Here is a 288,358-nt window from a genome sequence, read left to right as displayed (position 1 = left end):
AAAGATACATGGACCAAATGGACCAGGAGCTGATGAGCACTAATGTGGGACAAAGCTTTACTCAGAAGGTAAGACTGTGTTTGTGAATATACCCTCTTCATATCAGAGAGAAGAATATATTGATAGCCCCCTGCTTCTGCTCAGCCTCACTCTCAATATCTTCCACTTTGAATGACTTGACTTTGAATAAAAAAAGAAAAAGGATGCTCTAAACTCAAATGAAATAACACGTCATGCATATGTATCACAATGTATCAGCTTGTGAAATTCATCCGTATCTGTTGATATTCCCATTCCTTTCAGCAGAAGTGTGACAAGGAAGGCCTAACCAACGGCTCCCCTCATCCCGCTGGTCTTCCAAGAGAAGGAGGGGTGGAAGAGGCAGAGGAGGAGATCCAGCCCCTGGATGTGGATCTGAACCTGGTCACCAACCTGCTGGAGTCCCTCAGCTCGCAGGCCGGACTGGCCGGACCAGCCTCCAACCTGCTGCAGAGCCTGGGCCTCCACCTGCCGCCCAACACCGATCCCTCCTAAGGAACAAGATTGGGGAAATGACTTGGCTAATGAGCCAGTATTTACCAGGCCTCTCTTCTTTCTTAAAGGTGATAAAGGACACCCGGACAGGGCCAGCACCCACATTTCCTGAAGCTTCTCTCAAAGCTATCATCAGAATCAGAATGGCTTTGTTAGCATGACTAACAATTAAATAGTAAATATTAAATGTACACAAGTAACAGCAAGTTTATACATGTATACAATACAGATCTACTTTAACAGAATAAGGTTAATCAAACAGTTACACACACAAAAAAAACAACCTTTCAGGGTTTACAGGATGTTTATTTTTCAAAGGTATTCTTCTGTTTGACTGGTCAATATTCATCTTTGTTATTCTGCAAATTTTTGCATAAATATACAAAATTGGCAGCAATATCAATTGTTTGGCTCTCCTCACCTAACACAATTTTCGTCTTTTCTCTATCTGTTAGGGCTTGGAATCCCTTGATTCTATCAGAAAAACAAGTGAAATACACATGACGGCCTTTTTCCAGCTTCTCAGTACAGGAGACTAGGTGTACTGATGTAAGATACCAGACCAGATCCCATTTACCATCTTGTTTCATGACCTAAAAGGTATACACTGAGTGTAAGAAAAATACTGTGATGCTTTAATGCTACGACAGAATGAGGCGGGACTGACTTAAGTTTGGCCAAATGTGGCCTGAACATAGCACAGCACAACTGGTCTGGTTTGAAATCATAATGAAAGTGAAAGAATCAAAAGCGATTCTAGAAACACAATTTCTGTCAGGTGTACATCAAATGTTTGAATTTATGCTGTTTTGTGTAGTATCAGGAGGGAAGTAAATTTGTACTGATAGTGTTTTTTGACAGCACTTGAAATAACCTTGGTTGTTGGAAATAAAATAAGTTGATTTTTGGAAATAAAGTGGTATTTTATATATGAATGTTGTGAAGCTTGACTGTTGGTTTTCTGTAGTTTGAGAGCCATTTGAGTCATTTTGCTGGGTAAAAAAATCTGTCCTGTTGCGCAATCAACAGGTGGTTCAACATTAGCCACCTGCTTTTTCCAAGCATGTGAAATGGTAAAACGTTCACTTTTATTACTAAATGTTACACTTAAGGAACACACTTTGAGGTAGCTGCATAGCCATGATAGCTGACTGTTACATCATATAGTTTATGTACATAGGTTATATAGCTTCTCACACCAAGTGTATAAGCATGTGGAGTTCATTGACATAATTTAGCTTCTGATAACAGCTGTATGGTAGACTCCTTCCATGCAGCAGCCTCTTGACACATCACTTTACAGAGCTTAAAGACCTCCGGCCAGGTGCCGGATTTCCGGCATATGGACGTTTTAGATTCACAAACTATTTTCGACAATGAAAAAAAAAAAAAAAAACTCACTCCACGTGGGTTGTACCAGGTGACCCCTGGGGGGGCTCCACAGTTATCCTTATTGCAGTAGGTTTATAGATTAATAATGCTGTGTGTTGAATATTCATTCCTTCAGCACAGAAATGTGTCAATTGTTTTCGTTGTTCTTGTTATTGGACTAGTTTTATAGAGAAATAGAGAAATAAATGGTGTGATGCAGACTGCCCCCCCCCCCCCCAAATCAGTCAGGAACAGAATGTTTTTTTGCTTTAAGCCCTGACTTTATACAGCCCATTAACTTGGTGTCACATAATGATTGTTTAACCCTATTGAAGAGTCTTCCCTTATCATTTTCCCCTTCTCATCTGAAAAAGTTTAGTCAGAGTCATTCAGGGGCGACTTCCACAAAGCTCTGGTTAGAAATTAATCCACTGTCCCATGAAATCTCTTGAACACTGTAGACAGGACACATCAACTAATATTGATGAGTAACTAATTTTTCAACAGGATATGATGATACATAATCCAAGGTGAGTAGTCATACAGAGGCTTGATTCAGAGTTCAACAGAATAATATACTACAGGGCAAATGAGTAACATAGCAAACATCAGGCTGTACCGTCATAAATCTACAGGATCTTTAGGTGGCAACATTCATCAGCCTACTCTAGCTTCAGGGTGAGTGCGTGTAGGCAAGGGGTTATCAAGTAGCAACCTTCCTTCACCGGTGTTTTGTTGAATTAGGCAAATGACACCTCAAGAAGGTTCAACAGCGTCCTAGAAACACCCTAGTTTTTGAAGAGAGCAGAGTCCGCAAAATCCACATTGTATCTGCTTAGGCTAAGCTAAGTCTGACTGGCAGCTTCATCTGGATGCCATGGCCCACTCAGCTGTCCAGCCACACTCACCTTCGTAACATCCTTGCAATTATTCATTCAAGTAATGCAAAGTTACTTCCCTGTGCTGACATATTTTAGCCTAGTTGACCATATTATGCATTTCCTGCTATCTGATGTAAGCCAACATGCCTCATATAGGCATAAGTCATATGACTGTGAAAGGAACTCTAATAAAAGTGATGTAACTCATATACTCTCCACAGAAAATAAAATGTGCAGTGTATCCTTGTTATAACTGCTTATGATTAAGTTATGCTAATATGCTTCTTTTAAAAGTGAATTTGCCCAACACTGATACAGTACAGTACAGCTGTCGATAAAATGTCTCAGTCCTTAAGAGTGAAACAACAGCAGCTGGAAAAACGGCTGCATCAGCTCCCGTGCCGAGTGGAGCAGTGCGGCAGCAAGCAGCGAGAAACGCAGAGCCGTTATGCCAACCAGGAAGTTCAGCACCATCCCCAGCAGGAGGATGGCCAGCAGGTAACCGTGGAACAGCAGGGTGCACCAGCTGCCCCGACTCAGCACCCGCCAGGGGCCGTCTGGCTGGAGCAGGCACAGGAGGCCCAGCACCCAGCTCTGGTTGACCAGCTGGGTGTAGTACATGTCAAAAACGGAGGCTTGGGCATCAGGGGAGTGGCGGCGCTCGACCTCCGATACTTTGGCCAGCCAGGTGAGGGAGAGACTGTGGAGGATTAAAGCCAGCGGCGCGTACATGTACTCCAGAGGCTCTACACCTGACAGACCCTGGGAGGCTGCGGGGAGAGAGTGGAGGTGCATTAGAGATTGAGGGGTTAAATTGTTCCAAGGTGAAGATCCACTAGAGGGATGACTTTTCATCAACGTCACCTCCCCACAACTTGTGGAAAGGCCAATTTGCCTTGTCTTCTCACAGTAATCCCTTAAAATAACCTTATATTTACATTAATTCACCCCGTAACTCATGCAAAATCCCTTTCAAATTAATTAATGGAGGAGACCCCATCAAAACCACCTTAATCACCCCTTAATTTTTGATTCCTTACTTTCTAAATTAATGTAAAATTCAGGGAGACTGGAACTTTCCATTAATAACTCATTAATAACCCTGTAAACCATGCATAAAAGGCATGAGAAATCCCTTAAGTGTCTCCACGAATCAACCCATGAATAAATCCCTTAAAAACCCATGATACTAACCTTACTTTTTTAAAGCTATGTTATGTTTAATGGATATTTAATGTTTATGTAATGGAGAAATTAAGGACATTTCAGGGATAAGATCGAGGGGTTTGGTTTCTTAGTACGGGTTTACCTGTGATGACGATAGATGCACCACTCAGGGTGGCGATCAGAACAGTCATGTGGAAGGACGGAGGCACTGCCAGCTTCAGGCCGTGGCTCCAGCCCACAGTCAGCAGGGGCAGCAGACGCACAGTGAGGGGGAAGAGGCCGGTGTGGGAGCTGCTGGCCTTGGCCCACATGGCCAGCACAGCCTGGGTGCTGTCACAGATCGCAGGCACCAGCAGCCTCTCGCCCAGGGACTTGGAGTAACGCTTCAGAGGCACCAGATCCAGGACATGGAGGAGATTTAAGACTAACAGAGAGACCAGAACCTGGGAAATAGACATTGTTGACATTAGGAGATACTTGCACGTGCAAGTGTCCGACAAAGCAGTAGAGACTGATGAATCAAAAGAAAATCCCCACTAGTCAAAGACAATATCTGGTTTTGTTGTGGTAAATAATATTTGTGGTAAAAATAAAAGATACAGGATGTACATTGGATATAAAGTAGAATATACCCATTCAACTCCTGTGATTCACTCACATCACTGCAAGCACTAAACCAGTGGTTCTCAACGTGGGGTCCAGGGACCATCAGGGGTCCTTGAGGGGTTTCCAGGGGGAACCACTTCACCATTATTTCATTTACAAGACGTTAACACAATTAGAGAATTAGAGAATGTGGAAGAATGACTATTTTGATCATATTTCACTGTTATCTCTCTACCTACAATACAGATAGTCATGGAATTCTGGACAAAATCATATCTAACAATAAAAATATTCTCAGTTTTGGGTCTGAGAGACAAAATCTCATCAAATGGGGGTCTGCGGTGCTAATGTGTCCTAAATTAGGGGTCCTTGATTGAGAATGGTTGAGAAAGGTTGAGAATCACTGCACTAGACCATGCAGATAAAAGCAACATTTACCTCTGGACTAATCATTCATCATTCTTCTTGCCAGCCCATCCCAGTTTTTCTGGTTCAGAACAAGACAAATTGAACCATAAATGCTGTATGTGTTGCACAGTTCAGAAAGATAACATACTTTATCTGAATGTTGTGTTTACCACAGTGTCAAATGTCAAAACTTGGTCCGTAACTATGACAGAAAGTGACAGAAATTCTTTCCAAACTTAACACCCACAATAAATGCGTGAACAATCAAGGTTGACCTTTTACCGACATGAATGTCATTAGCAAAGCTCAATCATTCATACTTCTTAGTTTCAACCTTGGGACAGGGCCATATCTACCCCACGGCCCTTCAGCTGGTCAGGCGTTTGGTTAAACATCCATCACGCTCAAGTATTTATTAACACTCAACAACTCCCCTATTCTTCAAGCTACACACACATACAAACACACACACACACACACCAGTCCCAAAAACTGATTATGATATGAAATAGCCAATGCTCAAGTGCACAGCTATGAAATTAACTCCAATATAACCTTACATCATTTTAATAATGATTAACAACAATGTAATAAAACATAACATTAATTTTTTTAATTAAATAAATACTAACGTGCTTATTCGTTTTACAGTGATACATTAAATACACCATTCAGATGCATACATTAAAGCATATAAACAATAAAGATGATTTCGTCTTAAATTTCTGAGTTATGAGCAATTATGAGAGAGCGTAGCGGAACTAGACAGAAATGATAACGCATGCAGATATACAGTATATATTGAGATTCATTTTATGTTCATATTAGTAGGTATATTAGTTTGATAATATTCATGGGATATATTTAGGCCTATATGTTTTGCTAATGGATAAAATTGCTATGGTTCATTATATTTGGAATATAGTCAGTATAGTCAGTAGATCTATACCACATGTCAGTATAGGCAGAGATATTATATTGTCACACTTAACTGCCACACAAGCAGTAGATGAAAAGTTGTTGTGACCTGCTGTCACTTTCTCACCATACTATCCAGAAAGTAGAAATAGCATAAGATATGAATAAAATGCTCAGTTGAATATGTAACCAGGAAAGCAGAGAACAGTTCCTTTTTGGTCGATTTAGTTTGATTTGGCAGTGTGAATTGCCCAAAGAAACAAGCCAGGCAGCAGGCACCAACCTGGGCAAAGCAGAGAGCCACTGCATATGGATAGTGGTACTGAGGGATGAAGATGCCTGCCACAAAGTTGCGGAGCCTGTCAGCCTGGCCATATATCACCACAGCCACCAAACAGAGCGGGGGGACCAGGGGCTTCCATGTGTGACTGGAGGAAAGACTCTTCAGAGTTGGGGTACACCATCCCCACCTCCTTCCTGAGCTGCAGAGAGGCATACAATCAAAATGGTCTGATCACCGAATTAGAATTAAATTTATGTGTCACTTCTATGAGTTTCCAGATTGACAGTTGCAGTACATATATATTTTACACTAAGTAAATATGCAGACACAAGATTAAGAACAAGCCAATTTTACCATCCGAGGAAAGCAAATTGAGACAAGAAGTGAATTTGTTCCAAAGAAAAATTCAGAGGGAACTTGTTCTTTGTTGAAGGCTTGACCGCATTTTTCCAAACCCAATTTTTGTACAATGCTCACCAAAGGAAGGTTGTTGTGTTTTGTTAATAAGTAACCACAAGGTAGCACTCTGTATTGACTATTCATGTTTGTTATTATAAATCCAATGTCAGTAATGTATGACTGCAAATGATATTTGTTAAGGTCATTAAGTGGAACTGAAAGGTTGATCATACATATAGTTGACTTACTCTTTACACTGGGACATGAAGTAAAAAAGAAACAAAGAAAAAACAATAAACCAAAGCCAGTAGGAATAGCTTTTACAGAAATGGCATGCTGAATGTATTACCTGGCTGTTCTATCATTTGGTAATATAATCATGAGTAATCCAGGGCATGGATGTGTATCTTCACGACTTGATCCAGAAGAGCTGTTGATAGTTAGACCCCAAACCCTTCTCCCCCACACCAAGTCAGATAATGAGAACAGATCGCTGGGACAGCCATCTCACAGAATGATAGCCATTCGCTTTTCCTTCAAAGAGCAACAGGCTTAACCATTAGCTGACACAACATTTTTACTGTCACTTTTATGTTACAGTATGTACAAGTGACAGCTACAAAGGTTTCAAGTGTTTCAATATTCCATATAACTGTGCTAAGTTAGGAGTATGAATCTGGAAAACTAGAATTTTGCTCCATCAGTAATAATTTCAATTGAATACTAAGATACTGAAAAGTTGTACTGCAAGCTATTATGTTGGTCTTTAAGCAGAATTAATGAAGTAGAATTAATGTTGACGCCTTTCATTTATAAAAGAAACAACTTACTGGTAGAAATACAAAAATAACCAATAAAAGGAAGAATATTTAAATGTTAATGTATATGAATAAATCTCCACACACACAGAAAAATAATGGTTCTTAACTGGTTCTTTAAAAGGCTGTGTGGTTCCACGAAGAACCATCACCTACTAAAGAATCATTTTATGTAGCAGATGGTTCTACATGTTTGTCATATGGTTCTTTGGGATATTAAAGGGTTCTTAATTCTTGTTTGAGTTATTGGATGGTGGGGGATGGTATAAATTTGCAAAATAACCATACCTCTCTGATCTGGGGGTGGGTAGTTAGCTGCTAGCCGATATATATATTGTACAATTGCAAATGAGCCTATATAATTAGAAATTGATAATTGTCTACTGGCATGACCGATATTGCAGTTAATGATAAAATAATAATAATAATAATAATAATAAAAAAAAAAAATAATAAACATAAAAAATAATAAAAAACAATTGTCTACTTTATCACATACAGGCCTAATATAGCCTATAACTGAAGTCTGTGCTGAAACCTACACTACAAACATCTAAATATCCCTGCAAACATGAATTGGCAGATTACAAACAACCTCAGAACACAAACAAAAAAATGACTAGAAACAATTAGAAAACATTGAGTAGAAAATAACTCACTCATTCACTCACTCATTCATTGGTCAAATTGATTTAATCCTCCAGCCTTGCATTGTTAACTATTCAAATATTTGACCTCCATTCAGACAGCTGGGGCACATTCAAAGCTTGTACCGTTTTGTTACGGTGTACAACGTTTTCTGGTTGAATGATATGTTTGCTCCCAAAAGTGTGTAACAATCAGTGCACTACCGTTTCCTTTTAAATGTCCTGTTTGCCATGTGACACACACACACACACACACACACACCTACACACACACACACACACACACACACACATTGCAACATCTGGGTAATGTGGTTGGACCAGTCAATTATGATTGGCTCACAATAGGCAAGGTAAACAAAAAATTAAAACCAAATAAAAAATACTAATAAAAAAATAGCTTCTTCCCATATTAATTGCTGTGGTTTCTAGAAAATTCCAGGGGGAAAAAGCTAAACATAAAACATGAATCACGATCATGAAATATGATCACAAGCACAGCACAGCATCTGTTGTTAAGTTTGATATGCTGAATTGAACAGAACATACATTAAGGTCTACAGATTTAAAAAAAAAAAAAAAAATTGTCAACAAACTGGGTTGGCACTTAGAAATAGCAGTGAGACAGTAGCTTCCAGCAATCTTTTTAGCTTAATGTTTTATATTTTTTAATCTCAGATGTCTGATTCTTTTCTGATGATGTGCCCTACATTTTGTTGACTTTTTCATGTGCATATCGCAAATTAGGGATGTCACAATAACTGGTGTAATCGCATAGATTATATTTTAAACTAAGGTTATGTCACTGCCTTTCATTTATTTGTTTTATTACTGCCACTACTGTGATTACCGACAATTTAATCTTAAAGAACAGTGTTGCTATCATTAGTTGTTCCTTTCTTGCCTCTTGAATCTCTTTGTTCCTGTCATGAGGCCAGTCTACCTCTTAGTGCACTCAGTAGCAACAGAGTAATGTTTTCAGCAAGTTGTTATGTGCATAAATGTGAAAATCCATGTGTTTTTTATATTCTGAAGTCATAGTGTAATAGTGACACCCTCCTCTAATGAGCATACTCCTTTTAGTCTTAAGCCTTTTAGGCTTAAAATGATTTGCAGCAGGGTTCAGAGATATAATTTCAGGTTAGCATAGCATTTAGCATTTCAGATAGTCTATATCCTGTAACTCTGGTTAACCTAGTATTTTTAAAGACTGCAGTAGTCTGTTGACTCTTGCTCTCTCTGGAATTGGCTTTTTCTTGATTAAAAATGTTTAATATTCTTGGTGAAATCAATGCAGCATTTTTAGTACCATTTCAAGATAAACATATTTTAATCATCGCTGTGATAATCTAGCCTACACGTTGGCACGTCCCTAGCACACATTCCTTTCAGTTCAGCTGTCAGTTCATTCTATATTGAAACCTTTTGCTAATGCTGCAAAAAATGGTGCCAGTACCACTTGCTCCAGGCTTAACTAACGTCATGCCATCAAAAAACGCTGCCATTTTGTGGTTGCTGGCAAGCTACACAAAGTAGCTTCATTGTATGTATGTATGTGTTCTTCTTAACAGGAAATGGCACATCTATGGACAGTTGGCAAAGTCTCCCTTTGGCTAGAACAGAATGACCTTAAGGAATACCAGCAGGCCTTCTTAGGTGAGCCTTTCAATGGAGGCATCCTACCAGTGTCCACGATGCACCACTAGAAAACCAACATATGACAAAACTAGAGAACTGTCCAAGAGAGTACTCCTCCGTGAAGTCTTTGCAAAACCATTTGAGGAAAAAACATAAGCATCAAGTACAGGAATTGGAGTTGATCCCAGACTCTGACCCCTCTATCTGTGGAACAGTTGAATCTCCTGAATCCTCTGAAGCAACCAGTTCTCAATTCACGTTTGACATTATAGAGAACTTTACAGAGACTGTGAAAAAACAACTGGCCCTATTTTCTTTGAAGCTGCAGGAGAAAAATGTTGTACAAAGAAAAGTGCAAACATTTGTTGTTACTGAAGTAGAGTCACTTTTCAAGTATTTCATTGAAAACTATAGGCAAATTTTTTCTAAATGTTTGCAGATTTTGAATGTTGATATTTCAAGTCCTCAACTTTCATTTATCCAAGATGATCATTTGCTTGAATACTGCTTCAGTGCAGTGAACAGCACATATCAACTAGAGAGATACTGTGTTGAGAAATTGAACTTCATTGAACCTGTTGAATATATCTTGGGTGTAGACTCTTCTACTGGGAAAAACGTCACTTTTCAGTATATCCCATTGCTAAGAGTATTGGGTTTAGTCTGCAACGACCAAAGTACACTGAAACATATTTTTAGACCAGATACTGCTGCCACTGATAGCTTAACAGATTTCGATGATGGTAAAATCTACCAAGAAAATCAATTTTTTAACACTAGTGAACCATGTTTGAGGATTCAGTTGTACAGTGATGAGTTTGAAGTTGCTAATCCCTTAGGATCCAAGAGACTTCTACATAAAATATCTGCTTTTTATTTTACTGTTGGAAATCCTCCACCAAAACACAGATCTGCTTTAAGGCATATTCACCTGTTGATACTTGTCAAACACAGGCTGATAAAAACCTATGGATTTGAAATTTTTTTAGAACCACTTATTTGTGATCTACAGAGGTTGCAAACAGATGGTTTACAACTAATTTTTGAGGAAAGGAAATATAGCATTAAAGGCGGCCTATTGTAGGGAATTGTAGTTTTAAAAATATTAGTGTTTTTCCTAGAATTGGAAGTTGTAAATATTGAATTGAGAGTACACTGAGGAGTTTAAGGGGATGGTAAACACATTTGTGTAATCAGATTTTAAATATCTAATTGTTAAATGGGTGATAATTTTAACCATATTTTACCCATATTTGACAGCGCCCCCAGTTGTTGACTATACTCACATGATAGCTGAGGTCAAGAGCTCTCTATAACAGTTCCCATGTCTGTAACCCCTTTTGTTGCTGAATTATAAGTCACTTCAAACATGCACCGAGGTCAAGGTTCAAAGGTCAGTATTTCAAAGCAGGAGCCATGTAGAATCTTCATACTGACATATGTTACTCTCCAGGTCGAGACCTTTCCAACGATGTATTTGGTTTAGCTCTACAACAAAGTTTTAATTTTCTCATTTCAGGGACACAAGCCATCCCAGGCCTAGTTTCAGAGAGCACTTTGAAGGCCCAGTATATAAAATGAAGCTTTTTGTTTGTTTGTTTGTTTGTTTTTTTCTTTTTTAGGGGAAATAGTGACCAAAATGAGTCACCTTCAGAGATTACAATACTGCTGACAATCTAGGGCATTACTACAGGCTTGGAGGAAGGCCTGAAGTGCTTGGGTTAGGGTTAGGGTTAGGGCTGAAAAGACCATAGGCTACTATTTACACAACCCTGGAGATTTTTTGTATCTTTATGATTCTTGGTTTTGGGATTTTATGTCAGCATGACATAGCCCATTCAATCAGAATCTGTTTTATTAGCCAATGCAAGCATACAAAGAATGTGTCTTGGCGTTTGCTCCCACAAAAACGCAACACAGAAGAATAAAAATAGACAAAAGTAAGGTAATAAAAATAATAATGAAATAAACAAAGTAATATTAAAATAAAATTGAAATTTTAAAATCTATTTACAGAATGGAATAGTAATAGTTTTGAAATGGGATATAAAACTTGAAATGAAATATTGACTGTACAAAGGAAATGGACTGTGCTATGGACAAATAAATGAAGTGTATGAAATATACAAAGGTGAAAAGAACAAAAAATAAATGTGACGTGCATAAATAATTAAATTATGTAACAGTGGAGGTTGAATGCAATGCACGATCTAAAGTCCAGTTTGATTAAATATATGATTTGACACACACACACACACACACACAACGTTGGAGTGCTTTATTGGATGATGTAGCTCAATATTAATTGAGGAAGACTATGTTTTAAGAAAGTTGATTTCATATTAAATATCCTCAGCCACATATTCTTGGAAATATAAAATTAATAATTAATAAATCACTGCAGTGATAACTGATAACAATCAGAAAAGCCATGAGTATAACAAATAAGTACTAGTGCATAACATAGTGGCAAAGCCAATAGCATACAAATATTAAAGCAGCTTGCTGTTCCATTGAGAAAATGCGGTGGTTTAACAGTAGTTTTAATATATGGAAAAATGTGAATATATTAAGTTCTGCACCTGGTCTCTGAGATAGAAGGGAAAGGTAAACATGAAAAAAGCAAGAGAGAAAAGTAAATGTGTACTCACCATCCAGTCTTCTTCATAAAGTCATGTTTGATCCTCTGAAATTGCATACCACAATCTCCATAATCTCTTCTACAGCAAGCCCTGAGAAAATGTTGTAATAATAATAATAACAATACTGATAAATTACCTCTTCTTAACAGCCTCTTTTTCTATCATTCCGATGAAATAAAAATGTGCCTCTCTCTTAGTTCGTCACCTAGCCTTCTGAGCTGAGGCCATTCAACTCATTTGTTTCCCCGCTGATGTCCAGATGGACTTTGGCCTTGGTTTGTTTGTCTTCCCATAGTTAGAAGAAGCAATCTAGTGGACAGTAATGTGTCCCTCCTCAAGGCTGAATAATCAGAGGAACAGAGCTGGCAAAGACCCTGGCTCCATTATGATGAGCTGTAATCTTAGTGTGATTGGTGGTACATGTTTATTACACAGTATGTGTAATGTTATCACTAGATCACAAGAGCCTTTACTATAATAAATTGTAAGAGGTTGACAAGCTACCAAGCTGTAAAACGTATCATTAGACAAACAACCCAAAAACGAGTTTAGTTTTACAGTTGAATTTGTTTACATATGATTACTAATGTATTTATTACTGGGGGTGGAGGTGGGGTGGGGGGTTAACGCCCTGGCTCCCTTTCTGTCAAGCTCTGACATCTATTTGTGACATTCCTGACAGTCGTTCCCCAGATTTTCCAACCGTTCCCCACCCCCCCACCCACCCCCCCACCCCCCCCCCACCCCCCTCTCTCTCTGGGTCTCTTTCTGCCCCTCTTTCTAGCTGCTTTCATAGCCCATCATAGCACTATGGTGTCCGTCAGCCATGTGGTTGCATGAGTGAGGCTGTTTAAGTAAACAGACTGAGGGGATGGGGGTCTTTGCGCTCTGGAGCCTGGAGCTCAAACAAACACAGTAGCAGCGTAAGGGCCTCGTTCAATGATCCAGCTAGCCAGGGTACTATGGCAACGAGCCGGTAACCTGCAAAGAGCTTTCTTTCATGGTCCTGCCCTTGATGTAATGCTGTGATTGAGGCTGACTAACGATTAACCCAAAATAAATAAATAAATAAACAAACAAATAAACAAGAAATCAATTTACAGATAGAATTAACTCTATAATCTTGGAAATACTGTATGTATGTATGTATGTATGCATAATTCACTGATCTATTACTAGGTCAGATCATTATAGGATCACTCAGGAGCACAACAGGGGGCAGTCATGCTCTGTTTTGTTGTGGGCAGCCACGTAGCCTTTGCCTCCCATCATGCTTTGGACACACATGTACGTATATTGATAAGAATTACAAGTCTCAAGAAAGAAAAGAAAAGATAATGTGTCTTTTGGAATCCGTCGTTTTCCAACATCCCCTCCCTACTCACACACACACACACACACACACACACACTCCCTATAAATGATCATGTGCAGCAAGTTGAGGACAGGCGATGGACAGGGCATGAGGTGACAGAGGAATGACAGTGGATTATGAGGAGGGCAGGGGGCAAAAGGTGGAGAAGCTGTGATTAAGGGAGAAGAAAGTGAGGAAGGGGTGATGGGTAGCTATAGAGGACAGGTGATGACTTGGCTGGGAGTGAGCACAAAGAGACACAGAATAAAAGATTCAAAACTTCCATGATATTTTAATTAATGCAAAGGTGTGAGAGGATACAAGTGACAGTGGGTAAGAGAAGATGTAGCATGGTGAAGAGCCAGAATCCAATGATGAATGTGTCTACATCTGGATTGATAAGGCTCCACGCTGACCTAGTTCTTATGAAATCACGGCTCTTGCCAGCAACTTCTTTTATATGCGTGCTGCATTCCTCTTTTTCATTCCTGTTATCTCAGCACTGCCCTACTCTATATGGGCTATAAGTGTAATTTGAAACCGAAATAGATTCTAGTCTACGTTGCAAGTCTTGGGAGTTAGCGTGGGTGAGGTAGGACTCCCTCACCTGTCACAGCCAGCTACCATGCGGCCCTCTAGAGCACTTAACCATCACAGTGTTTCCAAGACCACCAGCTAAAATAAGGGCCAGGCTGAAAAGAGGCTGAGTAAGCAAAGCTAAAGCCGTGCATAGCGTTTTTTTTTCCCTCTCCTTTTATCTCAGTACTTTTTGCAAAGCATTTCTCAATTTTTTCACATTATCTCACTGTTCCTTGGTATGGCATGTTCTTCTGATGAAGGATTGGTGGGAAAAGCTGATGCATCTGCCAAATGTCTTAAGCAAGATGGGTGCAGTACTGTCCAGGTAAAGTGGACTTTGCTGTTGTTCTTTTCCTTGTCAACATCTAAAACTGTGCAATGGTGTTTGCTTGATTGTCTTCTAGATTATTTCTGTATCACTGCCTTGTAATTGCACATGTCTCTGTGTGTGTGTGTGTGTGTCAGAGTGAGTAACAGTTGTAGAGGGGCGTCCAGAGAGCCTGTCAGCACATGCCAAACAGTGAGCAGCATCTCTGACAGGGAGGTCAACAGCACAGACAGTGACCACTCCTTCATTATACCTGTCCAGACCAAAGGTAAGGGGTGTATCTCTATACACACATCCGTCTCTGTCTCTTACACACACAAACACATACTGACAGATACTGATACTGACAGCTCTACTTGAATAATTTCTGTTTTTACTACGTTTTGAACTAACTGCTTTTAAGTTTTAAACGAACTCTTAGGTTTTTAAATTAACTACTCTTAAGTTGACAATACACTTTGCCCACTGTGTTTTTGCACTCAGTTTTTATTTATTTTAATTAATTTACTTGTTTATTATTGTTTCGTTTGTTATGCATCAAACTCCGGGAGCTGCGAACACAATTTTGTTGTACTTGTACAATGACAATAAAATAAAGGAAATCTTACTCTTCATATTTCTGTGCATGGATGTGAGCTTTGACTTGTACCCCCCCAGCAGTGTGCGAGTCAGAGGAGGTGTTGGTTCCTGCTCTTCCGGTGACGGCCTATGTAGAGCGAGGGTACGTCACTCCCCAGCAGGTGTACAACCTGCTGAATACAGAAGCAGGCCAGCCCGCCCTGCACGACCCTTACTACATTCTCATCCTGGACTGCCGCAGTGCAGAGAGGTGGGTGGTCCAGGGTTCTCCAGGTGTGGGATATACAGTATATCCCAGAGGCATATATATCTTGTTAGACGGTGGTGTTTGTTTGGATGTTGTATGTACAGACAGTCCCACTTTTAACAGCATATTTTGCTGCTCAAAACTTCTAATTTTGTTTTCTTTTCAGCCATCAGATGACCCAAGAAAGGCGCAGGTTTTGTGTTAATATACCAATTTAGACAGGAGAAAGAATTGTCTACAGTTGCAGTACTAATGCAGGATCTGTCTGTGTGTGCATATGGATGTGTGTGAATGTGTGTGTGTCAGGTACAAGGAGAACCACCTGGTGACAGCGCGGGCCTGTGTGACAGTGGAGGAGGAGGACTCAGAGGAGGGATGCAGCCCAGGTCAGCCATCCACACTCAGCCTTCAGGACGCACAGGAATACACACATTTATACTCACACGGCGTTTATTAGAACAGGAATTATCAACTAACCCAGCATAACCATGTGAATCTGCCAGGCTGTTGTATTGATTTGTCTTTGTTGTGTGTGTGTATCTCAGTGGGCAGTGTGGCAGCCAGGGCCGACTCCCCTGACCTTCAGCGCTGTTTCTTCCAGCTGAGGGTTTTGGGAATGGACCCGGTCATCCTGCAGGGTGGATTCTCGGCCTTCCACGCCCTTACCCTTTCCTCTGCACCCCGCACATGGTCCTGCTGGAGCCCGAGCACCGCGTCCTCACCATCTACCCCTCAGAGATCTTGACACCCTGCGCTGGCTGAAGGAGAGGAGGGCGTGCACGGCGCCCAACGTGAACTTCCTGCGCCAGCTGCTGACCTTTGAGGAGCAGCTGTTTGGGAACAGACTCACCTCCCTGGACGACAGCCGCCTGTGACTGAGTGAGGATGGGGATGGAAAGGGTGGCATCCTGTGTTTTTTCTACAGTTAACATTGAAAAGTGTAAAATAAGATGAGACTAAACAAATGGAGGTTGGATGTCCAAGGAAAGCTTTGTCAAAGACTGGATAGGAGGATGCTTTGCCAACGTGTTTGACATTTATCAGTGATTTAATCTTGTTTCACCATCCAAACCCCTAGTGTTTCCTGGGCTATACTTCAAATAAGGACAGTAATCATACAGATGTATGATTTTCTGACTTCTGTATGACTTTTTATAATCTTACAGCTGAGACTGATCATTATTTTGCTTGGCTATAGACATATATAGAATAGAAAACGTACATTAATAAAGTGTATTTAAGTTTTATAACATAAAAGATTTGCTGCTTCATTTTTATTCCATGAGACCATGATATTCTGATCCATGTATCATGTTTAACAGTATTTATGTAGAAGAGTATTTCCAAACTGCATGGAGGCTTGCATGTATCCAGTGTTTACACAGGACATGCCACTATAGCTGGCTCAGATTTACAACAGGCAACTGTTTAAGAATCACTGCAATCCTCTAAACAGTTTGGTACTTCTACTTTTGTGTCTGACACACACACACACACACACACACACACACACACAAGCTCCACCCTGTTCAACTCACCAGCATGCAGCAGGAATTCCCTCCCTCCAGTCACTTTTTGGTTGGGAGGCGGAGGGAAGTTTCTGGAATGTGGAGGGATAAGATGATGACAGGAGGTGAAAGTGAGGTTGTTTGGCCAAGTTAGACCTTTCAAAACTACACATCAAATAGTCTTATATTGGGATAGCCTATATTTAACCTATGTGCCCGGCCACTGCTTTATTAAAAGAAAAAAGAAAAATAAAGAAGTGATTTCAGCCCAGAGATTTCAATCCAACCCAGAAAAAAAAGGAGCACATTTACAATACGTGGCACTGAACTGTAACGTTAGGTACAAGCAATAAAAGAGCCAAATCCCAACTTTAAAACCAAAAATAAGCATGCATGGCTGACTCAACACGGGTCACTAGACACCTCCCCTTGCAATTTACGAGCGCCAGCCCCAAAAAGTATCTAGCAGCGGATGTGTGGATGTGTGAGACTCTGCACGTAGCATTCAGACCCTGGATTTTAGAAAACCAGCCCAAACCACCAGATGGCGAGCAGTACACCGAAGCACCGGGGACAGGACGAGAGGGACACCGCGTTTTAGTCGGTACCGAGTCAGTTTAGGACCGAGAGTTTAGAAGCGACTGAGACCCGACCGGCGGGGATAGGCTGTACATTTCGGCATCAAGATGCTCTCGTTTCGGTAAATATTGAATCCTGAATCCTGATAAAAGCATGTCGACTTTCCTACTGGTTATCATGTTATTCTGAGAAGTTCTGTCTTTCTCGTCTTACTTTCTCGTCTTCATTTGATGTTTCGGCAACAGCCATTCAATATTGCAAAACTTGTCTCGCACACTGCAAGTTTCAGTCAAGCTCTACTAGTGGCTGTATTAGTTTAGATGGAACTTGAATGATCTCCGTGAAGAAAGTGGGTCGTTGCAGCAGCCGCAGAATGGGATAGATATTGGAATAAGACAAATAGGGAGTCTACTGAAGATAATGCAACGAGTAAAAGTGGAAAACACCGAGATTAACACAACTAATAAGAAACTAAAGACAGCCTGCAGCGTTTTAGGTTTCCCACGTTAAACTGTGACATTCCAGTGCAGCGTGGGATGCTGCTCGTCTCTCATAATAATAGCTTCTCTATTGGCTTTGCTTGGACATTGCATTCATTCATTTTACGGCATATAAGAGTAGGCCTATTGTTATTTGATAATAGTTTGTAATAGTCCAAATTGATAGTCAAATAGCCTATTAGACTCTCTAGTGAGCCTCTACTGTTATTTGAGGTGCCGATATTCATTGTAGACTATTTTTAAAGTGATTGCTGTTGCAGTAATTACTACGAGGCTCACTCTAAACAAGCTGGTAGAAAGTGAGTAACACGGGCTGCCGTCCAGAAATGAAAAGCCCCCCTGCTGCCAGTGTAATTCCAGGGGTTAGTGCCGGGTCGGCTGCAGGTAAAGCCATTCAGACTCCATGAACTGCTGCAGTCTTCCCATGAGTTTCCCCGGCGGGGAGGGGCGAAGACGTGGCAGTCTTATCCATCCACATCCTCTGCCTGACTCTGGAACTTTCACTCTCAGTCACTTGGAAGAGATATTTTTTAAGAAAGGCTATCACAGTTAAAATGTACGGCAAAAGACTAGGGAGAGCTGTCTTACTTTTGTTCATCAAAGTTTAGAGGCTATTTGCAGTAAAGCTGTCAGAATTAATTCACTAATAAGTAGCCTAGTTGGTCTTCCCTAATAAAAAATCACTATAATATTCCTATAGGGATTTATAGTGTGTGCGTGGTACTCAGTAGTGAGTTGGTTTAGAGTGACCTTTTCATACATAATAGTAATAATATTCCCATTGGAACTTTTGCTGTGAAATTTGTATGGATATCCTTCTAAAATATATGATTATTATAGCTTAATTAATTAATAGTAATTAATAGTAATAGTAGTTAATGCTTGTTTGCCACCTGATGACATTAAATTTGACTCCCCTTTTTATTTACCACTGCATCACTGGGCAAATCAAACCATAATGAATTAGACTTTTAGTCAATGACCAGCTAAACTGCTTATCAAAGACTATGGAGAACAGTCAGACTTGTTAATGAAAGTTAATCAATAGCAGTTAGGATGTAAAAAATAATTATATATGCACGATTGTATGTCACATGGCCAAGTTTGTTAAAAAAAAAAAAAATGCAATTATGAAATGATGAAAACAATTTGCTGTATTTCAGTGATAATGATTTTCCCCACGGGCTCTTGAATGGGTTTCCTATACAACATTTCAGTGTCAGTTCCTAAGCCATGCAGTGATTGCTATCTGTGGTCATCAAATACTAGTAAACATTAGTAAACATTGCATCACTGTTTAGGAGAGTTCTCAACATATAAAATCTTGGAAGATTAGTCTCTCTTAAAATAGATTGAGGATCCTTGTGGGTGGCAGATTTAGGGTTACGGCAGGACTCAGTGGTGCTGCAGACTAAACCCCAAACCTCTGCTACATTACAAGCTCCCATGTATTTGATGACAGAGTACGAGTGGTGCAGAGAGTTGAACAGGTTCTTTCCAAAATGCTATAGTAGCTACATCCATTTTTGAAAAAAACGATGCCCCCTTAAATTCATCAGTCAATATTTAAAAGCTACAGATGGTTCTATCTTCAAAATAGAACTATTTTGTAAAGAAATGTGTTATGGTGACTCCTAACTTTCATAATACCATAAATCATAATGCAAGTTACTTTCATACCAGCAATCATTTTGTAAAATAGGCATCAATTTTCCTTTAAAGGAAAAATCCACACTAAAAAAAACACAGAGCTTGACAATGTGACCCATTTTGTCGTTTTGTGGTGCAGTTTTACTGTATTAGTGTGTTATTGTGGATAACTGGCCAAATGTAGACGAGGCAATGCCACCTCAAGATTTTTACAGTGCAGCTACAATGGAGTTTGATGGCAGAAATTGTTTTCAACTATCTAAAACATCAATGGTAAATGTCAGATTTTGGTGGCAGTCCCTCAGAATCTAAGAGCGAGGACTTCATTTATGACTCGCCATTTTGCACCAGCGTTCATCAACCATTCAGGGAGAAATTCATCGTAGAAGAGGCAGAGAGACCAATTTCTCCACCGACGGTAGCCAGCCGCAATAGACCAGAATGCAATGCAGCCACAAGTACATGTTGCATTTTGAGTAAGGGGCACGAATCTCGCCTTTTCTCACCTGGAAAAACTCTTGCTCTGCTATTTCAATAGCGACAGAACGCTAGTGCTCTCTCCATCTACATAAAACCCCAAGTTGAGGGGTGGGTGCACCAACAAGTAAATTATAACACTTGATCACAGAATAACTCCTGGAATACATTGAACATCACAAACTGATGATATCTACCAGCGTAAGAGTATCTGGGGATGGATTTTTCCTTCAATTGTGGATATCTGCTTTTAGAATAAAACTCACTTAACATTCATTGACTTAAAGTCGTCTCTTGGTGGTTAAAGCAACACCGGTGATATGGCTGTGTTCTCAAGATGACAGCTGCTAATGGGAGCACTGTGTCAAATTAACACAAGACTATGAGGTAAAAAGACATTGGAAGAGTCTCTCTGTCTACATGCCCAAACAGATCGCAGCCCAATTGTCTCAGAACTGGAAAAGGTCAGGGAAAAGAAGTTTTAGGCAAATTTTGTAGAACATTTTCTATAACTAGTCTAAACAAAGTGTCAGTGTGAGTGTCTGGCAGGTTAAATATGTTTTAAGGGCAATCAGGGGGTGTTATGGAGTGTTTATATATCACATGCAACTATGCAAGTATGTGTGTGCACACACCCTCACTCACTTTTATGAGTGTGATACATACATCTCATTGGTAACTCCCAAACATATGGCTCTAATCTTGACATTAAACTGCCATAATGACACTGTAGCTGTCACCCTGTCATGACAGTAATTATATGTTACAATGCAATTATAATGCCAATCCAAGTGTCAATATCATATATATGGCATTTTGGACTGAATGGCATTACAGATTATGGAAAGAGCTAAAACTAATAGGCATAATAGTCTTGCACTGTAATGTGACTGCCATTTCTCAAAATATATTTCAGTTTGAATTGAATATAATTGAATTCAGTTTAATGTGAACAGAACGGTTGTGTTCTGACAGCACTTCTTCTTCTCACGTCTTCCCTGCTGGTGACCCAAATAGAAATCCCATGTGAAGTTATTTCTTTTATTTTCATTAAAAGTTTGGCCTCGTGGCAAAGTGAGGACCTGCCTGAGCCTGTAGACTGCGTGCAGCAAGAGGCAGTAAGACGAATGTGCCAGTGGCTGCTTAGACACACATTCATGCATGACCTTTGCATTGCCACTAGGTTTGTGTGTGTGTGTGTGTGTGTATGCCTGCGTGCATGTGGGTACCTGTGGGTGTGCATGCATGCATGTAATAGGCCTTTACAATGATACTGTTATTAGTCATACTTAATACCTGGCACCACTAGTGTTTATTCACTCCCCTGTCTGTATTTTATACCTCAAGTTAAATCAGATATCACACTACCACATACCATATTCCGTTATGATACAGTCTAGAAAGATTGCAGAGATTAAATCTGTATTTGTGTCCTCAGAGTACTCTCTTCTCTCTATCAAAGTCTGTGCTTTAGAGAAATGGTTCATTCAGTATTTTTGAACATGAGCAGCTCATTTCAAAAGCTAGAAACCACAGAACCAAGGCGTGATGTCATCACGAGACAAAACCTGGAGGTGCTTTGCTTGCCACTAAATTAGAGGCTGGCATTACGGATTCCCAGAATGTTTATTTGAACTTTTACCGCCAAATGAGCTTTATGTCACTGCAGTGCTAACAGTTACAAACCAGAAAATCTATCTTTATTTCCTTAAAATCACCCTTGGTGCTGTCACTCTGTCCACAAATTTGGTGTCTGATTCAAAGTCGCTGGAGCAGCTTGATGATTTGTCTGTTAATGACATCATCAAGAGCATCTTGCCTGTCTTGTCTTTAGCTTTGGGAGAGTCTTGCTCATGTTCACAAATCTTAGACAGATTACAGTAATAACACATGCAAATTCTATGCTAGAGTAGATTTTCAGTTTGAGGTCTACTTACCCTTGCTGCAATTTGCCACCTACTCTGTCTGTCTTTACCTAAACCAACCACACAGTTCATGAAGTTGATAGTAGTGAAATCGGCAGGTCCACGTTCACTATGATGCATTTGTAACTTTGCACTAAGCTCAGCTGTTTGCTGTGTAGCCTGTTTGCTGAGTTCATATTCGTACATTTTGAATAACTCTGATGCTGTTTGCTGATAAGACAGCTTTCCGGCTGGTTGCTCACCGCTCGGTACGCTGCAACTCTTGACTAGACTGGGGTTGTGTGATAAAAAGGGTTAGGCAGAGTTTTCAAGAAACAGGGAGAACATCCATTCCTTGCTCATTATCTTGCTAGTGTTGTATACATAATATCCAAAATATAACATCCAATGGTCATAGATAGCTCATCTCCACTGCATTTTTAACACACCTGGTATGTCCAAATGCTGCTTCCAGGAGAGAGCTTTTCTTCCAAGGTCAGTACACTGCTTCAGACCTGTGTTGTTTAATTTGGAAAATTCTGACACTGCTAGAATCAATTTTTCCTCCACCTTCCTCCAAGGATACTTCCTTTGTTGTTTCTATTGGAAGCGCATGGGTTTCATCACAATGCGTGGCACAAAAGTTCAACTATTTTCTTAAGCCTCAGCTGTTGGCAAAATACAGGGGAAAGTCATGTGGTACAATATATCGTCACACTGTAAAATAGTGCTGCTGCAGTTGTAATTGAGTTAAACTTTGGCTTACTGCGGATACATAAGCGTTTGTGATGAAGCGTGACTAGTATCTAATCATCATTTTCAAGTTTCTCGACTAATAGGGCTGTGTATTTGGGGTGCAAAGGTAATTTATATCCGTTAATGAACCTTCTTCTGCCCCAACCCTCCCATTTCCTGGCCTCTATGTTCCCTTTTCTACCCCTCATCAATTCCAAATCCTCATCCTTTCTTCCCTGGGGCAACGAAAGCAGCTGTGTTTGTCCGCACAAGTCCCCTGCTACTGCCCAAATACACACGCATACATATCCTGTACATGTGTACACAAACATGGGCACTTTGCCATGTGCATAAATTTGCATATCTCTTCCTGTCAGTTTGTCTCTTTCTCTCTTCATCTCTCTCTCTGTATGGGTAGAGAAGAAGATCACAGTGGCACTCCTCAGAGGCCAGACGCCTTGCAGCAATGATGCTGTGCCAGCTCCAGACGCAGACCGGACACAGTGGCAGCAGCCACAGAGTTATATTTGGCCTTGTGTGGTGGGTGGGAGGTTGTGGTTCTAAAAGGATTACGGAGATCCTCCAAGTTAGGCCATTTTTCCCAGTTGTAGGCCACTATTACCTACTCTAATTTTTGCTTTTTCTGAATCTGAATCAATCTCTGACACTGTTTCATACTTAAAATGATCTTCAGTTGTCTCTTATGACAGTCCATCTCTCTCTCTCTCTCTCTCTCTCTCTCTCTCTCTCTCTTTCTCTCTCTCTCACTCTGTTTCTCTGTGTCTGTTTCTCATACACACATGTATACACACCTTTTTGGTCTTTTGCTGCCTTACAGTGGCTTTACATTTCCATTTTAGGCTTTTAGCTGGCGCTCTTATGCCGAGTGAATTACATTGGGTACATTGATAGAATAAGCTTCAATTCCTAAATAAACCAAAATTGCACGCAACCAAAATTAAGTGCAAATGTCAGGGCCTTAGTGTCCTTAGTGTCCATTCCTGTGACTATTGAACATGTAAGAGTGAGTGCTAGGAAAAGAAATAGAACAATTAGCAAATCACTTCACAGTGTTGTACGCAAGCATTGAATACGAGCAGCCACTGGAGGCAGAGTTGGAAGGGAACAACATGGGAGAATTTGGCGAGGTTAAGGACGAGGCGGGCTGTGGCATTCTGGGTGAGTTGGAGGGGCTGGAGTGTTTTGTGAGGCCGGCTAGAAAGGAGCAGCAGTTGTCCAGACAGGAGATGACTAAAGCTTGAACAATGATCTTGGCTTAGTCCCTGGTGAGGAAAGGTCAGATTCGGCGGATGTTTAAGAGCGCAAATCTGCAGGACCAAGTTGTGGCTACAATGTGAGCCTCAGTCAGTTGTCTAGAGTTACACACACTGTGGGTAAGAGTCACCGTGGTCTTGTCAACATTGAGTTTGATGTGGGGGACTGACATCCAGCTGGAGATGTAAGTGAGGCAGGCAGAGATGCGTGCCTCAATCTGGATATCAGAAAAAACTACAGTTGAGTGTCACTGGCGTAGCAGTGATAGGAGAAGTTGAGAAGATGTGATGCTCGGGCCAAGTTTTCTAGTGTGGAGAGAGAAGAGGAGGGACTCAGCACTAAGTGAAGAGAGTGCACCGTGAAGATAAGACTTCATTTCCACAGTAACTGATAAGCGCGGTCCGACGGGTGGGAAGAAAACCATGAGAAGTCTGGTGCTGGAACGTGTCAAAGGCAGCAAGGTGTAGGAGGATGATGATTGAAAAGAAAGAAGTGACTCTAGCAGTGGAGTGCTTCAGTGACAGCAAGGAGCACCGTCTCAGTAGAATGGGCCATCTTTAAGCCTTTAAGCACCACTAAATCACTGTATATTTCAACTTGCCTTGAACTGACCAAAGCAGCAAGGAGAGAGACATCTCTCCTCAGCTTAACAGATTGGCAGACTGAGAAGTACATATTGACTGACTGGCCTTTCCCATTTCCAGTGAGGGACAGAGGCAACAGTAAAACAGCATAGTTGTATTGTGAATGCAGGTTTCATGAACTGAATTCTGAGATTAACAGAAACACTTTGATGACATTATGTGTTATGTGTTCAGTATTCAAGTCTGTTGTGATGCATCAGGGAGTGTGCACCAACAACTAACTCTCTCTTTTTTTTTCTTCAGGATGGAGCTACAGTGTTGGTGTTTCCTGTTGCTGAGCTGCCTCCTGCAGTCTCTGTCAGCCCACAACGACTTCTTCACTTCCATAGGTAAGACCATCTAGAAACGTAGTTTGCTCATGCAATAAATTATCTGGTTTATGTTGACCCCATTTATTCTTCTTTTTCCTATTTTTCAATTTTTACCACACCTACGGAAGCTCAGGTCCTATTATATAAGGCTCAAGTCCTGTACGATTGCAGTACCAATAATGTATTGTTTCTCAGGCCAGATGACAGATCTACTGTACACAGAAAAGGACCTAGTCACCTCTTTAAAGGACTACATCAGAGCAGAGGAGAGCAAGCTGGAGCAGGTCAAACAGTGAGTGTCTGGACACAAAGTCACACAGACACACAAATACATGTACACAAGCATACACTACACACAGACACTACTCACAATTTCCTCTATTCCCTTAGCTATATCTACTGATTGCTCATGGATTCACTGTAACTGAGCACTGTAACTAACTCTGTATCCCCTCCCTTGTGTTAGGTGGGCTGATAAGATGGACTCGCTGACAGCCACAGCCACGCAGGACCCCGAGGGCTTCCTGGGGCATCCTGTCAATGCCTTCAAGCTGATGAAGAGGCTAAACACAGAGTGGGGGGACCTGGAGAGCCTCGTGCTCAGGGACACCACTGACGGTAAGGATCCAGTCCAAAGCAGACCTGGGGCAAATAGCAGTTCTTAGCATTTGGTTCAATAGGCTGGGAGGATCACATGGGTTGGGTTTGCCACATAGGACACTACAGTTAGTGCCACACAGTTTAGACATTCACATGAAAGTAGTCAATTTAGTAAACATTTCTGTGACTGACAACTTGCCTGACACTATCAGAATTGTCCGGATGATTTTGTACTCTAAGGAGATGAAATCAAACACAAAGAGGATTCTCCAATACTGTTTGACTCAGGTCTGGTCCAAAACGTCCTTTCATGGGACTGATTGATCTTAGAACTGATTCATCAGTGGAACAGACGGACACTATTGTGTGCAAGCCATGCCAATTTTGCACTTACAATTTGGCAGGCTGCAGCAAATGCTTAATGCAATAGAAAAGATGTCACTTTTTTTAAACTTTACTCATCCAGGGAAAGTTATCTGAGTACGCATGCTCTTTTCAAGTAATGCTCTGCTGCACATTCATATCATTCTACATATTCCCACCTGGGAGCTGCCTGGTACAACCACAGTCTTCTACTGTTTGCCGCTGAGCAGCTCCACTGCTGCAGTTAAGGATGAAACCCTAACTGCGGCGGAGCTGCTCAAGGACACACACCTCCATAGTAGTTGTTGAGGGAGGAGAGAGCATTACTCATTTTCCCCACACATATTTTCTCAGCCGGTCCTGCGAACCTGCAACATTACAGTCACAAGTCCGCTTCTCTAACATCTAGGCTAGTGTCCCCCCCTAATTAGTCATATAATAATTCACCCATGTGTGCAATAGTCCAGTTATGTCCTTGGCTCTTTATAGTTTCCTCACTCAAGATTGAAGTCACTCCAAGCAGTCTCATTGACCGCTAAGAGTAGATAGTATTGACTGCCTACTAGTCTTGCTGTTATGTATCCCATATTAATCATTCTCAGTCATCCTCTACCACGTCTTTATCTGTCCTGTCCTGCCTGTCTCTCTCTCAGGATTCATTTCCAACCTGACCATCCAGAGACAGCACTTCCCCACAGATGAGGACCAGACGGGGGCAGCCAAGGCTCTCCTCCGGTTACAGGATACTTATAGACTGGATGCCAACACCATCTCCACCGGAGACCTGCCAGGTGAGGACCTGAAATCACTGCATATCACCTCTGCATGATAGAAAATTAATATCTCCAAAAAGTATTTTTTTCAGGAAGCAAGACAATAACAGACTAAATTTTACATTGACAGCCTTTGAAATGAAACACTGCTTCTTGGACATGTTTAATGGGATTCACTGCCATGAAAGTCGCTCGTTGCATAGTTGACCATGTGTGCTTTCAGTTACATATAAATAATTGAAAAACTAAAATTGGAATTGCAAGGTTTTTCGTGAGATAGCAGCAGTATGTCTGTTATTTACATTACAAAGGGAATATTTTTGACAACAGAAAAATTTCAGGACTGAAGGGAGGAGACAGTGCACATCTGTGCAGCGGCACCCCTAACTTCATTGCATTGAGTTTCAGATTCTTTGACACACAACTTAGATTAGAATTTCTCTGCTGGTTAATAGATTTTTCTGTTCTGTTCTGTTCTGTTCTGTTCTATTCTGTTCTGTTCTGTTCTGTTCTGTTCTGTTCTGTTCTGTTCTGTTCTATTCTGTTCTGTTCTGTTCTGTTCTGTTCTGTTCTGTTCTGTTCTATTCTCCTGTATCCTCTGCATACTAGGAGTGACATTCAAGAGCCCCATGACCGTGGAGGACTGTTACGAGCTGGGGAAGATAGCGTACTCGGAGGTGGACTACTACCACACAGAGCTGTGGATGGCCCAGGCGCTGAGGCAGCTGGATCAGGGAGAAGAGTCCTCCATAGATAAGGTGACGGTGCTGGACTACCTCAGCTACGCCATCTACCAGCAGGGGGAGATAGATCGAGCGCTGGAGTTCACCAAGAAGCTGCTTGCACTGGGTGAGCCCCTCCACACTACAAGGACCTGAGCAAAGAAGGAATTTGAATTATGTTTCCAATATTTAAGAATACAGGGAGGCTTATTTTTCTGTTCAAGTGTCTTCAAGTGCACCTTAAGTAGTTTAGAAATGGGAAGACCTTTCAAATCAATTTTTTTTCCAGTTCATATACAATACATTAGAACCAAAAATATAAAATGTATAAACTATAAACTTTAGAATTAAACTATAAACTATAAAACTACAAACTAACTATAAAACTTTACAAACTAACTATAAAACTTTACAAACTATAAACTTTAACTATAAACTTTCTTGGAGTTTAATTAGATAAGACTGTTAAACACCGAAATAGCGAAAACACACATGCAAAAGATAAAATGAAGACATAACCAAGATAAAAAAAAAAAATGTTTGGATTTCAGGAGTGTGGGATAGTTGGATTTCATATGGGAAGTAGAAAGCAACAGGAGACAAGTTTGAATTGAATACTAAACAGAGGTGAAACAGAGGCCAACTTTTCCCAGCCAGATAGACATAATATAAACCATGTAAGGACAGTTACCATGGCAGCAACATCCATACCTCTACTAGTGAGTATACACACACTTTTTAGAGCAGGTGACATCAATGTTTCTGTTCAATCCTAAACCCTCGACTTACCTCTACTACACCTGCAATGAACATATTAATACAACACATAGTGGGTTCAGAAGTGGGACATTCATAGTTTGCCTTGCTTTTCTATGTGAACTATGAGAACCAAGATTTTTTTAATTTTAAATTATTATAGTGGACGTGGTTGACATTCAAAGAGAGACCACTTGGTGGGAATTCAAGTGAAGTAAACTGACAAATTAAAACTAAATTTGAAAAACATAAATCTTTTATGTGAACATGAAGTGGACTTTAACCCTTCATTCATAGGTTCTTTGTTTTGCTTGAAAACTCTAAGTGGGACAGTGTTTTTCAGTTGTAGTGTGACACTATAAATATACAGTATATATATATATATATACTGTATATATACACTATATATATACTCACCTGCAGACAAATACCAGGCTTGTACCATTTCACAAAAACATAATTGGTGTGAGTGAATGTCATAATAGGTTCATTTCAGTTCAATCAATTTTATAATTTTATAATCAATCTTAAAATAAGGCCAAAATAGATCTATATTTTCTAAGGAGCCATGTTACAGGGAGCTGAACCTCTGTCACATATACACTGGCATGATTTAAATCAGATTGCAATTGGTTATTTGTGGATGTGGCGTAGGGCAGAGCAGGTTCACCTTCACAGGGCATTGCATGGATCTGAGTAGAACTTGGTCTAAGAAAGGGCCTATTAGAAACAAGTTTCTAGAGATCTGGCATATGATGTAGTGGACAGCATGGCAGCGTGCTTCCCTTTTGGCATTACAGGGATCTGGGAAGGAGATACAATTGTAGAGGGTGTAGCAGAGAGAATATAAGAATTATAGTAAGAAGCCATGAGACAGAAGAAGGTATTGTAAGGAATGTGTTTAATACCACAGGTGGACTTTTGTAGGTTATAAAGACAATTATTGATTTAATGCTAATCAGAAGGGAATCCATCCATGTGAGCAATTCGCTAGACAGCTGAATATCAGCCAACATCCTGCCAGTCGTGGAACTCTCCGACCCATATCTGACTCCAAAAACATCTTAGTGTTGTGATCTGGATAAGGGGTGATGTGATAGACGCTTTAGCATTATCTCTTCTTGGGTGATGTGATATCCTGAGGTCAGATTGCTGTAATCACCATTTGTAATCACCACTATTATTTCTGGTGTTCTCACTCCCTCCCATTTCAGACCCAGAGCACCAGCGCGCCAAGGGCAACCTGAAGTACTTTGAGTTCCAGCTGGAGAAGCAGAAGAAGGCAGAAGAGGCTGAGCCTCAAGAAGAGAAGGAGCGAGGGAAAAGAGAAACAAGTGAAAAGAAGCCTAAAACGAAGAGCTTCAAGGAGCCCGTCCCAGAGAGGAAGAAGTACGAGATGCTTTGTCGAGGGGAAGGCATCAAAATGGTAAGGAACACATTCAGATACACGGAAACACAACTGCACACTCGCACAAGATACCTCACTTTGAGCGCCTTCCCTCTCTGTATTTCTTTTTCTTTCCTCTCGATCCGTGCAGACTCCACGCAGGCAGAGCCGGCTGTTCTGCCGTTACTTTGACAACAATCACCACCCCAAGTACCTGTTGGCTCCGGTCAAACAGGAGGACGAGTGGGACCGGCCCTACATTGTCCGCTACATTGACATCATCTCCCACAGTGAAATCGAGAAGGTCAAGCAGCTGGCCAAGCCTAGAGTAAGTCATTCTGTGTTTGTTGTGTGTGTGTTAATCTTGGTGCTGCATCCAAGAAGAAAAGAGACAATTTACACTCCTCCCATGAAGCTATATGACAGAGCTGGGGACTCAAGTCACATGACGTGGACTCAGTTCAGACTCAAGTCACAATTGTAATTGCTTGAGACTTGACTTGATGCATGAAGAGAAGACTTGAGACTTGACTTGACTTGGGTTCTGGTGACTTGGAACTTGACTTTGACTTGTACTTTGATGACTTGAAAAGGTTTCTAAAGTCTTGAGAAAAGATCTTGTGTTTGTGTAAATTGACTTGGACTTGACTTGGTGTTCTACATTTAGACTTGAGACTTGACTTGAGACTTGTGCCTCAAGACACTGACTTGGGACTCGAGCAAAGTTGACTTGGTCACACCTCTGCTCTATGACATATACTGTATATATAAAGCTACGAAGGGAATACTGACCTATGATTACTAGACAGGTCACATGGCAATATAAATTTTACTGTCACTTAGGAGGAAAATTGGTCAAATTCAATTTTGAGATAAGTTATGAATGAGGCTATAAATAATAATAATCTTTCCTGCTTTTTCACTTTTTCCCATTATGTGGTATTATTTGTTGAGTGTATCGAGGGGGGTGGGAGGTCAGAGTTGTAAGGCTGGTTGAGGTGATGCTGCTGGTTAGGCTGAGTGAGTGGGTGAGCCACACACACACATACACACATCTATGTGTGTTTGTGTGTGTGTGTGAGAGGGTGTAAAACATGTCCCTGGCTTCACAGCTGCGCAGGGCCACCATCTCCAACCCCATCACTGGTGTGCTGGAGACCGCCTCATACCGGATCAGCAAGAGGTAAGGCACAGCCAGGAGCCACCGTGGAAAGAGGAGAGGGGAGACGGAGGAGAGGAGAGGAGAGGAAGAGAGTGGGACTCTCTTCTCCTTTTTTCCCTCAGTCTCACCCCATTCCTCCTCTGTATTCCTGTCCATCCCTCCCTCTGCTTCTCCCTCCTTGCCATAGCTTAAAGACTCCTGAGCAGAAACACAAAATCAAAATTATTATGATCTATTCTTTATATAATACAGTTATTTGTTTGTACTTTTGTGGCATTTTTGCAGCTGAAGTTAGAAGAATGCAATCTTCGATCAAATTGAGATTTAGTGCTTGGGAGCACAAGAAATCAAAGTTTTCCAGCATTGCACTGCTGTTGTGTGAGGATTTTGATCAAGCTGAAGGGGAACTTAATCAGCACATCTGTTTATGGATAAGTTTTGGCTCAGGAGTCGCTACTCTGCTGCAGAAAGGTAACACAAGAAGAGAGACGAGGGAGAAAAGGTGTTACTTTTTCTACTAGTTGATATTAACATAGTTGCTTTTGGCCAACCAGGGGTGTATCAGAGTCTTCAATTCCTTAGAGGTGAATGGTTAAGAAGACAAAAATGTTGTGCTCATATTTTAATATGGAACTTTGGTTTCGTTCATTGCCTCGGCTCTCCCTTGGCCCTCCTTGAGAATAACATTGACCACTAGTGACCAGATCTGCCTTTCTTTTCTCTCCCTCTTTCCTCCTCTCTGACTTTACTTCCACCGTTTTTTCCACTCGTCCTCTTGTTGTGTGTTTCACGTTCCGTCCTCCTTCTTTCCTTCTGTTTTTTGTCTTCCTTCCCTCCATCTCTGTGTCCTTGTGCTCCGGGGAGCTAGTTAAGGCGAGCCACGGTGCATGACCCCCTAACTGGGAAACTTACCACGGCCATGTACAGAGTCTCCAAGAGGTAAGGGGTCACAGGTCACTGGGGGGGCTGCAACGCCTTCCCCTCTCCTCCTCCATCCATCTCTCCATCCTCACCTCTGTGCCTTGGCTGAAACACGAGCACCTGTACATTCAGCCCTGCACCCGGCAAACACCATGGAAAAAAATGAAAATGCCACACCTGGAAAACAAACATTAGAGGATGTTTTAATTTGGTTAAAACCAATACTTTTTATTATTGTACAGTATAAGCCTCCATTAGATTTCTGCCAGAACACAGAATAGAGCCAAAACATGTAGTTTAAACCAAGGCAAAACATCCTCTGTTGTTGTTTTTTTGTGTGTGGCTGAACATTTCTTTTATTCTTCCAGTTTAAACCAATGTTTCAGGCATTTTGATGGAACTGCACGGTTGTGACAGACTCTGTTTTCTTCCCTTCAAACGGCCTTCCCAGGTTTTTTGAGAGTCAGAGCTTGGGGTCTCTATCTGGCCCATTGCTCTTTTCTGGAATGAATCTGTATCTCTCTCATCATTAGTTGTGTCTGAGCTGCTCTGGTTCTACCCTATGCTTCTTCAACTTCCATATCAGCAGAAATTAAGAATCTTAAATATCCTAGAACTTAAATATCCCACTCTAAATATAGCAGCACAGCAGTACCTCAAGTTTCTTTGGTTTTACTGTCCTTAGTTATTAATCTGTTTGTGTGCTACATGTGTGTGAGGGTGTGGTGCTCTGTCTGTGTTTGTGTGTGTGTGTGTACGTGCCAGCTTGCATGCATCTGAAAATCCTGTGTACGATACGTGAACATGTAGTGACAAAGTGTTGCAGGTTAAATGAACTCAAAAGGGCTTGAACTCTCTTTGAACTGGCTACACGGTCAGGCCATTATCGCATGAGGGAGAAAATGAGAGAAGAACTGTTGGCGCGCATTCAGTCCTGAATCCCTTCAAAAATATAATTCATTGCTAACACTCCCCCAACAGAAACACAGAATAAATCGTGTTAACTCATCTCTCTCTGTCCCTCTCCCTCAAAGTAGTTGCACAGAAATTCTCAGAAAATACTCCCATGAGGCAATGGGAGATGGGAGTCATCCCATTGGCTGAGTGATGTCTAAAAAGTCAAGAATGTAGCCACTAAATTGGATAGTGTGTTGGGAGCAGATGCTTGGAATTGATCCTGTAGCAATAAAATTGAACTTCACTTGAGCCACAACTGCTGTCTTTGTCTCTCACTTCATACGGGAAACGCCATGTAGCCCAGATACTGTCTGCCATTTTATTCTGTGTGGTTTGACAGTTTTTTATATGGATGCTGTGCTTTATAGTGCTCAGCCCAGAAAAAAATAGCCGCTTAAATTGTATGATGTGGCCTGCAGAACTAGTCGTGCCATGTTTTAATAGATTACATGAAAGAGTTCATTGCCATGCATGGTCGAGCTCATTTTATCAGACCCGCCCTCTTGGCCGTGGGTGTGGCAGCGAGTGTGAGCTTGATGAAAGGCAGGTAGTGTCAGGAGAGCTAAATCTATGAAAACACTTTTTTGTGGGGTTCCTCCTGTAGTCGTCAACCAGACTCTTGTGACTTCGCCAACTCCCTATGCAACTTCCACAGACGCAAGTGCACACTCAGTTTGAAAGCCAGAACAACTATAACAATGCTACTTCAATGCTTAAGTTGACAATCTCTGTACCCTGAGCTGATTGGAGATTCTGAATCTTGGGCCATTTTCCTAGTTTTTCCTTTCCTTAACCCTCATTTTTCTTTCTCTACACTTTATCATCTGATCTTAACACATAAATGCACTTTTGAGCTTTTCATTAAGTTTTCAGCATGATATCGCCCTCCGTCGTCCGTTTCAGAAGACATCTTTACTACCATCTAGTGGACAAATATTCACATCACGCTGACATATATTCCTCTCTTCCCCTGCATTCCAGCGCTTGGCTTACTGAGTATGAAGATCCATTGATTGAAACGATCAACCAGAGAATTGAGGATCTCACCGGACTGGAGATGGACACTGCAGAAGAGCTGCAGGTAAACATTGTGTTTGTGTTCATGGGTTGAGAGTTGTGGCGTTGAACCCATATAAGTTTAATTATAGCATGCACCAAACATGTCTATTTCATCTTCTTTGTTTTCTGTCACTTATTGAATCAAGATTGTGTCCTTACATAAATGTATTTTGTTAGTGCATGTGTATATGCTCACATTTGTGCATGGCTTTGGGCGAGAGAGTGATATTTCTATGTGGTATGTGGTTTTTATTTCTATTTGTACAATTCTGAGATTTACAGTGTATTCAATCTTTTTGCTTCCTGTAGGTTGCAAATTACGGTGTCGGAGGTCAATATGAACCTCATTTTGACTTCGGAAGGGTAGGACCTCTGTAATTCACAACCTACAAGTTACTTTTTATAGCAGGTTGTTGTGTTAATAGGGCAGGACATTAAACCTGTTATTGCCTTTCTCTCCACAGAAAGATGAGCCAGATGCCTTTAAAGAGCTGGGCACTGGGAACCGGATAGCAACATGGCTCTTCTATGTGAGTCTTCGTTGTGCTCCCTCCCATTACGCTTTCTAATTACACTTAAAGACCCATGTTGGTTACTTTAAATCCAGTTTGATCTGTTGGCAAATCACCTTTAAAGTGCAATAAATTCACTAAAAACATTTTTGCCTTCATTTTCACCAAAACAATACTGGTTTCATGGACCCACATTTTTATTACATCTAGCACCTGCCTTGATACAGTAACTCTGGGTGTATCATTTAAATTCATAACAGCTTTGATTGACAAGTTGATGGCCAATCGCACACTGGTTGACCATGCATGTAAACTGTAAACAATGTTAGATGTGAGATGAGAGAGGGGATACAGCCATTATTAGTATGAAAGATAACATTATCTAGCGGTGACTTCTTGCAGCTTGTTGCTTATTTGAGTTGACTGAAGGAACGGCATCAGCTGTCAACTTAGCAAACTTGAGTGTCAAATTCAGAAAGCTGTCCCTGTGGAAATGCCCACTCCATAAGAATGTAAACTGAGCAGTCCCACACTTGCCAGTGAAATAGCCAAGCTCACCATAAATTTTCCTCTTGGGCTTTGTGCAGGTTGACACCCTGGTATGATACAGCGATGACTATCTGTCATGTTTGATTACCGGTTTTTACAGTGTGCAAAATCATTACCTTCTCAAAAGTATCTAGCTTGCAGTCACAACAGACTGGTTACACTCTCACAGAGAAAAGGAGGGTGGTGCGTTTGCTGGGACTAGGAAAGGTGGACAAAAATGCAGCCAATGAAATTTGCTGTAAATTTCACCCAATTGTAAGCCGATTATGAATCCATGAAGACCAAGCGTAGGTTTTGGTCATGCAAAGTTTATTTAAAATATCACAACCCCCTACTTTCAGTATTCTTTTTTGCCAATTTACAACCCAAATGCCTTCAAACCTCACAGCAAGCTGGAAAGTGTTTTTCAGTGTAATGGGCCCTTAAGCAACCATTTTAATCATTTATCGGTCATGCCTCCTGTGCTTCACACACTTTTGCTTGGTAGGACTACCTCTATGATAATAAAGAATTTGATGGTAATGATGAACACCCTAGATGTTATGTAAATGTTGATCTCTCTGTACCTCTCTATGTGTTGCAGATGAGTGATGTAGCAGCAGGTGGAGCCACAGTATTCCCAGATGTTGGGGCAGCAGTATGGCCCAAAAAGGTACCTGCTCATTTACTCATTAAAACTGACTCAGTGATATTACATTCTGGGCCTGAGACCTCAGTGAGTGTGGGCCAAGCCTGTTTTATAATGACAGGTGAGAGCAATTGTTCCCACTAATCCCTGCTGCCTGTTGTGTGTGTATTCCAGGGTACTGCGGTGTTCTGGTACAATCTGTTTCCCAGCGGGGAGGGAGACTACAGCACGCGACATGCAGCTTGCCCAGTGTTGGTGGGCAACAAGTGGGGTGAGTTCCTCTTTGTCTGGTTCCCCATGAAAATGTCTTAAAGGACCTGACTAAATCTCTCTGAAGGGTAAAACTGCCTTTAGCCACCTTTTTTAGAAGCACCTTTGTGGCCCAACAATCTTTTGCTGCTCAGCAGAGGTGGAAAGTAGCCTAACTAAGAACATTTACTCAAGAACTGTACTTAAGTACAATTTTGAGGTACTGGCACTTTGAGTGGCACTTGTGTATTACCATTTTGTCAGACTTTCTACTTTTACTCCACTATATTTCAGAGGGAAATATTGCACTTTTTACTCCACTACATTTATCTGACAGCTGTAGTTACTAGTTACTTTGCAGAATAAGGTTTTACAATATACAAAACAATAAGCTCATAAAATATGTTGCATTGTTAGAGTTTAAACTCGCTAACAGTATATGGACATTAAAATAGCTCTTACAGGTTAATGCATCAATAATTTAACACTCTGAAAGGGACCATTCTTCAGACTGAGTACTATTACTTTTGATACTTAAGTACACTTTACTGCTAATAATTATATACTCAGAACATTTACTTTTAATTAAGTATTTTTCCATTATGGTATTGCTACTTTTACTGACTTAAGTAAAGGATTTGAGTACTTTTTCCACCACTGCTGCTCAGACACTGCTGGGAGACTCTCGAAAACATCTTAGTAATTTTATGGAGTGGCATAAGTGTTTCATAACCAAGTATAAGACCTGGCCTTGGGTTTATGTGACAAGTAGGATGAACGTTTGTTCTGTATTTGACAAAAGTAACTAAAGGACTAGATTAGAATTCTGATAATCATCTTTTTCTGTTTCTTTCTCTGCTTTTAGTATCAAACAAATGGATCCATGAAAGAGGCCAGGAGTGGCGGCGACCTTGTGGCCTGAATGAATCTGACTGATGAAAAGGGAAAGCCTCCTCCTGTTCATGCCCCCCCCTCTCCCATTCCTTGTGAACCACCCAGGACCAAAGAACACTGCTACAGATGACAGATCATATATATGTGGTCCAAATGTCTTGCTCCCCCCCTTCAGTCACTCTGTTCCTTCCCTAAGCTGTTGTGCTCTGAGCCCAGAGATTGTTTGGGTTAATGTCAAGTCCCTGGACAGTATTAGCTTTGCTGTGACAGATAGTATGTTCTTCAGGATGTTGGATGGATGGCTTTGAAAGACCATCGTTCCCTGTTCACCTCCCCGTGTGTCTTTCTTTGCACTCTGTGTGAACTCTAGCTCTGTGGTGAAGTTGCCCTCCAGTAGTGAGTAGGGACCAGTTTCCTCACTGTCAGTTGAACCTTAAAGGGACAGTTCAAGTTTTTAAGAAGCCCGTCAGATTCATCATATCCCTTTCAGTCCATCCAGAAAGCATTTTAAAACAGTTTCCTCAGTTTCACAACACAGTTTACTATTCAGAAGGACTTGCTGCATGTATGACTTTCCAAAGAATGGGCTTCAGTTCATTGATTTCCACAGTTATTGCTCAGAAATGTTAGCAACCTCTGCTTCTAATAACTCAACATTAAAACACCAAAGTAAGTGCTATTTGAATGGACTGAAAGGACTCCCAGCCCATGATGAAATGTACAGACTTCTTCAAAAATAGAAAAAAACTGGCACACAAGTCCAGATTCATGTCTTGGGGGAAATTCACTTTATTCTGCATAAATTGTGTAACTCATCGTTGTCAGAAATTTCTAACAGATAAAAGTTGGATGGGTGTTCAGCTAAGTCTAGATCTATGCAATACATTATTACATATCACACATCTTTTAGTCTGCGTCAAAGCCATAGTCTCTCTCTGTAACTCCTCTGACTGCTCACACTATGACATAATTTGTTAGATTTGTCATACATGCACATACCAGCATGTACAGATGCATGCTGCAGTGTATGGGCACACACCTACACATGAACACAAATACACACAGGAACACAAGTCCTCCCATATGCTGCATAGAAACTCTCATATTTTATATTTACACATTTTTATTTGTCCCGTGTTGTCTAAGGACCTAAGTGGCCATTTGCTTTCATTTAACCAGCAAAATAAATTAAGGAACAATAGAAAATGAAAGAGTGGATTGGATATTCTACATTGTATCATAACAAGTGTAAGTAAGTTTTATGGAGAGTGATCATGGGTTTACCAAAGAAACTCCTGGTAGGTTTGTGAAAGTCCCTATGATCCATATGTATGATGACCAATGTGTTTCTGTGTGAGACTATATGGGTTTTCCAAGGAAGAAGCGTTTTATTTATATTTCACAAGCCCATTTTGTGTTGGTTTTTGTCTTATATGAAAGTCTGAAATTGTTGTTTTCTACAATAAAGTATGTTTCAGTGATGCCAAGTTAACAAGACTGCCCCGCTGTAACTGTGGGTGTGGGTGTGTGTGGGTGGGGGTATGATGGTGTCACGTGACTGGCCAGTACTAATTGATACAGTCGCTCGTTGCGCTGTGGCAACCGGGGCCAGACGTCTCTCAGGTCGGGAGGACAAGGGCAAGCGTGAGAGAGAGAGTGAGAGAGAAAAGAAGCAGATCTTCAGAGGAAGCTATCACGTCCATAACATTACAGTTAACCCAGCTGTCCGTCCAGCATAAAAAAAAGAGTCCTGAAGGATAATATACAGTTGAGTTTCGGGGGAATTAAAAAGTGTGGCACAATGATGATGACCCAGGTGGAGACCACGGTGCACTATGACAACGGCTACGAGGATGAGTACATGATGCAGGAGGACGAGTGGGACAGGGACATGCTGCTGGACCCGGCCTGGGAGAAACAGCAAAGGAAAGTAAGTAAAGAAAAGCTAAAAACTGCTGAATAAATTTACTTTACGCACCAGACATAAAGGAGGATTTGTGGTAGTGCATTTAGGCTATTTGTCCGAATTTTCTAGAAATACATTAATTGGATTAGGCGTTATTCCTGTTGAACTCATATAAATATTATAAACTGTCAGTGAGCTTCTTTAGTTTCTGGTATGTGGCTTCAGCCAGCTCTCTTGGGACCAGTGTCAAGCCAACCAGAATAATAAAATAGAACTTCTGGTAACGATTTTCAGAATAAAACCCTTATTGACAAACATATTTTTTTAAACGCGTTTGAGTAGCCTAATACAAATTGAAAATAAAGAATACATCTAAAAAAAATAATCTGTAAATAGAAATACATTCTGCTTCTTTTTTCATCAAGTAACACATTTTGCGCTTTTATTTTGAAAGCAAAATCGCCTAACTTCCGGTATTATTCTGGCTGCGTGTGGCTGACTTGACGCAGCCAAGGAGGCTGTCCTGGCTCGCGCTTGACGGACGGATGCGGTGGGTACCAGCTAACAATAGCTCCGCGCGCGGCTCTCCAGACTGTTGCCATTCCACTGATACGCCCGGAATGCGATCTGTCAACAGATGCTCCTAACACATGATGACGCTCTTGGGATTAGAATGGATGCTATATCTAATTTTAACCTCGGGACCAAAAGGCATTATAGTAGGGTTAATCCAGTGTCCTTGGTGCGGAATTCTTTTGTTTATAGAAACCGCGCAAAAATATTGTACCAGCACCAGCGGCAGCCGTCTGAATATAGTCCTGCCACTCTGTCGGTTGGTTTTAGGGCTTTAAAGTCGGCCTGCGCCTTAACTGCAGCTCTTTTCACAACTGGAGCTCCATGGCCTATAGGGACAGCTCAGCTCATGACAAAACTGTATTTTTGGTAACACACAGCAGCAAAATGCCAGCCAAGTGCCTAGTCCATTTTCCAGTGTTAATAAGTGTTGATTTTTCCAGTGATAATTATTTGGAGTTGACAAGAGTTGACTGGAGAGTTGTTTGTTTGCTCATAGAGCTGATAATACCCTGGGTCAGCTGTTCAAAACTATCTAAAAGTGTTAAATGACCTCTGATGGGTGTGGTCCTATATAAACACTGGCACAGTGTTGGTTTTTACACTCTCAAAGTTCAATCAACACTGATTATTTTGCTGATTCTTACCTGGCCCAAATGAAATAGATTTTGACTGCCTTGAGCATGTTATATGCTGTTTAGTCCCGATTCATCCTTGGCATACACAATTCCCCTGTTGTAGCAGGAGAGCAGTAATGTTGGCAGAAGGCATTTGTTGGCACTATAAAGGACACTCCATCAGGTGCCACAGCAGCGTCTTAAGGAAAGAGGCCTTAATTAGCTTTTCCTAATCATTTCCCTCCCATAGCCTTAATCCCCTCCAGTTAGAGCCACGGTGCAGAAGGGATGGAATTGGGCTGCGCTTATTTTAAGTCTTGTTGGCAACTGCGGTAGTTTTCGTCGCTTCTTAATGTGCCAAAGCTTATGATCACACCTGATCTGTGACCAGATCAGGTGTGCTATTACCTGACAGGTTTATCAAGGGGATTGCTAGAAGCTAAGCCTTCACTGCTGATTTGTGTAACTGAGAGAAATAATTGTAATGGATGACTCAGGAGAGTTTGGCCTAGTCTGCACTGCCAGGCTACTACTCGATTAATGATGAAGTAAAAAGTGTGACATTGGATATGTATTGCATTAAGGCAAGGCAAGGCAAGTTTATTTATAAAGCACATTTCATACACAAAGGCAATTCAAAGTGCTTTACACAAGGTATAGAAGACATTAGATAAGAAATACAGGATAAGATAAATAAAACAAATAAATAAAAAGAGATAATAAAGTGTATAAGAAGAGAGAATAAATTAAGAATTAAGGGTGAATAATTATTACATGTAAGGTAAATGGAAGATGGAATGAATAGAAAATGAGAAAACACTATGATCCGTTTATAAGAGCCTGTCTTTTCGGATGTCAGGGCTCTCCTCTGACTCCACTATCTCGCCCTCATATATCATAACAGTGGAATTGCAGTCCAACACTCAGTAGTCATTTATTTTCCATCCCCTGGACGCCTTATACAGCCAGGCTCTGACCTAGTGCGGCCTCAAAGGCATCAGCCAGCTCAGTGACAGGGGTGGTCCTCTCTGGATGTGATTCATAAATATTTTTAGCTGTAATCGTCAGTGGTCAGTAGTGCTGGTAAAGGGGGGGTGGGGGTGGTGGAAAGTGGGCGGCAGGGCTCTGTGACTGCAGCAGGGTCAGATATGAAGAGCCGGCTAGCCAGCCAGCCAAATTTTTTTTAAGGAGGGCAGCGGTTCAATGTCACATACACCCGGGGGTCTCTCTCAGGCTGGAATGTGATGGCCTTTATTACAAAGCCTCTAATATTCCCTTTCTTGCACAGGACCTCCAAAGGGGAAGCCTGTGTGGGCAGCTGGGTGGGCGTTAGGCACCCATATACAGTACGGCCCTCCTGGGTGCAAGGCTGTGTAAGAACTGTGTAAAGGTCTTAACCCCTTGAATTCACCTTGAATTTCCCCTTAACTAGCTTCAAAGTTAGAAAAAAACGTTTTTGTGTCACGTACATCTTCTGTATCTGCTCGCTTCAACGCTTCATTGAATCTATATCACGCATATTGAGTGAAATATTCCAACTCAAGATGACATTTTTTATCACTGCACCATTTCATCAAATAGAAAAAAATCTAGATGACTTTTGCATCATTTTATTCATATTTCCATGTAATTCAACATAACATATTTGGTATCTTTGGAAACCTCGAGATCTTGACTAGAAAGCTCGTACAAAGCTTGGCCACGCAGCATGCGTTTGTAATGATGGTGCTCTCTCAGTCAGACCCATCAGTCTGTGTGAAGGTGGGTGGTAAAAGAGCAAAATGTCATCAAAGCACAAGTGTCCACTTAGCTTATATTACAGTATGATCAATGTGTTTTACATTGTTTTGTGGTCTGCTGTATGTGTTGATTAGCTCACTGCTTTGGGCACCTAGAAGCACAGAGGTCACATTTCTGGTTGATAATAGCAATCTAGTTACACGGCTCTGTAGGAGATATGGTTAACATTTTCGACAATGTTAAATATCTATTTATACACCTATGTGGCATATCCTTGAAATTACCTATTTATTTGAATTTTGGATTATATTCCCATCCTTTATCCATGCCTGCCTTTGTTCATACTGTACACAGTAATGAGTGTAACCTGGAAGAACACCATACAAGTATTGTGATAAAGCTATCTCCTTGCAGCTGATCATATTTTGAGTGCCAAAATAGTGACAGAAAGTGGTGTGAGGGCAGAACATGCTTCCATATCCACGTGACGTTTTCACTCATCTTGACACGGCGAGACATTTTGACGTTTTCCTCCCCGTCTCTTATCATGAGGCACACCAGACCGGTCTAAATTTAACACCTTATATCAGTCGGAATGCGCTCTGTGGTCTGCTGGCAGCTTTCGTCGGTACAGTGCTGATCGCCCGTGAACCCTGCTGCTGGCTATTGAAAGACTTACATGTAAAAATAGGAGGAGAAAGACAATGATCCTGTCTAAACTCGTCTTACATTATTTCAGTACAACACGTGGACCGCATATTACAGCACATTTGCTCTGATAATTGTTCGCCGTCTGCTTTGGAAAGACTGGCGTTTTAAAACAGGATGTATGCCACTGTAGGAAAAAGTTGAAATCAAACACCAAGGGGTCAGCAGACCCTCAACACATAGGTTAATCTCAAAATGTGGCACTGGTCAGAGAGGCTAATAGTTGATATGATATATGGTGTTTTAGCAAAGACTTGCTAAGCTGTTAGCTGCTTCAGCTTGTTTACATCCACTGCAGAGAGGAATATAATGCTTATCAAGTAACCCATGTACTGTTAGGAAGATGTTCAGTTGAAAAAGAACAAAAGCCCAACTTGCTTTTAGGAGTTTGCTTTTCAAAATGTTTTTTATACATTCATAACAACTTAGTGGTGAAATTATATCACTCCATGTTTGAATGAATAACTGTTTTTTCTGCTCTCTGTTCTGTGCCATTCATTCTCATATCTGTGTTTTACAGAAGTTACAGGTTGCAACTTAACAGAAGTTAGCAAAACTTCACAGGAATTGCAGAATATGTTTAATCACAGACTATTATACATTGGCATGGTGACATTTAAAGTTGTCAAATCCACATTTGATTGACCTGAGTCTCCCTTCCCTGGTAGACCTTCACAGCCTGGTGTAACTCCCACCTGAGGAAAGCAGGGACACAAATTGAAAATATTGAGGAGGACTTCAGGAATGGACTCAAACTCATGTTGCTGCTGGAAGTTATCTCAGGTCAGATAGCATGTGGCTCAACCTGCTAAAAGAGACATTTCTATCATAACTCAAGTTTTCTTAGTTGATATATAATTTATCCTTGATCACTTGTGATGCTACACCAGTAGGATAATGTTCACCTTTTTAATTCACTTGGTACCAGTGAATTAAAAAGGTGCACATTATCCTACCCTCTCATCACTGTAGTCTTCACTGCTGTAGTTTATTTTGTTTATATTGTAATGAGCACATGAAATTACTTATTTGGCTCTGCCACATTATGGTCCATCTGCAGGAGAGAGGTTACCCAAGCCAGATAGAGGGAAGATGCGTTTTCATAAGATTGCCAACGTCAACAAAGCACTGGACTTCATCACAAGCAAAGGAGTAAAACTGGTCTCCATTGGAGCTGAAGGTAACCTGAACCCTTCCTGCACATATGAACGTATTACAGGTAGTTGGCTGTCCAATATGGACCCACATACATAGAATAATATCTATGAATGCAGTTGGCCGAGTGTGAACGTTAAGTTAATATTTTATTTTACCCTTCAGTGATATCTGATGGTAACAGATTGTTCCTTTTTCAGAGATTGTGGACGGGAATGTAAAGATGACTCTCGGAATGATCTGGACCATCATCCTCCGCTTCGCCATTCAGGACATTTCTGTGGAAGGTGACATTATAAGATTCAAATCTAGTGAGACAGGTGTCACTAATAGGTTTTCTATAGATGCTGTGGCCACAGAATGTGGAAACATGTGGGAATTACAATAGATAAATGGCAACATGTGATAATTGTTCAATATACATTTGGGTCTCATGCAACCTGTGATCACCTGAGCAAAGACAAGTCTTGGAATATATCAAAACAGAGAATTGTAGGATACTGTATAGGAACAAATCACAGACCACACTTCTTTACATTTCTGGCAATCCACTCTTTCCTCAGAAACATCTGCCAAGGAAGGCCTTCTCTTGTGGTGCCAGAGAAAGACTGCCCCCTACAGGAATGTCAATGTCCAAAACTTCCATGTCAGGTGAGTGTTAAATGCTGATTGATTACAGTGACATGATACATGATTGATAGCAGATTCAGGTTCTCATCTCATTATATACATGTCATGGCATATTCCAAGTAAATTAATGATTAGTGTAAAGGCCGACTCAATAAACAAATAGAGAAAAAGGCCTTTGTACTCAGGATTGATAACATAAATAGTACTTAGATGCCTTAGAGACAGTGATATGAATATTTAGTTTTGAGCAGTCAGAAATGCCAAGTAAAATGATTACTTTTCTTGCCAGACACTTTGAGGGAAAAATGATTTGCACAGATTGTGCTAATATAATCAAATGACACCCTCCCATGGTGTGAATCTAATTGAATGGCATCCTCACATGATGTCCCATCAAATTTTGCAAAATAGCAGATAGATTAGCATAATTTCAGCATTATCAGATAGGATTGTGCCAGTACTCATTTCTTCATGAAGCTGACCTTCACCAGCACAAAGTATGAGGACTTGAGCCTGGTATCAGCAAAATACCTGTTACTGTTGCACCTTTACCCCAAATAGTTAATGCAGGAACTGAATACACGGAAGTTCTTCACTCAGGGGCAACTTCACCTGAGTCTAGCAGATTGCCTCTTTGAACTCTGAAGTCTGACATGTTGGTTCTCTCTGCTCATTGGCTGGTGAAGCTGGAAGGACGGCCTGGCCTTCTGCGCCCTGATTCACAGACACAGACCCGACCTCATCGACTACTCTAAGCTCAACAAGGTGTCCAGTGTGGCCCCACTTGTAACCAGGATGCTGTGTATCAACCCCAATCACTAACAGATTAATGTCCACAAAATTAACATTTCTGTCTCTTTCACAGTGTGAATTAACGGAAATGAACACAAACTGAAATCAGAATAATGACTCTTCTGGTTGCTGTAGATTAAATGTTGTCTTACCTGCATTGTGAAACACTGAAGAAAATTGTAGGACTAGAGTTGTATGCCATCTTTGACTCACGTCCTCTCTCCACCGCACACGTTTTATTTTGTAATGCTCATCTGATTGTCTGTTTTGGGCTCTCTAAGCTGGAAGGATGGGCTGGCGTTCTGTGCCTTGATCCAGAAACACAGACTGGATCAAGTACCATAGGTACTGTAGGAGAAGGTACTGTAGGAACAGTGCAGCATAGTGTTTGGTCCAGAGATTGTAGACAGTAGTTCAAGTGTGAAGTAAATGACCTTAGGTGATGTCAGCCTTCCATTTTATGGGAAGTGAAGTCCAGGCAGTCGCACGCAGTATGTAGTGTGCAGTAGTTTACTGTGTAGTGTGGATTGCTGTAGATTAATAGCATTTCATTTGGATGGTGGCTACATTCTTAATTTACTCTATGGATATTATGTAATGTATGTCTACTTCACAGTAGGATGTTGTTTATCCTAATCGTTGCATTCAATTAGTCTAACTTCATCCCTCATTACTTTTAAATGTAGTGTATCCTTTCAGCATAATAAGCCTGAGTCAGACCTTTACTTAAGTTAGTTTTTATATTTACTGTGGCAGTTACCACGCTTAATTTACTCACTTGGAAACATGGCCTCCTGCAAGATGCAAGCTTGAAGTGATGAATATGTAAATTGTGTCTACCTTCCCATTATGATATATGGATTTAGATTTTTGACTTAAGTCCATTCGTGTGTGCCTTCCGTTATGCATCTAAAACCCTGCAATATGTCTAGCTCTCCCATCAGATAATGATCTAATATTTGCATACTACTAAATGCAAAATACATCAAATGATGTAAATTGCTCAGTCACAAAAACGTGGAGGAAATTAATTAGACTGTGCAACACTTTTGATTGGTCTCTGAATACTTGGAATGGTGTTTAAAGTAGACTACCACTGGGCTGGAGTGTGCCAAATCATTTAAATGTGCTGGGTTTAACAGATACCCAGGGTGCCCAAGTGCCTCGATCATTGAGCTGTGCGGCTGATTTGCAGAGCCAGATAGCACAGCTGACAGCCCTCACATGTTTCTTCAGGTACCATGCGCTCTCTCCATCCTGGTGACAGGTGCTGTGTCATGGGATGTTGTAGGAATATTTCAAGTCTCTGTCTTCTATTTCCCTGCATAGTTCTTAATGACAATGAGCATATATAGCCCAATATATTGGCCAGACACTGATGTGCAAGGACAGAATCCATCATGTTGCTTTCCCAACATCATAGATGCCTTCAACTGTACACATGTGACCATCAGGGTGCAGAAACAAGCTTATATATATCTATTTAAAATAGGAAGAGACGACATTCCATGAACATTCAATCAGCATGTGTGATGCAGACGTGACCATAACAAGTGATCAATGCAATTGGAGAGTGGCTTGTCCGTATGTTGAGTAGGAAGCACTTGTCATAAAGAAAGTCCTTTTCATATAAAACTTATCTTTGAAGTATCAGATTATTTCAATAATTTCATACACGCAAAAACTCACAATAGACTAGATTTCAGATTTTATAAAGGATATTTATTATGTTTTTATCCAATTAATGTCCCAAAAGCAAGTTGCCAGTGAATCTTTGTGTGCCATTGTCCTAACCAAAACTAAATTAAAAGCACATGGCATTTAAAAGCAATGTCCCAGCAGAAAGACATGAAAAATGAGAAAAGGTCATGGCCTGATTTTTCACCATACCAATGGGAAAGATATAGAAACGTCTGACTAGTGGGCTTGTTAAACTCAAATGTGCAAATCTCAGTTGTTTGGATCTCAATCTCAGTTGACAACTTTACGCAGTCCAGATGGGGCCCAATATGCATATAATATGTAAACACTTTAGCTGATAACGAGGAGTGACAGTTTTGGAAACAGAGTAACTCTCTGAGTCCTTTGTACTTTTCCCCATCCGACTCACTGACCTGACTTGGTCTTGACCCTGAATAGACACAGAAACCTGAGCCTAGTCCCTGCAGAGCCCGGGCTTAGCTTTACCTCTGCTGTCACATACTGTACCGCTCCTGATTGAGAATAATGGGAATAGACATGACAAGCCTACAAAATGGCAACTGTGATATTTAGCGGTCATTGTCACGTGTTGGGCTCTAATCTAAGGTGTCATTCTGTAAGGTTTCTATGTAGTAGGAGTAGGAATGGACATTTATATAGACTGTAATGGAAGCATTAGATGCCAAGCATTAGTTAGGGAGCCTACACTCACTCACAGTCTCTTTCTCTCTCTCAACTACTCTTTCTCACTCTTTCTATCTCTTTCGCACACACACACACACACACACACTCAGTCACACCTCGACTTTCCAATGCTGCTTAAACTGCCAGGAGATAGTTGCATCGTGCGCCAGTCAGCTGTTGAGTCTGGCTCCAGGTGAGCGTGTTCGTTAAGCTCAGAGTGTTATAGCCTGCTGAAACGGCACTGGGCAGGGAGGGACCAGCACACAAACACACACACACACACACACACACACACACACATACAACACACAGGCCTTGGGGTATCCTTCTATCCATCCATCCCTCCATCCTGCCATCAATCTATCACTCCATCCATCCGTCTATCTGCCCTGCACTGGATCTGTGAGCAGCTGGCCTTGTCATGTAGTGTGTCACCCCTCCCCACCCCAGTGGAGACAGAGATAAGGACAATAGCAGCAGCATGATAGCATGATCCCTGTATCCCCATGCACACTAAGCACTCTCACTGACTCACTCTGCCCCATTAGCAGGGGAGGGTTTACTGTCAGCTGTTGGCCTAATGCACCCCTCCCAGTGTTTCCAAACGCTGGGCATTTCTCCTGTCAGATTAACTTGTGTGAGAAAAGCAAATGTGTTTGATTAAAGTTCTATAATTTCAAAAAGCCTTTCAGATTAAAGTCTGATATCTACAAAATAAAATTTTCTGGAATTGAGAAACTTGAGACCCAATGCATTTTTCAAAAATATGCATACAGGTTTTAATTTGGTTTCATGGATCCTAGAGTGATGATATATAATCAGCATGTGAAGGACCTAATAAACATGTGACAACAGTTCATGTGAAAAAAATAGCACTATCAAATAGAAATTTGAAATTTGTAATATCAAAATAAAAGTGCATTTAGGTGGTCAGGGTGTATAATGTGTCCACCATAGCGTAGAGGTCAGCACAGAGGCATTTTAAGTCCGCCATTGCTGTGCAGTGATGTAGCATTGTGTTTCTTTATTTAGGATGATCCTCTGGGGAACCTGAACCTGGCTTTTGACATTGCAGAGAAACACCTGGACATTCCCAAAATGCTGGACGCAGAAGGTAATGTTTTATGGAATAGCAAGACCTAACATGGATGAATGGATTCAAGATTTTAACTTTCTCACATAGTTTTCTGTGAGATATGTGTTTGTCCAACTGCTACAACATGAACTTCACTGTGTGTATTATTGGAGGGCTTTTTTTTGCACTGGTCTCCCTCACACAGATGTAGCCAGTAAATTCAAACAACTATTTTGACTTATGTGTCCAGCTTTCACAGAGTTTCAGGGTTACAGAAGGTGAGAACAATTTTAAGTCGTCATATTGCAAAGACTCTCACTGTTCCTGCTTTGATGACTGCATCAGATTCACTCCAGTTGGTTTGAACATGAAATGATGCACAAAATAATGCCCACAAATGTCTCAGTGTTGATAATTCAAGTTAAGGATGCTCCATTTAATCCTGCCAGAAGGTTTGCTTTTCCCTCATTTAACACCAACTGAATGCTACCTCAGTCAGTCAGCCATGCAAACCCTGAAATCAAAACAAACCATATTCCCAAAAGCAGCTTAGAATAGGAGCAGACTCCAAATGGATGTGTTGTTTCTGTTTTCCTCCAGAAAACTTCTGTTGTCCCCTTGTTCTTTTCCCCTTTCTCTTCCTCTCTTCCACCTTTGCCTTTTCCTCCCTCTCCATGCTACAGATATCATCAACACCCCCAAGCCTGATGAGAGAGCTATCATGACCTATGTGTCCTGCTTTTACCATGCTTTTGCTGGAGCTGAGCAGGTATAACATTACCGATTTGTATTTTTAAATGAGGTAGCTATATGTCTCTCTCATGTCCATACAGGTTATAAGAACAGTTTTAGCTGCAGAATTCTATTGTCAATGTAATTTTTGACATGGTTATTTGAGCAATAAATATTGTATTGTGAGGATCATGTTAGAAATAAATGATTGATGAGCATGGCACATTGTTTTACTTTACTTTACTATAACTAGATCATTCCTTTGCCCTGCTGCCATGTCTTCCCTCTCCCTCCACTTTCAGGCGGAGACGGCTGCAAACAGGATCTGTAAAGTGCTGGGTGTGAACCAGGAGAATGAGAAACTGATGGAGGAGTACGAGAGACTGGCCAGTGAGGTAAAGCAACATTTGAAGAGTATCATTAAAAAAAAAAAAAAGATTTGAAAATAACACCTCCTCCCATAAGATGATGACACTCTGTGTAATGAAACCTTTGATTTTTGAAAGAGAGATTAAACTGTAGAACCTTTGTAGTAGTGGTATAAATATTACACTAGAGTCAGTACTCTGCTTCACACATGAAGTTAGTTTGAAGTAGTTAATGACTCTGTTTACATCACATATTTCAAAGCCACAGTCCAATACAAGTACAACTGAGTTCAATTTGAAAAAGTACTTTAACTCCAAAAACTTTTTCAATCCCCTGCTCATGTATCCCATTGCTGCTTATACCTTAGACCCATTTCTTGAATAAATGAATAATTCATCACAGTCTTTCGGTCACATTGTTATCTTAACATGGAACTGTCTTGCCTCCTCACTTATTACCAAGTTGCCCTTGTGTCCCCCAGCTGCTGGAGTGGATCCGCCGCACCACTCCCTGGCTGGAGAACCGGACCCCAGAGAAGACCATGACGGAGATGCAGAGGAAGCTGGAGGACTTCAGGGACTACAGGCGCATGCACAAGCCCCCTAAGGTGCAGGAGAAGTGCCAGCTGGAGATCAACTTCAACACCCTGCAGACCAAGCTGCGCATCAGCAATCGTCCTGCCTTCATGCCCTCTGAGGGGAAAATGGTGTCTGTAAGTCGCTCCAAATTCTTCCTACTGTCTTTATCATTTTGAGTATAACTTTTGGCTCAGCTCATAATTCAGCGATCAAAGGAGTATTCATGTTTGTTATCGAATGTATAATTGTTTATGTCTCATCTGTCAAATCTTATATATGACACTAACAGGCTCTAGCTGTCTTCAAATAGAGTGGAGATGTTTTACACTGCTCTAAATAAAAGGAACAGGAACAGAAAAGCTGCGATATTAGTGAAATAATTTTTCTGCTTCTAAAAGTGTCTTGTGACAAAAAGTGATCGTTATTTATCAATTTTTCTTAAGGTCAAAACATGTTTAATGATTGAAACGTGAATGCCAAATGTTTTTTAAAGACTCACCACCATGTAATTTGCAGCAAATATATTTCACTGTTGTCGCTGTGTGTGTACAGGACATAGCCAGTGCATGGCAGGGCCTGGAGCAGGCAGAGAAGGGCTACGAGGAGTGGCTCCTCACAGAGATCCGTAGGCTGGAGAGACTGGACCACCTGGCTGAAAAGTTCCGCCAAAAAGCCACCAATCATGAGAGCTGGGCCAGCGGTCAGTCCTACATGCATCTGGCTGTTTATCTGTCTGTGTGCTTGTTTTTCTATTTGCCTACTATCTCTCTCTGTTTTATCTAAAGGTCTGCACGTCTGTCAGTTTTCTGTTTATCTGCGCTTATCTGTCAGCTCTGTTTCTGTTCTGTGTTTCCTTTAGCCGTGTGGTTTGTGCAGATGTGTCCCTTATGAGATGGGATATAATGTTATTTAATCCTTCCAATAACATTAGCCTGTAGTGAACTAATGCAGGTCAGTTTCTCCATCTGCTACGCCCAAAGAAAGGCTGTGTTTAGTACTAGCTTAACTCACTAATAATCTCTGTTCCTTTCTCTTACCTCCTCTTCCTTCTCTGTGTGTGTGTGTGCGTGTGTGTGTGTGTGTGTCTGTGTGTGATATTCAGGTAAAGAACTGATCCTCTCCCAGAAGGACTATGAAACGGCCACCCTGACAGAAATACGTGCATTGCTTCGGAAACACGAGGCTTTTGAGAGTGACCTGGCAGCCCATCAGGACAGAGTGGAGCAGATTGCCGCCATTGCACAGGAGCTAAAGTACGCACACTCCCTATAGCAGAGGTTTTCAGTCATGTGTCATGGAGGCCTAAGAGTATGCAGAAGTTCACACCAGAGATGGGGGAACTAACTAGTAAAATTGCAGTGAAGTTTTCTGTTTCTTTCTTGTAAAGATTATTTTTATGGCATTTCTGCTTTATACTAAATTTATACAGTGTACAGCATACAGTGGGGATTGACTGCATAGAGTCAACAAAGGACATGTAGCAGATTCAAACCCACACCACTGCTCCTATATAATATGCGCCTTAGGCTAATGATCCACAAAAACATTTGTTCTCTTTTTTTTTCACACTTGGGATGGTGGAAGAAGAAAAAAACAAGTGGGAGGCATAGCAGTGCAAAAAAGACTTTAGAATGAGAGTGGTTGTCTGGTGGATTTTCAATGTCTGTAAAGTGTGATTTGCATGTGGGAGTGTTACCTTCATACCATGTTTTGAACCACTCTAAACCATTGCTGATAGACAGAGCAGTTTACTGTCTTTTGCCAAAGTATGCATGATAATGATTTGTAAAATAAGCGTACTGAAAACTTTGCCTTTACAGCTGAGTGCATTTCATTCAATATTTGAAGTGAACAACAATGGAGAGCATAGTTCACAGGCTTAATGACATTTCCAATCAGTAATCAATGACTTCCACCTGTCCATCGTTACCTTCTCAGTCTGGGATTGGCCACAGACTGCTTCCTGTTTCATATTTAACCAAAGCTCTGAAGCACAGAGATAGCATTTCAGCACACTGGCATAATGGCTGCTTCGTTTCTTGCAAGGTATGTGCTGTTAAATGATTGTCCTGTTTATTTTCTTCTGTGGTTCTTCTTACTCATTTTTTTTTTGAGTCAAGCATTTGACTAAACTATATTCTTTCCTTACAGTGGATTGCTGCTTATTGCACTACTAAACTGGGATGTCCATTGCTTTCCTCTTAAAGGTAAGAGAATCATCTTATCTGAATTTCTTCAACTCTTGCTGACTTCACTGGCTGAACATTTTAAATTTAACACTTTTTATTTTTTTTTTTCCCCTAGGTGGGAGCCAGCATGGACCTGCGTATGAGGGCAGCTTCACTAATGCTAAGAAGTCTCCCAGCCCCCATTATGGCTCATCCCCAAGTGCCTTTGTTCAGCCTGCTGATCAGAGCCTACATGGTGGTTTAACTCATTCTACTTTCTCGGGCCCATATGTACCAATGGAGGAAGTGTATTCTGGTCCTGCTAACACTGAGGCTTACCCAGCAAGCTACAACCCTGCTCACCATCCGTCAAGTGTGGCTTCTGGCTCAGGTCCTGAGGGGGGAACTGCTGCTACCAGCCACTTTGTGTCTCAGCCCAGACCCATGATGCCCTTTCCTCCTCCTCCCCCTCCACGGCCTGAGTTCCATGCAGGTGAGCTGGATCACTACGAAGAAAGCTTTGAGCATGGAGACTCAGAAAGTGAAACAGCAGAACTAAGTGTGCCGCCACCCTTCCCAGGATCTGGTAATCCACAAGGCTTCAAGTCTGGTGAGTTGACCAACTACGCAGCCATCTACGAGCATGGAGACTCTGAGAGTGAAACGGAGGATGTATATCCCCTTCACCAGCCGGTTCCTCAGCAGGGAGGCCCACCGAGCATGAAGCCTGCCGCTCTAGTCAAGCCAGCTAACCTGGAGCAGCCAATCGCACAAATGCTAATACCATTTCCAGGAAACCAATACTACCTCTTCCTGACTGGTCAGCTTCCTCCTGGCACAATCACTCACTACAATTCTGACTATGAGCAGGGTGGAGACCACTGGGAAGATGTCCACTATGAGAGGTACCACTTCCCCACCAACCCACCTCTAGTCCCCAGTCAGAACCAGGATGCCCCCAGTGACTTTGGCTCTAGCCAGATGCCCCATCAGCCTGGTCAACCAATGGCTTATGTTGCCCAAAGCTCTCAGCCAATCTCCAGTCCTGATGTCTACTTTGCAGCTAATGTGTACAGAGGGGGTAAAGGTGGCTCTGAATAGGCCTTGGATTGTGTGCTGAGATGTTGCTGTCACCTTGTGTACTGAAATTTAAATAAAATGGGAAAAAAAGTACTCTACTGTCTTATCCTCTGTTCCTCCAAATGTGCAATTGACCTTAATTTTAAGGGGGGGGGGTTAACTATATCTGACTCTAAAAGTTCAACCAGCAAGGTAGGTGCTCTCTAATGAGCAAGGTCACCTTGCCTTCACAACAGCTTGTCTAAAGTAAACTATAGGACAGACTAGGAGAAATATGTGCTTGCACTCTGTGCTCCAGAACTTTTAATAAGGTTCATTTGATGAGGCTAGGGAAGCATTTACTTAATCCTGGTGCAAACACCATGGCTCAGGAATGTATATGGTGTCTGCTATAAAATGGCCTTGGCTGTTAACACAACATGCAGAGCCATCATTGGTTCAAATGACCATGTCTCACAGTTAGCAACAATACTATGGGTGGAAGGCATCATTTAGCTTTCTCTAAATGTAAACTGAGATCTAGGATAAATTCAGTAACTTTGTGGCATCAAAGTTTTTGATTTGTGCCTGCTGTCCATGTTTTGCTGATGCAGTTTGGAATATGTTGGCCTGATTTTCAAGACAAAATGCCTCATTAAATCTTAAATTTGTGACCGATGCACCTGCAATTCTTGTGCCGCCTATTTAATTGCCTCCACGTTGGTTTGAAAACTTGATTTTCAGATCTCTCTTAAAGCTGATACATACTGCCAAATGCTAAGCATTCAACTTAATATAACCCACCAGAGTAGCTGCATTTTTGATTTTATTACTCCAGAACTTGAAGTCCTTTTTCACATGATTTTCTATTTGTCCACTCCTATACTTGGCACCAGGGGCGGTAAACAGTGAGCATGTCATTTTATTTCAGTTCCATTTTAGGGGTTTCTCTCTAGTCCTACTTTAACTTAACTTTACATTAACTGACCTTTGTAGTTAAAGGTTACAATGTTGAGTCAAACATTTGCCACTTTTCTCTGGCTCAGAGATTGGCTTTGTGGTCCACCACAAATGCCTAGACAGAGGGTAGGCACTTTAAAATGCATAGAAATTGGTGCTTGAAAGAAAAATAGCGTTGCACTCTTTACTACAGTTGAAACAAATTGCAGTCTGTGCCTTGTTTTTCCAGTGAGCTGGACTACCATGATGTGGCTGCTGTGAACCAGCGCTGCCAGAGCATCTGCGACTTGTGGGACCGTCTGGGAACCCTGACCCAGAAGAGGAGAGAGGCACTGGAGGTGAGGGCAACAGTCAAGGTTGTTCACAAAGATCAGAAGAAAATGGGGCTATTGTCAGTGAACTGGTTAAGATGGAAAGCATTCAAGTTCACTTGCCCTCAAATCTTCCATACCAGCATAGGCTGCTCTGCATTAAAGTAATTGGATATTCAATTTGAGAGTTTATTTTCCTGAATATGCTATGTTAGTAAATTCCCACAAGAGTGCGCTAAAGTTCCATAGTGACTAGTAGATGCAGAATGAAGTCGCCTCCAAAATCAACTGAATCAAAATTTTAATGTAAACATGTTTGGATGTCTGTGGATGACATCTGAGCAGTGGAGACACAACTGATTTATGAGGGGAGATAATTGGATCCCCTGTAAGATCCCTGACCCAGATAACAGGGTAAAATGGAGGAGTGGAGGGGATAAAGGGGAAATAGATGTAAGAGGCCTGTGCTGGATGTGTCTGGCAGAAAGCCCACTAGCCACTTCCTCTGATCTGCGCCGGGCGTTCCGGACCTGCAAATGTGTGAGGGCCCGGGAAAAGGGCCAGGGATTAGTCTGAATGACAGGGACAGGGGTCTGCTTTCTGTCCATCTCACCCTCCTTCCCACTCCCCACTGCTCCATCCTGAGGGGAGGGGTCCCTAATCCAGCTGGGACCACCGTGCCAAACTTTGGGGTTATCAAGGCCATAACAATGTGATGCATCCTGGGATTAGTCATCCAAACAGGTGGCGGGATGTTTGTTTTGGGGTTTGTCTGTGAGATATGAAGATGATGATTCTTTTGTAGGTCAGTGTGAGTAGAGCAAAGCACTGAACTTTGGGTTTGGAGGTCTGGGTGCAATTCTCAGTAAGCTGTGTGTGTTCTTGCAGTATTTAAAATCCAGCATGGATAAGAAAAACAGCACAAATCATACACACATAACATCGAATAATAAACAGTCATGTCATAAGCAATAAACACTATGAATCAACAGAGTGAACTATTAAGCAAAGTCTAATTGATGTAATTCCATTGTGCTTGGTCCTCCCAGCGGACAGAGAAGCTGCTGGAAACCATCGATCAGTTGTTCCTGGAGTTTGCCAAGAGGTCGGCCCCTTTCAACAACTGGATGGAAGGAGCCATGGAGGACCTGCAGGATATGTTTATAGTGCATACCATCGAAGAAGTCCAGGTAGGCTCGCTCATACTAGGTTCACACGCTCACTGCTGATTCTGAGATTCTAGTTTTACTTTTCACAGTATTGTTGTCACACTGTGGAAAAAGTCCAGGTAAGATTAACCTGCTCACATTTTTACCATGATGGTAATTCAGCATTGTTGTAAAGGCTTTATACTGTTGCCTTACATTATAAATATCAAATGTAATGGTGTGTAATAACACCAATATGACCATGATGGTAATTCAGCATTGTTGTAAAGGCTTTATACTGTTGCCTTACATTATAAATATCAAATGTAATGGTGTGTAATAACACCAATATGTAAAAGTTAATAATCCATCAATAGGTTTGTCACACCCGAACCCCCCCCCCCCCCCCCCCCCCCCCCCCCCCCCACACACACACACACACACACACACAATTTAATCATCTTTCATTACAATATTTTAGGAATCGATGTACTGTAGCTCCCGCACTTTCTGAATGAAGTGTCAGGATTTCTTTTCACGCCAATCCCCCCCTTTCACCCTCACCTTCCCTTCCAGAGTCTAATCGCAGCTCATGAGCAGTTCAAAGCTACTCTCCCCGAGGCGGATGGAGAGAGACAGGCCATCATGGGAATCCACAATGAGGTGCAGAAAATTTCCCAGAGCTACGGGATCAAGGCCAACATCACCAACCCCTACAGCACCATCACTATTGAAGAACTTCTCAACAAGTGGGATAAGGTAGCAACAGCTTTAAATCTGATATACACACTTACACACACCAAGGGAATAAAGTCTTAGATAAGAGTTTGGCATTTCTGGCCATATAATAGTATTTACCACAAAAAAAGAACTAGGAGAGAGTTTTTTTTTATTGTATTGAAAAAGTAAAAACGGATGCTGCTCCGGAGGAGCAGGAATTGGAGGATTCAGCACCCAGTTGGGATCTAAGAGGTATAATTCAAAATAATAAGAGTATACTAGCACATTTCTTTTTGATGTAAATGGCTCTCTCCAGGAGGAGCCAGCCTCTCTGAATACTAACTAGGCCCACTCTGTATGTGTGTGTTTTCTAGGTGAAGAAGCTGGTTCCTCAGAGAGATGGCTCCCTCCAGGAGGAAATGGCGCGCCAGCATGCCCATGAAAGGCTGAGACGGCAGTTTGCTGCCCAGGCCAATCTCATTGGACCCTGGATACAGGCCAGGATGGAGGTTAGACATACAGGCTTCATGAGCAATTAGACAAACGATTCTCTCCATCTAAACCAAAAATGACCTAAAAATACAAATTCATTGTACGTAATGGTGCCAAAAGGACGGCAGTTATTCTAATGATAATAGAAGTAAAATTAATGTATATTGTAATACACATACAATTTTTCTCCATGAAATGCTACAATTCTTAACAGAAGTTATTCTTATGCACAGATCATTGATCACCCCCCCCACACACACACACACACACACACTCGTACTTGTTGCCATCAGTAAGCAAAACAACTGATCCTTAGACCAACATGTTCTATGATCAAATGTACTGGTCCAAAACCAAGTTGGCTGTCCTTGGTGTGCTGTCCTGCAGGAGATTGGACGCTGCGCCCTGGAGCTAGGAGGGACGCTGGAGGACCAGATGACCCAGCTGAAGCAGTGCGAGCACGTCATCGTCGCCTACAAGCCCAACATCGACAAGTTGGAGGGAGACCACCAGCTAATCCAAGAGTCACTGGTGTTTGATAACAAACACACCAACTACACCATGGAGGTACAGCACATGGGCAAATGGCAGACAGTCTTGCAAATATGCATACATGCTCAGACATGCATTTGAACAAACACATGTAAAATATGTACAAACGTGCAGTACAGACTCAAAAACACAGACACTGTGCTTACATTAGCTATTCATTACAGCTGTGCAATGGATACTCACTCTCACACATGCAAATATGTATGTAAATATGCAGTTAGATATACAATGTTCACTTAATATTTCAATATACAATATTCATAAAACTGTGTAAGGTGTGTCTTTTTTAATGTGTTAACATGCTTGCCCTGTCATCACATCAACAGCACATCCGTGTAGGCTGGGAGCTGCTTCTCACAACCATCGCCCGCACCATCAATGAGATTGAGACCCAGATCCTGACCCGGGACGCCAAGGGCATCAGCCAGCAGCAGATGAATGAGTTCAGATCCTCTTTCAACCACTTTGACCGGGTACAGTGATCCACTCACACAGATCCGTGCACTCCTTCATGATCCATTTGAGATAACCCAGCTGAAGTGGTGCGAGCACGTCATCAGCAGAGTAGCAGGGGGTAGCCTGGTATTTAGAGATGATCCTGTAGCTAACTGTAAGGTCCCAGGTTAGATCCCCCATGATCTCAAATGTCCACCCTGCAGTGGTTATCAAGACACTGAATCCTTACCAGCTCCAGGGGCGCTGCTCTGCAACTGAACCTGCATTTGACCCCAAGTGACTCCTGGTGGAGGGGGCAGATGAAAATTAAAATTTCTCTCCTTGGGCATCACTAGAATACCACAAAAAACTATTATAGGCAGCAGCTATTATCGTACTATGGGATGGCAAGCCATATCTAGTTATACTTTGAGCATTTTTTGAGTCAGTCTTATAGCTTTGATAAAGATGCAATTATACTTTGCTATTCCATAAAGCTACGTCCTTATGAATTCCTTAGATTTACAGTGAACCACAAGTACATTTATACACGTGTCCTAAAATTTTTCCTCTTTCCCTCTTTTCCCCTAATATCCTCCTGTTCCTACCTTATGTCTTGTATGGTGAATGCATCTGACCTTTGGCCTCCACCTGTAGAAGAAGAATGGGGCGATGGACACTGACGACTTTAGAGCCTGTCTCATCTCCATGGGTTATGACTTGGTAGGATGTTTCAAGCGCTGTAAATGGATGGATGGGCTACTTTATCAATTGCAAAGATTTATGGAAATAATTCTTCAATAATGTTTGCTTTTATTTTCTAAACCCACACATACTGTCCCTTCTCTGTCTACGACTGCCCATTCCTTTCTCAGGGAGAGGTGGAGTTTGCCCGTATAATGCTGCTGGTGGACCCCAGTGCCACTGGAATGGTCTCCTTCCAGTCTTTCATCGACTTCATGACCAGAGAGACCGCTGATACGGACACCGCAGAGCAGGTTGTGGCATCCTTCCGGATCCTGGCAGCTGACAAGGTATGTGTGTGTGTGTTTGTGTTAGTCTGTTAGACTGGCACATGGACCCATATTCTTAGTGTCTAATATAGTCTAGTCTAGCCATTATTTTCAGCTCATCTTATTTCCAAGAAGTATCTGCCACGCTATGATGATTTATGATCTATAACTTTGTACATCAACTTAAATTGGAAAAAAGGGGATTTTAGCACAAAGCTTTTCATAAACCCAGCCCAGCACTTTTCAGTCCAACAAAGTTTACTTCTGCACTGCGATGTGTCCCCTGTTGGATTCCCTCAACACAGCTCTACATTTGAAATAATAGAGCTAGTAGACTCAGATCCATTCAGCATTCTGAATCACATTTTCTATTCCCTGTCATCGCAGCCCTACATCCTGGTGGAGGAGCTGAGGAGAGAGCTTCCCCCTGACCAGGCAGAATACTGCATCATGAGGATGCCTCCCCACACCGGCCATGGAGCGCCACCGGGGGCGCTAGACTACACTGCCTTCTCCACCGCCCTCTACGGAGAGAGCGACCTTTAACCCCCAAGATGACCCTTCACCTGTTGACCCTTTACCCAACCACAAGTGTATCCCCCACTCCTCCATCTTTGGATGAATTTAAGGAATCTATAAAGAGGGGAGGATCAGATATGTTGAATAAAATATGCTTGCGGTCATAGCCATTAGATTTCTATAGATTTGTCTCCCGATGCATTAGTACGTCCACAATCATGTTGTGCATTGTGATGTGTCTTGGTCCTCTCCTCGTAGCCTTCTTGGATGAAACATGCCCCCTAAAACAAATACACACTGCTATAGTAACGAGAAGTTTGCCATGTTCGATCCGTATTTTGAGATAGCCTTCAGTGCATTGTGGTACAATAGTCACACCTAAGGTAGTGTTCTGTGATTCAAGTGAAACTAGATGAGAATTTTACACCATCAAAAATACAGATCACTTAGAAGTACTGGTATATCAACAGAAGAGTTTGGGTAGTTTTTTTGTTTATCTGTCGCAGCGATTAGATGTCCGATTGAGTCCAGCACTGTCATGTTTTGTTTTCATGTTTCCTTTCGATGCCTATGTTGTGGGAATGCGAGCTATAAGGGATTTTGAGAAGCTGAAAGTGGATTACAATTGGCAAAAACACATTGCTAGAAATACACATTGACATTGTTAATGTATACCTTTTTTTTTTTTTTAGCATGAAATGAAAAATGGCATTCGAGGCATTTCCACATTGTACAATGTCCCAATGACCCTTGTGGAATATTTAAAAGTAGTGACAATAATGTAACAAAAATGTACTGGAGATATACAGTATGTACTCAGCACTTGGTGCTAACTCTATGCAAATGATTTTCTGCTAAAACTATATATCTTTATGTAACGCTAAATATTAAGTAACTGTAAGGAAATGAATAATGGATCAAATATGTTTTGAATTCTCTTTTTCACATCCAATGCCAATATGTAAATCATGCAAGAAAGATAGAATGTCGTTGAAGTTGCCAAAGCAATGAAAGTTTCTTTTGACTGCACCAAAAGAACTGGCTAGGTTTTTCTATTCTGTTAATCACATTAGCAATGTTGCCTTAGATACTGATCCCTTTTCCTCCAAGAGAGTTTCCCATTTCAGTGGAGACTTTGGCTATGTTGTATTTTGGTGGGCAGAGGAAGATATTCAGTCAGTCAGTATATACCTTGCTTTACATGTTTAAAGAAACTTGCTGGCTCTTATTGGTGAATTCAATGAGGTGAACTTTGTACTTGAAGGTAATGAATTCATTCAATAAAGTATTCATGATTAATTGAAATTGAAGTTTTTCAACCTGATAAGTCATTACATATGTCTTTAAATTGCAATTTTCACCATATGCACTAGAAATTATTTAACAGATGCCAAATAAAATATTGTATGACTGGGAGAAGATATTGGTGAAATGAGTTGTATTTGTTGTATTAATGGATTGTATAAGCAGTATTCGGGAAGCTAATTTGAAAGCGCAGCTTCACAAGCTACCAGTTACTTCAAATTGACAAAAGAAGAAGTTGAACAACTGCGCAAAGCCAAATAAAGAGAAATATACAGTAGCTTTGTCAACTTTGTGTAACTTTGTGAACTAGTTGTTAAAACTAAAACTAAATGATCATATCTACATCTGCAATGTCATATAATACAAATTCACTTGACCACAAAAATATCACTGATTAGGATATTAACAAAAAAATTATTTTATTTGAAATACAGTAGGCTACAAGGATTTTTCACTGTTTATAATGCCCACTCCGCTGTCAGCTGCCTGCCAGAAACAAGTCTGGTCTAGCAAATATTCTAATCTGGGTTTGCCACAGGAAGAAGAGGAATGTTCTTTCTTTTTCTATGTATTGTCCATCACTTCTTCATTTTCACTCAGTCTGGACCTTAACCCAAACTAAACAAACCAATCTGGGTTCTTCACAGAAAAAAAGAGGAAGGAATGTCAACTTTCTGCTGTATGTAAACCTAAAATAAATAAAAAGGGTCTTTGTAACATCTGACTTGTGCAACCTAGACAATTAAAGGAGTAATTTAAAAAACTGAAACTCAAAACCTTTTCAGACCTTTTAACTGCAAGGCCATTACAATAGTCTGAAGAGTCAACTGAATTTGTCAAGCAGAATGTCTTACGTACATGACACAGGATCAAGACATGTGAGGCAGGGAAAATAAATAAATACATTATACATAAGGACAAAATTATTCCCTTTCTTTTAGAGCCAAACAGTTGGCAGTTGCAGTGGTTAACTGGCCTCAAAATGATAAAAAAAGTAACAAACTAGGCTACTAAAACCCACTATCCAGATTTGAATTTAGTTGCACTGCCACCAAGCCACTGCAAAATTAAGTTAAACTATAATACTAATACCGGTAAAAATACTAATATGAATACTAATACTAATACTAGTAGGCCTATATTTAAATATATAGCACTTATCTAAAAGCAGTTTACAAAGTGCTTTACAGAAATAGTAAAACACAATGCAGAAATAAAAAATAGGAAACACCAGAGAAAACAGATTAAAAGAGGAAAGAAATAAATCTGTAAAATGAAATGAGATTAAAAAAAACAATTGCATCAAATTAAATCCACAGAAGTGCCTTTCAAGAAGTAATTTAAAAGATGATGACTCAATTAGCTTCAGTTCTTCAGGCAGTTCCACTGTTAATTACATGTAGTGAAAAACACTCCCCCAACACACTGTGTATTAGTATCCACATAACCTTCTCAATGAGCACAGCATTCCATTCTATTCTATTCTATTCTATTCTATTCTATTCTAGTGTGGTTTAGTGTTTTTAAACTCATCATTGATACAAATATCTTGAGTAAATTTTGTAAAAAAAAAAACAAAAAAAAAGTTCTAGGGTTTAGGCTCCGCCCACCACGGCAGACCTGAAGCGTCAGTTATGTCGGAGCTCCAGTCCTCTCCGCCTCCTACCGTCGCCACACCGTCTGTCCCAACCTCACTTTGTTAGCTTGGTTGAAAGAAATGACCGACACTTCCGAGGGCGAAGATGAAATCCAGTTTCTGCGAACGGTGAGTCAGTCAGTTACCAAACTGAATACAACTAGGCCCCCATTAACCTAAACTATAGTCAGTTCAAAATCAATTTAGCTCAGGAGTTGTCACCTGTTGGATGTTAACTGGGTAACGTGCCTTCCCTGCTAGTGATGGTGCTCACCTGTTTGAAGCGAGTCAGTGAGTTATCATGTCATATCTTTAAAAGTTCTTTAAAATTTGTATTGATTAAAGTGATGTTTTAAACATAATATTTTGGATAACACTTTGTTTGGATAGTCTAATGTTGACTCAACTAGCTAGGCTATCAGGTGGCAAAAAGTAGATGTTCAACAAAGTGTCCCTTGCCTAACGTATTTGCTGCATCTTTATAGACTGTCATAGTCACTATGCAACCTGACCCCATTTTTAAACCTAAACCAAACCTTAACCCTAGCCCAGACATTGAATATTTACTACTTTTCACACTATTGTGTCACCTGAAACTCAGTAGACATTTTAGTGACACATTATAACGTTAGTCACTTAATAGTAAGTTGAGTATCAGCATAAAATGTGACCTTATGTTGCAGGCCCAAGTCTGTCAGTTAAAAGTTGTTGATTATCTAAAAACATTTTCCTAATTTCTGATTTGTGGCACACAGTTCATCCTTAAGCAGATAACAACGGCATCATTTTCTCTATCTCAGTCAAAACCTTGCTATGTTTGAAATTATTTTGTTTAATCACTGCCAGACAGCCAGGTACAGTAAAGGAAGCCCACTGATGGCTTTTATTTTTAACTTTTATCATCTTTGCTGCAAGATCATGGAGGTTCTTATCTTTGTTCCCTAGTTGTGAGTCCTCCTCTCACAGCTTGTTATCTTTGCCCTCTGATAAGGGAGAGTGCTGGATGAGGATGTAAGACACACACACACACACACACACACACACACACACACACACACACACACACACAGAGTAACAAAAAATACAAGTGGTGATGGAGACTGATCAATCCACACTTGCCAAGCAGAGATGGCATCCAGTTTGTGCCAGTATCGGTGCAAACACGTTTTGCACGATTGAGATATCTCCTCATAGTTACATTAACTTTCCAGATTGACATGTATCATAAATAGGCCAATGTCAGTTTCAAATCCTAATGAAGCCATGTGAAAGTCTTGAGTGAGCTGAATGAATATTTGCATTTCCAGCACCCAGGGCTCCCAACATTTGGATAATGAATTGTGAGTTAGTGCACATTCACTGCCCAAATGTACCTTGAAGAAGAGCCGTGTCCTCCAGCCCTCTGAATTTCCCATACTGCCTCAGCGTTGGGAAGTGTGTGACTGACTGATTCCAGAGTACTGCTGATATGGAGAGTGGGCAGGAGGGTGAATCTGGGGTCAGACATTGCAGTATCACCCCAACATGGTGGCATGCAGCCTGGGTACAGAGAGGTGTTAGTAGTCCTGGTTGGACAGTGGAGACCAGTCGTCTGTTCTCCCTCTCCACGCCGTCCTTAAATAGACCGTGGAAATTGTAATTCCTTTGACCTGGTTCATTCGGCATTTGAGATAAAGATAAGAATGAATTTGAGTTGTGCGTGATAGCAGGTGTGTGTGTCCATGCTTGTGTGTGTTTGCTTGCATTTGTGCTTTTATGCATAGTGTTTGTGTAGCTCTACATGCATTTACAGCAGAGTCATACCAATTTGCTTATATATCACGCCGATATTGGCTTTTTATTAAATGTCAGATATCGGTCAGTCAATTCTGACCACAGCAACACAAAATCAATGTGTAAAACCTGCAATGAAATTTAATTTTCTCTGCACGTTTTATTTATTTATTTAATTGTTCAATTGTGTTTTTTGTAAATTAGTTCTTCACTTAAACGCCTAATTTATCGCAGAGTATCCCAGAGGTCACCCTGCCTGTAAGAGCTGCTAACCCACCTAAAAGAATTGTATTAGTGTTGTAGTGTCCCTATGGTCTAAATGCTGTTTCAGAGGCTTTTCCATACTGACTAGAATAAAACTGAGGGGGAAACACTGAATACATGTAGGCTAATTGTTTAGCATGAAAAAGGTCAGATTTAAGATATTAAATATTGGCACAAAATATCAGCTATCGGTGACTTAGTAAAAATATTGGTTTACTTTTACACATATGTTAAAGTGGAAATCTGTAGCCCCTGTGCACAAGTGACTTTGTGTTTACTGTGATCTATATGTGTGTGTGTGTGTGCTGCCGGGTCAGGGGGACGAGGTGGTTTTGCAGAGCACCTTCACCTCCCAGGAGGAGCTTCTAAAGCTCTGTCTTGCTGCTGAGGGCTTCGGCTGCAGACTCTGCTGCCTGGAGCCCACCTCCAACTGCAAGGTAAAGAGATCCAGCTCACACATCCTCATTTAACATCATTACCAGAGCAGTTTGATAGTTGACCATCTCTCTTGGAATGGGAAACACAGTCCATGTTGATGTTTCAGCAAGCAGTAAGCAAGATGACACAAATGCATCAATAAAGGATTTCTGAATATTTGACCCATACAGAAATATCTTCTATAAGTATGACTCTTAGACATCGCTAAACAACCAAGATCTTAACTTAAATTAGAAAATTATGCAGAACATCAACAATTACTCTCTTTATATTAGGGATGGGACGATATGCTTATCTCATGATACGATTTGATACGCAATATGGGGTTCACGAATGGATACAACCACGATGCAGTGTAATAAATAAAAGTTCAGTTACAACAAAGTATGACTGTGCAGAATTATGTTTATTTCTGAGACACAAATTTTTCTAGCAATGGCATTGGCTTGCCTAAATGTAAACAAACAATTTAAAACTGTCATTACAAAGTGCAAATAAAATAATTTTGATGGAGAACTTGGAGAAAATGTAGCTAATTCACGATTCATTTTTCTGCCGTATTGTCACATTTTTGTATTGCGATATATTGAATTTCGATACATTGTCCTATCCCTACTTTATATATTTAGGGGTTCAAGCCTGTAGGGCTGAAACCCTATTGTTTTTGTATTGTTTATTATTATCGGTCTTCTTCGCCTCAGTTTACCATTAGATGGTACATCATAGAGACATGCCATTTGACACAATGATAAATAATGGTGGTCATTGCTGGCCAAACAAATATGGCCTCAATCGACCTAATGGGAGCGCTATAATCAAAGTTCCAAAATGTAAGCCTTCGAAAGGGAGTAACTCCCTCGCCGTAAGTCCAACTGATGCGAAACTATTTTCTGTCTTTATATTTTTCACTAGAATGTTCCACCAGATCTTTCTGTGTGCGCCTTTGTCCTGGCCCAGTGTCTCTCTGTCCGAGCCCTGCAGGAGATGCTGGCCAGCAGGGACAACCAAGCTGCAGGGGTGAGCTTCTCTTCTCTTCTCTTCTCTTCTCTTCTCTTCTCTTCTCTTCTCTTCTCTTCTCTTCTCTTCTGACCTGATGCAATCCCTTCTTTCCTATTTGAAATTCATTTGCTTTGGGCTTTTGTGTCACGAAGTACTATATCTTAATGAATAATACGGGTGCTATCAAGTAGTTTGCTCATCTCCAGTGGCTATCACTGACTTTCTATTTACCCCAGGCAAATTAAGGTCCATCCATTGCAGAAATTTTTAATTGAAATCGACTTATCTCTTCGCTCCCACTGCATCTAAAATATACTCCAGAGACTTAATTTTTGTGTGTTTTTATCGCTATTATTGTGACTTTCATTCCATCATTTGTGCAGGATAATCTCTTGGAATTTCAAGATACTTCAAAAAGTCACACTCAAAAATCCTGGCATGTGGCTAGCTTTGCCATTTCCAACTACATAGCGTGTGCCACTAGAAGCTGATCTCAAGTCAGCCTTAACCTTCTCTCTAAATAGAATTGACTATAATACTATTCAACTGTTATACTATTCAGTAAATATTGACTAATATTGACTCAGTGTCTTCATCACTGAGACATGCTCATGATGAAGGGCTGTACAAATAAATTAACTTGAACTTGAAATATTGACTAAGACTCTTTAAATGACTGTATTGCAGTCATTGGGAGCCACATTGTTAACAGAATCCGATAATAAAACACTGATAAATAAGCCATCTGCAATGGTGAACAGCTGGTGTTTATTAAAGTAACAACAAGCAAACATGGTGGCATGAGAGACACATTTTATGATGCTGGCATGTTCCTTGAAGTTGTTCTGTTCTGCATTCTTATCTTCATTTCTTTTATATTTGCTCTATTCTGTTCCAGTCTGTTTTTTCTCAGTTGTTTCTATTTGTTTTAGATTTATTTCTACTCATTTCTATTTGTGTCTTTGAGTTTATTCACTCTTCACACTACATGTGTTTTCCTGTGGTGTGCTAAGTGCTTGTGTTTTGCAGGCAGGACTTGGAGGTGGCAATCGCACCCTTCTCTATGGCCAGGCAGTGTTGTTCCAACACTCATACAGTGGCATGGTGAGGGATCTTGATATACCACAAATAAAGATGAGAGAGTTTAATTTTTTCTTCTTCCCATTATAGGATGTGATAAGAGGTTTTAGTGTCGAAATATGTATCCACTGTTCATTTTTACCCCCAGTATCTCAGCTGCTTATCATCGGCTGAGTCTTCGACTGATAAGCTGGCATTTGATGTTGGTCTGCAAGAGGATAAAACAGGTATTTGGTGTGTTGGACCTTTTTAAATGGGTGATAACAAATTATAATATCAGTCAATATCTCATTGGGTTTTGTTATGCTGTGTACTTTTCTGTATCTACAGAGATATTCACACATTTTTTACCACATTCATAGTGATATAACTGATATAAGGCATGTGGAACTGCACAAACTTTTTTTATGTATTCTCTGTATGTGTGTGTGCATGTGTGGTTCAGGTGAGGCATGCTGGTGGACGGTCCACCCAGCATCCAGACAGAGGTCAGAGGGTGAGAAGGTGCGTGTTGGAGATGACCTCATACTGGTCAGCGTTTCCTCAGAGAGATATCTGGTGAGTCAGTTCATATTTTAGGTCAAAGTTCAGAGTTATTCATGCCTAGATGGCATAAACCATACTTCAAATACTTCCCATTTGCAACATTCTGCACGTACTACCTCAAACGTCAAGAAACACCCTAACCTATTTAATATATACCATGGAATTAAACAATAATAGTCTATTTATAGAGGTTGTCATGCCATATTATATGACATCCAAAACTTAAAAAAGCAACAATGCTAATTTAAATTTGAACTTGATAATTTGAATATGGAATTGAAAATTTAGGATTGACATCTCCATTCCATGGGATACTTATGTCTACTGTACGTCTTCACTTCTGAACCATGCAGAACCAGACTACCTGTTACACCTCCCTGTTCTCATTTCCTTTGACTTCTTTTGTTTGTTGTCAATCTGTTGTCTGTGTGTCCTTTCTGCCTGTGATGTGTTGTGCCAGTGATTAAATAAACTAGTAACTATGTACAGTAAAAGCTATTGTAGGAGAACAATCAGGAATTTAGTTTATAGTTGATAAACCCATTTTTGTCACTGCGATTTTGTTTGTTCCCAGCACCTGTCCTTTGGCAGCGCAGTCGACAACAAAAGCCTTAGTGGCAGTCTGATTGTTGATGCAGCCTTCCAACAGACTCTCTGGAGTGTCGCTCCCATCTGCTCTGGAGGTGGAGTTGCTCAAGGCAAGTTTCTTTTCTTGCACTCTCAACATATTTAGAAACAAACCATTGATCTATTAAATCATATGTTCTGTCCAAGCAATCTGTTTGGTCAAAGAGGCATTCCAGCAATGTTGAGTGTCTTTCTACTAATGCAAACTACACTGGTGCAATTCTTTAATACACAAGAGGGTGTTCTTGACTATAATTAAGCAGACTTTGATGATGCCAATGGTACTCAGTGCAAGAGCTGTACCTATAAAGTACACCATCTGTTATATGGTGGCTATAATAATTAGTCTTGTTTAGATAGCAGTTATAGCCACCAAATAGCTTGTTTCAAAGATGTGAATTAAGCTTATTCCTGAATTAAATGTTTCATTCAGTGGAGATATTCTCTGGTCTCTCAAATTCTAGGATACCTGAAGGGGGGAGACACACTGCGGCTACTCCACGGCCACAGTGACGCGTGTCTGACCATTCCCTCCACAGAGCAGGGGGAGGAGCTACGGAGGTCAGTTAAAGAGACTTGTCTACTCTCATACAGGCTCGACAAATCAGTGTCCTCTTCTTCTGTGGTAATGTAGTCTTTCTCCATTTAGGATGATGCATTATGAGGTTGGAGCAGTGTCCAGTCATGCCCGCTCTCTCTGGAGGCTGGAGATTCTGCGTGTTGTGTAAGTATGCATGGAATTTAATGATCAGCTCACTTACAATTTCAAATCACTTTTAGCCCCTTACATAGGCAGAAAGGTGTTCAAGCTCTACAGGTTCAAACCTATTATTTGGAAACCCCATCAAAAATTCAATTTTGTATTGTTTCATGAGTAAAATTTGGTTTGCAGAGGGTCTTAAAATAAAAGACAAAACAAAAAACATAATATAACAAATCGTCACATCATGTACCCTAAGGTCAAACAACAAGAAAGTGCCAGTTGATAAGGCTAGAGAGGGAGTCAATATCAAATACTGCAAACACTGCTGCTGGTCACTGCCCAGAATGACTCTTTTCACTGTTTTCTGTCCTCAAAGGCTAATGTTAAAACCTGAATGTTGTATATAGAGATTCTGGAACCATATTTACCACCTCTGACCTAGGATCGAATCCTACCAGAGTCCTCTCTCCTGTGTCTCTCCTACTCTGTGTGCCTCTTGGCCTCTCTACCCTCTCAGTAATGAAACAATACTAAAAGTAGTGGACTGGTCAGTTTCCTTAAAACTACAATGCTATTGATGTTTCTCAGGTGGAGTGGTAGCCACACACGCTGGGGGCAGCCCTTCCGACTGCGCCATGTGACTACTGGGAGGTACCTGGGTCTTACAGAGGAGAAGGGGCTGCATCTGGTGGAGCGGGACAAGGCTGACGTCAACACAACCTCCTTCTGCTTCCGACCCTCAAAGGTCAGGGGTCACATGCCAAAGACAGTGAACTTTTTCAAGTCTGTTCTGATTAGTACACAGGCTTAAATCCAGCATAAAGAGGTTTTTAATTCAATGGTATGTTTAAGTACAGTTCTCAGCAGGTGTGACACACCATCTTGAAAGCACATCTGTTTATGATGTGTGTATTCTAACTAATACTTTTTCATATGATTTGAATTGACATTTTCTGCCTATAGGAGAAGCTTGACTATGGCACAAAGATGGATGTGGATGGCATGGGGACCCCAGAGATCAAGTATGGAGACTCCATTTGTTACGTCCAGCATGTAGACTCCGGCCTGTGGCTCACCTACCAAGCTATTGATGCCATGTGCGCCCGCATGGGAGGGGTGCAGCGAAAGGTAAACCATAAGAGTCAAAAGTATTAATATATGAGGGAATCATCGTTGATCTACCAGAAGTGTAAGGCTCATTTTTTGTATTGACTGCCTTGTGGGAAGTTGTAAATGTACTACATGACAGTATAGCATACTGTGTGAACCAAGATAAAATAACGGAAAATTATGTTCTTTCTAGGCCATTATGCACAGCGAGGGTCACATGGATGATGGGCTGACCCTATCTCGCTCTCAGAGGGAAGAGTCTCACACTGCCAGACTCATTCGCAGTGCTGTTCTCCTCTTCACTCGCTTTGTCAGGTATTGTAGGCCAAGACCCTCCAGCAATCCTGGATCCCTCAGCCCAGAGAGGGACGTGGTTACACAGACGTGGTGGTAGCTCAAAAGTAAAACCATGAAGTAGGGACTAAAACAGTCTTGCAAAAAAGTCTGTGCAAGACCAGAGTGACTTTATAGCACAAGCCTTTGGAAATGTTCTTGTGGTATTCTTATGGTACTTGATCTAGGTATCACAGAACAACCAAATTCTGTGGTAAGGTACCATAAGTCCTATGGTGGTATACTACAGATGTTACCACACACCACATGTGAAATAGTAGTGTGCCGCAGGTCTTATGGTACATTACCACAGAATTTGGTTGTCTTGGAACACCTTAAGCAAATATTGTAGGAATACCTCAAGAACATTCCCAAGTACCACAGGAAAGTTTACCCAAGTACCACAGGAAAGTTTACCCAAGTACCACAGGAATGCCAAAGTGCTTATGGTAGCACTCAGATGGAGTTGCATAGTAAAGTCCCCCACATCTGCAACAACATACTGCATGTGCCTCCACTAGCCTGGGATTGATTCCTGCTAGAGGTTTCTGTCCTGTGTCTCCACTTTTCCATCACTATTGCCGTTTTCCCACTGTATAAATAAAGAATAAAACTACTAAAGAGTACCACGGCATAAGTATCACAGGAACACTGCTATTACTGAACCAGTTCGCAGGGTAAAGTACCACAGCTTCTGTAATTGAAAGCTGGACAGTCATCTCATTAACGGAGTTTAATCAAAACTGATGTTTTGTTGCACATTCTTTATCCACCTACTTTTTTGTAGGAAACTGGATGGTTTTATTCAACAAGGAAACATCCCCTCTGTCAATCTACCAATGGAGATAGTGCGGTTTAGTCTGCAGGATCTAATTGGCTATTTCCAGCCTCCAGGGGAGGGGCTAGGCCATGAGGACAAGCAGAACAGCATGGGAGCCCTAAAGAATCGGCAGAACCTGTTTCAAGAGGAGGTAAATCTGAACGAATGAATGAATTTGTCCTATTTGTGATATGCTAGTCATTTTTCTACATATATAGCTCTCGTATATTCCGCCTTTCTTCTCAGGGTGTGATAGGTTTGGTCTTGGACTGTATCGACCGTCTACACCAATACAGTAGAGCTTCTCATTTTGCTGAGGCTGCTCAGAGTGACACAGGGGAAGAGTGGGAGAACATCCTCAACTCTTTCTATGAGTTACTGGGTGAGAATTCACATGCATATCCAGACACTGAAAGGTTTACAAATTATTTTGTATGAATGACAGGTTATGTTTTCTATAGTACTTAATGTGAATTTTCCTGCTGTTCTTCCCTTCAGCTGCACTGATCCGAGGGAATCGTAAAAACTGTGCCCATTTCTCAGGCTCTCTAGACTGGCTGATCAGCAGGCTAGACAGGCTGGAGGCCTCCACTGGTTGGTTGGATTTCAATTAATCCTCCAATTTGCAATTTGCTAAACACTCAAAAGATAAAAAATGTTGATCTCTATGATGTTGATTACATACAGCATGATTTTGTTGTTGTTTAGACGTCAGTTATTATAGAACCAGCAATTTAGATATTCTTCATCTACATTATTATCTGTGTTAATTCACACAGACTGTAGATGCCATTCGTTAACCCATCATAGACGTATACGATATACTCAGCACATTTAATTACCAGTCATACTTATCTGTCATGTATAGGAGTCTTGGAGGTTCTGCACTGTGTCCTGGTAGACAGTCCTGAAGCACTCAATGTCATCAAAGAAGGACACATCAACTCCATCATCTCTCTCCTGGATAAACATGGACGCAATCATAAGGTACGGTGTGCAAGGTTTTATGTGTTTGTGGGTTATGCGTGTGCATGTGTTTGCTTGAGAAAAGGTGAGAAATAATGTAAATGCTTTATCAGTCTTTGGGGAGCAAAATAACCAATTACTGGCATGTAGTAGCTCACCCAAATTTTGCTTTCTAAGAAAAAAAAAAGTATGACATTGGGTCATTTCAAAAAATGCTGATTCTACTGTAAATTATTAAGCATCATATATATTACTTTTCACACTGGACGTTTTAATTTATGCACTGATGAAATCTATGGAAATGTATTGATGCCAAAGATGCAACGATGCAAAATTATAGGCACATCTGAGCCAACAGTTTTTCATCCGTCCCCTAATGTGGGATCATAGCCATGTGTTTATTGAGCCGTTCCTATATCAGATGCTGACTGGTTTTGTCCCAGGTGCTGGAGGTGCTGAGCTCTCTGTGTGTGTGCCATGGCGTGGCGGTGCGGTCCAACCAGAACCTCATCTGTGACAGTCTGCTGCCAGAGAGAGACCTGCTGCTCCAAACACGCCTGGTTAACCAGGTCACCAGGTACACTTTGGATTGATTTCTATAAATATGTCTGCTCTGTTCTGTTGTAATCTGTTCTGAGCCATTCCTCTCTGTTGCATTCTGTGCTGTTCTATTCTGTTTTACTCTTTGCTTTTCTTATTCATTTCTGTTTATTTCAGATGTGCTTCTGTTTGTTTTGTGTCTCTTTGTTTCTATTCATTTCAATTTGTTTGTATTTGTGTTTTAGTGCTGAAATGGTTAGTCGATTAACCGATTAGTCGATTGACAGAAAATTAATTGATTATAATTTGGATAATCGTCATTTATCAAGTAAAAATACCAAACATTTGCTAGTTACAGCTTCACGATTGCTAAGGTTTGCTTGCTTTTCCGTTTCATATGATTATAAAACGAATATTTTGGGGTTTTCTTGGCTGCTGCTCAGACTAAGTAAGTAATTTTAAGACATCACTGGGCATTTGTCATTATTTTTGATAGACTAAATGATTAATTGATTAATCGAAAAAATAATCGATTAATCGATAATGAAAATAATCGTTAGTTGCAGCCCTATTGTGTTTATTCACCATACACAACGAGCAGTCATACAAAAGTCATACAAAATGTATGAAATATTGAAAGATGTTTTATTAAAACCATACAAACAAAAAACAGGGCATTTCAAATACTTTTTCCTCTTGGAGAACCAATTAAAGACGGCTGTCCTTTTCTTTTTCTAACTTTTTGTCTGCTCATGCTTCTGTTTAGCTCAGGACTGCTGATCCGTAGAGATCTCACTGCTTCGGGCTTGGTATCCCCTAAGTCTTCCATCCACAATGATCTCCACATCCTTGACACTAGTAATGCTCCAGATGTCTCTGCACTACAGGGCTCATCCTTTCTCTGCTGGACTTAAGTTAATTGAAGAGCTGCTTCTCTCCTTCAGTGTCATCTCTTTGTTCGCTGTTCCGGTTCCATTTCTCTTAACAGACTAGACCAAAAATGCTGATGTCAAAGCAGTGATGTCCTTTTCTTAACCTCTTCCAGGGGGATTTGGGAAATTTGCCCTCTGCCTGCGGAGGTATGGTTTATTGCATTTGCTCTATCATCTTATGATCTTGAGGGATTTTCTCTATCATCATGTCTACATTAAGGTTCATCTGTTGCTTTTTTTTTCTCCAACCTTTCTTTGAAAGTTTCCAACTTTTTTCAAATCAGCTCCGTTCCTCTTTGGTCAAACTTTTGATTAGTTGATTTCATCATCTTCCTTTTCTTTTCTCTGTCTCTCAACATTTTGGCCTGCTCTTTGAGCTTGTCTTTTTCCTCCATCTGTCCTTTCTTCCTCACCAGCTGCCTCCTTGTCTCATCCCAATTCTTTCGTTATGATTTTTTTTCTCTCTATCCATCAGCCTGTTTTGTTCCTCAGGCCTTCTCTCTCATTTTCCTTTTCATTCTTCACATCTGTGCAATCCATTTTCCAGCTCCCTCTTCCTCCCCCAGCTTCATTTCTCATTCTCACTTTTACTCTTCTTCTGCTAAATCCCTCATTAGTACATCTACTTTCATTCTCTCTTCCTTTCTCTCCTCATTTTTCTTCTTCTCCTCTTCCATCCTCTCCTCCTCGCCTTCATTTTGTCAGTTCTCTGAGATGCTCTTTCGAACATGCTATTCTCTTTCTTATCCATCTTCTCATACTGTCTAATCTCTTTCATAATCTTTCACCAGCTCATAGTTCTTTCCCGACTCCTTCATTCTCTCAATTTCGCTACTTTTGTTCTCATGTCTCCACTGCTGTTAGAGCCCTGTCAGGGCGAGGCAAGTGTCGCTATTGGTGAACTGGCATTTTTCCAGATGCTTGGTCAGCCAGACCTGTTTGTCCTGTTTTTGACTTGTTGTCCTTCCTGCTCTGCTCCCAAATTATCTTTGGGATTTCCATATCATCATGTGTTATTAGGTGGTGTGCATGGGTGATTTTCATAAATTATTTTTTTCAGCGATTCTGTTTGTTACAACAATACTGTACTACCACAGCACTTTGGTGTTAACAGGTAGAGTTTTTAATATCAATGTAGTTTCACTCACCCCAGTCATGCAAACCCTCTTCACCCACCCCTCCACCTGAGCACCTGTAGTTTTCACATGAGTTGATAAATGTGTCTGGTGAGTATTATTTTTCTAGTTTCCCTACTGCATGGGATTTTAATTTAGTATTCCACTTGCAACAGGAATTCTATTGGTCTCAAAGAGCAAGTTTGTAACATTTGTTTTTCTCAACGATCATATGCTAAATTTCTTTGAAATTAATCATTATATTAAAGAACATTATACAGTAAACAAAACAAACATAACCAATAAAACTGTTTTTACTTTAAGATAGCCATCATGAATACTGAATACTGAAGACCACAGAAAGCCACCATCTCTTTCTCTTCTCTTGCCTCCTCTCTGTTTCTCTGCTCTGCCCATCAAAGCATGAGGCCCAACATCTTCCTGGCTATGGGGGAAGATTCAGCCCAGCATCGGAGGTGGTACTATGAGCTGGTTGTGGACCATGTGGACCCTTTCCTCACAGCTGAGCCCACCCACCTGCGTGTTGGCTGGGCCTGCACAGAGGGCTACCGGCCCAGGCCCACAGGAGGAGAAGGCTGGGGGTCTGTCGGGGTGGGAGACGACCTCTGCTCCTATGGCTTTGATGGGCTTCACCTCTGGTCAGGTGAGGGTGGGTTCAAACAGCAGATAGGTGATTCAGTGTATGTGCATGTCCATGCACTGTTGGTAAACGGCGTTCATTGAAATGGAATTCAGAATGCATGGAATATAAAGATAAAAAAAACCAAGGTGACTCTTTTCTGAAATATATAAAAAATACAATGCTTTTGTTTTTGGTTATTTCATATAGAAATGTTAAAAATGCACCAACGTGTTGTGGCATGTATATAAACAGCAGAAACAAACACTATACACAAACACTACAGTACATACACACACATACCAATATATCTGTGTACAGGGACAGGGAATACATTGAATATGACTTCACTTCAGTGCAAAAGACTCAAAGGGAATACCTGAAAGTTATACATGATTTGGCGTACAGTTTTTCTTTTCATTTCTTTTCAATCCTACATTTGTTCAGAAATAGAGACTGCATGAATTGTAGTCTGTTTACTCAGAAATGGAAAGAAGTCATTGTTATTCAAACCAGAGAATACTGAAGTATTTGTGGAAGAGACTCAGTGGTCCCAGTGGTGTTTGCTACTATAAACTGAACTGTTTGAGAGGATAGGTGTAACATGTTTGAACGCTAAAAGTCTCCCTCCTGAATCTCAGGCTGTGTGGGTCGCAGAGTGAGCTCTCCCTTCCCTCACCTGCTGAAAGACGAGGATGTGGTCAGCTGCTGCCTTGACCTCACTGCTCCCTGCATCTCCTTCCGGGTCAATGGTCTGCCTGTCCAGGGCATGCTGGAGAACTTCAACACCGACGGACTCCTTTATCCTGTGGTCAGCTTCTCTGCTGGAGTCAAGTCAGTGGTGGTGATGTGTTTGTGTTTAACTCTCCTCCATGGATGTCTTTTGGTTTCTCTCAAAAGTTTAAGTTGACTCAAAATGCTATATTCAAAATGGATGTAGTCTGTATTCAGTATACATCTAGGCTTCTCGGTCTTTCTAGATGGTACATAAAACTAATCATGAATATGAAAGACTTGAGTCCAGAGTTTTGTGAAGCATCGACCTTATGCATTTCTATCTAAATCATGTCATGAGATCAATACTTCCTTGTTCTATTTGTTGAAACCAGGGTTCGTTTCCTGTTTGGAGGGAGGCACGGGGAGTTCCGCTTCCTGCCTCCGCCGAGCTTTTCTCCATGTTCTGAGGCTCTGCTCCCCAGAGTCAAGCTGAAGGTAGAGCCATGTCAGAGATACACCCTGGATCATGGAGACGGGAAAAAGGAGCTCATTGGTCCCTCAGTACCCCTCACACCGGCTACCTTCACTCCCACACCAGTAGACATCAGCAAGGTACAGATCAGCACAATCAAACAGATTTTGTTTCTTTTACAGAAAGGGCATTTCTTATTTAGTTATTATTGATTTCTGATTTATTTATTTGTTTAATCAAATTAAATTTACATCACATTTGAAGCTGTTACCATGTCACTATACTTGTAACTGTATACATATAACTGTATAAACTTTTTCTTCACTTGTATTACCCTCATAGGTAGTATTGCTCCCACAACTGGAGCATATCCGAGAGAGACTGGCTGAGAATATCCATGAGCTCTGGGTGATGGAGAAGATCGATCTTGGATGGACACATGGACCTGTAAGAAAAGAGCAGGAACACTAATTTTAATTATTGTCAAATCAGTATAATTTGTTTCACACCATCTGACCCTTTCATGTAATACTAACATGCTGTGTAAACTTGCCCGGTCCAGTTTGCTTGGATTTTGCTTGGTTAAGCAGTGTGAAAGATGTCAGAGCTTTTGTTATATAGGTGAGAGATGAGGGTAAGAGGCTTGACCCCTGTCTGGTGGAGTTCTCCAAGCTGCCAGAGCAGGAGAGGAACCAGAACCTCCAGATGGCTCAGGACACCCTCAGGTGAGCTCCATTGCCTCTGTCATGCAATGAACAAGTGTCATGGTGATAATTTAAATCTAGTTATTTCTTTGATTGATTTATTGATAGATTTTCATTTTGCGGTTAAAACGTATTCAGATACACAGATGCATGTCAACACTAAGATCTTTCTCTCGCTGAAATTTTCCACTTGGAAGAAATCAACTAGTTAGTGTCTGTGACGGCCTATGTAGTAAGGACTGTTTTCCATGATTAGTGAATGCTTGTTTTCTTCTTTTTCCAATGGAGGACACTCCTTGCTCTTGGTTTCCACATCGGATTGGCTGATGAGCATGCTGATGAAGGAGTGAGATTCATGAGGCTTCCCACCAAGTATGTAACATTGGCATGTTCAAGGTGATGTTGGATTACATTATCTTGAACCCATGTCTCTTTCTCAATTTGCATTTGATGCATTTAATGTAATATCGGCTGAAGCACAATTCCAAAACAAAAGAACACAAGGACCCCGGAAGTAACTTGGCTGACGAGAACAAATTAGCAGCCCCAAGATTTATTATAAGAAGGATGCATCTCGTCCAAATGGTGCTATAGTCTGTAGTACAGAGCCGGTTGAAACAGAGAGGGAAAGTGAGTGAGCGTGAGTGAGTAGCTGAGCATCTTAATTGATTGCGACCGTGATGTCAAGCACACAGTCAATCTCAAAATATAATGATGCTTCTCTATGCTTGCTTTCGTGAGAATTTCATTCTCTCCATTACAATTGGGGAAGAACTCAAGTATCAACTTGGCATTCTTCGCTTGTTTTTACCCATTATATTTAAAACAGTTAACTTGCAAAGGCTTATAAAGAACAAGCACTATTTCAATCCTTTCATCTTTCTTATTCATAACTGTTAAAGCAAAACTAGAACCTCACCACTTACTCTGCAGTAATTTTTGAATACCAGCACTAATCTAAACACAATCATGTCCGCTCTGCATTCCCTTCCTTAGGTATGAGCAGCCTAGTGGCTACAGGCCTGCCCCAGTAGACCTGAGCCAGGTTTTTTTGAGCCCGGCCCTGGAGGAAGTGGTGGAGTTGCTGGCTGAGAATGACCACAATGTATGGGCCAGGGAGCGCATCAGGCAGGGATGGACGTATGGAGTTCAACAGGTTTATACTGTTCATACTGTGTATCTGAATTTGACAGGCCCTGTCCTGGAGGAATTGTAATTGAATGCTGTATTCAAAGTGTCATTACTTTCAGTCACTATATGTAGCCTAACTCAAAATTAATCTTTTCACCTTTTAAGTATTTTCAAATAGTAGAGGGAATATAAATGGAAAAGAGAGGAGAGAGATGAGTTGAAGGACCACATAGGAAACTGGAGTCAAATCCATGCATGCCCAGTACAGTCAAACACACAAATCCCCACAGTAGCACTTTGCTCTGGCATCCCAAAAAGATTAATATTTTACTCCAGTACATGTAGCTTCCAGTTCTGACTCTTTGCCCCTATATTTTCAGGATGTGAAGGCCAAGCGGAGCCCGCACCTCGTGCCCTACAGCCTTCTTGATGAGAAGACTAGGAGGTTGGGTAGGGAGGGTGTCAGAGAGACTGTCTGTATGCTCCTAGCCTATGGCTACAGCCTGGAGCCCCTCAACCAGGAACCGAGTATGTCTCAAAGCCCTTTCACTGCCCTTATCAGCTATACCTCACATTTCATTTCTCTTGTATTTATTTAACCAGTATGTGGTAATAAATGTAAGTTGAATCGAGTTACAGCTCTGTTTGTAATGAAATCAAAATTAAATGATTCAGTGCATTAGTTGCCCCATTTTTACAGATGTTTGAAGTAGAATGTTTAGACTACTGCAGCATTTGTCAACATGCAAATACATATATACACTGTCTATTCAATGGGAATTGAATCGTGCAAATCAGTTATCCATATTTTTTTCCCTTTCCTGGATTTGCAGCCGCGCTGCCAGACCCATGTCGCACCTCTGCTGAGAAGTGCCGGGTGTTCCGGCCAGATAAGTCGTATGCTGTGACCCGGGGGAAGTGGTACTTTGAGTTTGAGGTAGTGACAGTAGGGAACATGAGAGTGGGCTGGGCCCGGCCGGGCTGTACCTCAGACAGAGAGCTTGGCTCAGATGACCAGGCGTATGTCTTTGATGGATCTAAGGTGAGAAATGTGCAGTGTGCTATGTGCAGTTCACTGACACTGTGTTATATGATTTCTGGGCCATTTGGAGTCGCCAATGTGCGAAGTTGCCTGGTGCAGCTTTAATGTTTAACTGACCAAAGTGTGGTAACCCTTATTATTTTGGAGTGCCGAAAAATATGTTTTTCCCCTTTGGCTCTGCTTCTGTTCCTCTGTCTGTCTGTCTCTCCCCTTCCCTCACTTTCAGGCCCAGTGGTACCATCAGGGAGGTGAGCCCCTGGGACGTCCCTGGCAGAGAGGTGATGTGGTGGGCTGTTTGGCGGACATGGCTGAATGCACCATGACTGTCACGCTCAACGGAGAGGTGCTGTTTAACGACAGAGGATCAGAGCTGGCTGCCAAGGACTTTGATATCAGAGACGGTCTGGAACAGTTTTTAACTTAAAACAGTCTAGCCTGATATTCAGACTGATTGGCCATTTCTTTACCACTCCATTATTCAGCCTGAGCTTGCCTCCTAGTTAACCTTTTGCTGTGTGGGGGTGTTGATTTCCCCCTAACCAATCACTAGTGACGTTATTTTCAGTGACATTGATGCTGGGCGTATTTACTAACTTCATCAAGAATGTTGGTCGTTTTTGACAAAAATGTCATCTTTGCAAAGACAATATGTTGGTTAAGGGGGTGATTTCAACAAATATTATTCTGCCGAAACGCCAATGAAAAACGGTTCAAACTTGAATCCCGCCCACAAAGGCGCTGATTGGCTCGATTGTTTCTCAGAGTGACAACAAGCCGTTGGCTAGAGCAACTCCAGACTCTCTGAATCGCTTCGCTCTCTGGAGAGTGGGCGGGACGCGATTCAAGGCGTCTAGAACCAGGCTAATCTATTACACCAACTTGATATATTAAGCACAACTGCAGAAGATACACTGAGATATTGATGGTAATTGTTATCCCTGCGACAGTAGGGTCTCTATGGATCGCATTGTTGATCGTTCGGTCGGCCGCTCTGTTCACCATTTTTCACCCACATGCAAAATAGAGGAGGTTGCAGGGAGGTTGCAGACTCGCAATCGGGAGACCAGAGTTCGATTTGAATTTCAAACTCTATCCAAGACAAAAAAGATTTTTCACTCTATTCTGTTATTCTTCTTCAGGCCTGCTGCCAGTGGTCAGCGTTGGGGTGAACCAGGTGGGGAGGCTGAACCTCGGCCGCCAGGTGGGCTCCCTCCAGTACTTCACTGTGTGTGGCCTTCAGGAGGGCTACGAGCCCTTTGCTGTCAACATGGCCAGAGACCCAGCCCTGTGGATGAGCTGGAGACAGCCTCAGTTTACCTCCATACTGCCCGGTCATCACAATTTACTGGTTAGTTTATACAGTTTATAGGATATTTTGGGCCTAGAAGCTTGGTGAATGTTCCTTATCCTCAAGCATGTAGGATAGTGTGATATTAAATGGAATGTAGATATGGGCTTCTAGGAGAGGAATAATGGTGAGAGGAATAAAAAACACTTGGAGACCCAGGGTTGCTTATAGCACTCGTTAATGGAAAACAAGTCAGTCTTTAATTCTGACACTCTCATTTAAGGTCAGCAGAGTCAATGGGTCAGCTGATGCCTCATCCAGCCTGAGGGTCTGTCAGCGGGCTTTTGCACACCAGGGTGGAGGCAGTGAGATGGGCTTTTACCGTCTCAGCATGCCCATCCAGTGTGCTGCCACCCTCACTAGCCCTGCAGGGGGTGTGATTACAGCCGCCACCAACTCTTTCTCTCCAGGTAAGAATTATGTTACCTCACATCATATCAAATATGTTTACATTGGTCACAGTACCACTTGAGAAGACTTTTCAAAGGACTACCCACTTTCCTGCCGTAGGGTCTTGTTGGGTTTGCCATAACTAATTTGGAGCTATAGCTCAAATAGAAAATCACATTCCCCTTGCTGCAAGATGTAAAAATCATAGAGCTATTATGAGACGGAAATTGAGTGAAATAATTAATGCGTAAGATTTGGCTAGGGCTTCTTTGCAATTAATCCAGATTACTGATATTTTACTGTTATGACCTTGATGAATTGCTAGACTTGAGCTCCCCAGAGCCCTGATGTAATTAATTCCCAGTGTCCTTTCAGGCAGGAAAGAGCTGGAGGAGGTGGACTCTGACTTTGAGGTGCTGATGAAGTCGGCTCACGGCTTTGCTGGCTCAAGAGATGAGCTCAACCACAAGGACCACAGCCAAGACAAAACATCCAGACTCAAACAGCGGTAGGTTGAAGAGAAGCTGATGATGGGGGCGGGGGGAAATGCAATGAATAGTGTATGCACTTCTTAATAAGGAAGGAGAAGCACAAACGCATTAACATTTGCTTTGATAGTGTTATTTTAGTTGGGATAACATGTCCTATTATTAAGAGAAAAATGTTACGTTTAGTATTTTTGTCTGTATTTTTATGCCAAGGTGACCAAAATGAGAGACGTTATGAAACAACACAGGAATGAAGTTTCCCCAACAGAAATGGCAGAAAAGAGAACAAATCAATAGAATGAAAAAGATACACAGAGGGAGATAGGAAACAGACAGGCTCTATGTCTCACAATTTCACTCTGCTGTGTGTGAGTGTGTGTGTGTGTGTGTGTGTGTGTGTGTGTGTGTGTGTGTGTGTGTGTGTGTGTGTGTGTGTGTGTGTGTGTGTGTGCCTGTGTGCCTGTGTGCCTGTGTGCCTGTGTATTTCTGGTTTGTAAGGTTCATGCTGAAGAAGACCAAACCAGGCCTAGTCAGCATGAACTCATCTGCCCGTCTTCTGGAAGATGTCCTTGTTGACAAAGATCATCTGATCCAGAGCTCCACAGTAAGACCTTAACCCTAACCCATCATCTCATCATCTCTTAACTTTATAACCACAGAACATACAATAATACAAAGCTACTAAGGAATTTGTATATTAGGAAAGAATGAATGTAGTCATATCTATTTGAATGGATCTTTTTCATTTGGTTATTCTGATGTCAGTAAGGGCAAAATATTGGGCCTCATAGTGTCTCAGAGTGCAATAAAACTGAATAAAAGGTACATGCAGTGTGCTTCAGCCCTTCGCTGGTTGATAAAGTCATTTCAATGCTCAATTAGTCACAGTAAAAAAGTAAAATGGCAAATGTTAATATAGAAGAATAACACCAAATTGCCTGTCTCTTTCAGTATTATTACTCAGTGAGGGTGCTTCCAGGCCAGGAACCGTTCAATGTGTGGGTGGGCTGGGTGACCTCTGACTTCCACCAACATGACCTGACCTTTGACCCTGACAAATCCCGCACCGTCACTGTCACCCTGGGAGATGACAGTGGCAAAGTCCAGGAGAGGTCAGTGTACAAGGACAGTTAGATAATTGGCATGGCAGACTTCACCATACATTTAAATGGTTATGACAGACAGATGTTTTTGATTTTTGTCATAATTATGCAATTTACTCCTTAATTATAGTCATCCAAGTCTGTTTTATGAACTTCCATTTGATATTGAGGACCTCAATATTGAATGAGCTGGTGTAAAAGAGGATGTTCCATTGTTGCTTAAATTCACTGGTGCTTCAGTTGTGTTTTGATCACCAATTAGCCAACATATCCCTGTCCTCTTGCACAGTGTGAAGCGGTGTAACTGCTATATGGTGTGTGCTGGAGAGGCCACAGGCTTGTCTCAGAGCAGGAGAAGCACGGGGCTGGAGATAGGCTGTCTGATCGACACAGCCACTGGCCTGCTCACCTTCACCTCCAGCGGAGTAGAGATGGCCACCTTTTACCAAGTAGGCCACACAGGAAACTTTGATGTGTTTTTCCTCTCTATTCATAACAGTATTTCTTTCTATCACTAAGAATATATTAAAATATACAAATATTTAACTATTTTATTTATTCTACTATATCACACTTTGTTGGACATATTATCCAGCTAATCATAGTGAAGAATGTATCTCCTGTTGCATTGCATTACCAAACTGAGGTGTTACTATTGCATTATAACCAGGTGGAGGCTAGTACAAGGCTGTTCCCTGCGGTTTTTGTCAAGCCCACCACCAGCAACATGTTTCAGTTTGAGCTGGGACGTGTTAAGGTAATGATATTTTTAATATACTTTGCTTATTCTTTCTTTTATGTCTTCACTCATCTGCCCTCATGCCATGGCAAATAGTCCTCTCATTAGGAAGTTATGTTTTCTTCCTTGTCTGTTTGTTAGTAAGATATCTCAAACAGTAGCAAACAGATTTGGATGAAATTTTGTGGACAGATAGCCCTTGGCCCACGGATCAGTTAATTAGAGATTGGTGATGATCTGGATCAGTGATTTTTGCCATTGGATGATTATTGTTTTTTAGCCATAACTAATTATGCTGCTTTGATATGCTGGTGGCAAGGTCGAACTGCTGCTAGCCAGCATTGCATTCACATGCTATTTAATTGGAAAATCACACCCGGAAGACAAACAATAAACAAACACGCACCATTGTGGAGGCTGCAGCTTTGCAAGTTGGAGAATTATTCAGCATTGGTGGAGGTTTGTGCTCTGCTGAGTGCCTTCTAGCTTTTAATCTGTTGCCTGATTGACTCTTTGATTATCTTCTCTATTCTCTTTTTTCTTATCTTCCTCTCTGTCCAGAACGTGATGCCACTGTCAGCAGGTCTGCTCCGCAGCCAGAGGAGGAATGCCACTCCCCAGTGCCCTCCCAGGTTGCAGGTCCAGCAACTCATCCCGGTCTTGTGGACCCGGGTACCCAGCCATGCATTAAGGGTGTTGGTAGACCGACCAGATGAGCACCATGGCTGGAGGGTCCAATGCTCTGAGCACCTGCAGGTCATGACCCTTCACATCCCTGATGAAAACAGGTCAGAGAACAGAAAAAAAAAAGATTTTTGGAATTGGGCTTACAAATTCATGTAATACAGGTAAAATCTGTGCTGATTTGTCAGTTATCTCTTAGAGAAGCACAGAATGCAGGATACAAATTTATACATTTTGAGCATTTTCTCATGTTTTTGGGTACTATATGGAAGATATAAAAACTCAAGTCAAAAGATGTGAAATCTCCTACTTGTCAAGGACACAGTGGTAGCCTAATCTCTAGAGAAGTAAGCATGCGGCCATAAGGTTGCCATTTTGAATCCCTGGACCAGCTGGAAAAATGTGTGTGGGGGATTAAACAAATCACGCTGTCCCCTCCTTCAACAATTACCATCAAGGTGTCCTTGACCAAAGCACTCAATCCCCAACTGCTCAGTAGCCCACATTTCAAGACTACGGCTGCAGCTCCCAGGTGTGAACGTGTGTGTGAATGTCAATGTTTTTATTCAAACTTCCCTTCCCCTGCATCTAGTCCCCCAGGCTGAAGAAAAATACATTCTTGTCAACTTGACTCATTGCATGTGGGATAAAACAAAGTCCTGAGGTCCAATGTATGACTTATTGATGATATTATGCCTAGGTGTGTTGACATCTTGGAGCTGTCAGAACTTGATGACCTCCTGACCTTTCACCACCACACCCTCCTCCTCTACTGCTCCCTCTGTGCCCTTGGCAACACCAGAGTTTGCCACGCCCTCTGCAGTCACCTGGACCAATCACAAGTCCTCTATGCCATTCAGAGTCCCCACCTCCCTGGCCCACTCCGCTCAGCATTCTACCAGCTGCTCATTCAGGTAATGGCGCGTTGGAGTCAACGCTTTGTTTTGGGTTTCATTAAAACACAACTGAATGAGGAAACTTGGGTCTTAGGAGGACTACAAATGAATACTCTTATTGTTGTTCTCTAGGTTCACCTTAGCGCCCACGCCACAGCACGTCTCATGATGAACCAGGAGTACATTGTCCCTATGACAGACCAGACCAGAGCTATCACCCTCTACCCCGGCCCTGCCAATGGTGGGAACGGAGGGGGCAGTCGACCTCCACACGGCATTCCCAGCATTGGCCGTAGCACTTCTCTCAAGCCACGGATGCACTTCTCCACTCCTTGTTTTGTTAGGGGTGATGGGATGGCAGGAGATGGTGGTGAAAGTGATGGTGGTGGTCCTAGTTTTGAGATAGCCTGTACTGACAGCCCAGAAATCCCCCTGGACATATTGAGGAACCTGACTGTGGAGATGCTGACTGCAGCAGTGTGGGCCGTGGGACAGGGTGTGAGGGATCCTGAAGGGGGCAGCATTGAGCTTCTTCTGGTTCCCCTGATTAGACAGTTCTATACGCTACTGGTAATGGGGGTATTTGGGGATGAGGACCTTGGGAAAGTGCTCAGACTGATAGAACCTGGAGTCTTCTCCAGACAAGATGAAATCCATGAGGAGAAAGAGGAAGAGGAGGATAGTGATGATGAATCTGAAAAAGAGTGGGAAGGGGGCAATGACATAAAAGATGACACTCCCAAACTAGGACTTCTTCAGATGAAGCTTCCAGAAGCTGTCAAACTTGAGGTGAACCAGCAGATTTCTTTGACATGTTATTATTTCTATTTTTTCCATTGGCTCTAATTTTGGACTTTCAAATGCTCTGTTGTCATATTCCTATTCCGAGTTGAAAATGAATCATAAAGAAACTGGATGTAATTTTCTCCCTCCAGCTCTGCCAGCTGCTGTCCTACCTGTGTGACTGCCAGGTGCGCCACAGGGTCGAGGCTGTGGTGGCCTTCTCTGATGCCTTCGTGGGCCAGCTGCAGGAGAACCAGCGCTCCCGCTACGACGAGGTCATGCAGGCACTCAACATGTCCGCTGCCCTCACTGCCCGCAAGACAAAGGAGTTCCGCTCACCTCCACAGGAGCAGGTTGGATGGAGTGAAGTGGAAGTGTAGATGAAAGAGAATGATGGTCGAGAAATGCAGATTTGTAGTTGTTGCTGTGATTTAGGAGCTGTGCAGTTTGGGAATGGTGTTGCTTGAACAAATGTGATACATCTGTGTTGCAAAATGCAACAGTTACATATTCTAGTGTAGCAGAATCATTTTTGAATAAGATGGAAGTTACAAAATAGTTTACTAATGTCGCCTTAATAATCAATATCCTTTGAAAGTCACCAAAATATATCAAGTTACCTATGTTGTCTTCATGGTTCACCATGAAACTGTAGCATATCTAGTAATATCGTTTCTATGTGTGTTTCTGTGACCGGTTTCTCCTTCAGATCAACATGCTGCTGAGCTTCAGAGAGGATCAGCAGCAGGAGAACTGTCCATGCCCAGAGGAAATCAGACCGCTGCTGCTAGACTTCCACCACCTCCTCAACACACACTGTGGTAGGAATACCGTGTCTATCTTTCACACATTCACTGATCCATTGAACCGGGGACTATGAACAGGCCCTGAGAATGCACTTACTATGATGTGCGTAGTAACATACATAACACATAGCTTCTTTTGCTGTTGTTGGGTAGGCATTGAATTGGACAGTGACTCAGAGGAAGAGGAGGATGCTGAGATGTCCATGAAAGATCGACTCCTCAGTCTTGTGGTGAGAGTCATTGGACTGAAGAGGACACCCACAGAAGCTGAGGTGGACTATAGACCGCAGAGTCCCGGTAAGTGTATCTGTATTGCATACTTTTTTTTCCTTTCTTTGTCTCACTTTTTGTATTTTGGATACCAATGATTGCCATAACTACTACATACCATCATCATTACATACCATACTACATACTACATACAATACTACGTTTAATTTACCAGCACAAGGGATCTGATGTAACTAGCTCTTGTGCCATTTTTGGGTGTCTATGTAGAAACATAGCTTAGATGATAGAGGAAAGGAGTGGTTAGTGAGAGTGTGCCTTCCACCTATTTCACAACATTACACCCGATCATTTCTTATCTCACCATAGGTCTCAACAATGGGACGGCTGAGCCTGCTAACGTGAAACAGCCGACTCAGCAGTTCATCGTATGATATATATAGATATTTTTTAAGCTGTAAACACTTTTAGAGAAGGGGTAATAGGTTTACTCACCTTTCCACCTCCTACTTTTATCACCACTTTTCACCTGCTGGTACTTGTTCAGTGTCCCTCAAACAGCTGATCTCTGAGACGATGGTGCGCTGGGCCCAGGAGACCGTGATGGAGGACCCTGACCTGGTTAGGGCTATGTTCTCACTGCTGCACCGCCAGTATCAGGGCCTGGGGGGCCAGATGGGAGGACCCCTCTGCAGGGCGTATACCATCAGCCAGGCCTCGGTGGAGGACACCATGGCCCTCCTGGCCTCCCTGGGCCAGATCCGCTCCCTGCTCAGTGTCCGGATGGGGAAAGAGGAGGAGAGGCTGATGATCAGGGGACTAGGGTAGGGAGAAATTTGCAATGCAACATGGGATTTCTTCTTTTGACACCTTTTGATCAGTGTGAACTTTGGTCCCTTGTGTAATTCACTGTATTCATTAATTCATGACACATTCACACGTCATCTGTGGGAAAGTATTCTCACATTTCTGTCTTATTTCTTCTGGTTTCACTGTCCATGTACAGAGACATCATGAACAATAAAGTTTTCTACCAGCACCCCAACCTTATGAGAGCATTGGGGATGCATGAGACAGTGATGGAGGTGATGGTCAATGTACTGGGAGAAGGAGAATCTAAGGTGAGATGCATACAACTTTATATTGACAACATGGAGAAAATATGTGTAACCAAGGAAACTAGTCATCAGCTGTTGTTCAAGAGAGCAAATCAGTTCGTCACTTCAGTAATTTGTGAGTCTAGTGCTAGGTATGAAAAAGATTCTAGCTGATATGTGTCATTAATTTGGCAGTGTGTTATCACCAGCATGATCAGAGCAATTCTACTCATCTTTGTGCATTGCCTCCTACCATTTTATTTCTCTTTTTATCCTTGCATTTTCTTCTGCTAGGAGATTACTTTCCCCAAGATGGTGGCCCACTGCTGTCGCTTCCTGTGTTATTTTTGCCGCATCAGCCGTCACAATCAGGGAGCCCTGTTTGATCACCTCAGCTACCTGTTGGAGAACAGCAGTGTTGGACTAGGTTAGTCTTATTCAGTTGTTGCTCTGTGTCTTCCTATACTTTAGTAGGAAATGTGTTGTCCAGTTTTAGAGTGTTTTTAAAAAGTTGTCTTCTTAGCCTGGAGACTTATTCTTGTTAGTTGTGGTCTTGGTATGTGGTGAATGCAGTTTTGCCAGGGCTGTAATAACAACCATGTGAGGGTATTAAGAAGTTAACTCCCAACAACCTGATATTATAAATGGTTTGTGTTGTGCTGATGGTTTTATGCCCTTCTCCCCTAGCCTCTCCATCCATGCGTGGGGCCACTCCTCTGGATGTGGCTGCAGCCTCTGTTATGGATAACAATGAACTGGCCTTAGCACTTAGGGAACCTGACCTAGAGAAGGTGAATTGAGTTCATATTCTGCTCCTTCCTCTTTTCTTACAGTACCTCTATTTATAGTCTCTATTATATTGTGTACACATAGATAGCTGTGCTTCACTGTAAAGAACATGCTGTGCCATTGCATTTTTTGCAGTGTCTCTGTGTATCTTTTCAGTCAACTCTGTGATGTATGTATGTATCTGTCTGAGTAAATGTTTTGGCGTCTTGGTTCTATGTGTGTTGGTGGTACTGTCACTGTGTGTGAAGTCATCTCTTCCGCTCTATATCATTCCCTCTCTGTCCCCTCTCCCTCTTCCTGCCTCCTGCATGCTCTGCTGTAAATTTATATACTTTCCTATTTTTTCATTAATATGCCTTAAATTTTGGTTAATATGTTCCATATGTTAACGTCAGATGTGATATGTTTGAGAAACCCCATTTGGTCTACTCTTATTTATATTCTATTTTTTCTTTGCTGTATCCTGTTATTTGCTAAACTAATCTATAATCTAATCTAATCTAATCTAATCTAATCTAATCTAATCTAATCTAATCTCCAGGTGGTCCAGTACCTTGCTGGCTGTGGTCTCCAGAGCTGTCCGATGCTGGTGGCTAAAGGCTATCCTGATATTGGATGGAACCCTGTCGAGGGCGAGCGTTACCTGGATTTCCTACGTTTTGCTGTCTTCTGTAATGGTAACCTGTTAGACCTACCCATAAATATAATGATCAGACTTCAAGTGGTAGTTCAAACAATGAAACAGCAAAACACCACTTTTCAAATCTCAGTTGTTGACAAAAAGACTCTGCTTAGAATTACTGTAGGCCTTCATGCTAAACTGATTAACCAAATCAATTCAATTCACTTAAAATCATTATTGTTCCATAAGGGAAGTTTGGTTTGTTGAAAGGGTTTAAAATAAAAACACTTCACAAATCACCACATCATGTACCACACAAACAAATATTAGTTGATAAGACCAGAGAGGAAATCAATATTTTGCTGCAGTGCGAAAATAATAAGAGCAAAATACAAAGTCCCTAAGTAGACACAAGAGGTTACATCATTTCATGTGCAAATTAAGCAATCTAATTGCAGTTGAGATAATTGACTCTCTGGTTCTTCTACTATTGATTTTACTCACTCTGAAGCGGCGCCTGGAGGGCATCGACTCTAACTCTCCTTTAAGGGGTTGGCAGGGGAGTCAAATGGCATTGGCTTTCCTCAACACATGCCTGTCAATGATTTCAGTTGTGCCTGTAACCTGGCTATTATTTTCACTAAGCTCCTCAGTCTGTTTTTATAGATTTTGTTGATTTGCTATCATTATATAATTTGTGAAAATTTCTATCATTGAAATTCTGCTCTAAAATTGTGCCTGCTCTCACCTCATTCCTCTCCGACACAAAATCCTCAATTTCATCCAGAATAGCACTGATTTGTCTCTGCCTCCTGTGCATTAACTACAGGTGAGAGCGTAGAGGAGAACGCTTATGTGGTCTTGAGGCTGCTGATTCGTCGGCCCGAGTGCTTTGGGCCTGCCCTGCGAGGTGAGGGGGGGGACGGCCTCCTGGCAGCCATGGAGGAAGCCATTAGGATCTCCGAGGACCTTTCCATGGACGGACCTTCCACCACCTACCAGTCCAACAGAACGCTGTCAGTCAGAATGCATTAGATATTGAGAACTGTTTTTTGTGTGTGTGTGTGTGGCTGTCACATGCTTTTAAGTTTGGGGAACGCTTCCAAATATCCCCAAAGAGCAGAATTTTGATGATACAAACAGAAAATAGGTTTGATGCTCTACTTTTTCTGTCCTTCTCTCTGACAGCCTCAGACTGTTGGTGTCATGTCAATAAACAAAGTATTGACAAGGATATTTGGTCTATACTGTATATGTAATGGCAAATCCAACAATTTATATTTCATCATTTATTCACCGTTTTATGTGCTTTCAACATTGTTTCTTTAAATGCAGGTAGTGAAAACTCACTGTCATTTATAAATTAAAATGCCCCTTTGGGTATCAGCCTGTTCAACACTGTTTTATTACACTGTTTTATTGCCATTGCTCTCAAGAATTGACTATACTTTCATGAAATTGTTGATTTTTAAGGTGCATAAAGCTTTGATGTGCGACGTATTAATTTGGCAGCTGGCCACTGCTCTGTCTGTGCTGTGTCCCTCCTATCACAATTGTCAAAATTTTAAATTAATTTCAAGGAGGATTGAAGTTTAGAAAATGGTAATAAAAAAGCTTTCCCTGTCAGTTGTTTCATTCTGATCAAATGTTTGATAAAAGTGACATTTCTTTTGTTGTGTGAGTGTGTATTAGTGTGTTGTTTATCCAAAACAATACTGTGATGCTGGCAGTCGCCTGCTGTGTATCCCGTCTGGCTAATGGCTGTTTTATTTAAGGATAAGCACCAACTTGGGTCCATTAAAAATCCTTACTTGCCATCAATGTGAGAGGGAAGGCTGGCTAAAAAGAAACAAACCTAGACTGAAAACATGGTTTATCTCAGTTTTTGACAACATTTTGACTGTTATAATTGTTCCTCGTTACAGAAATGTTGTCCAGGACGATGATGATGACCTCATCCACATGGGACATGCCATCATGACCTTCTACTCGGCCCTCATCGACCTGCTTGGCCGCTGCGCCCCGGAGATGCACGTGAGTGTATTTTAGCATTCAGGAACCCTCCCCAGTCAATACTCATTGAAGTCTCAGGGTTTTATTTACTGCCATCAGACCAAGAGACTCTAATGGGGAGAGACAGAACTGAGGAACTGGAAGGGGATGACAGCTTTTTAAAGAATGAGTCAGTTTGGTGCTTTTACTTTTCAACTGAATGGCAGTATGTGCAGAGATGAATAACTAGAAGATTTGACTGTGGTCAATTGCTTGATATTAACATTCAATGTGAGAGCAATCAATATCAGCAAAAACAATATTAATGTTTCTACATTCTACAACAATGAACTTTGCCAGTTGTATCATATATTAATATACACTGAATGTACAAAATATTAGGGACATTTACTCTTTTCATGAAGTACACTGATGAGGTGAATCCATATAAAAGCCATTTTTGACTTCCTGTATTAAATCTATACCAATCACAAATGAGGAGATGTAGATAAAGAGAAGCAGATGAGACAATTTATACGAATGACCATAAATAACGTTTTTTCTCCAATCTTGTCTAGTTGATCCATGCAGGCAAAGGGGAAGCCATCCGCATCCGGGCCATCCTGAGGTCACTCATCCCAATCCAGGACCTCGAGGGGGTCATCAGCATCCCCTTTCAAATCCCTGCACTGGCTAAAGGTCAGATCAGCCTGTCGTCTTCCTATCACTGCATTAATTTCAGCCTATTTCAAGCCAGTGCAAAGAAACCATTAGTTCTGTACTGGTTTCCCTGCTGTGGCTGCCTATAAAATTCTGGATTGATTTTATGATCCTTTTAATTTTTCATAATTTCATAATTAGTAATTATTGACCCCTCACAAAGCTGCAAGGTTGCTTAGGTCTTAAGACAAAGGGCTTTTGGCCAACCTCTGCATCTCAAAACTCATCTTTTATGTTAGCGTTCCACTGTTATTGGTTTGTCTTGTCAGAATTTACTTTTGTTAAGTTTCCTCCTTATGTTTTGTGAAGCATGTTGTAACTCTGGTTATGAAAGGTGCTATATAAACACAGATTTTACTTGATTACTTACTTTACTGTATAAAATTTTCATTAACTTTCATTAAACCTGTTAAATTGAAAGGACTACAAACTGTGTAATGATAACATATTGGTCCTTGATGGGGCTTTCTTTTTCTTTTTTAACAGATAGTAAGTAGCTGTAATCTGTAGCTGTGATTGAGCCATGTATTGCATTGCATTTAAATTGAGATCTTGGATCCAGAACATTTCCCAGTTAGTGCAAACAAGTTCAGCAATCAAACAACTTGATGAGATGAGAGAACATTATTTCAAGTCCTGCTCTTCTTTCATTTGTCCAGATGGTACGGTGGTTGAGCCTGACCCGTCCACTGTGTTCTGCCCAGACCACAAAGCAGCTATGGTTCTGTTCCTGGACCGGGTCTACGGCATTCAGGACCAGAGCTTCCTTCTTCACCTGCTAGAAGTTGGCTTCCTGCCCGACCTTCAGGCAGCCGCCTCGCTTGACACAGTGAGCAGAGACAAATTTATTTTGTTGCTGCAGTCGCCTGCTGGAGAGATCCAGTGTAACATCGCAGGAGTGACTCACTGTGACTTAACATCGATCCAAGCTGTTTACACCATCACCAATGGAAAAGATCCATCTCTCTCCCCATGTTTCCTAGCTGTGACTCAGCTTTGATTTACCACACCGTTACTTTGATTACCTATTGATTATCATCACTTAGGGAGATCTGCCACGCTGCCACAACATGACTCTGATCAACTGTAAATCTGCACTGACATAGGGCCTGGTTGGCTGGATTAACTTAAAATCACTGATGTCTACTAATGTCTGCTAATATCTACTAAGAAATTCATCAGTTTTGTGTTCTTCAGTATCACTTGGGTGATGAACTGTATTGTGTACCTCCCTCCTAACTGAAGTAGATTTTTTTAGTTTGAATCCATGTTTGTGATAGACATGTTGTAGTCTGCACTCATGGTCACTAAGAGGCAGTGTGTCACTGCTTGACATAGCTTTCTAAACCTATTTCAGAAAAAATATCTTTTTTCCCTTTTTCAATCTTTTTGGATGTACTTCTCTGCTCCCTCACTCCCTCTTGTCTGTGGAGCTACACTTAGTTTCTCTCCATAATTAGACCCTGTGTAAGCTGCCTCTTCTCCTTGCAGGCTGACCTGGGATCCACTGACATGGCCCTGGCCCTCAACAGATACCTGTGTGCGGCCGTGCTTCCTCTGCTCACCAAGTGTTCAGCACTGCTGTGTGCTGCAGAGGGCCATGCTGTGCTGGTGGATTCTCTCATCCAGGCTGTCTACCGTCTCTCCAGGGCTCTGAGCCTGACCAAGGCCCAGAGAGACTCCATCGAAGACTGCTTGCTGGCTGTCTGCAGGTAGATTATTTAGTTTTAAGGTGCGGAACCTCCTGGGTGAGGAGCTCAACTCCCAATGTGGTTTTTCATACTAAAAAATGTATGCTGCTGCTGTCTGCAGATAGAGGAAATACATTTTTAATTAACTCGCTGTTACATTATATATGTTATGATACAATGTTATTTTGGTAGTTGAGGTTTCTGTGAGGTCTGCTCTTTTAATTTCTGAGTTATTATGCCAAAGCTAATTCCATTATATTAGTTATCAGATACAGGGTGTTATTGCTTCCATTAGCACATTTCAAATAGATAAAACAATGTTAGCATTTAGTAAAAGCCTGTCATTTTTTGCCTCGCAAACACATCATTGGTTTACAAGAGAAAAGAGGAACTGATTCTTACTAATTGAAGCAGGCACATCAATACATTCTCATACCCTCTCATAACATTTTATGAATCACTTTCCACCCCCTGTAAAGTACAATTTTGCCACATTCAAATACAACTTACCAAATTCAATCAAAATGTTAACAATTTAATTAACATCTTGCCTGTGGCATCTTGTTAATTGTCTGTCTCGCTCATTCTTCTCAGACATGATTATCATTCATAACATCATTCATTGTGTGTGTGTGTGTGTGTGTGTGTCTATTTCTGCACTTGTTGGTGTCCTCAGTAAACTCCAACCATCCATGATGCAGCCTCTCCTTCGACGTCTTGTCTTCGACGTTCCCCAACTCGCAGACCACACCAAGATGCCACTCAAGGTGGTTTACCACATTGCAACGTATATATGAAAATATATAGGAGATATGTACACAATATTATGCTAATCCTGATTATACTGATGAATTTCATCACTACTTCTGCACAACAGCTGTTGACCAATCACTATGAGCAGAGCTGGAAATACTACTCTCTAACTGCAGGACAGGGGGACCAGGGCTCGGCCTCCGAGGAGGAGCTCCACCTGTCTAGAAAGTTGTTCTGGGGGGTGTTCAATGCCTTGGCAAAGAAGGTAAAACAAAATAAATACCACGGTCAATCTCAAGGTTGTATTCAAATGATTTAAAATAAGAATATTTCCCTGGAGCACCAGAAAAGTTGCAAGAAAATAATAAATGTTTAATTTTTTGACAATTTGATCACAGCCCAATCCTATCATTGATTTATTGCCTCCTTTCTTTTTCCATCCTCCTCAAAGCCTATTTTAGTAGCAGCAGCAAGATGATGAGCATTTGATCTCCTCCTTAAGCGTTCTTTTAGAAGGAACTCTGTGGAAGATGTAACACTGTTGAAACTAAAAGACTGAATTATACATATCCTGGTATGAAACCTCCCACCATTACTTACAACAGAATTGCTGGAAATAGGACAGATGTAATCAATATAACTGAATCTCGTCAGAGTTCACTGGAAGCATGCACCGGCATATTGCTGACTGACACTTATCTGACTGATCCAGAACATGAAAACATCAAAGAACTAGGTTCATGAGGTTATTCCAGTCCCACATGTGGCCCACATCAAACGGCCTCAGAAGTCTAGCCCACAGTCAATACTGTACAGAATTGTACGACTTTTGTAGAGAACATGTTATATTATATAGAGTATAGTGTAGTACAGCTGTATTACAATCTTCTTATGCAATGTACCAAGTTTGTTGTGTTTGTTGTACATTGATTGTCCCAGAGGCAAATTTGTATGGCAAGGATAGCTGGATATGTGCACCAAATCTTGTTAATTGAAGTTAAGGTGTGGGATATATGGTATGTCATTTTTTTTTTAAATTTTGGCCTGTAATTGCAGCACCCTTATTGGGCCTTTCAGTGTATTTTTTAAAATGTAGAAATGCAGTGGAAAGATGCATCATTCTGCCATCCAAATCGCACCAGCAGTGTTTGAGATACCACACAATACTGATGAACAAATAGATGAACAGGCGTTGTAGCACTCCCCTTGGGCCAATCTAATTTTGGGAAATCCGGAATACAGTGGCCAGAAGCATTATTCCTCCAAGTTTTGCCAAAATTTTCAGTGGTGTCTGAGGTCATCTCAGGACAGATGAATGAACAGATTGATGGAGAAGGATCCATACTTATGGATAACTAATCTAAATTTGAATCTTTAAAATCCCTAGAATACTTTGCAGACTATATATAACCCATTCATACTTTGACCATTTCATTGTCTGCCCTCGTCCTCTGACTCTCTGTCTCCTTACTGTCTTTCCTTATCTCTTTCTGTCTCTTTTTCCCTCTCACTTCCTCCTACACTCTGTCTCCAACTCCCCCTTTCCTTCTCACTCCCACTCTACAGCCCTATGAGCCAGAGTTATTCAGGCTGTGTCTCCAGTGCCTGGCTGCAGTAGCCGGGGCCCTGCCTCCTGACCACATGGACCCATGCTGTGTGTCCCGGCTGGAGAGAAAAGGTTCCATGGACACAGATGGACACTTTGACCCCCACCCTGTAGATACCTCCAAGTAAGCTACTGACCAGGGAGATTTAAAGATAATGGACAAAAAATGTGCTGAGTATACAGTGCCTCTGGATACTCAGAAGACAATCTGTTCTGTTCTCCAAGATAAGTGGCATAGATTTATGGCCAAGTATAAGTTTTAATTTGGTAGACAGAATTTGCCTCAAGATTAATTACACTTACTGCTTGCGTTACGTCATGAAAATGTTGTGTTTCATAGGCGCGTGGATATGAACGTTCATTTACATATTCTTGATGAATCATGCCCTTATTAGTCAACTATTATTACCCAAATTACCCAAATTTGTTACTGTATGTTAACTGAGCTAAATTATACATTTTCTTTCCCTGTACTAGCGTGTCAGTACCAGAGAGACTGGAGTTCGTAGTGAATAAGTATGCAGAGCATACTCATGAGAAGTGGTCACTGGACAAGGTAATATCTTGATAATCATCCATCAAATCTGAGGGGCCTGTTAGAGTTGACAGGGTGATGTATGATATCCTGGTCAGGACTATGCCACTTACGAATACACTTCATAGATAATGAATGCCTGTTTGGCAGTGTGCAAACATCGGTCTGTGTTCCGTGTCCTAGGAGCTAACAGAAGAAGATTAGCCTACTGTCTACATATTTTCTAATGTATGGTTTTGTGAGTGAATCTGTGTGTTGTCTCTGTCAGTTTGCCAGTGGCTGGGTTCACGGAGAGCAGCTTTGTGAGAACACCAAGGTTCACCCTCTCCTCAAGCCATACAGGGCTCTGGCTGAGAAGGTAAAACACAAAGTGAATCTGTACTGTGTGTACTTCAGCAAAGAAAGCAATGAATTGACAAATCCCAGAGGCACTTGCATACCAAATTTGGTGTATGAAATATAAAAAATTAAAATGCCTCTGTTCATGGTCTTGGAATCATTTCCCCGTTGCCTTTCTTACAAAACTTGGTGTGTGGAGTGAGGTTGTTAAAGTTTAAATGCTTCTGATCGCATTCTTTGAATAATTCACTCTTTGAATGCAAATTGAATGAATGAATGCAAAAACCTGAGAAAAATTTATTGTTACTCACTTCAAATCAATGAAAAACTTGCGATGAGGTGCATCTCATTTGATTTCATTTTCTCTGTGAATAGTTCTTTCACTTTAGTTTGTTTAAATGCCTGTAATGCACTAATTAAGTTAAACTAAGTTTTTCAAATATCAAAAAAAAAATCAAAAAAGTTGTTTTTACCCTGTTATGCTATAAACATTCTAATATAGTTTCCCCTTTGATTACATACTCAGTTCAGTTTTATGTAATGGTTTATACAATTGTATGCAAAAGTTTGGGAACCTGGTCAAAGTGCATGCTACAGTGAATTAAGTGGATAGAGGCTGATCCAACCTCTACATGGTACAAACTTGATCATAACATCTTTCTGGAAATACAATACATGGTTACTTATTTGCATTTATAACAGAGTGAAAATAATAAACAAAAGTGAACATGGCAATTTGGGCGCCCTGTCAGTTAATACCTAGTAGCACCTCCTTTGGCAGATATTAACAGCTCACAAATGTTTCCTGTAACCAGCTAAAAGTCTTTCTGTTCTTGCTTTTGGAATTTTTCCCCACTCTTCGATGCAGAACTCTTCTAGCTCAGAAATATTCTTAGGTCTCCTTGCATGTATTGCATGTTTGAGATCTCCCCACAGATTTTCAATAGTATTTAAGTCTGGGTACTGAGACGGCCGTTCCAAAACCTTCATCTCTCTTTTCTGTAAGTACTTCATATAGTAGTCAGATGTTGAGGTGTTTTCGGATTGTTGTCTTGCTGAAATATCCAACTGCTTTTCAGCATCAGTGTCTTGCCTGGCTCTGATACATTAGCTTCTGGGATTTGTTGATATCCAGTTGAATCCATCCCTCCTTCTCCTTGTACAATATTTTCTGTTCTGCTGGCTGCCGCACATCTCCACCCCTGTGCTTAACAGTTGGCAAAGTGTTCTTTCCTTCAAATGCGTCAACCTTTTTTCTCCAAATGTATCTTCTTTGGTTGTGGCAACACAGTTAAATTTTCATTTCAGCAGTCCAAACAACATGGCTCCAAAAAGATTCAGGCTCATCAAGATTTCCTTTTGCATGCTTTTTAGACACTGGCTTTTGTGATGAGGTCAAAGAAAAGGCTTTCCTCTGAGAACTCTACCATGCAGATCATTGTTGTTGTGTAAGGTACGCTGTATTGTGGACCTGTGAACAACTACTTCAGTTTCAGCTATGTCTATCAGAAATTTTTCTTCCAGACTTTTCCTTGTCTTGCACTGTTCCATTTAACTTCCATTTCTTGACAATGTTTCTGACAGTTGAAATTGCTTGCTGGAAGCGCTGAGAGAGTTTTTTTTATAGCCCTCTGGTGTATTGTAAAAGTCTATTTTTTTTCAAGTCTTCAGACAACTGTTTAGAGGAGCCCATGGTTGTTGAAACCAGACAGAACAACAATCACAGTCTGACAGATTAGATGGTATGAAGTTACTTCAGATTAATAGTTCCACTCTGGAATTGTCTTCACCCAACTAATTGAAGCCCTAACAAGTCAATTAACGTTCACAAACGTATGCATGTGCCATGTTCACTTTGTTTATTATTTTGAATTTGTTATAAATCTGTTATAAATGCAAATATATAAATATCCAGGACAAAGAGGCCTACCGCTGGGCCATTAAAGAGACACTAAGGAGTATGCTGGCCTTTGGATGGACCATAGAGAGGACCAAAGAAGGAGAGGCATTTGGCCTGCATACCTGTGCACGCAGGATCTCTCAGTCTGGACAGGTATGTGTACCCTGACAGAGGCCACATTATGTTGTTTTATAGTACATCTGTTTTGTTTTTTCATTTTTTTATGTGTCTGTACCAGTAAAAGTGACCACATTCACAACTAAACTTGTCCTCCTACTGGGCTTTACTTGGTATTATAAATTTGGTAATCAACTTGTTTTTGTCTGCGGTGTAGTTATCTTTTGAAGGGGCATCAACCTTCAGCCCCAAACCTATGGATGTGAGCAGTGTCACGCTGTCATGGCATCAGTGTGTAAGTCATTACATGTGCTTGCTTTATACACTATTTAATTAGGTATACACATTGTCTTCTATATTATATATATTATACACTCAGCTACAGCTGAAATTCTATTCTATTCTATTCTATTCTATTCCATAGTCAATGGCTGAACAGTTGGCTGAAAACTACCACAATGCCTGGGCCAAGAAGAAGAAACTAGAACTGGAGACTAAAGGTTGTAGAACACCTTAAGTACCAATAAACACCCAGATACATAATTGACTATAATGTTCTCTTCTGATCTGAGCTGTTCTGTTCTTCTCTTGTCATGTATTGTCTTGTCTTCTCCTCTCTTGAACCTTGAGTAATGTTGTTTTTGTTAGATAATAAAAAGCACAGAACAGTCTTCATTGCATACAAGAGTAATTTGTATTTGACCCATTTCTCTGCTCAGGAGGAGGTGGCCATTCAATGCTTGTGCCCTACGAAACCCTGACTGCGAAGGATAAGACCAAACTCCGAGAAAGAGCCCAGGATGTCCTTAAGTTCCTGCAGCTCAATGGGTACACTGTGGGGAGGTGAGATTCAATTTTAAGAACACCCACAGTATCAATTTATGATTGTAATAGTACAGTGTGTGATGTGCATCAAGTGGGCAGGTAATGAGGCGTTTCAGGTTCAGAGCCTGTCTCAAGGGTACTGCTCCCATAACATCTTTAAGCAAGCCTTATAGCAATCAGACCCCAGGTTTTTTTTTCAGACTACCTCCAGTTCAGATCATAACCTCAAGTGCAGCACTGTCAGTGAGTAAGATAATTGCAACGCCTCTTTGACTCCCCACAGCAGTACATTGTCTTGAAATTATAGCTTATACAATACATAGAAAACAAGATTTATATTTAAGGTTACAGCTAACAATCATTAAAAGTAGCAGGGGTGTTTAACAGCCCTGGTTGATTTCACTCCATATACAGGGAGAGGAAGACAGTGGAGATGGACTTTCCAGCCATAGCCAACTGCTTTGGCTACACGCTCCTTCAGCAGCTGCTGTCTCACACTGAGGAGGCCCAGGAACACATGTTGGAGCTGGGTAACATTATAGTGTTCATGAATGTAAAGACAAAACAAAAATCATGGATATTTAATTTAAGACATAAAATAGTATTGAACAAGATGAACTTTCATCTTATACGTCCCAAAGGTACTGTATGACGTTATCGACCTGACAGTATGGGAGTTTTGCCTGTGATCACCTCAAGTTGTGACTGGACCTTGAATCTTCACAGTTGATATGGATTTTTGGAATAACAGTCAACAGTCTCTTGAGTCTGAATTCTGCAAAGTCAGCTTTGAATCTATAGAGACCCTGATGGTATTTTTGCTTTCAACCATCTCAAGATGACTCAAAGTTTGGTTGGTTATGCAAGCCTGTCTATATAAATCGGTATAAGCCTGCAGAGAAAGTCTATAGTATCAGTACAAACAACTTTCAACACATACCTTGTAGCAAATACTTTGTGTATGTGTATGCTAGTTTGTTTGTGGTCGAGTACGGACTATATGTGTTTTCCCTATTTTGAGCATTTTCTTCCCAAGATATTGTAAGAAACACATTTTATTTATTAACTTTACCTGTATATTTTCAGAGTTTTAGTCTTTGATTGCATATAGCGCATAATATTTCTTGGTGTTTTTCTTTCCAGAGGTGATGCAAGCCAGAGGACAGATGTCCAAAGGGGAGAGAGCTCCACACCAGCAACCAATCAATTTTTTTCCCAAGGTTTGCCTCAGACCAAAACTACATTCAAAACCCAATCCAAATCCACCCGCTGATATGGAATCGCTGATCTTGATCCAGCCCTCCTCCAATTTCCCCTTTTCCAATGCCATTATCTTATGTCTCCTTAGCTATTTTTTCTCATTTCATTTATGTCAACTAATTAGTTTTGTTGGATGGTTGCCATGGGCAACCCCACTAAGTGAAAGCCGAAGTGAAAGCCTTTGTGGCTGTGTAATTTATTTAGCCATTTTGGAAATCCATGTGGGCGTGTCGATTGCCATCAGGACATTGATTAAAGCCTCCCACACAGTTCTGCCTCCAAGGAGGCAGCGAATGAAAAGGGTTTATTTCTCATTGATGGGACCCCCTGAGTCAGACCCAGTCAACCAAGTCTGTGAACAGCCATGCCTCAACTCTCTACACCCACACCTTCACCCACTCAACCACACACACACACACGCACACGCACACTTATATATAGATATACAGAGATCAATTCCTTGATCATGTCCACAACAGCAAATGAAGCGGGAAGTCAAAAGTCGTTACAGCATTGACACCGCTTCAGAGCAGGTGTAATAGAGTGTAAAGTGTTTAAAGAATATTGTAGAATATTTCCTGAAGTGGAAATGCAGGCTACTGGATTTCCACGACAGCCATGCTCAAACATCTGCTTGGAATTGGTAAACCCTAATATTATCACTTATTAAGCCTTACATAAACTACTGAGCATATTTACTCTCATGCCAGTGGAAGAAATAAATGATAAGGGACATATGTATAAATTATGTCAGCGCTGATCTTTGTTTTCTTCTTAAGGCACAGTGAAGTACATGTAGTTTTTTGACCTGACCGTTGGCCCTACAGGTGTATCAGTAGTACTGCTCTTGCATGCTTTATGCATCCATGCCCATATCTAAGTAACCCCTTCAACAGGTTGTACTGCCTCTGCTGGAACAATACCTGAAGAGCCACCGTCTCTACTTCCTGTCCGCCTCTCCCTGTTCCAACGGTAACAGAGGCCATGCCTCAAACAAGGAGAAGGAGATGGTCACCAGGTATGGGTCACACCCAGCAGAACTTATCTCGATAAAACTAGTACTAGTTTAATGTTACCTTGTACCTTTCCACTTCCTATGATTATAGGCCAATCCCCTAGGCACAGATTTAGCATAGTATTTGACCACATTTTCTTTAAGGTTTTTCATTGAAGAACCCTCATTCTTAGAATTAATTACTTATTTCTCTTGAAGTCTCTTTCTGATCCTCTGTCTCTTAATTATTTTTTGACTCTTCCCTCTACTCCCTAATCCACTTATCTTTTCTTCTTACCTTCAGCCTCTTTTGTAAGCTTGGAGCTCTAGTGAGACACAGGATCTCACTGTTTGGTAAGGATGCTGTAGAGAGAAAGTTATGCTTATTAAGTCATGAGATGCTTTCACATTTGTTGTTTGCACTTGCTGTCTACTATTGTGTGTCTTCATTCCCATTCTTTTTGTCTTCGAAATTCGTGAGTCATAGTCCAAGATTAGTTTCATCCTTTGTGTGTTTGTGTGGCTGCATATGTTTTTATCTGTACATGTGTGCTCACTAGTATGAATTTTTTATGTGTGTTTGTGTCTGCATGCTTTCCCAGGAAACAACGCCCCATCAATCGCCAGCTGTCTCCATGTTTTGGCCCAGTCTCTGGATGCCAGGTAGCTAGATGGCACTGCTGTCACACTCTGCCTAAATCGATCTCCCCGCTCCGCCTGCAGTCACATTAGTGTCACACCACCGTGTCTGAGGATGAGATGACTGGTGTAATTGAGCCACCGATACACTGATGCTATCTAATTGTGGTTGATATCACTTTTAGTCCCTGAGGACAATGCCTCTGTCTGAAGCATGAAGCTGGTAGTAGCATCTTGCCTTAGCAGAGATTGATGTCACTTGGACTTTTCTGGGTGGACAGAATAGCAACTGATTTATTATACTGCTAGCCAAAAGATATATTGCATGACACCTTTTACATTTTACTTTTCTACACTTCATTTACTATTGTTCCTAGTGAACACACATCTTCTTGTCAATTATCACGCTCATATGCCTTGATATATTTGCAAGTCATGAAAAAGGCATTTTTGACCCTCTCTAGGACGTTGATGACATCCGCCCCGGAGTCCGTCCAGGCATCTCTCCGTTCATTCTTTGAGGCAGCTGCAGTTGATCTGGAGATGACGGTGGAAAACCTCTCTGTGACTTTGGCTGCTTTACCCCAGAGTAGGAGTCAGCAGCCCAGAGGAGTGGCCAAGGTCCTTAGCTACACAACCTCCACCCTCCTCCCCACCCTCACTGCCCTCTTCCAACATCTCAGCAGCCAAAACTATGGAGAGGACCTCCTGGGTAAGAGTATAGGCTATTGTGAGAGGAGAAAATCTCCTATTAATACATGTTGTGTGCATTCACAAAATGTTGAAAATGTTGAAAGATTGTGCTGCCACTACACTACACAGAGGTAAATGTGGCATTAAATGCAATGTATCTCAGAATCTCAGCTATCGATCAATAGAAGTTATCAATATGAAATGTGTCAGATGTAATGTAAAAGCTGACAAAATGGAAGTATGACTCCTGCATCTCCCACAGAATATATTTGTGCCAGTGTTTATGAGAATGGGGTTTTCCCTCCAGCTTTGCATTTAGACGCTCCCTGATTCCAACCTCACAATTGCAACCTGAAATTGACTCAGTTATGTGTGATCAAATCTAGTTTATTTTCACACCGTCTGTATCATTGCACAATAGTGTGTATACAAAAACCCTATCCTCCCCTCATGCATTTTCAGTGGTGTCATTCGCTTCCCTCCATATGCTAAGCAGCGGGATGAACAGCTGGCTTCCACACCCCTTAAATCACTCAGGGACGCCCTCCCCTCAACTTCCTACCTTCCGCAGCTTGAAACCAGGTCTCATTAACTCTCTCAGTCATGGCCACGGAGCAGCAGTGGCATATTGTCTCCCTCACTGATCACTTGACCTTCCAGGAATCGTTCATTACATTAATCAACAGCCGTCCACCTAGTCCATCTATCTTTGATTGTATGGTGTCAGCTTTCCTTCTCGGTGTCCTTGGCTGTCACTGAACGGAGGCTCACAAGGGCCGCAGCTCTAAGCATCACCTTGTCTTTTCCAGTGGGCAGCGTCCAGGTGTCCTGTTACAGGATCCTCAACAGCCTCTACTCTCTTGGCACCAGCAGCAGCATCTATATGGAGGGGTACTGTCTATATATTGCCATGTGATTTCACAGTTTGTGCTGATGAGAGTCATTTTTTTCTTTTGCTTCTAGTAATCATGTTTGTTTCGCCACTGAATATTTCTATTCTATACTACTACTCAAAATGTTGCTGTGTATAACCCGTACAACTCTTCTCATAAGTAGCTGGTTAAAAAATACGTTACTGCTTACTTGTTTTTGCATTCATATGTGCAATATTTAGAAGTAAAGAAGACTGCTGTGGAGAGAAAATAGATGATTAGTCGACACTCCTGGATTCCACATTATTGCTGTCCAGGACAAATATTTATCAAGGCCATGGTTACATAGAAAAACATTTAAACCTGAGGGGCAATATTTGACAGTGACATAGGAAGGGAACTGGCCGGTGATCAGGCACTCCTACACTGAACAGCTTGATGAATTTGGGCACTAGTCAGTCCCATCCCTTTGTAACAGCGTGTTTCCATATAGACAGAGGCCAGCAGCAGGCGCCTGTCTGGCAGCCCTGACTGGGGCTTTCCCTGTCTGCTTCCTGGAGCCTGCACTCAATCAAGACAACCCGTTCTCCATCTACAACACCATGAGTGACACCGAGAGAGAGGGTAAAAATCATAGACACGTACACATGCACACACACATCTTTCTCTCTTTCTCGTTTTATTTTTTTAGTCCTTGAACAGTCCACTCCCCCACATCCTACACCCTTCTTTTCTCAGCCTCTTTTTCCTTATCTGTCTGTCAGACCTGGGGGTGCCAGATCAGGTGGAGGACGTGTGTCCCCTCCTGCCTTCTCTAGAGCAGGCGCTGAGGGAAGTGGAGGAGCTGGCGGGCGCTGGGGCTGGGGCTCGCCAGGCTCACTACATCCATGTCACAGAGGTCACCCTGCCCATGCTGTGCAGCTACATGTCCCGTTGGTGGTACTGGGGCCCTGAAGGCCAGCCAGACAGCCCAATCTGCACCTCCCTGATTCCCCAGCATGCCAGCGACCTGCTTGGCCACATCCTTCGCATCATCCACAACCATCTGGGCGCTAGCCAGGGTGACTGGATGAAACAGCTGGCAGGTAGTACGATCACATACAATATGGTGTGTGGTGTATTGATATAATACTTACACAATAGAATACAGATCTTTCATGCTTCTCACTCGCCTCCCTTCCACTAGCACTTGTGACGTCAGTTATGTCCCCTCTCAGTTTTCTCTCAGCCAATCATATGCAAGGCCCGCATCGAGCTGCTGAAGAGCCACTTCCTGCCCCTGATGGAGAAGCTGAGGAAGAGGGCAGAATGTGTGCTGCTGGAGGAAGAGCAGATGAAGGCGGAAGGGCAGAGTAACCACTCTGATGCGGAGCTACAGATACAAGAGAAGTTCACTGTGCTGGTGCGAGATCTCTACGCCTTCTACCCCATCCTCATCCCATTTGTGGATTGTAATCGGTAAGGCATGCAGCCATGGAGCCGGGGCGTGAAGAACTGAGCTGCTAGGTGGTGTGTGGATTGACAGTGACACTTATTTTGCTGTCATTTATATTGATATCAACCCACCAGAGGCCAGCAACTATCTACCGGGTTTTTGGTTTGGTTTGAAATTAACAAAAAACATGAGGTAAACGACTGATAATACATTGTAAACAGTGAAAAATGTAGACAAGTACTTGCAAAACAACAAGAAAATGTACCAGTTTTTCTCAATTTCTGAAAAGTGTATTTTTTGGAGATACAAGGTTTCTGCAGGACAGAAGAAACATGTGGGATGAAGAGTGGTTATTACAGTTATTATTCCAGGCCCATATTGAGCTTTAAAGCAATAAATCCTGTGATAATAATATGATGCGTTGCTGGCTGTCTTGTTTCAGGGCCAGCTGGTTAAAGGAGTCGAGCCCTGAAGCTGAGCAGTTGTTCAGCATGGCGGCAGAGGTCTTTATATTCTGGGCCAAGTCTCATGTGAGGGTGACACATAAGAGTATTTTTATTTATTTATTCTTCTCGCCACAATACTATCCAAGTGATGGCCTGTCTTCTCAAACATCTAACATTTATTTTACACCTTTGCTACAACAGAATTTCAAATGGGAGGAACAGAACTACGTGGTCCAGAATGAGATCAACAACTTGGCTTTCTTGGTGAACAACAATAAAATGTCCAAGGTTAGCAATAAATATATAAATATAAATAAATAAATAAATTGGCCTTATAACCATGGCCGTGTCCATGATGTGACCTTTTTATTCTTCCAGACATATTGGAAACCATCAAAGATATTTCCATGAATACAGAAGGAGACTTCTGATAAGATACAAATAAAAACATTTACTTCGTAGAACTCTAGGCCATAGTCACCACTTCTTATAGCAAAAATTGTAATCATAAGGAAGTTGTCGTTCACATTTTTGCCTGTAAAATACTCATTCACCTTCATGGTTTTTCAATTCCCAGTTGGACCATGAGAGGAGGAAGACAAAGAGGAAGGGGGATCGTTATTCTACACACACCTCTCTCATTGTGGCTTCCCTGAAGAGACTGCTCCCTGTGGGGCTTAGGGTTTGTTCTCCCAGCGACCAGAGCCTTATCATGCTGGCTAAGAGCCACTTCACTCAGGTAGCGAGTAATGTAGTTCCCATCACTAAACCTTCTATAATTTGAATCACAATATAATGACTGTGTTTCCTTGAAAATCCACTAGTTTATGCCATGACAATGGTGAAGGTAAGCCACTCTATTATCTCTATTGTTTGGATTTAACATTGGTTGTGGATTGCTTTCCACAGAAAGACACTGAAGATGAGATTCGGGAACATGTTTGTAATGGCCTTGTACATCTTGAGAGCAAGGTAAGGACAATCATTGTATGGCAAATGGAATCTAAAGCCGCAATATGTGTTTTGTTTTCACTGATGCTTAACGGGTATAAGTTAATGGAAGATGTTAAGCACATTATGTGTATATAAGACAAACACAAAAATTGTCTGTCCATAGCCATACATTGGACTGCCTGGCTAAATGAAGATAAAATAATATAAACATGGAGGATTATGGTATCTCTAGGTCAAAGAGATCACACAGTATGAAACACATCTGCCACAAAAATAACTTTAAGCTAGGCTTCACAAATGATGCGCCAACATGAGGGGTTGCCAGGCAATGGTCTTGCAAAAGGAGCTCTGTATTTATTTGGTAAAACTGGAAACTGTCTCAGATTTGAAAACTGAGACAAAAATCCTTTGGGTTCTGACAAATCAGGACAATCAGGAATTCTGCACCATCTATATAATGGAAAACATTTTCCTTATCTCCATTTTCACTTTCGGCTGTTTTGTCTCTAGCTCAGCTTATTTGTTTTCTGTAGAATTGCTACAAGTGCATTTGAGCAGAAATTAAATGCAAATCTCTGTACACATTTTCATTCTGTACACATTTTGCATATTCATAAACACGTCATGCCCGAGTACATGTAATTTGTAATTTGTGGAAGGCAACAAGTGTGTGATAGATTTAATTGAAGTGTACTCTTGTAACTTGAAGAATCCAGAGAAGTTTTTCCAATAATCTCACAGCAATCAGTGACTCATTGTACCAGAGACATGTACCAGAGACATGTGAAAATATGCATGAAACACTTATGTTTATTCATAAGTCAGTGATGAAAACACAACACAAATCCTGCTTTCTCTCACATTTAAAGACACTTTTTGAAACAGGAGGTTGCTCATATTGATGCACAACCCTGGATCCCTCCTTTGTTGGTTATTGAAAATGAGTTGATTCGTTAAAACCAAATATTGTATATTTAGCACTGAGTCTAATTGTTGTTTGGATTCAAACAAAGAAATTAGTAGCAATGGGGAAAAAAGATGCAGGACGCCAACTTGATCCCCTCGTCATATTTGTTGGATTATGCGTTTCGGAGAAAGCTCCTTCATTCATTCATTCATTCATTCATTCATGTTTTGTGCCTTATGGAGGATCTTGCCAATCAACATAATTGAATGGATCAAGTTATTGTCCTGAATCTCTTTTCCCATTGCTATTAACTTTATTTCCCTGGACTGAGCCCCTCAGCCGCCTTTTTTGAAAATATTTTTTATTGTATGGTTGAAGTGTCAGCACCTCACTACAAAATAAATTAATACATTGTTCCTTTTCTGTTCTCCAGCTGGAGGCCCCAAGGTGCTCATGGCAGGAGGCCCTCTATACAAAGCTCCCAAGCCAGCCAGGGGCCACCTCCGACCCCCAGAGGACAGCAGACAAGATCCTGGGAATAGCTCGAGTCCTTTATCACCTGGACCAGGTGGGCTTAGAGACAGATAAAAACATTCTCTGTAATGTGCTCGGATAGCTTTTGATTTCCAATCTGTTGGTGATTGATGACATGATTAGATTACCCTGCATTGCTGTTAATGACCTTAGTTGATAATCTTACAAATGCAGCATGGTGGAAGCCCCGATTTTACTGCATGCTCACTGAACTACTGCGCTTTGGATTTATCCTCAAGCGGAATTGTTTTGGAAAGTCAAGTTTTGCTCCCTTTTCAGTTTTTAGATATCAGAAGGAATGGTCTGGGAGCTAGTGGGCTAAGAAACATGAGTGTTTGGAAATCCGAATACTAATTTAGTTGTACTATATAACATTCAAGAAAGAACTGTCTGCAGTATTATTAATGCAGGATAATTGCAGGACAAATGCATGAAGGAGAACTTCTACAGTGGCTGCCACAAAAAAATACTGTTGGTTCATTGGAAGTTCACGCACTACCTCATTACACTTTCTACCTTGCTGACTCGGGTTCAGGTGGAACACCCGCAGAGAAGTAAAAATGCTGCGTGGCACAAGGTCTTATCCAAACAGAGGAAGAGAGCAGTGGTGGCCTGCCTCAGGATGGCTCCCCTCTACAACCTACCCAGGTACAAAAACATGACTAAGTAGAAAATATATGGATGGTCTTGTACTGTGCTAATTGTAGTGGAAATTATATTATACTATTCTATTTCTCTATGCATTAAGCACTGTCTTATTTCAATGTTGTCTGCTCTCAGTACATTTCCACTGGCTTGAGACAATGGCTACTGTGTGAAGATGACCCTGGAAAGTCTAGCCATTTTATCTTTGTCTTGCACAGATGCACCCTAATCGTAGAATGTTTCAAGTATAAGAATGTGCCGGACTTCTCATGACTCGGCTGTTTCTACTACATGATTATAAGAAGGGCGGACAAAGCTCATTGTTTCGCTCTTTGTCTCACACACTCGTTGGGTGGGCATTGCGCCTTGCTTGCAAGCAATAAAGATAACAGAAGGACAACTTCTCATCTCCAAGTCTCTTTATTACAGAAAACTTCCGCCACACTAATGACTCACAGTAGTGCTGTGCAAACCCTCACATTAGCCACAGTGTCACATTGATAGTAAAAAAGTTAAATCATTTTATACATATTCAACTTTAATTTTGCAAAGGTCCAAGGAACAACCTTAAAAATATTAAGGCTTTAAAATTAAAAGCTTCAAAATGAAGGATGCAAGGAAGTAGGAAAAACAATGAAAATCCACTCAAGGTAATCCACAAGTTACCTTTAAATGATATAGATTTTAGATCACAGATATAATTTCACTGCTGGATCCATTTATTGAGGGCTTTATATTGATCTGCCGATAGACATATAATACGAGCTGGCAAGTGGCATAGTTTTACAACAGTCCGGTGTTGAATGAGTAATATATTGTATTCATTTCACACCAAGAAATGTTATATTCCTTTATCAAAGAAATTACTCTCATTATGTAGGTCAAGAAACACAGAATATGCTGTATGAACTTACAGTAGCACTGTGAGACTTTAGTCAATACAGGTGTGTGAATGAGAGCTCCGCATTTTGTGGGAGGCTCCACAGTGATTGGGAGGTAATGTAAAACCTGGTTAGACTATCAATCATAGCCATGTGAGGAAAGTCCATGGGCAGCAAAGGCATTAGCTCATGAAAAGCCTATGGCTGTGTGTGTTGGTATGTGGTAGAGGAATATTATTTCAGGGTTGGTGTGTTGTAAATTATGGATTTAGTGCTCTTAACATCTGGTGAATATAATGAGCAGTTTGGATAGTATGGCATAGTAGGCCTTGGTGAATTAGTGATAATGGACCTAATCAGAAGTCTTTTATAATTCAATAGTTTCCTTCTGTGCTGTTTCTTCACCCATTCCTCTCCGTCCCCAGACACAGAGCTGTCAACCTGTTCCTCCAAGGCTACGATAAGTCCTGGATATCGGCTGAGGACCACAGCTGTGAAGAGAAGCTCGTAGAGGATTTAGCTGTAAGTGGTGGAGGAAGCCATATTGTCCCTGTTGTCACATGAAAAGATCCACAGGACTCCAGCACTAATACAAGTTTTAAAAGTAAAAGTAAAGGTATAAAAAACATTCATGAAAATCACTAGTTCTCGTGAACTCAAGGATAAAGGGAGATCATCCTGAACTCCTGAATTCCTGGTGTAATGATGCTTTGGTAGTGTTATTTTAGTTTGGATAAAAAAAGTCCCTTGGTCTTTTCTCTTTCTCCTCTAGTGTGCAAGTAGATTAGAGTATGTAGGTAGGTTAGAGTAGAGTTATCAACCATCCTTTATAATACGCAATCATCAGGTAATTAAGAGAAAAATGTGTTCCTTAACAAATCAATATGAAACACAGTTTCTTCCGTATTTTTATGCCAATGTGACCAAAATAAGAGAAGCACAGTTGTGAAACAATTAAGTATGTTTCACCAACAGAAAAGAGAAAAAGTCAATAGAATGAAAGACAGAGTAAAAAAAGAGAGAGAAGGGCAACAGACATACTCTGTCTCACAATTCCATGCTGTGTGTATGTGAGTGAGTGTGTGTGTGTGTGTGTGTGTGTTCAAGCGCATCCCAGAGAGAGAGAGAGCAATAGAGAGCCCTTTAAAACTCATTAAAAGTTCCAGTAAAGATGGGTTAAGTTGGTGTGAGTTGTGCACATCAACATGATTGTGTGTGTGTGATTTAATGTGTGATTGTGTGTATAGTGTGCGTGTATGCGTGTGCAAGTGAGCAATCCCCAAGTGTGTAAAGGTTAGCCATGGGTGGCTGTGGATGGCTAGTGTGAGTCATTAATAGAGAGCACATATTAGAGGATTTACTCTCTTTGGACTGCAGAGAGGAGGAGTGATGGAGCAGTGTGGAGGTGGGAGAGAGGAGGAAAAGGATGTGGAAGAAGGTGCCAAACCAATCGATCCCCTCCTACAACTCATTACACTCTTCAGTCGGAGCGCTCTGACGGAAAGGTGTGTGTGCCTCTGTGTGTGTGTGTGTGTGTGTGTGTGTGTGTGTGTGTCCATTATTAAAGATCACTTGCAATAAAACCCCTATTGCACTTTTATTACTGCTCAGAATCCATCACCAGGAAAGTCAATATTAAAATGGGAGGAAGCCTGATTCTTTGTCCAACATCTGAGGCCATTTTCCCTAAAAGCCTCTCTCTGAGGCCTGTAATATGTTACTGTTCTCTCTAGGCTCACCTTGAAAAGAAGTTAATTGATACATGTGTTGAGTGTTAAAAGTGATTTTTTTTAATGATATTGCTAAACGTACCTGCTTTGACAAACACTAATATTTCATGTCTCCTCTGTCGACAGTAAGCTTGGAAATGACAGTCTCTATAAGTCCTATGCTACTATAATGGCCAAGGTAAGAGGAACATGAAGGGTGATCTCATTAATAGTACTTCAGTGTTTGTTTGTGTGTTCAAATCACCTACCAAGCCTTTCATGCAGTAGTATATCATTCAGGGAACCACAGTCAGCTTCATCCCCATGCGTTCCTGGCTGACCTTTGCATATTCCAGTATATTTCAAATTACTTTATTTATTTAGCTCCTTTCACAGAGCAGAAAACAGTAAAAAAAACAGTAAGACATAAAAACAATTAGACATAAAAACACACAGAATTACACAAGCACACTATCAACTGTAGAGCTCTGATTCTGAAATTTGTTACATTATGAATTCATATATCTCCCTCAGCTTGATTCCAGTGGAATTCGACCGGTTAAATTTAATATTAAACCTATTCACGATACTATGGTACACTGCCTCCTTGTAAGTTAGCAGTCTTTTACCTATGCCTTTTTGACAGAAATTACATGTGTATAATATAAGACTGCTGATATAAATAAGGGTGCCGACCATCAATTTTTAACATTATCTGTTGCTGTGGTTGGCTGATGTAAGACCTGCCCCATTGATGGAAAGTCACGGTAGCCATTGGGCGGGCTTGGTACAGGTGCACAACTGCTTTGGCTCTATTTTTGGATTGGTTTGTACGTTATCTGCTTGCTGTGGACTGGTCCTTGTCCATTTATTCAGCCATTTGTTCATTCATTCATTTGTCCGTCCATCTGTCACATGCGATATCTCAGGCACCACTGATTGGATTTTAATGAAACGTGGGAGAATGATGAATGTCAGCACTGCATTGTGGGATTTGTAAAATTACACTGATTAGCCCAAAGGGGACACTACATTGTTCGTTCCTTTGTTTGTTCGTTCCAGTGTTACACGCAATATCTCAGACACCACTGGCCAGATTTTAGGAAAACTTGGGGAAATGATGCATCTCACCACTATATTGTGGCATTTTCAAAATTTCAGTGATTGGCGCAAATATTACAGGTCAAAACAAGTGACATATTTCTTACCGACTGGCCTAGAGGGGGACTGCATCATTCATGGGGGATGACATGTTTACTGTTGCTGTGTTTTTTCACTCTGCTGTATTAATTTATTTTCCACCCCTTTTTTATCACCCTCCCTTTTCCATCTCGTCATCCAGAGCTGTCATACAGAGGAAGATGATGATGAAGAAGAGGAGGTGAAAAGCTTTGAAGTGAGTGCATGTGCTCTCCCTTCCAAATCAATCTTCAAATGCCTTCAGGATGAAATTGTCAGACGTGTTTCTTGCTTATTTGATATGAGGCCTGATTGTTTTCCATCTTATTTATTTCATTAAATTATATTTGATTGACATTTTAATTATAATGAAAGAGCAAAGTATGGATGGATGAATTGTTATTTGAAAAGATCATTCTCCATCAAGAGTGATTGACTTGATTGATAAGTTGAAATATTGACAAGTGATAAACTAATTACTTAACTAATTAGCTGACATAATGGATTGACCCGTATGTTGCTCAGGAGAAGGAGATGGAGAAACAGAAGTTGCTGTACCAGCAGGACAGGCTGCATCACCGTGGGGCTGCTGAGATGGTCCTGCAGAACATCAGCGCCAGCAAAGGTAGGCTAACTGCTGTCGACGCCGTAGGATAATTACTGGACTAAATGACTCAGATTAAGGTTAGTCTGTTGCTTAGTTTGGGGATATTCACTTTTCTTTTAGCTGCTTGATAGTCAGATGTTTCTGTAGATGAGCCAGTGGTAGGCCTAGGCTATATGTTTGCTGAATACTGGACCAAAGATAGACTGACTCCTGGGCTCAGTGACTGAGATGAAAGCCATGTTTTTCATTAAGGTTAAGTTAAAGTTATATGACCACAGAGTTGAGTTGGAGCTGAAGACCCTCAAACTTAGGGTTTAGCCAGTGTGCTCCTGTCCATTCCTGAAAATGTGCATCATGATCTGTGGCGGGGATATAATTTTTTGAGTCAGTACTATACACCTTCTTTTTGGTAATCTAATTTCTCATCCCAACAGGGGACATGGGCTCCATGGTGGCCTCTACTCTGAAGTTGGGTATTGCCATTCTCAATGGAGGGAATGCCACTGTCCAACAGGTATGGCCAGCAAATGTGTCCCCGTAAAAAATATATGATATAATATAGTGGTTCTCAAATTTTATTTCTTGGAACCTCCACAACCTCCACAACCTCCACAATCCAAGGTAAGAAGCATAGAGGCTGCAGATTTTCATATCAGAGGACAAAAAAATTATCACAAATAAATCAGATGATGCAGTAGTATATTCAGTTAATTTAAGGGCCATCTCATCAACATTTGGAGTGTTTCCCCACTCTCAAGCTATCACTTCTGAATCCTATTTATTTTTATGAGTGGTGTTGCCTTGACACAGAGATGGTGTAGCAATACTCACTGTAATAAAAAAAAAACAATTTTATCTCAAGCTAATCATATCTGCTTGAGATGAGATGATCCTCCATTCATCAAACCACTTATGCTTCTGTCTCGCCTTGTCTTTGATGTTTTTTTTTGTTGCTGTTTTTTTGACAGAAAATGCTGGATTATCTGAGAGAGAAGCGAGATGTTGGCTTCTTTCGGAGCATGGCTGGACTTATGCAGTCTTGTAGGTGAGCCAACATAAGAAAATAATCTGACAAGTCCCATCACATTTGACAGAGGCTGGCAGGCTTCATTTACTGATTGTGACTGATAAGAATACATGACAAAAATGGTAACAGTTCAGTGCTTATCCGTGTGTGTCTCTCTCTCTCTCTCTCTGTGTGTGCGTGTGTGTGCTTGACTCATGGTGTTCTGCTGCCCAGCGTGCTGGATCTGAATGCATTTGAAAGGCAGAACAAAGCAGAAGGATTAGGTATGGCCATGGACGAGAGCTCAGGTACTGTATTCATATGGAAATGAAAAATCCATTTCACTAAGGCCATGTCACAGCAGTTGAGCCAGCTGTAAGACTCTTGGCCTTGAATGAACATACTCTAAATTCTTCATTTTCCCTCTGCCTTTCTTAGTTCTGTATATTATCCACAGCTGTCTTTCAGTCTATGTTGTTTCTCTTTCTGTTTCTCTTGCCCCTTTCTGCATTCTTCCTATGTTCACTCTCTCTTATATTCTATCCTACCTTGCCTCTTTCTCCATTCCTCACACTTCCCTCTTCTATTTCTGCCTCTTGCCACCTTCTTCCCCCTCTTCCTCCCAGGGGAGAAGGTGATGCCCGACCAGGAGCTGACCTGTGACCTCTTCCGTTTTCTACAGCTGCTCTGTGAAGGACACAACTCAGGTTACTTGCCCTCTGCACGTAAACACTTTCACAAAATTCATATAAATCATATACCTGTCCATACATCAAAAAGGAAAGAAAGGATAATATACACATACATTTGTGGGGGCTTAGATGAAAGTGACAAATGAACAAAAGGAAAAAAGACAGCTTATGTAGTGATTTCCACTTCATTGTCACATTAAAATGTTGGTAATGACAGCTTAGCACTTTCATTTCATAATTGCTGTACAACACAACGTTTTTGTCTTTGCTCTGGTTGTCTTTCATTGTCCAATTACATTGTGCACACAGGATGAAATAAATTCTCATTCTCTTTTTACTTTCCATCCCACATGCTCACTGTACTGTCTGCTTGCATTAGAATTCCAGAATTACTTGAGGACACAAACAGGAAACAACACGACTGTCAACATCATCATATCCACTGTGGACTACTTACTAAGAGTACAGGTAACTGCTGGACACTGCTGGACTAATTAAACTAAACCAAACTATAGTAATACAATTGAAATTGCCTTCCTAGTTATTTCCTGGCATAATTAAATGGCTGTAATGGACTGATCAGTACAAACAAGTTAAGTACTACAGTGTGAAAAAAGGTTCATCAGTCTTCAGATTGAAGATCAAATCTCAAATATGATTAGTTTGGACACAATATAGTCATAACATTAGATCATACAGCCATCATAACATTACAATCAGTCTTTTATTCATCAGTGCTATATTTTCTTTGTTACAAAATTTTTTCATAAAGCCCATGAACCGTAAATACACATTTTTCTCTGCTATACTGTAGGAATCAATCAGTGACTTCTACTGGTACTACTCGGGGAAGGATGTGATCGATGTGCAGGGCCAGCACAACTTCTCCAAGGCCATCAGTGTGGCCAAGCAGGTCTTCAACACACTCACTGAGTACATACAGGTTTGTCAATTTCCAATATGTCAGTGTGTTGTGTGTTTCCATGACCTCCTAGGCACTACCATGGCAATCCATGCATGTTTTTTTTTCCTGAATGTTGACTTTCTGTCTATTTCTACTAGTTGAGGCAATTGTTAAAGTGATGCAGCTTACATGATTAGTGTGTGCATCCAGGGCCCATGTACTGGGAACCAGCAGAGTCTAGCCCACAGTCGTCTGTGGGACGCTATAGTGGGATTCCTCCATGTCTTTGCCCACATGCAAATGAAGCTCTCTCAGGTATTGTACATTGTTCCACTGACTTTTCATTTGCATATTTTCTTTCTCATTTTGCTAAAACATAAATATTCAGGTGATGCTGTTATGGATTTCCCCCTGCACACCTCATTTTAGCTGCTTGCATTGTTGGCGATACATAAATTTATTGTTAATCTACTGTTGCACTTATTGTAAATTGCTCTTGGTAAGGTCAGGGTGTCATGCTAAATGTTTAAATGTGAAATGTATAACAGGATTTCTGATAAACATGCAGCTGGAACCCATTTATTTTATTTTCTCATTCACAGGATTCAGGGCAAATTGAGCTTCTGAAAGAGTTGATGGATTTACAAAAGGACATGGTTGTGATGCTGCTTTCTATGTTGGAGGGTAGGATTTCCACATACTTATTATATATATATTGTAATGTATGTAATAATGTATATAATAAGTATATTTCCACATACTTATTACATACATCTTATTATTGTTGTATAATTTATGATAATGAATGGGTTACAGGTTATCATTATTAATGCTAAACTTTATTTCTCTCTTTACTCTAGGTAATGTGGTTAATGGAACCATTGGAAAGCAGATGGTGGACATGCTGGTAGAATCATCAAGCAATGTGGAAATGATCCTCAAGTTTTTTGACATGTTCCTCAAACTTAAAGACCTCACCTCCTCAGATGCCTTCAGAGAGTACGACCCTGATGGTAGGGGCTGCATCTCCAGGAAGGACTTCCAGAGAGCCATGGAGAACTGCAAGCGCTTCCCCCAAGCCGAGACTCACTTCCTCCTCTCCTGCGCTGAGACCGACGACAGTGAAATCCTGGATTACGAGGCCTTTGTGGACCGCTTCCATGAGCCAGCCAAAGACATTGGCTTCAGCATTGCTGTTCTCCTCACCAATTTGTCTGAACACATGCCTAATGACTCACGACTGGGGACATTCTTGAAACTGGCAAAGTGTGTCCTGACTTACTTCCAGCCCTATCTGGGACGCATTGAGATTCTGGGCAGTGGGAAGCGTATTGAGCGTGTTTACTTTGAGATCAGTGAGTCTAGCCGTACACAGTGGGAGAAGCCACAGGTCAAAGAATCCAAGAGGCAATTCATATTTGATGTGGTCAATGAGGGTGGGGAAAAGGAGAAGATGGAGATGTTTGTCAATTTCTGTGAGGACACCATCTTTGAGATGCAGCTGGCAGCCCAGATATCTGGCTCAGACACTGGACAGAGGTGTGCCGGAAAAGGGGCAGAAGATGAGGAAGAGACGAGTACAGGTGAAGAAGGAGGCCAGAACACCTCCGACAAAGGATTGCTTTCCTTATCATATTGGTTTTTATTACTGATATCGCTACTTTCTGTCAAAAACCTGAAGAAGCTGATGAAAATGACTCTGAAGGATAGCCTTATGTCAGCTGTTTCCTTCCTCCGATTTATTTTCATGGCTGTGGTCCACTGCATTTGTGCTTTAGTCCGTGGCATCATCTATGTGCTGTACATAGCCTTTGTCAATGGTGGGCTCATAGAGGGAGCCAAGAAGATGAAGGTATCAGACTGGCTCGGTGGTATCCTTGAGCCAACACTTGATGAGGTCATGGAGGTGCCGTGTAGTGTGGACCGGCTGAGGAAGTACACCGGCAGTTTCTCTTCCCAGAGAGAATTGAGGGAGTTGGGTCAGGTGGCGGCTGTGTCCTCTCCTCAGGAGGTGGATGTCCTGTCAGACATATTTGGCCTCAGAGTGAGGAAGGAAGGAGGTCAATACAGACTCTTAACGCACAACCTCACAGCCAGTCTGACTGACCTGTTCAACACAGCCACCAGACACATTGCCACCACAGATCTCTCTGAGAAACATCAGCGGATGGTATGGATTTATTGTCTCTTTGTATATGTGATGGTTGCCTTCATGTGGGTTTGTCAAATCTGTAATGGATGGGTTTTTGTCCCCCCCTCGATGAAATCGGGGGAGGGACTATGGATGTCCCTCTGTCTGTCAGCACAATATCTTGGACACCACTGATCGGATTTTGAAGAGGGGGGGTTGGGGTCTGTACATTATGCACAATATCTTCGTATTTTCACGAAACATAGGGGAATGATGCATCTCATTGCCCCTTTTGGCATTTTCAAAATTGCACTGATTGGCCTAAACGGGGGTGCCACAGCATTTTTTTTAAATTGTCTGTACATCACGCACAATATCTTGGACGCTACTGATAGCATTTTGCCTACATTTTGTGGAATGATGCATCTTATTTCTATGTTACGCCATTTTCAAAATTGCACTGATTGGCCTAAGGGGGGCACAACATTTAATTGTTTGCACAATATATTAGATACCAATGAATGGCACCTCCTCTTCCCCTTTCAAGAAACATGAGGTAACATATTTACTACTACTAATTGCCGACTACTACTACTAATTAACTTGTTTCTTAGGAGGTGCATAAACTGTTCCATTTACCCATGTTTACTTTTTGGTTCAATGTATTTCTCAAGGTTTATCTTTTTTTTTTAACATTATTAACTTTTCCAAACACTACTGCTTTGATACTGTATTGATTTGTATTAAAGTTTGATTACCTAATGCATTTTACAATGCTTTCAGGCCCAGACCACCAGAGAGGGAAAAACAGAGGAAGATGAGACATTACCTGAATCAGAGAAAGCAAAGTGAGTGTGTTGCATACCTCTTAAAAGCTTAAAGCAGGATTATTTGACTTAAGCTGCCTCAGCACACCCTAAGACATGGCTTGAATCAATAGCCATATTATGAGTCATGTTTTAGGTATAAAAAAGAAGCATCAGAAGTATCGAATTGTGTGGTACCAAAATGTGATAAAAAAGTATCTGAGATATGTGAGAAGATACCTGACAGTATTTAAGTCACATTACATCACCAGAATAATACGAAACTCTTAAAAAGTACTTGTCTTATGATTTTATCTGCTCTAATTTTCCTCTGTTATTGTCAGAACAAAGCTCTGCGGTCATCCTTCTGTTTGTGTTTGGACTGTTTGCAGAGGAAAGGAATCTGAGAAGAGGTTTGGGAAGGAGGAAGCCAAGGCGAAATGGAGAGCCAAAAGATGCTCCAATAAGCCCGAGGAGCCAGAGAGCCAGCAATCTGCCCTCTGGGAGATGATAAGCACTCATCACAAGAGGCTGCTGGTAAAGCACACAAACACACAAACACACAGGTATCCACACATGCACCCACATACACACACACACACACACACACACACACACATAGACGTGCACACACAAAACACAAATGTGCATGCACACTCGCATCCACTTCCACATTCACATACAGGCACATACATAGACAGGCAGACAACATCTTAACTAACCTCCTGTGAAATTGATTGTTTTCTTTCTTTCTTTCTTTTTCTTTTTTTTTTCAGAATTACTTTGCAAGGAATTTCTACAACATGCGCATGCTGGCTCTGTTTGTTGCCTTCGCAATCAACTTCATTCTCCTCTTCTACAAGGTGAGATATCTTTGTTCATTCTCTTCTGGCTTGTGCCTTCCCATCTGCAGAACAAATTAAGCTTGTCATGTGTTTGTGGAACATACAGTATCTCTTAGATCTGGTGGTTTAAAACAGCTTTTGAAGGACAAGACTGTTGATGGCAATCTGTGGGGCAGCCAACTCTAAAAGCCAATGTATAAATCCTTCTGCATAGCAAGATGTGGCACTTTCCACACTGTGACATGATGTTTCTCTGGCAAGAATGAGGAAAAAAATATATATGGTGGTTAGATTGTCTATTGAATCAAAAGAACACCAAGAACAGCATCTTTAAAAAAAAAACGTCAACATATAAAGCAATAAAACTATATACTACAGTATATACTGTATATATATATATATATATATATTTGATCTATATACTGTAAGCTTGTTGTCTGACACAATCTCACCAATTTCAAGAGGACAAACTATGTTTATTCAAGTCAAACACAAGCCAAAGTTCAAAATATTTGAAAAATAACTGTATTTGGCTCAGCTGTATTGTTCGTCTTTGGTGATGTCACCCTTTCTTACTGTGTCACTCCCAGGTATCATCCTTGCCGGCACCACATGAAGAGGAGGTGGTGGTCACATCAGTCCACAGTGAAGAGCAGGACTCTGCTGTGGAGGACGACAATCAAGGCAACGTTTGTTTTGTCCTGGAGGAGAGCAGCGGATACATGGAACCATCTCTCCGCTTCCTTGCTGTAGCACACACACTCATCTCTTTCTGCTGCATCATTGGCTACTACTGCCTCAAGGTATACTAGCTCAAGCATACTTTGTGGATTTATAATGACCCCATTTTCCTTTTTCAAGTCCATTTCAATCCATCATATATATTATGAAACCTTCAGGCCAGAGTTGAGCACTTTGCAGACAAAGATGGACTTTCACACATCCAGCTAAATTTAATTTAAAAGATTTTAAGGGAGAAATATATGAGTTTTGCCAACTTACCACCAGTCTGTTTGTCCAGAGAGAGAAGTGTTTAGTCCAGTGCATTTGATTGGCAGGTACCATTGGCGATCTTCAAACGTGAGAAGGAAGTGGCCCGGAGGCTGGAGTTTGACGGGCTGTATGTGACAGAGCAGCCCCCCGAGGAGGACATCAAAGGGCAATGGGACCGACTGGTCATCAATACACCGTACGGTTATAGTCACATAATAAACTGCATTGATGTCATATTGATAATATCATTTTAATTAATTCAAATAAAAAACCAGCCAAACCAACCATTTATAATCCATAATGTTTTTTCCTTGAGGTTTCATAATCCCTGTATTCCTCTCAAACCCTGCTTATTAGCACCTTATTTTAATTATATTATAACTTAAACAGTGTAGTATATTTATTTACCAGAGGAAGTGTTTCACTCGCAGCACTGTCCCAGTTTTCTATAAAATTTTAAATTACCATTTTGGCCACGTCATAATATTTTTTGACAGTCTTTGTTTCTCTTTTCAGATCATTTCCCAGTAATTACTGGGATAAATTTGTGAAGAGGAAGGTAAGATCTCTACAGGCCTGTAGCTTTAATACCTTACAGCTACAATATTCTATATTCTAAATGCATGTATGGATGAATCTAATTATGTGTGTATTTTACTCAGTGACACTCTATTAAGAAAGTAACTGGAATTTAATGAACCATTTAATGGCAGGTGTAATCAGTCCCCTATCAATTACAAAAACATTTCCACTGTCCCCAGAGACAGTTTAACACTTTGGTCTCCTGCCTTTGAAACCACTTACATAAGTGGTGTTATAAAGGGAGGTAATATTCCTGTTTTTACTGAAACTTTTCTGGGTAATTTTTCATTTTAGGAACGTTTTTAGGTGATTTGGGGAATTTTAAAATAAATAAAGAAAACTTAGATGCGGTACTGTAGTAAAAAATCTTTCATATTAAACAAAAGTCGTTGCTCTGTAATTCTAACTCTTTCTTGAAATCATTGTAGGTGTGTTAAAGCAAACTCACTAGTACCTGGTTTCACCAATTAGCTTACCCATTCAACCAGGAGAATCAATTAATAAAAACAGCAGGTTGTTAAATGCCTGCAGACACGGCAGCCCTCAAGCACTCCCCACATAAAGCAACATCTCAACAGTATGTCTCCTCATCAGAGGACAGTAGCTAGAAAGAGTATTGGCCAAAACATTTAAGTAATGTAGTTCGTCATGTAGCACTTTTGCAACTGTATGTTGCATCTTACTACAAAATGAATATATGATGTGTGGAAACAAGTCCTTAATTTGTGGAATGATACTGTCTACCTATGTCTTGCACTGTCTCCTTGCTTTGAATATTCTGTATCCCGTCATCTTAAGAGCCTGGGGTAAAACGGAGATGGTGTAATGCCTTCAAGTGCTTCTGATAATCTCCTACTTCTGAGTTCGGGAGTTGTAAATATGGCTTTGCGCATTCAAGTGCTTTTGTTTGGAAATGAGAACAATGGACCATGTAACAAAAGTAGTTTTTGGGTGGCTGTTGATTTAGTTTATAAATCAAGTGGCAGAGAGCTCCTTTGTGCTGCAGCAGCAGAATAAAGAGGAGAAAATAGCATCAGTCATGTAATTGATGTTTTAATTAATTTATTAGCCACAGTTTACTGTACATATACATCTTACTGTATTGTTACTGTACATATACATATTAACTGAAAGTTAAACAATGAGTAATAATGGAAAGATACATCAATATTGATTGTTTGCTTAAGATACGAAACAATAACATACATCGTAATTACCATCAGTTGTTCACACGGCTTCCATGCTCTTCTCCTCCAAAATGTCTCATCTTGACAACTTGGGTATCATAGAAAATCATTACATACCCTGTCATAATTTACCACCTTGTTCGCTTTGTTCATGTGCATTCAACTTGTAATTAGATATTTCCCACAGCAATTGAAGGCAACATAACAGTTAAAATAAGTCCCAACATTATGCTACTGCATGTTGTCAGCATAACTGACACTAAATGCACTGATTTTAGTTGTAGTGCTACCAAATACATGAATCAATTTGTTGCATTTGATCTTCCTCAAAGCACTTTGCATTTTTTGCATATTTGGTAATGCTGCTTGTCCATGTTCCTTTGTTAGGTTGACTCAGTCATGATTATAAAACACTCAGTCTCCACTGTCATCTCAGATGTGAAAGATATGAAAGGTAGAATGTACCAAAGCAAAGTTGGCAAGAGGAGAAACATGGACCAGTTATGCACCAACCCCATCCTCCCAATCCTCTATGGTGCCGACTGTCTTATCTTTTTGTATCAGTCTTGCTTGGCTCACCACCAGCCCACAGGTCAACCAGCCCATTGGGGAAAACTCCCAATACTCCAGATGGCCAGTCCACCTAGGCTTCTATCTCATTATGGCAAATATGGTGCAGTAGAAGTCACTCAGTCAGTCAGCTCTTTTCACAATTTTTCAGATAGGAAGACACTGTAAAACTATTGTTTTGGTCACTATGTAAACCTCTCTTCTTTCCCTGTCAGGTGATGGATAAGTATGGTGAGCTTTATGGCTGTGAGAGGATCAGTGAGCTCCTGGGTCTGGACCAGGCTGCTCTCGACTTCAGCTCTCAGAGACAGGAAAGAAGGAGGCCCAAGAGAGAAACTGCCTGGGGCGCTCTGTGAGTAGATAAAATATAAAAAATGTACATCCTTGCAACTCTACATGCTTCAAAATTGTCAGGGGCGCAAACTGCAGCTGTTTTGTCTATCATTTATTTTGACACAGTTGCAGTCGGAAATATGAAGCACAGGGGGGTAGATGGTTGCTGAGATTAGCATTTTAAACTGGTTGTACTTGTTTATGTCTTTTGTATAATGAGGCATGGCACAGCAAACTACAAAATGCATTAAGTTATCAATTTTATTTTTTATGCCAATATATTGAATGCCAATGATTCTGACCAGTTGGCCTCTTTGGTTGCATCAGTCTCACAGCTAATATAGTATGCAGTTCAGCAGATGGCAGTTACACAAAGCTACACAAAGTTGATGGTAGTGATGAGGCATACTATATGCCTCAAGAGGCTATGTACAACTATGTTTGCATACAGGCAACTCGCTATCAATGTAAAAAAGGATGAATGATGTTCAAATGAGGAAATCAATATAGAGGTTTCCCTGATGCCTTTTACTCCAGAGGAGAATAGGATTCCTACATGAGCCTCCCTGCTGAGCATTAACAAGATGGGCCTATTGATGTCCAGCTCCTGTCTGTCTGAGCCTTGTCAATTGCACTGTGAAATATCATTTCAGACAATTGAACTGTATGCATTGCAGCTGATGACAGAGCACCCACCGTCATTATTAATAGGCACCACACTGATATTGTATGCGTGTGTGTGTGTGTGTGTGTGTGTGTGTGTGTGTGTGTGTCCGTGTTTGCATGCATGCGTGTGTGCTACTTGATAAGAATGTGGCCAGAGACAAGAAGGTCCCAGAACATTATGTCTTGCTTGAGAAGGTACAGGACATTTTGAGTTGAATCCACGTCACAGACAGCCTCTTTTACAAAAGATAATGGCCTGATCTGAACCACAGACATTTTGACCCTATTTTCTAAGTTCGTACCATAATGTATCCATGTGAAAATGGCATTTCTTTCAGGTTCAACTCCATTGACATCAAGTACCAGGTCTGGAAACTAGGAGTTGTATTCACTGATAATGTAAGTTGAGCTGGCAAAATATCCTGTGACTGATTTTTATTATGGCTTTTTCTTAGTTTGTTTGCATATGTCTTCTTGTCGCTACAATGCCAAGATAAGAGTGTTACTTCCTGCAATTCATATTCACTGATAATGTAACATGACCTAGCAATATGTGTACAATATATCTAATATTTTATGACTCATTCCTAGTTTGTTTGGTCTCTTGTTAAGATAAGATTTTGTTTCATACAATTGTACATGTGCCGAAGTGAAGGTGGCAATATCCTGTGATCCTGTCTTATCTAAAATACACATTTGTCCCTGTATCTTGTCTGCTAATCTCTATGGCCTATCTTGGTGTGTGTGTGTGTGTGTGTGTGTGCGTGCGTGTATGTGCGTGTATGTGTGTGTATGTGTGTGTGCACAGTCCTTCTTGTACTTGGCCTGGTACATGTCCATGTCAGTTCTGGGTCACTACAACAACTTCTTCTTCGCTGCCCACCTTTTGGACATCGCCATGGGCTTTAAGACACTCCGTACCATCCTTTCCTCTGTCACGCACAATGGGAAACAGGTGTGTGTGTCTATCTCTGTCCATCTGTCTCCATGTGTGTTCATACATGCAATTTGCATGCATGTGATGTTTGCTTTCACGCCGGAGGGTTATATTGGGGCTTTTCTAAGATGAAGACGTGTATTAAAGCCCATCTGCCTCTGTCTGTCCATCTGTCTTTCTGTGTGTGTGCGTCAGTTGGTCCTGACTGTGGGCCTGCTGGCTGTGGTGGTGTATCTCTACACTGTCGTGGCCTTCAACTTCTTCAGGAAGTTTTACAACAAGAGTGATGACACGGAGACCCAGGACATGAAGTGCAATGACATGCTTACTGTGAGTTCAGTATGCATATGGACAGGCACACACACACACACACACACACACACACACACACACACACACACACACACACACAGCCCCTCTCTCTCTATCTCTCTCTCTCTTTTGATCTCTCTCCTCTCTCTCATCTTGCTCTCTAAGACACACACACACACACACACACGCTGACTCACACAGACACACACCTCATTTTCTGCCTCCTCAGATCCAGAGGGGTGGCATAGGATTCTGACAGTGATCCCTATTGTTGAAGTGAAAACAGCCTCTTGTCTTAGTCCCTCCACTACCTATCTATAGAATGATGGACATTTGGATGGAAAAGCACTCCTCAAGCCTGAGCATGGCTCTTTGTTTGGCCACGGATAAATTCACTACATTAACACCCCTCCACCTGCTCTATTCTAATGTGGTCTCCACTGTCACTCACACGAGCAGGCGGATGGGAAGCGATAGCATTTGAATAAAACCCTACTATTATCGGAGCCAGGGGATATTACATTAAATCCTGAGTCACACCCATTGTGTTATTGTTTATGCTTGACTTTTAGCAGCAAAATAGGTAGCAACAGAGATTTGCAATCCCCTTTCCATCATTACAACAGCACAGCACCACTGTTTCAGACCAATACAATGCAAAATGGCAAAAATATGAATCCGAAGATAACCAGAAGATGCCTCATTCTCTACTGTTCAATCGCTGAATGTTCTTTGAAAGTTTTGCAGCCAGCATTGTATTTTGTTTTTGTTCACGTTCCTTGCAGAAAATGTCATCCTTGGCGCTTAGAGGCACAATATAAAAGTCCCTCTCCTTGACTGTTCTCTCCTTGCCTCATACCCTTACCGAAACTCAGTGGAGGACATTAACTATCTGAGGAGAAAACATCTCCACCCATCTGTGAAATTGTATAGAAATAGTGCCAGTATTGAATTTTAAATGTTCTGCAAAAGTTTTGCAGCCAGCATGTTTTTGTTTGAGTTCCTAAAAGACAGTATTGTCCTTGGTGTTTAGAGGCACAATGCAAAAATCCTTCCTTGACACCTTGATTCTTCTCTCCTTACCTCGTACCCTTATCAAAACTCAGCAGAAGAGATCGCCTATCTGAGGAGATCCATATTGAGCTGGAATGCATACTGTACTGTAAATGAAAATCTGTGGTATTCCACTCTCGTTTTTTTCGGGCTTCAGTGCTACATGTTCCATATGTATGTGGGCGTGCGTGCGGGTGGGGGAATCGGCGACGAGATTGAGGACCCCGCCGGTGACGAGTTTGAGGTGGAACGCATCGTATTCGACATCACCTTCTTCTTCTTCGTCATCGTCATCCTTCTGGCCATCATCCAGGGTGAGATACAGTGTGAAAGTCTTACACAAGTACAGCTCAGCTTCCATGGAAATCCATACATGCATGAGCACTCACATGTTTTCACCAAGACACACACACTTGTTACAACAGATTCTTTTCTACAAATACACACACACATATACGCACACATGCACACACATCTAAACCTCTTTTATTCACCTCTGTTTGACCAGAATAAGGTTGATGAATCTTTCATGTGGAATTGGAAAATCTAAGTAGTATCTGTTTATCCCACTGAGTCCCTAAGTTCCACTGACACCTGTCATTCAAACACAAGCACAGCCATGCACATGCATACTCGTGCACAGACACACACACACACACACACACGCACCCACACACACACACACGCACTTATGTACTTTCTTTTTGCAGGCTTGATTATCGATGCCTTTGGAGAGCTTCGTGACCAGCAGGAGCAGGTGAAAGAGGATATGGAGGTGAGAGGTGAAACTTTCTTTCTCATGCACACACATGCATTCTTGTATGCATACACACACACACAAACACAAACACACATATCTGAAATCCAAACAACCATAAGTTTTGAGTGTGGCCTGTAGTCTGCACTGTATGTATTAAATCAGATTTAGATAAAAAGGATTATGAATAAATAAATGCACTATACATCAGATTCAGATTAAGGCTACAGAAAACATTGACTGATTTGTCTTTATGCTTCTGTAACTGTGTTATGCAATTTAACAGTACTGATTTAGCAGTAAATTAGCTTGAGGTCAGGTGTAATTTAAATTTGAGAATCAATAACTGTGTGTGTTCAAGATTAAGTAGATTGTGTGGGAGCTGGTGTCAGAGGAAACATTTCTACCATTGGCCCTAATGAGAGGATACGATTATCACTCTGCCCTCGATAATTAGAAGACAATCATTACAGCAAGTTCAGTGGGAGCAAAACAAATCCCCACTAGATAAGCTAATTGAATAGTTGATATTGCGCAAATAGAAAAATATAGTACATTTTTGATTAAATCTATCTTCGGTAGAACTATTAGCTAAGGCGTAACGCTTGCTGTCTTTTTCTAGTTTTTCGATCCTTATGTGCTCTGTCTCTTTCTCTCTCGCAGTCTTGGTTCTCTCATGCGCGCAAGCCCACACTCTTACAGACTTGTGAGACAATGGGAGTTTAATTGCTGCATAATAAGTAGCAGCTAGATGTTGGAATGCTAATAATTTATTGTCTTATAGGAGATTTCATTTACTTTGCATTTGTCTTAAACATGAATGTTTTCTTAATTACTGGTTGATGCTATCACTAATTATCAAACAGTTTAAATCCCTCCTAATCTGATATACTTTAAGGGATGGTCTCTTACATTCGGGCGGAAGGTCCCCCCTTGTTTCTCATGGATTCCAAACCAACAAGCAAAGGTTTTTTTTAAGTTTTAGCTTATATTTATTTACATAAATAGACATGTCATATGGTAGGTGAGAGATAAAAAAGCCAGAAAAAAATGGTGCATTAGTGGGTCAAAATTATTTTAAAACAGAAGATAGAAACAAAAAAAGCAAAGGATCATAAAACAAAAGTAAGCAGAGTAACCAATGAAAAAACTGAAAGAAAATGAAGTGATACTCAAGTATAAATGAATGAAATGGTGTGTGTGGGTGTGTGTGTGTGTGTGTGTACATTTGTGTGCATCTATACCTATGAGCTATGAGTGAGCTTGTGTGCATGTCAGTGAGTTATCACATGGCAGCAAGTTTTGTAAGTGTTTGTGTGTGAGAGCATAACAATTGTTGAGGGATCAATTTTTAAGTCGTCAAACAGATCCTAAGCATTTATTTTGAATTATTGTGGAATGTGGAGTTGTTACCTGTGTGGATGCAATATTTCCGTAGGCAGGATCCTCTGTGGCTTATGAAAAACTGGCAGTGAGTCATTCTTTATTACAGCCTGTAATATTTTGTGGGATCCGCTGAGTGTCTTTGTAAAGAGAAATAACTTTAAAGACTTGACTGGCATGCTGAATCAAAAGGTCCCATAGCGGCAGGATAAATTCAACATTTGAGTCCCAGGCTAACAACAACTTTAAGGACCTCTGCTCTTGAAGTTTGGATTTTATTATGAATGTACACTAGACAACATTATGTTTGTTCCATGAAACATTACATGTCCCTCCTCTCTCCCTCTGCAGACCAAGTGCTTTATATGTGGAATCGGGAATGACTACTTAGACACAGTCCCTCATGGCTTTGAGACGCACACTCTACAGGAGCACAACCTGGCCAACTACCTGTGAGTTGATTCATGCTTACCAGTTTTGAGTCACGCATTGGGTTCAGCTGTCACTATTACACTGCCATAGACAGTCTCAGCCAGATGATTTTGCAAATATTAGAACTGACAACCGGATATGTCATTACTAAAATGGCAGGCCTTTGTCATGCTATTACCTCCCACAGCTAAGCTAAGTGTAAGTATGCCGCATGCTCCATAATTGCTTAGAATTTAAAAAAAAAAAAGGGGGGGGGGGGGAAAGCAGCAGATTGACATGTTAGGAAATTTCACAGACAGCTCAAGATGTTGTTAGTTACCATGATTAATCACTTATCCACTTGGCTAATATACAGGGGAATACATCCCTGTAAATCATGACTATTAGACTTTGATATGCATTATTGAGTTTGTATTTTAGGCCTGTTCTAAGCAATATTTTTCCCTCATCTCCCCCTATAGCGATCCTCAAGAACTGGGTTTATAATTCAGACCTGAACTGCTGTTCTGTTTAATTATTCAGCTTAATTTAATTTAGTCTTAACTGATGTGTGTATCAATTAACATGATGACAGCTAGCCAGCCTATAAACCATCTAGTTTACTTCAGTGCAATTTTTAGTAGTAAATACAGCTGTTTGAGTGTATCTGTAGCTGTTACCTGTGAAATATCATATAACAAATATAACACATTTTGACAAAATCACCACAATCGTAGGATTTTTCCACTGGCTCTTCATATAGTTCTATGAATTTCTAGCAGATTTTTTTTTTTCTATGCTGAATCCAAGTATGAGTGGGAGGTATGTGAGTTGCTAGATGTCCCTCTTCTGTGTCCTGACAGATTTTTCGTGATGTACCTCATTAACAAGGATGAAACCGAACACACGGGACAGGTATGATATTTGTTGTCTCTTTTGTTTTCAATGAATGATCCAAATCTTACACACAATAAGGGGTTCGCATTGAGAGCATTTACAAAAATGTTACTTCCACTGCCACTTCTGACAGTTCTTAATCATTCCTTCCCCAACGATTCCTTCACGGCTGAATGACTCATTAATTCCAACATTTCTAATTGATAAAATTGTAGTCTAACCTTTTCAACTAGAAAAGACCGAACCTCTATTCACACTGTCCCTCATAAAAGCCACCCAAATTAAGGCATGCTCCCTTTTATGATAATGAACATCATAAAAAAAATTGTAATGTGCAATTACTTCTTCAAAAATCTGTTATAATTGTGTTACTCTACAGTAAATTATTTTTTCATTTATCCACTCATTTACAGTTAGAGTAGGCTCTAACTTTGAAGTTGTGTCCAATTTTTTTCTAATTACGTTGTTTGAAGTAAATACATTGTTTGCATGTGTTTACTGGTAGCATGCATGAGATATATGCATATATTGACATGTCCCTCATAATCACTTTCTCATAAATTATTGCAGTATTACAGCTATAAATCAAAAGTGTTGGGGCTTGATTACAGGTAGCAAACTTCAAGTGGGCACGTATTTTAATTCTCTTGTTATCAAATCTTTAAAGTCCCTGCCTCACCATAGTCATACAGTATGGTGATCCTCCTATACATCCTAAACACTATGTTGTGCAGCTTTGTTTTCCATGACCTGTTGCATAGAGTAAAGAGGAGTATTGGAATTCAGCAGAAACATTTTTACTTTCCACTGCAGTGAAAGAGCTGCATCTTTATCTCTTTCTGTCTGTCTCTGTCTCACTTAAATCATGAATGGGATGGGCCTCAAAATGGATGAGGAAAAGTTTATATCTAAATGCTGCATAGTGTAATATTAAAATAATGAATCCCTTCTCTATCAGAATAATTTGGATATTTTTTTGTGGCACACAATGCATCTTGAATATGACGCTGCAGCATTGATAAAAGGAATAGAATATTATATTCCTTATCAGCCTGCTACATTTTGGCCAATTGGGTGCAAGTTCCAAAATTGAGTTGGGTCCTGGGACCCATCGCTAGATATACTGTGTATGTTATTTTAATGTGGTATATTTCTCAGGTGTGGATTAAAAGGAAGCGGCCACATGGATTTTTTTTTCACAATGTGTGAAATAAATATTTCTCCATTGGGACAGGACAGACATACATTTGAAGAATTTGAAATTGGATTTATATTCTCCATGGATGCTCTTTAGATTGCTATTCTGATTGAACCAATGAGCTGATAATCAAAGGATGGATAAAAGATAGTTTGAGACAGTAGTGACAAAATATATTACTGATCTATTGACTTTGCCAGGAATCGTACGTGTGGAAAATGTACCAGGAGCGTTGCTGGGAATTCTTCCCTGTGGGAGACTGTTTCCGTAAGCAATACGAGGATCAGCTTGGATGAGGGGAAATCAGAGATCTGAGAGCCTCCCTCGATAATGTCATCACACAGACGCCATCTTGATCGATGCCCTTGGACTCACCAAATTACCTTGAATGTTGTGTGTGCACTACACTGACTTTGGGTTTTGGAGTGATCTTACCTTAACATTTATATTATGTTGATACACAGTTCTAATTTGTATTTATTGAATCAGTTGGAAACAAATGTGTGACAGCTTTCAAAATTGTTTATATTCAAAAGAAAATATAATGTGCTCTTTGGTGTGCTATGGGTTTCCTGTAGTCAGGAAATTGCCTATATTATTGGTTTCCTGAGTCAAGTTACAAGTGTATTCACAGGGAAATGTAACAGTCAGTTTACTAACGATTTTATAAAGCATTATCTTCAAGTAGTGAAATAAACTTAAAATGTGAAATCAAAAGATGTTACAGATTCATTTCCATAGCACTTTGTTGGCTGGATTTGTCTTTGTGAAGCTCATGTTTTCAGTGAATGCAGTGATCTATCTTTCCAATCACAGCCTCACACCCCTTTCCTCTGTGTGTCTCATCCAGATAAACACTCTCCCTTTGGCATCTGTTCTTTTCACCCTCCTCGCCTCCGTTCCTTGGGGCTCTCCTCTCCTCGCCTATTGTTCTCCTCTCCCCAGGTTCCTTCTCTTCCTGCTGTCCTTGCTTCTCCTCCTCTCCTCTCCTCCCTTCCATCCTCCTCTCTTCTTCAGCACTTTTCCCTTATCCATTATCAGCCACTCTGTAGCGTGCCAGCATGTCTCTCCCAGAGCCCAGGTCCAAATATTGCCGTGGAAATGGATCATCATGCTTAACGATGTGATGGACCAGTGCCTCAGACAGCCCAGAAACTCTTCGGGGAGTCTCCAGGCGTGACTCATTGACTACAGGAGCGTGGCGAGTTTTGTTAAACTGTTAAAACTGAGCGAGTGTGAGTGTGTGCAAAGAGCTAAGCAGCAGGATGATCGGCGTCGGAGTGCCACCTACAGATATTGTCCTCATTATGCAGAGGTCGAACGCTGGGCTTGAGTATTAGTCAGGCTTCACTTTGATATGGATGACACGAGTCAGCAAGTGGTGTGTATTCATGTTGCTTTTTGTTACGGCTCATTGATGGAACAGAAAATGATTTATTTTAGGAACTCTTGCAAGCCCTTTCTGAGAAATGAAGTCCTGGATTATGTTCTTTGCTTAAACAAAAAGTTCACTAAGTGGCTGGGTTAAGTGGCCATTGCAATAATTGAAATAAGGCTATTTTAATAGAATGTGAATTTGCTTCTGCCAGATATAATAAAAATTGGACCTCCCTCAGTTTTTGGGGGATAAAATGGTGCCTCACAGAGCCATTACTATTTGAAGAACCTCTCGTCATTGCTATTTTACTTTATGGTTCCACTGAACCTATTGGAGTTTTGAACACCATTTGTTTTCATATTATTGTTTTGACCATATTATCTAATTGGATTTGGTTGAATATTTTGCCTTTTAAAAAGGGAAGAGAACCGTTTTGGTCATAAGATAGCGCTATATTACAAGTACATGTGAGGATGGTTATATATAGTAAAAGCAGTTTGTGCTTGTGGCACACTATTTGTAACTGCTGATACCTTTCTTTCATTCTTGGAGCACCTACAAGACCATCCCCTGACACGGATGGTTGAATTTCCATAAGGATGATAGCTACCAGCCCCAAAGACTGAAATAACCTAGTGGATAGGTTGCCATATCAGCCTTTGTCCAGAGAGAGAGAGGAATGTGAAAACCCTCTCTCATCAAAAGCCTATTCCTTTTGGAAATTAATCCCCTTCTAGTATGTTTGAAAATCCATCATATGAACATCAAACCAATAGACATCCAAGCCCTCGCTGTGGTTTTCTCACACCACAGATCCGGTGGTAGACATAAAGCACAGGTTTCGCAGGCAGCAGCCTTCTGCCAGTTTCATTACTAGAACACCATGTATGGGACTTGGGGCACACGTCTCCCCAAAAATCGACCCAAATCAAATATACTGACTGTTTGTTCAGTGGATAGTATCCACATCCGCTTGATCAAAAGGTATTCTGGACAAGATGGATGTTCGCTTGTGGCCAAGCTTCCCTTCGAGTCTTCATGGTCTTTCCATTCTGTGGTTGAGTAATGCTGAGGCCAGAAGGTCTGGATCTGGTTTGGGCTCTGGAGCATAACTCAGTGGCTGAATTTACACTGTGTGCTCAAAATATGAACAGAAACATAATAAAACTATACAGTAACACTATGTGACAGATCATGTCTGTACTATCTAAGCAGAAAGAAACACATGGATCTTGAGTCCCCCCTCTTTAGAAAGGCATGAAAACTCTGTTCTGAACGGGCAACTGACCCGTGCCTCCATCTCTGGTTGGACTGCAGTCAGCTTCTTCACTGGTGTCAGTGGTGCTGGAGCCGAGCAGGACATGTGAGCCGCCTCATTACTGCGGCTATTTGAGAAGTGTGGACAGCAGCTCCACCCACACAATCTCACACACACACACACACACACTACAGTATTTAAGAGCATAAATCGACTGCCACTTCCCACAGTCACTATTTTTCAACACCAACTCCCGGCTGGACATACTGAAATTGGTGCATATACTATTATACAACTATACTAAACATTTATACATACTTTTCTGAGATTTATTTTGCTTGTCTGGCATAATATAGAAAGCCACTTCCTTTCTACAATGAAAGGTGCTGACTTGAACCGACGTGCAAACCAGAAAATCCAGGCCTCAAGGCAAGCTTAAGCAAATAGTAAAAGCATGCAGTATTTCAATTCAAATGTAACCCTGATCCGCATGATTTTGCATAACAAATAGACTACAAGATGAGTTCTTGTCCACATGGAACAGGTTTTGTATGCCATTACTGTAGGGCTGGGTATCGTTTAAAAAATTACGATACCAGTACCAATACCAGTACCCTTAAAGTGATACCGATGCCAATAGAGTATTTCATTCGATACCTTTTTTTTTTACATTTTGGTGGCATCTTGGCACGCTGAACTACCAACTCCATCACATACACCGCGCTCGACTTCACCACAGACTGTATGGGCTGTAGCTGCTGCGGTAGTGGGCCAATCACACGTCGCATTAAAACGAAGAACGCTTGTGGTGATTGGCTGCGAGCAAAACCATACAAATAGTCATTTTTTTCTAGATCTGTGTACAAAAAGTATCGAATGCAGGTATCGTTTGACTGGAGAAGTTTCGATACTACTTGGTACTGGGTTATTTCGGTCGATACCTTAAAGGTATGGAGTACCGATACCCAGCCCTACATTACTGTTAGACATATTGGTAGAACTGCGAACAGGAACTGAACAACATTATAGGAAATTCACCTTTTGAACATAAACTGTACATGGTTACAGTCCTTTCCAAGGTCACGGGTACTACAGTGTGAAGGACATGTTTGCCACATGGGTCTCATATTGCTGCATCAGCCAGCCGTAGTTCATTGTACAGTAGCTTTTGCCTTTTATATATGCAATGTATAAAGAGCTATACAGATATGAATATCTTTAAATGTTGTTGAATCACCCATGGCCTATTGTCGTTTCAGAAGTGCCCTCAAAGCACAAATCAGACATGCCTTATTGTAGAGTTCCTGAATAGAGAGGAAGAGCTTTGAAAGCTGCTGTGATTGTATCCCACCGAGGTTTATTGGTGTCATACAAGCCATTAAAAAAACCCAGTAGGCTTGTCGATGGCACAGGAATAATATAGACTGATGTGACACATAGGCAAATGTAACTAATAGAGCTAGCCATCCGACTTTCGGCTTTCAACGGGAAATCAATGAGATATGGATCCGTCATCCGTAGCCCTCAGGTTTGCATTATTCAAAGACATTTCGCTAATGTGTGTGTGGCCAACAATAAGAAATCTAGGAATTATGCATGGGCAGATGGCTTTAGATGGGCATACAACAGCTGGGTATGCATAGAGGGCATAGTAAAATGATTATGGATACGGGGGCATATGGTTGGATCACTCTGAATATTGCCTCCAATACCTGCTATTGTCTGGGAGATACTGCTTCTGCACCCAAATATATCATATGAAAATGTAACCCAAGTTGTAAATCAATAAGAGATGACAGGGGGAAAGAAAGTGGGTGAATAAGTACGCCTGTGAGTTTACTCATACCTCAGGCCAGAGGTGTCCTGAATTAAACATGAGCTGTGACTCCTTTTGTTACTGTCTACATTATTGCTGCTCTCTGATTTCAGTTGAGGAGCTGTTGTCTGTCTCAAACTCTACCCGTTCTGCACATCATATTAAATCCAGCTTGCTGTCAGTGTATAGGACTCTGTGCTATAATTCTGTAATGGTAATTTATTGATTTTAACACTTGGCAGTGTCCAGTCCTTGCTTGCTTGGCAGTCATTGCCATCTCGTAATACATGGTATTCATTCTAAGATGTTGTTGATGTATAGGGCCAGGACTTAATATGCTGTTTTAATATAAGAGGACATTCTTTGTTGATATTAACAAATTGTCAGTTTCACCTTCCTGGCCTATGCATGTGTGCTTGTGTGTGTTTATGTGCAATCATCCTCCTCAGGTTAAAGGTTTGCAACGTCTGTTTTCCATCCATGCAGTCATCCCCAGATAGTTCCTCCAAAAGCCGTTTTCTTTGTTCAGTCCCTTTCCCTCTGAATTTCACTGACCTGTCAGAAAAACACTTGAAGTCTGCCTGCTGGGGATGTAGCATATGAGGGCTTCTCAGGGCGATGCACAGGCAGGCTCTCGGTCATGCATTGACAATGAGGCAATTTCTTCATTTTAAAGTCAGTGAGATGTTTTTGTAAGGGTTAGGGGCTCACAAAATAGTGAAGGGGAAAATGTATAGCCTTGACATTCCACATAAAAAGAATACTACTGTGTTATCTTGTAATGGATAATGGATCAGTACAATGTGTGTGCACCTCTGCTTATTGGTGCCTGCTTCTGTGGTATACTAAAGGAATTCCAGATTATACACGGCACGCAAGTTAAGAATCCAGAAGACCAAAGCATGCATTCACATGCACAGTATCTGATCACTAAACAGATTACCACATAGATTAAGGACAAATGCCATCTCTGAATGTATTGATATTTATAATTGTGTTGCCAGTTGGAATGCAAATGTCCTTGGTTTGAAAGAATATGCCATCGTTTGGTGGTTCAATTTCAAAAGCAACAGTGAAAGTGTTTCTAAGTAACAGAAACCTAACCAGGACATTGGTGTTAAATGACAAGGATTGTGGCATATTTAGTACCTGCAACAACCATTTTGTATAAGAGTTATTTCCACTAATGCTCGCCGCCACCCCTCTTAATCCTTTTTTAGGTTTAGGAGCATTGTTAAACTGTCCATTACTTTTAGAATTTACTGTTAAATTGGCCATTTAAAACCAACTCACAGCCTTAGAAGGCTTTGCACAAATGGACCCTGGAATCCGAGAACAAGGCATCTGAAATCCGATTACTCCTTTTCTACACCTCTTGCAATTTTTATCCCCATCCTTCCTTGGGTATGGTGTCACGCTGTACAGAAGTAAAGCTTAAGAAAAATAGAACTATTCTGTGAAATGTTCAGACCTCGCAAGGTCAGAAAACATAAAATAATGAAGCTCAGGACATGAAAGAAGATTTTTTTTTCTCAGATGCCAATATATTTGACTTCAATACTTCAAGACCAAAATGAGTCACTGGAAAATCAAACCTGCTATTTAAGATATATAAGACGTCACTAGTAGTATTTCAGCTTGTGCATGAATGAAAAGATGGAGTTGATTGGTAGTGTATCCAAACTACTCCGTGGGTCTATATTAACAAAGATGGTGTTTTCTTTGACACCACCATCACATAGAGAAAAGCATCCAAAATCTGCACAGGAATCTTCATGCTTCTTTTATGTTCACCCACCACTCTTATATTATTGTCTCACACTGATTTAATGCCCTCCTGAATATTCCTATTCATGCGGTGGGTTTCATTAGTCGTTTCAACCTGCCCTTGTTGACTTCCCCTCGGCACTTCCCCTCGGGGGAATCCCCTCATCCATCTTAAGTGCCGTTCCATTACTCTGATAACTCAAGTGAACTTTCTAAGATCGACCCTTCAAGGGCCAAGGGAGCGAGTCAACAACGATGTAGACTTCACAAGCGCATCTTTCCCAGGATGCATTGTGATCGTCCATCAATTCCGGTGCACGAACAGGTGATAAATATAAATGCAAGTAAACAAACAATATTTAGAGGATTTAGACATATTTATGAAATGAACTAATCTGCAGTATTTCATTACTCATTGTTCTGTGTAATTTGTATTATTTATTCTTATTATTAATTATTAGGCCTGCTTAAGGGCAAGTGCGTTCCCTTTCAAATATTCTGCTCCCCCTCGGACCCTGCCCCCCTGCTCTGCAAGTGGCCACTCGCCCCATTACCAAGTGCCGAGGGGAAGTGAAGGAGGGCTGGTTAAATGACTAATGAAACGCAGCTACGGTCATGGGGCAACTGAGGCTATCCCAGCATACATTGGGCACAAGGCAGGGAAACACCATGCTAACCCAGATACAAAGACAGCCATTCACACCTATGTGGGCAATTCAATCCAATCCACCTGCCTTGCGTGTCTTTGGACGGCGGGAGGAAACCAGAGCTCCCGGAGAAAACCACACGAACAACATGCAAACACAGAAAGAAAACACTCCACACAGAAAGGGCCAGGGCAAGGAATTTAACCCAGCACCTTCTTGCTGTGAGGCGACAGTACAAACCACTTGCAAATGATAAATAGATATTTTGATATTGACTGTATGTTGTTCTGGAGTCACATCTGCTGTCTCTCTGAAGCAATATGTAATTTATCTCTTAGACCATATTGTCACTTTTTCACATGAATCTTTTCATGACATTCAGGCAGACCCTTGCCCTTCACTACAACTCTAATTTTCCAGCCACAAGGCCACAGAGTTTTCTTGTAACTGTCTTCTAGTAAACATGCATTACCACAAGTGAGGAAAGGAGGGAAAGGGTGGGCTTTCCGCATTACCATTTAGATTGGACAACTGCATGCCAAGAGAAAGCCAATTACTCAATGAGGGTTTAGTAAGGAAAAATGGAGAGAGGAACATTGGAAAAGAGAGAAGGAATAGATATCTCTATAGATTAGGTCTCTTTGCCTATCATTGGATCCTGTGTCACACGACATCTCTGTTCAGTTTTTTTTTTTGATACACTTTTTTTTTTTTTTTTTTATAGAATGACAGACAGTCTCCACAGGATTATAATTAATCTAAAGAAGAAAAAAAAAAGGGTCTTAGTTCATTGGCAGATTCAGAATTTTCAGGAAGGGGGCCCAGGTGTCATGAAATTTAGCTGTTTGCTTTTTGTTAGATGCAGTGATTTGTTCCATTGAGAGGTGTTCTGCTAACAAATTGAACCATTATGATGCTGTTATTTTGTGTCTGTATTTCCAGTTGAGCAATATTGTCTTTTTTGCAGTGGTCAAGGTGATAAGTATGGCGTTGTGGTATTTGTGTAGGTGACTGATGGGTGTGAGGTCTCCTAAGAGGCAGAGGGAGGGGGAAAGTGGAATGCTGTGACCCAAGACTTGGGAGATGGTAGTTATTATGTTATTCCAGAAGTTTTGAGCTGGTGTGCAAAGCCATACTGAGTGAAAGTAGTTGCCTGTGGTGTTGAGAGTGCATTGTGGACATATGTCGGTGTCTGTGAAACCCATTAAGTGCATCCTGTGTTGAGTTCTGTGTGTTCTGTGTATGGTCTTATACTGAATGAGCTGTAATCTGGGGTTACTGGTCATTGAGAAGATGTTATTGCAAATTTGTTTCCAGAGGGTTGCATAATATTAATCGATAAATCTTTTTCCCAGTCTGTGGTGGGGACGGATGTGGTGGAATCTTTGGTTGATGAGATAAGTCTGTATAATTTTGATAGTGGTTTCTTGGCTGTTGATATTGTAAATAGGTCTGTTACTAATGGTGGTGGTTGCAAGTTATTATGTGTGATATCATTTTTTTTCCTGAGTGCGTTCTTGAGTTGTGGATATTGTAAAAAATGTTCTTGAGTGAAATCAAACTTCTGGATTAATTGATGGAGCGTTAATATGGTATTATTCTCAAACAGGTGTTCTAAGTGAGTGATTCCTTTGATTTTCCATGAATTAAAAGAGAGGGTGCACTTGTTGATTACAAAGTCTGGGCTGTTCCAAATTGGGGTGAATTTACATGGTGAGGGTGTGTGATTGGTGATCTTATTGATTTTCCACCAAGCTTCCAGAGTTGTGGCAATGACTGTGTTCCTGTAGCAGTTATGTTTTTTTATTGTTGAAATGGTAGATCTTTGATGGACAGTTAGCTGCATTCTGATTGTTCAATTTCTAACCATGGATCTTGGTGAACATTTGAGTGAATCCATTTCATGATGTATTGTAATTGATTGGCTAAATAGTAGTGGAGAAAATTTGGGGCATTTAAACCTCCAAGTTGATTGCTTTTCTGTAGTGTTGTGAGTTTGATTCTAGGTTGTTTGTTTTTCCAGTAGAATTTTGTGATTAGTGAGTCAAGTGTATTGAACCAATTGGGTGTTGGTTGGACAGGGGTCATTGAGAAGAGGTAATTGATTCTGGGTAAAATAGACATTTTGATTGTTGCAATGCGGCCATGTAACTGTTTCAGATGATTGCCACGGTCTGGAGGATTTAGTAATGTTTGATCGGTCAAGTTTTGGATAAATAGTTGTATTGAAGTCACCTCCAATAATAACGGTTGTATCAGAGAAATTCATTAATTCTGAAAAGAATTTATGAAAAAATGCTGGGTTGTCCTCATTTGGGCCGTATAGGTTAGCTATTGTTAACTTAACTTCCCCAATGGAACCATTGATTATTATGTATCGTCCTTCAGGATCTGCTATGATTGAGTTATTGCTATACGGTATTTTTTTGTTAATCAACACTGCAACACCTCTTTTCTTTGAATTATAAGAAGCGGCAAATACCTGGTTGACGCAATTTGATTTTAATTGGTCAAGGTTCGAATTGATAAGATGTGTTTCTTGCAACAGACAGAAGTCTCCTTTAAGTTTTGAGAGATGGGACATTATTTTAAGTCTTTTTGCCGGTGAATTAAGACCCCTGACGTTCCAGGTTATAAACTTAATCGGAGCCACTGATAGGATTAAGGGAGGTTTCACTGACATGAGTTGTTAAATAAATAACAATAATAATAATAATCATAATGACAATAATATTAACAACAATAGCAATAACAATATCACCATTAATAATATTAACAACAATAGTACCCATCATCATCATCATCATAACCATCATCACAATAATCATTAACCTTATGATTCTTATTTTGGGGTTTGGATAGTGATTAACAATATTGTTCTCATCATAATCAATATAAGTTGCAACAATCATAGTATTTTTGGTGCTGTTATACATAAAAACCATGGTTCAGTGGAGATGGCTTCACCATATAGGCTAATAATCATTGTTTTTGTACAATCATATAGGTGTGGCTATGAAATTGAGACATGATATGAATACATGATAACAGAGATGACATAAAACATAACATTTATAGACAAACATAGAGACAGACATACACACAGACCCCCCCCCGCCCCCCACCCCCCCACTGCAGCACATGAAATGGCATAGAGAGAGAGAGAGAGAGCGAGAAAACATAATTCATAGACAAACACACAGACCCCTCCGCCCCACACTGCAGCACATGGATTGGCATAGAGAGAGAGTGAGAGAGAGAGACTCGGATGCAAATACACAAACTAAATCAGGGGGGAAGTTGGGTGACAATACTTTCCCAGTGTGCGTGAGCTTTTAAGTTTCATTAACTATAACAGTTCATAGAGTCAATGGAACGTGGGACGACGAGAAGGTGATTGTGCCCACACGATGTAGGCCTAGATCATCCAGTTTCAAAAAAGCTAGGGTGTAACTTTACTGTCACAGAACAGTTGGCCCTCAATGTACAGTTTATCGACCACTAATGCAACTCGTCGCCCGCTATTCCGGTGTTCTTTGAAGAGCGGATACAGTTTTTTACGCCTTTCAGAAATGTCTTTGGGGAATTGGTCGTTCATGCCGAACGTCGTACCTTTCAGCTCCCTGCCTTTGCTGTAGACCAGTTCTTTCTGCTGGTAATGTTCGAATTTAGCAATTAATGGCCTCGGCCCCTTATTGCTTTTGCTGCCCAGGCGATGCGTGCGGTGGAACGTGATGTTGTCAACCGTCTCAGATGGAAGTTTTAAGGAGTTCAAGAAGAACTCCTTCAAAGTTTGCTCGGGGTTATCAGGACTGCTTTCTTTAATACCGGTAAAGATCAGATTCTCGTGCATGCTACGCGTCTGAATGTCGAGGACAGTTTCTTTTAGAATTTTATTTTCCCCAGTGATTTTATCCATTTTGCATTGCAATTCATTGACAGTACCTTTGAGTTGGTCATTGTCCTTCCGCAGATCGTCTACTTGTTTTTGGTTGAACTCCAGGCTTTCTTTAATGTCCAGAATATCTTGTCGTATTAAATCCAGTGTTTGTAGCTTTCCATTGAGTGATTGCAGGAGCTTCGTCTCCCCTGTAACAGCGGTGGCGGTAGATGTGAACAGGTCGTTTTTTTTCCTCCGGTGAATGGCTGTCCGCATCAGCCATTCTGACTAATACGTTGTAGCGATTGTCAATAAAGCGCTCAAGTTTGCTCAGGTGGACAGTACTTGGCTCTTTTGTGCCGGCCAGGTTAATCCGCTTTATGATGCTCTTAAATTGAGAAAAACTCGCTATTAAACTCGCTAATCTAGGCTTCCTAGCAAGGTAGCCAACTTTTCCAGCCGGTATCTAGCAGCAGCGTGCCACCATGTTGGAATCACGGATGATCAATCTGCTCAGTGCTGCCTCTTTGCCTCAGTCCTCCATTCAGCCTGCCTCAGTCCTCCATTCAGCCTGCCTGCAGTTTGATGACTGTTCCTTTAAAAACTGCAGACAGAATGGATTTTGTCTCTACAGGACTGTTTGTGATCTGAGGCACTGAAATGTGAAAGGAGACAGGTGCTGCCTTTAATAATTGAAACTGGCAAATTGGCTCACTCAAAGGTAAGCAAGAGCAGTTGGGGAAATTACCTATTTTCCAGCCAAGTGGAATCATCTGTATTCCACAAAATCAAGTTTGTGGAACATGTTTATTGGCAGGAATGATTGTGACTTTAACTTTAATTTGGTTTCTATTGTTGTGCAGAAATGGTGAGTTTAACCTGAAGCCAGAAGAGATGAATATCAACATTATTCTTAATCATCATTGTATTAAATTTGTAAAGACTTTCATCCAGAGTCTGAAGCCTGGCTTGGTTTTAAAGAGAATCAAAGCCTTCAAAAATCTATTGGTATCCATAGCTGCTTTTATCCTTCGTTTATATGAAAGAGGTATGAGTGTGAATACGCAAGTTCTGAAGAAGGAATTCAGTAAATAAGAGATGTATAATTGTCAGATCCCTTTAACATTCACAACATTCTCGTGCCTTTTCTTTCCTAAGGCCAGTCTGCTTAGCAGTTGCTTCTCCCACAGTCACGTCTACGTTTTACAGCCCAAACAGTACCTGGAAAGGGATACAAGAATATTTGTATATTTTAATATTGATGTGACAAATACATATATTTCACAGAATTTACTCTCCCATCCACCAAAACCCTAGACTAAGCTGTACTGACTCTTAAAACAATTTCTGTTTTGCCTCTTCATTTAACCAAAAAAGGATATGTTGACATTTTGTTTAGCATTTCTCACTGAAACCATTGGTACCCCTTCTTGCAATTTAGTTTGTAACTAGCAGGACTGATTAACAAGCTGCATTTAGGGTAGCCAAAAAATAAGTGTACAAACTTATTTTCCCTATAATGTCTGCCAAGGAAAATAAGAGGCTACAGCCACATGTTTCATTCCAAAATAATAAATCTCCCATATGTCTGTGGCACTGTCTTACAAAATCATAGAAAAACTTTAATGTATGATCACTATTTTAATTATTTTACCAACATGAGTTATTTTGAGAGATTTTCTCAAAATGGATATGCAGTATAAAATTTTAGAATGAAACCCCAAATGTCAAACTGTATCTCATGGATGGGATACTAAATGATATGGTGTGCAGGTCTGTTGCTAGTGGGCCCCCATGTAATAATTTAGTGTGTTTTCAAGAGCCTGTATGTATCCCAGGGTGAGACAAAATTTTAATTTGGTTCACTGGCTGATAACGACTTAAGAACCCCTAATAGAGAGTCAGTGGTGTCTGACTATGTTATTGTAGCATTTGCAGACAGGCAGGTCTTAAATCTTTGCAGAATAGGGATCTAACAAAGCAAGATGCACAAACTCCACCAGATTGATGCCTTGAATAGTTACTGTGACGAAGACTACAAGCAAGATCTCTCTCTCTCGCTCTCTCTCTCTCACACCAACATATAATCCATTTGGGGTTTTTCCCTTTCTCTCTCTCTCTCCCTCTCTCTCTCTCTCACCAACATATAATCCATTTGAGTACTAAAATGGTTCAACCAAAATTCAAAAACTTCCAATTATAATGCTCCCCTTGAGTGTTGCTAATAAACTGAACATCTATTCAAAGTGTGTGTGTGTGTGTGTGTGTGTGTGTGTGTGTTTGCGCATCCTCAAGTACTCCCCTGTCTTTTATAACCTCTTTTAGTAGTTATTGTTCATTCTAAATGTCTATCGTTTCTTCTCCTCCACTGGTTTTAATTTAGTTTTGACTACAAAATCAACCATGCCTAACTTTCAACCAAACTCAATCTCATGCTACTGGATTTCCTCCATACAAAGTCAATGCTATTTGGGAAAACCAAATTATTTTGTATTCAGGTGGAAATATCTTGTGTTTCAGCAATGCTGGTGGGTTTTAGGCATTGTGTGCCAAATTTTGTAATAAATAGAAAACTGCAGAAAATTTAAATGCCTGAACTGAAAGGGGAGGGTTGAAAAAAGTTGCTGGGGATCAGACTAAAAGGAATAGTGTGCACTGTTCATGCTGTGAGTTCAAATCTGACTTTCCATCTTTTTGGCATGTCACCCCCACCCCTGCTCCCAAGGGCATCTTTTGCTACCACATAATAATCTGCCCAAATAAGTGAGACTTCTGAAAAAATCCCTCCGGTCACACAGAAAACCTGCCAATCAGCAAGCTAGATGGCAAAAAGATACAGTTCTTAAAGTATTAAGGTCCAATCAATCAAGTTTAATACTAGCACATCATTTCAGTGGGATAATCTGAGATCATCAGCACTGTATCAAATCTTCATGGAGAAATAGAAACAGGGAGGGGGAGAGACAACGCGAGAGAATGTAACGCTGTTAAATTCTGTAGTCCAATCTAGTGCTAGAGGTGTTTGAAATGCAAGACAGGGGCTCCTTTCTGATAACACACAGGGATGCACAAGTCATCCTGTTCATTATGTCCTGAGGTTCAGTTTAGCATAGAAATGTGACAAACCCTGGACCCATCCAAACCCATCCCCCCACCCCTCCTTCACAAAGCATTATGCCTTTTGCCAGACTGTCATTGTAAATAAATAAAAAAATATTCTTATTTGACACGCTGCATGAAAAAAGGTGGCAGAAAATAGAAATTAAAAAAGAGGCATCGCCCCAAGTCTTGCAACCTCCTTTCATTCATTTTCACTTAATCCACATGGCATTGATGTAGATGGGATAGAGGGGTTTTGCACCTTGTGTATTGAGCAACAGAACACACCAGAGCTGCTGGGGGCCGCTGGGTTCTGATCTATACCACAAGTGTCCACACGGTCTGGGAATGAGTGATAAGCCTCCACCATTTCTGCCATACCTGGGCCCAGCCCGGCACAGGATGGCATGGCTCTGCCTGGCTTTGGTGGCGAGGCAGCTGAATGAGGGTGAATAATTGTGTGAATGGCTGGAGCGCTGGCAAGTGGACTTGTATCCTGTTACCTAAAATGACCCTGACATTGCCAAGGGGTGTTACCATTCCCAGATGTGCACACAGTCACAGTACACACACTACACACACACACACATACGCACACATACACATCTATCCTATCTTGTTCCTGTGGGTGGACCACTGAAACACTGAAGTGTGGCTGGACGACTTGAAATGTGATTTCTGCTTCATTTATATCATATAATAGGCAAAACAATGCACATAGGCTGCTTAACCTGATTTGCACAAAAATGGCTGCAGGCCTTGGCAAACCCTTTATACCATCTACTGTAATTCACAATAAATCCTGGAAATTCAGTTCTGAAATACCAAGCTGTATTGACTTGACAGCATAGTTTCTCAGTTTGGGTTTCTTTCATCATGTAGCGGCTGGCTCTGAATACCTGCCATGCTTGATTGCTGTAAATCAGAAGGGCAACAAGCTTGCAGTCTCTTGCATGCAGTCAGAGAAAAGAACGGAGGCTTGAAGTATGTATGCCCCTCTATCAAGGTCTTGGACCGCCCATCTCCCTGCCAATAGACGAGTCTGACTGAAGGTTATCGTGGAGATGATATTGGCCACAGACAGGCTCACAGTTACTGACTGACACTAATCTCAGACGATTTCCTCACGGGTCAGAGTTCGGGCCATCTGCCTCAGAACGCTCAGGCATGTTTGATTATCGCTTGCCACTCAAAGCCTCTAATCCAAGATATTAACATTCGGATCTTATACCATGCATCAAATCTGTCTTTTCCTTCCTCTGTGCTCCCTCTTTTCTGTATCGCTCCTGTATGCTTCATTTCTGTCTGTTATCTCCTTTGCTTTGATTCCATCGATTATATTCATAAATTGATTTGTGGTGGCTCAAAGTCTGATATCATTCAGTACTATTTGTTGTGTAATAGGTCAATTTATAAACATTTGCTTGCATTCTGTTTATTTGTGTTGTTTTGCACGATGTAATTGGATTTTGCTCAATGATCGCTGATTAACCGGAAGGCATTAGATTGAACCCAAACTGAGGTCAATGCTTCATCATTCGCAGTCACTGCAAACATTTATGTCCAGTTGTTTAGCTACAGAACCAAACTCCCGGCACATCAGTTCCATTGTCACGGTCGAACTGAACTCACATTTTGATGCAGTCAGTCCTTTAGTTAGCTTCTCTGTGCAGACATCCCTCTCAATAGTGCCACAATCAAATTTGCCTGCTGATTAGGCTCTCTGTGTCTGTCTGGCCTACGGAGGTTTCTGATTGCAAATACGGCTTCATTGTTTTGCTTTGTGATTTGGATAGATGACTATTATGTAGCTGACTGTCTGTCCCTCTTGTTTATCTTTGTCATTATGTTCAGTTCATTATGCTACCTTCTACTTAGCGAGTGCCAAATTGATTGATATCTTTGTGGATGTTATCAAAGCCCACAATTATCGTGCATGGCTTTGTAATCAGTGTTATGCTACAAACAGGTGGTAGTATTGTCTAAAAGTTGATTTATTTTATTTTTTGTCTTTCAAGTGACTCCAGAATTCATTGTATGTTCATGTTCCGACTGTTATCTTGTGTCCTTATGCAGATGCACTCAAGCCAAGATTCGTTGGTAAAACATGACTAGAGAATGCCATTTGTGTGTGTGTGTGTGTGTGTGTGTGTGTCACACAATCTCTGATTATCCATATCATCTTCACTACAGCTGATTTTTGCAAGCATGATCCCCTCAAGACCCAGCAGATTGCTTTTACTGCACCATGCTGCATCCCAAACTGAATGAAACTCAATTATTGGAAGCATGTAAAATGACTGTCATGAGACACTGTGATATGAAGGCTTGTCCACTGTTACCTCAGGCTGCCTTGATTTCATGAAGCGAACAAGGTTGCTTTTTTAATATTTCTAGTTTTGGAACGAGTTATGAAGTGTAAGACTCTGCAGCTTTAGTATTAAGTTCTGGATAGAGGCATGGGAAAGTTTGAACATTTTTTCTTTTTGCCCATGGGTCTCTTTCGAGGATGCTGTGTGATGTAAAACTCTGAGAACATTCTGTGGCTATGATAAGAATGTGTTTGGTCGTCGTCGGAGTCAGTGTTCCCAGACGGCTCTAGCTGCTGGCTTAGTCTGTCAGTCAGTCAGTCAGTCGGTCTGTCTGTCTCTATCCACTCACCCTAACAGATGAGGAGCCAGGCCTAGCCTACAGCCAGAGAGAGGGAGAGATGAGAGGGAGAGTGTAATTGAGTGTAGTAGTCAGTGAATATCTCAGGTTAAAATGCTGGGATACTGCTCCCCTGTAATCCCTCTGGCTCCATAGATTAGGGGAGACATGGTGGAGTGCTAACTGCAAAATTGATATTCTGGTGATCGCCATCGCTCTCTGCAAGGGATGACTTTTGGCCATATTTAGTCTAGTAAAAAATGCTAATTTTCACGTTTGGTTTTAAAAGGAGATCGAGCCAAAGGGGGGCTTTTTTTTTGGTATTGTGAATAGATAGAACGTGCTCTTGAATTTACTTTTGACTTAGGGCAGCAGGCATAATAAGCCAGATCTGTTCGTTTGCTCTACAAAACACCCAGCTTGTTTTTAATTCTTTCGAAGCCACACAAGTTTACACTATTTACACAAGTGTAAATAGAGCGGTCCAGTTTTGATTCTTAAAACCCGGAAGTGAGTTAGGAATTTTGAGCCATGAGTTCCCTCGGCTGAAAAAGTGATTACGATTTGAATGGGGCTTTAGTTAAAAGCCTGAAATAAGGTCTGTGGTTAAGACAAGCTTAAGACAGTTTCACCTTTCGTTCTGCGAGATAAAATAAACCATTAAACGCCCCATTCATGAATTTTGAAGCTGTTATGTGACCTAATAAAATAATAATAACAATTGGCTGTCTTAGAAATTGAACTACACTGGGTTTGTCGCAAAATCATCACGTCATTACGCTGAATAGTCCACCTTAAAGCCTCTAAGCTCCAGTACTCGCACTCTTCAATTTAATGATATTGTAGATTTACCAAAGGTTTTTTTTATTCCAATTGTAGGTTTTAAAAGCTAGAGTAGTGTGAGTAGTGTAAAGTGGAAGTAGCCTGCTAGTTAACATGTTACCTTTTAGCTTTGAGTGTTTGTGACATTGGAAGAACGCAACCTCTGCTGTAGTTCATTTTTTCTCAGGTTAGCCTAGCATTAGCTTTTTACTAGTATCGACTACATTTATGCTTTAAAACTCGGAAAAGCATTGTTGATTTGTGAAGATTATCTCATAAAATGTGTTAATCAATCCAAAACCACATTCAAAAACCCGTTGAAGTTATAGTGGGGCCGTGATAACCATGACAGAGCTAACTTCTGGGTTGGCCTACAAAAACACATCATCAGTGTACCACCCTATAGCCCATAACCTGCTGGGAAAAGCAAGAGACCGGCCCCTAAGCCACCGGGTGGAGAACAGTGATGATTAAAGTGGAAGATATGGGTCATGTGAGCTGATGTAAGAGACGGGCCGAAGTGGCAAGATTGCTGCAGCCTTCACTTGGTATGGTGAAGCGTAATAAACGGTCTGTTAGAGGAGTTATCCCGCCTCTTCAAGCCATGAAGAAGTCAGAGAGACTGAAGAGTCACAGTCACTTGTTGGTCTATTTTAACTCTATTACACTCAGGGATAATGTCTTTGCTTATCTAACTATGGATATTCTTCAGCCGTCTGACTTTTCTTGATTGCTCTTTTCTTATTATCTGTGCTGAACAGGTGCTTTTCATTGTCAGCCTTCCATTCTAACAGGTTGGTCTCCGTCCATGGCTTTCCCCTTTCTTCCTTTATCACTCCTCACACAGAAACTCTCTCTCTCACTCACACACACACACACACTTCACTGTGTCTCTTATCTGGATCCTTTGTACGGTGTAAATAAGCTTCAGTGACAGACAGTTACTCAGCTATTGGAAGTGTCAAATTGTTCAGTTACCTTGACCTTTGCCACCTTAGTTCTAATCTAACAATTCTGGATTCAATTGTGATTCCCTCAAGTGTGTCTCCCTCTCTATCTCTCCTTTTGCTTCTCTCTCTCTCTGTGTAACTGGATTGTGTAGGGGCTCATATCACAGTGAAGTGAAGATTTCTTTATTAGATTTCTCAAAAACCAAAACAAAACAAAAACAAACAAAACAACAGCACTGAAACCCAGTTAGTGGAAAAGGGAAGCCCAAATCTGGTCTCTGATTTTAGTCACTTTAATTGTCTCTGTAAATTGGACTTAATTTGTCAGCTGAAATTGTATTATCATGATTGGCACAGGAGGAGATGAGAATTTTAACTGTTCTATGCAGCACTAATTGGTTCTTCACCCAGCCCAATTTAGAGAGAGCGGGAAGCACGTCACGACCCTACGTCTCTCTAATAAGGAACACAAACATTTCACCCTGCCTGTTTGTGGCATTTTGTTTATTTAAGGTGCACACATACACACACACACACACACACACACACACACACACACACACACACACACATACATATTTGCAGTGGTATAATTTGGCAGCAACACTGCTGGGAAGCATTATAATTGGAAGTTTTTGAAATTTGGTTCAATGTTTTTTGCGCTAGTGGGGAATATATTTTATGTTCATGCGTGTGTTGTGTGTAAGAGAGAGAGGGAGAGAGAGAGAGAGATTCGATCAGGGAGTGGAACACTAAAAACAGCTTGGAATTTGTGAGAATCAACACTAATTAACCAAACAGCTAAATGCCTGTGCTGCAGACGGCGGCGCTTTAAATGTGTCACTCAGATTGCCTTGTAATTATCTCTAGGTATTTCTTCAAATACTCGAGTCACTGCAGCTAGTCCTTAGACCAGGAATGCATTTTGCTTAGCAGTGTTAGTAGTCATTCATATTTAAAGGAAATTACCAATGTTGTTCACATTTTTGCCATTTCACCTCCATTACACCATTTCATCTTGATATTTTGATCCACATTATCCATAGGCCATTACCGATTACACAGCCTTGTTGCTACAGTGTGCTTTAAGGCAAGGTCATTTAACTGAATGGTCATTTGGCACTGAACTGCCATCTGCAGAGTTGTTTAATTTAGCACAATAATGTGAAAGTGCTGCCGAATTTAGCTGTCATTTTGCAAACAATATGTGTTTATAGCCATCAGTTCCAACGCAAACTCTGTTGTTCCTGTTGATTGCTTTTTGTTTTACACTTCACCTATTGTGACTTGCTGTTGGTTGTCTGTAATGAGGTAAAGTTTCAATCTTAAGGCCCAAACGCACTGGGTGCGACTTTTGACACACTGTGTTTGACGCTTCTATGGTGCGCTGCAGGCGGGAGAATTTAAGTACCAACACCAAAGCACTGGCATTTGCACTTTGCCATCATGATGGGTAATATATTTTATTGTGACATAAATTCTATCACCTGGCATATAGTCACTCTATTATATAACATTTTACAAACTAGCCGACTTGACCAGCTGGTGTTTGTTAATAAACTCCAAAACATCCTGTAATATATGAGTGCAAATTAGAATTTTATCCAAAAATATGCATCATAATAGAAGTCGAGAATATCTCCCTCTTGAAAAATGTTTTTATTGCGTTTCTGGCTTTATATGGGAGTTAAGTAGGAAGACTGAATATTTAGATTTGTTTTATTTGTTTAATTTAGTTATTAAACCAGTCACTGGAATAATTTCCTGGCGATGGTTGCCTCGTTTCCTCATTTGTTGGCTGCAGTTGAAATTTTGGGTGACATCGGCCATCAGGGAACTCATCGCCCACCAACTCGCTCAAATCAGTAACACAGCAACGCGGCTGCCAGCACTGTGAACACAGAGTTAAAGGCTGCATCTGCTTTCCAGTGGAGCTGAGGGAACGGAAGTCTCTTGACCGTTAGCACAGCAGTGTCTTACATTTGGCACATAGCTGCACGTGCACAAGCAAAACCCGGAGAAGAACAACTCCATGATTCACTAAAAAGAGTTGAGTACATCACACATCACTAGAAGCCTATAGTTTCCAGCTGCTGGTGCGGTGCGTATAGGACATTGGGCATTTCAATTCTGTGTGTTGCAAGAGGGGAGGCTTCTTCAACAAACATCAGCATGGGAGAGATGTCGATATCATGTGGTGATGATTTTGATTCCGTTTGATACTCAATGTTGCAGTACCACCTCTAACCTTCTATATACACATCATAATGCTAAGAAAATAGGTGTATATGTGTGTGTGCTTCAGAAAGATAGAGAGCAACTGTGCATGCACATGGGTGTCTGTGTACATGAGTCTATTTCTGTCTTTCTTTCTCTCTGTCTGTTTGTCTCTCCTTGTGTGTGTGGACACTCTCTCTCCCAGATGTTATTTGCACCTGTGGTTCCCGCTGTGCCAGTTCTCCCAGTGCTGGCAGTACCTTGGCAGTCCGCGACGCACAACCCAGTCCAATAACACAGAGGTGTGATCGTAAACACATCAGTATCCTGGCACAGTGGCAAAGTGGTACCAATGCACCCACACACACACACACACACACACACGCACCCACACACACACACACCAATTTCTGGGATTCAGGAAGATGTCCAGGGAAGGGACAGCCAAAGTGGAGCTCAGTTGAGGAGTTAACTGAGAGGTGTAAAGAGTTCCAATACTCGACGTGCTTTAGATGCCTCAGCCTGAAAGTTAATTTAAAATTTAAATAGTCCTTTAGTCAGTTGGCTCGACTCAACAGATGACATGTTGGCTTTTTTCTGGTACGAAAAACCATTTACATCAATAAGATTTTTTTTTAAGGACAGTCCTGCTGATTGTCACTTGGGGACATCAAACCTGTCCTTAAATGTAATTTCCCATCTTTGGTATCATATGGGGCGAGATCCCTTTACCTGATTGTATTGTACTGATGATATTTGCTGCTGATTTCTGAGGCAACTATAACAATAACCAGATCAAAACAAAACAGAAAGACATAAGAACACAAAGTACAACAGTAGCGTTTAGTGAACTATGGCAAAGCCCTCAGTTTCACTTTTGATGAATAATATGAGCAAAACTTGATGTTCATGCTTTGATTCAAATGCCATTTGTTAGGGAACTGGCTTCCAATTTGAAGTTGTTGTCCTGGGAGGAATAAGGAAACTAGTTTTCTACATAAAAGTGTCAACAATTGAGGAAGATGCCTGTCAGCACATTTGCTAGAGTTCCAAAGTAAATGGGAAAGTAATGTAACTGGGTTTTAGGCTGCTTCTCATGCTTTATTCATTGGTTAACAGTATAGGTGGGCCTGCTTTAGCTGAAAAATGACAAATGAAAATCCACAGGCGTTTTCCTTTAAGGTTTAAGGCAAAGACCCAAATTTAGTGGAAGATATAGCTACTTGTCATGATATTTTGAATCCAATTTACTTTCTTAATTAAGCTAGGTTGGAGCTTTTTTTTAATCTTGCTTCCATAGTTAATGCTCCAGCCAGTGTTAGCAATTCAATTACTTAATTGTGCTCTACATAATGCATGACCTCGATAAAAGCATTTCCCATTCCCAAAACATTTCCATTTCCATTTATATACAGGGATTTGCATCCTAGTGCCATTCCATTATGGACTTCTATATCCAGGCAAGGGTTGCTTTGTTGAGGGAATTATTTGAGGAAGCACTTTATACTTAGTAACATTTTCCAGTGTAGTTACATGTTGAGGAAAGAAATTATGAATTACCTAGCCACTCCTCACACATAGAAAACAGTATTTTGAAGGAGATACTGTAAATCAGGCTGCTCCTGGCTTTCCAGTGTTTACATTATGATCCCATAGTTGATGATCCCATATGCGTGAATACCAAACTGAGTCGCTCCACTTTGGTGAGAAATGGAGTAAGTGTCGCTCATGTCATCTACACTAAATTCAGCAGAACAGATACCTCCTACAGAATCACTCATTGTAAAAGAGCATGAAAGAGGTTGATGACAAATTACAGTGAGAATAATGACTTTTCCTCTTTTAGCTTCAGTCTATCTCACACACCTACTCCCTCTTCCTCTTTCTCTGTCTCTCTTTTTCGCTCACCTCTCTCTGTCATCACCCCCCCACCCCCACCCATTTACCACCCCCACCCATTTATCATATCCTGGGGGTTTGATAAACAAGCTGTCAATTGAAGCTGTCTGGAATCGTGGGTATGTTTTTTGTGTTATGTCATCTGTCACAGTCAACTGGAAAAGACCTACCTCAGCTATGGCGTGAAAAAATGCTGTTGATTTGTGCAAGTCATTTTACCATGATACATACATAATTATGATGAAGCTTTTTTTCTATTGAAATAGTGACTCAGCAGTCTCCAATAATTTATCAAATGAACAAAAATCATTGCTTGGTGTCAGAGTTCACTGTTCTGAACATGAGACATTGCCTGGCATCCATGGGTTGTGAACTAAAAATGTCAAAACGTGCTGAATTACAATGTAAGATTTACAATGGGATGTTTGGTGTACTGTATACACAGTAGTCAGGCTGTGGTGTGTGTACAACCGGCCAGTATATTTAGAGCTTATATAGAAAAAACAAACAATACTAACAAACAATGCTTCCACTTATATTAGTACATAGGTCACACTAAGATTCTACATTATATTTTAATTCAATTTCCTGGGCAGTTTTATAGTTGTAATATCTAATATCAATGTTGTGAATCTTTGACATATCCTTGCTGTCAGATTAAAACTTTATATCTCCACAAATTCAACCTTTCAGGAAATGAGATAAGAACTTAAATGACCTCATTTTTCAGAATGACAACCACGCGTTTTGGAAATCCTACGATGGATTTTCAACACTGTCGCTGTCCGGTGAAAACCTTGTATCTCCTAAATGTAAACTTTACAGGAACTAAGAAAAACTGATTTGTTTTTAGCTTGATGGCAGTGCATTTGCTGACATTGCCTAATGGGTTTTGAAAGGGTTTCATAAGCCCAACAGGTTGGAGAATTCACCAAACCCATAGAGAAGCATGTAATCCTTCAATTGCCGTTAAAACATGAAAATCACCAAATTTGGAGTTACAAGGTTTTCACACAACACCGATATGTTTATGAGCCCTGTTGCCACAATATGCCACAGTCATGTCATGCAATGTATTCATGTCAAAAAGCTATCACATTTCATCTAACGTCTTATAGATTTTGGTTTATATCAACAAAGAGCAGATATTACACTGCCTTGGGTCTCCTCAGGAGGCAATGAGAAGTGATGAGCTGGTGCCAGAGGCCTGTCTGTCTCCCAGTCCATCAAAGCAGTATGATCCAGCATTATCCTGTAAGCCTGGCCGGGACGGCTGCGATTAGCCTGCATGAAGAACTAATATGAGTCTAACAACCAAGTCCAGATGTGGTCTTTCTTCAGTGGACAGAGGAGGAGGAGGACGAGGATATTTATCAACACTTATTTGATCTTACAAGTGCAAAGAGAAATACAGAATAAATTTGGTTTCTGACAGATAGACAAGCAGACAGATATAGTGTATATTGGAACAGGACATACGCACACACACACACACACACACACCAATATATTATCACATTGCATCCCTTTACTTGCCATTGCCTGTCTTGATTACCTTTCCAATCCTTTAGATCTCTTTGGTATCTTTAACATCTGCACACTCCTCTTGTCTGGATGTCCAATTCGGAATGAACGGCCAGGCCAAGAATCTGTTCTGGAGGCAAAAAGGATGAGCACCCTCACTTTTGGCGTGTGAAGTTCAACTACTACCAAGTACATATAAGGGATAAAAACTCAGAAATTGAACTCTAATACTATCCATCCTTCCACTTGTTGTTTTTCTATCGCTCGGGTTTCTCGCTGTCACACACTCATTCCTTATCACACACGCACACGCGCCACTTGAGTGCTTGCTTTTTGAACTGCACCCAGTGAAAACCCCACTGGGTCTCTGTCTTGTATAAATAGTGGGAGATCAGTGTTTCACTAACCAGGTGCACAGTAGGTAAATCATTAGGAAAGAGCGGAGCTGGGACTCGGGGAGAAGAGACTAAGCAGCATATGGTGAGCAGGTGGTTTGTGCATGGCATACTGATACAAATAAGGGATTTGTGCATTTTGGTGTAGTGGGACTGGATGTAAGCAAAGCCCTGTCTTTGTGGCTGGAAGAATTAGACCAACAGGCTCTGTCAAGGTTCTCAGCCATGCTGGTGAGTATCTCAAGCATGGAAAAGCTTCAATGTTTCCCCTGTGTGTTTGCAAGGCAATGAATGCCAGCGCTACACAGCTTTTTGCAGAATTTATGGGTGGTGAATTTTGCAGGATATTGATGTGTTTGACTTTCAAGTTCATGTTTGTCATGTGGTTGACTGTACACTTGCTGAGGAGCTTACTGAGGAGAGAGAGAGAGAGAGGTCAAAAGATAATTAGATTCGCTTGCTTTATCTAAAGGGATGTTCCATACCACTGATGGTGATAATTAATTAGCTAATTCCTTTGCCGTAATTAAAACGCTCTATAATCTGACTTTTGTTCTGACTGAATGGCTCTTGACTAGTGGCAGCTGGGACAATGGAGAACCATGAAGGAACAGGAAAGTCTAGGGTGACTTGATAGACACTGCAAGAAGATAAACATAAACAATCTTTTTTGTATTCTGGTTCTCATTGAGACTGTTTCGGAAGCTGATTTCCTCCTCAGTTCAGTTTAGTATTTTAAGTAATTTTTATGTATTATGTTTTCTTGAGAAGCAGCCATGAGGTTGTATGAAGGATGTGTGCAACATGCATGGCAATGAACCAGTGACTACACCTTCTTCACCTTGACTTTTCACAATTGGAGCACATGATTATTAAGAACACTTCAAATTATATTGTGCTGATCCACAGCCACCAGACTGATGTTTGCATTTCATTAACAGGGGCTGTGTATGTCAATGAGGGGTGTAAAGAATGAAGAGGTTATGCATAATCCGCATGAGCAGGATTCATAAATAATCATGCTCCTTTTAGACGTGTCACGGTAAAATTGAGAAATAGGCAAATACATGTTTCCCTTGATCATAACATTTTTGGCTAATTCAGAATTTGCACTTTGATGATTATACAGTAGGTAGACTATTCTCAATACTATTAGGTTGATTCTCAATAATACATCATTGGCCATTGTAGTGGATCATTGGACTAAGGTTCACATACCATGCACTCAAAACATCTGGCTGTAATTTGACTGATGTACTTATTTGTTTGCCTCTTTCTCTTTCCCATGTTTTCTGACACTCTCCATTCTACACTAATACTGCAACAAAAGCCATGTAAATTGTCTAAAATAATGCCAATACTGAATGCGAGGAGTGTTTCTGACCTCTGGAAAGTTGATTGATCCGAACCATGAGTCAGTGTGTGCCCCTTTTGGACATGCGGCTCAGTTATTTGATTGTGATTACACTTTGTCACTACAGGGCACAAGCTCTCAACACAGGTTGTTGACCTGACTGATTGTCCCCCTGTGGTTATCTTCTAAATGAAAATGCAAGACTGGAACTCACGCCAAACTCGAGCTATTCGATGCACTGCCAGTTTCCAGGAATCTCTGCTTGTTTCAGTTTCTATAGGGAATCTCATGGCAAGCATAATGATACGCAATATGTAGCCAGGTCTTGTTTGACAGCCTATACAAGCCATGAGTTCTGCAGAGAGAGAGGGAGAGAGAGAGAGAGAGAGAGTGTGTTTGTGTGTGTGGGTGTGTGTGTGTGTGTTTGTGTGACTGAGCCTACTTGTATATTCTACAAACAGAAACTTGCTAAAGGACAAGGACGACAGTAGCGATGACAGGTCAGACTGTGATCAAGCTCATCTCTAGAATGGCCACAGAAAAAATGCAGAACGCTTCATACATAGTGAGAGGATTCCGTTTTTTTTAGTCAAGGGAAGAGAGGGATGAAGGGATGCCGATAAAAGAGAATGGGGCAAGAGAAATACAAGAAGTGATTTGAGCGTGTTTGAGGGAAGCAAAACTGGAAAAAAAGGAGGTTGGGGCTAGTGGAACGGAAAGAGACGAGGAGCCAGTGTAGATCTGGGTTTATATCATTGATATTCAACTGCTAATATCTGATTGCGTATGTCACGGAAGGACACAGACACACACACACACAAAAAAAACACCCCTAGAGCATTAGGGTCTAATTATTTTTTAGGAAAAAAAACATGCATTCTAAATTAAAATGCCCTCCAGAAAATCAAAGACTTGTATTCAACTTGTTTCTTCTGAGCCGGCACCAGTGTCAAAGCATGAAGATCGTTATTAGATTTTTCTTCTTTTTGCTTGTGTCCATATCAGGAAAATGTTATGTAAACACTTTCAAAACAAGTTCATAGCTGTAGCAACTTGTTAATCAGCACAGATACAGATATATGTTTTTTTTCTGGCATATCTACAAACTTGGGGTTTTAAATTTTTATACGTGTCTGAGCTGGGATCATCACTGAGAAGGAAACCTGCTTTATAATCAGAAATGTAGGATCAGGGAGGCAGTGTTGACATGGTTCCTATTAAATATTTTATGATTTCTGGAGGAAAAACTCCACACAATGACTGACATTAGGTGCATGCATGCCATAACCAGTGTTGGAGGTAACACATTATTAGCACCCAATTGACTAACTATATAATACAATATATTATAGCTATATGCTGTATATATTGTATTCTACAAATGCTGAGCTGCTAGATTACTTTATGCTGACTAAATCATAGAAGAATCACAGCAGTGTCACCTTGCCTATTCAATTCCTGATGTAAATACACACATTGGTTTTTGCTAATTAGGGCAAAAGAGAAAAACATTTTGTCAAATGTGATGAATCTTCATGACTAAACTGATAGAGAGAAAAGTAATTCATGGGGTGGGCCTGATAAATCTCATTACTTTCCACAGAAAGTATTATACAGTAACATTAATGCTTTGGTTTTAAGCTCATAATGTGATGTATTGCTTTTTGAGGTAACTTCAGGTCGTGGCTCACACACATGAAAGTAGAATATTACATTAACTTCAATTTTTTTATGATCATTCACTATCATTTTCCAAGCTGTTCTCATCATACCTTAATAGCGAAAGGCAAAATGAGCAGCTACAGTGTCGTCAAGAAGCAGTCCTCAGTCTGAGCTGTGAGCATATTCTGAGTCCAGACTCAGTAGAGACATGGCTATGAAGAAATAAGGTTTACTGTTATGCTGGCAGCCGCTGCTGTATTAGGCTTGTTCCATCAGCCACAACCTTGTTGGCAGTCCGAGGAACGAGAAACCAGTCCGCTCCATCTGGTCTAATTTCCAAATACTTCTAAAAACGAGTTGCTTCCATAGATGTGTAGTCAAATTGTTTTTCAAGAGAACTGATTTGGTGAATCTATCATCAAATATTCATCCGGATGGGGTTCACATACTTCCAAAATAATTTTCATTTCCTGTAGACGGAATTAGAATTGCAGAAAATATATTTATTCTTGTTCTTATACACTATATTTATCCCAGCTCTGATACATGCTGTGGTTTAAAGAGCGTTGAAAGTTTTCAGTATAAGACAAAGATATGTTCATTCTTCTTTAAAACTATTTTCGCTGCAGGTAGGCACATTGTTTCGTTATAACCAGGTTCTCTGTTTACACTCTTGAGAAGGAGAGGTGGATGAGGCCAAGGTTGTGAAGGGAAACAGTCTCTGCAGACCAATAGGCTACGGTGACTCAGTTATCAGTGTGTTCATGCAATTCTCGAGGAATCAGACAGTGTGAAATTGCAGGAAGGTGAATGTTGAGGCTCAGCTTAGAGTGTGTGTTTATCAAGGCCCTCATTGCAGGTGTGCTGATCTGCAACCAGTGACTGGGTTTCCTTTACCGTCTTATTATTCATGATCGGAAAAGTAAGCACTGACCCAAGAGCAACTGCTGTATCTTTCCCAGAGAGGTCTGACAGTCTCCCTTCATTTGATCAGACATTCTCCTATTAGCACGCTGTTTACACTGCAGGTGCGGTGTCTGAAAATAAAATACAGTGTTTGCTGTATCAACCTGGGTGTAGTCAACATAGAAATGAAATAAATTGCTTCTCAGGTCAATATTTGCCCTCATTCTACTGCTTTATTTGTCTCTTGGTTTGCTACCTTACATCTCTGCAAGGCCTGCAAGATTTCCTTAATGCCCCAGGATTAGCAAATATCCATGAGAGTATGAGAGTACACAGTGCACCCCTATATGAACTCCAGAACATTAGCTAACCAGATCAGCAACTGTCTGAGCCATCTTTCTCATCCACTTACAACCGATATGTGAACGCACACACACACACAATATTATGTAAGCCCACAGTTGCACTCATGTGGGTGCACTTGCGCAAACACGCACGCACACACACGCATACATATAGAGCAACCAGATGGAAAGAACTGGTTCCCCCGTCTGAGGATGCAAGCAAGCTGTGGCTGATGGCAAAGTACACACACACACACACAGTGTTAAATAGCCTACAAGACATTATGATGATGACACAGTAAATGTTGGAGGAAGTCGGTGCAATATCCTCTTCATGCCTCTGATCATTCTATATTTTCATGAAAAGGCTGTCCATGCACTGTGAACAGGAAATGTGGCTGGAGAGTCGGCAGCAAGTCCTGAGCAGGAAGCAGAGCGAGCCCATTCCACAAGTCACTGCAACTAGCTATAATTGGCTTACACATTCCTCCAAGGATTACCACTCACTCCTTATTTGTGTTTATACAAAATCAATTAAAGCATTTGGTTTGGCTCCCTGAATTACTTTCAAACTAGTGTCAAAACACACATTTTCCACGTGCCTTGTTTTTCCACATTGGACTAAGCAGAACAATTGGAAAATTGATGATTTTTCAGTTCTAATTAAATTCTTCATTAGTTCCCATCATTTCACTTTTATTTAATGTTTGTGGTGTAGAAGAGAGTCAGTGTACATCTTCCTCCTGAAACATTTCTTCTATTTGCTGCATTTTGATACTACTCATCCCCAGAGATGGACTGAATAGAAATTGCATGAGAGTGAAAAGGGCATGTAGTAATACAATTTATGTATTTTGACATGCTTTGTCTATTTTAATGGGTGGGAAATAGGTAATTTCTTCTTAGAGCGCTATTCTGTAGGAAGTCATTTCTGGAATCAGACGGTGCAGTTAGAAAATGTGGCATGGCATTGCTTATGTTATGCCACTTCAACAGCTCCATGCTTTGGTTGATTAGACTATTCCATGAATTATAAAAAGAAAACAGCTTATCACACCGGCAAATCTATAGGGAGACAGGGATGAACTAAGGCGGACGTCATAGGATGATTGCAGGCTCTTGAGAGCATCAAAACCTGTCACCATGGGATGATTTTTGATCATTCAATGAATTACACAGAGATGTGTTTTGGAATTATACACTACAATGATCTACGTTTGTCACCGATGTGATCCTATTTTGACACTTGAAGGAGTAGACAGTCTGGTGTGGGCTATACAATATTTGCCAGTGTCTGCTGAGGTCGCTCAGCCCCTGATAGTTTCCCCAAACTATTATCAATGAATGAATCCGGACTTTTTATTCGTCGGGTGTGCCACCTGCCGGTGCGTCACCGTTCCTCTAACCAATCAAGCCGCTGAGACTCTCCGTGCGCCCTTGGAGATCCCGTTGTGCTCCGTTCATCGCGGTCCAATCCACGGCGCTGCGACGGTGGAAGAAGTGGGGAGCCTTATTAGCTGTGCACCGTTAGCGCTTCAGCTGTGACTAGACTGGACTGCACTATTGCCGTGCCAAACATGGACCTGAGACAAGTTTGACTGGATTGTCCCGTTAATCCCATCTACGTATTCTCATTTTGATCCACCCATCAGTGAATGCCATGAGGTAGGTGAGAATCAGACAAAAAACATTTGTGCAAATGTTTAAAGTTTTCGAAATATATCACAGAAGCAAATGATTTGGTCGTTTAGTCACAGAACTCGTTCACAACAGCTTAATGTAGCCACGTTTTTAGAGCATAGCCCTATTTTTGTACTTTATAACTGTTCAATACGGTAGTTTGAAGTTTCAGAAAAAATGCATATTATTGGTTTGTGCATCAAAGCGCATGTATTTAGGCTATTGTTGCAAGTTCGACTTAGATGTGTTTTTGCTTATGCAAGTTCGGCAAACAAGTGCTGCTGCTGTCCCTCGCTGCTCTGCTCAGCATCCGCTGCCCAGCCCTCTGCCTCAGCTCTTCAGATGCTTCTTCTCTAAAAGGCTGTGGCTTCTCAAGCCCATAGGCTTTTGTAAAGTTAATTAACAATACCGTGTCCAAATTGATTTGTATTCGTGCTACACCACGTATGAAAGTAAAAAAAAAAAAAAAAAAAGCTCATTTTGTAGATAAAAGGGGTATCAATGCGCATTCTTCACGGTGTGATACATTTTTATTATTTTGGTGGTCAGATATCAAATATCGTTTATTACACTGCTGCAGGCATAGAAGAAAATGGATTGTTTCCTTACATGGAAAGTGGAAGGGTTTCATGTATTGGGGTTACTTGCTGTTTATTTACGATGCCCATAGATGGAAATGCGAAGGAATGTTCCCTCTCAGTGACCTGGGGGTTCTTTGACATTGTGCTGGATAATGAGTAAGAGCAGAGGGAATGGCATCTGTGCCATTGTGCAAATATTTTTCTTTTAGTCCATGGCTGCAGTTATTTATCACAGAGCCTAGAGTGTGGCTTTGACAATACAGTAGCCTAATATGAATCTCAAACTATTCTACTGTGTCTGCAAACCTCAGTAGTTTAGTATTGTAATATGTTGCATATATCAACACAAAATGTTTTCATATCAATATAGCAACAAAGCCATTGTTAGGGAACGGTCCAGTCAAGTTAGTTTCTATGTCATCATGTATACATGGTTACTAGTCTGCTAAAGGTGGGGCAGGAATGTGTTTAGATGATTATGACTTTCCATTGCCTGCTGGGTGGAGAGGGAAGGATATTCAAAAGAGAGAAAGAGACACGAGAGGGAGAGGAAGAGAGAGAAAGGTGAACAGAGCAATAGAGCCCTCATGGCTTGATATATTGTGCGTGCTCCAGTCGATATTGGTAGACTAATGTTTTTTTGGGTTTTCCTGCTGTGATAGATGGCTCTGTTGTGCAGGATCACACTGCCGTATTGATCATTGTTATGACTTTCCCAAATGGGCTGTGGGTGGAGGATAGTACATCGTTGCCTGGCCATAGTAACAGAGATGTAGATGGCTCAAACTAGGATGACAGTATCTGGTTTCTTCTTCTACTGTACCCAACGTTTCGAACGAGTGGGTTCTGCCTTGCTGTAGGAAGCTGCTGGCATGTGTATGGATGCAGACTCCAGCTTCCTACAGCAGGCTGGTGGCTTGAGGGTGCCAAACCCCTGCGTATGCACCACTGCTGTTGAAGAAATAATCTTGTACACTGTGGAAGTGGAAGGTTAATGCTGACCCATGCTTTATACCGCTGAATATGTGGCCTCTTACTCTGCTAATATTTGCTGGAACTTGAAGAGCAATGAAGAAATTCAAGACACTCCTCTGTTAGAAAAAAGTTTAAAAAGCCTTTATTTTAGCTAATGCATGGCATTACAGATTAAAAGCTGCACTAATGCGTTGCAGCACATGCTGGCCTTTATCAGGGTGCAAACTGTTAGCAGGAGCACAGGTGCTATTAATTGCATGATTGAGTAAAGACAAATGATTAGTCTGCTTAACAGTGCATATACATCATACATTGAAACCTCATATCCAATACATAACATACATAAAATATTCATATAGATAAAAAAGAAACATTACTGGTGCCAGTTATCCCTATACACAAAACCTTTTTTTATTTTTCTTTAATGTAGTTTTTGTTTTGTTTTTTTTCCATTTTGAAAGGAGTGAGAGAGACGTCTCGCACAAAACACAATGATCTGTGATCATTTTTGTTTTGTCGATCCATTTTGAAGGGTAACTTTGTTATCAAAGATAGAAAAGTAGAAAACACACATTATGAGGGAAAATAGGCTGCTTCAGTGGCTGTGCTATCCATACAAAAACAGCAAGCAATATAACCCTTAGGCCATAACGTACCCTGGCACCACCAGGCTACTTTTAGAGCAGGCAATAGCAGACAGTGATGGGTATTTTACAGGAGTCAGCTGGCCAAACAGACCGGCTAACTCCCCCATTGGGTTTCATTAGAGCTCGTCTTGATGTTAAAGCCTGCTTAATCCACTTTCACAGCCATGCAGACCTCAACAGAGCAGAGCACAGTGCCTATCTTTAGACAGCATATGGGCACAAACTTTTCCATTGTAGTTCAATTATTAAAACTATAATATGCATCAACTGTAGTCTGCCTTGAAAATGTCTGTTGGATGGCCTTTTTGTGCTGGTAATCTGTTATGCTGATGGGGAAAGTGATCTTAATGATTCAATATCAAAGTACAAGAGACAATTTCTAATGTTGTGTCTTAATTGGATGGGATGTTTTCAAAATCTGGAGTTAATTATGACACCTGTGACATATTTGGGCTTTGCATGCTTGGTTGTGTAGCTCAGCAACAACACCTGCGATTGGCTACAAAAGACTTCTTTTTACAACATTTACTGTATATGAACAATGAACAATTAAATACATTTTCAGTTGTCCTGGCTAGTTGATAGATTTTCTGTCATCCTCTCATTAAAACCATTTTGTCTTACACAAATGGATACATGCAGGCAATGCCAAGATGGTGGTCACTTGGTCTGATATAGTGTGTCATCACATAGAAAGCTGTCAATCAATGTCCAATGGATTAACTTGTCCATAAACCCGCAGCGTTTGGAAACACCTATGAATTACAATCTCACACACACACACATACACACACACACACACACACACACACACTCATTCACACATACCCACCTCCCCTGTAAGTAGAAGCGCTGCCTGAGGGTGTGATTACAGTAAGGCCTTATGAGGTGACTGCCTTGCCTTTTCGTCTCTGTCTCTATTCTCTGGCCAGCTACTGCTGTTGTCCCATGTCCATAGAGCCTGCTTAGCTTCAGAGACGCTGTCCTGGGAAGACAGTGACAGACTTCAGTAGCCTAATGAGGAGCTTGGCTTCTTGGATCCGTCACATTTCAACAATAGTTTCAAGCGCCGCAATTATTTGAGTTACTTTGGTGTGCTGTTAAATGGAACAGTTATCATAATGTTACATTATTGTCCCAGGGAAATGGATTAGTGTCAAAAAGAACCTGTTCTGCAGACATAAATTTAATTTAGAGGAAGTTTAATTGAATGTTCCCATATTTAAGCCACAATAAATGAAAAGGGGGTTTTCAGAATAATTGTATGGTCCCGTAATATAAATGAAGTGCTACTGACTTTTTGATTGTTTTGTTGTCTCTGGGTTTTATTATTTGCAGTAATGGTGCCCGGTAGATGCAATTGAGGCTTTTATAGCTAACATAACATGTGTGGTTAAGTGACACTCATCACTCACTGACCTTTACCTGTTGTCAGAAGCTAAGCTGGAACTGTCTCCCAGGGGTGGCAATAAGGTGCTCACTGGAGGGCTGTTAACGACGCCGTTCCATGTTTGCCTTAGGATATTGTGTATGTTCAGCACACAGCAATTCACACACACACAAATCAAGATAATGGAAGTGAGTTGGTTCAAAGGTCAGGTATTGGGCAGGATGGGACGGGCAATTTATAGAGGCAGAGTGGAGGTCAGTGATGTTATGTACAGTATGTAAGAGCTAACACAGTTCTTTTAAGTATACAAACTCTCCGGTGGTTGCATATCTGAATCTGGCAGCCGTTAAGTGTAAATGTTGCAATAAGAAACAGCCCACAGTGCTGCCATCCATACCAGTATTTCCATTCAGCTTGAATACATCCACCAGACACTACTCCGCTCCGTGTGTCGCTACTGAACAGGAGCCTGTTATTCAGTGTCATTGTTTCGCTCATTTTGCCTTTATCTCTCTTTTAAGTTTCTCTGTCTTGCTGTCTCTGCCTCTCTTTTCCTCTCACCTCTCTGAGTTTTTAGTCATTCTCTCTCTTTCTCTCTCTCCCTCCCTTTCTCTGTCTGTTTCACCTCCTCTCTCATCTCTCATTACCTCCCTGCCTCCTCTCTCTCTCTCTCTCTCTCTCTCTCTCTCTCTCTCTCCACCTCTCTCTCTCACACACACAATCTGTCTCTCCCTCTTCACTTCTCCTCTCCTGACAGAGTGAGCCTCAGCTGAGGGAATTTAGATCCATGCCTAATACCGTATATGAGGGCCTTTTTATGTCTGCTCTCTGTCTGTTCTTCATAAATAAATCAATTACAACTTGCCCTCCATCATTCTCTGTCGAGGAGAGAGAGAGAGAGAGAGAGCAAATGATAAAGGGAGAGAGAAATAAGGATAAGGCAGCAACCACACCTCTAACAGAGTGGATCCAAACCAGCTCCGGTTCCTGTGCACAGCTGTGGAGCGTTGGAGTGCAAAGGGAGGAGGGTGGAAAAATTGGTGGCTAGATGAAGAGAGCGAGGGCGAGAGTGGGAGATGGTTATGATGGTGGAAGCTGAATACAGACTGGGCCAGACCCAAACCCTCAATGCTCAGCAATGTACTACTGTGTTCCGATTACTGTTCGGTGGCTTGTTTATTATTCTGAGTTAATGTACTTGCACACAGTATTGATTTTTAGCAAAGATTGCCTTGCAAATGAAAGTCTAATAAACATTTCCTTTTTTCACTGTGGCATACTCATCCATCAAAAGCCAGTCACAGTCGTTCTGGGGTATTGGAGTTGATCTAAAACTAACAAAGTTCTCGGAAGAATGTGCTTTTCATAATCTCCATTTGAGTCACCGTGACCCTAATGTTCAGTACGTGATTTGTAATAAATTCAACGGTTAGTCTGTCACTGTAACTTTTCGTAGCTGTTGGTCTCTATTGTTATAACAAGTTTTACTGTTTATTTTTACAATTACTATCTGTTCACAGATTTGTATTGGCTTAGAGTTCATAATACACTGGAGCTAATAGTCTTGACACTATTGACATTAACTATTACAATCACCATGTTCAGAATGCAGTGACTAGATCCCCATAAAAATGAGTGAATTATTAGATGAAGGGAGGAAAAAGGAAAGAAGGAAGTTAGGAAGGCAGTTAGGAAGGAAGGAAGAAAGGAAGGAACACATCCCTATTTTACATAATAGGCCATTTCCCAAAGTCTTTGCATTGGACATCATAGGTATTTAGCAACAAGGGAAAAAAGGAGATATGGCAAAACAATATGGCAAACAAGAATAAAAAACTTCAAAGGGAACTCTCTATTTTGCAAGTATTAAAAAACCTTTATTCATTCAGCTATTTCATCTTGCGAACTTAATTGTCGCGAACTTCCTGTTGTGTGCTTTAATTCAATGCTACTTACCCTGGAACCTGCCTTCAGTTATCAAAGATGTTCCCTGACAGGCACAAAGAAGCTATTTCTTAACATTCAGGCAACACCACAGAGTGTGCAATTATGGATTATGGCTTCAGAATGACAATGATGTCTGTCAGCAGGATATTTGATTGAGTTTTGATAGAGTTTCAAACTCGAGTGCCTCAATACCTCATGACATGCTGTGACATGCTACATGCACTGAACAATGGCATGGTGGGTCTGAAGGGAAGATATTAACTCAATATCGCTCATATTTTCAACACCTGGTTAAGGTAATTATAATAGATGATTGGTGCCTTGGTTAGTACAAAATGAGTATTGGCCTATATGAGATAATTTGTCATGATACTCAAATTCTCCTGACAGATATAGGTACTACTGTCATTCAAACATCTATTTTTGGACTTAAGCATGGAATAAAAGCTAAAATGGAAAGAAGTTCAGAAAAAATGGAAGGTTAAACCTTGGGCACAGTTCCTAATAAGCATGCAGTCTGACTACATATCGTTATATGTAGTCAGTCAGTATAGTTCTGAGATTAGTGAGATACCCACCCATTAAAAGATTAAGAAGATGAATACTGCATACCGATGAATCGTATTTTGCTAATGTCACAAGAGCCTCCTAATTTCAAACTGAATGGAACGTGTGTGAAGTGTAATCGCAATCGTAAAGTTAGATTAGATGCTGCTGTACGATTAGCTTCCTGTCAAAGAGAATCCCTCAGATTTCATCAGTAATCTTTTTCTTTAGGAGTCGACCGTGAAATGTTTAACACATTACAACTGAAGAATGCCTGCTGCACCTTCTCTCGTTTTCTCTGCTTGTTTGTTCCTGTCTGCCTCCCTCTCGCTTTTATAATACAGCTCATCTCCAGCGTGTCAAACTGTGTTTCAAGCACTCGGCTTTAATGCATAGCTTGACTAAATTGCATTTTTCCTCATAACTTTTCATAGCCAAATGTCAGAGATTGGAGTGAGGTGAAGAACTTTCGTACACAACAGTGATTTATTTTTGCCCTCTTCTGCATCCTACATTTCACACCATTTCTATTTGTCATGGTTTTTCATGGGAAGAAATGAAATACCATTTCATGAGAGGAGAAGTGTACAATATCAGATTAGCCCATAACACATTTTGAACAGCTTGGTATCCCCAAGCAGGTTAGATTGTCCTTGCAATCCCTCCATCCTATTTCTGGTAAGTGGTATGAAGAGTCTGAGAGGATGCCACAGTCATTCTTTGAGTATCAAATATCGGTCTTTGCGTCACATTTAGGTCATAGAATGTAAAGGTCCCATGTATGTTTACAAAACTTATTTCAAATATACCGATTTACCTGATTCATGCATCTTTATAGAACATGTTTGTGCTATTCTGAAGGATGCTTGCAGATTGAACCTCTTATATAACTTTGATTTTGACCAGCCTAACTTCCCAAAAAATGTTTGCCAAAGTTAGTACGGCACATTTACATTTTTAAGTAAGTAAAGTCAAGTAAAGTCAAGCCCACAACTGTACTTTTTCCCAGTTTTTGCCCTGAAGCAGTAACGTTTTGCCCCATTGTTATGTACAGTGGGAGTCCAAACCAACGCCTGTCTTTGAGTCTTCGTCTTCCCTCAGTTTAATTGACATCCAGACAGAGACAGGCGGTTGTAGAGCTTGTACCAGGCTACAGGAAGCCCTCTGGCCAAACTGTTGAGGGAAATGAATCCAAGACAACTAGACCTGTAACCCCCAGGCCAGAGAATCAGATTCTCATTTTGAGACTGACATTTACATAGGTGGGTTTGAAGGAGCAAACGTGTATGGAAATGATCTCATTCGAGTTTGCTATCTCTTCAGTGTACCTGTAAAGAAATGTTGGGTTCAATGCTATTTGTCATTGTTTTTACTGTACAGTGCTATTATTGTGGTACTCAACCTGGGGACAGGTTGAACGCTGAGAGAGAATTAGACAAGTGGGGCACCAATAGAGAAAGTGTTGCTCTGGGGATTTGAGCTGGTGGTAATGAGAAGCTCACCCAAGTAGAAAATTTAGCCTTTGGGCTTGGACTCAGGCTTATGAGAACATATGGACCCTCTACAAGTAGGCCTGCAGCCTTATTTGCGTCCCCAGCCATAGATTAAGAAACCATGCCAAGCAATAGCCATCAAAGTACTGTAACATTTTATACAATGCACCTGTGGAGAATTTGAAAAAAATAAAGAAGAAGAAGTGTTTTTTTTGTGGGGTTTTTTTTAGTGGAAGACAGCACTCTATCCAGGATCTATGATGACACTTTTTTCCACTGAAAGTCTGCATCATTGCAGGATCAAAAGAATAATTTACTATGTTTCTTAGCTCCGCAGTACACTGTGCACCTGTGTTTGAAGACAATCTATCATCGGTAAATCAAACTGAACTCATTGAGTCGCAGAAAAGATTATTCGGTGAGGTTTTTTTTCCTCCCAGTTGTGTAAACCAGAGAGGACACTGTGTGAAGATTGCCACCACCCAAGATCTGTAAATACACATCAGGCCGTGAGTCAATGCTCACACACTTCAGTTGACTGAAAGAGAAGTCAGGTGGTGCTGGTCAGAGCTCACAGCAGTCATGAAGTAAGAGGCAACTCAGAAGTATGAAAGCCTTGAGGTCAGTGTGCGCCACAAGCATTGAAAGTAATGCAGAAGCATGAAATTGGCTTAGTGTGTAGAGCAAGCACCCCCTATCATGATCAGGACCATCCGATTTCCCTTGCTGGCATTTTCCACTTCCCTGCGGTTGGTGGATGGATTGGTGCAAACATTTAACATTTCCCCGGAGATTACCTCCACTTAACAAAGTGATAGCAATCTTAAACTCATCCCAGGAATGCGTGTAAATTGCCGTGACATAAAAGCTTTTTGGGAGAAGTGTAATGGCATGAATCACTGGGATAGCTTTCAGGATTGGTCATCTGTTTTGTGTTCACCCTTATCGGCTGTGGAAGCCCTCTGGCAATAACTAACATGGGGGACAAGCCTTATCAGCAGGCTTGGTGAAAGAAAAGTTGTAGAAGTATTTTTCTAGCTTTGGATCAAATTTCAAGTTAGCGTCGAGCAAGCTCAACCGACTTTTATGGAAATGGAAAGCTTTGGTGGAGCGCGAGGCAGCTGGAGTACAGTATCTTCAGTGGTGTCTTTTGGATGAAGCGCAGGCCAGAAGCAAGAGAGGATGGATGGGATGGCTTGGCATGCCTCCATGCAAAGGTTTCTGGCAGAACTGCATCGGTAGAAAAAAAGGAAACTGTTTATTGGTTTGGTACCCTCTCTGTTTCTTTGAAATGTAATCATAACCCGAGCTCGGTGTATTTATTGCATATACAGGCAACACACTGGAGTTGAGAAAGCTCATTATTTATCGATATTTACTCAGCTGAATATACAGTGTAAACATCCAAATACAATGGTGAAATCTACTTGATTTATAAGTCTGGATTCCTGGCATTTAAATGACCGCAGTTTAAATTTAAATCCTTTCAAATGAAAGTGGCAAGCAGAGAGACAAAGGACTCTATTTATGTGTACTGTATAAATATTTCCATACTTCGTTTTTATTTAGAAGATGAATGATTTCAACTCATGATTTTGAGGTGACTCTGCTTGTGATGATATTTCTTTGAAAAGACTATGCCTATTGTAGATATCACTGAGTCGCTACGAGGGTTTTCTCTGAAGCTCTGCCGCTTCTTTGTTCCGTCCTCTTTGGTGTTCTTGTTTATTAAACTATTCTTTTTATCCAGATTAGTCTCACTAAAACTCTTTAAATTAATCTCATTAAATCTCTTTTTTCTAGAGAGACATGGAGGGGCACTTAGGGTTTATAGTCATCTGCCTCATTTTCTTTAAGCTCTTATCATTACATCAGTCACTTACTGCTTAATACTTTACTGGTGAGAACCATCAGGGGAGCGGGATGACTCTGTGACCCCGATGCCGCCTCTCTGATGTTTATTATTTACTTATTAGATATCAGGATCTTATGTGATATAATTAATTAACAATGATAGAAGGTTCTGCCGAGAGCCAGTGAGAGAGAGTCTGAGTCATTTCCTTAGTTGGGTAATGATCCCTCTATCCCAGCTTTGGCAGCATGTCCGCCTGAGAACAGCACTTTGCTCGCCATATATCATAATCAGGATGTGTCAGAGGTTATTTACATTGTTCACAACCAAGTGCTTGGTTTCCTTCTTAATTCCCTGGATGGTGGGTTTTCAGGCACTAACCATTGCTAATGTGAGGAAAGAAAGCCCCTATGTTAATTTTGTTAGAGCTGAACTGCATGTTTATAATCGCTAGCGGCTTTGTGGACTTCTGGGACAGAGAATCCTTGGCCATTGTATGGAATTCTTAATCACTGAGCAGTAATGTCAACAAGGCAAGAATACAGACGACTCCTAATGACTCCAGACAATCCAGATTCCTCAACTCATGTTGTGACTCTTTTTTTCAGTGTTTGAGGGGCCAGGTGTCTGAGCCAGAATGTATTTGTCTCACCTTGGTGTATGTCAAAGGACCGCTGAAGGATGAAATGAGAAATCCTTCATTATACTCAACACTTAGTTCTGCATTCTAACACTTAGTCGCATTCTTAAGCAGGCCAGTTGCTTGGAACAAATTGTCTGGTCAAATGTTTCAGATGCAGCTATTTACTGTGTAATACTTGAAATACAGTACGATGCACATCCCTGCACCTCAGACAGGATATGCTGACTTAAGATGCATCGTACTCTGACGCTTGTTGTACAAACCTGCCTAACTGGTTCTGCAATATGCTGAAGTGTGCTACTTCACAGTGCGTCTGACCATCTCCACTTTGCTGTGAATTTAAATTGGATTCGACTGTAGAGACACACTTCTAGGTACAGCTATACACAAAGTGGGGCTAAATCATTTTTGCTGAATCTATGCGTACGACAATACTGGCAGCTCCTAAAAAATCCCCAACTAAACAAAGTCTTTGATTCTTATTTTTGACTGGGCGTATAAGAGACTGGGTGCTTGAAAGGAAATCAATTTTTCTCTTTCCGAAACGGTTCACAGAGCCATGAAGAATTAAATGAAAAACCCTGGTGCAGATGGTCGCATTGCAGGCAGACATTTTTTCATTGGAACTTTACTTTCTTTAATTGTTTATTGTATAGTATAATGGCTGTAGAGAAAAGACCATCGCCATGAAAATTGGTTTATTCTTTGTGTTGCTCTCTGTGTGTTTATTATGTATCCCTGTGTACGATTTTCCGCGAACCGAGCATACCGCAAATTTGTCATGCATAGATTAGCCACCGCAGTTACAAACACACACGTTGCAATACGGTGACACCGGGCGAGCGAGTATCTCTCAATACGAGGTGAGAGAGTGCCATTTGACTGACTGGTCTGATTTTAGTTCCTGATGAACATGTCTTGTGCCGTGGCAAAAATAGATTAAAGTTGAGATGAAACGGCATTTCGAGAGTATCTAACTTCCGTATCGTGACGTATTTCCGAGTGAAACAGGAAAGACAGGCGGGACATAACGTTGGGAGGAATTTGATTTGAACGTTGAAAAGTGGGCGTGTCATAACACCCGAAGACACACCGAAGTACCGTGCTGTTGCTAGCTAGCTAACTAATGAATCTTAGCTCTGTGCGCTAAAAGTTGAAGATTGATTGATGGGTGGATGTCATGATATTATTGGTTGAAATTGGTTATGGGCATGCTTACGTAAGCACACGGCATATTTTGTTTTACAGGAAGAAAACATGATTGAATTTTGAATTTTTGTATTTTTTTTTTGGCATATATTGTTAAATAGGTGCACAATATGACCGGGGATGTGATCTAAAAGGGTTAAAAAGGCATTTTTCATTTCATCTCGACTTTAAATTTATTCCAATCACATTATTCAGTTTACATTATGCCAGTTCTGTGTTACCCCTTCTGTATACACATTTGTCTTCTCTCTGCAGAGCGGAGGGGCAAGTGGCTAGCTGTCTTTTGCGACAGTGATGTAAAACACTACCATTAAGGGACTCAAGGGGTTGCCAAAATCATCAAGTTTCAAGATAAAGTGATGTCAGCAGGGACATCACTGCTCATCACTTCTCACTTCTCATTTTGGTTGTTGGGTTAATGATTAAATAATATCACAATTGTAAATGCATTACAATTTTCAATTCAGTTACTGTAGTTTTAGAGGTTTTTTAATCATTATTTCTGACTGCATTTTACTGCAGGTAACAATTGATTTTTTTTGTTTGTTTAAATTCCTTTAAGTAACAATAAGGGGCAAGTGTCTGGCAAGTATAAAAATAACTTTCAGTTATATCACATTGTTATTGAATACGTTTTGAACATTTCTTTCTATTTGGACATGTATTGATTTTTTTACATAAATTGGGCCCCCCCAACCCCACCTTCACACCACTATTTGATTCACTCTTGTTTTGACTTGTACAGTCTTTGGAGGTCTGGGTGTCTGAGAGAAAATCAATTCCCCTCACTTCAACATGAGTCAAAGGACTGCGGGGAATGAAAAGACAAATCCCTCATCTCTTAATATGCTTTGCATTGAGCTGTGCCTTAAGTAGCATTCTGATCAGACCTTTTACTTGGAACACAGGCTGTCTTCAAAAGTTAAGAGGCACTTCTAAACAGCAACTACACAAAGTGGCGGGGCATCATTTTCACTCAGGTCTACTGGCCAGACTCATAACATTCTCTCTCTATTTTCCTTCCTCTTTGATGGACATACTACAAAATGCATGCGCACTTCATATCGATTAGGTGTTACCTCCCTCATGAATAGACAAAATCCTTCACTGCCATTATCGAAGCCTTGCCGTTGTGATCGTGCGGGTGTGTTCCTATTCAATGCAACCATCAGTCAGTGGATGTGACAGGGCAGGGCCCAACCTAACACAAGGCTTGTCCAAACAGCGGGGTCGTTCGATCTCGGCTCCCGCCCCATCCATCAGCATGACATATGCAGATGGTTCCCTGTACATCTACAGGACCTCTACTGACATCAGTGACTCTATATTTAACCTGCTCATAAGTCTTGTCTAAATCAGATCATCCATTTTAAACTTCACGTCTCTGGAGTTCAACAGATTGATGTGTTGCTTAAAATATTTAAACTATGTCACCATTGTTATAAAGCTTGTAATACACTGTGGCAGATAAAGCGCTGATTTACAGGCTTTCACAGTCCCATCTTGCCTTTGCTTAACTTAAACGTGGTGAATCCAACTTAATTTAAGAATTTACACATGCTATTCCTATGGGTTAGGGTAGCATCATCAGCATTTGTAAACTTGAACTTTTCTCTTCCTAAAATAGAAACCAGAGAAGCAAGACTCTAATCTGTGATGCTCGGCTGATTTACAGCCTTGAGGTGCTCCCTGGAGACAGGGGATTAGGAGACTTGTGGACTCATTTGTGTGAACTTTTACATCCAAAAGAGCTTTTATATTATAACTGTGCTATGATTTCTGAACCAGAAAATTTAATCTCATTTGCTAAACATCCTTTGGGGTACTGCCACGGTCACTTCATTTTTGCCAGTTTATTCTCTGTGGAGTTTGACTTGGTATGATATCATTGACTGTTTGGGAGATAGTTGTGAAGTTAATTAATTAACTTCACTAAAATGGACTAAAATCTCCCAAGGCACAAGAATAACTGAAATTCAGTGGTATTTCCCTTTAATGTAAAATGAACGTACTACATATTTGTGATTCTGCATGTTCCCTGGCCTTTCTAATCCCAATATATACTGTACTCTTGACATCTTTTATGGAATTTATCATTATGTCCTCTCTAGTATCAAGCACCACACCAAAGTAACAGAGCCGTAACTTTTTACAGTGATACTTAATCTTTCACATTTGAACATATGGTGAGGCGATTGAGCGGAGTCTAAAGTGACTAGCCTGAATGAAACGGAAATGGAAAATTCATTTAAGAGAGCTGAGCAACCAATATATCACATTCTCAACAAATGATTATGAACTTAGAGTTCTTGGTTTCAGATAGGTTTCAGATTTTTAATATATTGGTTTTTGTCACCTTTTTGTCTGGGCCTGTACAGTACATATGGCACCCTCTCTTTTTAAATTCCATGGTTTCACAAGCCAGCACTGCTTTTGAATTTTACTACATGTCCTTCTGAGTGCCTTTCGGATTTCTGTAATGATGTTATGGCTGGCATGGATGGGTGTAAATTCATTTTCCTCCATCAGCAGCTCTCCATTTGCTTACATTGGGCATAATGAATCATTAATTTACTGCCGTTGCTTGCAGACCACAGTCATTCTGAGGAGAGTTAACGCTTGATCCAACAGAGCAGAGAAAGAACAAAGCAGTGGAGGAGCAAGAGACTTTTGCTTTTTGTTCCACTCCAAACAGTACGCTATGGATCCATTTACGTGTTGAGGAGATGGGTGTTTTCTAATAAAGCTGTTACGCTGAGCTCTCTGATGCATGTTGTTGTGATGGTGTTTTGCATGTTTATAATTTGATTGTCTGTCTCTCTCATTGTGCCCCTAGCTACTCAGCGCCGGTGGCATTTTCAGTCGAGTTTCAATTCCACAATGGGTGACAGAGCATTGCTGTGGATGATTATGCATCTTTCTATTCAATAAAGTAGCTTCTGGAACCCTAACTTGGCTAAATGTTATAGAGATTAAGTTTTAGTCAAAGTATTGGAGGCACCGGCATAAAAAACTTCCCTCAATGACATTATCTCTCTAATGATGTAGGATGCTTTTTAACTAAGTCTCAATTGCTATCTCAGAATCTCTCATTAGTGCTCAATTGAAATAAGTGTGTATTTATTGAGAAGGCATTAGCATGCGCCCTATCATCATTATCTTATCACTGAGTAATAACTGGACACTGCAAAAGAAATGCATCATGGGTTGTAGGTGATCACTCAGAATGTAAACTCCCCACCTGTGCAAAACCACCAGATGCCTTCAGCGTGGGAGGACTCAAAGTTTTTGAAACCGAGTAAGCTTCCAATTTTCAAAGCTGCCCGCTCTATTTTAACATGCCTCTAAATGTAATAAAAGTCAGCAGGTAGCCCGGCATCAAAAACTTCTCCTTTGGTTTTATTTTCTAGCAGCTGCTGGGTTCAAATTCTAAATCCCTTTCCTCTCCTCCCCGAGCGTCTTTGGTTTCTGTTCCTCCGCTGTGGTGCTGAGGAGAAAATGTCTCTAATAAGACCAGTTCGCTGCTGCCTGTCTCCCTCTTTGTCACCTCCTATGGCAGAGGCTCAGCTGTTCTCTTCCCCCTCAGTCACAGCGGCATAGAGACACAGCCAGCGTAATTGGTAATAGACCTTCAGCTGTCATAACCGTGGTTCAGCACACTGCTTGTCGAAGGGAAGTGAGGAATATCTGTTTACTGGTTTGCCACTGGTGTGGGTCAGTATGCGGCTGTACATCATTCTCATAATGAAATAAAATGAGTTCTAGCCTCTGACTTGTGCCTCTGTGGCATTCTAGTACTAAGACGTCATGTCTGCTTTCCAATTCGAGCTGCTTTTGAAAACAATATTAGTTGATTGTATATCTGATATTGTTAATGGGTTTCCTTCCTGGACATTATTTCCCCCCCCCCCCCCCCCCAAGTTGTTTTTACAGTACTTCTGGACAATGTTGTGTTTATTCTTTGAAGCAAGGCTGTACAGTTAAAACTCAGATCTCTTCTCCATTTTTGCTCATGATTCGATGTATAAATGTATTCTTTCAAAGAGTAAAGGTCCGGGTCTGTCCATCACTGTTTATGCCCTAGTGTTTGAACAGCAGTCCAAGGTCAAACTGAACAAATAACTTGTGAAAAGCCAAATAAATGTCCCAAAGATTTTGTTCCCATGATTTCTACTGGCAAGTTTTCACAATATTAATGATAACGTGTGATTCTCTCTGAAGGGATTCCCCGAACACACAAACACTCCTCAGCATTATGTATGTCTAATTATGGTCACAACATATAGGACATTACCCAGTAAGTCTCCCTGATGTGTGAGAAAAGAGTCCTCCTTGTTATCTTTGTATGTTTGTTTGAGTGGGATGTAAACAATTCGCTTATGATTTGAAAACCAGGGCGCCTAGATTTCATAATTATTTTGTTCTCCTTGTGCTGTTTTCAGTCCTTACTCTTGACCTTTGGCCTGGATTTTCCAGTTACTTTTCGGACTCATGAGTCCACAGGAAGAATTTCACGGCTATTAGTGGTCTTGCAAGATGAGGGCCTGGAAATAGTTTTAGTCTCGTGTTCTGGTGGGGGATCGTCTTTACTTGAAAACCAAGAATATTCTTTTGTTGGTATTGGCACCGGAACAATGTAGTTAAATTCCTTTGTGCATGAATAATTCTTTTTGTTCACTTCGGGACATTGTAATATGGCCATCTTTATTTTCTCATTCTTTCGTGTCTCAGCCAGTCCGGAGCTAAATGGAATTGGAATGGAGTGCAACGTCTGGAAGTCAATGTTCTCCCATTTCTGATGAGCGATGATGGCAGGAGAGAGATGAAAGGGCTGATGTAAAAAGCCATGTCTCCATCCCTTCCCCTCCCCCTCCCCCTCCCCCTCCTCCTCTACCACCTCTCCCTCCTCACCTAAGCAGCGCTGCATCTGTTTCACCGTCACGAAGGCACAAGAATGCAGGGATTTTGGCACTCCTGTTCATACATACACAGACAGAAGCACGCGCAGACACATTCCTCCTCTCCTCCTTTCTGTCATCCTTTTCCTTCCTCCCTACCTCTTTACCAAGGTACTGCAGGCTTAATGGGAGCAGAAACAACCCACACATGCGTACACATACTTTCTCTCTCATACACACACACACACACGCACAGAAAGTTTTGGCTGAGCGAGTGAGCTAAGAGCTGGGAGCTTTCGGGATGCCAAATTCTTTTATGCTACGATTTGAGGTGATGAAGCCCTTGATGACAGCTGGCTGAATGGGCTGAGGAATGTCACTCTGCGTGCCGCAAGGATACACACATCATTTACATGTCAGCCAAGCTGCTCTCAATTACCCATCAAAGACAATACTAACCATTAACATCAACTTCCACGAAATGTTTTCCATGTCTCAACACACAAACATTTGTACACAGTCTGGATGTCATATAAGGCAACTCAGCTTGCTACTTGAGACTCAAAATTAGCAGAGTGAAATAAACGCAATCGCTGATGCATTTTTGCTTCATTTCCATTGCACGATTCCTCCCCGCGCACTAAAATAGAGCCGATTTCATCCGAAGAAATCGCCCCTTGCTGTTTGTGTTGTTCAGTTTGCGCTCCCACTTGTCTTAATAGTCATTGTTTTCTTTCATTCAACATCGTTCAGCACAGTGCCGTTCACACCTGCCTCCTCCTGCGCTGTCAGCTCACACTGAAAGTACATCCAGTTGAGCTGTTGAACAGCCAGCCTAGTCTCTCAAACGCTCCATGTAAGATAAAAGAAAGTTTGAATTGCAACATCAAAGGGTTGTCATTGCTGTTCTGTGCTTGTCTGCAACCCCCCTCCCCCAAATCCCCTTCACACACACACCGAAGCATGATGAGATCAAATGAACACCTGAGGTCAATGTAGCACTGACGGGTTAATGATGTTGGAACTTCAAACTCTGAAAAATATAACAAACCTCAACCCATTCAACTCTCACTTTTCCACTCATCACTCACGCACTTTGCACTTTATGAACAACCTGTTTGTTAAAAGCGCTTTGTGAATAAATTTGACAGTAATTTGACTTGACTTGACGTGACTCACAGATCTCTCATTATCTGACATTGCTGAGTGAAGATCAATAGGCTTTTAATGACTGCAGACATTAGGCGGACAGCAAATCTAAATTCAACGATGACATATACTGTAGCTCAGAGTCTATTTGAAGATAAGGATATGACTATGAAGAGGAGCATTCTTGAGATCATTTCACCAGGGTTTCAATCTCAGAATTGTTTTCTTCTTTTTTATCCTTTCTCCTATGGCCTTCTTAGTGTAACTCCTTGCTGCACTAAAGGCATATCATCATAACAGCTTTGCCCCTTTCGTGGACTGGATAAATCATCTACTGTATCTCTGTGTTACATATACCCTGCCTATCTCAGCCTGTATATTTCCATTTCTCTAGTGGGGGTATTTTGGGCTTGTTGTACCCTAATACAGTATATAGAGATTTATATGAAGCTTTCATTTCCGGCCCTAGAAGATAAATTGTAATCCACTGACCTTAACAGAGTGAAGTCAGCCAGATAAACACTGGAAAGTGTGTGTGTGTGTGTGTCTGTGTGTGTGTGTGCCTGCCCCCATGCAAGCGCAGGAGACTTCAGCAGTATGGCCATGAGTTATTTGCTCAGATGTAGTTTTTTATCTGAGTGGCTGGTCAGTGTAGTTTAGCTGTCATATCAGCCGACCAGGTAGTCCGGGCTACGGCGCTTCATGAGCCATTGATGTTCACACGCTGCCAGACATGCCGGTTATTCATTTCCAGTGTTGGTTTCATGTGCAGCACAGGGTCAGTGTTGTAAAAGCTATAACTGTCATATGAAACGCGACTAAAAGACACGATAAGGATGCACAAGCCAGAGATGATTAACTTACTTTTCAAGCATGTTAGACTGATGTAGTCTGTCATAAAGTCAGTCAAAACGTCAAAATAAATTGTATTTGTTGGACTGTGCTGTCATGTTGTGTGAGAAACTTACACAAGTCTGACTTAAACTTAAAGATCTTGGGAACTGTATAGTCTAGATAGCATCCAGGCTATAAATGTATTTTTGAGGGGTCACGAAGACCTACTCTGCCATCCCTCCTGACAAGAAGTCTCAAAATAATGTCTCCCCCCCCCCCCATATTTCATTGCTTGAATCCAATCTGTCTTTATATTGGCTGTGACAGGGGAGACAGTGTTCTCGCTTGGGACTCTTTAGAGAGATGACTTTTAACAAATGAGGGAGGGAGAGAGAAAGGAAGAGAGAGAATGCTTTGCTTTTGGCAAATGTTCAAGGACTCTCTTCTTCTCTCTTGTCTCTTGGAAAGATTACATAAGAATACTTAGCAAATAGTATAGCTGTACAGAGCAGTTTCAAGTTTGTCTGGAAAGTCGGAAGGGTTTTCAGATTTTGTTTAATTAACCATCTGAAGTCGTGGCGGATGCAATGACATTGTAAATTGTTAAACTGTCTCACTGATAAAGATCTGATATTTATATAAACTGAACGTCAATATTGAAGTTGTGCGTATCCTCTTAAATCTGTTGGATACTAAGTGCAGACCTCTATTTGAAGTTCATTTATTTCAAAGGAGAGATTGATAAAAAAAGAATGTATTTTTTTTTTTTTACAGTTTTTTTTTTTATTTATACTATCTGTACAGTAGTTCATCCTCTCCAGCCTTCATCCCACGCTGTCTACAGTACATCCTCACTCTCATCTCCTCCCTCCTGTTACCGCCTCATGGGCTTGTAGTGGCTGCTTCTCTTCCAGCTACTCCTCAGTCATTTTGGTGTCTTCATCTCTTGCATCTTGCTCCACTAGATCTCATTTCCTGCCAATGGGTCCACCTCCGTGGGCTAAGGCTCATCTAATAGGAAGCATCTTATGTTTAGACCATCAGCTGTGGTCTGTTGATCAGTCCATGAACCTCTCTGCATCTCAGAAGCAGGTTTGGAGCTATTGCTCTGTCCACCTACACCTAAAAACTGGAGCGAAGTAAGCTTGATATTGGATATTCGGTATAGACGTGTAATTACTGGAAGAGAAAGAACAATTTCCAACCACTGGTTTCAATATTAAATATTTTTCTTTGGTATAAACACATTCAAATTTCGATAGCTTCTTTCCCATATGAACTAGCTCGCATAAGAATTATATTTTCTTAAATATTGAAAAAAGTGGTTGTAAATTGTTTCTTCCTCATCCAGTAATCACAAATATATTTATGTGCTTTTACTTGTTTGTTTTACAAGTTTCTGAAGGTGAAAAAACAAATTTCCACTTAATATCCAATATCAAGCTAACTTTACTACAGTCACATACAACCCACAGCTGAATTCAACAAGTTCACGCCTGTTGTTCTGCAACCACCCCCTGGTGGTTGCAGAACGGCATTCTGAGAAACGTAGGAAATCACTGACTGAAGTAGAAGTAGATGAGGCAATTTGAGGGAAAGTGGGTACGCCAAAAAAGTTAATACAACACTTCATTGCAAAATAACTCCTGGAACGCATTGAACATCACAGATTGATGATATGATGTGCAGCTCAAGTGATGTACTGACAGCTGACTTCCTAGGTAGTCTGCGGTTCACCTTAACTACAGAATAGCATGGAGATGTTTGCAAAAAACAAACTGTCCTCCCAGTACAACAAATATAGCTCATTTTTTATTGCCAGTTTATTAAACACTGTGCAATCTGTTACCATCATCATGCATTTGTTTAGCACTGTTACCAACGTAATGCATACCTGCTCCCTTTAAACTGTGAACTCTCACCCATATTTCTGTTTTTATCAGAGCCACTGTCATTAACTGAACTCTGGTTTTGAGTTCACAAGGATTTTTAATAAGCACATGCATCATTTGAATACAATATGTTATTTTTTACATTTCCGGTCTCGAGGGCAAACTGGGACAACTTGTCTTCACCAATATCCTGGAAACTCTTTATTACAGGGTTAACGTTTGAAGATAGGCGACTTTCCTGAGGTCTGTGTGCAGCTGTCCGCAGGAAACTCTTCCTATTTTTTAAAAATCATTTTCTGGTTCAAATGGCTGATCCCCAGACTCTTGTTCATTGTCCTTGTGCTATATTTTTTGGCTTCATGGCTTATCAGTGAGGTTAGGCTCCACTGGTGCAGGTAATGTTTACACTGTAGAAAAGCTATCAAAAACTTCCTCAGTGACACACTTTCAAAGCAGAAGTAGGTGATTGCATTTGTTCTCTCCGATAAACAATTTAGAAGCATGCTGTGGCAAGCGGGATGGTGATTCAGCGTTGGTCAGGAGAAAGGAGCGGTGTAGCCGGTCTGCGAGGCGCATGTGCACCTAATTAACCTCTCCCTTTATATCTGAGGTTCAGTAGACGCTGAGAAGGAACCAGTGGACTGACTGCTGGCTATAGTCCGGTTAAGGTCTCATGTGGGTTAAGCTGTTAAATGCTCTTTTGATACCCTGCGATTGAGTCTCTGTTTCCATGAATAAGCCAATTAACAGAATATCCCTTTCCTCCTGTGTGGCTAGGTCTGTCAGAAAAAAAGTATGAGAAGTTGCTGCTGCCTTCAACCCTGCCTCTTTGTCTGAGCACTAGTAAGTTCCTTCTAATACAGTGGGAAAGAAATGAATGCTTTTTGTTAACATCAAAATGTACCCGTCATGAATATCAAAAGTGAAGGGAGTAAGACGTTTACGTGCCACAGTAACCCGTTTAATATCAGAGTAAGCCAGGCATCTTAACTGGGTTTCTCATAATCGGAGTATGATCTTAACTGTGTTATTCTAATCAAGTTATGACGTTTACATGCGTCGAGTGCTTGAGTAACGAGGTTAAGAGCGGAAGTCTCCATGCATGTATACGCAGCCGATGATGCCAACACTGGTGGTGCGGAGTTTGTGCTGTTTTGTTTAACCTTTTTGTTGTTGCTGAATAAATACAGACAGAACCAGAGAAGTCTCTCCAGCGTCCTTCCTGGTTATAGACTGAACATTGTGACACAGGCTTATTTATGGATGTTGCTTTCTCAATATTCTGGATATTGGACTGTTTGTTAACGAAGACACTATGGTATGTCAACAGAGCCGTTAGTTAAAAAACCACTGGCCCCAGTCATAACTTTGTTTTTCATAATTTTTGGATACAATCTATTTCAAACAAAAAACTTGAGAAAGCTATTTGCTGATTTTGATATTGTTTTCCCTAGGCTGAAAATGGGATCAGATTGTATTTATATAAAAGAAGGGAATTTTAATATGTGTGACAGTACAGTCTTGCTTATTGTGATCCAACAAAAATCTTAATATGGTTTAATCGAAATATATCCACACAATACACAGTCATGGTGTCTGTCTGCTGCATGTTAAGTAGCCAGTCTTATCAGTGGGAGCAGATGGAGAGCGTCCAAGTGAGCGGCTCAGTCTGGCTCCATGTATGTCATAACTAAGAGGATGACCTTGGCTGAGTCTCAAACTGAGGTTTAACCATAAGAAAGGCGCACTTTCTCCCTCTGTCTCTTTCCGTCTGTCTCTCTCTTTCTCACGCACACATACACAAACAAACCTCCTTGCTCCTACACATTCCTGTACGCAATGTCACAGCTGGAGACAATACACACTCCTCCACCCTATCACTTCATCATAAAAGGCCATTTGTAAGACACTCGCTGAGGCGCGGAGGCACTCACAAAGCCCTTACAAGCAGGTGATGAGGTGTGGAGTCATTTGGAGCGTTTACCTAGGCGGGATGAGGTATTTGTTGCAAGAGCAAGATGTTTCTTGATAGTTAATAGCAAAACCAGGCTCAGTAAACATTCTTCCACTTCGCGTCACCGTTCACTGAAGTTTGAGCCCCATTTTTATCATGTCCCAACAGACCTCGGGGCTCTTAAATCAACCCGAAACAAGGTATTTGAGTCATAAAATGAATCCCAAAACACATTAATCAAAGGCATTTTTTTAGGGTCTGTTCAGTCTTTGCTGCACACACATGCAAGGATAAACACTCGGTGAAAGGTGATATCAATGTGTTATCGACCAGCACGTTTGTATTGGACCATAAGCAAGGGGCTCCCATTTAGGAGGCAAGAAAAGAAGGGGGACTTTGAGTGTGTGTGTGGGCAATAGAGAAATTCTTGGTGGTTCATGTTTAAGCTTAATACACCTATTTGCCGTATTTTGCCTGATAAAAATGTGTCTCTTTTCATGTCCCTCACAATTGCATTTTGAAAATTAGCACTTACTCTACTAACCTCAACATTCCCTTCTACACAGAGTAATTTACTGTGAGACTTGATCTATTGTAGAGAACTGAAGCTTATATAATTACTTGACCTTGTTCCTTGACTTAAAAGGAAGGGCCTTCACATGCACGCCACACTTGTGTTTAAGATTACCAGTGGGCTATTGTATGTTCACGTTAGCTATTTGGATGATTACCACTTCATATTATAGTGGGAAAAACCCGGCCATTCATATTTCATACATACTGAGGCTCATTTTAAGTCTTGGTACAGATTTAAAGAGGACACTTGAAATATGGTAATTGTGTCGTTAAGACCTCTTCATGGTTCACTTGAGAATGCCTCTGCAGACTCAGCTGAAACGCAGAACGGATAGGCCACGTGAGGTCATCGGTGTTAGGATAAAGCGCTCCATCTTGTTAGAATACTTTATATAAAAGAGAAGAAAACAGTAGTGGGAATTTTAATTTGTATGCATCTACTTAAGTCGTTTTGCAGCCAGTGAAAATGTCATTGTTAATAAAAAAAAAAAAGATGTAGCCGTGAAGCAAAAAAGTCGTCAAGAAATGTCATGCAGCTCCCCATTAGAGGTGACATGTTTGCTCGATTGACCTTTGAGGTATAATTTGCAAATGTTTCACAGAAAGGAAAGTAGTCTGCTCTTTTGGTCAACAATATGTGTTTGTGCATTTTTGGAATATTGGTAATGTGCCTCTACTTTCACCTTTCTCCCCCTGTCATTATCTGCCCTTTCACATTTAGCCATCCAAGCTAGCTAAGACTTCCACTTTTAATGTTTTTTACGGACTGGCGACTGCTCCTTTACTCCTGATTATTTTTATAGCGGATTCATATTTGTCTCTTAAGACTTGAAGAGTATTTTAATGAGCTTTCATAAGGTCTGCTTCCTTAGCCCCTGGCTAGATCCAGCTATGTGCAGCAGGCAACGCTACTAGACCAAGGCTATATAAGGCATGAACACTTCCCTAGACATGAAGACATGCCATTCTTCCCTTTGACAGATATTATCCAGCGGGGAATGGTAGCCACACTACTCGAGTAAATCCTTGATTAAAACATATCGCGTAAATAAAACATACAGAATGACGTTAACGGACGCTGCTGCACATGACTAGATTGTTGTGAGGCCTCTATGAGCTATTTAGCAGTGACGTACATGGAAAGGTATGTAAATTAGTTGCTCGTTAGTTGCAATGAACTTCACCACGCTATATGTTTTCTGTCTGTCCTTTTCTGAGGGGAAAGATCAATCAATCATTATGCCTCAACTTACACTGACATAGTGTTGTTATGGTATTTTCCACCATTCAGAGCTTCCCCTCCATTGCAAATGTCTGAGAAACTCTGTGTGCTATAGGTGTTCCACTGCCTAATTTGGACACATTCTCTTTAACTCTCTCTCTGTCTCTTCCTCTTCCTCTCTCCGTCTCTTTCTGTCTTCCTCTCTTGCTCTCTCCCTGCCCCTTTGCTCCCCTGTCTGCCTCCCAGACGCCATGATCCAGTCGGAGGAGGATAATCATGCACCACCAGCGGACAGCATGGACACCGAAAGGCACTCTGCTGAAAGGTGACCTCCAGACACTTCACCTCCCCAAAACATTTGGTGAGTTAAGTGTTCTAGAATCCCTTGAATCCGCAAATGACACCGTCTCCTCTCCCCCTGTCACGGCTTGGCAGGCTGCGCAGCTCCAAGCCATTTGCTAAGGTTCATTTTAGACCTTTTAAATGTAGTCCTCCAAAGTAGGACACATTATCCAATGGCGGTTTCTCAGCTTTTATTGCTTCTATGAATGGCAATAACCTTACTAGGAAAAAATCTTTATTTCTTAATTAAGGGTAGCCTACGTCTTTCAGAAGGCGTGCTGCATACAGTTTCAGTCCTTCTATAGCATGAGCAAAGAATATATAAGCATCAGTCTGTCGTGGCCTTCATTGGGATGAATAATAAGCCCTTGCAAAAAGCCCACCAATTTGTGATTACATGTATGTGTGTGTGGGCACAAGTGTGCGTATAAAAAGGATGTGGTGATGGGTATTGATCTGTCATCAAAGGCGTTAATTAAGATTGTTTATTATCTACCACACACACACTTGATCAATTAGGGGATTACACGTGTGTCTTCTTTTGTCTGTGTGTGAAAGTGTGTGTTTGTGTTTGTGCCCCTTCTTCTGTGTCTGTGTATGTTTCATGATGACAGTTCATACTAACACCACTCTGCAATCAATACTGTGAAGGAAGTAATCACATGGCAGTGGTGTGAGATAGCCGTTCCCCGTGTGAAATGGAACAGGTCGTTCAACATGACTCATGGTCAACATTGTTGAACTTGTGTCTATGTAAAACCTGAGATCCTGACGGCATGTGGTTAAGTTGTTGATTCGAGGGCTGATGTCAGTTTCTGTTTTTTTTTTTAAATGTTTTTTTTTTTCTGTGAAAGATTGCTTCAGTAGTTAGCATTTTGACTTCTTTTCAGCTTGCAAACAGTATGACACGTTAAAAGTTGGTGTTATCAGCAGGGAGTGAATTGCTCAATTTTTACTAAGACTCTCATTTACATTTAAATTTGTCCAAGTTTACACATATGCTTTTTGCATTCACATTAGTCTATGGTTTCTGAAGGTAAACACATGCCATGTTATTAGATTATTATCTTGTCCAAGGTGACAGCTTAAATAATACCTCTTGCTTCACATTGCAGTGGATTCATTGAGCAGTGGATTCATTTTGTTAATCACCCTTGAGGTGAATCGAATTCTTCTCCTTGAGGAGACGTTACATAGGACTGATGCTGGGTGATGGTGCAGTTACAAGTATGAAAATGATTTTGACTTGTTCTGCAATAAAATATTTCTTTGAACAGTTGCGACCCACTCCTGGAAAGTTAGAGTTAAATGTAAACGAGGTGACCTGCGGTGGGAGTGCCTCCTCACGGTAATCAAAATTGGCAATGAAGTTATGATTGATAGCAGACCTGCGTGCTTTTGAGAGCAGAAAACCTCAGGCTACAGCCATTACAATCTAAGTGAAACAAAACGCACGAAAACACATCAAAATCAAACAATTATCAAAAATAATAATTTGGCTGAGCAAAGGCAAAGCTCATTTATCATGAAAGAAATTATGAATATAATATCAGTTCTTGTACAAAGTTCAGTGGGTTTACAGCTTGTTCACCCAGCCTTTCTGCAAGTGTCAGCACAAGAACAGGAGAGCTTCTGCTGGTTATGTGTTTTGTTCTGCTTTATGCTGTTAGTGTTCGCTCCAATCTGAGCAGCATTGGATGGGATTCTGTCAGCATGCATTTAGACTGAGTTTACGGTAACAGGAGGCACACACATGGCGGTCATACATTAGATATGGAACTCTGACTGTCACTGTGCATTTGAGCATGGATTTCCTGAGGGATAGATAAACCGTTTCTGTCATCTCATTTTTGGAAATATGATTGCCTTTCTGAGACAATGCGTCTGTCTCATCTGTTTCAGCTCTGGTTTCCATTGTTAGTTTTTATTGGACGTTCAGAATGTTCAGAAGCAGACTGTGATCATTGAATTAAGGTTTCAGTTGCCTTGTAACAATGAAACTGAATTTTGTTTATCCGAAACCCACAATGGTAGAGGTCACTGGAACAAGACAGTCTTTGGCACACTGAAATGTATTGAAATTCCAGAAACGTTCTGTGCAGTATAATTTGCTACTTAAAAGTTAAAAAAAATCCAGTAATTACACGGAATCAATAGAATATATTTTCACATCATGCATAATTTATTTTTGCTAATTATTCCTGTAGGGTACATTGGTCAGTTTGGATGTTTCACAAGCTGCATAATGATTCTCTGTTACATGAGTTTCCATATCCTCCACTTTATAAAACCACAAGCTCTAATACTCTGCCGGTCTCTATCATAATCTGTTTTCTGTTCACTGCTGGGTATCCTAACCAGGGCCATCAAACTGATAGAGTTTTTGGGAGACCAAAAGGTGAGTTATTGCAAGGAAAAACTAGTCCTGTGGGACTTCATTAGGCAGTGTGGTGCTGCGTATTGTACTTCAAAAACTGTAAAATATATGTATATATATATATATATATATATATATATATATATATATTGGTATTCAGTTGCAGTTCTCTCAAACTTGCAATCATAGAATAATCTTTTACAAAGTTAGTGAATCGCTGTGATCTATCAAACACACACACACACACACGCACACACACACACTTTAACTGAGCTTACTCTACTGAAATCTTTATGTACACAATGTTTTGATTAAACTGTAGCAGTGTAACAGGGACTGTTAATATTGAAAACAATGTTTCTTTTAAGTATCTTTTTTTTTTTTAAAAACACCTCAACTGTGCCAGATGGGTATCTCGGTCATCATTAGTATTGTTGCAGTGTCAGCTAAAACTTTATAAGCGGTTTTCAACTCCATTTATTTCACTCTTGTGAACAAAAAGTATAAAAGTGCATTCGTGAAAAATGCTACCAATTAATTGCATACCTATATTCTATGTTGGACCTTGCTTAGTTTTCCAACAGTTGTGAATATGACAATTTAACTGCAAGGATAATGTATTCTGAAAGGGGAATACCAGTGAATTTAAGAATTTATATTTGTATTCCTATATTTGGACTGTCCAATAAGCACTTGTAACTAAGAACAACTCGCTCACAATGCTAAACACCAATGAATGAAGACTCTAATCTGTGATCACACAGATGTACCAGAATGCTTTGTCCAAAAACGATAATGTGTTTCATATTACAGCATGTATTTGTTTCAGTTTGAACCAGAAAATCCCTCTGGATATTTTACATGTCCCATCTCTTCCAATTCATTTTTTATAGAGCTGTATGGGTGTATGACATCTGTATTAGCAGCTTTAGGGGACAGCAGTGAACTTTAGAAAACATAGAAATGCTGGGATGGAAAGTCTGTATGGGTAGGAGGTGAAGCCCATGGCGACAGGGGGAAGAAGCCATGGATGTTAAGGAGAGGAAAGGTGCCACAGCAGCACTGGTAGAAGCCAATTGGTGTGACATTGGTTCTGATGACTTTTTATTCTGAGCCTTGGGGCAGCTGTCATCCAGGCAAACAGACAGAGTGAACTGACTGCTGTGTCATTCCCACTAAAACATGTAACAGATATATGATAAAAACAGGGAAAACCATTTGGCAAAACATACTCAGTGATCTACACTTAACCATTTGGGTGCCTATAACAGAATTGCGTGTGATTTTTATAATCATGTGGTCAGTTTGAACTTACAATGCTGCACTACAGACATTAACAGGCTGGGAGACAAGAAAATTGGATTAACAAAGTCAACACTCAAAATGTGTGTGTGTGTGTGTGTGTGTGTGTGTGTGTGTGTGTGTGTGTGTGTGTGTGTGTGTATGTGTGTGTGTCAGGGGAGGAGGGGGGTGTTTGAAGAGGCAGGTTCATACACTTAGATCATTAAAAGTTATCATTAAATGGTCATTCATATGATCATTCATGCCAGTCTTTGCCCACCATTAGCTGGCCTATAATATGGCTGCCCCAAAATGCCCCACACCTACTCTTTTCTCCCTCCAACCAATTTTCATATCTTCCCGTCAGCTGACAAATTAATTTCTAGCGGCCGCTAGACATTTCAGCACTTGTCTGTGTGGCCAGGTATATTGTCCTTGGGACAGGCTCGCTTTACATCCTGACAGAATATGTCTGAGTAGCTATGCCTGAACACTAGGGATAGGCAGCGACCTCACCTTCCCCTTGAATGAGATTTTGGAGAGATGACAGCATAAAATATATTGCACTTATAATGAGTCTAATTTGGTTTGCCTCCATATCCCACAACTCCCTCCAGCCAGGTTTCTTCCTCTCTGCACTTTACCAAGTCGTCCACTGACCCTGCTTTGTCTGGGAGACGGCCTTGGCACACCTTGCTGCCTCCTCCTGCTGATGTATTTGCTCCACAGTCATCTTTCTTGTCCCTGATGAAGCTGCCCTACTCCACAAAGGTCACCCTGTGCCCAGCCCCAGGCCTCCCTGCCCTTGGTGTACCTGCCCTATAATATCCCCTTTGTCTGAGCGCTCACTGCGCCTGCTGAACTGCTTCTCTTGGATTTAATTTTCGCCCTGCTGACACAGAAGGCACTACACTCCTAACTGTTAGGTCTTTAGACTCTGTCAGCGTCAGCTTCAATCTTACCTTTGCAGATTTCAACAGAGGTGGCAGAAGTACACAAGTTCCTTACTCAAGTAAAAATGCAAATACTCATTACTCTGAATCCCAGATGAGAAAGAGTCTATGTATTTTGACTTTGTTACTTCCCACCTCTGGATTTCAACTCTGTTAAGCTAGATATAGGTAGTTTCAATTTGTTTTCCCATACAAAGCCATACTACTAAGACACTGTGGGACTTTTTCCCTTTTTCCCATTTCCTAACATATGAGCCAACTATCCTCTCTAACTTCTCTACCTTTGATAGAGGCATCTTCCATACTGCCAAGGACCACATTAGCTGAGGCAACGGACCAAACTGCAGGCACCACAACAACTTGCCTGATTGTCTTGACCTCTCGACCCCCTCAATGCCTCTAACTATCTCCTTCCGTAGCTCCTGAATCTGCTTCTCCAATACTGTTGGAATTGCCTCCGCATTTATGAGCAATTTTTGTTTGCCCGTTTCAACTCCCATCCTAGCTCAGTTTAGGTTGTCATTTCATTTATGCAGCAACCGCCTGGTACAATGTGCTGTATTAGTCATAGTAGTCGTATCATCCATATATCTCCAGAAGAGAGGGGTGTGTGTGTGCAGCCTTTCTCCACCTACCACCTACTTTGATGCCTTAATGATTACTTCCATTGCCATAGTGAAAGCTGATGTGTGCATCCTAGCATTATGCCACCTATCTCCAGATGCTGCCATGCATAAACTGTGTTGTAGTGAAGAATATCTGAACATCCTGGAAATATTTCCTCAATACATTTTTGATGAGAGAGATGACATAGACGGTGTTGGTCAAGTTACTCGGAAAATTACTCTTTACTTATCACTCATTTAAAAAGTAATCACATTACTTCTCTAATTACTCAACAGAGCAGTAATTAGTTACATTACTCGTTACATTTCTTTTCGTTTCGTTGGCATTAGAGGCCTCCTTGTCGGCGCCGGCGGGTTGTTTTTCCCTGAGTTTGACATGTGTTGCTGTATTAGATGCTTTGATAAATTGGATGTTGTGTGTGTTTTTGCTGTGGAAAGCGTTTTGCTGCCCACACAAAGTTTACAACGGACGATAATGTTCTTTGCATCCTTGACTGAGAAAAATTCAAAGTAATGGGAAAACCGCTGAAAATCTGCATCTCACCCTCACTCTCCATCTTTTTTAGCTAATAGCCGACGTAAACCTGTCCGCACATGTCCTTAAGATACCTATTATGAGAAAACGGATTTGGAGAAAAAAAAAAAAATTTCAAAGGACAGAAAAGAAAAGGTTGAAGGGGTGGTTAGGGTAATGGAGCAGTAACCAAGCGTTACTGGGATTAGGAACTGTAATGTAATTACTGAATTTGAAATTGTAATCCCTTACACTACTAAAAGTAATCACATTACTGTAACTCGTTACCGCCCAACACTGGACAGAGGGACATGACTAAAAGGTTGATACTTAACTGTTTTCTTAATTCCCTTCTTTAAAACACAACCCTTTGCTCCCTTCCTTCCCTCCACAACATTCCCTTGTTTTATTTTTCCCTCTTACTTTAGCTGCCAGAGCACACAGTCCCATACCTGCTGCAAACAGTGTCCAGACTTATCTCTCAAATGTAACTTTTCTGTTGTGGCATAAATATATTTTTTTTCTGTGGTGCCTTTCAATTCGTGAACCTCTTCAGTCATCCAGCAGACAAGTTATTCTGCAGACGAGGGATACCTTGGTGGAAATACCATTGTAATCTAACCTCTGTACATGACTGCAATGTTAAAAACACCCTGCACACTTTCACACCTCGCTAGACACTCGCCAAGAATTTTAATGGACATCTACTGTACTTTGGCAATTTAGAGGTTAGACAACTTGTTTCAGTTGATATGGTATTTTTCCAGGTTGAATTCAGACAATTAAAAGAAAATTACCTTTATTAGCCAAGTACCGTACATAGCATGTACAGGTCATTTGAATTTAGTGTGCACATGCTTTCCATATTACACATTTCAGACATCGCTCTGTCTCTCTCTCTCTCTCTCTCTCTCTCTCTCTCTCTCTCTCTCTCTCTCTCTCACACTCACTCACACACACACACACACACACACACAAGCCAGATAGTTGGACTGGACCTCACATACTGTAAAGCGCCATGAGGACAAATGAAGTAGTAAAGACAAAATTGTTGTTTTAATGCAGTCCATTTAGAGGCAACAGCAGATTGTAGTCAGAGCCCACTTAATTAAGTTTTATTATCTTCAGAATGAGTCTCTCTCACTAAAAATGTTGTTGCAGCACTAAAGGTTATTGACTGGAATAGGGCAGCTCAACTTGGATTGGGTAAAGTATGGACATACACAATGCCAGGCCAGAGCTTATTATTAGAGCTAGTAAAAACTGTGTTGCCTTTTATTCACTCATTTCCGGGCTTTAATGCTGTTTCTACTCTAAATCAGGGAGAGAATCCCCAAAGCTAATTCTCTCTCTCTCTCTCTCTCTCTCTCTCTCCCTCTCTATGTGTGTTATACTGTGTACACTGTACGTTTTTCTCTGATGTAACATTCCCATAAGAGTTGCTGTGACCCAATACGCCTGCGCTTCCAAAGCCACAAATACATGTTGAACAAGAATGACGCTGCGAGGTCATCACTGCTGGATCAATAACACTGTGAGGGAAACATAAGTACTGTATGATGACAGCAACCCAAGAAATAGGTTATAAATGACATATCACAATACTGTTAGGAGTCCCCAGGCCTTTTGTGGCAATAGGTCACTTTAGAATGCTCACAAGAGCAGAGGGGTTCCTGATGTTATCCAAATGCTAATTTTTTCTTCTCATAATGCATTTATGTAAACAATCCACCAATGTCCTTTGAATCACAACCTTGAAAAAGAGCATACATACATTTTATAGAATCATACTGGGCAGTTATTTTGTTGACTCAACTTCTCAGGAATTTTTTCCTAAGCCAGCGATACAAATCTAGGCACGCATTGCAATGGCATGGTGATGAATCGGTGGTCTATATCTGCTGAACACTGTATCTGAGCGCTGTATCATTATGATAATAAATTATGATGGCTTCCATTTGCTAAGCCACAGATAGACTGTAAAAGATTGAGACTCCCATGAAGAGCATCTCGAGTGCCAATATTTCATTGGACAATTCTGACAAACAGGCATATTCTGAGGTGTTTTATTCACAAAGGTTTCAAAGAGCAAACCAAACCAAACACTGGGAACGTCATCTCTATGACATATAAGTCTGAGTGTCTGAAGCCAGTAAAGCCTCTCCTGAGATTCTTTGACATAATTGGGGCTTTTGACTCATCTTTCCTAGTCATTGTAGTGTTCTGAGGTGGGGGAATGATAAAAACAAATTGCTGTTATATTTCTGCTTATTCTGCGTTGGGCAATTCTTATTCTTTCTGAGCTGAGCCCATAGGCCCAAAACAGGCTGTGTACGTATCTTTTCCTTATCTCAAAAGACAGTTCTCTCTTCCATTTTTGTATCTGTCATACTGTACCTTTCTCTTTATATCTCCTTGGTTGCTCATTCGTCCTCCCACATATGCATCCTCAAACTCTCATTCTGATCTCCGTCTCCTTCCCTTTCTTTCTTATGTTCCCTCCATTACTCTTTCACTAGGCCATTCATTATGTGCCGGTGTCATTGAGAAGCTGGTGCCGGTGTGATGTATTGTGTGTGGTACTGTATAATTCACTGATATGGCTTCTGTGTGATAAAGACTGCTTAAAGAGTAGGGGGGGGGGGGGCATCTGTCCTGCTGACCCCTTCTCTGATCCCTTCATGCTGTACTAAACTGAAATGAGCCATGTGTTACACAGTTTCAATGAGCAAAGGGACTTGCAACCTACAGAGGGTGGAGCATACAAATGTTTCCAGGACCTAACTTGAGTCATGTGAAAACAGAAACACATTTTTTGTGTATTGCATAACTCTTCTTTTTCCCTTGAACAGGAGCTACAATAATATTGCTTGTACAATATATAAGAGCAGTGTTTTCTCATTTAATTCAGAATTGCCAATTTCAAGTTCTTATTCTTTACATTTTTATACAAATGAAACTTTAACTTAATTTGTTCTTGTGCTTTTAGTTATCTCCCGTTCATCCAGTCATGTCCCGATGCTAACAGATGATGCTTTTTCAACTTTGCAGTGCCTCTGAACAGATCTATCTTCCGTTTTTAGGGGTCAAGGTGTCAGAAGATCTGAATTGATGATTCTGGCTTTAATTAGTATAGCCTGTTTTAGTGATATCAGCAATTCTTTACAGGCTATGCTAATCTGTGCCAGAATCAGCAATGCAATTGGGACGGATGCATTTCTCCATGACGTACATTGCGGCATTTTATTGCACCCTTTTCATTCCCTGAATTTCTCTGTTATGGATTGCTGGTTTTGAGTCTGCTATGAAATATGAAAGGGCAGTAAAAAGTAGTTTTTCAAAAGGGATGGAAGTTTAAAAAAGCACAGGCCTTCTGTCAAGGTTCAGGCATGCACTCAAGCTGCAGAATTTGTAATTGCAACAATGAAAACTACCAGTACACAGTAGGTCAATATGTCATATGTGCAGCAATCAAGTGGCCTTTTACAGATGTGGGCTAACAACTCAATGAGTGTAAATGTCAAAGATGTTGTCAGTATCTCATCTCCCCTTGCTTTCTCATTTCACCTTTGTCATCGGATAAGGTGGGGCATTGGTGTGTAAAAGTACGGACAATACTGGCTCTGGGCTCAACAGTGGCTGTTGCCATGTTCTGTTGGTGTGTTTTCCATTAACCCAACGTGTTAGAGGTGTCTCACCTTAATTTAACAGCATGCCAGCCCTTTAAAAAAGTCATTATCTCCGCAGAAGGTCTTTTGACCTCTAGGATGATAAAGGGCATGGTGTCGTTTCTCGTGTGTAGGTATGAGATAAAAGCAGTACAATAAGGATCATATTCCCCAGGGCAAAGCCTCATAAGCCTTTGTTCTATTGTTTTGAGGTTTTGTTGTATTGCGGTATTGCCGGATTGGGGAATAATCTGTTTAAGGCTATTACCTCCTGGCAGTTCATTTGTGTTTAAATATTATCCTATTACAAGTAAGCATCTCTATCACTACATAACATTATGTGATAACTCACTTGTGCTGGAATGCTGTACGCCTCTCCTTCATGTCTGATGGATGGAGCTTCAACTGTGGTAAAAATCTTCCTTGTGTGTTACGGCTCGCTGCTGCAGGGGTGAGGCACAGTATGCATCCGAGTTATACTGACATACAGGTAAGGCCCGCTGTAAGCCGGGGCTCCAGGGGACTGGCATTCTGCTGTGGCCTTTGATTGGCAGGGGAGCAAATGGCAGCAGCATCTGGAGGCACTAGGATCAGACTCTGATATAAAATGCAGACACACATAGACACAGAGACAGGCGTAGATGGACACAAACACACAAACACACACACACACACACACACACAGTATAATTCCCCTCAACCGCTAACCCTCCCATCCCCTTGCTCTCTGTCGCTCAAGGCAGGAATATCAATCCACCTGTGTAGGACACCGGGTTTTGTTTTGCACCAGTGCAGAGGGTAAAGGTGGTCTCATTAACATAATCACCCCCACAATTGTTCTCATGTATGACCCTTGAAGCTTGACACTTTGAGTAATTTGCCATTAGTCATGATTTAGTTATTATGAAAGAAGTGATTAGTACTGCAGTCACACACACACAATTTAGTCTGTAGTTTGCAACATGCTAGAGATTCAGATTGATTGATTTTGGTGTTCTACTGCCTGCTGTGTCATGTTATCTATATCTATGTTGATGAATGTTTCTGCCTTTATGGCTAACAGCAATCAACGTACATGTTTAAGATTCCATCCATCTTGTCCAGCTGTGTTTAAAAACCCTAATGTGGCCGTTTAAATCAGGCCCATGGAGCATTCCACTTTACAGAAAGCCAATGATTGCATTACTCTGCCCCCCTGTACATCAACTTGTGCCCAATAAAGTTAATGCTCTCAATTATCTATTTCCCAGTCAGGCTTTTATCCCTCTCACTCTTTTCTGTCCTCAATCACCTCATCAATGGAAATAATGTTCTTTTTTTTTATAGATCATTTCATTAGCTTAACTTTGGGAAGACTAAATCAATTGGTACAGCTTTTCCTCGCAGCTCAAACACAGTATGTTTTAACCACAAGAGAATGTGAAAGAAAACAAGAAAAATAATAAAAACATAGATTTTTAAAATTGTAATTTCAAGGGTCAATTTGTGGATATACCCTTGTATAGGGATGTGACGATATATATCGAAATTCAATATATCGTAATACAAAAATGTGACAATACGTGGGGCATAAAAATGAACTGTGATATTAGCTCCATTTTATTCTGCTGTAGCAATCACAAATGAGACGGCGTGACCATCATAATTTCACAATCTCTCTATCCAAATTATATTATTTGCACTTTGTAATGACATTTTTAAATTCTAGCAAGCCAATGCCATTGCTAGAAAGATTTGTGGCTCAGAAATAAACAGAATTCTGCACAGTCAGACTTTACGGTCATTGAACTTTTATTTATTATATGGTATTGTGGTTGAATCGAATTGTGAACCCCATATCGTATATCAAATTGTATCATGAGATAAGCATATTGTCCTATCCCTATCTTTGTAACATTTGAGGAGCTTGCATACTAGTGAGACTTTGGACAAATATTTTCCCCACTTACCTCTTCAGCCAGTTACCTGCAATCCACTGGTGGGTCATTGACCCCATTTACCCCTGTTGATAAGATCCCAGCTGAGTTCTGCCCATCAGCAGAGAGACAGAGAGAGCTGAGTAAAGTGCAGGGCCTCCTGAGGTCACCTCTCCAAACTGTTATACTCCAGAGCACCAGACCCCTCCATTTAGCAAAGTAATTCTACTCATTACCTCCCTCCTCTCCAAACTGTATGCATGGAAATGTTACGCCTGAGCAGCTATAGGCTCTTAAGCTGCCTATTTTATGAGGTGCTTGGTATGTGAGTGAGTGCGTGAGTGAGTGATTGCGTGTTCAATATCTTTCCCTTTTTCTCTAAACATTGATAAGGCACTCGGGGGAGAGAATTTCGCTATTTTGCATCATAGCCTGGAGCAAAAATAAACAAACTATAACGCAAGTCAGTTTTCTCATTTCATTTGCAGTAAATCAAGACTTGAACAAGTAAGAAGTAATTGGAACCCTGGTAATTTGCCAGTGTGTTGAGGAAAAATAAACATGAAGTTTGAGTTTCTTAGTCCTGCACTGTGGAGCTAATTTAACCCTCTATTGGGCTGTGTTGCAGTGCTTGTCGTTAATGTACCTGTATTTGTATTATAGTTTGCATAAAATGTATTTGCAATGAATGTGATTTGTTCATTATGACAATAGATTATCAACAGCATCTTGGTGCATTGCTATAGGCGAAACCTTAATGATGTTTTTCCTTTCCATTAATGTTGCATAATCTATATTTGACACTTCTACTTCCCATGATATTGTACTGGCGGCAGTAGCCTTCAGCCAGAACATAGGCAGCAGAAGTATGTGTAGGGTTCGGGGGTATACTTCTGAGTTTTGACTATCAGCCAAGTGGAGGACTGTGATTTTAATAAGGCTTCACCTCAAATGTATATTTTCTTGTTCATTTCTGGGTAAATTTCAGCTCTGGCTGCCACGTGTTCATCAGCTAAGCTAAACGCCAAGGTGATTTGTGAGGTGCAATAACGCTCACGGCCATTTCTTCTGTGAATTATTGAAGCCAAGAATACCACCCTGCGCTGCAATTAATGACACTCCATTGATTCAGCCCGTTCCCCTTTGGTAGAGAAAAAGCTCTCCAGACAGAGGGGTGTTCTTCCCATTGAGATGCTTGCATTAGCCTAACACAGTTTTCTTTTATTAAATGCACTTAGTTCAATTTGTCTCGGGGGACTTAACCAAGAGTCTACTGCAGGACTACACCAAAATAGTATCCCAGACAGTCCCTATGTGGAAAGTCCACTCACATCCAACATTTGATATGGAGGCCAGTGCCTGGTGTATTTGCAAAAGCTAACGGTGTGTTAAAGTGGAATTTTATGCCCAGTCAAACATGTCTGATTTTCAGCATCTCACTTCACCCAATGATACTGAGGGCAGTTCAAGCTGACTGAGGCCTAAATAGTCATGCATAGTTCAAAGTTGGGATTAAATAAAAATCCATTTTTACCCTTGGAATTCATCTCATTTACAAGTACTCATATGTAGGTACTGATTTAAGAGCCAAGATTTAAATAATGCGGATTATTTCTCATCCCTGTGGGTCTCAGCAGAAAGCCTAAAAGTAGTCTCTCTGACATCTTATGGTATTTCCTTGCAGACTTTGCCCCCATTGTTACTTTGAGCAATGGCAGTGGGTTAAGAAAAAAAATGATCATTATCCTCCACCACATTTTGCTCTTCTCTCTTTCGTGATACGTTTTCCTGCCAGGTGCTTTCCCCCCTTCTCCTCTATTCCCCTACTCCTTTGGTCTCTTCCTCCTCCCTCCTCTGTCTTCCTCCTCTCTCTTTCCTGCCTGCCTTTTTACAGGGAACTGTATGCTTTATTTAGTCAGAAATAACCGCTCAGATGCACACGCACGCACACTCGCGCATACACATGGCTGGCAGATGGCACAGAAAGCTTTCCATCAGCATTATAGGGCGAGGGACTCTGTTATTGGTCAGCATCCAAGACTGAGGGATAAAGCATCCTGCAGTAAAGCAGTGGCCAAGGCTATATAGTACTGAGAGGAGAGTAAAGGCTCTGATGTGTATTGAGGATGAAAGAGGGGAGAGGTTGGAGAGGCAATGTTTTGTGTAGCATGCAGTTCAGCTATGAAAAATTGGAGCCTGCTAATTGCTGTTCCAAGGTTACTGCATGGAGTTTAAAAAAAGATATGAATGAACCCTAAATAAATATACTTCACCTTTCTGCCCTTGCATTCACACAGTGAGCAACTTGGTTAATGGATCACTCTATTCTGAGCAAATGTGGATAGTAGGAGAGACTCCGCTTGCATCTATGTAGTGGTTTTGACCCGGAAAAATAAGCCATGTATTTATATTAATTCATAACATTCATTTCATAATGTTACATCGTTTTGATGAGTTAACATAGCTAGCTAGCAAGCACTAATTAGGTAGTATTAATCAAAAATAAACCCCAAAAAAAATCAATAACATTTCTTCAGAGCTTAGCATCAACCTCAACAATGGATCCAACCATTCTCCCAGCATTGTTTTTGAGAGATGTATTCCTTTCATATAAAATTTGCAGAGAACTGGGAAGCTTCGAATAGCTGCAATCAACTTCAAGGGCGTGCAGAAAAGTTCAGATGAGGCCAACGTTTCTCAGCCAACAAACATGTTGACCGCCCAAACATCTGCCAAGTTTCCCTGGTCGCTCAGCGCTATAGGAAATTAATGGACTTCCAGTGAGGATTTCCAGTGAGGACTTCCAGTGAGGACTTCCAGTGAGGACTTCCAGTGATGACTTCCAGTGATGACTTCCAGTGAGGACTTCCAGTGAGGACTTCCAGTTGATCGTGTTGCTCACAGTGTGAATGCACGGTCAGCGTTTTCCTATGTTACCAGCCTCATGTCCATTTTATCCATGATAATAGGAACTGCGTTGCCACTTTTCAGATATAAATGAAAAGTGAAATCTCTTTCTCCCTAGCTCTTTGTTTGTAAATAGAATCGGTTATAGTTCATGAGCAAGAAGAATGTGCTTTACAAAAGGAGGCTGTATCTGCTGTCACAGGTATCAACAGCAAATCACTTCCACATGCACAATGCAATCAATTCCACTTGCTACCAGTGAAACTACCCCTACAACACACTGGCTAATGGATTTCTGTCTTGATTTCCCATCACACCCAGTTTTCAGCTTGTATCGGTTTGTGTGTGCGCGCACCTCACTTCCACTGCAATATATCTCTCTTTACGAGTGATCCCAAAAACACTGGAAATCTCTATTTCAGAGTAGACCAGAGGCGATGAATAGTGTCTGGCTGGTTCTGCAGCTGCACCTGCTGCTGATGGAGACAGAAACACAGTAGCACAATGAGCATTGATCCGATGTGAATCCTGATAGCCTCCTCTATGCGTAGCCAGCGACAGAAAAGAAGCCGAAGTGACACGGTGTTAATGGCTTCACTATAGAGCAACATAATGTCAAAGCCAATGCTTCAGGGCGTAGACAGAGCCATGCTGTTGAATTTGTCCTTGTGAAGACGCAACAGAGGCATGTGAATGACAAACATTTCTCAGCATTTAACGCTTGGCCCATGATGTTGTACGGTGATGCAGATTTGTACCCAGCTGCTCCAATCAAACCCACGGCATGAACTCAGAGATGAGAGACACTAATATGCAAGCTCCTCAAAGCTTCCTCACCCCCCCCCACCCCATCTGTCTTTTTGTGTTGGTGATTTGAATGCATGTCTGGAATGAAATGCTCTTGCCTCATTATACCCCATACTGTAGGTATCTGGTTGAGTATGAAGAAGCAAAGGAAAACTGTCAGCGTCTTTGGGCAAGAATAACAACAAAAGTGGTTAAAAGCTGAAGGATTTCACTTGAGCATGCAAGGAAGGGGAGATAATGGAAGAGAATGAGAGAGTGGGGAAGAGGAAAGAGTAAAAGATAAAGACAAGAGAGCAAAGGACCAGACAGCGTAAGTAGAGAGATAGAGATTGAGAATAATGATTAGAAGAAGAAAAAAAACAGGAAGAGACCTTGGAAATGAAGGAGGGAGCATAGTCAAAGGAGAGACCATATGGGGAAGAGTGCACCAGGAGAGAGAAGAGCAGGAGAGCAAGCATACGGTTGGAGGAGATACAGCTGTTTTCTGGCCAAGTGGCTGTTGTACAATCAGACTAATTAATCAGTATGCGTAGTTCAGTAGGGTAAAATCTATAGCTCTGCAGGCAGTGTATCCCTCTGTCTTAGGGTTATGGTCTTTCTCTCACATAAACCTCATAACATAATGGACAAAGATAAAAAATATGCAGATCCTGACTGAGAAAGAATGTACCAAATACAATCATGTTCCATAGGAAACTGTTTATTCACTGGAATGAAGTGGATGATGGCAGTTGCAGTATGATTAACATTATTGTGATATGGCATGCCGGACAGGTTTTGCCACAGGTATAGTAATAATTACCAGTGTGTTTGTATGAACCCCTGAGACTCTGAGGTCATATCCTTGACATCACACATAATCTGTAACATGTGTGACCCAAATACTTAGCATGAAATTGTACATTACTCTGCCAGAATTCAAATGAGAATCAAATTATCACAATCCTGAACTATAAGCCTATTTATATTTGTTTGTTTAGCCTATATCTCTGATTATTAAAACATTGTATACCATTTAGTCAAGGCAAAAGAAGTGTCTACTCTCATGCTGTTATTTTGTCAATCTGATAATATGATTCCTACACAAGCCAAAATTTTTGTCTGCTATTTGGGTGGCCAATACTTGCCGTAACTAAAACATGACTAAGCCAGGAGATCTTTCATAACAAGCCAAGTTTTGCAAGGTTCAGTAATTGGCTCTGTCTGTATTCTTTACAGATTGTGATCACTTGCACAGCACAGTCACACCGCGGGCTAACATAATCACAATACCAGGGCAGTGGTGTAACCGACACCCGACCTAGTAGCCAAAAATAGCATGCCATTTGTTTGTTCGCAAACTTAATACAAGTCACATGTGCTGTGTAATATCACCAAATTCAATTCCCAAGTGGGGAAGTGGAGGGGAAGGCCATAAAATATGTCCTTTCTTACACAGCATCCCCTGGGCCGGAAATCTGACTTCCCCATGGCTGCATGGGTAATTTAAGGTTCGCAGCAATAAATGTCTCACATGGCCGTATTTCATTAGGCAAGGAGCTAGGGTTATAAAATGCTTACTTGATTCCGTTGTCTCACCTCCCACAGTTGGAACACTATTTCATCCTTCACATGAAACGTTATCTTAGTCTCTCTTCAGCACCTTAAATGCATGTTCACCTCACACTGATTTTTTTATGAGTTGGCAAAAAGGAGCTAGATAGTCACCAGCCGAGAAATTACTTGGTGAATTTCTGTACTGTGAGCAAAGACTAAAAGAAAAGTAAGAGGCGCTTTGACTAGTGGTATTAAGGGATTTTTCTTTTCAATGCAGCACATACGTATAGTATTCTCCTGATTCTCTGCAGATCTGGCGGTGACGGCTGGTTCCTCCTCAGAGGAATAGCTAGCTTCCTTAATGGATTTTCACTTTCATAAAAGTGGCTTTCAGTCTAGTAGCTTGAAATGGTCTCATTCTGAATTTGAAGTGACACGATCTTGTGAGCATTGGCTCATATTTAGGGAAGTCCTTCCTTGTTCTCCTTGAGTGACTGGGATTGCTGATAGGTGTCATGGTGTTGGGTTCTGAGCTGTCACTGCCAGTAAGATAGCCTGTTTGTCCAACTGTTAGAGGGAGCTAAAAAGTTTCCTGTCAAGATAGTGTGTGCGGGTGGATGTGACTGTGAACTGCCAGCGATTGTTAATTTTGTCATACTCCGCCTGTCTCCATCTGGGACTGCTCTCTGTGACCTGACTTGAAAGAATGCTGTTTATAGTTATTGGCATGTGCCTCTTCTGATAGATTGCTGTGGTGGCTACAGTTGAAACGCTTTGGTTCCATAAAGGTCATGCTTGTCGCACTGTATTTACATCTTCTCTTCTACCTGTTCCACTGAATTCTCAGAAGACTAGAAAAGGCAGTTTGTCTCATGTGTCCATACAGAAAATGACAACTGACAGTGATTTAGATAGATTATTAAGTATACCTTATGACGGACATGTACTTACCTTGTTAAATCAATACCATTTCAATTCTTAAAGCCTGTCAGCTCTTGCCGATTTAATTGGTCCACTCAGTCATCGTTGTCATGATTTGTAATAAGTTGATTATTATTTTGAAGGGTGATTGCACAAGGCCACTCTAATGTCAAGCAAATGCTCGCTGTGCATTTTGATGTAGAGCACCTGTCATTCAAATTAGGTGGCAGGGGTTTCATAGACAGCTAAACTGAACACCTCCGCTTGCTAATGAGCCCACAGAAGACATGGTGATGGTGATGAGAGGACTTACACTTTTGATCATCCTCCCCTGTTGCACTATTAGGCTGAAAGTCCAAAATAATAAGCTACTGTAATGACAAAGTGTTTTTTTAGAAGATTTGTGTGTGTGTGTGTGTGTGTGTGTGTGTGTGTGTGTGTGTGTGTGTGTGTGTGTTTGTTTGCGCAGCATCATTTCTCAGTTGTTTTCAAAATGACTCAGTGGGTCTCTATATTTCTCAGTTCAGCATCTCTGAATATGTTACCATACTGAACATTAAGGCCTGAAGTCCTATTGAAAAACATGACTGACAGCAGGGGTGAGCTTTTGTTTTTGTTTTGTCACATCACCTCCATTTCCTAATCTTCATTTCCCTTTTTTTTTTTTAAATGATTATTTGTTTGAAGTATTTTAGCTAAAATTATTCTGAATTATTTTTGAATGGCAGCCTTGAAAATGAGTTTTGGGGGTGATGATAACAGAAACCAGAAGTTGAAGGCAAGAATCCATTGTTTGATGAAGTGAGTCTCCCAGTTCTATTATTCAGGTTCTGCCTCCGTTATTATTTTGATAGAAGGAGAAAGGGGACATTCTTTTCATTAGACAGGGAAGGCAGGGACTCTCGTTCTGATGGCATCTCAGGAGCAAGCCTTTGTTAGATCTCAGAAAGTTTTCAAAGGGAGCTGCCAATGTTTGCATAAGGGTCTGCATTCATCTACCTCTGCCGTGCACAAGTCCCACACCAGGCCCGAGGAAAGCTCCCAGATAATGATTCTCAATAAAAAAGATTCCCAGATAAAAGTGCACTTCAAGTTTGGGGAACAGTTTTTTTTTTTTTTTTTTTTTTTTTCATTCTATCGACATGATTATGTCACTGAATTTAATGAAAACATGCTTTTAGGAGATTTTGCAGTAATTGGAAAGTAAAGCTGTTGATAGGAATCACATTTTTTTCGTTGTATATGGCTGAGACAGTAAAAAAAAATAAAAAATACATGAACCCACCCTCCAAACAGCAAGTCACATCCTTGCTTTAACTTTTCATTTGTGCATCGTCGTGCGTTGCCATCATTCTGCTTTGAGGAGGACGGAGCAGTGTAGCCAGGTGGAACCGACTGTAATTAGATCATTGAGAGAAATGATGGACAAGCACAGCGGGTAGCAAAGCAGTCACAGACAATTTACCCCAGCACAGAAGATACATTCCCTGCCTTTTCCGCCCCAACACCGCCATCACACACCGCCCACCCACCCCCCGCCCCCCAACTCCACCAACCCAGCCGGATGCTTCTGTACTATCCACAGAATCACTTCTCTCCATTATAGGTCATGCTTAGTTTTTATGCCCTCATATTTCTCCTCCCACCTTGACCTGCTTTTTTACCTCTCTCGCATCCTTATGTCATACCTCATTACCTCCTTTTGTTTCCCCCTGCATCCTCTTTCATAATCTTTCTTTCTTTCTTTCTGTCTTGAGCTTTCCAACCTGTTTACACTTTTCTACTTTAATTTTCTGTATTCTTTTCCAGTTGTTTTTCCTCCCCCATTGCATACAGTTAAGCAGATTTTAAGCACCTACAGCATGTCTTCTATGTCACATAACTGCACATTCCAACATACTAGTCAAGCTTTTTTTCATTTATGGTGCTATCATTGTTGTCTCTCCAAGCAACACAATTTTAAATCACCTTTTTCCCTAAACATTATTTTTCATGATAATGGGCAGTTTCGTATTGGCAGAATGCCCCTTGGCATAGACTGTGGTGCTGTATTGTCTCCCTCCAAACTGTGCGTTTTTACATTTTAACAGCCTGGCTATCCATCATACACGGTGTTTGTCTGTCTCCAGGGTAGAGGTGATTTATTATCCCGGCGGAAATTACTGTGCTGATGCTGTCGTTTGGTTAAAAAGAAAACACCCTAACTCAAACTCTGAAAATCTGGGAAGAGGAGAGCAATAATCTTCCTTGACAGTCTGGGCAAATTAAGACAATAAGTTATTTAATGAGGCCTACTTAATAGAGATCTGTTTCTTGAATACTTGAAAGAGACACTCGACCACAGACAATTTGGCTAATTTCCTCTCTCTCTCTCTCTCTCTCTCTCTCTCCCTGGCCACACAAAATTAATTGCAAACTGTACTACACTTTATTACAAACATAACCATGTGTAACTCTTCAAAATTTCCAAAGGGATTGCAGTTGATTTTTCCACAGTATACTTTCTTGCAAATGATATTACATAACTTAAAGATACAGTACAATGTGAATCGTATTTCCTATTCTCGTAGTATTGTTTAACCCAGGGCCTGTTAATGTAAAGCTACCCAAAGTGGTCTAACTGTCAGGCCTTTGAGCAACTCTGCCTCTGGTTGTCAACAGAATTAAACGATTTTAGAATCCCAATCTACTTTCTGGTGTAAATGACATCAAATACACTTAGATTTGAATGAATGATCTGATTGGTCGACAGTAAGGTTCAACCGATATGGGTTCTTGAAGCCTGATTCCAATATCGATAGTTTTGTTAGCAGCCGTAGCCAATATTATATAGTGCCAATTTTCAATATATTTAAATTTTACATTTTTATGCCCAAAAAATTATAAGTCAATGTTTCCCCCAGAACTTAAATCTTGTTAGGGTGGAAAAGCCTCTGAAACAGCATCTAGACCACGGGACACTGAATTTGTCCATTGAAACCAATACTGATGAAATTCTTTTTGGATTGGCAGATCTTCGAGGCAGCATGACGCACTCCACAAATTAAATGGTAGAGGAAACTATTGGATATATTGCTACCTTTAAAAGAAGAATCTATTTACAAAAGACTTGATTGAACAAAATAATAATAAAAATAATATGGGCAATTTTCATTGCATGTTTTGCAGACTGATTTTATGTAGCTGTGGTCAAGGAGGAGCCTCCATCATATCAGAAGTGGACAACACTGATTGGTGATTTAATAATAGCCCAATATTGGTCTAATCATTGTCCACAGTTAGGTGCCCCATAGTTGTAGTCCCCAACCTAGCCAAAATCATAATGCCTCAATTGCTGATGGGTGCTGAAGTTCCAACACTGGATATTTGTTCTTCAAAGATAACATTGATATGCAGTGGATGGCATAACAAGGGGGAAGGATTAGGCTCTCTCTGTCCTACAAGCTTTGTCTGCAGTTAGGAAAGAGGACTTAAGCAACTGGCAAAGTACACTTGGGTTTTCTAGTAACTTGATGTTAAGGAAAGGAGTGGTACCGTCCATTTCTATGGACCAAGAAGTCACAAACTCAGAGGTTTGGTTTGTGTAACCAAGAGCTTAGACAAATGAGCATGTTTGAGGAGCCAGGCATCCTCCACTGGACTTCTTTGGCCCAACCAGGCTAATGGCTAACAGAGAGCTTGTTAGCTAGGCAGCATGCAAGCTGTGAGTGTGAGCACAGAATATTTGTTTTCCCTGGCCCCAGTACATGCTGTTCTTTGTGCAGAGAACGTCACGCCAAACTCCTTTAAAAAATTGCATGTTGTCTAGCTTATCGGGAAAGGTTTATATCTGGTAGAACATTAATTAAGACCTTTTACAAATCCTTAGAGCCACTCTTAAATTCAGCATTGATCCAATCCACCATTCATTAATTTATTCTCCATGCCCGCTTACCGATTCATGGTCACAGAGTGGCCCTGAATCCAGATATTCCCACTGGATTTGATTTGATTGGATTTGATTTTAATTTATTTAAGTGTCATGCACCAGTTAGGTGCCCAGCCCACATGGGCTTACAAGACACTACAGTACATCATATACTGTACATACATCCAACATGGCAACCCATACAATCTACAGCCCAGGTTCTGTATCCATACAGTATTTACATAAAAACGTATTTTTTGAAAAGCCATTTTAACATATTGCCTTCTTAAGACCAGGATAAATCAGAATTTTTCAAACAAAGAATTCCTCAGGTCACTATACCTTGTACAATAAAAAACAAAATGAAATTCATTCTCAATAACACCCAAACCGCACAGAGTACATAAACGTTGTTCTTCAGGTTCACCTTTGAATCGACCCACCTCAATCACCAGAGGCAGGGTACGAGTTCTCACAGGAGATGAAAGTGGCCAAACGATGTCTGACTAAACGTCCACGTTCTTGTCTTGAAATTTTGACACAGGCTTTAGGGATAAATGTTTGTAGCAGCATCTGGGGAAGAGCTGTTGGGTACTTATGGCTTCTCCCACATCCATTTGTGGATGATGAGGAGGGTGAGGTCAGTCGGAAGGGGCTCTGTCAACCATGATATCGTCTTGTGCAAGAAAACCCAGCAACATGGATCGATTGGCCGGATAAACAAGATGGTGATGAGAGTGATTGAACTCTGAACAAACATTGGACTTGTGGTCCACTGAGCAATTGAGCAATTGTCTTGCTTTGCTTTTCTCATTTAATTTCCTGGTTGGGTCAAGGGGAAGTTAATTAATTGCCATCCACATTATCTTATCACTGCTATCCAGACACCTTAAGGGTGGGTTTTACAGATAGTACTTTATAAACTTAATAAACTTTATGAACAGTGCCATTTGTCTAAACAGCAGTGCAATGCATACTGAGAAAAGGCTTGTTGTATAAGCAGCACCTGGGTAATTCAATAATTGTGGGGTATTTAATTGAGTATATCTCACATATTTTTTATTAAAACTTTTTTTTAAATGCTTTTTTATTCTCATACAATAATGTTTGAGCAAATACTATAATTATGTATCATAGCAACTGTCATCGATAACTAAGCTGGATACCACTGAAAACCCTGCTTTCCCCTGCCCGATTTTAATCACAACCACCTTCTAATTAGTCAAAAAAAAAAATCATCATTTTCCTTTCATGAACATGAAATAATCATGACAGAAAGACATTTATTGCCTATACACCAAATATACACCAAGTATGAAATAACAAATTTTATGTACATCTGAGAAATCAAGTCATGCTATCCTCAAAACCCTCTAAACCCTCTAAATAAGAAATGGTTTGTCCCAAAAGCATATGAACTGCACTACATAATTTCCTCAGGAAGAAAACACAGTGAGGACTGGCAGGTATCTTCTTTCTCCTTTTTCTTAATGTTTGTTTTAAAGTAGCCTTGTGCCTGAGTCCAGAGTGGATTTATTGAAGGTCAACAGTGTTCCTCCAATATCATGAATGACATTTTTATCAATTATTTGTATTTAATATTTATGAAATTTCCTTTTGAAAAATGCAATGTTGTATTTGATTCTAGGCCTCCATGTAGTGTAGAGGCTCAAAAATGTCAACTATGATACCTGTGACATAGTTAACAAATTAATCAATTAACATTTCTCTTTTCATATAAATATCTGAAATCATTATACCGTATATAGCTTGAGCTTGAAGTGCAAGTAGTAAATATATAACATTTCAGGGATGCTTTGGAGCAATATATATTTTTTTATAACAAACATGTACTTTTTTCCAGTCACCTAGAAATGCAGAATGTCCTGCAATTATAGAATCAGCGGCTTACAAATACCAAAGATTGGCATTGTAAACACCAGACCTTTTAGTGATTGAGAGTGTGCCATTCATGGCCAAGAAATCCATTAAAATAAAAAGACCGTTAGACCAGGACTTAAGATTGCCTTTGTTCTACCAAGCTCTTGTCAGTTGCATTATGATCTGCGATGAGGCACCATCATAAAACCGACCCTCTATGTACTTTATATTTACTAGCATTCAGTCCCATAATTCATCCCCAAGACAGGAGCTGATATTTCTACCAGCTAGACACTCAGGAAGACTGACAGTGGGATGCCAAGGTTGTTCTCTGGACTCTAAAAAGCCCCAAACAAATAATCTAAACACTCTCCATCATCCCAAGAACAATAAATCCTGCAAAAGTCAAGCTATGTTTTGCGTGTGCACAAAGTTCTGTCAGAACATTTAAGATCATTTTTATTGATTGTGCCCCAACTTAGCGAATAGGAGGCACAGTAGGCTACAGGCAGCCACTGATAATAGTGGAGGCGAGAGAGGGCTGTATGGGAAATGAATGGAAAATGTAATAGGCAATGTGATACAGAGTGTGAGATGGGCTGATTGAAACTGGCATTGCCCACAGCTGAATCACAGACCTGATCAAAGCAATCCACTAGTCAGTCACATCTGATCAATGAAATCTCATCCGGCTTTGCCCCTCTTTTTCCTCCTTCTCCTGGAGCAATGAACACACTGCGCAAATCCTTCAACTGAAAATAACAGAAAGACAGGGAGACAACCAGAGTCAGAGGGGTAGAGAGAGACAGGAAGAAGGTGAAGGAGGGAGTAGGAGGGGGGGGAAACTACAAAGGACTAAAATAAACAAGTGGGTCTGCACTGCCTGTTTGAAAAAAGTTTGCCCATCTCATTGAATGGCAGTGTTCCTGTCTATAATTAGGGTGGCAGTTAAATAATTTATAGCCGACTTCCTTTACCAAAATTTCCTACGTAACCACATAAGAATGGAGACAGAGCTGAGGAGCAAAATACAGAGGAAGAGACTGAATTGGGTAGGAGTATTGTATTGGCAAAAAGAAAATGAGCTACAGAATAAAAGAATAAAATGTGAATAAAAAAAGGCAAAAAATGGATGGAATGGAATATTTTTCACCTGGTATACTTTTATAAGAACAATGCAGTACTTTTAAAACCGTCTGGTTCTGACTTATTAAATTCATGCTCATGACAATGCTCTTTGGGAAGCAAGACGGTTTCATGAAACTTCAATTGCAGCCCATGTGTCAGCAAGTGTCCACCCTGCTGAAGTAAAATTATTATTACCATCATTCGAGAGATGTAAGTAGTGTTTCTAAAATCGTGACTATGTGCACATGGCACATGCATGAAACTAACTCTTGGACAGCAGAAGGTTTTAAAAGTTTTTCAAAAGTTGGTCAGTGAATATAAACGGATCTAAATCGATCCCTAATGCGCCTGATATGCGCATCACGTCATGTCTGTAATTTGGAGATGTACAGACAGCAGACCAGCAGCACTGAACTCAATCCACAGAGTCTCCCGGTGTGAAAACAAAAGTGAAACTTAACACTCCACAGTCAGTAACGGGGATTTGCAGACAGTAACTCGTCTTCGCTGCCCTACAAACTTTAACGGTAGGTGACGTCATCTTGTAGTATTTAAGTAACGTTAGTGGAATTGTCAGTGCTTCAGTGCATAGAATTGAACACACCTGCCCTGGGTCTGTGCTGGATCTGTGCTTGTTTTGGTCCAGTCATACATGAATAGCTCCAAATTCAGCTCAGTACTTTCATTTGGGTTTAAAGCACCATAATTTTTAAACCCAAGGCAAGTACTATTACATTTCTTTTAGATTTTGTGTTAAATGCAGTGAACATCTATTATTTTAAAATGAATTGTCATTTTGAATGCAGACAGTTAAGGTACTGTATTTGTACAGTTTATTGTGTGTTGTGAAATACTGTCCTTTGTAACCAATTACAGATTAGGGTAAGACCATGGTAACAAACAATGCTTCCTTTTATAGTCCAGCTTCAGCTTACTGAGTAAATTCATGTTTTATTTAGTACATTTGCAGAACATAAATGGCATGTGTTGGCCTTAATTGAAGTGAAAATTAAATAAGCAGTCATAAAGGATATGGTCCAAAGTCAGAATAAATAAATATATGAAGGTTGCACACTTCTCTCCACACAAAATATGTATTTTACATGTAAAATAAATGTTTTGTCTGGAGAGAAGTGTGCAACCTTCATATATTTATTAATTTCATGGGCACAAACACAGTTACAGCAAAGTCCCTTTAAGATAAATAAATTATAAATTTGCGTATTCATGAGGAACAACTGATTTCCTTGAAACTACTAGAACTATAAAATATTTACTAATTAATGCATTAATTAGCTTAATTAATGGTCTCATTAGCATAACTGGTTATGTTTAATATATCATGGTGATTATGGCAGGATATTATGTAGCTGAAGTGCCTCTTGTTAAGTCATGTGGGTTTGATTTCTGAGTATTTACTGACTTATTTACAGCTGTAATTACTTGGTAATTTACCATTCTTCATCAACGTCCTGAACAGTCCCTGCAGTCTTGTACCAAAGAACACACACAAATCATTGCTTAGAACACTGGGAAAAAAAAGTTGTATCTACCGCTGTGGAAAGTAGGACTATTAACATAAAGTCACCATTCAACACATCTCTCTGCTTGAAAACCGTCCCTAATATGCTCCCTCTCAGGAAAAAATAACTAAACATCAGATTTCACTGGTGTGTGTAACAGAATGCTCTTTGGCAAACAGACACAAGTAGCTATGCTTGATAAATTTTAATTGAAGTTAAATGGCATCAGGCTTAGTCAAGCTCAGCAAAACACAAAAGATAAATTAATTGTTCACCCTTGACTAGTTTCATTCCTCCTGTGCGCCTGTAAGGGCTACAAGTATAGATGGCTGAGATGGCAGGAGACTACCTACAGGCTACAGTTACTGTATTGGTTGACCTCTAATTACATAACATCCTGGGAGTGTAATGCGGCCCATCACACCCTAAATGGGTTCATATTTCATGGGTGAATCCCACAGCACAGCTGTAATGTATGTGGCCCATGGTGTGCTTGGCACATTGCTGGACACTCAGCTAGGGTTATTGTGAGGACTTTTTGATGGACGAGTCTTCGGTGTTTGGGGACCAAGCATTCTTTACGGTGCTCCACGTTATTCCAGAAACAGGCCATGAAAAGCTAAGCTACAGTATGTGTGATCAACACTTCCCTCTCCTCACATTGGATTTGACTGTATGCAGAAATGTGCAGTCTGAAAATAGGAGAGCAGTGTCAATGTTGGCTCTGATCGTCTCTCTGACTGTTTGGAGTCTATAGATTAAGGTTTATGTTAGATGGATCAAAAGAGCGGAAATGCGCTTTTCCTGAGAAGAAAATCTTTAAACACATGTCAAAGACTGACACTATAAGGTCCTCATCAGCAGGCCTGTTGGCACTATTGTAACAGTGGTGGATATCCCAGTGTTGACATCAGCCACACAACCTTCATCAGTCATTTTAATTTGAGTCATTATTTACTGTGATTCTGAAGTTCTGACATTTAGACTGAATAACTTAACAGCATTGTATCTGTTTTCTACCAGTACGGCACATTTTCCATACACTCTGATTAATATGCATTCACATAAACACTGATGATAAAATTCCTGAGCATAAACCGAACAGATCCTGTTCTTTGGATGACCGCTATAAGGCCTGCAGTAAAATGAAAAGCAATTACCGGCCAGTATTCTTTTACAAACACAGGGGCAAATAAAAAAAGTTTGCTAGGAAAGTAAGCTCTGTCTCTTAGCTGTAATTGTCTGTGATTCGTCCTTGACGTGCCGTGGAAGCAATATACAGAGGTGACAGCTTCCCACATGAAATTGAGGGACAGCACCTGCAGTGTATTAAACTGGTTAATTGTCCCCTGGTATGTTATGGTCCTTGGCTTTTAAACATTAGTTATTATGTATTAATTCGGAAACTAGAGGGAAATGCAGAGACTTAAGTCAGGAAAAGCTATAACTTCTTTAGTAGCCCTTTCTTTATGCCCAGCCAGTTGGTTGAGGGAGTGTGGCTCTGTCGACATGTTTAACACCACCCACTCTGTGTTTGCCATCATGTCTGGCCCACAGTACAGTCTGTGCTAAGGTAAATTAATTTTTGGAAAAAAAAAAATTCCTATCCTGAAAAACAATATTAAATATTTTAGGCCAAGGGTAATCAACACAGAGGTCTCCGCTCCTCCTGTCTTACTCTCTGTCATAATCGCTTACCTGCACACATAGTCCATCTCCCTCATCCATAACCATCCATAACTTTATTAGTCTGATAATAATATGCATGTTGAAGATAAGGACAGAAGTGAGAAACCGCAAATAATGGCATTATTGTCATTTCACACCGCCTACGTTGCTCTCGCTAGCCACCAAGGCAATCTGTCACCTCTCTCTTCTCTCTTTCACACTGTCAACACACAGCTCTACTCCCTGAATGTCAAATAAGCTCAATTATAAAAATGGCATATCTCATATTGTTGTTTATGAGGCTAATGTTATCTAACATCTAGCTGCACTAGCAGATTTACACACCTGTCGTATCAGCCTAATCGCACTGTGGGGCTGCAATAGAGAAAAGTGTCCCAGTTGGGACCCTGTAGATTTGCCCTGTTTGCCCAAATGAAATTGTGGTGTCGGGTATGGACACTTTTCCACCCACAGGAACTGACAAATCAAAACTTAAGAGCAAAAAACAAACTGTTCCCTAAACAGCAGTGAGTGAGCGCTCTGTCAAGAGAAAGCTTGACTCACCAAAACATTAGTTGTTATGCCTTTCTCATCTCTTCGGTAACCTTTGATATAAAGTCTGGATAAGATCACTGATTTGCCAGGTTGGTAAATACTAGCATGCTGTGTGCAGTTTACTGATATTACGTTATATGATTTCTTGGTATTGAAAGTTTTCAATCCGTTACCTCTTGCTGTGATTTGGGGCTGCCACAGTGTGCAAAGTTGCCTAGCGCAGCTTTAACGTCAACAAATGCCAGGGGAAGCAGAGCCCAGATACCCATTCCATTCTATCTTGTAGAACATAACTTTAGACCTTATATAAATCATGAATGTCTCCTGGTAAATTCGCCATATAAATAATCCACCAAGCAGCACTCGGAAAATCTATAATTTCAATTTTTAGAGTTGGTTCACACTTCTCGCTAACGCCCACCACGGTGTATGTTAGTGGAGGAGGATTGTGGGAAGCAATCCTAAAAGATTTTATGGTGTGTTGGATCCATGACGAATTCAAAAGTGGCTCCTAAGGATTTGTAGAAGGTCTTAAGTTATGTTATTAACAAAGGGCCGTTGCCAATAAGCAAGACAACATTAAATTGCCGTTTGTGGTGAAGTCCAGTGGAATATCGTGAGTTTTTCCAACTCATGACATTACCTGTTATACCTCATTGCCTATATGCTTAATACCAATAATGTACAATTAAATTTTGTTTAAAGTTAAATATTTAAATTCGTTGTAACACTGTATTGATGTTGCATTCACATTAGTAGAAAGTGTCGCCAACACATGAATCATTCTAACCAAAACAGCAACAATCACCATCTGAACTACCAACTTGCTAATATTTCATTCATGTCTTGAAGAAAACTGCCAATGCAGAAATTTTGCAAAGTAGCGATGACATAGTATATGGCCTCTAGCCAGTTAGCCACACCCACATTGGGATCCATTTCTACCATTTGTAAAACGGTTTGATTGTGTTGACCACAAGAGGGAGAGTTTCTCAAAGGGTGGTAGCCAAATTTACACAACACTGACGCAACATCATAGTTTAGGTAACTAGCATTGAAAAGTCCTTTGTTAAGCATCACCATGAGATTGGGAAATGTTATTCTCATGTACTGTATGTTTAAGTTTACCTATGTTTACAGAGAGGGTTGCCAGAATAGGCACAATAGCAATATATCACATAGACAAACAAGGGAGAGGGCAAATTTGCATCGATTAATGTGTGACGAATCCAGGATGTGGATTTAGTCTGAAGTCCCAGGTACAAACTGTTTGTGTGTCGTAATAACCCCACCAATGAAGAATACTCTGTTTGCTAACACCTAAATCTTTTATTGATCTTGGTTTACTGTAATTCATTTACACGACACGACAACAGGATGAAACAGGCAGTCTTGCGGTTTTTGAGTTGTTTGGCAATTCACCAGTAGGAGGGTGAGAAGAGCATAATGCAGTTATAGTGTGAAGGATCACTCTGCTCTGTCCAAATGACCCACTCTCCAAAAATGACACTTTCTCCTCCCACACTGTTTGGTGTGGAGCAGATGAAGCTTTCTGATTGGGACATTACGGCTTATTTGGGGTTTGTGTTTTTGCTTTGGGGCATGCCTGAGGAGAGATACAGAACTTCAGAAGGATATCTTCTTCTCATTGAGTTGTAAAGTAAAGGATGTTGGGCATCTGGGACTAGAATGATGAAGTGGCAAAGCAAGTAAAGTAGTTAAGCAAGTTAATGAATACAAAGCAATTTCCCGTAATAATCTGATAAGACTGGTCACATCTTTTATTGCCAATAGGTAATCGAAAAAAAATTGCCACTCTAGTCATGAGTTATTATGCCTGAACACTTGCTGATTATTTTCTTTTCCCTCAGCACAAAGATTTTTATTTTTTATTAAATCAAAGGTTAATCAAGGATACTGTGTTCACCTTTGCCTTGTGATTAATTGCATCGTTGCAGATGTTTGCTGCTGATTTTGAACAGTATACAACTAATTATGGAAGACTTATGCTTTTGCGTTCACTTTCTGATATATTATTCAATAGATTATTATTTGAGTCTGACCTTAAAATGCCACTGTTGATTTTGAAATCGGATTAATGACAGCACAACATACAATGGACTCATTTTGCTTTCAGTGCGTCATCAAGCTGATCTTTACTGTAGGCGTTGTTCAATATTTGTGTACACAGCTCACTGACCTGCATTTTTCAATAAGATAACCCATTATAATTACAGTGGGGCCCCTTCATATCAAATGCTAATGTTTTGCAGCAGTGATAGTCAACCAGTAGATGATATCCGTGTGCATCACTGACACCATGCTTCACGGACTCCTGTGGAGAATAAATATCCTGAAGCCCGTATGTCTCCCTGCCATTAGAATGGCTGCTACATACAGTGGCAGCTTCATCAGGTTCCACGGTCATGGTTGACAAATTGGTGTGAGGCACTTTAATTCCCCCATGGCCTAGGTTGAGGTCACCCTGGGAAAGAACAGAGAGAGAACAGGGATAACGCTATAATATCACTGGACTCCAGGTCGCTGGGGGATTTCGCCTCTCGCTGTATCTGTCTTGGCTTCTGTTGCTCTCTGGCTAACTGTTTCTCTCCATCTATGTCTCTCTATCTCTCTCTCTCTCCCTCTCAGTCACTGACTCTAAACACTTATCAGTCCATTAAAATGCAGGCGATGGAGGCATTAGCCCATAGCAAGACATGTGGTACCGGGGATGAGATAAAGAGAGGAAATATCTTGCAATAAGGACGTTATTGTCTGGCATTGGTTCATACTTAAGATAGTTTTTTACGCGTACAAAATGGGTGCAACCTCAGGATTACGCAGTCCACAGGGATGACTGAGGCACTTGAGTGGCTGCAGTGTTTATCTTCATCCACTAATCTCAGCATTGAGTAATATACCCACTCTTAGGACTGTTTAAATAAGTTTAAGGGCCTCAGAGCCTCCTTGATCGGTTTTGACATCTGAAACGAGAGACACAAGAGGGCCTCTTACACCAGAAACTGGTTTAGCTGATAAAGAGGGAGGTGGTTCAAGGCAGAGACCCAGAATTCATCGGTAACACTTTACAATAAGGGTACATTAATTAAGGGTTAGTTAATGCTTAATAAGCATTAACTAACCCTTAATTAACAGTTAACTAATGTGTCTGGTAATCATTTACTAATGGTGTTCATGTTAGCTAAGGTATTAATTTATACATTATTTAATAGTCATCTTTATAAACTATTAAATAATGTATAAATTAATACCTCAGTTAACATGAACACCATTAGTAAATTATTACCAGACACATTAGCATTAACTAACCCTTAATTAGTAGAGTAAAAAAAAAACCTCACTACTGTTTTTTGCAAGAGTAACAGATTGATTTATGGGAGATTGGAACCCCCCACCCACACACACACATACACACACACACACACACACACTGCTTTCTGCAAAAATGAACACAGTTATTGATGCTTTAGTGCTTTTAGCATATATTCTGATGAGACTCCAGCAGTGAAGCATCAATAAACACGGTGATTTACGCAGCAAGTACTCATGAAGCATGAAGCTTTTGAAATTAAAAGACGCTGTAGGTGTCATTTGATTGAGATAAAGGAAAGTCCTCAAGTTCTGACAGATTTCTGACATATAGGAGCTGGTTCCTGACGTACACAGGGGCGATTTGTGTTGTTATTGCATGCTATGTGCCTGGGTTGCTCTTTATATAGTGAGTAGAAGTCTCTTTTACACTTGGTGTGTTCCACAAGCCCTGAGATGAAATACCAAGACACTTTAACTGGTGACTACTGAAGGAGAAAATCAACAGTAGGTGCATATTCATGAAGTCATTACCTCCAAATTGTAATTTGGTTGTATGCCTCCTTTATAGCCTGAAATGACATTGATTTTTATGGCTGAACCACCCACATGATATTCTGGGAACCTGCTCTGGTCTGTGTTGTCGCCTGCAGTGAGTGCTCCTACTCATATTAGCAGCGTTTTAAGTGCAATGGGAGTCAAAGAGAGTCTTTTTCCACTCAGCATGGCGCCATACAGTAAAGGAGGCTTATGAGGATCCTATCACTCTCCATCCTCATAATGTTCCTGTCAATGTGCCGGATGGGAACTATTAGACGCCACAGATCATCATTCACAAGATGCAGGAGCCTCCATAAATGGTGGCAGTTTTATTATGCAAGATATTAGTCCATTTGTGTATTAGCTCAGTGGTTTGCCTCGTTATGCTAATTTCAGAATCTCATTTGTGCCTTGTAGTGAGCACTTGGGATGACAGAAGACAAATAGCTATTTTTGTCAAATGGATTATTTTTTCACGATTCAAATCTATTTCATTTTAGGTCACTTTTTGATCTCAGGCGTCACCTCAGAGCAGCTCCATTGTAATCCTGTCCATGTGAAGCCCTTGGCTGTATGAAAGGACTCTTTTCCTCTCTCCCACCTGTGTTGGATGTTTACTGACAAACCAATAACAACAAGGCTTTCGGCAGCGACGGCTGAGAAGCAATCCGTTAACATGGCTGATCCATCACTCGTCTGTCGCCATTAGCATTCAAGGCCCATTAGCCAGCAAGCACCCAGCGTAATATACAATTGTAGGCCATAAACTTTGTTGTGGCACTCGACCGCCAACACACCATTGGACAGTTTCAGTTTTATTGCTCTTAATCCCAATGAAGATGCCTCCTTTGACAGGATTTGTACTGCAGGTTAGAAAGCATGAAATGAGGACAACTTTGTAAATTATATTTACCAAGGCCTCTCTAAACTTTCTTAAACTTATCCTTCCGTCTTCAGAGTACACTTCCCCCACATGTGCATTTACACCAATAATCACTCTCTTTTACTCTCTCTCTCACGACACACACACATAAATAGACATAAAGAGACCTTTATCCCCCCGCTTTCTCCATATTTTTTGTTTAATAACCAACTTTTAGAATACAAAAGCTTTGATTTTTTTTTCCAGAACTCAAAAAACCCTCTGAGACAACCATAACCTCAGTAGGAGGTATACGATGTCATCATCTCATGCAATCACTATCCAATCCATTTTTGTTTTGAACATTCCAACTTAATGAGTAAAATACAATGCAGTTATATTAAAAGTTCAGAGGGGCAGCAATGAATATTGCAAGAGAAGTAAACACAAATAAAGTCATCCAGAGGGCCAAATAGGAAGGCGCTGTGTTAGCTAGGCCATTAAGCATTAATCAGAGAAAGGGAGATGCAACCAATTGAGATGAACCCACTGTGGCTCTGCAAGTGCTAAGATAACTTTCTCCTGAAATATCTATCCTATTATGATACATTGGTGGGACAGGTAATATCTGGTATTCTGTGACATGTCTATAATGAGGATTATACCTGAGAAAAATTGCTTTTCCCAAACGATTCCGCTGAATGTGGGCTGAGTTGGTGGAATATGGTGAGAGGAAATTACTGAATGTGGAGGCGTGTGCGTGTTAACGTGTTTGTGTTGAAGAACTGGCATTCTCTATATCTGCATGTTCTGTCCTGTTGTTCTGTGTGTGTGTGTGGGTGTGTGTGTGTGTGTGTGTGTGTGTGTGTGTGTGCATGTATGTATGCGTAAAACCTTGCCTTTAATGTTTGAATTGTGTTTTTACTGTTTTTCCTGTAGGCCTTTTGTTTTATGTTTATCTGCCTTTGATGTGAGTGTCTTTGAGTGTCCAGAAAAGCGGTATGCAAATAAAATCAATTATTAATTAATATTATTAAAACACAACCATGTGTGCATGCGTCTGTGTACATTGTGTGTGAGCAGGTTTTTGTTAGTAGGACACATGTGTGTAGGTCTACACATTGGGGTCGGGTTCATTTGGAGCAGGCTATCAGAGGATGGGAGTTTGATACCCAGACAGACAGATGAGACCACTATGGGCTTCTCCAGAGAATTTAGGGAATCAAATCTAACAGTTATTTTAGGCATCGGTGCCAGGTGGAATCACGTCACCTGGGTTGATGGTATTGGATGAAATGGGATACACCCTCTGCCAAGTCGGTGTGTGTATCTGAGAGAGAGAGAAACAGAAAAAGAGAGAGAGACGAGGACAGAGTGAGACATAGAGAGAGAGACATGGCAGACAGAGACAGAGTGTGTGTGTGTGTGTGTGTGTGTGTGCATGCTTCCGTGTGTCTGCGAGTGTGCATGTTTTTGTAATAAAGTTAGCACTTTGTTAACCTTCCATGTAATCCTGTCTACATCCGCCAAGAGAAATGTTTGGACTGTATTATAACCAGCGCTGTCAGGGCCACCTCTCTTTGTGGTGATACGGTACTTGGATTATTGTCAAGACTTCCTTGTATTCGGCCAGTTGACTCGCAGCCCTCTGAAGTGTTTGAGCAAGGACGACTGATGATGTGTGTGTTTGCGTGTCCGTGTGTCTGTAAGTGTGTTAGGGAGAGAGACCGACACAGCGCGTATGTGTACGGATGTGTGTATGGATGTGGGTATTCGTCTGTGTGTGCTTTTGTGTGTCATTCTTCATGTGAGCATGTGTAAAAGAGAGTGCGCATGTGTGTATGATTTTATATACATGTGAGCCTGCGGTGTGTGTGTGTGTGTGTGTGTGTTTGATGGATAAGTACACATTGCCGTTCCAGTCGACATGGGCATGGTCTGTATCATCTGACAGAGAGAAGGACCTCTGTCCCGAGCCTGAAGAGAAGTCTGTTTCGTGCCTCTCCTCTCACATAAACACATAATAACCCACTGCTGAGATGACTTATACTCCCCAAGCAGGAGGCGTGAGCGCTGAGGTCTCCTAGCACATTCCTGGGCCCCAACAATATCCTTCCCTCTCACTCACTCACTCACTCTCCTGTACCCCCAGTGCAACCCCGCGGCTCCACGTCTCCAGCGTTTAAAAAGACCCCTCTCCTCGGTGTTCGGGCCTGTTTATATAGGAGCGAGTGTGTGTTTTCTCTCCCTCTCCCGCTGTTTCAAGTGCGTTCAATAGGCAGATGGTCGCACTTCCTTTTAAGGATTGATCGCAATAGCCTATCGCATGAACAGAAATGTGTATAGGATGTGTGCTGGGTTGTATTGCAGTGCGGGCGTGAGGAGCGAGGCAAGGGGTCACGTCTGGAGTCCGCCTCACACGAAAAGGACATTGTTTCTCAGCAAAGGATTGGTATTTCATCGTTTGGATAGTGGGGATTGTTAGGAATGAGCTGTCACCGCGGTAAATTTAATGTACAAGCTATGTTTTTCCGTGTGCCACTCTGACATCCACCATAAAACTGGAGCTAATTTCCATGACAGTAAGTTAGCTTTTGTTTTAAGGAAGACATCAGGTATGCTTTGGGCCTAATCCAGGTTTAGATTTACTGTGAGAATGACGGAGAGGTTAGTTTAAGCATACAATGTGCAGTCATCCTCAAGTGGCCGCAGCCTTTTGGTTTGACATATTCCTGAGCCCTTCTTGTCCTGTCTCGTTCTCTCCCTATCTCTCACTCTCACATACACACGTACTACACGGCCATGTCTAAGTGCAGGCCTTGTGAGTTCCAGCCGCTTGTTACTGAGGCTGTCAAAAAAGCATGGAGACCCACCACAGAGGTCAGGATGTGTGTGAAATCCCATGAGCCTCCAGCAGCTGTCAGAAGCATAACAGCATCCTTTCCCCCTCTCCACCTCAAGGTTTTCCTCCTCACCCTTTTCTTGTCCCATGCAACAGCTGCGATACACCAAGGCTTATAACAATATACTGCTACAAGCTCAGATATATGAAAATACATTTCAGCTGTTAAGGTAACAAAGGAAAGAGGTCAACTTTTTGAGGTGAGGTAATCAGCATTGCCTTTTGTACAGCGCTTTATAAGAAGTTGCAGCAATGTCCCTCTACCTGCTCTAACAGTGACCTTTCCAAGTATCAGACTTCTGATCTGGTATCTTGCATAAGCTCTCACATACAGCTTTATTTCATTTCCTTGCATTGTTATTTTATCTCATTGAGCTCCAGTCAAACTCCACTCTGTTTATGGCTTCTGGTGCCAATGTAAGCAGGACTGAGACACTGTGCTGTAGTAATTGCAGCAAAAAGACACATCAATAAAAGCAGCTCTCCTGGCTGCCCATGGTCATAAAGGAGAATAAACAAGGTTAGGGCAGAATAATTATGCTCAGCAGCTTCCTGGTATTAAGGGACTGAAGGGACTTCTTCCACTGTACAGACTCAAGTTGCGGTTGGCTAGATCTCAAGGCAGGGAGGTTTGCAAAGGTTGCATTTATAATTTTTCAGATCCCAACTTGTTGACTGAAATAATGTCATCTCTGGATGCATGCATGCTCCAGATATTAAATGTAAACATTAAATGGCAGCCTACAGCACAATTTGGGCTCTTTGCAGGAACACTCATTTCCACTTTATGGGAAGTAGAAGTTCTACTGACATGGATGTGGCATCACTTGAGAACAGATGTGAAACTTTGACCATGGTATCCAAAAGTGTGAAAGTTTAATATTTTAGAATGTGAATTAGAGCAATGATCTCATTTACCAAACCAATGCACCTCTTCTCATGCCGTGACTTAGGAACCTTAAGCTTTTCCCCAATATTTATACATCAATAAATAAATCCATGGATCGGAGGTTGATCAAACAACCTGTAGCTGGGATTTTGCTGGGATCGGATCTGATTCCGATAACAGATATTGGATCGGTGCATCCATAATTTTATGCGTTCATGTGCATTTTAATTGGAACAACCGTGATTGACTCTCACTTTCTGTGGGATCAAGGGGATTAATAATTAGTAGGCATTCTAATTATTTAACTAAAATAGGAAAATTGTTTGCTTTGGACAGACAAGTGATACACAAAAATCTTGCTGCCTTCATTATCATTCAATTTGTGTGCAGCACTTGCCAACACAAATAATGTGGGTCTGAAGAATAAGTGAGGAGATAAGGAGTATGTCCATAAAAGAGCATTTCACACTCAGTTTCCCTCCATCTCCTTTCTTCAGTGTCAGCTTTCCATGAGCACAAAACGGATTCCTTTGATCTCGGTTGCTCTGATCATGTGTCTGGCCTAAATTTTGTCCACATGATTCCCATGCAGATAACCACTAATAGTGTGCAACCTTTCTGCAAATGAATCTGCAAAAATGAGCCTTCACTGGGTGGAATTGAAAATTGGAACAATTAATACAGGATTGTAGGCTGTGGACAGTGAATAGCGATTCCATTTAAAATACAGCAATATTATACAGGCACCCTCTTAAAAGTGTACTAGTTTTAATATACTAAAATGAAAACAAGTAAACGTTTTGCATCACTGGAGTCGTGGTGTTACAGCCTTTCAAAGTTTGAAATTTTGACCTTTAATAATAGCGTCCTCTTCAGGCCAATCAATTAAATTTTTATAAATGCCAGAACTCTGTACCAAAATGCATCATCCCTCCAAGGTTTGTCAAAATCAAACCATTGGTGTCTGAGATATCACATTTGAGTTAAAAAATCTGACCCCCATTAGGCCAATAAGTGTAATATGTAAGGATAGCTGGTTGTGTGTAGCAAGCAAGTATTGTGTCAGTCAGATTTGCAGTGTAGGAGTTAGGGCTTTTCAAACTGTTCCCCTGAAACACAGAAAGACAAGTGCGCTTGAACGTGTCCTTAGCTAACACTCAGCTGCTAAAGCATATAATAATTGCAAAATCTTTGACATTTACTTGTTAAGTAATGCAAACACGTCATATTAATGCCACATGCTGCATACCAAAACAGCTTGGAGACAGCTGTAGTAAGCAACCTGTCTGGAACACAAACATGATGCTAGGAGACATATTCGTTCTTGCTAGGCTGCTAACCTACAGAGTATCTGGCTTCACTGTATGCAGCTCATCATGAGGCCAAACAGGTGTGTTGGGATATACCTTGAGTAACTTGTCTGAAAGACATATATAGTTGTGAGATATAATATTAATTAGTTTTACTTGGCTGCTAGCTGATATGCCTGGCAGGAGTTAAAAGAAACATATCTGGTGTGAGGAGACAGCTTGATTAACTTATCTGGGAGACAGACATACCGTAGAGGTATAGGACTCGTTTCTGCTCAACTGTTAGCTATAGAGTTGTTTGGCATGGGTATTTCTTATTAACGTGTCTGGAAAAAAACGTGTAGGGGTAGGGGTAGATCTTGATTAACCTGTCTGGAATACAGACATGTTATGTGATATATTATTTGTATTTGCTAGACTGTTAGCATTAGCAATCTGTCTGGGAAACAAGGATGGTGTTAGGGGACATATTATTTGCTTTTGGTAGGCTGCTACTGATAGAGATGTCTGGCAGGAACTATATTTAATAACTCATTTTGGAGACATAAAATATATATTAGGAAGCAGCTTGATTAACTTATTCTGGCTGACAGGCTAATAGCCAACTACCTTTTTTGCCAACAGAGACAGCATTGAGGGCTTAAATACCGTTTGATCCATACGGCAGGCCAGTATCTCTGGATTCCAGAAATGATTATAGCTTACTTTCAGTCTAATCTGAGCGAAAGCCTTTGTGGATCTAGGTTATGTCCCCTTTGGTGTTGTGTTTGCAAATGTAAGATAAAACTTCTGGGTCAGAATTGGTCTACCCCAGGTGTCGCTTACCAAGACGGCCGGTCCGCTCAATAGGAGGAGATCGATAACTCCACAGCAGTCAGTACTGTGGCACTACTTGCCAGATCACATTTCTCCCTGAAACTAGCACAGCACCTTAATTTACCTCATTACAACCCGGGTTAGGCACGGCTACAGTGTAATTGTACATCTCTGTTTTGAGAGTGCTATCACTTATCATCTACCAGCACATCATCTAGCTACACTAAATGCTGGGGGACAGTGCAGGTTTGACTGAGAAGATCCAGTGGATTGTTTTACAAATAACACATTAGTGTTTTATAAGGGGACTGAATTGAAGGCATGGCTGCTTTGAAATACATTATCATGAATCACTTCATATACTAGATCAGTGACATGAGACTAAACAGTGGACTTCAAGACAAGCCAGCATGAGACGAAATAACAAGTTGACAATATTATTTTCTTTTCATAAATTTAGTGTCAAATGCACCACATCTCAAGATATACATAACGTGCCTTAAGATATATTTCAAATTTCATGTGAAGGTAGTTGAGGGTATTTCTTGATTGGATTTGAACAATATTCTCACACTGAACAGATCAGCCACACATGACAGGCCATGACAGGCAGACAGCACCAGCTCCCCTGCTGAGTGAAAGCACACCAGAATGTGTTTCAAGTCAAACGCTGCAAACCTGTGTGACTGAGAGGATTCAAGCAGTTGTTTATGGAAGGCTTGGTTGCCAATCAAGATCAAGTTCAGTCGTGGTGTGTTATCTGAAGCTAAACTGAAACGACCTGTAAAAATGGATGACCAGTCAATCAAAATAAAATATTGACAATGATTGACATTGATCTTGATTAAACATCCTCGGCTGCTTACCTATGTGAATATGGGAAAATTTGAATTTGTAGAATAGGGCACCTTTAAATGAAGATGGAATTTTGTGATATAATATACTTTTCATACTGCCAGTTAACCATCTTTAGACAGTACTTGTCAGCAAGTACTTTTTAATAATGGCCCATCTGTGCTGTATCTTCCTGTATTCTCTACATTTTCTGAAAACCATACCCTGGTATCATTGCTCCACTAGATTAGCTGATGAAAATAGAACCCGAAATGGTCCTGTATTAGTCACCCAACCATTCAGATGGATCCTTGGATCTCTTGGCAGCTTGGATTGCTGTGTCTTACCCTGCTGTGACAAATGCCTCAAAATGTCAGGGAACAGATCGTGTCGGGACACAGGGAAACAAGTATCGATCTCTCGGTGTCCCTGAAACTATCACACCTATGTGCCTGGGAGTTAAGGTATAAGGTTTAAGGTGGCTCTAAAGAGAGAGAGAGACACTGTAAAGGCTTCACTGTAATAGCAACTGGTTGTCAAAGGTCTAGCTTGCCCACCCATGGTGGTAAAGGATGTTGTCATCCACCTCATGCTGTTTTTATCTGCAAAGGCTTGACGAATTCAATTTTAGAGGACAGTAAACAATACAGAAACCTCTCTTCCTCTATTGTGCAGCCAATTTGAGTTCCCAAGGGACTGCTGATGTAAATGAGTGTGAGATAACCACTGCAATATAAGGCATCAGCGAGGCTTATTTGTACTTTGTGTCACTGAGTTTGCCTCTAAACAAGTCAATGTTGTGCATGAATGCATGAATACACGCATACAGTACATACTTATTTACGCGAGTCTCCGAGAGAGGGGAAGGCAAGGAGGGTTTTGGTACAGGTAGTCTGGCATTTGGCTTTTTCCCATAGGACCCAGCCTCAGCCTTAAATCTTCCCCGTCCTGCAAGCCTCCCATGGCGGTATTCCCCAGGCAGAACACTCAACACTCCACTGTGCTCTTGTTTTTTTTGTTTTTTTTTTCATTCTTTTTTTTTATACCTTCCTCTGTGTTTATGGCGAGTCAAGGTAGCAGAGAAAAGGCTGATTTCCCTACTGTTTGAGCCCTTATCTTCACATAGACACATTTCGCCCTCTCATAACATTTGCCAATTTAATGACGTTTACCACTCATTAGTAACACATTATCATCTCACACGCTCAGTGGAATTTGCTTTGTGAAGATTTAAAAGTAGACCTTGTTTTCCGAGGAGGCTTTTAAGTTTGTTGTTTATCATGAACAGTTGTTGTTCAGTTTGTTCTGCTAGACATTGTTGTTTTAGTCTTATTTTGTTGGCGCTTTTAATTTGTTTTTGTATTCACCTACTTCTGGGATTGTTTCTTCACATATATTGTATTTTTGTATTAGCAAATGGGAACTTCTTTAAGATTCCCTGGATTTTGTTCAATATGGCAGGTGTGTGTGTGTGTGTGTGTGCGCGCGTGCGTGTCTATGCAGATGAGTGCGCACTGTAAACAGTATAAGTGTGATTTTGTGTGCATACTGTGCATGTAAGTGCGCTCGTGTGTGTGTGTGCGGCATGGTAGGGGGCCTCCTGATAATAGTAGTAGCGGTGTCTCTCTGTGTCACCGACGGCTATGAGTTGCTGTGGGCCACTGGGGTTCTTTAGCAGCTCTGTGGGAGGTCTGAGATTCTGTCAAGGCACAGGTGCAGCAGTCGGCTTCAAAGACCTTTCCCTTCTTCTTACGTGTGTGCACTTGTGGTTGTATATTTGGGACTGCCACTGTGTGTTTGTTTTTGTGTGTGCGTGTGTTTGTGCTTGTGCTTGCATGTGTGTATGTGTCAGTGTATTTGTGTGTGTATTCGTGCGTATAAATGCTTACGTGTGTGAATGGCTGCAGAAGTTGGGGGGGGGGGGGGGGGGGGGGGCAGATGTTCTCACTTGTTCCCTCTGGTGCCAGGTCAGTGTTGGTTCCCCTCACAGAGCCTGACTCTGCATTGACGATGCATTTTAAACTCAAGTTTAAAATGCATCGTTGCCATAAAAGTCAGCAGAAGAATTCAGGCAAGTTCATGAGTTTCACAACAAAAAGGAAGCACTGTGTGCTTTCTACTGGGACTCACAATTGATCTACAGTGAATCTGGATTGCAATATTGACTGCTGCAGTTCCCAAATCACAGAAAGCTGCAATTTTTCATCGTAGGGAAAGGTGTTCCTTAACAGGGTGTTCTGGTGCTGGAATGAATCCCTGGCTTACACATTACAGAAAATACTTCATGCTATGGTTATACCTATGTCCACATAATTCATATCAAACTATTCTACAAAAAAGTATGATTTTTTTTGTCAATTTGATGCAGTGCTGCTTTCTACAAAATACCTGGTTATAGAGTATCTATCTATTAGTTTAATAATTACATTGGCAAAATCATGGATGGTGGGACACCCATGATGTTACTGTACAATTACACCTTTTTGTGACAGAAAACTTTCCAAACTCCTCGCTTTATAGCTATATTTGTTGTCAATGAGCATCTCTTTCTTGCTTGCCACACACACACACACACACTGACATATTCACACATACACACACACACACACACGCATATCAGAATGCAAAACACCACAGCAATTATGAATGATTGCACTGCAGAACTGAATTGGCTGGAACATGCTGTTATACCGAATGCCAGTTCCTCAACTTATTATCCAATTATCAAGAATTGCTTTGACAAAAACAGCATAATCTTTTATTGATTGTTTGCATTTGCATTTTGAAATGGTTCCCATTCAACCAACAAGCATCTCTCCAGGCTCTCCTGTATCACTCTGATACTAGCTCTTGTAGTGCTTTTCGTTTCACCATCAGGTTTTGTCTCTCCATAGTTTTCTCTGCAAAGGATCTGCCCTCAACCTTTTCCCTTCCACCGTTCCCCTGCAACAACATTCAAATCCAATAACTAATTAACCAGCACCATAAATTACCATCATCCAAGTGAAACCAGAAACTTCTGTTTTCAGACAGCGAGACAGGCCAGAATCACAGCCAAGGACTATGAGTACTTCCTCCATTTTTCCCTCCCTCGTCCTCCATTCACCCTGCTTTCTGCAAGCCCATACTCAGAGAGAGCAGGGTGAGCCAGAAGAACCACTGAGTGTGTGTGTGTGTATGTGTGTGTGTGTGTGTGAGAGAGAGAGAGTGAGAGAGTGAGAGAGAGAGAGAGAGAGAGAGAGAGAGATGAGTGTGTGTGTGTGTGTATGTGCGTGTGTGTCTGTATATTGATGTGTACATAATGTGAGTGTAGAGAGCCTAGCTGTAGCGTCTTCATTGACGTCTTCATTGTCACTTGGATTCAGTCCTTGGCATGATGTTCAGAGGCAGCTAGCTGTCTATATGTTCTCTCTGCCCAAATCATACTTATATTCAATTCATCCTCACATTTGATGATTAGTTAAACAAGAGAGAGAGTTTGGGCAGTATTACTAGAAATCTGTGATTTTTTTTCCCTTTTTGTCTATTTGGTAGAGAATATCTATGTGTCCGCCTGTGTGTCTGTCTGTCAGTCTCTCTCATTCTCTTACAATTACTCTAGTGATACTAAAGCTGAATTTTGATAAAGATCACCAGCATGCTAACTCCCCATGCCACACCTGATACGACAGGAGAAGACAGCCCCTGTGCAAGGCCTTATGTTGTTTACAACATCACTGTAATTGCTTGTGTAAAGGTGCAATCCCAGCATAATCATCTTAAGCAACCATGTAGGAAGATATATTGCCTGTATACAATTTGCTTGCAATGCGTTTACCCTCAAAGTTACAGTATGCAGATTGTTTACAAATTGAATTACAAGTGAAAGTTTAACAAGAATTAAGGAAATTAAACCCAAACACCTTTCTTCAGCTGCCCTTTCACATCAGACATGCAATTGGGTAAAATAGACTGCTAGCCTCACCTAGTGGATGTGTAGTGAAATAGGAATTTCAACCGCTGACGTGTCCTGTCACTGTTTCATTCTCTACTTGTCTCTGTTCCTCACTCTGTCCCTCTCTTTCTTTCTCCTTCTCCTCCTTGTCATTTCTCTCTTCCCTTCATCTCTCCCTCTTTTCCTGCCTGTGCTTCTCTGTCTCTTTCTCCTCTGTCTCTCCCTCCAGAATATGCCAGGACGTAACAATGAGCTCCAACAGCACAGAACCTGGCCTCATCCTGACTGCCATCACCTCACCACCAGGGACAGGAGCCTACCCACAATCCAATGCTTTCCACCATGGAGGGGCCGGAGGAGACCCCTGGTCGGTTGTTTATCCGACTACCCTGGATGATAATTCGTCCTCCACCAGCAGACTCTTCAACTTCACCTCAGAACCCCCAAATGGGACACAGACAGACAGCGGGGCCTACTTGGGGGGCCACCCTGTGTGGCAGGTTGTCCTCATTGTCTTGCTGACAGGCTTGCTGTCTCTGATCACTATCATTGGCAACATCCTGGTTGTGGTATCCTTCAAGGTCAACCGCCAGCTAAAGACGGTCAACAACTACTTCCTGCTTAGCTTGGCTGTGGCTGACCTCATCATAGGGGTCATCTCCATGAACCTTTACACAGCTTACCTTGTGATGGGCCACTGGGCTATGGGCAACTGGGCCTGCGACCTGTGGCTGGCCATAGACTATGTGGCCAGCAATGCATCAGTTATGAACCTGCTGGTCATAAGCTTTGACCGCTACTTTTCTATCACCAGGCCTCTGACCTACCGGGCCAAACGGACCACAAAACGGGCTGGGCTGATGATTGGCCTAGCCTGGTTTGTTTCGCTGGTTCTCTGGGCACCAGCCATCCTGCTGTGGCAGTATATTGAGGGCAAAAGGACAGTACGTCCAAATGAATGCTACATCCAGTTCCTCTCAGAGCCCACTATAACCTTCTGCACGGCCATGGCTGCCTTCTACCTGCCTGTAACTATCATGAGTGTTCTCTACTGGCGGATTTACAAGGAGACCCAGAACCGCTCGAGGGAATTAGCTGGGTTGCAGGGCTCAGGGAGTCGAGGTGGGATAGGAGGAGGAGGTGGAAGTGGTGGGGGTGAGAGAGCTCGTTTTGTGCACCAGACAGGGAGCTCCAGAAGCTGCAGCAGCTACGAACTGACCAGGTCATCCAAGAGAAAGAGCTCATGTCGGGGGCTGATTGGCCGCTTCCATTGCTGGCCAGGGGTTCGGTCCTGGAGGCCTGGTAGCACCCGAGCAGGAGAGGGTGACCCCGACCAGAGCAGCAGCGACAGCTGGAACAATAATGATGCCGGGGTCTCAGCGGACCACTCTGGGTCGTCAGAGGATGAGGATTGCGGGGGCAGAGACATAATTCCCCAGAGCCACGCTATCTTCTCCATTGTCCTCAACCTACCCGGTATAAAGGCTGCCGTCAACTCCCAGCTCACCTCATGTGAGGACCTGGATGTAGCCTCAGAGGAGGACCCCCTGAGGGGGGAGGAGGACGGTCGAGACAGCCTCTCAACAGTCACCACCAACACCACAGCTGCCACCACCCCAGATGGAGCCAACAATACAACAGACAACAATAGTTACCACCAACGCTTCTGCTCACGCAAGGTCCAGTCTATGCCTACCATCCAGGCTGCCTCCAAAACGGACTCTTTGGCTGATCCTCCAACAACCACTACCACCAACACCACTACCACCAGCACTGCCACCAAATCCCCCTCTGTCCCCATATCCTTTAAAGAGGCAGCTCTGGCCAAGCGTTTTGCGGCCCGAGCTCGGACTCAGATCACCAAGCGAAAGCGCATGTCCCTGGTGAAGGAGAAGAAGGCAGCTCAGACACTCAGTGCCATCCTCTTTGCTTTCATTATCACATGGACACCTTACAACATCATGGTGCTGATCAATGCCTTCTGTAACGGTTGCATCCCGGAGACCCTGTGGGCAGTGGGCTACTGGCTGTGCTATGTCAACAGCACAGTCAACCCCATGTGCTACGCCCTGTGCAACAAGACTTTCCGCACAACCTTCAAGATGATACTGCTCTGCCGCTGGGACAAGAAGAAGAGGAGGAAGCAGCAGTTCCAGCAGAGGCAGTCAGTGGTCTTCCACAGGAGGATTCCCAGGGAGTCCACATAAGGGACTTTGAGTGGTTGATGATGGGCAAGTGACAGGTTTCAGGAAAAGTAAAAGGAAGACGCAACCTATGGTTGTTTCTGTGGAGTTTCACTGCTCAGAGATGCTCAATGTGTTTCTCTGCTGTGATTCTGACACAGCAGTGTGTACAGCAAACACCTAGTGGTCTCGAGGTGTGTGTTTGTGTGCATGCGCGTGTGTGTGTGTGCGTGCAGGGGTGTGCGTATGTGTGTGGTGTTCTTTAAGGTGAGCTCCACAGATGAAAGCTTTCCCTCTGTCCTTGAGGATCTCTTATCATTTCACACAAGTGCAGCTGAGAGAACTGACTGAGTGGAAAATAATAGAAAAGGGCTTTAAAATGCATTGCAGGAGAATTATTGAAGTGCAATTGACACCGGGGGGAAATGATACCTTTGTTATGGGATTGGGGATTCACATTTCTTATCATTTTTTCTCTCTGTAGGTAGTTCGATCTGTAAAGTGCAGAGTGGTTTTGGGTTTCAAACAAAACTATGTATCTGTAATATGTCACTGAAAGCCAAGACCAAAACTATTTTGTGTCTACAGGCTACTACATTGTACTGAATTGCTGATCTGATTTGACTTGCCATCCTGGCTGGCTTATGTTTTTATCAAAACTCTTCTGTACATTGCCTTTCTACTTGGATATAGCTTTCCTGTGTCTGATGAAATATTGAAAGTTCTAAAACTGTGTCCTTACTTTCTGTCAACAGAAATTTGTTATTTTTGTGATATTAATCTTTGGGTCTCTAGATATTCCTCAGATTTTGAGCCAGTCTGAAAATGATTCTTCTGATGAATTGAGTTGTGAATATTCTGTGTGGCACCACAGTCAGTGAGCTGCTGTTGTGTTCAATGTGATCGTTGTGGTTTACATGGTGGAGACAATAATAAGTACATCAAGTAGCTTGGTTGTGTTTTATGTACTTGAGGTTTTTATGTTAAGAGTAATGATTATACAATGATGATAATGATGATATACTGTTTGTGTACATTTGGATATTTCTGACTTGATACACAATGATTGATTGTACACACAAAGATGTCCATTTATGAAGATGTGTGTTTTGATTATACACTACCTTTTAAATTTGTACAAAAACATTCATCTGAGCAACTGTTGAAAAAGGGCCGTCCGTCTTTGATTTAGTAGAGCAATGGCAGCCTCTAGTGGCTTGTGAAAGCCCTACTATGCATTTGCCTGCAGGTTATATCACTGTCAGTGCAGCTCCCATAGTGCTGCAGTATCAAAATCCCACCCTTCCAATTTCAAGACCACACACAACAGTGAAAGAATTTTATACATACATAGGTTTGTGGCAATTATTCATATTCTAGCCCTGTTTGGTTCCATGATTTGGCCAAAAGCTGATCATTTTAATTTAGATAAAGTGCATTTGGCATGCAGAACAGGATGGCCACACTCTTGACCAGTTTGCATGTAGAATATTTTAAGTTCTTATCAAAATCTGACAAAGCTTTTTTGTCTTATATGATTTTGGGTCATTACTTTCTCCTTTATAATTATTACTGAGACTTATTTGCCAAGAACTGACTGATAGCTGTCATGGTATACACCAGGTTTGTCTATTCAAAAACACCACATACCTACAAAACACAGCATAAAGATGCCAACTGAAGGAACAATTCATTCTGATTGTATTTGTAATACTTATTATCATAGGAATAAATTATTCTTACCTAAACCAGATGATTTCTACTTTTTTCCAGCACCCAAATTTTCACATATATGAGTATTGTTCAAACGGATATTGAAGGCAAACAATACACTGTAGTAACTAGCATATTGAAGAATGAGTTGAAGGATTTACTGCAGGTTGGATACAATATAGAATGGCAAGAGAGATAATGTTCATTGAAAATTAAAAAATATCCCATGCCTGTGCACCAGTGGATGTTTTTTCTGCTTTCAACACAATGTGCTCTAGTGTTATAATACATTCTTCGTCAAAATATGAGGTTTTTGGTTTTAATATCGGGAATGTAAACTACCTAAAAAGATGAACACATACAGTAGAAAATTGTGTTTTGTTTTTGTTTTGTTTTTTTTACATTTCAAGTATGCCAATCATACTCATATTTTAAGTCAATAAACAAACAAAAAACCTTTTTATTGACAAAAAATGGTCTGTTTTTTGTGTTACTAGTCATGACTGTGTTAGTTAAAAGGAAACAATGTATTTGTTTTCAATGAAGAACATACATTTGGAGCATAGATCTCCTTTGTCAGTGTACAGCATGATGTCCACTATAACCTGTTTCACATATAGGCTTTTGTATACATTTTGAATATATCTCCCCATGTTTGATTACATTGTGCAAATAAACTCAAACTGTTTTATCTGGTTAGTAATGTGTAGCACTTCACCTTAAGTTATCTGATGTTAGCATTTCAAGTGTCAATTCCACTGTGAGTCAAGTTATTATTTGTTCAGTATCAGCTATAGACAAGTAAAGGGCTATTCTGTTATGTAATTTTGTTTCACAGTCACAGTATAATACTCAAGCTTCTATGTGCTCAATAACATGATGAAGTTAGTGAGAGGAGCCTCAGACAGTGCTGCTGAGTGAGGGCAGGGAGACCGGACATGTGATGGGGAAAAGACCAGTTTCATGTGACCCATGGCTGAGGAGCGTCTCATAGGGGAAGACAGACACTCATTTGTGTTGTTTTCTTCAGTCAATACTGAACTGAGGAGGAACCACTGAGGAGAAGCCACCACTCAGGCAAGTTCACTGTACTTATCCTTTGAGTTATAAGTTTACTTTTTACTGTTTAAAAAGGTGTTTTTTCACCATTTGCACTAGTTGATTATGATATATTGTTTCCTTTCATTTCACTACAATGGTATGTCATTTTTTGTTTGGGATTGTGCTTCAAAGTGATTGTATAATGTTTTACCAAGAGAGGAATAAAACCATACTGTAAGCTGAAGTGCTCCATGTTACAGAAGAGCCTTTTTCCAAGCTTTAATGTACCTGTAAGCTTGTAATCTCTGGTAAATGTTTTTCGTTTACTTAGGATCCTCATTTCAAGGATTTAATTCAATATTTATTGGTATTATTACTTTTAAGCCACTCACGTTTTTTAACTCAGATCCCTCTATTTTCTTAGGAAGGGGATGGTAATCTTTATAAATAGATGGCTCTGCCTCGACTGTACCACACCCTTTGGCATTAATCATCAGTCATCAGGCATGCCTTGATGCAGGCACAAACACACAAACACTGCGCATGCGTGCAAACACATACACACACAATTACACCGACAAATATTCAAGAGCAGATCAAAGAGATGTTTAGAAACAAAATGTCTTTTGCGATACTATGTCATTTGGCTTCTTAAACTATGGACCCAAAATGTGTCTCCGGCCTGGTTTTTATCTCTCTACAGCAAAGATGACATGCTGTAATATCTCTGAAATCTAAAGTGACACTATATTTCTCATTTGGATCTCAGACTGATACATTTGAATAGCATTTGCTACACCCTTAAATTCATGCCTACACTGTGCTCAATAATAGTAACATTAGTTTCACTGTGGTTCTCTTGCTGTCTCCAGTTAACCGTGTCAATCTGGCTTTCACTAAATCAATCCAGACTTCCAGGCCCGGGAAATCAAAAACGTTAGTAATAGATACACTAAGAAGAGGGGAGAAGAGGGGATTACTTGGGGCACTGCATGTTTAAGTTTGCTGGGGGAACAAAATCATAGTAATAGAGAAACAGAAACAGAAACATTACTGCTTTCACTTTGTATGACTGTGTGAGTCATAAAATGATTTGATTGCATTTCTGAAAAAGCATCAAAATAACAGAAAACACATCTTAAGACGATACACAAAAAAATACCCGCTGCGTGGCAATAACTTTAAAATACCATTAATCAGATTGCTTATGTCTTCCACTTTAGGTTCCACTTGACTCCACTGAGAACAGAATGCCTCTTTTCTGCCCTTATCTAGCAAAGCTTTAATATACAATTAATCAATGTCATCTAAACTTGTTCTTTTCTCTCTCTTCCATTCAGCCGGTCTAGGTTATCTCCCCTCTGGGTGAGAAACACGCCATAGCCGTCAGGATGCAGACTATTAAGACAGTGGAGACCCAGGTGCCCTTTCTGAAAGAGAGCTTCTTCACTACCACTTTCAAAGACAGGAGGAAAAGTAGTGTGTCCAACCTCCTCCGTAGACAACAGCACTCAGTCCTTTTTCAACAACAACAACAACAACAGTATATTTTAGAGAAACAACATCATCCCCAGCCTCCACTTCCCCCTTCTGTTGAGAAGGGACAAAGGCCACAGACTCCGGAGCATCCTCCCCTGGCTCGCTCGACCAGCAGCCCGTTATGCAAGACAGCAGAGCGCACAGCGGCAGATGGGGGGAGAAAGGAGGGGCAACGAGAGAGAAAGGATGAGAGAGTGAGAGAGGCTGAGCAGGGGAGGGAGGGAGTAGTGAGTGGTAGTGAGCCCGTGGCTGCCAGTGCCAGTCTCCTCCTCTCGTCAGCAGCATCAGCAGCATCAGCGGAGGCAACATCATCCTCACAGCTGCCTTTAACAGTGGTGAGTAGACAGCAGGGATTAGGCGGCTCTGAAAGGGCTCCGACCAGCAGAGCAGCAGCAGCAGCAGCAGCCCAGCAGGAAGCCCAGTGCGCCCAGCCTCGACCCCAGCAGTATGGCCTGATAGCTAAGGGCGTCCGCCTGCTCAGGAATATGGGGAACCAGGAAGCAAAGCAGAAGAAGGGAGGAGGAAGTAGTGGTGGGGCAGGAGGCGGAGGAGCGGGGGATGTCCCCTGCCCCGACAGGGATGCTGATGACAGGGAAGTGGACAAAAAAACTAAGAAGTCCCAGAATAAGACGAGCAAAGGAGGAGGGGATAATGGCGCTAGGAAGAAATCAAAATCAGAGTCTAAGGGTTCTGTGTTTTCCACCATGAGGATCAGGAAGAGTCTGTCCAGGTCGAGAGGGTTTTCCAAGGAGGACTTGGATGGTGGGACAACAGCAGGGCTCCAGTCCAATGCGGAGGCTAGCCTGTCAGCTGATGAGATGGGTGTGATATCAGATGGCGAGGGGAATCAAGGCTGTTTGACCGGAGACAGTCGGCAATCCACAGTGGATGAGGATGGCAGGAAGACAAGCTCAGGGTCAGACGCTGACCTCTACAGTTTCCACTCAGCAGCGGATGAAAATGAGGACCTGCTGTCTGACATCCAGCAAGCCATCAGGAAGCAACATGGAGCCAGCGACGGGGTCCTGGAGAGCCCTTTATATGAGGGGAATAAAAATAAAGCCCCTGAGACTACTAACCAAAAGGAACTAACACCTAACCAGCTACTAAACCTGGGTAAGGAAAGTGTTGAGAGTAGGAAATCAGAAAATGAAAGACATGGCATACCCATATCAAGAAATTCATCTGAGCCGGGGTCCCTGAGTGAGAGTGGTCCTTCATCTTCGGCCCCAGACACGGAGAGAAGCAGCGGTAGCCTCTTTCCAAAGACCAACAGCACATACAGCTTCCCCGACACGACTGCCACCACCACCTCCTCCTATGAGAGTGCCGACGAGCCCCAAGATGAGCTGGAGAGCCCGGTTCTGCCCTCACATGGGAGCAAAAGCATGTGTGTGCCATGTGTCCGCTTAGACCCCGTGGTGGTGGGGCCGATGCGGTCGCTCAAGAGTGTGAGCAGCATGGACCTGTCCATCGAGAGGGAGGGGGAAGAGGAAAATGGGAGGCGGGACTTCCTCTCCCTGAGCAGGAGGAAAAGTAGTTTTTCCATCAGCCAGCTGACGTCAGACAGTTCCCATGTGTCTTTTCCTAGACGGACGTCCACCACTGTCAAGCTCTACCCTCCTGTACACCCCTCATACGTTAAGACCACCACCAGGCAGCTCACCTCGCCTATTGGCTCCCCCATTACCAGCCCCAACGTCCCCAGGAAAACAGATGTCACTGCTTTTTCAAGGTGCGTTGGAGGCTCCGGTGAGGCCCAGGGATGGTGGAGCCGCAGGCAGAGGTCCTGCTCCATCGCCGGGCCCCTCAGTGTCTCTGCAGACTGGTCCAAAGAGCTGGACGAGCTGAGAGCCAGGCAGGACGGCGGGGCGAGGTTCCAGGAGCAGGGGGCATCAGAGAAAGGACACACAGGCGGGGCTTACTGGACACTGGGCTCCAGAAGAGCACATTCTGGCCGCCAGAGCTCCACCGCCACAGTATCCTATCTGGATGTCTTCTCTGGTGAGTAGCGGACACAAGAGCTCATTTAATTATTGCGGGTGCAAGTAAGTTATATACTGTAAAGTATAGCATATCATACACTACCAGTCAAACGTTTGGACACACCTGATTGAATATACTATGTTTTTCATTATCTTAAAGCCATTTTGATCTAAAGGCTTATGCTTAAATGCTTGAAATTTGTTTTTTTTAGACAAATATAAATAGTGAAGTTGATGCCTATGTATGAATTTCTTTCCAAAGCCGTTGCCTTTCCATCAAGGCAAAGGGAGGCTACTAATCTAAAATATAAGATAGGTTTGATCTGTTTAACACTGTTTTGGTCACTGCATAATTCCATTTGTGTTATTTCATAGTTTTGATGTCTTTACTATTATTCTTAAGTCTGAAAAATAGTAAAAATAAAGAAAAATGTGGTGTGTCCAAACTTTTGACTGGTAGTATATATCAACTTTGTTTGACATCAATTCAGATTTAGATCAGTCTGAAAAGAATCTGAATTGATTCCATTGCTGTTGGATAACAAATTGATTTAATTTTTTTTTTTCAGCTGTCACCCACTGGAGAATAATTATAGATGTGTGTGCACATTTCAATAATTGAATCATAGTTCCAATTTGCTCTCAGACTCAAACATTTAATTGTCCCCTCTGCCCTCTGATGAGCGGGTATTTTCTTACTCAGAAAAAAAAAACACCCCTGCCTTGGTATAATCCTGCCATGAAAATATTTTGGTTAGGTCATCATTTAGTCCTATTATGGCTGGGAATCCCCAGTGGACTGGATGTGAATTTTACTTGTTTGGCTTCAAGCCCTGTCTCCATTAGAGATTAGGTTATTATGCAATGGTCATGTGAAATGATAATTGTAATTGCATTATGATTAAATTCTGACGTATTAATTATCACGGTCATAAGAGCAGGGATACAAAAGTTACTGTATGATATCACATAAAAAAAGAGACAATAGCACATGAAAAACAAGATGAAGCAGTAGAGGTTATTTATTGAGAAGTATCTTCAGAACAAACGCCTCTTTTTAACAAAACAATGTCACTCTGTCCTCTTGTCTGTTGTGTTGAGTGTCAGGAGCTCAGCTGCTCTCCATTGTCTGCGCCTCTGCTCATAAATCAGAGCGCCGAGTGACAACATTACCACCCACGGCAAAGCCATCTTCTGCCCCACTGGCCTACACACACACACACACACACACACACAGTACACATTCACGGATGCTAAACCTAAGTGACAGTTTATCTGCATGACAAAAATAAATGGTGATATGAGATCCATTCACATTTCGTCAGGTGAATTAGCCACAGCCAGAGGTGCCTTGAATCCCCAATCTCCATTAACATTTGACCTAAATACTATTTTGTAATCACACCATAGGTTTTCATGTTGCCCCGTTTCACCCAGACTGACCCTGGTCGTTTCAGCACTGCATGTGACATTGATCAGTTCAGTGGAAAGACAGGAACGAAGGACGAGAAAACTGATTTAACTGTAACACAACCGAGGACTGTTTCCCAGACAGTGATTAATAAGACCAATCCTGGATTAAAATGGGTTTTTTTTCCAATGGGAAATTTATGTAGAAGTGAACTGAGTTGACTTTTTTATTGTGGTTCTACTAGGATTAGTTGTTCTGTGTCTGGAAGACGGCACCTCGACAAGTTCTTTTTTTGATCTGGTCGATTTACGTCACAGCCCTCCATGATGGGACAAAATAAATGTTCTTGTCATGGAGAGCTAGGAACTAAGTATGTTTTACAGCATCTGTTTTTTTGTTTTGTGTTGTTTTTTGACATCAGTCTTTTGTTTGTCAAACCCCTCTCCAAAGTGCTCAAATCGATCTCCACAGGGCCATTAACCACAGGGCTTTGTTCATTCATCTGGTGCTGTCCTGTCCTCTAAATAACATGTTTTCGACATTCAAGCCCATCTAACAACATTATCAGCTGACTGCTCAGTGTGCCAGGCTCACACCTAATGAAGTGAAAGAGAGATGTTTTCTCTCAGGTTCCACATGTTCTGTTCATGTCTCTGCTGCTGTCACATTGTCAATATTTTCTCCAAGACCCAGACCTTTTCTAGGATTTAGAGATCATCACTGATCAGCCATTTGTGCTTTTTTTCTGTGACATCCAAAGTACACCTTTCTAATGATATCATGTTCATCAGTAAGATTATTAAAACATCAAGAATATAACAGATTATTATTAAATGCACTGGGTGTTGACTGGGATCCTGAATATCAGTTAGCATCTGTTTATTCTCTGTAGCATCTAGTGTAGCTTCGCAATTAACACCATCTCTGTACTTACCCACGTAAACGGTGTGAAGGGAGTTTGCACTTGTAGGTGTTTAATTAGCACATCTGAATCTGAGACATCTCTCTCCAACTCTCTGATCAGATTAACTTTAAGTGCTTTCTTTGATTAACACAGCCTCACCATGTTAGTTAGTAATATCTAAGCACAATTAATGAAATATAAAACAACCATTAATCTGACTCCAAAATCTGTATGCAAATTAGTTTCCTCCCTCTCTAGCCTGGAGCAGAGACAACCAAACTTTGACAAAACACATCTGCCTGCCTCTCCTTGTCAGCTGATGTCTTCATTATTGCCCTTCCACATGTGTTTTTATCCATGTTTTTCTTATCAGTTACTCTCCCTTATAAAAAGAATGTATAATGTCATGTCAAAATTTCATCTCTCTCTCACTCTTTCTCTCTCTCTCTTGTCTTTTGTTCAGGTCATACTCTGCTGGAGAGGTTGTGTGTGCACCATGGAGAGCGGTCTACGGAAGAGGAGGCCAGGGAGTTATGTCGCCGAATGTTGGCCATGGGTCTCCTGCAGCCCTTCAGCGACAGCCCCGAAGAGCTCCATGGGGACAGCGCTGTCACACCAACCACACCCGTCTTTAATGTAAGACCTTTCTCTTCACTGACTGGCAAAACTGATGGCATGAGCCGCTTTGCACCAATTTAGGCCAATACTGGATTTTGGCAGAGTGCTGTTTGACTGTGACCTTGTTGAAGTTTTTGTCCCACACACACCATGAAATGTTGGTGGTTGTGGTGGGTGGCTGGGTGGGATCCATCTGCCCGTCCTCCTGTCCGTCAAAAATTATATCTCATTTGATATCACAGACGCTGGTCTGATTTTGACAGATGCTGCATCTGCGCGCTGTGCTCCAGTGATTAAAACATTACTCTGATTGGTCTGATGGGAGGCAACAGAACTTGAATGGACAGAAAGGTCTTTCCCATTCAAATCAACGTTCCTGGATGGTCGGAGCAGCGGCCATTTTTATGCGTACCTTTGGCCTAGCTTCCGTATGAACCAATTTAGCGGCAAGTCACTGAGGTGAGAGGTTTTGCAGCAAGGACCAAAGCAGAGGAAAACTGTCATTGCAGCTGAATTAAGTTGTCAGTCATGCCACCACCAGGTTGTGGTCTTGTACCAGTTACTGCTGTCTTTTTAAGTAGCATTATGACAAAAGTTTTGACATCTGTGCACAGTTAATAGAAGTGGTTATAGTTGAGTTAATCTGTTACAGACGATGCCCGTTAGCTGTTTGAAGTTATGCTTTTCTTCTCCACTAAAGGTAGGCTAAGCTACGTTAGTTTATAGCATTTAAGGGGTTATATTACGTTAAAGGCACTTGTTTGATGATGCTTACCAGCTAGGTTTGCTAATATGTTGATTTAGACAAGAGGAGTTAGTGAGAGAAGCACAATTTTTGATAATGCTATGTTAACCTCGTCGCAAACAGCACCTTTCAGTTGAGTTTTGACAATTTGCTAAGCACTCGTACAACAGACACATCTGCACAGTTCACCACAGCAACTAACCCTTAAAATTCCATAGTCGCCATTTCATGCTGTAGGCCTACTAGCCAAATTACCATGACAAACAGTGGAAGGACCATTCTATCCATTCAAGTTCTGTGCCTACACTGTAAGTCTGACTGACACAAAAATTGCTACACACCAGCTGTCCTTTCAAATTAGATTGCATTGATTGGCCTGATGGGGGTGCTATAAGTAAAGGTCAAAAAACAAGTTATCAAATTACTGTTTACAAATCCCGTTACTAACACAGGTGGTAAGGTGCTGGTCTGGTCTGCTGCTAACATGACAAACATGACGTGATGCGCACATCAGGTGCATTAGAGATTGATTCAGATCAATTTCTATACATTGACCAACTTTTGATTTTGTGCCTTGTATGTGAAACACTGCATCTCACAGTCAAAGACGCCCTCTAGAGGCCAACTGATGAAGCGACAGATGACTGACTGACCCAAATTTGCCTCTTGATGCCCTCGGCTGCACCATGGGACAAAAATTATACCGATTGGCTTGATGCGATGGGGACAAAATGTCAAACTTTGAAAGGTCATAACTGCAACACCAGTCCCAGTTTGATAAAACTTGGAGAGATGATGCATCTTGTTACTGATTGGCCCAAAGGCTGCCTGCATCATTTGAAATGACATGATTCACTTGTTTATATTACCTTTTATTTCTTTGCCCAACACATTGTTAACTTGCCAGATATCACAAAGAGCCTTTGTCGCCAGCCTAGGTTCATATAAGAGAGTATGCCTTATCAGATGAAACGCTCATTGATAAGAAAGTAATACGAAGCGATCTGCAGTAATGTATATACCGTTCTGCAAAGCTTATCCAATCTCAGTCTCCATATTTATTGCTATATTAGAGTGAGTCATCCCAGAGGGTTAGGGTTTTTCATTATCTGAGGAGTAGTGGTGCATGTAGTCAGTGTGACCATATGAAAGTTGATTTCATGAATCTTTAAATCTTGATTCCAGTAATGCTTTGCTCAGATCTAATCTCATGTGCATGTATTATTACGTTCCCCTGCACAGTCCACTGAGCCCACTGTCAGTGCCATTTTTATCACAATCCCCTCGCAGCTGAATCCACCCAGCTGAACTGCATGTTAGTATAGGTGAGGTGGAAAGTGCATTAAAGAAGCAGGTATAGTTCTGTGTCTAGAAGGAATGAAAATAGCTCTACATTTGGACAAAATCCTATTGCTATATATTTATTGAGACTACTACTACAGTATACAGTATGCGTGGGTGTTTAGACCTATATGCAGTGAGTGTGTGTATGCATGTTGAATATGTGTGTATCTGATAAATGATTTCTATAGGGCAGATCCTTTGTGTGTCAAGGCTATGAGTTATCTTATTCCCTTGTGTGATGTCCTCATGTGATGTGATCAGAGGACTATGAACTGTTTTATCTTTTTTTTTCTTCTGTCTCGGCTACCAAAACAGATTTGCATCTGATCAGATTAGCTGCACAATGCACCTCCCCCTCGGATGTGTATGCATGCACACACACACACACACACACACACACGCACACACGCACACACGCACACACACACACACCCACAATCAAAGATTACTCACTTGATCATTCATGAACTTAGCTAGCTTGATCATAAATGTCTAAAATCCACAATGCAATGTTACTGCACTCCTGTACTGTGCAGCCACAAATAGAGTGCGTTTTCATTCATATGCAATTCTGACAAAGGCACACGGTTGCATGAGTACACACAAACACTCATGCGCGCACACACACACACATACACAAAAGGACAGCCATAGACACACATACATATTCAGTCATTTCCTCGCATGGCTGGCTTAATAGCAATCCCTATGACACTCACTCTCGGTGACACACACACACACACACACACACATCTGTGCTTGCGTAGACCATCTGCTGACCACGTTATGTAACAGCTCCACGTGCCTTGGGCTCAGGCTGCTCTTCCCCAGCAAAACACTCACCATGTCAGGATTGGACAGAGACTCATGGCCCCCTCTCTGTCCCAGTCTCTGTCTACCTAGATCTGGGGCCCGAGCCTGGAGTCCTGCATTATTCAACATGACCAGGAATAACCTTTCCTTTTGCCATTTAGAGTTCACCGTTATTGCTTTGTATCTTACAGTTAATCTCGCTTTTAAAATAAATCACAGTTGAGATCGTCTCTCTCTCTCTCTCTGCGCAACCTTTTCTCTAACCCCTCATTGTCTCGATCTTTTTTACCCTTTTCTTTTTACAGTTACTTTCCGTTTTGAAATTAATCACTTAGCTCATCGCCTCTCTCTTCTCTCACTGTCTCCCTTTCCTTTTATTGCCATCTTTATCTCTCACCTCCTCTTTGTCCTCCACTTTGCTGCCTGCATTTGTCATTGTATCTCATTTCATTGCTGTATTTTGCTGTAGTGTACAAATGTAGGAGTGGTTGGTTTCTTGTTCTGCATACTGCCTGAAATCAAATACATCCTCAGCTTCATTTTGGGTTTGGGGGTTTTGGGGAGAGGGGTCTGAGGTTAAGAACTATAAATAAAGTATCGCCCCTTTTACAGTTAGTAATATAATTGTGTGGGCAAATACTCCTGAGTGGCATGGCTTTATGTGAATCTGGGACACTCTGTACCCTCACTGTGTGTCTGGCTCTAGCTCAGGTTACCAGGGTCTGGCTTTTGTAAGGTTTTGTCCTAGCAGCAACTGTACTAGGAAAACACCACTATAGGTCAGCTCTCCAGCTGGAACATAGCATCCAAACAACAACAATAGCATCCAAAGCCCTGCAAAACAGTACAGAGGCATGCACGCAAATGTATGATTATCACCCACATTCACAGTCTTGCTGGTTTTTGCTGTTTGTACATTGTAAATTAAGCATCTTGATGTAATCCACTGTGTAATAACAATTTGATTAACACTGGGGCCTATTTGCACATATTTCATCACTGCATGGCCTTCAGTTCCATATGCTAGTTTCCTGGGAAATAATTACTTCCACTGGGAAGAAAAAAACCAGACAAGTATTTAGTTAAACCAAGGAAAGATCCCGTCATTCTCTGGAATAACTTGATTGCCTGAGCTTAAAAGGACAACACATGCTCTGCTTGAATTTGCCACAGGTTCACCTTTACACTGAGATGCCTTGTGACATGCAGATACAGGACAATACTGTCCTTCTCTTGGGAAGATTAGAGCATTTTGATTGAGTTTATTGGTACAATCAAAGTAATCCCTGTTCAAGGCATAATCATAGTTGGGTCCTTTCCTTTGAAATAGACTAACAGTCGTCATGTGTATCCGTCTCATGTACTGGAGTTTATTATTTAATCTCTTTAAGATAAGTAACATAGTTAAATATGAATGGCTTTTCTGTGAGTGCTGGATGCAGCAGGTATTTTTGGAATCTGTGTGATACCCCATGATCTTATTGTCTTATTATTATTATTGTCTTATTATGTGTTATTGTCTTATATTGCTTCTATAAGAGAGGAGTCCCAGGCACTTCTGTCAATGTTTATCGTCAGCTGTTTGTTTGAGGTAAATAAAAAGAGACTGTTCAACAAGCCTTAAATTTAAAGGGGCATTAAGTAATATCGACCCCTATTGATGACCAGGGAATTGTAACATCGACAGGTCTCTGGCACAGCTTAGGGTGGCCTGTCATTGACATCAATAACAAAGTCACACTTTCACAACAGAGACGAGTGAACTAACTAACTAGAGCAGAGATCCATCAGAAATGTCTAGTGAAGAGGTAATATATCACAATGCAAAAGGGGAGTTATTGTTCCAAAACCAAGTAAAGGCCAGAAAGTGAGTTTTGAAAGCCAGAAATCTCAGTCAATGGTATTGATCACAGATAAATTAGGCCAATTTTGTGCTATGGGACAGTAAAATCTCACCTATTGCACCTTTAACTTGTGAAATACCAACATAATGCTTTCAGACAATGTACATCGTCAGATGAGTGATGATTTTAAATTTCATTATCCAATGATTTCAAGTTTTAGTGTACATTCGTGACGAACCTAAGCCTTGAGGTCTAAATTATTTGGACTGACTGCTGCAAGTACATTGGCTGTTCAAGAAAAACAGAAAGAAAAACCTTACATATATTATGGTTTTTCTGCTGCTGGTGTCTTTTATTATCCCCAAGTACTGTATCTCCACACTTGAAGGGAAGCAGCTTGCAGAAAAAAACGTCCTCATCCCTTGTAAGTGTATCACTGTTGGATGTTGTTAACCTTTAGTCACGGTGCCTCCCACTGTGTGTTACATTTCACTGTAGCCTACACAGTGCAGTCAATGAGTAGTTTTACTGTAAGCGCAACATTTAACCTTGGATTTGTTACCCTAACCATGTTCATTCACTCTTTTTCTAAACTGCAGGAGGAGCAGCTGTACACCTGGGCTTCTTTGGGCCTGCCGGTGTCTTCCCAGCTGTGGGAACTCTATGGGGGGCGAACTACAGGCAGAATACAGAGGCTCCCTGCACAGCAATTATCAGCCAAGACACCTGGAGGGCTGCACTCTCAGGTTGGTTACATCTATCGTGCATCTATAAATACTGTATATGTCGCCCTGTCTACACTGTGCACATCATCCTTGCTTTAATTTACAGTAAAGCCTGCAATTTTGCTCATTTTATGCTTTACCACCAAAATCAGAGATCAATATCTTCCCTCCTGGCCACCAAACTACAGAAATATATAATATAATATATAAGCATAAATATATATATTTTTTTGTATCATCTTGAAGTAATCACATTTCATTGCATTGAAATTTATCCTATGTTACACTTGGTAACCTGTTGTTAAAGTTTCTCATGTTATTAGCCTACTCAAATATAAAGCAAACACACAAATAAAACAAAATACTGTATACTTTTCAGCAAATTCAATTGGTGACATGAAGTGTTCTACATACCGAACACACAATGGATGGAAATCTAGAAAATAGGACCACTGTAGAAAACAAAAATAGGCTGCATCCTGTCTTCGGTCTCTGTCTGGCCCAGCCTGTTCTCCTGAAATTTAGTGAAATTTTATGAGACTGTGTTGGTCTGGCAGCAGGATCTCGATCATGTCCACATTGCAGACAGTGCTCTCTGTGGCTAATCAGCAGGGGAAGTATCGCCTGGCATGACGGATCCAGTCCTGGATGGATCCTTGGATGCTCTTCTTCTTCCTCCTTCTCCTCCTCCTCCTCTTCCCCTCACCCTTCCTCTCTGTCTCTCTGCAGCTTTGCCACTGATTCATCTCCAAAACAGGAGAGCTCACCACTGGCTCTCTGCTCTCATTTGTAATTGTTCAGTTTAGCAACTAGTTTGTACCTGTGAGTAGTCACTGTTGCCAATTGTTAATTTCAGTTTAACATATTGAATAGCAGTGCTTTCCATGTGAGATTTTAGGTATAGAGATTGTGCAAAATGTACAGAAGTGTGTGTTGTGCTTTGCAAAAAGTGTGATTTAAAACTGAGTGAAAAGCAGAAAATGAGAAGTTGAGAAAAACTTTAATACTTTGTTACCACAAAATACAGTATTTTTTTTTCCCCTTACAGGACTCCTGGGTTCCATACATTATAGCGAGTGTCAATAATTCAGTTCAGGTCAGGTTTGTTGTTTGATCCCCAAAATAGCCGATGTGACCTGTCAAAGTGTCCTTGAGGAAGACACTAAACCCCTTTCTCCTCATTCAAAGTAAGATCCATCAGCTAAATGTCTAAATTGTAAGTTCTAGTTCACCCACCAGAGGGCAGGCTTGTCCTGAAAGACCTTTTTAGTTTATCACTTCAAGCCTCCTTATTTCCTGGTTAATCATAAATCAGGCAGGCCATACAGACCAAACATTCTCTTTGAGATTCAAAGATGTGACCACAACTTGGGAATGTGTACAACCAGACACGGACCCTCCCCATATGAGGCCCAGCGAGACTCCCTGTCTCTGGGGTCAAATCTCTCGGAGTCTCCCCTCATCCCTGGTCTAACCAGTCTGGAGCCAGAGGTCTGATGGAGTCTAGACATAATGGACTTCCTTGACCCTTCTCTAGCTCACAGTCCTGCCACTAAGCTCCCTCAGTTGTGGGTGTTCTGCTGTTTTTTTTATACAGTGTGTGTTGTGTCACTTTTTAAGGGGATTTATAGAATGATAATACTTCCAAGACTTAACAGCAAATTCCAAGATTTGCGAGTATTTCTGCTTTTTGAGATTTATGGTACAAAACACAGTAGGCTTGATTGCCCGCTTTTAACGGAGATACCAAAATAAAGACAACAGAAAGCACAACCTTATGCATTTTATTTCCTATACTATCCAGTTGTGAACCCTAATGCAGGCTGGTCTAAAATGTTCTTTTGTTCCCTGACAGACAGAATCCAGCAGGTTGAAATCAGGTCAGTCATCCTCAGAGGATGAAGGCTGTCTCATCCCTCAGCTGGAGAGGACCATCGATGACCTGCGGATTAAGATTGCAGTGCTGCAGGGCCAGCGGGCTTCTTTGGCAAAGGACACCGGGGATAATACGGGCGCCGTGGGCGCTGCCAACCACAAGAGAGGAGGGAGGCTGGGAAAGACAAGCCAGGAGATCTCTGTCCAGACCTCGCCTGTGGAAGAGGGGTTTAAGTTTGATGTGCCTTTCAACAGGGGATCGGGCGGCGTATCGTCCTCTGCCTCCGTTCCGTCTTCCCTGCAATCGTCCAACTCCGTCATTCCCAAACCCGCAGCGAGCTTCATCTGTACCTGCCAGCAGAGGCAGCAGCAGAGCAGCACCCATCCACCTCCTCCTCCCCCGCCTCCCCCACCCACACCCGGCCTCCCCCCTCCTCCCCCTCCGCCCCCACCTCCACCTCAGCTCTCTGGAGGAATGCCCCCACCACCACCACCACCACCACCACCACCACCTTTGCCAGGCGGCGCCGCTCCTCCTCCACCCCCACCTCCCCCGCCTTTACCTGGGCAGGGGCCTTGTCCACCGCCTCCTCCCCCTCCCCCGCCGGGCTTTGGACCTCCACCCCCTCCTCCTCCACCACCGGGTATGGGCCCCCCTCCTCCACCCCCTCCGCCCGGGATGGGCCCCCCTCCTCCGCCCCCACCCCCGGGGTTTGGGCCCCCTCCACCCCCAGGCCCCATGCCCTCCATGATGATGCAGGAAGCCGCCTCTGCCAAGGCGGTCATAGAGCCCCCCAAGCCCATGAAGCCACTCTACTGGACACGCATACAGCTGGATGCTAAAAAGTAAGGGTGCAGAAATTAAAAAAAAAAGTAAAAAAAAACAAGGTGATGGATTGCCCAATTAGACATGGTTAAAGGACAACTATTTGGCCCAAAAACAATCTAAGAACTAAGTGAAATTCCTCCAGGATTCATCTGGCTCTTAGGCTATTACTTTCAGGCCAAAAGAAAAACAATAAGAAAAACAGGAAGTATGTCAAGGGGAAAAAAGCGAGTGAGGCATCTGCACGCAGTCACCTATATCTTTGTCGAGGGCACGATTGCATGAGAGCCTGATGGCTTCATCACGCGAGGTTTATTCACTGACTCATGTAGACTATTCAGATGGCTTGTAAATGAGATGCTGATCATATGAAGTGAAAATAGATATGTATCACTCACACAACGGTATTCTCTGAACTGTGAAGAATGGAGAGGAAGCTTGACCATGTAAGATAAGGATCAGCCACACGCTATGAGAGTCATAGATGCTAACAAGGTGGAAAATGAAAGTGATGCAGTCCAGGCATTGTGGTTAGCAGTTATTTGACTTGAACCAGGTGCTCTTTCCTTAATAAGGCTAGCAAAAAATATAGTAGAGTAGACATAAAAAAATATATAGATGAGCGCTTGATTTTGTTCACTTGCAAGTGATTTTTTTTTTTTTCAACTTTTGTTATTCCTGGTCATTGCCTCAGAACTTACAATTGTAATTATTTACAAATGTAAATTAATTGCAATGAATGGGTTCATGATATTTGAGTTCTTCTGTCCTGACATTGGTGGACTAGTACAGAGCTCTTGCTAGATTCATATTTGAAATTTGCTTGATAGTGAATGAGAGCGAGGGTTGTGGTAGAGCACACAATAGAGACCGAATACATTAGATTAGGATGAGAAAATTGATACTGTCTGCTATTAATTGTGAGGTGTTGGCTGAGGGATTAGTAATGTGTACTGTATGACTTTTAGACATCTCAGATAATGCAATTTGGTGATGTCATAACACTGCATTTGCCTTGATCTTGACAACTCATACCTCAATACTCACGAACCAACACTGAAAAATCCTCAGAAGTCTCAGAAAAAAATGTTAGAATAGATAGACACTTGGTAGAATAACAACCTAAAAGCCACTTTTGTTGGAATTCACCTTAAATATCACTGAAGTGTACTTCACTGTACTTTTTCAAAAAACACATGGTAGATCATAACTCTACTACTTACGGTAAATAATATATCTTTTCTCCCCTCTTTAGGCAAAGTGACTCCCTGGTGTGGGAGAAGATTGAGGAGCCGAGTGTGGACTTTGAAGAATTTGTGGAACTCTTCTCCAAAAGTGCCGTTAAGGAGAAGAAAAAGCCAATATCAGACACAATCAGCAAGTCCAAGGCCAAGCAGGTGTGTATTATATGTGTGTATGTGTGTGTTGGCACATTAGGTTGGGTCACTAAGAATGGCTGTCTATTGCCCTTCCTATCTGTCTCTTTCTTCCCTCTGACTCATCTGATGCATCAGTCCTTTCCATCCCTCCTCGCTGTCCCTCTCCCAGTCGCTTTGAGTGACAGGAGGAACTGCTATAGCCAGACAGTTATTATGTGGTGTGAGCTCTGGCTCCCACCCGACTTCCCCCGTGACCATCCAGTGGCATGGAGCCATTGGCTCGCGTGCGGTGAGGAAACCTCACGACGGTGATGACTGTTGAGAAAGAAAAGAGGGAAGGAGTGGAGGGAGGGAGGGAGAAGCCTGGGAGCTGTAATTCGTGATGTGGTTCCTCCTCTAGTGCTTTCTGAATGACTGAGTTTAATAGTCAGACTGTTAGTTTCCCTCCCCAATGCCCTTTATGTCACACTGTCAGTGTGTAATTCTGGAAACATTTGATCTCCAATTTAAAGCTGTAATACACAAGCTTTTTAAGTAAACATACAGCCGCCGTCTTGTAAGTCTAAATCACAAATAAGGGCTGCACCACAGAAGATTGTCTCATCATTACTAATTGGGACCTAGGAGAATTGCCGTATTTGCCCAAATGAAATTCTGGTCACTGGTAGGAAATTTTCTTGGCATACAGGAAGTGACGAATTTAAACTTAAGAGTGAAATACAAAATTTTCACCAACGATGGTTGAACCTGCTTTGAAAACTTTTTGCCCACCTCCACCCCTGCCACCCACTAAGAAGCAGGAATTTACGTCTGAGGGGTGCACAGTTTGCTAACGTCAGATTACATGATTTCTGGGTAATGAGACGCTTCAAACCTTCAAAAATTCAAACTGTTATCAGTTAACATTTTTCAGTGTAAAGCTTTTTGCTATGCACACACCAGGCAGTACGGCAGAAGTCACACAAGTATGAACCAGCTCTACATTGGTGCACGGTACATTCACATACCAGGGAGTAGCTTGGTGATTTTCTATCTGTAGCTAAGTTAACGCATGAATTGAATATTTTGTTCAGCAGTTCTCTTAGTTACAACACTGTGCCACCACAGCACTTTGGTGTTAACAGTTGGAGTTTTTAAAGTCAATGTAATTTGTCATTCACAAGAAAATACCAATTTCATACAATATTTCCCTTTCAAACACACTTCAAAATAACAGTCATCAAGCAAGGTGATACACTGCAGGAGCTGTCAGGTGGAGAGAGGTTGCCTCTGTGCAGAGCAGCAGAGCGGCCCCAGACCTGACAGCTACATACCTATATACCTACATCTAGTCCTGCCGGTTTGATCCAGGAGGAGATGGCACAGGACAGGGAGACAGGGAACAACAACAGCAGAATGAGTCTCCTCTTCTGTAGACATTAATACAGACTTCCCTTGACACGTATGTTCTGATTAGTGCAGCAGTAGATGTGTCTGAACTCATGTTGTGGTCTTACTGCTAAACCGTGGGAGGAATCAGACAAACTGAGATGGATGTGGTATGACTCCCCTAGGCATCACTGCATAATAATCCCCCTTGATACATACTCATACATAACAATGTGAATACCGAGGTCAATAATAGCAAAACAGGGCTTCACTGCCAAAGTGACTACACAGAACTGCTGAACTGTAAGTGCATAGTTGTGGTTGACTCCAACATGGAGCCAACCTTTGACGTTGCCAGTCTATGTGGGCCACCCTCAAGCCCCGAGAAGACTGATCACATTTTCTACTGAGGCAGCCGTCCCATTCGCCTGTCTGCTGTGAGTTCAGTCCATTCTGCTATTGAGAGGGAACAAGCATCTTGCCCGGAGCTACGACTGAAGAGCTGCTTTGACGTCAGTGCTCGGCTAGACACACACATTTTAAAGCCCTCTGCTGACATCAGTATCAGATGTGTGGAGACACTGCTGGCACCCAATGCCAGGGTCGACCCTGCTCTCTGTGCTGCTGTTCCTCAACATGGAGGTTGTGTGCTTCTTCTGCAAGCTTCTTCAACCTCCTCCATTAGTCTGGGAGAGAGTGTGTGCTGTTCAGCCATGCCAACAAGATCAAGAAGTAGGCTACTACCTGTGTAATCAATCAATCAATCAATCAATCAGTGACACAGCTCTACAACCTGCCTCACACAGCCAGCTCAACTTAATACAATTCTATCAATATGTGTTGCTATTTGGGTAGCTTGCAAACCTGGTGTAGGGCATGGTGAGTATGCTGCTGGACAATGTGAGGTACATCTGTTGGGGATTGAACATTTTGTGCTTTTGTTTCATGGTACTCAGGGTCAAATGCCGCCATAAATAGATGCCAGCAGTGTTTTGACTAGCAGTTAATGGTCAGGTGCCAGGGGTGTTTTGATTGATGGTCAAATGACTGGCAAATTACAGATTAGGTGCCCTCAAGGCTAGAAATTTTCCATCCAATGGGTACTGGCTACAGCTAATAGGGGAGACCTTATCAGCAGGTTAGGAGAGGATATAAAGAAGCCAGTTTCATAGTTTTAGATCTTCATCTCAACCTGGGTGGTGGCACTGTATTTTTTCTCTGAAGATCTTGAGAGCCTTTTTTAATAAATTCCATAAACAACAGTTGTCATCCAGTTAAATTTTTGACCAAAACCACCAGACCTGGCTGCTCAGTCCCCAACACATTAACTTCTGTCCCAGCCTAATTGGTGTTCCCTCTGGCTCCTGTGTAGATTGTTGATCAGCCACCAGGTGAGCTCCAGCAGAGTGAATCACCCCGAGGCCATGGCTGCCCTCCTCATACCTCCACAGTCTCACATACTCAAAGTGACTTCCATGGTCCTTGGCTATTGAAGATGGTAGACTAGCAGTGCTCCCTGAAAGCCAAATCAAATTCAAATTTAATTAAAGTATCATTAAAAGTATGTTACACCAAACATTTTGATTGTAAAGTTCACTGATGCTAAGTTCTTGGTACATGATGTATTGGTATAATGTGTTTTTGCATTGCTGTTATGCATTATAAAATGGGGGTCCTCTAGAAACCAAAATGAATAATAGGTTAGGACGAGCCTGATGTTGCTTTTCAGTTCAACTCTGTGTTGGATCTATGAGTTAAATGATTAGGGTATGAGTTGAATTCAATTCCTAACATTCAGCACCACTATTTATGAGATATTCACACGACTGGATAGGCTCCTTTTAAACTCAAATGCTGTTTTATTTTCATGTTCTCTCTTTTAGCTTTCTGGGAGAACAACTTGTACCTCGGGGTTTGTTTCTCACATGTGATTCAGAGCTGTATGAGATTGATGCAAATCCATATTGGCCAATGTTGAAATGATAAATAGATCAATAGAATCAAAAGATCAATATATAATCAATGTGACTTAAAGGATTTCTTTAAGCCAAAAACTTGAGAACACATGATTCTCAAGAGGTCATTCAAAAATGCTGAATTTGTTGCAACTTTTGGGGTTGTTTTGTTGTCTTGAAAGGCTATTGTTGAAATAAAGATGTTTGTCACTAAAATAATTAGATATTTCAACAGCTTGTGGTTTATGGGGCCATCTGTGTTTCATTGTGAAATAATACTACTAATATACTGCAAAGGAAATGCCATTTTAAATTCATGTACAAAATGGTAAAATGATCCTTGTTAATATCAGGCGGTGCTGTATTCTTCAGGTAGTAAACTACTGAACTCCATGTTATATAACTATAATCTCTGTACAATGGAAGCGCCAACTGATAAAATATGATTGATGACTTGTTTTCCCGCTCACATCACACATCTCCTCTACACTATCTGCCAGTGGCACGTTGTGGAAGCCATTCGGCACCGTATCTCGATAGGCCTGTCTCCTGAAGTTGTGGTTGAGCCGGGAAAGCAGAGACAGTTGGCCTGGTGATATAACTTCCTGTGTGTTTGAGGGGTCTGTGGTCTGTGTGATCTGGGTTAGATGGAAGCGTTCTGTCTGGATCGCAGTAGGCTTGGGTTTCCCATCTTATCCGCTCACCACTTTCCTACCCAGCACACACCTCTGCTTAGTCAGGCTGTGGTCCTTGGTCCAGCTTGGATGCTGTTTTTCATGCATGATAAAAATACTGACATATTCAACTCTTGGCTGTTCGACCAGTGGAAACTATTATTGTTCAGCAAACTTTTGATATTACAGCTTTTGTTGTAGTTGTAGCTATTGACCTTGAAATACAGTAGTTTTTGACTATCATTATTCCCCTACTATTGGTAATCCTAACCCTAACCCCTTGAAAAAACGTTCCTGTATTTTGCATTTGCCTGAAATACAATCTAAACATAACCACTGCGAACTTCTCCTCACATGATTTGCATTATCAGTGCCAGGGGTTGAATCCATGTGATCATGCTCTGTTTGGTAAATAAGCCTCTTGTTGTCTGAAAGATCTGCACATTTTAAATGACCCCACCGAAACATGATGGATGTGGAGAATTGAAGAAAAAGGAAAAAATTGTTAATCACCATAATTCAACTAGACAGGATTATAATTTGCATAATGTTTGTGGGTGAAAGTTTTCCTCCCATAAAAGGGAAAAAGACAAAGGGGAGTGAGGTTCATGTTTTTTTGTCCCATTCAGTGATTAAATCTTCTGTGCGTGCCTGTGTGTGTGTGTGTGTGTGTGTGTGTGTGTGTGTGTGTGTGTGTGTGTGTGCGTGCATGCACATGAAGTAATATTTCTCTTCTCTGTCTCGCTCTAACCCTCACATCTCTCTCTATCTCAACCCTGTCATCAACTCTCTCTCTCTCTCTCTCTCTCTTTCTCTTTCTCTCTCTAAGGTGGTGAAACTTTTGAACAACAAGCGTTCCCAGGCTGTGGGGATTCTGATGTCCAGCATTCATCTAGACATGAAGGACATCCAGAATGGTGCGTGGGATCCTGTGGTCATGTAGTTCTTGCCTATCTGTATTTAGCCAACTCTTTAGTCTGCCGATGAGCTGGTTGGTTGACTAATTTAAATACCAGTACAATGTGTATTAAACACACTGTAGAATGTGTATTTGTTATGCATGCTGCTGTACAATGTAAGGTATTGATCGTACTTTGCATACTACTGTAAATGTGAAAAAATTGTAAATGTAGCCTATACATTCCAATTTGCACATTTACAATTTTTCCACATTCACAAGTTTTCCACATTTCAGTCAGTCAATCAATCAAAATATTTATTATACCATGAGGATAAAGGGTTCACATAACCAGGCACGTGCAGAGGGGGGAGCTCTGAGTGCTTGGGCACCTGCCCCTTTTCCCTTAATTGAACAAAATGCCCCTACCAGTATAATTTTATTATTTTATTTTAGACATTTTCCAAATAGTTAATAAATTGTAGCGACACAAGTAAAACTATTTGAGCAAATGCAAAACACAAATGAGATCGTCTGCACAGTGCATTGCCCCTTCAGCCATTACTTAAACCTGCCGATATATCACATATCCTGCTATTATTTCTTAGCATGTAGGCTGTCAATGAATCAATGTAGCTAATTGAAATTTGGACCGAATTGACTATTGCTAGCTAGCTTGATGCTGCTGCTAACTTTCTTAGCCCAGAAGCTCAGATTCTCTCGTTTGCTAACATTATTTTTTCAGTACAAAATAGAAACAGGTGCGCTTCTTCCAAAAGGCTACTTTGTAGCTGGGTGCTGGACTTCAATGATCAGAGTTCAAGTTGAAAAAAGCAGCACACCAAAATTATAATGTAAAAGACATAACAAAAAGACGTCACCTCATTTTCACCAATTTATTTTTTGGCCATGACTGCTAACATGTTTCAGTATTACACCTTCATCAGAGCATCCTTTTATTATCATTATTTTTTCATTATACATATATAATGAGTGGCTGCGAGATGCCAAAGAGAAAGTAAAGCAGAAGGCAGCTAGAGGGACTCAAGACAACAGAGAGGCAGACTGGGGAGTCAGACAGTGGCAGGGCAAGCTAACTTAACTTTATATTCATCATGCAAGGGAAAAAAATAGGTTTAGTGACTTTATCATAAAAACTATCCAATGAAGATTGTTACATTGTGTTTAGAGTCTTCAGCATGTACTGTTATGATTGAAATATAATAATATAATAAGATAATAGAGGATTCATCACTAAGATTAATTTAGTTGGAGGAACCAGAAGACTACAGCCAGGGCTGGAGCCACATGGAGGAAGCAGAAGACTACAGCCAGGGCTGGAGCCACATGGAGGAAGCAGAAGACTACAGCCAGGGCTGGAGCCACATGGAAGAACCAGAAGACCACAGCCAGGGCTGGAGCCACATGGAAGAACCAGAAGACCACAGCCAGGGCTAGAGCCTCTATGAGCTAGCCATGAAGCTCAAGGCCTGTGAGGCTGAAAAGGAAGCCCTCCGCCAAGACATGAAGGAGCAGGCCATTAAGTTTGCGGCCTGTGAGGCTGAGAATGAAGCCCTCCATAAAAAAGTGGAGGAGCTCCACAGCCCCTATAAGCTAGCCAAGATGATCAAGGCCTGCAGGGCTGAAAATGAAGCCCTCCGCCAAGACATGGAGGAACAGGCCATCAAGTTTGAGGCCTGCGAGGCCGAGAAGAGTGACCTCCGCCTAGAACTGGAGGAGCAGGCCATCAAGTTTAAGGCCTGCGAGGCCAAGAAGATTGACCTCCGTCAAGAACTGGAGGAGCAGGCCATCAAGTTTGAGGCCTGCGAGGCAGAGAAGAGTGACCTCCAGCAAGAACTGGAGGAGCAGGCCATCAAGTTTAAGGCCTGTGAGGCTGAGAAGGAGGCCCTTCGTCAGGAGAAGCAGGCCGTCCAGCTTGAGGTCAAGAATAAAGGCCTTCGCCAAGAAATGGAACTGATCCAGAGAAAGATGGCCTTCTCCACAAACGACCTGGCTGCTAAGCTTAAGGCAGAGCAGAAACAGAAGAAAAAATGGAGGAACTCAGACATCGCCACAAACAGATGGGCCTCTCCACCTGCCAACAGGCCACTGAGCTTAAGGCTAAGCAGAAGGAGAAGGAGGACCTCCTCCAAGAAATGGATGGGCTTAAAGAACAGCTCAACATCAACCACGAGCAGGCCATGAAGCAGGCCTGTGAGATGGAGAAGGCACACCAGAAAGAAATGGAGGAGCTGAAAATGTTCCAGAAAAACGAGGCCTTGAGCAACCTGGAGACCATAATGCTCAGTGGCCCGGAGCTGCTTTAGACACTGGCCCAATAAACTGAGGAGCTGAAAAGGCTCCATGCAGCGAATGCATTGAGCACAGAGCTTACCATCAAGCTCAAGGCAGAGAAGGAAGAGAAGGTGGGCCTCCTCCAAGAAATGGAGAAACTGAAGATACTCCAAAAAGAGGAGTTGAGCATCCAGGAGCTTTCAATCAGGCTCAAGACAGAGAAGGAGATGGAGGTTCTCATCAAAGAAATGGGGGAGCAGGCCATGAAGCTCAAGGTCTGCATGGAGAAAGATGAGAAAGAGGCTGGAGGAAAAACATCCAGGAAGCCTTCCACAATGAAGAGATTGATAACCCTTCTGACCCCAAAAGAGAGGAAGAAGAAAAGGGAGAAGAAACAGGAGAAGATGGAGTCCCCCACAACAACTCCAACGTTTGACTTTTCCTGAATTACCTCAAGAAATTGAGCACATTAACACCTGTGCTCTCCAACACACACACACACACACACACACACACACGTACACACGCACAAACTTACCAACCCCCGTTTACAACCCACCATCCACCCACACACCCTAACACCCATTTTAAACCCGCCCTCCCCACACATACCCTAACTTCTATAAAATAAAATATCAATTAAAATAATGCTCTTCCTGTATTGTTTTATTCATGTAGAGAATTGCAGAGGATTTAAGACAGCTGGACAGAGACAGTGTTGTAGAGAAAATATAGGCTAGCTGCATTAGATCTATAGTTGTTTTAATGTTTTTGACGTTGTCAAACTCAAACATGGAAGTGGAGCTGCTACTCTACATTTCTCTCATCCTCTGAGAGAGCCAGAGCCGTGTAAACGACACTTACAGCTCAATAAGATCACCTTAAGAAGAATCACATTCTTGATTACCCCTTTACTTGATTACTTTTAGTGATTTTCTATTCTCTCTTTATTTAGTTGGCTATGTTATGTTTGTTCATCTCATTTTATTGACAGTGTATACTGTGATTTTGCTACACAGCATTGATATGACTACTAGTGTTCCACCTGAGTATTTAGATCTACTGTTCCAGTGAAATCGTACAGGAAAGCAAGGCCTCCAGAGGTTATCAATAAATTCAATATGTAACGCAATGATGAGCAGGCATAGACAGTATAATAGTGTTGCTGAATGACACTGAAGAAACTGAATTAGACTTATTACCCACATTTGAGCTCTATACATGCACATTTTTTAGTGTTATGGGGCCACACATTTCTTGTTTAGAGACAGCAAAACCCGCCGACCCTGGTACCTAAGTAATAAAAGTGAAACTACTCGCTTTGAAGAACGGTACCTTTCAGAGTGTTAAATTATTGATGCATTAACCTGTAAGAAGTATTTTAATATGTCTAACTGCTCCGTATACGGTTGGGGAGTTAAAACTCTAATAATGCAACAGATTTTATGAGCTTATTGTATGTTTTGCATGTAAAACCTTATTCTGCAAAGCAACTAGTAACTCCAGCCGTCAGATAAATGTAGTGGAGGAAAAAGTACAATATTTCCCTCTGAAATGTAGTGGAGTAAAAGTATAAAGTCTCACAAAATGGAAATACTCAAGTAAAGTGACAGTACCTCAAATTTGTACTTGAGGTACAGCACTTGAGTAAATGTACTCTCTGAAAGAGAAATGTACTTTAATTTATTTAAATGTGAGTTCAGAATCATAAATAAAAAGTGCCTTCTCAGAAAGTGTCCATGCCACTGAAAGACACACTCTTGCGTGTGTGTGTGTGTGTGCGTGTGTGTGTGTGTGTGTGTGTGTGTGTGTGTTTGTGTGTGACCTAATTCAGCCTAAATTAATATTCACTCCAACCCAGTTGGGGGGCTATATCAGCACACACTTATGTCCCCCAAACCCAGGTGGCTTCAGGTTGGTGCGGGCAGAAGAGGTGCCCCTTTTTAATTTTTTGCCCCTGCCCCTTAGAGAGTCTGTGCACACCACTGCACATAACATACAGTATATAACGCATAACACATGAAAACACATAACATAGAACGCAAAACATATTACAAAAAATTACTACATACACATACAACACCAAAAGCAACACTAAAAATTGTATAACATTGTTGACAAGACTGGTGGAGTGAGGTAGATTCACTGAATACTCATAGAAAAAAAACAACTAAAACAACTAGAATTTATCATATAACAGCATTCTGACACATTGTGCCCAGGATCTACCTCTAATGCATTTGGTTAGTTTCAGTTTAATCAATTGTTATTTGTGAGACATAAATTACATTTTATACTCAATCTACTGACGAGTGATTGAGAATGAATATTGCTGACTTCATTGCCCAAGCTCAAAGCCCCCACTGATAGTTGACTTCATCATAAGGCATCAGACATTTTTTTTTTTTTTTTAAACAAAACATTGTTACCATCCTCCCCTCACTTTTTCCTTCTTCTCATTTTACATAATCTCAGCCCCATCCTGCATCTAAATCATGTTTCTCTGTGGCTCTCTGTGTTTCTCTGATGTGTTGTCACCATCTTGTCTAAGCAGCTTTGTTAGAGTGAAGTCATTCAGGAGATGTTGATGGGAATGGACCTTCTTCCTGTTTTAGTTACCCTCTGATTGCTCTCCAATCTTAATCCCTCATCCGTGTGTCTAAACACCCCTCCTCATCTCCCCCCGTCCCATTCAAGGGGGAACTCCTATACATTCCGGCTTCAAGTCTTTATCACTATTCATATGGCAGCTGTGTAGGTTACATCAAAATAAATGTGCACCACAAAAACCATGGCTGGTACATACACTTGTAGCAATAAACAGTCACTCTGTGGTGTTGTTTTGTGTACAGTATCTTCAAAGCATCTCGTGGATTGCATTTTTGCTCTTCTATGCTCTGGCCTTAATGTCAGTCGGTGCTGCATCCATCTCAGGTCAGAGAGGGAGAGAGAGAGGGAGGGCAAGCGAGGGCCACTCTCATCAGCACTGTCATTCATCTCCTATGTTAGGACAGTTTTTGCCGTAGTACATAATTAGCGCTGATTGGAAACTTCAGTATATCACGGAGAGTAAGATCAGAAAGAAGATATCTCAGTGGTTTGGCGAAGTGGTTCTCAATCTTTTTCGGCTTGTTATCCCCAAAACAAAGGGATGTCTACTGCCGTCCGTCAGCGGTGTGCACACAACAGCATGCTGAAGCGGGAAAACAAGAGTTGATTTTTACTTTCTTTGTCGGGCGTTTTCGCTTGATTAATTATTGAAGGAACCCTACAGGCTGCAAATTGTCATTATTTGACAAAAGGAAAAAAAATCCCAAAGATCGTAAACAAGATAATATATTTATATATTTAAAAAATCTATTGTTTCCCAATTTCTGAAATGATCTCATGATCCCTTGGGCAGTTTAGAGGGTTAGAGTGATTAAAGAATCAGAACAGTTTGTTTAGAAAAGAGGAAGGATTCATTCATGTCTTTGCTGTTGTCACGTTCAGTGTAGTGAATCATTGTTTTATTTATCCTCTTGATTTCATGTTTGCAGACAATGACGAACATGACATTGGCCAAATCGCTTGGATATCTCTCCAACTTCAACATCTAAAGGAAGAAGAAAAACAACTTCTGAATCATTGATTTAGATCATGTCTGTTTTATGACTGCCGGATTGCTCAGCGGGAAGTCAACACTTATATTTTCCTCACAGCTGTTGTTGTTTGCTCGCAGACTTGGCTGACACTCTGCGTGTTTCATAGGACACTTCCGTGCTGTGTCTGCTTCCTGTGAGGCTTTGGAGCGCCAGTCACAGCGTTAGACGGCGGTTGTAGGCGCCATGCGGGGGTTGAGTGTGGTGGTAGGGGTAGACCCAGGCAGATGGAGCTGGGTTTTGGTCATAAGAGGGCTGTGTCAGAGCGATGATACGGCTCTCTCCCCCTGTCTTTTAATCCCCCCTCCCGCCAAACCAGCCAGCCAGCCAGCCAACCTCTGGTTCAGACAGTAATGAGAACCAAATGATCAGCAGAGAGAGAGAGCGGAGAGAGAGAGAGTGAGAGAAAGAGAGAGAGAAAATGTGAGAGAAAGAGACGGTGACAGGGAGAGAGAGAGAAAGGGAAAAAGAGTGAGAAAGAAAGAAAGAAGCAGGGAAGCAGAGAAAGAGAAAGAGGTTTTTTTTTGTTTCTGCGGTGGCTGTGGAAGAGGAGAGAGTGTTACGGGTTAGAGAGTGACAGCAGCAGCAGAGAGCAGAGATGGAGGGAGTGAGGTTGGCCTTGTGGCGAGGGGAGGGAAAATTAATAAAGTAAAAGATAGATGCTAAAAGGAGTCGAAAATAATCTTGGTGCAAATGTGAGATTAGTTTCTGTGTTCAGTGACACATTTAAACATCAGTTAAACTTTTTTTTTTTTTATCTTATCCAACAACCGTATGGCCCCTAATCTTGCTGCATCCTAATTCAACATTATTGTACATAGTAAAGCTTCGATCCAACCTCAATCAAACCACTGAACATATTCTGTACACTATATGCTGTGCCTTAATGAAAGTTATGAAAAAAACTACCAAACTACTGATCCTTTCAAAAACGTCTATGGCTATAGTAAATTTGCCTTGTTTGGTATGCTTTTGTTGGTCTGTCTGACTGGACCAGTCAGTTTTGCCTTTTTTTCCTCACATTTGTCTTTCTTCTGGTCATCTTTCTTTCTTTCTTTCTTTCTTTCTTTCTTTCTTTCTTTCTTTCTTTCTTTCTTTCTTTTTTCTTTCTTTCTTTGTCTGTTATATAAAATTGCTCTTGGTGAAGAGCCTCTAAGAAGTCCAGTCATGTTCCAAGTCCAAGCACAAGACGTTATGCATAGTGAACATTGTGCACTGAATCCATTACTCCATGTTCCCTTATCCCTTTGACATTGGCTTTCCGTCTGTACCTCAACAGCAAATAAGTAGATCAAAACAGTGCGAGTAATTTGGACACCCACTGCATGGTGAAATACATATATAGGTGTCGAGTGCTTCACTGGGTGATTGTGCGTACAGCAACACCTCAGCCTCAACACCACAGACCCCCGGGCTCTGTTTGTCTTTAAACATTTACTTTCAAAGGATTAATGCTCGCGGGCGCCAGGTCCTCGCGCCGAGACAAAAAGGCGACACCAGGAATTCAAACACAGAAGTTCAAACACAGATCTTTGTACCTTTGACAGATTTCTAAGACCTCCGTATTTATGTTTTAGTTTGTGGCCTCTCGCATGCTATCGTGATGAGAGCTGATAACTGCGTAAGTCCTGGCATACGGTACATGACATTTTGTGCGAGGCGTGCGGGGAGAAATCTGCCCTCGTTACATCTCATGCCACCCTCAGCCCCAACACAAAGCAGGAAACTAACTTCTACGACATTTGAAAAGATGTCGTAGACAAAACCACAGTTTCTGAAAGTTGTTTGTTTGAGCCCAGGAAGGATGTTATAATGTGGAGCGGAGGCCCAAAGCAATTACAGTTTATTGTGCTGGTTTGATCTCTTTTATAGGCTAGTCTATGCAGGTGTGATGTTCATTTCATGACTTGTTAACATTAACCACCTTGTCTTCTCCTTCGTTCCCTAGCCATCCTAAATATGGACAACACTGTTGTTGATCTGGAGACTCTACAAGCCCTTTATGAGAATGTGAGTATAACAACATATAGCAGCTTATTTACGGAGCCATTGCTTTATAGATAAAACGCCTTCATAAACTTTCCAAAATTAGACCATGAAGGATGGATGATCAAGGGTCATGTGGACAGTAAAGTTTCAGTAAACTCAGAAGACCAGAGAAATGATAATATCTCAAAATTAAATCAGTTTGTGCAAATTCTTGCCAGTGCCGGATCATGTAAATAAATAGACACTGTTAAGCAACAAGGCCAGTATAATAATGTGCAGTATCAGCAGTGACAGGCTAAGCTGATCTTGACTGTAGCTTTTGGTCTGAGCCAACATTACAGCCTTTTTTTCTATGTGGTTTGTAGTAAAACTATTATTTTGGCACTGTTTGCTTGTGACAAATAGTATGATTTATGGTTACACATTTCATGCCATATATGAATAACAGGCAATCATTTTATTATAGAATGAAACCTAAGTAGAGTCAACAAGCCATGATATCAACAAAATGGCAAAAAATCACTCAACGGCAGTTACTTTTATTTTACTTGGCGCTTTACTGACTATAAACCGCACAAAACCAATTCCCATCCATCAAAAAAATACCTTTCCAACACCATCAAAAGGTAAACCTTTGTATACATTCTGGAGGGAAAAAAATCCAGTTATTAATTAAAGGAAATGAAGCTGTTTCTATAATATGTAGCTACATGGTTTTCACAGTGTGAATGTCAGTCACAGATGCCAGTACACTGTGAACATGCCTCGCTATCTGGAGTTCATATTCCATGTTCCACTTGAAAGGGTGAGCTAAAGGAAGTGTGCATTAGATACCAAAACAAACAGGCGAACCACAAACCCTACTGGTATGTGTGCTGTTTGGCGACAGAGCCGGTCCTGTGTAGGTCTGTCTGCTGCCTGGAAGGGGACCCACGCTTTCACATAGTAAACACGTATTCTTCACACTGGATCTGATTGACTCCACTGCTGTAATGCCTCTGTGCAGAGGAACGAGAGCTAAGAAACCCCCTGCGTTTGTGGCACGGCTCTTCTTAAAAGTGCTGGTGCGGTTTAAAAAAACAGTATCTGGATATCATGTTAACGTTACACTGAGCTTTGCCAAGTGAAATGACCACATTGTACTGTATAACATTAGCATGAAATGAATTACGGAGCTGTCATCACTACTTCACAATATGACTCCATTTTGGCTATGAAGGGCTCCCTGTATACAGTAAATACATATTCATCAACCTTCACTGATAGAAAATCTCTCCCGCCCAGTGGAAATACTTCAAGTCCCATACAAAGTTACGTCAATAAATAATGGAACATGAAAAGGGGCATGTTTTCCCCATTTCAACTGTGATACAGTTTTAAGATGCTGTGAAATTCCTATGAATTGCTTTTTGGCATAGCTACACAGGAGAGGCCTGGACCTTTGGCTGCCAGAGGCGTATTAATAATGTTGATCATGGGAATGAGACTGAGGCTTGAGACAAGCTGTAGTTATGAACCAATGTGTCATAACTGAGGATCAAAAGGCTTCTAACCTCTCCACTCACCCCGAGACTACAAGCCTCCCCCTCTCTCACTCTCTCTCACTCTCTCTCTCTCTCTCTCTCTCTCTTCCTCTCTCTCTCCCTCTCCCCCTCATAGCCTCAGGCTATGTTATTGAGTCGAGGAGCCAAATTGTTTCTCTTTTGTATTGCGAGACTCCATCCTGTCTGTGGGTCTCCAGCCCCCTAAACCACAGTTGGCAGCACAGCCAGCCTGTCTTTAGGAATGAGAGGGGCTTCTAATGGTTACACCCTCACTCACTGTGCTAGAAGCTAGATCACACACTACTCTCCCTCACTCCATTTTTCTCTCTTTCTCTCTGTCTTCCTCTCTCTCACACACACAAACATGCTCACAAACAAACATGCAGCCACACACAAATGTTCGCACATGCACACTGACGCACACACACACACACCCACGCACAAATACATACACACATACACACACGCGCTCAGGGAGAGACAGAGTCGCTCAGTCTATGAGCTGCGGATTATAACCACTCCTGGTCTTTGAACAATAAGCCACAGCCAGTAAAGGGGTCACAGTGATAGTGGGATACTGCTCCCTCCCCTTTAATATCACAAGCCATAATCTGGGTCCAGACTTCAGGCTGTCTGAAGTTCAGACTCCCTTTAGCTGACAGTAGCAAAATGTCATGGAGGTCAGATAGCCCCTCCTAAGAACTGCTGCCCTATAAATGGTCACCTCATGCTATTTTTTTTTCACAGCAAGGCCTTGTGAGGCTTGCCAAGGCCAGGTCAAAATGTTTATGACTGTACACTTTTTTCCTTTGGAGACTATGCTGTTGGCAGCACAATGTGAAAAGAATCACAGAAATGTTGTTTCAGTGAAAATTGAGTGACATAAATAATGATTAAGGCCTGGCTGGCTCTGTTTAGCCCTGTACTAGAAACCTGGCTAATGAATACCACTTGGCCTACTGGTAGAATTCTGGCATCACAAATATCATCCTACTTTCCTTTGCATTTCATAATCCACATGGGAGTGTATTTCTCATGCCAACACGCAGTGCAACATGCCCCTACAATTCAAAGATCACACGCTAATGCCTACTTGTCCCCAATTACACCGCACACTGCTGGGCTCTACTGCTGCCCTTTGAAAAGGATCTGCTTTGTGTTAAATATATTTACACTTGAAAACATCTCTGGAGAAGGCGAAGCAGAGCTTGCCCTCGTCGACAGAAGGCAGCGGTGTGTAGAATACTAATCGGCCCCTCGATGCGTTTGATGCTGGTGTTTGATGTTTTTCAAGGATCCATGCTGAGGCCAAACCCCAGAGTAAGAGAGAGAGAGAGAGAGAGAGAGAGAGAGAGAGGGAGAAGCTTCTCTCTTAGACTTGCGGACTTCAGGGTCTATGGACTCTGGAGGGAGAGAGTTTACATTCTCTTCCTCAGGATGGTTTTATTGTTTTGCCAGCCTGCGTCAGACGCATTAACATCCATTGTCTTTGTCTCTTGTGAAACGAAGGGGCATTTCTGGCCTGCCTTTCTTTTAAACCACCTTGTATAAAACTGTGGTCCAGAGCCTAACAGCAGGATAATAGTCAGGAATGTAGTCTGGTTTAAGGGCTATATTGTATAATACTTTGGTCTTCCACTCCGTAGCGTTTACGCAACTTATATATGCTGGATGGCATAAAGTTGAGTTAAAGGAAAACATCACACAGATTGAGAATTCATATATGTTAGTCCGTATGGTTTGTGGTCAATATCTGTGGATATGAACAACTAGAGACTGAAACCTATGATGTCAGCAAGATGCAACTCATTTCCATTGTCTATTTGCACAACAGACACTGGGATAATGGAAACGATTTTGTGGATCCTCATGATCTTTGTTTGATTTTTTTATACCCAACTGAGATGTATTCAATAATAAATATATATTCTCTGATTTCTGGCTTTGGGAGACAAAAATACTGCCTGAACAGTCCTAAACCTCTGAAACCATAAGAATAACATATCAATTCTTAGATTTAATGCTGTTTAATTTTGGCATCCATAGCCCAATGTTGAAAATGCTTCTTTCAAGTTGCATTGAGCAATTTCCCTGATGAAATGTATGCACATGCTGTGTGTTTGGTCAGCCAATGTCATACTGAGATTCTCCAGTCCTGACTTGAGTTTAAAAACTTATGTCAGTTGTGAGGGTCTGAGGCTTTGTTATTCATGACATTCATTTTTAGGGTACACCTTGGGCGCTTTTGGGTTGCACCCTACTGTATGAATTTTCTACTTATTAATCTTCATGCTGTTTTTCCATTAACAGAGAGCTCAAGACGATGAGATGAGTAAGATTGAAAAGCACATTAAATCAGCCAACGGCAAGGGAGATGCCAAGCCATTGGACAAGCCTGAACAGTAAGAGCAAACTAAACCCACTGAACCAAATTCACCACATGAAAACTGTCTAATTTTGTGGGGTATTGAGTTGAAAAATAAAAAATAAACAGATGTGTTGCGGTGCTTGGTCTTGTCGTCTCCTCTTCCCTTCATCAGGTTTCTCTTCCAGTTGTCACAAATTCCCAACTTCTCTGAGCGGGTGTTCTGCATCCTGTTTCAGTCGACTTTCCATGAATGTATCTCCTCCGTCCTCCGCAAAGTAGAAATCCTTCAGAGAGTGTGCAAGGTGAGCCACCGGCCTTTTTTTAGTCACGTTTCGCCCTCATCTCTTCTTCTCATCTGCCTCGACTCTGTCTCTCACTTGCGCATGTCTGTGTGTGTGTGTGTGTGTGTGTGTGTCTGCTCTGCGGGTCTGTCTGTGTGCACCAGACACTCCAGAGTGGAAAGTGTGTGATGCAGGTGCTGGGCCTGGTGCTGGCCTTTGGTAACTTCATGAATGGAGGGAATCGGTCTCGAGGGCAGGCCGACGGCTTCACCTTGGACATTCTGCCAAAACTCAAGGACGTTAAGAGCAGTGTGAGTACAGACTAAGAACAAACATCACCACTCACACTGCAACAGCAGCCACTCAAACCCAATGTTATTCACACGCCATTCAACGGCAGCCTTTCTGTATAAGTGAATCCTTCAGGCAAAGAACCATACAAATTTGTTTTAATCTGTGAATTTAGTGATGTTTACTGAATCAATTATCTTAATCATGCTTGCAAACTTCATTACCTTAAGACTGGAAGTTTAGGTGTTAGGTGTTAGGAAGTAAGAGGCTGTGTTCTTGCTGGTGATTTAGACCTTTCACACTCCAAATGATTTGTGTGTGTGAGCTGTTTGTTAGCAAAAAAGCTTCAAAACAGACTCATATGGTTCCTTGTAGGGAAGCATCAATTTGTATTGTCAAACAATCTCATTGGATTGGGCACAAGCCCGTATGATTTACATGCACACTCACAAGCACCCTTCCATTCATTCATCCACACTGAATACCTGATAATGATGAGTGTTGTGGAGAGACTATGGTTTAGTCTAGAAGTGAGAGTCTAGTGGTTCGGGGGGACCTTCACTCCTGCGAAACATGAAGACCATCGCTTTGCAAATTTAGAGAACAGGCCATTCTGTTTACTGTTCTTATTCAATATCACAAATGGGCTCAGTGTGCCCTTGGCACTGCCATATAAGGACACAGTGGTTTGTATTTTTGTGGTGGTGGTTGGAAGGGTAAGGTATCCATAAAGAACATCAAACTTTCCACCAACTCTGAGTTATGACAGCCAGCCCAGCACAGTTGTGTTTGTTGTATTACTCTTCCAGTGCCATGATTTATCCCCAACTTCTAAGACCGCTGTCTTTATACTTGTTTGCCCCACACAAATTAAAACGTCCTGCTCCAAAATGATTAGATTAATAAATAAAGGGATTTTGGTTTATTTATTTGGATCTTTTTCTTTCTTTCAGGATAACTCCCAGAGTCTTTTGTCCTACATTGTTGCTTACTATCTAAGGCACTTTGATGAGGTATGTTTTGGTTCCTGTTTATTTGAATCACTTTTCTGTTTTACTCTGATTTGCTCAGAAATCCTTCCAGACCCCTCTTTTCATCTCCTCTCTTGCCAGAGGATACCATGGCTTATCCTTTATCAAATTATTTATTTTCCCTTTCCTCATTTACGGCAGAAACAAATCTCTCTCTCCTTCTCTGGCTCTCTCTTCTCCTTCTTTCTAATTCTTTCTCCGTCTTTCACTCTCACTCTCCCTCTCCCCCTCTCGCTCTGCTTTGGTCTGGGTTCATTCAAACCTGCAGTCTGTTCACTGGCACAGCATCCAAAGGAGCGCTAGTGTAAATAATTAGGTTCGCCAGATGAGATGAACTCAGTGGAGAGTGGCTTGCCAAAGTCAACCTGCATGACATGGCTCTAGCACTCCTAATGGCTTTGCAGTAACACTGATGGACAGGATGGATGTGTACTTTGATTAGCGTGGCTTCTCACTCGTTGATAGTCATTATCTAGATTCAGCCTTATCTTTTTGGGGATGTTTGGACTGCCGATAAGTAGACCTCAGAAGACATCCATTTCAATCCTACCTGCTGTGTATATACTGGAGAGGCCCCCTCCCATTTGAGCATGATTGACTTTGACATTGTTGCTGTGTGTGCGTGTGTGTGGGTGCGTGCACACTTGTGTTTGTGTGCACGCGTGCGTGTGTTGTGCTCTACCAGGATGCCGGCAGAGAGACCTGTGTCTACCCTCTCCCTGAGCCCCAGGACCTTTTCCAGGCCTCCCAGATGAAGTTTGAGGACTTTCAGAGAGACCTCCGTAAGCTGAGGAAAGACCTCAACGGTACGGCCGCCAACCACCTTCCCACAAATGTTTTCCTTCTCTTTGAGCACATCCAAAACCTTTAAACTGCATATTTACAACAAGCTTACCAGGTAGTAAACTTGAATCGATGCTGGTTATGGCAGGTGTCATATCATGTTTACGAGACCCTCACATGGAGATTTATGAAGCCATAAATTATGCATTAATCCACCCACATATCTCCTACCACAACGGAAAGAATCTCCTAAACGTGACCAGCTATGGTCATGTTTGAATCGCAGGAGCGGGTCAACAGAGAGATAGCATCTGTTTGTCGTACAGACGACCTAACCAGAAGCAGATGTGAGTTGTCAGACATAGACTCCTGTTGGACCCGGCATGCCTTTACTGTCCTCATGAAGCAGAGATCAAAATATAGAGGGGGCAAGGTCAGGGAACTTCACTACCTGTGTACCCAATCCAAGGTCCATCAGCTATTCACTGAACTGGAAGAGGCTCTCTTAAAGCTCTGCTGAATCACATCACTGACCCTGGAAACCACAAACCTCTGAAAGGTGATTATGAGAGAGTTTTAAAGAGAACTCCAGAAAATGCCAACAAGTCTCTCTGCATATGTTATGTGTGATCACTTTGCCCAGTAGGGTCATAAAAATGATTCACTGATGGACTGATTTACTTAACTAACTGATTATTTAATTCATCCATTCATCCAATCAATTGATTCATTGACAGATGGGTTAATTTATTTCATAACATATTATGATTATTATGCCCCTTGTACCAACCAGCTTCTATGTTATGAACCTATTGTCACTATCAGGTGAAAACTTTGTATCACCAAAATATAAACTTTTCAGGAACTAAGAATAACAGCCTTGTTTTTAGCTTGACCACCATGCATTTTTTTTAATTTATCCAATGGGATTTTGAAAGGGTTTCATAAGCCCAAGGATCAAAGAATTATCTAAACCCATAGAGAACCATGTAATCCTTCAAGTGAAGTTAAAACACCAAAATTGGAGTTACAAGGTGTTCACATGACAACAGCAATATGTTAAGATTAAGCAAGGTGCTGCATTTTGGCTAAGTAAACATATAAAAGACTGGTTGGGAGTTTTTTGTAAAGTCACTGCCTGTATATCATAACGACAAAGGGCTCAGAACAAGTGTGGAAATCAGATTATGCTCAGAGAAACCAAGCTGATTGGTTGAGTCAAAAAAAATAAATAAATCAGTGCAGCCTAATGAACGAGGCAATGGGGAAATACTTATTTTCATTACTCAGTCTTAACTCACTCAGCACTTATAACACTTTCCAAGGATTCAAGGGCCTGCAGGTGGTAAAAAGCTAATGTGTGTTCCGGTGCATGCGTGACCGTGTATACACAATGCAGAGTGTGCACACGTGTGAGTGTGTGCGTGTGTGCTTGCAACTCGATCAACAATAATTCCCAAAACTTGGTCTGTTCTCTATCACGTTTTATGCATCTGTGCTGCTAAACCAATCAGGTCTCTGATCCATGTTGTCTCGCCAAATATTGTTTTTCCTCTACTACAATCAATCTTTTGGCTGCTCATTATTTGCAATTCATAAAGATGGAGTTGCTCACAGGGGAAATGGACTTGCGTCTGCTTTGCCGTCAATGGCAGTGCCACATGATGGTCCTGCATAAATGCATCATCACATGCTCTACCTGCAGAGCTCTTCGTTAGCTAGCAGAGCGAGCTGAGCGCTCTAACAGACGTGGCTTCGATGACAGTTCCCCGAGGGGGGTTCCGATAGGTAGGCGGCTCAGAAATGTGCTTGGCCGGCCCGAAGGACATCAGCGAGCAGCACAGTGGAGCTAGCTCGCTCTGTACCTTCAGAGGAGGCACCATATGGTCTACGAATTACCATTTGCCCGGTCCCCACCTCCCCATTCCCCATTCCCCATTCCCTTAGCCCCTCATGGCCCCTCCGCCTCCAAGGCCTTGAGCGTAAGAGTTGTGGAGCCATCACAGTTCCAGATAGAGCGTGACTCCGGGGTTCTCCGGGGATCAGAGCACGGGCCGGCATAGTTCCTCGGGGTGTCTTATTGGTCATTATGGGTCATTAAGGCTTTGCTGACGAACACTTGTTCAGCAGAAATCTATCATGTTAACCCATACCAGAATGAAATATACTGTAGTTTATAGTATGGATTTTTGCTGATTCTGAAAGTGTGAACTCTAGTTGAAACATTTTGAGGATCGGAACAGAAAAAATTGAATAAATGAAAAATACGTAATTAAATTGCAACAAAGCTGCTGGATGAGACACTAATGCTGTTGCACTGTAAAATTTTCTTCTCCAATCTCATTATCATCCCTTGTTCTTCCAGCATGCTCGGCTGAGACAGAGAAAGTGTGTAAGGTCTCCTCCGAAGAGAACCTGCAACCCTTCAAGGAGAAGATGGATGAGTTTCTGTGTCAAGGTGAGTCCATTTTCAGAATCAATTGAACTTGATGACTATTGACATAATTAATGAGACTTTCACTGGTCTCATTAAATATGATGAGACCGATTAAGGTCAGACCCTTTGGATCACTGGAGGATCATAGACTCATGTGGCCTCGTCTTGTGTGACTATTACCAAGAGACTAGAGATTAAAACTGACATGCAAACCATTCCTCCCACCTCGTTCAACAAGTAGTCTATAGTGATATACACTAAGCTGAAAATTCCTCTATGGTGTGAGAGCATCTGAAATGGGTCATTGATCAACACGCTATAAGTCTTCGAAGAGGTCCACTGCAGATGCATTTCCAAATCTGTGTCACGCTGTTTTGCTGGTTGATATACACAAGAGTACACTCAGTGTCGTTTCCATAGGGATTTCTGTTTATCTCAGGGTGTATTGAATAACTCACAGCTATTGTTTCAGCTATGTCTATCTGCTCTGATGGATTATGACTGCACTTGGTAGCTGGGTCTTTTATCTTGATCTCTACCTTATAAAACAAACTGTATCTTGCTCTGCCTCAAAGGAGGATTCAGGATGGCCGAACATGAACCCATCGTGCAGCTTGTTAAACTGACTGCTGAGGACAGAACTGAGTGCTCGAGAGGCTGGAATAAATGCTGTGCTAATGTGGTAAAACTTTGACTCATCAGGCACATGAACTCCTTCTCTTAGCACTGTAGATTCTGTTACATACTTCTGTCACATATCTTCCTCTATAACTATTTGTCCTTGTTCCTGTAGTTCAAAATACTTTTGTTGCTGCCTCAGTTTGCTGTCCTAATATCCTCCAAGGGTTCCCTTTTTTTTTCCATCAGGGAAATGACAGAGAGGAATGGAAGCACCCCCTTGCCTCTGTCGTTCACCCTCTCTTTCTTTCCATCACTCCTTCCCTCATATCAGGAAAGCAAATAAACACTTCACAGTGAGGTGTTTAGTAAGAGGGCTGTTAAAACAAGGATGATGTATTATCGGTGGAACCAGGGGTGGATGATGAATCTACCTACAGAGTGCTTCCTCTGCCATATGCCATAGTTGTTTTCACTCCACCTTGTTATTGGTTATTGTCCTTCATCCCAGATCACTTCAGCAGACACCATTAGGCCAGGCTAAAGACAGCATTTCTGTGGTATTTTAATCCCTAGCTGCTAATTCTTAAGTAGGCTACCAGTCATTTAAATTGTAACATTTTCACCATACTACATCATTCACTGAAAAAGGCCTTCATGATGAAATGTATCATTTTATTCCACATACATTGGTATGGCCTGCAAAGTCCGTAGAAAATGTAGCAGTGTTTATCTGTCATGTCCAGCAGACATCATACAACCATGCTTTTATCTCCATAATCTGACATCTACAACAATATTGATATACTGTGATCCACTTCAAAGGTGTAAGACTTAGTTTGTTATGCTTGTTTTAACATAACAAGCCAAATGTCATTCTTTGCGTTGCATTGGCTTTGAGGCTGGCTGCATTCAGTTGACTGTGACCAATCTTTCTGAAGGACCCAGCTCACGGGCCTCTTCCCAAATGCTTTTGTATTCAAATGAGAGGATAATATATAGCATATGTTCTTTCGCGGTATCGCTCACTGTCCTGGAGTTGCATTTTAAAGGAAGTCTGTAGATGAAAGCATCTCTCCCACTTCCATTCTCCCTCTCTCTCTCTCTCTTTGAGAGAAATATGGGAGCTCTCGCTTTGATGCAAATGACGAGGTTTTTCCTCTGAGAGCAGAATGTAAGCACCGTAAGGTGGACATGTGACTCGGAAGGCTCCAGACAGAATTCTTGGGGTGCCTCCACTGCGGTGGTGAAAAAGAACAACAGCCAAATGTCTTATTTTTGTTATTTCTGTAATTTCTAAAAACCCTGGGGTTAAACAGTTTCTGGCTCCACAGTTTCAACCGCTTTTGTTTATTTTCTGACCATGAAACTAACCACAGAATAACAGTGGGAGCGGACTTGTTGGAGCTCCGCTGTTTGGTCTAGCTCGATTTTCCCCGCTCGCTTCACAAATTCTCATGCATGCAAGGCTTTGATGGAGCCTCTGTGACTAGCTAGAGAGCACTGGCCATGTGATAATCTGTTTCTGATGGACATAAAGATTAGTATGGCTGATGCCATGCTCTCCCTCTTTTTTTACCAACTACAACCCTGTCTGTTAAGGATGTCTCATCACTAGGCCCTCTGCAGTCAGTGGGCAAACATGTCTGGTAAAGGTTTGTTGAATAGTGTCAGAAGTTATATACTTTGATCTTCTGTATTTCTAGATCTTGAATTTAGATCACTCACAAGAACATTTTAGATCCATGGAAAAAGCATGGTCCTGATATTGAGATGCCCCATCCATTTTATTTATTGATGTGTCATCATTTATTGATGGGCCATAGGCAGAGAGAGAGAAGATTGTTGGCTCCAGAGTGATTTAGCACCCTGAAATGGTAAAGAATAGAGATGGTCCCATCAGATCTGTCAGAGATCCTTAGATGTGGCTCTGGCTTCAATTACACGTAGCAATCAAATATTCCCGGGATAAGAGCAGGATAGAGATCTGTGCCAGGAAAGATTCCCTTTTCAGTCTACTGTCATGCCTGTCTCGGAAAGCCATAAAGAGACCGTGGGTCATTTCTGATCACTTGACAGTTTAAGGCAGCAATGGCTTACAGATTATTGACTTCGAGGCTACAGAGAAGCTGCCTGGGAAAGAATTTAGCGTATAGCCTTTTGACCATTATACAGCACAGTGATCATATGAAGATATGGACCGGCAAACTCTTGAGTCCGACTATTTCTGAAAACAATATAGTTTTCCAAAAATAAGGAACGAAAAAAAATTTCAGCTGGATTGACATAATGATGTGTACTTTGTGATATTTTAGAGAAAATGTGGAAAATCAGCCCGTGGTTCAGAGATTTGTTGAGGAATAGCTTCTGGCATTTTCCTGACTGAGGCTGTCACATTTCACTGCTGTTCTCTTATATCATAATTTATAACACAGTCAAAATGATCCTGATGACCCACCGAGATAAGTGTTGTGGCCTGCTGGAAATGTCTACTAATGTGTACCATAGTGTCCCGCTCTCTTTCTTTCTCTCTCTCTCTCTCTCTCTCTCTCTCTCTCCCTCTCTCTCTCTCTCTCTCTCTCTCCCTCTCTCTCTCTCTCACTCACACACAAACACGGGCAAGCACGTGCACACACATTCACACACAAGCACACCGTCATCTGTCTCCATTCGAAGTAACCTTACACAAAGAAGCACTTGTCCAGCAATCTGCAGTACTCATTTGTCAGTTGTGTAACAGTAGACAATCCAACACTCAATAACCTGGTGGCACACCACTGACCTTGTAGATGACTGTTAGTATAAGTAATGCTGACATGTGGAATCCTCTTGTATATACAGTATGCAGTGTAGGTGAAAGACACCTATTCTGATTCTGCTGTAAGAAATGCTTTAATCTGGTACATTGCTCTTTACCTTCATCAAAATGTGTTTTTCTTTGCAGCCAAAACAGACCTGGAAACACAGGAGAAGCAGCTGGCAGACACTCAAAAGATGTAAGAGTCTTCTTTATGCGACGGTTCTTTGAAAAAATTGTCTCATGGCGTCTCTTCCCCTGGAAAAATGAAGGCTTTTTCTCTTATTCCCCTGCACGGGTTTATGCCTTTGCTCAGGTGTCTAAGCTGTGATGCGAGTTGTGAATTGGAAGAGAAAAACAACACGGGATAATACGATACAATACAGTTTGATGTGATATGTTTTCTCTCTGCGGTGAAGAAATATAATCTTGCTGCTTTGTCAATATTTAGGTCTCCAGGTTACTTCAGTTACATGGTAGGTGCAGGTCGTCATGCGGGGCCTTAGGTAGACGGGAGGCCCCCTGTGCGGTGTCTGTGTTGTTTATCTAAGCAGAGCAAGAGTAGACAGCCTTGGCTCCAGGCTTCTGTTAACACTGGCTAGGAATGTGTTCCTATAGCACACTCCAAACAAAGAGACCCCAACCTGTCCGCTGTATTGATCAACCACGAATGGCCGCAACATTTGTCACTTTCACTCGTGCCCTCTCCTGCCTGACGCGTTCTCTCCTGTCTCTTGATTTGTCTGTGTCTTCCAGTTGTATGTCTTCTTCTCTCCCCCTCTCTTTCCAACACGCACAGTATGTGTGCACACCCACAAACACACTCATGCATACACATACAAATGCACGTTCATGTACGCACACTGTACACATACACGTACATTTACACATACACATACACACGTACATACACAAACTTGGCGGCAATGAATGCATTCTGTGTTCACTGTTTTGCTCTGAAATGCTCAGTCACCTTTATTTTGTGTTTTTGCACATTAGCATTAAGAAGTCTGTGAAAAAAAGCATATTATTCCAAGATTAACTTTCACTTTTAGCATATTTGCGTAAAGCTGCCAGGTTTCACAACGAATCAGTGTAGGTTTCTGTAATCTCCTGTTGTAATATTTTGGTCCTGAAGTAATGTTTTTGTTCTCTATCCACAGCTTCTTGGAGTTGAGCGTGTTCTTCTCGGTCAAGCCCAAAGCGGGAGAGAAGGAGGTTTCTCCGAACACTTTCTTCTCTGTTTGGCATGAGTTTTCCACTGATTTCAAAGACCAGTGGAAGAAGGAGAACAAACTGATGTTACAGGAACGGTGAGCGGATGTCGGGGAGACGGAATTCCTTCATTTCCTATTTCAGTTGAATATGACTTTATGCTTGTTGGAAGATTCCTTCCTCTGACACCAGACATGACCCTACTGGCCTAATATCAAATCCTGCTAGGACATCTTCTTTTATTTTTCAGGGCTTTTTCATTTGTACTGTCTGTGTCCTTGGGAAGGGTAGACCACTTTCTGTCCTTTAAAATATTCCAAAAGCACCAAAGTTCCTACATTTGGAATTCTACCCAGGCATGAGTTCCCAAACCATTAATAACTTAGAGTACATCTCGTGCTCACTGAAGATCCTATCAGATTCATTCAAATTCATGGAGGGAACAGAGTTTAAATGACCCGAATCTTTCTCCTCACCCCAGTAATGAAAAGAACACATGCGAGATCCAGTTAGCTTCCAGTGGTTTGATGAATATAAAGATACTATTGCATATGTCAACAAAAAGCAAATTGGTCCATTATGCCAAATGAAGATTGAATCATGATATGTATTTGTAAGACAGGCATAATGTCATGAGCTTTGCTTATTCAGTAGGAAAGAATAAAAACAAATTTGTAAGCATTAACTCTTTGCCCTTGTCTTAGGCCAACATCCCAGTTCTCTCTCTCTTCCTCTGCTGGTTTTTCTATTAGACTCCAATGGAACTGTAGATATTAATTCTCACCTGTGTTCCATGGAGCAAGCATGCAGCACTGGCACACACATGACATCCAGTTAATGAGCTGAGGCAGGATACATGTCTCAAATTTTGTGCTCGCTGTCAGTGCCAACATGCTGATCATTTTGCCTTTGTAAAGCGCAAATGACTAGTGACACTGCTGGCTCTCTCCATGCAGTAGTAAACTAGAGTGAGTCATTTCAAAGTAGGAGGACTGGCCAACTGACAAACCAAGTTTATCCTGTCCAAATACCACATGGCCAGTCTGGACAGTCTAGCAGTTGGATTTATTTTGTACTGAATCGCCATATTTATGGTAAAAGACTGGATTTCAGTGGTTTGAGCGTGTGTGTCTGTGTGTGTGTGTGTGTGTGTGTGTGTGTGTGTGTGTGTGTGTGTGTGTGTGTGTGTGTGTGTGTGTGTCTGCATGTGTTCATGCGTTCATGTGTGCATCCTAGTATTTGTACTTGCTAAGTATCTGTCCGTGTGTAAGATGACTAATGGTTAGTACTGGTCTTTTTCCAGGGTCAAAATGGCAGAGGAGTGCTTCAAGCAGGCCAGGGAGAAGGCCTCCTACAACGTCAAACCTAAACACGCAACCGGAATAGTACGTCTTTAGTCTTCTTTTTCCATTTGTGTTCCTCCCCTGCACACCTATCTCTGCTTATCCTTCCTTTTATTTCTATTTCTTTTCACCTGTGCCTCTCCTTTATTTTTTCTTCTATCGCTGCAAATCCTTTCCTCACCTGACTGACTCCATTCCATGCTAACACCTGTCAGTGTGTTAGAGAAACAAAACTTCTGGCTGTCTGCTAACATGTGAAGATGACTGCCAGTGCTGTAAATAACTCAGACCCTGTTCTTTACTCCGCAGAAAGCTAAGCTGGGTCAGAAGATCTGAAGCAGAGAATGGAAAATTATCATCACCAAGCATATTGCACAAACGCTGTTAGTACAATCTGACGTGGCTCATCTGTCATTTTTACAAAATTTTTTGCTTTTAGTGTTTGTTTTTAATTGATTTACAGCTGTTGTTTATTGTGAGTGGGTCCAAAGTGGATATTGCATTGAAAGTGCGATGAAAAAGTATTAACATTCACAACCACTATTTGGTATGATTTGATTTAGTCATTTGCCAGAAAATGCTTTACAGCTTGAAATTTGTAGTCATATCCAGCCTTTTGTCAGTATTTTCTAAGCCATATGTAGCCTATTTCCCTTTTTATTGCAATTTCCAAGCCTAGTTTACAAGGAAAAGATGAACAGCTATACACTTCCTCTGTACACCTCCGTCTCCCTCCACAAAGAAAAGCACAAGAGTTTATACATTTATACAGGTATAGATCACCTGCCAGACAGCAAGTGCCTTAAAGCACAGTGAAGTGGTCAAAGGAGCGTTGCAGAAAAGAGCTTACTTTTCAAACATATCATCAGTCTAGTCTAGCCAAACTAGTCTTACTTAGGCTGAAACATGAAAAATTTACTTTAGCTGAAATCATCATATAGTTCCATCAACAGGGGTGACACTCACAGTGTTTCAGAACACAGTAATAATTAAAGCTACTGTTTATCTTCTTCAATTTGGTTCATTACGCTTTTCGTCCAAAAGTACCGTGCATTTAAATAGCGTGATCTGAGAGAGACTTACTATTCTTTTATACTTCAGTATTGTCGTACTTTTTATGTTTTATGCAAAATATTATGCAATTAGTGTTGCCTTTCCTATTGTGTGTGAATGTGATCTCAGCTGCCCATTATCCTGTTGGAGCAATATGACGTGACCCACATGTGCAATACCAACAATGTGTTTTTGATTGAATACCCTTGACCATGAAAATATATATTTATTGAATAAGAGGACTTACATAAAATGTTAATAGCAATTCTGCTGTTGCTGTTGTTTTTTTGTTGTTTTTTATATCAGCTTTTCAACCATCATATTATACTTTAATTGGTACAGAACTGCATGCACTTTAAACACCACTGTTGTTTTATATGAAATAGATTTAATATACTTTTGACATACAGTACATTCTTACATACATACATAAAATATATATATTGCATTGCACCTCCATTACACATAATGCAATATAATTATTTACTGGCTAGTATATTTGTGGCAAATGTATATGGCCAATTTTGTGCCCAAGCAGATAGATGCCACTCGCTCTGGCTGTGTTGCAAAATTTTTCTCTAAAGCTTTTCCTTGACATCAAATTACACATCACAGGTGACACCATAGACATTAAGGAAAAGTTACAGGATAAAAGTCACAATGTTAAACCATAGGCAATTTCAAGACAGTCTCTCCTTCAGATTAAAACCTTACTGGCTACGTGAACTGTCTAATTAGATCCACTAGAAAAACATCTCTTATTACACAGAGTAATTCTAAGGAGTTCACTATTTGTTTTTTGGGGACCCTCTCTGTTTAACGGATTGCCTTTTTCATATGGTCCCTCCCAGCAGAAATCCACTATGTTTATGGCAATAAAATATTTAGCTTGACTCTTGGATAACTCCTTTATCACAAAGGAAACAAAGGAATCTGGAGACACCCAGAAACGTACAGATAGTCAGGTAATCATGTCTTGTGAAATGAAACTATGAAACACTATTTAACTTCTTAGAAAGAAGCGGGAGGAAAAACTGAGCTTGTCAAAGATTGCCTGCTTCATCATCAGTGTCTGTTGCACATCCACTCTGACCAGTGTCTTTCAACAGCGTCTGTTGTCATTTGTCAAGTTAAAAGTCTACAACCAGCCACCATAGCCGCCAGTCTCTGATGAAGTCAAGGCTGAGCCATTGTTCGACGATGCCGGTTCCATCTCTCAGAAGTCGTTTTTGTGGGGCCAGCCGTCATGATGCAGGATAGTTCAGCTGGAGGCCAATCTCTCCTTGGAAGGAAATTTGTGGATCTCTGTCCATGTTCATGTTAACGCTCATATGATGTGATTTTATATCAGTTCAACTTAAAAAATCCTCCTCACAGTTTCCCATTGCTGCTCACATCCACAGACATACATCGGCACTGTTTGACCCTCTGCACCTTACGGTGTCTGAACGGGGGCTGCAGGCCCGGACAGTCCAGCTGCACTGTGAGCTGTGTGACGCGGTGCGGCCTGCAGAAGGAGCAGGACTGGAACGGCTCCTGGGCCTTGTTGTGGCTTCTCCTTCCAGAGCCGGAGACTGGGCCTCGATTTTGGCCTTGGCCCAAGCTGGGGCCCATATGGCGGGGGATGTAGAAGGAGTTGCACTGGCCATAGCAAAAGCGGTTGACCACAGTGCGGCTGCGGCAGCCCTCCTCACTGACTGTCTGACGGAGGGGCTGGGTCTTGCACCAGTCCCTGCGGAGGTAGCGGCGCTCCGTCACCACTAGGGCCTCCCGGCTAGAGGATAGCACCTCTGGTTTCCGTGGCAATAGCCGGTGGTGACGTTCTGAGGACAGGTTCCCTTTGGTCTTGTGCGGGGATGGGATGGAACCCTGGGGGCGGAGCTTCCTGGTCTCTGCAGTAATGCAGAGCACCCCGGCCAATAGGACTGGGAGGATGATTCTCCAAAGCATTCTGGAAAAAAAAGAGATGCAAGTTACTATACTACATAAAAGGCAAGTTGGTTTCCAGTCAGTGAAACATCAAGTATGAATTGATTTTTCACTCATAAACTGTCACATGAACCAAATATAAAAATGATGTAGCAAGAATAGTCCGTAGGTGGCACATATCAATCCTGAAGCTGGTGTAAGACAGTGTGTGATGTTGCCCATCATGTTGAATCGCCTTCGCTCACGCAGTCTAGCCTCCCAGGCATCACTGAGGAAATGAATCCATCACCAGGGCCCCCATTTGTCAGCGTCTCTGTGTCATTACTTCTATTTGCTTTCCTCTCGGCTACGCAACTCTTCCAAAAATAAACAAAGCCCTGCCATCAAAGGATACACTTAAACACCCATAACGAGAAGGGGAAGTTGATTTTATTGGTCCCGTCGCCGGGTAAAATAATTAGGGCTTTGCTTACTCTAGTCATGAACTATGCCGCAGATATGTAAACAGGCATTAGAGAGGCCCATCTGCATGTTATTAGGGGAAGAGTTGGGGAACTCTATAGTACCCTTTGGGAGTCCACTCTCCTACTCTGTGGTAATATTCTATGGAGCAAAGTGAACTGAGACTGACCCATAATGGCCATAATGACCATAGCATTTTCTGTCGTATGCTAGTACAAGAAAGACACCGTGTGATCTAGAGAAATAAAGTTTTTACCATCCAGGATCGTGTATGTGTCTGAGTGTGCGCTGTCAGTGTTTGCGCCAGCACATTTTTGACCATCACTCAAGCATCTTTTCAGCAGATGTTGCTCTTGACAAGCATTGCATGACATCAAGTCAGAAAATCTGACTGAGAACCAAACTGCCTCAAGGCCATTGGCTGCTCCTATTCACTGACTCTTCTTTGCTGTGCAAATTTCTACATCCTCTTTCTTTCTCTCCTGGACCTGGAACTCACTCTGACATGGAACAAATGACTTTATCATAATCCACTTTGTTTTTTGCCTCCTTTTTTTTCTGCCCTTGACCCCGGGGTCATGGCAGCTCTGTCCGGTTATGCAGGAGAGCTCAAGTCTCTATATCACTGTCCCAGCAGCACTCGCTGTAAGCTAGACAGCAGCTGTTTCTTTATGGAGTTTGTCCACCCAACAGAGATGTAGTATGAATTCTAAATAGACTTCTTCTGTATTCTTCCCCTATAGGAAATCCTGTAGTGCATAAAAGGTTGGAGAGATGTGCTGGAGTCATGCAGACACAGAAGAGCTACTTTATAGCGCAAATCTGATATTCTTTTGACTGTCTGAACACAGAGAAAACACATGGAATCTGTTTTTTTTTTCCAATGGTTAGATTGTCATGAGGAGATCAGACCTGTGCAACAGGAAGTAAGAAATTTATTTTTTTGTTTTTTGTACATTCAGCCAAGTAATCAGATTTAGGAACCCTACACTTAAATCAAGTCTAGAGGTGAAATTGTGACATTTTCCATTTCAGGATGTCGAGGAGAACGACTCATTGGCTAATGCATTTTTGAAATCAACTTTGCAATGGAAGCACTGTAGCAGAAGGAATGGGTTTTTTGCCAAAAATAACTATCTTGAAATATCTTCATCATGACTGCACACACATTTTCGTAGAGCATACACACATACATGCCAGCACGCACACACACACACACACACACACACGCAGACACACACACGCAGAAACACACACACACACACAGACACACACCATGCAGTTAGAATAACTAAACCAAAGACTCCCGCTGGGTCCTTCCACCACCTACTGCATCAGAGAGTCGTGACCCCACTCCATCTTCCACTGATCTACCCTCCATCTATAACACAGTCTCATTTGTCTTTCGCAGCAAAGTCTTATTCCTGCTGACTGCATATCTAAATGTATGAACCCCTGGTCAGGAGAACAGGCTGTGCTTCTGTGTGCACGTTCCTTCTCTCTTTCCCCATTCCCCAGCTATTCATCGGTTAAAGAGGGACCCCATCCACAGGCTCCGGTGAGTTACAAGGCCCTGGGGGCTTTGCAGGGACGACCTGACCGACTGTGTACATAGGGTGTGACGGATGGCCCATACAGTCAGCGGCCTCGCTCCCTCTCCACTTCCAAACTCGGCCTAAGTATGATAGCGCCGGCCCTGCCAAGCTATCCTCATCAATCTCTGCAGCAAGACAAATTGCGGTTTTGGGGTTGGGATCGGGGGGCTTTAGGGGGAGCGCTGAGGTGGATGGGTGGGTGGGTGGTGGGTTGGAGGTTAGTGGTTGGGGTTAGGAGATAGAAGGAAACAGGCTGAAGGAATGGTGGGGTTTGGGACAGTGGGTAATGATAGTCTACAGAGAGACCCGCTGGGAAACAAAACCAAATCCACTGGGGCTTTATGTACAGTATACGCCCTTCTCCCCCACTGTATAACTCTGTCAGCCTGGCCCTCTCTCTCTCTCTCTCTCTCTCTCTCGGTCTGTCTCTCTGTCTGTCTCTGTCACTCTATCTGTCTGTCTTTCGTTCACGCACGCACTAATCATCACAGAACGCCGGAGACGGAAGGAGACTGTGGTTTTGTGTGTTAATGCTGAGACAGAACTGAACCGGACCTTTCTGTCTGCTAAACACTAATATTGTCCACAAACACAGCCTTATGTTTTACCAGAACCACAAATACTTGGGGGATACGCTTCGCTGAACTGTGGCAGACCTTGGTTCCAAAATTCAGACCTCTAATGAAATTACAAATACCAGAAACAAATACCAGAGACTGCTGAGCTAGACACAAGCCTTTTTTGAAAACAGCTATTATCATCAGTGGGAACTTGTTATGTTTTGTTTTTCAGAATGGCATTATAATACCCCGGTAATGTTTTATGTCTGTGTAACAGTGGTTCCTTTTTTCAGAGCTCAAAGTGAAATTAAAACAAAGCCGGCCATAGACGTCTCCAGTCAAGCTGCTAGATATTTGAGTATTTCAGTTATTCAGTTAGTCAGTAATTGAAAGAAGAATGTAGAATCATTTCAAGACATTCAAATTTGCACACAGATGTACTACCACTAAGCCCTGCAAATGTCTTCCCAGCATGTCTTCAAAGGCAGGTTAAAACAAACAAAACCTGATGCCTCAATTATTGGTGCGTCAGAAAGTCTCATACACAGGCTGGTAAGTGCAGTTAATTACAGTAGAACTGCATTTAATTCACCGTGCAGCTCAAACCTCATTCACACACGTAAAGACACACGCGCACACACACACACACATACACATACACATGACCACACACGTGCATACATATACACACGCAGACGGATGCAAACACACATACATAGGATATAAAGAGAGGGAGAAGGGGAGAGAGAGAGAGAGAAAAGAGGGAGAGAGAGAGGTAAATGAAATGTTTTCACTTGGAGCCAATTACACAGAGAGGAACCATGTCATTATCTGCATTTGCGGATTGTATTTTCCCAAACTGCACTCGGCTGTTGGCTCATTAACAGTTGGGGAAAAACCTCCATTTGGGGGCTTTGCTGTGTAAATGCGTCTAATGCCAATATAGCCAGGAGGCTGCTTAAGGCACTTTGGGCAGCCATTTGTCACCACAATCCATCTTGGTAATGACTAGCAGCCCAGATACAATACTTTCCAAGCTAAGTATTGGCAAGGATGTAAGGCAACTCCTTTGCCTCTACGACACAGAGAGCTTCAGCTTGGGATGAGGCGCAGTAAGAGATGCTATGATAGTACAGGGTTTCCCATTTGGCTGGCAGTTTTTAAGAACCGTAGCTGCCGTGTATAACACCGCCTCCCACTGTCACTTCAATTGGTGTGAATTGACCCTGCTCACTAGTTGATAAGTAGTTCTGTTACACACTTTTAAGCCCTAAATATTGCTAACAAGCCACGTGGAAGTCTTGTTGGCTTAACAGTTGAATAGATGTTGAAAACCAAAGCTTTGATTTCGACAGAAACAGTTCAAGAGTTGATTGCCCAAATTACAGCATTACTCTGCCTGTTCAATCTGCTTTCCTCAGTGTTTTATAATAATGTATTAACGTTACAAAATGTTGACTTCAAGTGTTGCGAAAGTCGTAGAGCCTTCTATCAAATACCAGTTTTCATAGCTTTAGACACTTACAATAAAGCTGCGTTTTCTGTTGCTAAAGGAACCGTAATGTGTCTGTGTGCTAAATCCTCTTTGACATCAGAGCAGACTGTACAAGGTGGTGCAGTCACCGGGGCTGTAAGACGGATCAGAAGGCAAGCTCCCTGCCATTCACCACACACACACACGCACACACACACACACACACACACACACACACACACACAGACACACAGGCACACACACACACACACAAACACACACACACACACAGACAGACACATATAAACATATACACGAGTACACACAAATTCAAGCATGATTGCACACACATATGTACACACACGCAGACATGGGCACACACACAGACACACACAGGCACACACACACACACAGACACACACACACACACACACACATACAGACACACACACACACACACACAAACCACATAAACACACACACAAGGATATACACCTGCACTCATACTCAGAGAGAGAGAGAGAGAGAGACAAACAGAATGAGATTATTTTGTACACACACTCAATAATGATTTACTATGCACATTGACATCGTTATCTCTCATTCTCTATATTAACATATTGACTTGAAAAACTAAAATGGCTCTCACTCTCACTGAGAAGTACAACCTATTGTCATCACTCACTAATTCTCTCACTCACTATACTAATTCCCTCAAACCCCCGCTCTCTAATTATAGTCATTTGGTAGACACTTTTATCCACAGCACCTTACAATACCTTGAAGGCTTACATTTTTATTATGGGTGGCCCCGGTGGGAATCAAACCCCCAACACTGACAGTGTTAGTGAATTGTTGTACAACTACTGCCATTCAAATTACATGGCACTGCACTTCAGTTAGTCACTCAGTGAGTCACTGAGTCTCTTACTCAGTCTCACCATCACTCAGTCTGTTCCTATAACCGAAACCCACTGATCTACATTATTCCCAGTGAATCCAAATAGGGCATGGTAGGGGAGTATGTAATCACTATTCCTTTACATACACTGCAAAAAATGTCCATCTTCTTGTGTAATTTTGTATCTTAAAATTCTTGTTTTTTTTCTTTAAGCAAGTGAAAAAATCTGTCCATGGAGTTTGATAATTTCACTTGTTTCCATATCAACTTTCTCAGTTTTCTGGAATCACGTGACATTATCTTAATACAAGTGAATGCCAGTTGATACTTAAAACATTGTCACTTCTGGAAAGTTCTTGCAACAAGTAAAACTGCTCCGAAACAGATTAACTTATCTCACCCCACTGGCTGATTTTTTTTCACTTTTAAGTAAAAAGAAGTTTAGTACTCAATACTAAATTAAATGAAAGACTCTTTAAGAGGAATATGCTTTGCAATGTTTCCATTCATAAAATATTAAAGATGAAAAAAAAACCTGATGAAACCGAATTAAAGAACCTGATGACAGTGGAACAAACAGTATGGTTTGTGTACCTGTTGCCACAGCGTGCAGCGGGACAGCAACGTGTTGAGGATGCAGTCAGGGCAGGTTGTCCACCTTCAATGGTCCTCGCGTCCGCTTCCAGGTTTTGGTTTCCATGGCAACATAAGCTGTAGTATCCTTAGGCTTGTCCTTTTTGTTCCCTCTAAGGACTGAAGGTCTTGGATGTGATCAATTTTCCATCTTCAGCTGCTGGTCTTTTCTCTTTCTTCCTCACTTTCTCTCTCAGTCTGTTACTTGCTGATGTTCTAGACGGTAGCTCCAGGTTTCAGTCAGAGCGAGCCCATATCCTAGTTCTGTGGAGACTCTGGCTGCGGTCTGTCTATGACTGCGCTTGGGAGTCTCACTGTAATGCCTGCCTTAGTTTGAATCCCCCACACCCCCCCTCCCCCTTTCCCTCCTCAAGACTGGGAGGGTTTTTCCTATTGGCTCTGGTCATTGTGTGAATCAAACCAAGCTTCACTTCTTCCATTTACCTCTCCCTTTCTCTCTCACCTCGTCTTTCTCCTCCGTCTCTGTTGTATCTTTCTTTGGTATAATTTTCTTAATCTCCACCTAACTGGTTGCACACCCATCCATCACGCATCAAGCCTACCAAACTTTCACTCTCTCTCCTTCTTCTCCTTTCTCTACTTTCACTATTCTTCCCCTTTCCCTCTGCCTCTGACTTTCCACTTTCCGCTTTTAGGAGGTGAATAAAGTTCTGTCATTATGGACAATGAAGGAGAAGTTCACAAAGAGACAATGATCATATAGAAAACCCTAAACTGTGCATCTCAGTTATTTCTGCCTCTGCCCTCTATTTGGCATGGTGACCACAAAGTCACATTACAACCCAAAATATGGACATTTACTGTAAAGACTACAATCAGTGAAACTCCACCATCCATAAATCACTGTATGTAGCCTATGTACCCAGACACACTGACAGGATGCTTTGAAACTGCCACAATGTGCATTCCTTGATGCAACTGAGACAATAATGTTTGTCTGTTTTGTGGTTCTTCCTACACTGACCACTGGGCACAGACACTAAAAACACTGACTGTCACCCCTGCCATCAAAGAGCTGAAACATCAACAGGCCTGGGAAACCTCAGACGGGCACAGTCTGAACAATAACCCTTTCAGCAGGAGGGAGGATGATGACACTTTAGCATGACAAAACTTCATTTGTCTGCAGAACACCGTGTTGCTTTTTGCTGGTCTGTTCTGAGGAGGAGATCATAGTGGAAAGGAGGCAGATCCCTACTCAAAGAAATAATCTATCTCCCTCTAGTGGTGTAAAACAAAAGTGCATTGTACAAGCACTGTTCTTGAAGCCCCATTACAGTTTTCCCAGAATGAGTTTCCACTGCTATAGTGACAGTGTTGGTCTCTGAAAAGCTAAACAAATCTGAGCCCAGGCCATAGTAACAGATAGAGGGCCAACTTTAATAATACATTTTAAGTAAAAGTGTCTTTAAATATGGTATAAAAATAAATGCAGGAGAGAATAACAAAGAATTATGTTCTACATAAGACAGGAGACAGCATTTTTTGTAATTTTGAATGTGACTTTACAAGTGCAATGAAAACCATATGTGCTAATTATTGTAGTGCAATAAAATCAATGCAATGCAAAAGAAATGCACAATAAATAATCATAATCATAATCATAATAATATATATTGTATATGCATACTGCACAACACTTCCCATAGCGTGACAAAGTATCTGTGATCTCAGATCGTGTATAGCGATGACATTGGTTAGGTTTATCAGTTTAAGCTGTCATTTTCTTTTCTTTTTTCTATTTGTCTTTTTTTTTTTTTTTTTTTTTTTACTCTTTTCTCTCTGACATCATTTGTTTCAGCTGGAAGTGAATGAGAGAGGGGACTCAGATCCAGCAGTTACGGTGGAAGGAACTGGAGCACTGGATTCGACTTTCTTTATAGGCATTTTTCATCTCTCGAGTCTGTCAATGTCTTTACAAGTCCAGCAATGCCTCCCTTCCAAGGATACTGGAAATACATCAGGTACTGTAAAAGGAGAGAGAAGAGGGAGCATCCTCTCCATGGACATGCAACATCTGGTGGACAACAGACGAACAGACGGTCCGGCTCATCGTCTGGCTGAGCCAAGAGCAGGTGGACGGACAACGATGACGTAGAGATGAGATGGTTCCCCTCTCCGTATCCCAGAGAGAGAGATGGCGTTGATTTTAGCATGATGGCACAAGACTGGTCAGCCTCTTGGATGCTAGTGGTTTCCCCTGCCAGAGGGAGAGAGAGAGAGGGAAGGTGGAATAGAGTGAGGGACATATGGGAAGTGGGAATGGAAAGGAATCAGATTCATTCTCAGGTTGGATTTTAACGAGAGCAATCATCAACATGATGCTGAAATTGCACTGATCTGATGTATTTTGTATTGTACG

At 41.3% G+C, this 288,358-nt stretch overlaps 7 protein-coding genes across 13 annotated transcripts in view; 6 read left to right on the top strand and 1 right to left on the bottom strand.

Annotated features, from left to right (window-relative positions):
• The window catches only part of ecd (ecdysoneless homolog (Drosophila)), a 6,232-nt gene extending 4,788 nt beyond the window's left edge, over window positions 1–1,444 (top strand). Inside the window, exons 13-15 of one of the 3 annotated variants that reach the window (XR_013507215.1) lie at window positions 1–68; window positions 304–602; window positions 990–1,444. The exon at window positions 1–68 is cut by the window's left edge and continues 129 nt beyond it. Coding sequence is in view for 2 of the 3 variants with exons in the window: in XM_071903138.2 (XP_071759239.2) it covers window positions 1–68; window positions 304–534 (299 nt within the window). In the remaining variant the exon portion in view is untranslated. Of the gene's footprint in view, window positions 69–303 lie in introns of all 3 variants that reach the window. The other 2 variants (XM_071903138.2, XM_071903139.2) reach the window with 2 other exon arrangements.
• A 16,019-nt stretch (window positions 1,445–17,463) lies between these two features.
• Window positions 17,464–37,996, top strand: LOC139914747 (prolyl 4-hydroxylase subunit alpha-1-like). Of its 2 annotated transcripts, none has more exons than XM_071903134.2 (15): window positions 17,464–17,607; window positions 24,915–25,000; window positions 25,178–25,274; window positions 25,449–25,600; window positions 26,599–26,736; window positions 27,328–27,567; window positions 29,411–29,622; window positions 29,735–29,911; window positions 31,614–31,684; window positions 33,605–33,704; window positions 33,992–34,045; window positions 34,147–34,212; window positions 35,327–35,395; window positions 35,546–35,642; window positions 36,486–37,996. In XM_071903134.2, exons 1-15 carry the CDS (start codon window positions 17,594–17,596, stop codon window positions 36,554–36,556), a joined length of 1,644 nt encoding a protein of 547 aa, XP_071759235.1. In that variant the 5' UTR covers window positions 17,464–17,593; the 3' UTR covers window positions 36,557–37,996. The 2 variants fall into 2 exon arrangements, with proteins under 2 accessions (XP_071759235.1, XP_071759234.1); XM_071903133.2 differs by lacking the exon at window positions 31,614–31,684 and adding an exon at window positions 30,696–30,766.
• A 138-nt stretch (window positions 37,997–38,134) lies between these two features.
• actn2b (actinin, alpha 2b) lies at window positions 38,135–59,797 on the top strand. Of its 4 annotated transcripts, none has more exons than XM_071903145.2 (21): window positions 38,135–38,444; window positions 42,727–42,841; window positions 43,119–43,238; window positions 43,414–43,500; window positions 43,777–43,864; window positions 44,530–44,608; window positions 48,053–48,134; window positions 48,779–48,864; window positions 49,130–49,222; window positions 49,678–49,908; window positions 50,327–50,474; window positions 50,877–51,027; window positions 54,191–54,299; window positions 55,322–55,462; window positions 55,997–56,179; window positions 56,515–56,649; window positions 57,020–57,199; window positions 57,511–57,657; window positions 58,277–58,342; window positions 58,495–58,653; window positions 59,020–59,797. In XM_071903145.2, exons 1-21 carry the CDS (start codon window positions 38,316–38,318, stop codon window positions 59,176–59,178), a joined length of 2,688 nt encoding a protein of 895 aa, XP_071759246.2. In that variant the 5' UTR covers window positions 38,135–38,315; the 3' UTR covers window positions 59,179–59,797. The 4 variants fall into 4 exon arrangements, with proteins under 4 accessions (XP_071759246.2, XP_071759245.2, XP_071759250.2 ...); XM_071903144.2 differs by having other exon boundaries at window positions 58,495–58,657; window positions 58,865–59,797; XM_071903149.2 differs by lacking the exon at window positions 55,997–56,179.
• A 2,376-nt stretch (window positions 59,798–62,173) lies between these two features.
• Window positions 62,174–131,448, top strand: LOC139920080 (ryanodine receptor 2-like). The gene is made up of 105 exons (XM_071909989.2): window positions 62,174–62,221; window positions 64,447–64,566; window positions 65,480–65,584; window positions 66,596–66,670; window positions 66,795–66,873; window positions 67,092–67,204; window positions 67,767–67,890; window positions 68,284–68,380; window positions 68,469–68,543; window positions 69,111–69,267; window positions 69,486–69,650; window positions 69,826–69,947; window positions 70,753–70,936; window positions 71,032–71,167; window positions 71,284–71,379; window positions 71,654–71,772; window positions 72,195–72,328; window positions 74,761–75,002; window positions 75,620–75,812; window positions 76,088–76,307; window positions 76,510–76,614; window positions 76,789–76,892; window positions 77,160–77,243; window positions 77,868–78,027; window positions 78,383–78,530; window positions 78,836–79,044; window positions 79,271–79,445; window positions 80,184–80,392; window positions 80,616–80,802; window positions 81,158–81,290; window positions 81,769–81,874; window positions 82,222–82,382; window positions 82,663–82,822; window positions 83,044–83,130; window positions 83,674–83,900; window positions 84,497–84,710; window positions 84,825–85,031; window positions 85,095–85,481; window positions 85,628–85,828; window positions 86,185–86,296; window positions 86,435–86,578; window positions 87,057–87,333; window positions 87,516–87,630; window positions 87,901–88,033; window positions 88,294–88,397; window positions 88,937–89,072; window positions 89,847–90,033; window positions 90,943–91,051; window positions 91,588–91,708; window positions 92,389–92,558; window positions 93,221–93,441; window positions 94,097–94,187; window positions 94,298–94,438; window positions 95,740–95,903; window positions 96,257–96,335; window positions 96,583–96,672; window positions 98,569–98,706; window positions 98,888–98,965; window positions 99,095–99,170; window positions 99,390–99,513; window positions 99,910–100,025; window positions 100,651–100,715; window positions 101,652–101,773; window positions 102,054–102,103; window positions 102,352–102,412; window positions 102,853–103,100; window positions 103,891–103,972; window positions 104,447–104,577; window positions 104,718–105,038; window positions 105,171–105,411; window positions 105,831–105,918; window positions 106,036–106,122; window positions 106,412–106,573; window positions 106,744–106,806; window positions 108,129–108,299; window positions 108,765–108,877; window positions 110,181–110,284; window positions 111,161–111,266; window positions 111,612–111,663; window positions 112,807–112,860; window positions 113,169–113,268; window positions 113,685–113,764; window positions 114,219–114,295; window positions 114,491–114,564; window positions 114,883–114,963; window positions 115,328–115,416; window positions 115,763–115,891; window positions 116,063–116,167; window positions 116,455–116,536; window positions 116,713–118,022; window positions 118,773–118,831; window positions 119,182–119,326; window positions 119,566–119,652; window positions 120,225–120,437; window positions 120,693–120,823; window positions 121,144–121,186; window positions 123,182–123,318; window positions 124,304–124,364; window positions 124,774–124,920; window positions 125,098–125,232; window positions 126,425–126,581; window positions 126,978–127,042; window positions 128,759–128,859; window positions 129,682–129,733; window positions 131,114–131,448. The coding sequence occupies exons 1-105, from the start codon at window positions 62,174–62,176 to the stop codon at window positions 131,207–131,209; spliced, it is 14,871 nt and encodes a 4,956-aa protein (XP_071766090.2). The 3' UTR covers window positions 131,210–131,448.
• A 29,523-nt stretch (window positions 131,449–160,971) lies between these two features.
• chrm3a (cholinergic receptor, muscarinic 3a) lies at window positions 160,972–231,115 on the top strand. The gene is made up of 3 exons (XM_071909996.2): window positions 160,972–161,145; window positions 185,215–185,329; window positions 229,125–231,115. Exon 3 carries the CDS (start codon window positions 229,144–229,146, stop codon window positions 231,100–231,102), a length of 1,959 nt encoding a protein of 652 aa, XP_071766097.1. The 5' UTR covers window positions 160,972–161,145; window positions 185,215–185,329; window positions 229,125–229,143; the 3' UTR covers window positions 231,103–231,115.
• A 4,108-nt stretch (window positions 231,116–235,223) lies between these two features.
• fmn2a (formin 2a) lies at window positions 235,224–278,585 on the top strand. Its single transcript, XM_071909997.2, has 17 exons — window positions 235,224–237,375; window positions 240,135–240,307; window positions 245,635–245,781; window positions 247,616–248,481; window positions 249,717–249,858; window positions 254,667–254,754; window positions 262,620–262,681; window positions 266,515–266,606; window positions 266,745–266,874; window positions 267,018–267,164; window positions 268,098–268,157; window positions 268,861–268,981; window positions 271,324–271,416; window positions 274,958–275,009; window positions 275,974–276,123; window positions 277,329–277,410; window positions 277,678–278,585. Exons 1-17 carry the CDS (start codon window positions 235,224–235,226, stop codon window positions 277,702–277,704), a joined length of 4,584 nt encoding a protein of 1,527 aa, XP_071766098.2. The 3' UTR covers window positions 277,705–278,585.
• Window positions 278,586–278,774: 189 nt separating this feature from the next.
• LOC139920090 (gremlin-2-like) lies at window positions 278,775–286,256 on the bottom strand. Its single transcript, XM_071910000.2, has 2 exons — window positions 285,937–286,256; window positions 278,775–280,372 (listed from the first exon to the last, which is right to left on the bottom strand). Exon 2 carries the CDS (start codon window positions 280,369–280,371, stop codon window positions 279,793–279,795), a length of 579 nt encoding a protein of 192 aa, XP_071766101.1. The 5' UTR covers window position 280,372; window positions 285,937–286,256; the 3' UTR covers window positions 278,775–279,792.
• Between the last annotated feature and the right edge of the window lie 2,102 nt (window positions 286,257–288,358).

This window comes from Centroberyx gerrardi, chromosome 15 (genome assembly GCF_048128805.1).
Source record: "Centroberyx gerrardi isolate f3 chromosome 15, fCenGer3.hap1.cur.20231027, whole genome shotgun sequence".
Classification (NCBI taxonomy): Eukaryota; Metazoa; Chordata; class Actinopteri; order Beryciformes; family Berycidae; genus Centroberyx; species Centroberyx gerrardi.
This window is presented reverse-complemented; position numbering and strand designations above follow the sequence as displayed.

Bases quoted from the DNA above. Each gene is read 5' to 3' on its own strand.
- LOC139914747 (XM_071903134.2), top strand. The intron at 34,046-34,146 runs GTAGGACCTCTG...TTCTCTCCACAG, and splicing joins CTCATTTTGACTTCGGAAGG to AAAGATGAGCCAGATGCCTT. The intron at 34,213-35,326 runs GTGAGTCTTCGT...TATGTGTTGCAG, and splicing joins TAGCAACATGGCTCTTCTAT to ATGAGTGATGTAGCAGCAGG.
- actn2b (XM_071903144.2), top strand. From the start codon at position 38,316: ATGATGATGACCCAGGTGGAGACCACGGTGCACTATGACAACGGCTAC. The intron at 50,475-50,876 runs GTCAGTCCTACA...TGTGATATTCAG, and splicing joins TCATGAGAGCTGGGCCAGCG to GTAAAGAACTGATCCTCTCC. The intron at 56,180-56,514 runs GTAGCAACAGCT...TGTGTTTTCTAG, and splicing joins TTCTCAACAAGTGGGATAAG to GTGAAGAAGCTGGTTCCTCA.
- LOC139920080 (XM_071909989.2), top strand. From the start codon at position 62,174: ATGACCGACACTTCCGAGGGCGAAGATGAAATCCAGTTTCTGCGAACG. The intron at 80,393-80,615 runs GTTAGTTTATAC...CTCTCATTTAAG, and splicing joins CCGGTCATCACAATTTACTG to GTCAGCAGAGTCAATGGGTC. The intron at 82,823-83,043 runs GTAGGCCACACA...CATTATAACCAG, and splicing joins AGATGGCCACCTTTTACCAA to GTGGAGGCTAGTACAAGGCT.
- chrm3a (XM_071909996.2), top strand. From the start codon at position 229,144: ATGAGCTCCAACAGCACAGAACCTGGCCTCATCCTGACTGCCATCACC.
- fmn2a (XM_071909997.2), top strand. From the start codon at position 235,224: ATGCAGACTATTAAGACAGTGGAGACCCAGGTGCCCTTTCTGAAAGAG. The intron at 262,682-266,514 runs GTGAGTATAACA...TTCCATTAACAG, and splicing joins TACAAGCCCTTTATGAGAAT to AGAGCTCAAGACGATGAGAT. The intron at 275,010-275,973 runs GTAAGAGTCTTC...CTCTATCCACAG, and splicing joins CTGGCAGACACTCAAAAGAT to CTTCTTGGAGTTGAGCGTGT.
- LOC139920090 (XM_071910000.2), bottom strand. From the start codon at position 280,371: ATGCTTTGGAGAATCATCCTCCCAGTCCTATTGGCCGGGGTGCTCTGC.